We start from the raw sequence: 280,427 nt of genomic DNA, 5'->3' as shown, positions 1-280,427 counted from the left end.
GGAAGACAACACAGGCATGAGATGCAGCCTCTGAGAACACCTGCCCATCCGTGCATCCGAGAAGGTGCCAGGCAGAAGGCCAGCCAAGAGGCCTGGGCCCTGGGCCTCACCCCGTCTTCCTGGTATGCTGGTTTCCCTGTTCTATGAACCAACTCTCTCAGACCTCAGATTCTCTGTCTGTAAACCTTCCTTTCCCAGTTCTACACACATCTCTCCTCCCTCCCTTGCATCTAATAACCCTTACAGGAATGCCTTCATCCACCACTGCCAAGTCACAAACCCAGAAGCTTCTGCACCCCCATTCCCCATTCTCCATCACTGTTCCAATTGCAAACGACTCCTGTCCTCAAAGAGATCTCTTCTCAAGGACTTTGCTCTCTGGCATCTGCTACCCCTCCCATAAGCACTCAGACTCTCTCTCATCTTTAGAAACTTTCCCCTGAAGCCACGTCTTCAGCAGTTCCCATCCCATTCTCAGTAAAACTTCTCAAAAAGATGATTTGTCCACCATCACTATCTCTTTCTCACCTCCTACCTTCAATGCACTTTGCTGGAAGGGCTCTTGTCAAAGTTGCCAACAACCTCCATGTTACCAAATCCAAGGGACACTTCACTGTCTGCCTCTTACCCGCTCAGCAGTATCTCACACAATGGACTTCCCTCCTTGAAACCCTGTTCTCTCTTGGCTCCCAAGACACCACCTGCTGCACAGTCCTGGTTTAATCTTACCTCCTGCCTCCCGGTTCAGTGTCCTCTGCCACCCTCTCTCCTCTCCAGCCTCTCTGTGGTGAAGGAGATACGGAGCTCTGCAGTTCTCACGGGCTCTTCTCCATCTGCTGTCTCCAGGAGGCTGATCTCACCCAGCCCCGCTTTCTCATACAGGCCAACACTGCCTACATTTCTATCTCCAGCTGGTTCCCATCCTGAACACACCCAGTTGTATCTGTGACATTTCCACCTAGGGGTCTGACAGGCAACAAAACCTAACAGGTAGAAACAAACAGGTACAAAGCAGAACTTTTGATTTTCATCCCACCAGTGTCTCCTATCACAGAAAATGGGGCCAGCTGTTCCAACCTCAAACCCAGGAATCGATGTTCGCTTTCTTCCTTCACATAAACCCAACCCCTTGGTAATTCGGCCGCTTCTGCCTCCAGTGTATCTCCAATGTGTCCACCTCTTGGTCTTGCACGGCCATCACCCTAATCTAGGCCACAGTGGTCCCTCACCTGGACAATGACACCTGGCTCCTTTCTGGTCTCCCTGCATCCACCCTTGCTCCCTTCTATCTTGTCCTGAGACTCCACAGTCACAGACACACCATCTAGCCAGACTGCCATCCCCAGGTACAAATCAGATCATACCTCTCCTCCTCTGTTCAAATCCCTCCAATGGCTTCCATTATACTGAAAATTCAAACTCCTTACTTGACCTTGCAGACCCTGCATGGGCTAACGCTGCCCATCTCATCTCCTATCCTTCTCCTGCATGCTCTCTGGGTTCTGCCTCACTGGCCTCCTAAACACACTGAACTCTTCCCTGCTTCGGAGTCACTTAGTTTGCTATGTCCTTCACTTGAAGCTCTTGGAACAGTTCTTCCCAAGACTGGCTTCTCATCCTCAGGTCACCATCAAATGCCATCTCCCTGGCCACTTCCCTGGTGCCCTCCTGGACTACCCCCTCCCGACCACTGTATCACACCACAGTTATTAACAAACACTCTCATTACTTATTATCTCTCTCCCCTCCGAATATGAGATTGAAAAGAGCAGGGGCTGTGTCTGCCTCTTCACTGCTGAATCCTTAGCATACGGTGAATGCCTGGCACAAGTGGGTGCTTAACGAACTTGTGCAGCACGGACTAAATGAACGAGCAAATGAGGCCCCTTTCAGAAGTGCTCAGAGAAAGTGGCCCAGTGAGTGCATCAGACAGGGAGGCTCGCTTTGAAGCTGGGATAATAATTTCTTCTAATATTCATCTAACACTTTAATACTTTTAACTTTTCAAAGGCCTTGGGGCTCATTTGAGCCTCACAACTGCCCAACAGTGGATGTTGGAAGGCGTGTGCCAGTGTGAAAACAAAGGTCACAGAGATGAAGACACAGGCCAAATGCCACACCTGGGAGGGAGCTGGGCAGGAACAGGTTTCTGACTTTCACAGCTTTTCACTAAACCAAGATGCTTCTCTCAGTCTCTATGCACCACCCCCCACATGGCTCACCCAGTTATTATTATTATTTTTTTTTCAGACAGTGTCTCACTCTGTTGCCCAGGCTGGAGTACAGTGGCATGATCTTGGCTCACTTTAAACTTGACCTCTAGGGCTCAAGCGATCCTCCCATCTCAGCCTCCCAAGTAGCTAGAACTATAGGCACACACCACCGCGCTCAGCTAATTTTTATATTTTTCATAGAGACAGGGTTTGGCCATGTTGCCTAGGCTGGTCTGGAACTCCTGAGCCCAATCTATCCACCTGCCTCAGCCTCCCAAAATGCTAGAATTATAGGCGTGTGCTACTGCGCCTGGCCTCCCCCTGTTATTTTTCTTAATGAAAGGTTCAGATTTGGGGATAGCTGCCTTTGTAGTCAGAGTTGGTTAAAAGCAAACAAAAAAGGGGACAAACAAGTCCAGAGGCAAAGACCTCGATTTTTGCACCAAAGAATCCTCTAATAGTGATTGGGGGTTGGGAGGACCCACCTGGTTTTCTCTTGATTGGTGTAAATCTTTACCTGGTTGGCAGTAAAGAAGAATCTGAAATTTAGAAGACCATATTTCAGAAAAAAAGCATAAAAAAGTAGCTTATGTTAAAAAAAAACAGCACTTTGAAAATATAGTGAACTCATTTTGCACTTAATATTATCACCCCATTATGCAGGTGGTATTCTGAACCCTAAAATATTAGAACTGGACAAGACCTTGAAATCATCCAATCCATGAAAGACACAGCATCATCCAGGTGCTAGTAAAATTTTTACTTTGTTAATAGCCGTTCATCTTGATAAACAATTTGAGACTATCTCAACTTTACTGATGGGAACTGAGAAAGCCTTATTGATCAAGTAGGTGATAATAAACCACTTAAAGGCCGATTCATTTCTTGCAGTTTTTTTTAAAAAATAGACAACTCCAATTTCATCTAAGCAATCATGAGACCATTTCCTTGTGTGTCAGCGCTGAGCTCAAGTCTCTGCACACATCCGCTTCTTGAATCCTCACACAACTCTGTGGGCAGGCCTACAATTATGCCCATCTTACAGACAAAGAAACAGAGGCATGGTGAAGGTGAATCTGGTGAGCCAGAATTTGAACCTCAGTCTGCCTGTTTCCAGGGTCCTTGCTGTCACCTATGACCCTTTGGTGAGGGGAAGTGGGTCTCTGTTGGTGTGAAAACAAGACAGATGCCCCCACCCATCCACCCACGCCTTGGATCAATAACATAGGAAGAGTCAGGCTCAGCCAGGTAAGTGCTTTAATTTGGACAGGTTCTGCCTGTTGTTCTCTGAGATACTAACAATCTCACCATGGAAGGTCCCGTCACAGAAACAGATCATTTTACAGCCCCCAGGCCAAGGGTCTCACCACCATCTGAGGGAACATAATATACCAGCATGCTGGGTAGAGCCTCACAATCTGTCCAAGGGCAAAAAGTCAGCCAGCCAACTCTCTGCCTCTGGGGAAAATGTAAGGGATCACAGAACCACCAGGAGCTGGGATAAGCGCAGCTTTTAGGAATAGTTCTGCAAGGTGTCTGACAAACATCCCGGAGTGGACACTGGATGTCTGTGTCCAACCAACACCCCTTCTCCTGGTCACCTCGTGGTGCAGGATGGCTCTCCATCCCCACTCCAGAGGCAGGCTGCCCAGGCCTGGCCAAGCAGAGCTTAGCATCTCCTTGGTCACAGCAACAGAGTCAGGGGTCACCTTCGCCTCAACCGGATGATCGAACTTGAAGAGACCATACCTGGCCTGGCTTCACTCGTGACACAGAGCAGTGACAGATCCTTTCCTCAGAGGGAACCAGCCCAGGGGTCCAGGTGCTGTTTTCTAGTCTCCCAGTGAGCAAGGGAACCAGCCACATATACATCCCACAAAGTCCATCCTGCAATGGACTTTGGGCAGTTTTCAGAGGTCCTAGCAAGGAACTCGTGACCAGTGAAGGAACCACTGTATGCAGGGGAGCCCAGGCCGTGGCTTCCTTGCAGGGGCACAGTTCACGCCGTCTTCCTGGCGCAGGTGCAGTGTGCCAGTCGTCAGCACTAACACAGCCGCACTCCTCCTTCATCCAGGGAACAAAGCTTCCGCAGGATAAGGGAAACACTCTGTGTGGAAGGGGGAAGGGCCTGTTAACTCTTTACTCCCAAAGAAAGAGCACAGGAGGCAGGTCAGACCAGTCAGTCATTCCTGTGACTTGTGCTGAAGCCAGTCAGAGGGGGGCTGTCTTCCCAGGCTGGTACACCATCAGCCCGGAGATGCGGTGGCTTCCTTTATCACTGCCATCTCATACCTTCTTGTCACCCTGGTCCACTCACGCATGAGCCAGTACTACCTCTGAATCTTTTAGTTATACCAGCCTATGAATTTCTCTTTGGTTTAAGCCACTTTGGGTTGGGTTTCTGGCACCTGTGGTTAAAAGAGTCCTGATAATATACATACGGCTCAGTAAGTTTGATAGTGACAATCCAAAGACGGGGAGTGCTGGACTAGGTTGAGAGATGAGTTTCAGCCTTGATTCCCTGGCTGAGTGACTGGACTGGGACAAATCCCATCCTCCTCTGGGCCTCAGAAGGGGTTCAACTAACTGAGCAGTTTCCCAGTTGGGCAGTGACATCCTATGGAATTCCTGGGCCTATGGCCCCCTGACCTGTGGGAGTGTGGCTTTGGCTAGAAGATTTCTGTTTATTTCCATCTTACACAGCCACACACCAGGCTTTTGTGCAACACCTCATTTGAAGAAAGGCTCTGCTGATAAAGGCAGAGTCAGAAAACCACCAGCTGGGTGGCTTCTTAGGCTCCTTCTAGTACCAAGAGCAGAGGATCCAGAGATATTCTTTGTGCTCCCTTGTCCCCACTCCATGACTCAGCAAGCATCTATTTGATGTCTACAGTGAGCAGAGCACCTGGAAACAAGCTGCAGGGTAATTCAGAGAGAAGCCACAGAGGAATGTGAGCTCCAGGAGGGAAGATGGACACAGGAATGACTGCATATGAGGGGAGTGAAATGACCACCAGGGTAAACAACCACAGGACCGAATGAGCTGCGGATGGAGGGATTCTGCAGGAGATGCCAACTGGGAGAGCCTCAGTAAAAGAGCAGGGTTTTGATCTGGACCCGTCCAGCAGGAGATGCATTTCTGGTAGGAAAAATAGTTATGAAATAATGCAAGAGGTAAGGGGAAAAAAAGCTCCAGGCTGGCAGACAAAACCAGAAGTGGGGTCTGGCTCTATACGTTCACCAAAGTGGTGTGCTGTGGGCACCCATGATCTCCTTTCACCCTCACAAGCCGCCAGTGAGGTAGCTCACCACCACTATGACCTGTTTGCCCTATCATTGTGAAATGGTAACATATGTGTTGGTCTCAGCCTCTAGTTTCTGACACAGAGATCCTAAAACCTGTGTCATTTCCTAAGCAGGGGGGGTGCCAGGAGCATCTTTTCATCTATTGTTTGGTCTGTGACCCTTGGCTCCTGACACAGAGCTCCTAATCCTTTGGAATTTCCTGGGTGACAGGGGTGTCTTTTGTTCCAACAGGCAACTCTTGGTGGGCTCCTGGATGGGGGCTGATCACAGAAAGAGCAAGGCATGATTAGAAGCTGGGAACTTTCAGCTCCACCCGCTATCCTCCTGAGATGGGAGGGAAGCTAGAGACTGTGTTAACAATCAATCATGCTTACATGATGAAGCCTCCAGAAAAATTCAGAACTACAGAGTTTGAGGAGCTTCCCTTGGTGAAAAAGAACGCATCCATGTGCTGGGTGCGGGGTGCACCCCCAACACAGGGTCAGAAGCTCCCATGCTGGGGACCCTTCCAGACCTCACCCTAACTGTCTCTTCATCTGGCTGTTCATGTGTATCCTTTAATATATCCTTTGTAATAAACTGGCAACCTAGTAAGTGGATGGTTTTCCTGAATTCTGTGAGCTGTTCTAGCAAATGATCAAATCTGAGGAGGGGTCCATAGAACCTCTGATTTGTAGCGAAATGAGACGGATGTTGTGGGTTACCTGAGACCTCAACAATGCAGATGGTGTCTGACAGGGAGAGCAGTCTTGTGGGACTGAGCCCCCAGCCTATGAAGTCTGCCCTAACCCTGGGTTATTAGTGTCAGAATTGAGTTAAATTGTAGGACACCCAGTGGGTGTCTGGAGAGTTGGATAATTTGCTGGTGTGGAAAAAAACCCTGCACATCTGGTCACAGAAGTGCTGGAAATACTGAGCGAGAGCTGGCTTTTCCTACAGAGCAGATAAGGCATCAGGAGTGTCAAGAGCTGCCACGGCATGACCAAGGTCACGGAGGATGAGAAGTACAGCAGGGAGCCCCAGGAGAGGGGCCGTGTTCTATCTTTAGGTCTGGCCTGCTTGCTGGGGTAATGCCTGCAATAGCTCAGGAGAGGAGAAGCCGTGGAGGAGAGGGAGCAGAGAGGCAGAGGGACTCACCTCTGGAAGGAGGCCATGCGGGTTTTCAGAGCTTGCACAAAGGGGAGGATCCAGTGGTGGCGCAGAACCACGCTCTGGGACAGGCTGAGGTGGAATGCCTCCATCCTTACCAGCCGGGGGACGTATGTCTGGGCATGTGGCAGCAACACATCAAGCAGATCCAGGAACTCCTCCTTAGCTTCATCTGGAAGGGAAGAGTGAAGAAGGTGGGCCTTTCTCTCAGCCAAGGTGCCATGGTTGAATGAAGAAGCCCAGAAGGCAGAGGGAGGTCCTTATTACTCTGGGTTTCAGAAGAAAATTACTTGGACAGCAGCCTATGTCTATGTCTTCTCATAGCATTTTAACAGGTATTTCTGGGAAGTCCCAGCTAGAGCAATCAGACAAGTGAAAGAAACAAAAGGAATTCAAATTGGAAAGCAAGACATCAAATTATCCTTGCTTTAGGATGATATGATCTTATATTTTTCTTTTGTTTTTGTTTTTTTTTGAGACAGGGTCTTACTTTGTTGCCCAGGCTGGAGTGCAGTGGCTCAGTCTCAGCTCCCTGCAACCTCTGCCTCCTGGGTTCAAGTGATTCTCCTGCCTCAGCCTCCTGAGGAGCTGGGACTACAAGGATGTGCTACCACATCTGGCTAATTTGTATTTTTTTAGTAGAGATGGGGTTTTACCATATTGGCCAGGCTGGTCTTGAACTCCTGACCTCGAGTGATCTGCCCACCTTGGCCTCCCAAAGTGCTAGGATTACAGGCATGAGCTACTGTGCCCAGCCTGATCTTATATTTGGAAAAGCCTAAAGCCTCCATCAAAAAACTATTAGAAATAAATTTAGTAAAGTTGCAGGATACAAAATCAGTAGCATTTCTGCATGCCAACAATGAACAATCTGAAAAAGAAATCAAGAAAGCAATCCCAATTACAACAGCTACAAATAAAATAAAATAAAATAAAATACCTAGGAATAAACTTAACAAGAAGTGAAAGATATCTACAATGGACACCATAAAACACTGACACAATAAATTGAAGAGGACATAAAAAAAAATGAGATGATATTCCATGTTCATGGATTGGAAGAATCAACAGTGTTAAAATGTCTATAATACCTAAAGCAATCTACACATTCAATACAATCTCTATCAAAATATCAATGACATTCTTCACAGAAATAGAAAAAAAAATTCCTAAAATTTATATGAAACCACAAAAGATCCAGAATAGTCAAAGCGATCCTGAGCAAGAAGAACAAAACTGGAGGAATCACATTACTTCAAATTATACTACAGAGCTACAGTAACCAAAACAGCATGGTACCGGCCTAAAAACAGACATGCAGACCAACGGAACAGAATACAGAACCCAGAAATAAATCCATACATCTACTGTGAACTCATTTTCAACAAAGGTGCCAAGAACACACACTGGGAAAAGATAGTCTCCTCAATAAAAGGTGCTGGGAAAACTGGATATCCACCAGCAAAAGAATGAAACTAGGCCCCTATCTCTTGCCATATACAAAAATCAAATCAAAATGGATTAAAGACTTAAATCTAAGACCTCAGACTATGAAACTGCTATACATTGGGGAACTCTCCAGGACATTGGTCTGGGCAAAGATTTCTTAATTTCTGGCAAGCACAGGCTACCAAAGCAAAAATGCACAAATGGGATATCCTATCAAGTTAAAAAGCACAGCAAAAGAAACAATCAACAAAGTGAAGAGACAACCCACAGAATGGGAGAAAATATTTGCAAACTATGCATAGAATAACCAGAATATATAAGGAGCTCCAACAACTATAGGAAAAAAATCAAATAATCCAATTTAAAAATGGGTAAAAGATCTGAACAGATATTTCTCAAAAGAAGACATACAAATGGCAAACAGGCATATGGGAAGCTGTTCAACATCACTGATCATTAGAAGCAAGCAAATTAAAACTATAACGAGCTATTAACTCACCCCAGTTAAAATAAAATGGCTTTTATCCAAGACAGGCAATAACAAATGCTGGTGAAGATGTAGAGAAAGGGGAACTCTCATACACTGTTGGTGGGAATGTAAATTAGTACAGTCACTATAGAGAACAGTATGGAGGTTCCTCAAAAAAATAAAATAGAACTACCATAGGACCCAGCAATCGCACTGCTGGGTTTGTACCCTAGAGAACAGAAATCAGTATCTTGAATAGATATCTGTACTCCTGTGCTTATTGCAACACTATTCACAATAGCCAGGATTTGGAATTAACCTGAGTTGTCCATCAACACACAATGGATAAAGAAAATGTGGCACATATACACAAAGGAGTACTATTCAGTCACAAAAAAGAATGAGATCTTGTCCTTTGCAGCAACATGGATGGGAACTAGAGGACATGATGTTACGTGAAATAAGCCAGGCACAGAAAGACAAATTTTCCATGTTCTCACTCATTTGTGGAAGCTAAAAATTAAAACAATTGAACACATGGAGATAGTAGGATTATTACCAGAGGCTGGGAAGGGTAGTGGGGGTGGGGGCAGGTAGGGTAAAGAATGAGGATGGTTGATGGGTACAAAAATATAGTTAAATACGCCAGGCGTGGTGGCTCATGCCTGTAATCCCAGCACTTTGGGAGGCCGAGGTGGGCTGATCACCTGAGGTCGGGAGTTCGAGACCAGCCTGACCAACGTGGAGAGACCAGCCTGACCAACTCCTCCCATCTCTACTAAAAATACAAAATTAGCAGGGCATGATGGCACATGTCTGTAATCTTAGCTACTCGGGAGGCTGAGGCAGAAAAATTGCTTGAACTCGGCGGAGGTTGCAGTGAGCCGAGATTGCACCATGGCATTCCAGCCTGGGCAACAAGAGCGAGACTCTGTCTCAAAAAAAGTTAAATACAATGAATAAGATCTAGTATTTGATAGCACAACAGGTGACTACACTCAACAATCATTTGCTGTACATTTTAGAATAAGGAAGTACAACTGGAATGTTCATAACACAAAGAAATGATGAATGGTTGAGGTGACAGTACCCCATTTACCCTGATGGGGTACACTGCATGCCTGTATCAAAATAGCTCATGTACTCCATAAATATATACACCTATAATGTATCCAAAAAATTAAAAATAAAAAAAGTTAAAGTTTTGTAATTTTTTTCTTTAAAAACTAGGCGTTTCTGGTTATAGAAGTAACACATGCTCCTGAAATTCTGTCACCTAAAGCAATGGTCTCCAAACTACTGTGATCACACAGCCCATTAGTAAAACAAGTTTGCATGTATATGCTAATAAACATATATTTATAAATTACAAGTGTGTGCTACTCTGTAAAATTATGTGTTATAAAATATGCACTCTCAAAAACAGAAACCTAAAAAGAATGAGATAAAAAGAAACACATTAGGCTGGGCACGGTGGCTCACACCTGTAATCTAGCACTTTGGGAGGCTGAAGCGGGTAGATCACGAGGTCAGGAGATCAAGACCATCGTGGCTAATACGGTGAAACCCTGTCTCAACTAAAAATACAAAAAAATTAGGCCAGGCGTGGTGGCACATGCCTGTAGTCTTAGCTACTCAGGAGGCTGAGGCAGGAGAATCACTTGAACCCAGGAGGCGGAGGTTGCAGTGAGCTGAGATCGCACCACTGGACTTCAGCCTGGGCGACAGAGCAAGATTCTGTCTCAAAAAAAAAAAAAAAAGAAATACATTTAAAAGTTCTAATAATTTTCTCCCACACCCTAAACTGTAGTATTATCTTGACCTCTCCCCTAGGGGGCATATGCCCCACTTTCAACACCAACTTCCCTAGAGATGAAGACAGTTAAACTTTGGTGCCTATTTCCACTGCCTTTTCTTAGTGCATATACTAATGTTATTTGTTATTAAAAAAAAGAAGAAGAAGAAGAGAGAGTATATCATTTAAATGCTTTTGCAACTAATTTCTACATATAACATTACATGTTGGACATCTTCCCCTCAGTATAGAGAGGCCAAGTTCATTACTATCGCTCCATAGTAATCTATTAATCAGAATAGATTCGCATTTCTCTAATCAGTCTACTATTGATAGACAGCTAGCATGATTCCAATTTTTCACAAAGAACACTACAATAACCACCCTTGTATGTTCACGTTACTTTTTTTTTTTTTTTTTTTTTTTTTTACCAAATATGTGACTGCAGCTGCATGATTAACAGAGTCTTCTATACCCAGTACCCTACTCAATTTGCCAAATCCCCTGGTGGATAGGCAGCATAGAGAATCATCTCATTCTCCTTGTGTAGTTGGGGAAATGGACGTTTCAAGAACGTACCTGACCTAACACAAAACCTAAACTTACTCTGTCTACCGTGCTAACTTGACATAGATGATCTGATTTAATATTCATGAAAGTCCTAGAAGATTAGTATTACTACTCTCCCCATTTTATCTACTTATTTTATTTTATTTGAGATAGGGTCTCACTCTGTCACCCAGGCTGGAGTATAGTGGAGCGATCTCGGCACACCACAATCTCTACCTCCCAGGTTCAAGCCATCCTCCCATCTCAGCCTCCCAAGTAGTGGGGACCATAGGTGTGTGCCACCATGCCTGGCTAATTTTTTAGTATTTTTGGTAGAGACAGGGTTTCACCACATTGCCCACTCTGGTTTCAAATGTGTGGGCTCAAGCGATCTGCCTGCCTCCACCTCCCAAAGTGCTGGGATTACAGGTGTGAGCCACTTGGCCCAGCCAGCACTACCCCCATTTTAGATATGAAGAAACTGAGGCTCTGAGAAGTCTAGTATCTTATAAAGGGCATCCAGAGTAGTAGGCAGTGGCGTGAAGTCTGACTCTGAAGCCTGGGCATTTTCTGCCTGCCACCTCCTCATCAGGGCTAGGGTGGGATTTCAACCTTGCACACCCAGTATACCCAGGGCCCTCTCAGAAATAAAGTGCCTGCTGTACCCTGGCATTACCTTGACATCCTGCTCCAGATTTTCTTTTGGTCACCTCCTCATGAGCAGGGAGAATATTATATCCAGAGTTAACATATATTTCAGGCTATGAATTCAAAATCAAGATGACAAAAAAATCCCTAATTCTTGAAACCTGCTCTTTCTCTGCTAAGTCAGTGACTTTCCCACCACCAGTGCTAGGTTTTTGGTTTCTTCCTTTTAGTTGGGGCCCGATTCTGCCCTTCAAGAGGCATCTATGGGTCTATGGGTCTTGGCCACTTGCCTTTCACACCTCACTCACATGGTATATAGACGTGGGTGGCCCAGTTGCCCCGCTCATGGGGGAAGGTGCGCACCCGTCCCCCATGTTTGGTGCTGTCATCTTCAGACCCCTCCTCGGTGCCGGGGAACATGTTTAGCACACTGTCAGGTACTGGAAACCTCTGCCTGGGAAGGGGGGTCTGGCCACTGCAAAAGGAAAAAAAGACCAACGAGCACATTTATCCTGTTAGCACTGTCTACTTTTGTACATACCACAAAAGTTGTAGCCCCTTATATGGTGGCTCTGAGTGTGTTCCCAGCCTGGTGCTGGAAGCAGCTTCTAGAGAGCCAAAATTGTTTCTCCAGTATGTCTCACTGGGGTCTCCAACTCTGGGGGACAGACCTTAGCAGGGCACGAGGTCCCCATGGGAACGGGGCATGCAGCAATGTGGCTCAGGAGTCACATTCCCAAGCTGGACAGGCTGCAGCTGAAGTAGCACTTTCTAACTCTGTGATCTTGGGCAGGCCTTGTCCCCTTTCTGGGCCTCAAATGCCTCATCTGAAAGTATATGTCTACCTGATAGAGCAGTTGTGAGATCAACTGAGCTACTGCTTGTAAAGCACTCAGCAAAGATAAGGCCTAGCACTTAAGAACCTAAGCCCCAGGAAGTAAGAGAGGCCAATGGCTTTGTTCACCGCTGAATTCCCAGACCCCAGACTGGTCCGGAGTGGGAGGGAGCTCAGTAAATATTTACTGGATGAATGAAAGTAATATTATCGCAAATGTGTTCACATCAGGAAACAGACCTGATTTGATGGTACAGACATGTGTGCCGGACGATGGAGTGGGCCAGCGCGGAGGTTGTACCCGACCCCAGGTGCTCTGGCTTCCCAACTTGGCCCTTGCCAGGTGGGGCCACTATGGGGCTTTGTCTGTGGGTATCTTCTGGATCGTCCTTTCTCCCTGCGTCCCCCTTTCCTTCCCCGGAGCCGTCCCGCACCCTCCCTCTCCACTCCACCCCCAGACGCTAGGGTCCGGTCTGGTTCTACGACGAATGCGCAAGACCTCCGGAGCAACTTCCTCATTCCTCACCTACGGTGGCTCCCATCCCCCGGCCTGGTCCGCATCCCGTCCTCGGACTCATCCTCGGAGCCGCTGCTGCTGTAGCCCACCAGGGGCGCCGCGCTCATGGGGCCTCATCCGAGACCACCGAGCAGGTCCTCCAACAACCTTACCCGGCACCCGGAGTTCCGCTGTGCCGGAAGCGCCCTCCTGGGGGCGGGGCCTGGGCTGACACCGCCTCGGGGCGGGGCTAGCAGGGGCCGGCAGGGGCTGGACCCGGCAGAACTACGGCGGAGACTCTGCCCACCGACTCCACGCTGCTTGCCGGCTGCGCACGCGGCGCTGGCCACCTGCCCCCCTGCCCCCTTCCGGCAACCCCCAGCTTTCATGTACCCATTTCACAGATCGCTCAGGGCCCTCACCTTTCTTCCTGCTGCTCTGTCTGCAGCCACCCGGGACCAGACCTCCCAGACACGACTGTCCCGGGTCAGCTCACTAGACCCAGCGGAGACCCCTGCCTGCCCCGAGCCCGTCCAGGACTAGAGGTGCTGGAGCGCCCTCCTCAAACTGGCCCAAAGTCCGAGCCCTTAGGAGCCCAACTGAGGAATTAGGGGCGGGTCAATTGTGGAAGACCAGAGGGTCTAGAAGGCCCCTCCTCTCCCGCTCAGAGCCAGGCCGAGGGCGGCCCCCGGGAGTCCTCTCCCCTAAGACCGAGAGGGGTGGCCGGGAGCAGAGCGCTCTTCCTCCGTTAGCCGAGGCGCCCAGGCCCGGCGACTGGAGAAGCGCCTGGAGTACCCGGCTTGTCCGACCCGGCCCGGCCGCGGGGTCCCCGGCAGGGGGCGGCCTCGCTCCGCGCCTCCCGCTCCTCCTGCAGCCGCCGCCGCCGCCCGGGATGCCGCTCCTCCCCCGGCCCCGCCTCCCTGGCCCCCGCGCCGCCCGCCCGTCTGCCCGTCTCCGCAAGGCCATCGGTCCGTCCGCCCGCCCTCCCGGCGCTCCTCGCCCCGGCCCCGCTACTCTGGCAGCGCTCGTCGCTTCCTCCGTTCCGGCCGCCGCTAGCCCGTCCCCCGCCCCCGGTCCGGCCGCCGCCGCTACGCGAGGCCGGGGATTGGCAGCGCGCGTAGGCCGCGCCGCCTCGGATGGAGCCGGAATAAAGGGGCGGCCGAGGGAGCAGCTGGTCGCCGCTCGCCCCGCGCCTGCCCTACAGGCGGCCTGGAGCAGGTGAGCGGCGGGGCGCCCGGGGCCGCATCTGGGGGCTACCCCCTTGCCCGCCGCACCCCTTCCCCTGCCTGCCCGGCCGCCCCCCCACCCCCGCGCCCCTTAGCCACGACCTGGCGGCCTCTTGAGCTCCTGGGCGGCCCAGGCCGGGCCTCGACGCGCAGTGGCTTCCTGGGCCCGGCCTGCAGCCCTGGGGCCTTTCTCCAGCCTGGTCGCCCTCGGGGCCCGCCCTCGGGTCGCAGCGGCCCGGCCATCCCGGGCGAGGGCTGACAGGACGCGGCCCAGCTGGGCCTGCAGGCAGGGCTGGCGAGAGGTGATCAGCTTCATTCGGTTTCTCCGTGAGGAAGAGCTGGGGTGGGGCGCAGGTGGAGTCCTCCCCTGCCTCTCCTCGCCTCCTCTATCCCCTTTGCGGAGTGATCAGAGAGGCTTTCTGGCTGCACCTTGCTGCAGGAGGGCCGGGGTGGGCAGCGGGGGCTGCAGGCCAAGCCAGAGGACATTGAGTCTGACAGCCATTTATGCCAGAAAAAAGCAAACAAAACAGTGGGTTGGCACAGTGGACCTAGAGGTGTTCAGAGAAGCCCACCTTCCCCCTCTCTGTCCCGGGAAGGCTTAGATAACCGAGTGGTACCTGCGTGCTTAAGCAACTTGCTGCCTCCACCCAGAGCAGCCGCTCCTCTCTTCCCTCCCTTCCACAAGATGCTGAGGATGACAGCTTTTAGCCTGACTCTTACATTTCTTTGGCAGAGCAGTTAGAGGCCAGGCTGGCCTGTGAAGGCATCTCCTTCCTTCTTCCTCTGCTCAGAAGAAAACTTACAAACTTTTCAATGTAAGAGGCAGATGAGCTGGGAACCTGGAAGTGGGTTGCATCTGACTCTGAAAGTTCCTCCCTCTCGCTGGCATTACCTTATGCTGCCACAAAGTGGTGAGTTAGAGATTTGCCTGGGCTGGGTGGGCTTTACCTTCCAACGATTACCCAGAATGTTATAGACTTGGAGTAAGAGAATGGAGTTGTCTCCAGAGAGGTGATGTGAAGTGCTCTGTGGTTAGCATGCTGCATCCTGCATTACCAAGGCAAACCAGTACAGTTTCTTACATTTTCTGCAGGCCTTGATACTATGAGACTCAGAGGATTTGGGAGAGTGTGTGTGTGTGTGTGTGTGTGTGTGTGTGTGTACTGGGAGAGCACTAGAGTGAGGAATTCTGCGGTGTGGACATCAAGCCTGGGTGGCTCTGTGGCCCTCTCATCTAGCCCCCATCAGCTATGGGCTCCGGTTCCTGTAGGGCCACCCATCCTGTCTGGTGGAGAGAGAATGGGCTTGTGGCCAGGGCTAGTTGAGGGGGTGTGGGCAGTCCCTCATAGGGGAGGGTTTTTGAAATGGTCCTTGGTTCCATGTAGTTGTCCTGAATATTGACCGTCAGAGGCTATTTGCCACTGGGCTCTCAGACCTGAGAGGTCTGGCTTCCTCAGCTGTAAGTAGTGGTGTCCTGGATTGAGACTCAGGTTAGTGACAAGAGAGGAGCCGCAGGCCTCAAGGAGAACTCTGTATTGTAGGCCGATCACCCCAGACTCTCACCTGTGAGTCCAAGCTCAAGAGGGTTAGCAGGAAGCTGGAAGAGACTTGTGGAGTCTGGGATGTCCTGGCCCAGGGGCGGGGCACTGAGGTGGGTGGGGTGGAGGCCGCTGCCATGCCCTCTGCCTGGAGGAGCTGAGCTGGCTGCATACCTCTCTGCTCACCTAAGAAGGGAGCAATCCAGCTGCCCTGAGCACCTCTGCCTTCGCCAATGAGTGGTTTGTGATGGTGTGGTGAGTGCGGGCAGGACGGGGAGAGGGCCCAGGAAACTGCTGCTTGTTCCTTCCTCGAGCTCACACTTTGTCTCTTCTCTACAGAATGGTTCACTGGGGAAGGCAGAGCCTCCCAGGCACTGCTGGGACCCTCCCTTGAAGAGCCCCTATGTCCTGTAGACAGAGATTTATAGTCTGTCCGCTTGGTTACTGACTTGAGCTGTCTGACCAGCCCCTCTTCTGTGCCTTTTCTGAGGTCCTTGTCCATCTCTGTGATCGGGCAACTTCTCTGTCTGGCTTGGGTCACCCGAAGCGGGAAACTGAAGCCATTACTCTCCAAACCCTGTTTCATCTTCCCAAGCATGTCGGAGAGCTGGCAACAGCCGCCACAAACGCAGCCACAGCAGCCACAGCCACCGCAGCCTCAGCACCATGCAGAGCCACCGCCAGCCCTGGCGGAGCACACGCTGCCCCCGGGTACTGCGGAGAACCCCCTGGGCTGTGCTGTCTATGGCATCCTCCTGCAGCCGGACCCGGGCCTGCAGCCTCCACAACACGCGCCCCTGCAGGCAGCAGGAGAGCCAGGACTCAAATGTGGAGTGTGTGGTCACGACCTGGCTCACCTGTCCAGTCCCCATGAGCACCAGTGTCTGGCGGGCCATGACCGCTCATTCCAGTGTACACAGTGTCTCAAGATCTTCCACCAGGCCACTGACCTGCTGGAGCACCAGTGTGTGCAGGCTGAGCAGAAGCCCTTCGTCTGTGGGGTCTGCAAGATGGGCTTCTCACTCCTCACCTCACTGGCACAGCACCACAGCTCCCACAGTGGCATGGTGAAGTGTTCCATCTGTGAGAAGACCTACAAGCCAGCCGAGGCAGCGGAGCCGGCCACCACTGCCGCCCCGTCGCTTCCCGCAGCACCTCCGCCTTCCACTGTCACCCCTGCTGAACAGGCCGACAAGCCCTACAGCTGCCCCATCTGCCAAAAGCCCTTCAAGCATCTGTCCGAGCTCTCTCGGCATGAGCGGATCCACACTGGTGAAAAGCCCTACAAGTGCACGCTGTGTGACAAGAGCTTCAGCCAGTCGTCGCACCTGGTGCACCACAAGCGCACACACAGCTCCGAGCGGCCCTACAAGTGCGCGGTCTGCGAGAAGACCTTCAAGCACCGCTCTCACCTGGTGCGCCACATGTACGCGCACTCGGGCGAGCACCACCTGTTCCGCTGCAACGTGTGCGAGCTGCATTTCAAGGAGTCGTCGGAGCTGCTGCAGCACCCGTGCACGCCAAGCGGGGAGCGGCCCTTCCGCTGCGGTGAGTGCCAGAAGGCCTTCAAGCGGCCCTCGGACCTGCGGCAGCATGAGCGCACGCACAGCGCCGAGCGGCCCTTCAAGTGCGACCTGTGCCCCATGGGTTTCAAGCAGCAGTACGCACTGATGCGCCACCGGCGCACGCACAAGGCGGAGGAGCCTTTCAAATGTGGCCTGTGCGAGAAGGGCTTTGGGCAGCCCAGCCACCTGCTCTACCACCAGCACGTGCACACCCTCGAGACGCTCTTCAAGTGCCCCGTGTGCCAGAAGGGCTTCGACCAGTCGGCCGAACTGCTGCGGCACAAATGCCTGCCTGGCGCAGCCGAGCGGCCCTTCAAGTGCCCTGTGTGCAACAAGGCCTACAAGCGGGCCTCGGCCCTCCAGAAGCACCAGCTGGCCCACTGCGCGGCGGCAGAGAAGCCCCTGCGCTGCACGCTGTGCGAACGCCGCTTCTTCTCCTCTTCTGAGTTCGTGCAGCACCGCTGCGATCCGGCCCGCGAGAAGCCACTCAAGTGCCCAGACTGCGAGAAACGCTTCAAGTACGCGTCAGACCTGCAGCGGCACCGGCGGGTGCACACAGGCGAGAAGCCCTACAAGTGCCCCAACTGCGACAAGGCCTTCAAGCAGCGAGAGCATCTCAACAAGCACCAGGGCGTGCACGCCCGTGAGCAGCAGTTCAAGTGCGTATGGTGCGGGGAGCGCTTCCTGGACGTGGCCTTGTTGCAGGAGCACAGCGCGCAGCATAGCGCGGCCGCTGCGGCTGCGGAGGGCGCCTACCAGGTAGCTGCCTGCCTGCCCTGAATCTGCGGCAGTGACCCCTACCAGCCTGACCTGAGTAGGCGCCGTCGGCCCAGCAGGCCTCACGCAGCCTAGCTCCTCACAGCTGCCTTGCACCAAGGTCCCTACCCAGCTCAGTGTTCTGAGACCTCGGGAGTGAGGACACAGGGGTACCAGGCAGGGAGAGGATGTGGTGTCGTATTCCTGGCACCAGCAGGCAGTACGGGCAGCCAGATGCTGCGGCCCATCCTGATTCCCCAAACCTCTTTTCCATCACGGGATTCGCTTTCTTGAGAGCCATCAGCCTCCCTTATTTCTGGGGCACTGGAACCAGGTTGGAAGCCAAGTGGCCTCTCTCTGCCCCAAGAAAGGTGTGATGCCAGCCCAGCCTTCCGATATCTTTCAACCTAATTAGCAACCACATAGGTTAGGAAAGCAGAGGCTCATGGTGAGGCTGGGACCCCACAGGTGGGCTAGGTGTAACATATCAGTTGCTGTTTGGGGGAGAAGGCCAGCTTTAAGACATAGTCCTGGGGACCAGGAGGGCAGATGGTGAGTCACAGCCCTCTCTCTCTGCTCCAGCCAGCGGTGGTGTGTCCCCAGGTTTCTGTCAGGTGAGATGTGCAGGGTGGGTCTTGGTGCTGGGTCTGCCTGGAGACCAGTGGGCCCAGGGGGTAGGGGGAAGCTGAGAAGTTCCTGTGACACTCTCAGCCAAGGGGCAGTGCCATCCTTGGGGACAGGAGGAAAAGCAGCCTGTCTGTACTACGGGCAAATCCTCAGGTTTTGGAAGTGTTTCTCCCACCTTTGTAGTGTGGTTCTGAGCTGTGGCGGGGAATGTGCTGTGCTCTCAGCAGACAGAATTGCTGGTATGAAAGGCAGGGATGGTAGCCCACCTGGGGCTGTGAGCAAGCAGGACCAGGCCTAGGATCTCGCCAGCAGATGCCAGCAAGTGTCCTCCCCTGTGCGAACCAAAGCGTCAGGGGCTTGGGGCATAGCCCCGATCAGCTCACCCCAGTTCCTCTTCAGAGCCAAGACCAGGCCAGGGTGGGGACCTCCCAGTGCCCTCCCTACGTCAGTGTGGCTGCCGACCTGGACCCCAGGGGTCTGGTGTTGCCAAAATGTTCTGGGCAACATCCAGCTACTTCAAAGGCCAGAGTGTCCTTTGGGTCCTCCTAGAGTCCCCCCAGGTCTCTGGCTGCCCATTGGGCTCATGGAGCAGAGGGTGTCTCAGGCATAGGAAGCAGAAGGAGCAAGTGGATTAAGGAAGTCAGCGGGGGGCCTGGCAGATGGAGTTGACCAACATTGCTGGGTGACCGTGGCCCTCCTGGAAGCCCAGAAGGACCTTTATTATTAAAATAATCATTTCGAATCCTTCTCTGTCCCCTGCCCTCTTCCAGCCCCACCCCTCCCTGGTCTTGAAAGAAGGACTAATCAGTGGGCACATCAAGGGCCCAGAGGGCAGGGAGTTGCCACCGTGCTTCTCTATCACCGTAAGAAGGCTGACCAGCCATGTCTGCCTCCTCCATCTGACTGAGTTCCTTCCTGTGCTCACAGGGAGGGGCTGGTCCTTCCCCTCAGTGCCAGCTCTCTGTCACAATGCCTCAAAAGACACGGAACCCAGGCCTACAACCGTCCCAACTGCTAATTCTTTTCCTTTCATTTTGCTTTCTAAAAGCAGTTTGTTATACTATTCATAACATTGTAGAGTTTAATTTCATGTCATTTTGGATCTTATATAAAAATGTGAGGATTTGGATTTTTAAAAAGAATGACTCCATTTTAGGTAGCCACTTTTGATGTTAATATATAGTGAGTCCAATGTATGCTTTAGAAGTAAAGACATTGACCGTCACAGACCAACGCACTGCCTGTTCTGCTCCTTTTTCTACAGGGGAACGCTGGGCATGGAGAGGCAGAGAGGGGCACAGGCCAGAGTGGCAGCTTGGGGACTGGGGCATAGTGCCAGCCGCAGGACACCTGGGGCCCTCGGGAATGAGCCCAAGCCCTCTCGACTTCCTTCAGGTTTAACTACAACCCCTGATGTGGGAGCTGACGTGTGAGAGCAGCAGCGCATGCAAGGCCAGAGGCCAAGCACGCACCGGGCCTGTGAGCATGAGAGCTTGCTCAGCCCCGATAGAAAGCTGAGGGCCTACCTGCAGCAGCGGCAGACCCAGCCAGCCCCGCCCTGCCCCAGAGGAGGGGGAGGATCTGCTGTCACCCCACGGCCACCCACCCTGTCTCACAGTGACCCTTCTGCATGGCCAGCCCAGCTGCTCCCATCCAAGCCCTCCTGCACACCTTTCCTCCTGCTCCCCATCCCTGCCCCAGTGGTCCAGCTGCAACTCAGGCTCTCTCTGTTGCTCAAAGGTGGGGATGGGGGTAGGAGAGAGAGAGAGGGAAAAATAGCCCCCCAGACCTGGGCACCTGAGAGCCAGTGGAAAGTGATTAACAGGGGCCTCTCACCCTGAGGGGAAGGGCTGAGAGTAGACAGTTAAAAGGACAAGGAGCTGCCCACACTGCAGGTGGCCCAAAGGCCAGGTATAGAAGGTGTGAAAGGCCAGGGGACCCAGGTGTGACCCAGACCCCATGCTCCTCTAGTCCCTCTGTGTGGTCGTGGGAGGACCCTGCCCTTGAGAAACCATGTGGTTCCTTCCCATAGGCTTCTACCTCCCAGGAAGAGGATGCCCAGGGCCTTGGTTCCATGCCAGGCTCAAGTCCCAGCTTGCTTTCTCACCATGTGACCTAGGCAAAAGCCACCCATCCTGGAGAGGCCCCTGGAAAGCGCTAGCAAGTGTGTGAGGCTTTATAATACCGCTGCAGGTTGTCCTTCCTGAGTAGGGGACAGCATGCATGGGCCGGGGCAGGAGGGGCCCTGGCTGGAGCTTACACGGAGCCTGCAATGGCTTCTTCTTCCTTTGTCCCCACCCCTACCCACCTCACAAAGCAGTGGCTTTTCTACAGCTCCCACCAGGTCCTCAGCCTCTAGGCTCTAGCCTGGGCCTGAACCAGGGCAGGCAATGGGGGCCCTGGTCTGAGAGCCCAGATGTTCAGGTTCAAGGCCGGGCCCTTTGGTAACACGTGGCCTAAGGCCTGTCTCTGCCCCTCTCGGGCCTCAGTTCCCCCTCTGAAGCAGGCTTGGTATTCTGATTCTGGGAAGGCAACAGGATCAACCCATGGCCCATTTTCCCTTTTCTGCCCCTCCTAGCCTCCAGCCTGCTCCCCTCTGGTATCTCTGACTAGCCTCTCTTCTTTGTAAGTGAAAGAAACAGCGCAAACCAGCTTAAGCAGCGGCTCACTGCACCTGGCCATACAGGTGCTTCTCCCACCAACCTGCCCGGGAATGCTGACCTACAGGACGGCCAGTTTCCTGTGTCCCAAACCTGATGAGTGAGTGTCTCCTTCTCTTATAGCTTCTTCTTATTATTATTTTTTAGACCAAGTCTCACTCTGTTGCCCAGGCTGGAGTACAGTGGCACGATCTCAGCTCACTGCAACCTCCGCCTCCCAGGTTCAAGTGATTCTCCTGCCTCAGCCTCTTGAGTAGCTGGGATTACAGGCACATGCCACCATGACCAGCTAATTTTTGTATTTTTATTAGAGACAGGTTTTCACTTTGTTGGCCGGGCTGGTGTCGAACTCCTGACCTCAAGCAATCCACCCACCTCAGCCTCTTAAAGTGCTGGGATTATAGGCATGGGCCACTACGTCCAGCCAAGCATAGCATCTTAATAGGGGAGCTTCAGATGTTGTGACTGGGAGTATAAACTAGTGCTATATCTTTAGTCTCTGACTAATCATTCCTTTTGCCCCAACCACTGAGAGGATGGGAAGTGTGGTGCTTTAGGGTGAGAGTGACATCTGGATGAGGGCCAGGGCTGGGAGGAAGAAGGAAGGAGGAGGGAGAGACTGACACAGCCTCCCGTTTGGGAGTTAGTCACTCCCCCTGGCTAGTGAAAGAGACACCAGGGGAGGGAAGAGGAGGGGGCCATTCTCCTGGGTCCTAGAAGTTGGTACCAGGGCAGGGTGGGCCACCAAAGGGGATGTTTCTAGGAAGCCCATCATCCTGACAGCTTTTCCAAACTCCCACCATGCAGCTGGCTCTGCTCTGTGCTTGGCCCTGCAGGGGATTGGGGAGAGGATGCTGCTTTCTGGGGGTGGAACCTGTGCCCATAAACCATAGTAGACTGAGTGTAGTGTTCTGGTTCAGAGCACCACACGCAGTCCTGGCTACAGTCCTGCCTCTCCACTCATTGGTTCCAGGGCTTTGGGCAGGCTGTTGAAGCTCTATGAGCCTCAATGTCCTCGTTTGTGAAATGGAGTCAATAATGCTCCCTTCTGAGGTTTAGGGTAAGGGCACAGTGGAATGATCTGTGTGACACGTTTGGCATGTAGCAGCTGCCAAGAAGGACTGTAGCATTGGGAGGTAAGAGGCAAGAGGGAGCCAGCCCAGCCCTCCCACCTGAGAGTCAGCCCTCCCACCACCCTGCCAGGCACTGTTCAGAAGCCTTTTCCCATCCGCCAGCAGGTCTGAGCCTCACTCCATAATTATATGGGGGCAGAGCAGTTGCTTAAGAGGTCCAGGGGTTGTTCACAGCCACACAGTGATGTAAGTGGCCTGGAATTGCCAGGTGCAGTGGCTCACACCTGTAATCCCAGCACTTTGGGAGGCCGAGGCGGGCAAATTACAAGGTCAAGAGATTGAGATCAGCCTGGCCAACATGGTGAAACCCCTGTCTCTACTAAAAGTACAAAACCTAGCTGAGCCTGGTGGTACGCACCTGTACTCCCAACTACTTGGGAGGCTGAGGCAGGAGAATCGCTTGAACCTGGGAGGCAGAGGTTGTAGTGAGTCGAGATCATGCCACTGTACGTCAGCCTGGGTGACAGAGTGAGACTCAGTCTCAAAAAAAAAAGAAAAAAGAAAGTGGCCTGGAATTGTGGGGATTGGCCAGGTGAGCCTGGTACCTGCACACAGGTGAGGGAGAGGCAGTGGGGTCTGAGCCATGTAGGGCTCCTGCTCACTCTTTGCTGGCCAGGAAGCTGGGAACAGTGGCCAGGACCAGTCCAGGGCTGGCCAGGGCAGCAGGAAAGCTCTTCAGCAGCCAAAGCCCCTGCGCTCCATCTTCCCAGATGTACAGAAGCAGCGCCACAGAGGCCCTAGGCCCCCCAGCCTCCAATGTAGGAGGGTCAGGCTGTCCTATGAGCTCCACATCCCATCCTCAAGTAGGTGGTTTCTTGGTTCCTTGAAGGTGGTATGTCCTAGAAAAGCCTTGGCCACTACTGATTTTCTCGTCTGCAAAGATTCCAGCCGGAATACACTGTCTTCCTCAGGGCCATGAACTGGAGGAAAGGGGAGGGCTCCCTCTTTACTATGTGCCTCTCCTCCCCATCCTGGGCCTGCCTTCCTGCCTTGTTCATCCACAAGCATTACTGAGCACTTACTGTATGCCAGGCACTGAGCAGCTGCTTCAGGGCACAAGGCACAAACTTGAGATGAGAAGGTTTTGAGATTTTGTGTATCAAAAGGTATGGCTAAAAAATGTCAAAACTGCTGATATCTGGTACAAAATATGATGTGCAAGAGTCCTCTCTGACCCCTACCCCCCTCCCCGCCCACAGCTTGGACCCTCACCCTATCCCCCCGCCTCCCCCATTGCCAGCCCCAGGCCCTGGGTTAGAACATCATTTTGCAGGTGACTTTGTAATCGACACCACTATAACTTTATAGTAGTTAATTTGGTCCTGATTGGTGTGTTGGTTCTCGAAGAGACCACAGGCCCCATTCCTGAGCCCCAGGTCCAGTTAGAATAAGAGGAGCTGGGCCGGGCGTGGTGGCTCACGTCTGTAATCCCAGTACTTTGGGAGGCTGAGGTGGGCAGTCATGAGGTCTGGAGTTAGAGACTAGCCTGGCCAACATGGCAAAACCCCGTCTTTACTAAAAATACAAAAATGAGCCAGGTATAGTGGTGGGCGCTGTAATCCCAGCTACTCAGGAAGCTGAGGCAAGAGAATCACTTGAACCCAGGAGGTGGAGGTTGCAGTGAGCCAATATCATACCATTGAACTCCGGCCTGTGTGACAAGAGCAAGACTCTGTCTCAAAAAAAAAAAATAAAAAAATAAGAGGAGCCAGCGAGTGAGCCCATGGGGGCCAGAGGGCATGAGTTAGCCCTGGAAGACAGCTACAGTCTCTGTCCTTGTGATTTGGGAGAAGAGTTGATGGAGAAGGGAGGACTTGAGAGCAACCTGCCTGAAACACGGGGTGGGATTTGGGTAGGAAGAGGTGGGGGAAGGCATTTCTGGTGAAAGGAAGGCTTTGAACAAAGGTTGGAGGCAGACAGAAGCCCAAACGCTCTGGAACCATAAGGAGATGGTAGGTGGGTTCGTGTTGGGATAAAAGGTCACGGTAGTGGATTGGGGTCAGGCCCTGGAAAGCTTAGAGGCAAGGCCATGGAGGCTCGACTGTCCCCAAAGCCATGGCTGCAGGGAAAATTTCCGATGTGATTTATTTATGATGAACAAAGAGGCCCTGGATGCTGAGAGGAGGTGTCACCATGCTGGGAGTCAGTGGCCCTGCCTGGGTGGGGATGGGCTGCTTTCCATCTCTCAGGCTCTAGCCTTTGGCCTCCAGGTGGGATTCTCAGCATGCAGATTCTGCCACTGCCCGCAACTCCCAGAGAGCTTTCTGGGTTGGTTTGTTTGTTTTTAGACTGAGTCTGGCTCTTTGCCCAGGCTGGAATATATTGGCCTGATCTTGGCTCACTGCAACCTCTGCCTCCTGGGTTCAAGTGATTCTCCTGCCTCAGCCTCCAGAGTAGCTGGGATTACAGGTATGTACCACCACATCTAGCTAATTTTTGTACTTTTAGTAGAGATGGTTTTTGCCATGTTGGCCAGGCTAGTCTCAAACTCCTGGCATCAGGTGGTCCGCCTGCCTCGGCCTCCCAAAGTGCTGGGATTACAGGTGTAAGCCACCTTGCCCGGCCCCAAGAGAGCTTTTTGATGGGATATCCTATCCCCCTCTAAGCCCTAGTCAGATGCCCCCACCCCCAGGAAGTCCCCATTCTTGATTTGCATCTATCCCATAGTAGGAAGGTGGTACAGCCTAGTGGTCACAGGCAGGGGCTGGGGCTGTGGGGTTCAGGCAAGCTGGTTTCAATTCTCCGCTCTGCCAGTCACCAGATCTTGGGCTAGCCATTTAACCTTTGTGAGTCTATTTCATCATCTGTAAAGCGGGTCTAAAGTTACCCATCTCATGGGGTCTGCAAGGTGGTTAATGCATTGCCTTCCACTTAAAAATAGAAATTGCACGTGAAAGCAGACTTATTTATCTTAGCTACTCCACATTTCCTTTCTTCTTAGGCACACATTTTTTTGTGAAATCGGGATTCAATGTACAATCAGTGGGCAAGAAGTTTAATTAAATTGCTGGTGTGGGTTGCCATTCATGGCGTCTTGGGCTGGAAGAACGTGGCCTAGGTGTGTACTCATGTTATCACCTCTACTTTCTGGTTCGCATTGGCTGGACCTGCTGGACTGGAAGCACTTCACAGGCAGGGAAGGCAGGGAGGGCATCTTGTCTGTGTCCTCCCAGCACCCAGCAAAGGGCCTTTAGTGTTTGCTGGGCTGTATTCTGGCAGGGACTTGCCCAGTTATACAAGGAAGCAGGGCCAGGAAAAACACCCCTGCTACTTGATTCCATCTTGCAGGCTTCAGTATGTCGGCTGGAGTTCTCTGGCTGTCCCACCTCTCTCAGGCCAGGACCCTAGCATCCCTGCTGTGAGCCCTGGGCAAGTCTAGCTTTTCTCTGAGTTGTCATTTGGAGGGGATACTGGGTGGCACAGAATGTGGCTCTGACACTCCAGGGGGCTCTGTCAATGGCTTCCCAAGTGCAGTTCCAAGGTGGACACATGATTTCAGGAGGACTGTGGGTCTCTGAAGCTTCAGGTTACAGGACCTGAGGGTGGAGTGGCCAGGGATGGCAAGGTGCTTTAGTCCTATACATGTAGATTTTTAGCTTGGTAGCTATTTACCCTGATCTGGGTGCATGCTTGCCAGCTACCCACAGGTAGGGTGGGGGTAGGGTATCTGGAAGGTCCTGGAGCTAAGCACAGATGCTAGAAGCCCTATACCCTGATACGGTTTGCCTGTGCCCCCGCCCAAATCTCATCTTGAATTGTAGCCCCCACAATTCCCTCGGGTTGTGGGAGGGAGCCAGTGGAAGATAATTGAATCACAGGGGTGGTTCCCCCATACTGTTCTCGAGGTAGTAAATAAGTCTCACGAGATCTGATGGTTTTATAAGGGGATCCCTTTTGCTTGGCTCTCATTCTCTCCTGCTGCTGCTATGGAAGAAGTGCCTTTCGCCTTCCACCATGATTATGAGGCCTCCCCAGCCACGTGGAACTGTGAGTCCATTAAACCTCTTTCTCTTCGCAGTCTCGGGTATATCTTTATCAGCAGCATGAAAACAGACTAATACACCCCCTTACCATGCTGGAGATGCCCCCCGGATGGGGCTATTCCAGACCTGGACCAGGAGTCCCCACATTGTCCCCAGGACATCATGCCTTCCTTTCATAGGAGTGGCTTGGAATGGACGGTTGGTGGGCAGACGAGGGCTAGTCCTGAAGCTTAATGAATAGAGTAGAAGACTTTTTGCTTAGATGATATGTTTATTGGTGGTACTTTGGGGAGCAGGGAACTTTCTTCTCTGAGTGACCTCATACATCTCATGCAAGCTTAAATTCTACATTTTGTCCTTGCTTCACAGGAATCAAGGCCATAGGCCAGGCCAGCTACCCTTGCTCCAGCCTGCCCCGACACATTCAGAGGGACCCTAGGCACAGGAAAGCCCCTCCCAGCACACACCAGTATGACAAGGTGCCTTCAAAAAGGCACCTAAAAATAGCTTTCTAGCCCCCTCCCTCTCTTCTTAGGGCTCAAATACAGGATCTGAAGTGGAGGGGGCTTGGGTGTGGGGCTGCAGGCGGGGGGGCAGGAACGCATCTCTTGCTCTTGCACCTCAATTCTGGCTGGGCCTTGGGGCTTACACCCTGAATCTCCAGGGTCACCAAACATTTTTCTTCAGCCTCCCACCACCAGTCCTCCAGAAGTTGGCACAGCGCAGCTAAGGGTAAGATACTGTCATCCTATGGTCCTGACCCTCTTCCAGTCTCTACAACACACATACACATGCACACACACAATTGCGTGTCTCTCTAAGAGAATATTAGGTTTATTTCTAGTTAGGCTGAATTACTGGGGAGATGGCTGGTGCCACCATAAGTCCTTGGTCTGGCCAAGGGACCTGAGGTAGCATAGTCCGGTAGCTTGAGAGTTAGCCTTCTTTCCAGAGATTAATGCCAGGAGGTCAGGTAGTTGACATGACTGTGAAGAGAAGTAGGGGTGAGGTGGGGACTTCCAGGGTGTCCTGGGGGAAAAACCAGGCTTTCCCCCTCTAGGCTCTGAAAACACAGCTTCCAGCCAGCCTCTATGTGGCTCAGGAGCCTTCAATGGCTCCCTGTTTTCTGCATTTTCAGCTGTCCTCCTTAGCTTTCAAGCTAACCCCCCTCCTTTGAGTTTGCCTCATCCCTCTCTCCCACTGATTCCTAACTATGAACAGCTTCACCCATTTTTCAATCATTTAGTGAACCTACTCTGTTAGGCATCATATGGTAGCAAAACCCAGAAATGTTCCCCTTCCCTGCTGTGGAAGAGGGGAAGTCTAGTTTCTGTCAATAATGAGAATGCAATAGTCTGGGTGCTATAAGATGGGGACACATAGGCAGTGACCAGTGGGAGGGAATGTGAGCTGGTGGGGAGAGGCAAGGGACAGGAAGACTTCAAGGAGGATAGCACATCTGTGCTTGGCTTTAAAGAGCACAAAGGAGGCTGGGCGCAGTGGCTTACACCTGTAATCCCAGCACTTTGGGAGGCCGAGGCAGGGGGATCACAAGGTCAGGAGTTCAAGACCAGCCTGACCAACATGGTGAATCCCTGTCTCTACTAAAAATACAAAAATTAGCTGAGGGCGGAGTCACATGCCTGTAATCCCAGCTGCTCAGGAAGCTGAGGCAGGAGAATCGCTTGAACCTGGGAGGCAGAGGTTGCAGTGAGCCGAGATCCCACAAACCACTGCACTCCAGCCTGGGCGACAGAGTGAGACTCCGTCTCGGAAAAACAAAACAAAACAATAACAACAAAAAAACACGAAGGAGTTTTGCAGGCAGAGGAGGAAGGGACATCTAGGCGCCTAAACTGCACAGGCAAAGGTGTGAGGAGTGCTTGGTGGTCTGCTGGGTTTCAGTGGAGTCTCGTCTTGCTGGAGTGCACAAAGTGGGGCTGGGAAGGTGAGACATGGTTCAGTTACGAAAATGTTTGAATATCTTGCAACCTCCATTCTTGTTCTTATCTCCAAGCTTTTACTCGTGGGGCGACCCTGCTGGGAACACCACTTGGCCCCCTCCCTTAGGGCCTCTTAGCACCCTAGGAGGCAGATTCTTGCCTCTCTCCCTGGTGTTTCTTTTTTGTCTGTTTTCTCTGCTTCATTTAACATCCCTGCCTCATCCTTTTGGCCTCCTCCGGTCAAACCTGGTGATATGGACCCTGTCCCGCGCCTACCCCCACCCCAGTGGGCTGCATATTTGCCAGGGGCGGATCTCTCCAGAGCGAAGCAGCTCGCACCCTCCTCCATGCCAGGCCTCGCCGGGGCAGGGGAGTCTCAGAGTCGGGGAGCCCCGAGGCTGCCCCCTCCCCCCAGCGGTCGGATGGGAACGTGGTCGGCTGTGGGGCGGGACAGGGCCAGTTCCCCTACCTGTAGCTGGAGCCGAAGCTTCGGAAAGTGTTTCTGGGAAAGAACGGGGCGGGTGAGCCCGAGGTGGGGTATGACCCTCTCTGGGCGCCTCACTGGCACCTCGGGAGCCACCCCCTCTCCCCGCCATCCCTCCTGAAGGGTTCCAGGGCGCCTTCACCCAACCCAAATGCCTCCACTCCGCAAGCGTGGAGTTGCCAGGGATAGCAAGATGCTCTATGTAGTAGGAATTACACATGTATTCATTTTGAAATTGCGATTTGTTTGTAGTATATTAGAGCCAATCAATCGATGTTTTCCAGTTCTCACGTTTTCAAGGGACACTGCATGTGCGCTAGGAAAGCGGCCCAGACCCCATCCTCCCTCCTCCGGATATGGGTCCCGGGGTGCGTGGCGTCACTTACAGGGAGTCGAAAGGCAGGGGCTTCTGTCCGTAGCGGTCCAGGCTGGGGTTCTGGTTGAGGCAGTACTGCGGCGGGCAGCAGGGATGGGGGCGCGGTGAGTCGAGGAGTGAGTCGGGGAGCACGGACGCCCTGCCCACGCCCCACACAGTGCTCCCTACTTGAGATTGTGGCCCTCAAGACTGAGAGGCCCTGCTCTGGGTCTCCTCCCTCCCCAACTCCCGGTTTACGCCGCTCCCCACCAGAAACCCCCCAGGGACGGCTCTGCGCGCAGCGCTCCCTACCCGCCAGCTCTGGGTGACGTCCCGCTTCAAGTACCGCACCGCGTAGCCGCTGAAACCCTCCACTGCGGACAGAGAGCCTCTCTCGAGCGCCCCGCCCTCCCCAGGAAAGCCCCGCCCCTAACACAAGCCCCGCCCAAACCAAGCCCCGCCCACACGTGTTCGGATAACAGGCCCCGCCTCAGCTGCCCCGCCAGAGCAAAGTCCCCGCCTTGACTGCTCCGCCTGGCCCGGTCCCCACGGGAAGCCCCGCCTCCAGGTCCGCGCGCACGACTCGGCCCCACCCGCCGCAAGTGCCACCGCTGCACCCCAGCTGCCCCGCCCTGTCTCTTCTGCCCCTCCCGCCCCCCACGCTCCTGCCCGCAGTCCAGGCTCCCTGTCCAGCCCCGCGGCCCACCTGCCCGGCAGTTCCTTCAGCCGCCGGTAGACTGACCTCTCTTGCTCAGGCAGGGCAGCTTGAACTCCCTGGCCGAGGACACGAAGCGGGACCAGTCCTCTATGGCGCGCGTGAAGCAGGGCCAGTCCACTCGGTTGATGCCCGGCGCGATGGGAGCCAGCTTTCCCTCCTGGTACCTGTTGCGGAGCTTCTGGCCTGTCGCGGTGATGTCCTGCCAGGTCCACGGGGGTCAGGGCCGCGCTGCCGTAGCTGCAGGAACCTAAGGCAGCCATCCCAGTCCACCCTAAAGGCCTAAGTTGACAACTGGACTGGGGCATCTGACAGAGGGGGCACCAGAAGTCAAGAACCCGGATGGGGTGATGTGGGGAGTGTGAGTCCCAATCAGGCACCTGAGGAGGTGCTCGGCGAGTAGATCCCAGGACCAGAGGTGCTTGAGGCTGGTGCCCCTTAGCAAACCCAGGGGTAGGGCAAAGGACACTCACCAAGCACTGCAGCGGTTTGTTGGGGATCCCAAGGAGGGTAAAATGGGCGTTGTCAAACTCATCTGTTGAAACAAGAGAAAGGGAGAAGTATCTCCTTCACCAGTGGTCAGAGGTCATAGGAGAACTTTGGCCCACACTGTACTTTTAAAAATTTTTTGAGGCCAGGCACGATGGCTCACGCCTGCAATCCCAGCACTTCGGGAGGCAGAGGCGGGTGGATCGCTTGAGGTCAGGAGTTCGAGACCAACCTGACCAACATAATGAAACTCTGTCTCTACTGAAAGTACAAAAATTAGCCAGGCCTGGTGGCATGCACCTGTAACCCCAGCTACCTGGGAAGCTGAGGCAGGAGGCTCACTTGAGTCCAGGAGGTTGAGGCTTCAGTGATTGTGCCACTGCACTTCCACCTGGGTGACAGCAAAATCCTGTTACAGTGAACCAAGGTCACGCCACTCTACTCCAGCCTGGGCAACAGAGCGAGCCTCTGTCTCAAAAGAAAAGAAAAAAGAGGGAGAGAGAAGTCACAAAACTAAGAGAACAGACTCCTTGTGGCAATAAGATACCAAATTATTAACAGGACCTAAGACCATGCCAGGCAAGGGTTAAGCCCGATCTTGGTTCACTATAACCTTCGCCTCCTGGGTACAAGCAATTCTCCTGCCTCAGCCTTCTGAGTAGCTGGGATTACAGGCACCTGCTACCCCACCCGGCTAATTTTTGTATTTTTAGTAAAGATAGGGGTTTCACCATGTTGGCCAGGCTGTTCTCGGACTCCTGACCTCAAGTGATCTGCCTGCCTTGGCCTCCTAAAGTGCTGGGATTACAGGCATGAGCCACCATGCCCTGCCTAAATTTATAAATTTCTGATTTTTCAGTTAACAGTAATAAAAAGTTGGGGAACAAAATAACATGTGTTTGTATTCCCATTAGTAAGTCAGACACTAGAATGGTGGAGGATTACCTGTAAGGGGGGCAGTGGGAGCGAGACTTGCTGTGTGTATTGTTACAGCATTTTGAGTTTTGAAGTTGTGACTATTTTATTTAAAGCATATGCTTACAATAAAATACATATCTATATCAGAGCTTCCATTAAAAATCTAGATTCCTATCTTCTCTTGGAAGCAGGAAATTGGAAGAACTGGTGACCTAGCTGGCCCCTCCAACATAGCACAGTCCGTGGGGAGCCCCGCAGCTGCCGTTTAAACAGGGCAGGTGTGGGTGCCCCATTTCCCTGTGGACTCTCCCTTCCCATGGCCTCCCTACCCACTTCACTCATTTGCGTTTCCCATCAGGGCCCGTCTGGCAACTCTGGTGATCTCTGTGTGGTCTCTGACACCCTCAGCCTGCCTGTCACCGAAGCTGGAGCCTAGGTATGGACCTGCACGCCCCCTCTTCCGCCTCCTACCTCGCCCTGCCTGCACCTTCTCCTGTTCACTTGATCTGCTAAATACCTTCTAAATCCCTCCACACACAAGCTCCTCAGTCCATGCAGGGTTATTTACTAGGCCCATGGGGGTCTTTTGCCCTGAAGGCCCACACGTCCTCCTCTCCTGCAGGGGGGCTGTGAGGAGGGGTCTTTTTCTCTCTTTTCCACATACAGAGAGGCTTGGGGAGAAGTTGTTATTGCTGTGACTCCTACCACTGTACCTACCAACCTCTGCCCAGTTCTCTCTCCATTCATTACAACAGACTAAGGCACAGCAGCTCACGCCTGTAATCTTAGCAGTTTGGGAGGCCAAGGCAGGAGAATCGTTTGAGCCCAGGAGTTTGAGACCAGGTTGGACAACGTAGGGAGACCTTGTTTCTACAAATAATTTTTAAAAATTAGCTGGGCATGGTGGCACATGCCTGTGGTCCAGCTAATTGGGAGGCTAAGGTGGGAGGATCATTTGAGCCTGGGAGGTCAAGGCTGCAGTGAGCCATAATCATGCCACTGCACTCCAGCCTTGGCAACAGAGTAAGACACTGTCTCCCCCAAACAAAAACAAAACAAAACAACAATAACAATAATGGCATCAGCAACATTTTTTGAGCAGATATTATGTGCCAGGCACTACTCTAAGTGCTTTTTTTTTTTTTTTTTTGAGATGGAGTCTCGTTCTGTTGCCAGGCTGGAGTGCAATGGCGCAATCTCGGCTCACGGCAACCTCCGCCTCCTGGGTTCAAGTGATTCTTCTGCCTCAGCCTCCTGAGTAGCTGGGATTACAGGTACCTGCCACCACACCCAGCTAATTTTTGTATTTTTAGTAGAGATGGGATTTCACCATGTTGGTCAGGCTGTTCTTGAACTCCTGACCTCAGGTGATCTGCCTGCCACAGCCTCCCAAAGTGCTGGGATTACAGGTGTGAGCCACCGCGCCCAGCCTCTAAGTGCTTTTTGCACTTTATCTCCTAACCCCACAACAACCCTGCGAGGCAGGTCCTGTCATTCTCCTCATTTTACTGAGCAGTAAACAGAGGCTCAGACCTGGCCAAAGTGTTCTGGGCAGGGAGCAGAAGCACTGGGACTGGCCTCTTTCATCCTTGCATGTCACCTTCTTTCTTGAAACCACCTACCCCTTCCCCAGAGGGGATCCTGCACCAGCGGCCTGACCTTTGCTGCAGTAGGTAGTGGACTGGCAGTGCTCATCAGGAAGGCAGGCCTTGACGGTGTCCCTGTCCATGTGGCGCAGGGTGGGCAGGGCTGGGTGGTAGAGCTGCTGCTTCACGCCCGCCAGCTGGTTGCGCTGCCGCTCCACAGGAAGCAGGATGGCCGGGGAGGCATACACATGAGTGGAGTCATCATCCCACGGCACCAGGTCGATGATGCGGGCCATAGCTGGGGGGCAGAGGGTTCTAAGGAGCTCACCCTGGGCTCATGCCGGCCAGACACCCTTCTCTGCAGAAACACAACTTTTGCCAATGGCGATGTCTACTTGCGAAACATTTATTTAGCACCTACTTTGTGCCAGGCCATTTTTTAGGAGCTCAGCATGGGGTGGCAGGAACATTCAGATAACAGAAGACAACAGAGACAACCCTCCCACTGCCCTCCCAACACACGCGCACACACACACACACACACACACACACACGTTGTGCCATGGCTGTGAGGGAGGTCAGTACAGAGCATTTGTGTTTTTCTGGGGAGGCTGGGGTTGAGGCATTCAAGAAATGGTCTAAAAGAAGTGGTATTTTAGTCTATTCTTTTTTTTTTTTTTGAGACAGAGTCTCACTCTCTTGCTTAGGCTGATGTGCAGTGGCGTAATCTTGGCTCACTGCAACCTCCACCTTCCAGGTTGAAGCGATTCTCCTGACTCAGCCTCCCAAGGAACTGGGATTTCAGGCACCCACCACCACACCTGGCTAGTTTTGGTATTTTTAGTAGAAACAGGGTTTCACCGTGTTGGCCAGGCTGGTCTTGAACTCCTGACCTCAAGTGATCCACCTGCCTCAGCCTCTCAAAGTGCTGGGATTACAGGTGTGAGCCACCACGCCTGGAGAGTCTATTCTTAAATAATGAGCAGGAAAAGGCAGAAGCAAGTGGGTTCAAAATGTGGCTCCATATGCCGTATGCTTCTGGGTGAATAATTATGGACTTGCCTTAGCCAAGGTATTTACCCAGAATTCTACGGATTGAATCAGTAAGATTTTCAGGAAGGGGAGCAACATGATATATTTGAACTAGAAAAGCATTACTAGGTACCCAGTGCCTCCCTTTAAAAAGTAGATAGTCCCAGGAGCCTTTCAGTCATTTACACTTTAGTGAGAATTTCTCGAGGCAGCTTGCTTTCTTCCTGGCCCTAAGTTAGAGGTGAGAGGCAGAGGTGGGAGCAAGAGTGGCAAGAGGAGAGAGGACCTTAGATCATGGAGGAGCAGGGAAGGGGCATGGTGACAAGGCAAGGGGAAGCTGCCTTAGGGGATGGGACTGCCGGGAGAGGGAGAGGGAGAGGGAGAGGGAGAGGGAAAGGGAAAGGGCTCACTGAGATGGGGAAGAGATGGATGGGGGCTCCCTGCTTCTGACTCACCAATAGCGGCTACCTTATCTGTAGGGCCCAGGCCCAGGTGCACAGGCTTATAAGGACTTTCAGCTCTTCAACTGCTAATGGGCAGAAGAGGAAGTGAGGTGGGCGGGTCGCTTATTATGGACAGCAGCCGAATAAAGGAATATTGTGTACACACAATGCCCATTGCAACCTGATTCTGAGCACCCACTCCTTAGCAACCCCAGCAACTGCAGGCTCTAAGAAGAGCCTGTGCCAGAATTTCTGTGCTCTGGCCACTCCCTTCTAGTCTTCCTGAAGGCTGTGGTCTCCCAGGCCTCAGCACAGGCCAGGCATCTTGGGAAATGTCAGGGAGCAGGAGTTCTCTGGAGGTGGTCAGGCCAAGGCAGGCCAGAAATGGCTGCTGAGTCCACTGCAGGCTATGTGATCCTGGGATAGTTACCACACCTCTCTGGGCCTCGAGGCTCTCCTCTGCATTAGGCAAGGACTCTAGGGCCTGCTGTTAGGAGGATCTGGATGCCGAGAGGGATCTCCCCTCCCTGCAAACCTCAGGGAAGAGGGCACTGCACTGTCTGCCAGCCCTTGAGTCTCCAGGGGTGGAGATTAGCTGTGGCCAGTATCCAGGGTAAGCGTGAGGGGATCAGGGAGAGTGGTGGCCTCAGCAAGCCAGGGATTAGCAGATGATACTCCACCCTCAGCCCCTGCAGGACTGCAGGCTCCCCACTCCCAGGAAAGGCAGGCTGTGAGTACCCGAACCCAGCACACCTGATGCCTGCCCACCATCCTAGTCACAACCATTAGAGACAGACCCCTCAAGGTGAGGAAAACTTAGGAGAGCCTCACTTATTTGCATATACCTGCCCAGGGGCTGAGCCTATTGGGTCTTGGAGCCTGTCCTGTGAGATTCCTGTAGGATTTCTTTTCCCAGTTGCTCCTCCTCCTGGGCTCCCAGAACAGCATCCCTAAGTGCTGCCCCTTATAGAAAACCTTCCCCGAGTTGATTCCACTCACCACCCCCCGCCCACAACTTGTTTCTTGCCTTTTTTTTTTTTGAGACAGAGTCTCGCTTTGTCACCCAGGCTGCAGTGCAGTGGCACAACCTCCACCTCCTGGGTTCCAGTGATTCTCTTGCCTCAGCCTCCTGAGTAGCTGGGATTACAGGCACATGCCACCACCTAATGGCATGAAGGTTAATTTTAAATTAACCTGGTTAATTTTTGTATTTTTAGTGGAGACGGGGTTTCAGCATGTTGGCCATGCTCGTCTTGAACTCCTGACCTTGTGATCCTCCCGCCTCAGCCTCCCAAAGTGCTGGGGTTACAGGCATTAGCCACCGCACTCGGCCATTTCTTGACTCTTTTAAAGTTGTAAAATAGAAGAAATACAGACAGTGCATAAATATATAATGTAACTAATAATTTACAAAATGAGACCTCATGAAACTACCACCTACCCTGGTCAAGACATGGAGTACTACTTTTAAAACAGGTTAGCAGTTTCTTAAAAAATAAAGCAGAATTGTACCATATGATTGGGTCATGTGGAAGATTCTACCCCAGGAGTCTTCCCAAGAGAAATAAAAGTACGTTGTGAGGTGCGGTGGCTCATGCCTGTAATCCTAGTACTTTGGGAGGCTGAGGCAGGTGGATCATGAGGTTGGGAGTTCGAGACCAGCCTGGCCAACATGGTGAAACCCCGTCTCTACTAATAATACAAAAATTAGCTGGGCATGGTGGTGCAAGCCTGTAATCCCAGCTACTAGGGAGGCTGAGGCAGGGGAATCACTTGAACCTGGAAGGCGGAGGTTGCAGTGAGCCAGGATCACACTACTACACTCCAGTCTGGGTGACAAGAGCAAGACTCTGTCTCAAAAAAAAAAAAAAAAAAAAGAGAAGAAAAAAAAGAAAGAAAGTGTATGTCTACACAAAGACTTGCACATGAATGTTCATAGCAACATGATGTACGGCCAAAAAGTGGAAACAACCCGCATCCACTGATGAGTGGACAAACTGGAGTGTATCCATCCCACGCAATACTCCTGGGCAATGAAAAGAAATGAAGTTCTGATACATGTTATGAGGCGGATGAACCTCAAAAACGTTATGCTGAAGCCAGATGTGAAAACCCACATACTCTATGACCCGTTTATATAAAATGTCCAGGAAAGACAAATCTGTAGACACAGAAAGCAGATGTGTGGTTGCCGGGACTGGCGTGGATGAATGAAGAGTGGTTATCATCTGGCACGAGGGGTCTTACTGGGGCAATGCGAATGTTCTAAAACCAGATGGTGGTGAGAGTTGCACAGTTGAGTCAATTTCCTAAAAATCACTGAGTTAGGCCAGGGCTGGTGGCTCATGCCTGTAATCCCAACATGCTGGGAAAGCCAAGTGGGAGGATTACTTGAGCCTATGAGTTCGAGATCAGCCTGGGAAACATGGCAAAACCCTGTCTCTACAAAAAAAATACAAAAATTAGCTGGGCATGGTGGCCTGTGCTTGTGGTCGCAGCTACTTGGGAGGCTGGGGTGGGAGAATCACTTCAGCCCAGGAGGTCGAGGCTGCAGTGAGCTATGATCACACCACTGCACTCCAGCCTGAGTGATAGAGTGAGACCCTGTCTTAAATAAATAAATAAATAATAAGTAATAAAAGTCATTGAGCTGTATAGTTAACATGGGTGAATTTTATGGCATGTATATCCCCATCGAGTTGTTTTGAAAAATAGATGCCAGCCAAGTTAGTAAAAGAAAGGAAGACATTGGCCCTGCCAGTCCCTAGAAGCTTCCACATACACCTTCCCAATTACAACCCCCAACCCAGCGAGAGGGAACCACTCTCCCACCTTATAGTACAACCTGTGCTTTTACTTATGGGCAATGATAGAAAACTTTATTTAACAACTTTAGGCTTTATAGAAAACTGGAGGCTGTAAACGTACTTATGTTTGGAGCCATACACAGGACAGACTAATTTTGCCTTTTGGGAACTTTGTATGCGTGGATCACTGGGGTCTTTTGCAGCTGGCTTCTTTCCCTCCATATATACGCACATGAGATTTATCCAAACTGTAGCCACTGTGTGTGGCTGTGTTTTGCTTTATTTTCTCCACCGCAGTCCACTACTCTTCACTCAGGTCCATCTAACTTACCCTCCTTCCCACTCAGTAGGGGATCCAACTGCCTCCAAGTTGCACAATCCCAGGGACGCGTTTCAAGCCTCACCTCAGACAGCGGCCCCTGGGATAACTTCCCCGCCAACACAGCCACCTCTCTTGGCTTTGACCTCACCCCATGCTCCTGATTCTCCTTCCCCAACCCTGGCAGCTCCTTCCGGCTCCTTTACCAGCTCCTGCTCTGTTTGCATCCTCTGAGCGAGCCCAGGTGTTCTTTCCCTGGGTTTCCTAGGTGATGTCAGTTAGTCCTGTGGCATTAAGCATCATCTGCAAGCTGAGGCCTACAAAATTTCTATCTCCAGTAGACTGCTAAGTGACACACACGCGCACACACACACACTCTCTCTCTCTCTCTCACTTACATTTCAACCTGGATGTCTCTCAGACACTTTTCTTTTTTTGAGACAGAGTCATGCTCTGTCGCCCAGGCTGGAGTGCAATGGTGCGATCTTGGCTCACTGCAACCTCTGCCCCTCGGGTTCAAGCGATTCTCCTGCCTCAGCCTTCCATGTAGCTGGGATTATAGGCATCTGCCACCATGCCTGGCTAATTTTTGTATTTTTAGTAGAGACGGGGTTTTGCCATGTTGGCCAGGCTGGTCTCGAACTCCTGACGTCAGGTGATCCACCTGCCTTGTCCTCCCAAAGTCCTAGTGTTATAGGCATGAGCCACTGCGCCCAGCCTCTCTCAGACATCTTAACAAAGTAGTGCTCATGGTTTTCCCCCAAAATTCTTCCTCCAAACTTCTAGTCCCAGGTTTCTTCTTTTCAGTACCTGTGTAAACCAGCCACCCAGTTGCCCAGGGTGAGCCCCTCGATGCCCCCTTTTCCCTCTCCTTTCCCTTCTCCTATCTGTACTCCCACCAGCATAGTCCAAGCCCCGTCACCCCTCCCATCAGGCTGCAGGCAAAGGCGAATGTCACCTGTGTTACTTGCAGGCCCAGGCAGAGCAGAAGGGCTCCCTGCTGTTCCCTGGGGAGGAGCTCTGGCCCCTGCAGCCTGGCATATTTGTAGGGAAGGGTCAGGGAGTACCTTGAGCTTTACCATTGGGGTTTGGCCTTGCTGGCAGAAAGAACTTCCTTCCGCATCACTTGCCTTGTGGAGGTTGGATTATCAGAGGTCTTGAAGCCCAGCACTGGAGGGGAAGCCAGGGGTCATCCAGTCACCAGTCGGCTTGTCCCTCTGAAGCCTCCAGACCAGTTTCCTGCTTCCACACTTGCCCACTACACAAAGCCACACAGATCATGCCCAGCCCCTGTTCAAAACCATCATCTAAAACTACACTCCTTCCTGTGGCCTAGAGGCCTCACATCTGCCCCCTGCCCGTCAGCCTCATCCCACCACCCTCCTCTGCACCCACTAAGCTCCAGGACCCCCGGGCTGCATTCTGCTCCTCAAGGCTCATTCCAGCCTTGGAAGCTTTCTCCTTGCAGTGTCCTTGGCCTGGAGCACCGTTCACCCAGCTCTTTTCACAGCGGAGTGTTTCTTGCTTTTCATATCTCAGCTCAAAAATACATCTACCTCGTCATAGCGACCTGCCTACCTGCCCCCACTGCCCTCCACAACACACGCCTCTGCCCTGTTTGTTTCTTTTACGGCACTTAGCATCATTTGCAATATCTCTTTATTTGTCAGGAATCTCCCGCATTGAAATGTAAGCTCCATGAAGACAGGGCCTATGTCTGTCTTGCTCTGTGTGCCAGGACTGGCACACTGCCAGGCACAGAGGAAGACGTCTAGGCCAGGTGCAGTGGCTCGCATCTGTAATCCCAACACTGTGGGAGGCTGAGGCAGGGGGATTGCTTGCATCCAGGAGTTTGAGACCAGCCTGGGCAACATAGCGAGGCCCCTGTTTCTAAAAAATAAAAATAAAAATTAGCCATTTGCCTGGCATGGCAGCACACATGTAGTCTGTTACTCAGAAGGCTGAGGTGGTGAGGTGGGAGGATCACTTAAGGCTGAGAGGTTGAGGCTGCAATGAGCCATGATTGTACCACTGCACTTAGCCTGAGTGACAGAGAGAGACTGTGCTCCCCCACCCCCCCCAAAAAAAAGGAAAAGAAAGGAAAAGGAAAGGAAAAACTCTAGAAATGGTGCAGATAATTAAGCCAAGTCCTGCCCCTTTGCCAAATATCCCTCAGTGGCACCACACTGAGCGCCCCTTCCTTGGGCCCTGTCCCTTGCACCCTCTCCTCCTAGATCTCTGTATCCCTTCTAGTTTCCAGCCTCAGTTCACAGGGCAGGTCAGACGCCCAGTCATCTGCCAGGCCTTGATCCACCCTCCAGGCCCAGCCCTGGGACACAGCCTTTCTGGCAGAGCCTGAAGCACGGCTGCTGAGACCCTGCCCAGAGAAGACTCTAAGCCAGAGAGAATGTTCTCTGCCCGAGTCCTGGCCTTGAGGCTGGAGAGTTGCGGTACGCCTCTTGCCACCACTGGGTGGGAATTGACAAGCCCCTGCCACCCTGAGGAGTCTCCAGGCATCGCATGGGAACTCTAGGCTGTCATTCTCCCACCAGCCACTCTGTGTCTTGGCCAAGGTGTGTGGGAAGCCAGGCTCCTGGTAACCCAGGCAGGTCCCCTGGCAACTCATGGTGCTCCAGACCTGGGCCATGCAGGGGCCCTTCCCTAGGGCCCACATACTTGCTGGACACCGGGAGGTGGTGGGGCTGCTGGTTCCCTGGGCATCAACAGCCTCTTTTCTCCCCCGCCCCCATTCAGCACCTGCTAATCCTTTGCACACGGCCCAGCTACTGCCAATTAATCTTCCTTGTGTCTGAGGGGCCAGCTAGGAGTGGCAGCGAGAAGGCAATTCCTGACTGGTGGCTGGCATCTGAGCAGGTAACTCAGGAGGAGATAGAGGCTCAGTGGGACCCCTGAGGGGATCCCCATGTTCTCCCTCAAGCAAGGCATTTAGGCAGGACCAAACTGGCACGGCAGGAAACCTGTGGCTTCCCTCTCTCCTCTGGAGCTCAGACTTTAGCGTGCATCAGAATTTTCAGGAAAGCTTGTGGAATGCAAATTCCTAGGTCCCTCAGGAAGGCTTGGGGGAACTAGGAATCTGTATTTTCACCAGCTCTCCAGAAGATTCTGAAAATGCTGGTGGGGCAACATCATAGCTCCCTGAGCTGCCACTCATGGGTCCCCCTTCCCACCGGAGCCTCCCTCATCAAAGTGCAGTCAGCAGGGACACTCCTCATTTAGGAGGAAAAAGAAACGTGGGGGATGGGGAGGCTTTGTTAGTCATTTCCAGAAGGTTTAGAAATGCAAGCCAGAATTGTTGCCCGCTGGGAAGCATCTGCAGGCCTGGCCCGCAGAAGAGGCTGACACTCGGTAAATGCCACGACCTCCTGGGAATAGATGTGGGGCACCTGGAATCGGGCAGACCCGAGTGTAAACTCAGCTCGGCCACTGCTGGCTGTGCTGCTTCGGGCGATTCCGTTGACCTTTCTGTACTTCATAATGAAAATTCTTATTTTACTGAGTGCAAGGGTGGGGTGTGGTGGTGAGGATGAGGATGAATATGATCGTGGGTAGAATGCACTTAGCTCAGCCCTGGCTCTCAGGGCTGCCTGGGGTTGGCTTGGGTCAGTGAAATCTGCCATCCCAACATGAGAGCTCCAGCAGCCCCCACCTGGGAAGACACTGTGTCTGCGCCCCGACTTTCAGGGAAATGGAAGACCAGAGGGGTCATGTCAGGGCCAAGTGCACTTTTTGGGAGGCTGAGCCGGGGAATCTGACACTCAGAGCTCTGTTCCCACCATGGCTTCTCATGGGACAGGCTAGGCTGCTGATGCCAGAGTGGGAACAGAGGTCAGGGCTGTGAGTAGAAGGCCGGCAGCACAGCCACAGGCTCTGGGGAGCTGGGCTGGGGGCAAGGATCCTGGGCCTGGGCTGGCCTCTTCAGCTGGGGCCAGACTCCTTGGAAGAGAGGGACATACAGACACTCTGCCGACGCCCGGGTTGCTCACGGCTGGGAGAGTGGTGGGGCACACTCACGTGGGGCAAGGGCACGTCCAGGGGTAGGAGTTAGCACACCGACCTGCATGCTGCCCATTGGCCAGGCCATCCTGCAGGAGTTCGGTCATAAGGCCTGGGGCTCCCCATTCCCCAAAGAGAAATCAACCGGAAACAACCTGTATAAGGCAGGACTGAAATAACACAGTAAACCGTGAAAAAAGGTTTACCTGGCGTAGTATCTTTCTCTTTCTTTTTAAAAAATTTAGCACTAGAAGCATTTTATTTTATTTTTGAGACCGTCTTGCTCCGTCATTTAGGCTGGAGGGCAATGGCTCGACCTTGGCTGACTGCAATCTACACATTTTGGGCTCCAATGATTCTTGTGCCTCAGCCTCCCGAGTAACTGGCACTACAGGTGTGTGCTGCCATGCTGGGCTGATTTTTTAATTTTTGGTAGAGACAGGATTTCATCAAGTTGCCCAGGGTGGTCTTGAACTCCTAAGCTCAAGCGATCTGCCTGACTTGGCCTCCTAAAGGGCTGGGATTACAAGTGTGAGCCACCGTGCCTGGTCTTCTTCTTATTATTTTTTAGAAGGAGTCTCACTCTGTTGCCCAGGTTGGAATGCAGTGGTATGATCTCGGCTCACTGCAACCTCTGCCTACTGGGTTCAAGTGATTCTCCTGCCTCAGCCTGCGGAGTAGCTGTGATTACAAGTGCATGCCACCACACCCAGCTAATTTTTTTAATGTTTTGTAGAAATGGGGTTTCACCGTATGGTTGGCTAGGCTAGTCTTGAACTCCTGACCTCAGGTGATCCTCCTGCCTTGGCCTTTCAAAGTGCTGGGTGTACAGGTGTGAGTGACCATGCCAGGCCCATTTTTTTCTCCTTTTTTGAGACAGGATCTTGCTTTGTCATCCAGGCAGAGGTGCAGTGGCGTGATCACTGGAGCCTCAACCCCCTGACTCAGCCTCCTGAGTAGCTGGGACTACAGGTGCACACCACCACACCAGGCTTTTTTTTTTTTTTTTCTTTTTAAATAGAGACAGGAGCTTGCTATGTTGACCAAGAAAGTCTTGGACTCGTGAGCTCAAGTGACCCTCCCATCTTGGCCTCCCAAAGTGCTAGCATAACAGGCATGAGCCACTGCACCCAGCCTATTTTATCTTAAAAATTAAAAAATTATGAATATAGGTTAATTTTATCTTAAATTTTCCACTCCTATATTACTCATAATGAATATTTTTACTTATAATGAGATTATGCAGTACATGATATTACACAATTAGTGTTTTTATTTGATATCATGTAATAGTCATAGCCAACATTTATTTATTTATTTATTTATTTATTTTTGAGACAGAGTCTCACTGCGACACCCAGGCTGGAGTGCAGTGGCCTGATCTCGGCTCACTGCAACCTCTGCCTCCCGGGTTTAAGCAGTTCTCTGCCTCAGCCTCCTGAGTAGCTGGTGTTATAGGCATGTGCCACCATGCCTGGCTAATTTTTGTGTTTTTAGTAGAGACGGGATTTCATCATCTTGGCCAGGCTTGTCTTGAACTGCTGACCTTGTGATCCACCCTCCTTGGCCTCCCAAAGTGCTAGGATTACAGGCATGAGCCACTGTGCCCGGCCCCATAGCCAACATTTATTAAGCCTTTGGCATATGCCAGTCACTGTTCTGAGTATGTTACACTTATTATTATTGAGACGGCATCTCACTCTGTCACCTGGGCTGGAGTGCAGTGGCACGGTTTTGACTCACTGCAACTTCCGCCTCCTGGATTCAAGCAGTTCTCATGTCTCAGCCTCCAGAGTCGCTTGGATTACAGGAACTCGCCACCATGCCCAGCTAATTTTTGTATTTTTAGTAGAAATGGGGTTTTCCCATGTTGGCCAGGCTGGTCTGGAACTCCTGACCACAAGTGATCCACCTGCCTCAGCCTCCCAAAGTGCTGGGATTACAGGCGTGAGTAACCGCAGCAAGCCAAATTTTTGTTTGTTTGTTTGTTTTTGAGACAGAGTCTTGCTCTTGTCACCCAGGCTGCAGTGCATTGGCATGACCTCAGCTCACTGCAACCTCTGCCTCCCGGGTTCAAGCGATTCTCCTGCCTCAGCCTCCTGAGTAGCTGGGATCACAGGAGCCCGCTACCACATCTGGCTAATTTTTGTATTTTTAGTAGAGACACGGTTTTGCCATGTTGGCCATGCTGATCTTGAACTCCTGACCACGTGATCCACCCGCCTTGGCTTCCCAAAGTGCTGGGATTTTAGGTGTGAGCCACCATGCCCAGCCAGCTGAAATATTTTTAAAGTTGACGAAGGAAAAGGAAATGTGCAGCTCACAAGAGTGGCCCATAAGCGGCGGGAGCAACCGTGAGTGCTCCGGGGAGGATCAAGGACTCTGTCTTTTACAGGCATCAGGATGTTTGGCTGGGTCCAGAGGGTGCTGCCTCAGCCCCCAGAGTCTCCTCGGAAGACCAAGATGCAGGAGGAAGAGAAAGTGGAACCAGAGCCAGAGCTGGAGGCGGAGGTGGAACCAGAGCAGAACCCCGAGAAGGCCGAGGCAGAGTCCGAGTCCATGGTGAGAGGGGGAGGGGGAGGAGGGGCAGGCCTGCCTCGCTGCTCGGGGTCTTCCCAGTTTGGGCCACTTCCTCTCCAGGGACCTTCTACAGCAGAAAAGGTGGGCGCCAGAAGGAAAAGTGAGGGACACAGCGTCCCACACTTGTTCAAATTAGAAAACTCACGTTCAGACAGTGGATTGGGCTTGCTCAAGGCTAACATTTTCTGTAAAATGCTAAATAGTAAATGTTTTAGGCTTTGTGGGTGATGTTATCTCTGTTAATTACTCAACTCTGCCATTATAGTGTGAAAACAGATATAGGTAATGCATGAACGAATGAGCATAGCTGGGTTCCAATAAAATTTTATTTACAAAAACAAGCAACAGCCTGGATTTGGCTCTCAGGCCATATTTTGCCAGCCTCTAGCATTCATAACAGAGGTACTCACAGGAGCCAGTGCATGAACTGATGATTGCTAGTCCATCATGATTAAGCAGTTTGCACCAGAATGTGAATCTACTATGTAGCTAAGTACACTGATTAGTTTAGTTGCTATTTGTTTTGTACCAAGACTTTCTCAATGAAGGAAGCAGTGCATCGATAAACATTCTGGTGCAAACTGCTTAATCATCACGGACTGTTACCAGTTTGCAGACTGGCACTGGTCCATGCACCACACTTTCTCCAGAAACTTTCTCCAGAACTTTTCCTTTGGGCAAATCCCAACTTACCAGTTCTGCAATCCATCCATTCAGGAGCTGGATGACAACTAATTCAGCAGCTCAATTCGACAGATTTGATTTAGCTTCTAATTGATGCCAGGGCCTGTGCTCAGTGCTGAAAGCATAAAGATGAATAGGCATTGCCCAGAGCGGGTCAACAGACAAGAACCCAGCCAGTTCATTCTGCCGAGAGACACAGGTGGGGAGGAGGGAACATGGTGAGCTCCAACACTGGCCTCACCCGTACACTTCTTGGCCAAATAAGCATGTCAGACCAAACCATGGGAGCTCAGAAGAGGGAGAGTCATCTTAACTTTGGAGATCGGAGGCTGGTGGGGGAGAGCTTCTTAGACTCAGAGGGTGGATCAGAATTTTAACCCAGGGAGATGGAGAGGCTGGCCATTCCTGGCAGAGGCGAGGCCATTACTAGAGAAGTGCAAGGTGTGTTTAGGAAACAGGGTGTGTTGAGGTATAAGATGTCATATGCATGTGTATGTGTTACATGCATATACATGTAGATCCACGTGTGTGTGTAGTGTACCCTTGGTATGTCGGTGTGTGTACATGTGTATTTGCAAATTGGGTGTGCATGTCAATGTATGTGAACATGCATATGTATGTGAATGCATGTGCATGTGTTTGCACACATGTTTATGTATGTGTATATATGTATTAGTATGTCTGCGATTCCATGTGCTCCTGTGACATGCTAGTTGTATATGTGTATGTATGTGTATACATATTTCTGAGTATGTGTGTACTCATGTATTTCTATGTGTATGCACATTTGAGCATCTGTGAATATGTCATGTGTATGTGTATGTACACATATTTGCCTGTCTCCACATGTGTATATATACACATTTTTTCTGTGCACGTATGTTCATGTATGTTTAGATGCAGAAATCTGTGTATGCACATGTGTGTGACTGAGCATGTGTATACACATATTTCTGCACCTGTATACATATGCAATATATCTATGCATATGCACATGTTGTGTGTCTGTACACGGGCAAGTACAGGCATGTGTGTGTCTGCCTGCATGCATGCATGTATATGCATGTTTGCATACTACTGCATGCATATATATGTGTATTGGGGCATGTATGCATATGCATGTTCAAATGTATATGTACATATGTTTTTGTCTGTACGTGTGTGTGCATGCACTTATTTTTGTTTGTGCATGTGTGTATATATGCATGTTGGCACTTGTGTGCCACCGTATGTATGCATATGTATGTGTATATATGCTCATATTATGACTATGTATGCATGTGCATGAGAGTCTGCACACATTTGTGTCTGTGTATGCACATGTATGTTTGTTTGTACATACACATTTGTGCACATGGTAGCAAGAGGTGTGACTGCAGAGGCAGGTGAAAGGCAGATGGCAGAGGCCAAACTCCACCTGGCTACTAGGGAGGAATGGAAAGTTTGGGCCAGAAGGAGAAGGTAAGGCCACCAGATGTACAGGGATGATCCTGAGAAGAGAGTCATTCAGTCTTTTGTGGGGCAGGAATCCCCTGAGGGAGAATCAGGGGCTGCACCTGTCCAAACCAGGCTGATCTCACCTAGGGCTTACCTTGTCCTGTTTGAACCCTCTAGCGCCCCGAAGAGTCATTCAAGGAGGAGGAAGTGGCTGTGGCACACCCAAACCCTCAGGGTGAGTGCAGAAGCCCGGCTGGTAGGGCAGGGGGGGCACATTCTCCCCTGGGAGCCTCACAAAGCCCACAAGGCTGGCTTACCCATTTCATAGATGAGGAAACTGAGGCTCAGAGAAGCTAAGGTTGGGCTCCTGGAGACTTCAGCTGAGCTGAGCTGGAGCCTGGCTTTCTGACCTCGGGGGGCTCCCTCCTCTCCTCTGACTTGATCTCCCCAAGAAGGTAGAGATGGGTCTCTCTGAGTCCTCAGGTCTGAAGGATGAGGGATTCTTTTCCAGAGACCAAGGAGGCTGCCCTTACTTCCACCATATCCCTCCAGGCCCAGGGCGCTGATTTTTCAGAAATGAACAGGTACTTCACCACCCTCCCCTCTCTTCAGGGCCAGCCCACCCCCCTAACTCCACTCCCTGCTAGGGAGCCCTGGGGATTGGGGTGGGGTTGGACACTGAGCTCAGCTCTGCCGTCATTCTGGGCAAAGCCCTGGGACATCCTGGGAATTGGCTGAAGCGAGCTTCAGGTGGAGGGGGTTCTCCTGGGCCACATGAGCAATGTGATCAAGAGAAACTGGGTCAGAGCTGCATAATGAGCTCCCCTGTCCAGGGGGCCGGACGTTTCTCAGTGCTCTGGTGAGCCGCAGGTCCAATGGGGTCAGAGCTTCTGCTTTTCCCAGAGAAGCCAGAAATCCAGGTTTTTGCATGCAATCTCCCAGTTGACTTATACTTTTCAGACCTATGGTGCTTGGAACCTGAGCATGGCTGGGGCTGGGTTGGCCTCAGGCAGGGAGGCCGTGACCTTCACATTCAGGCTGCTCAGCCTCTGCCACAGCATACACCGCAGCAAACCTTGGCCCTTCTGGAGCACGATGTGTGCTCAGAGCAGGACAGTGGGGGAGGCAGGAAGAGAGGAAAGTCAGCTGCTCTGCCCTGAGCATCCCATGGGGGTGGGCTCCGAACGGCACCCGGTCTGCCTGGCCTCATGAAGAAGCATCAGCATCCCTCATTTTTCAGAGAAGGTCATGGAGCTTCTGGGGGAGGTGATGTGTCTAAAGTCTCACAGTGAGGAGACGGTGGTTTAGGATTCAAGCCAAGTTCTTTAGGACACTGGACTGCCCTTGGGTCAGTGGGGAGCTAGAGCTAGGGGAAGTTGAGGGTGGGTTGGTGTCTCTATCCATCCCAGTCCCAGCCGCAGAGTGCTGAGCTGGCTCATGAAGGGCGTGGAGAAGGTGGTCCCACAGCCTGTCCACAGCACCAAGGAGGACCCGGCTCAGGTACTGCTGGGGCTGGAGGCTGAAGGGGCCGGGTCAGGGAGGGGCTGTGGGGAGGAGGCTGCCCTTGGGCTCCATGCCAATGTCTGACTGTCTGTCCTTGGCAGATCCTGGGTCATGGCAGCACTGGGGACACAGGTAAGACCAAGGGGCAGGATGGCTTTTCAGCAGTGGGGCTGAGGGGCTGTGGGGCTATGGAGCTGCTGGGATGGGCCCCACCCCTGGGGAGCCTGTGCCCAGGCCAGAGCATCTCATCTGACTGACCCTGTGTTTGAACCTGTGGTTGAGTTGGGCTCTCGGTGTCCACTCCAGGTTGCCCAGGGGCCTGGGGCAGGTCTTCCGCTGCTGACTGCCTTTCTGTATTTTTTGACCCTGCAGGGTGCACAGATGAACCCAATAAGGCCCTCGAGACCCAGGACACTAGGTGATTCCCTGTCCCTGAGTGTCACTGTCGTCTGTATGTGTGTGGTGGGAGGAATAGGGCCTTGGGTTCAGGAGCAGGATCTGTTACCACCTCAGGGGGTGACCTTGGACATGCCCCCTGTCTCCTCTGGGCCAGTTTCCTGCCATAGGATGGGGACAGTGGACCGTGTGCTGCTCATGGTTTGTGGTGGGAGGTCCCTGGGTGCTCCCAGGGGTGAGTGGGAGGTCCCTGGGTGGGGCCACCCTCCGAGAATAGGGAGGGGCAGGGATGAGCTCCTCACACGTGGGCTTCATGTAGATAGGCTCTGTGTGGAAACTGGAAGCAGGGCTTGGACCACTGTGGAGGACATCAGGGTGCCCAGGCTGACATCCAACTCCTCAGAGCTGACTTGGGGAGGGGTGGCTGCCCCATCAGTAAGGGTGGCAGGCTGGTGGGGGGACTATGGCAAAGAGGGGAGGTAGGGAGCCCCGAAAAGGGGCCCTGCTCAGTTTCAGCTGCTTCTGCCTTGCAGTCTGCAGGGCCTCTGTGGCCAGATTCTCTAGGTTTTCTAGAGAAGCTAGAAGTCTAGCTTTTTATGTAAAACCCTCAATTTTTAGTCAAGAAGTTTTCAGCACACTGTAGACCCCCCAAAGTAAGCCTGAAGTTTCCAGTTTGTAATTTCTTTTTCTTTCTTTCTTTTTAACTTTTTTTTTTGAGACGGAGTTTTGCTCTTGTTACCCAGGGTGGAGTGCAATGGTGCAATCACAGCTCGCCGCAACCTCTGCCTCCTGGGTTCAAGCAATTCTCCTGCCTCAGCCTCCCGAGTAGCTGGGATTACAGGCGCGTGCCACCATGCCCAGCTAATTTTTGTATTTTCAGTAGAGACGGGAGTGTAGTGGCGTGATCTCTGCTCACTGAAACCTCTGCCTCCCGGGTTAAAGCGATTCCCCTGCCTCAGCTTTCCAAGTGGCTGGGACTACAGGCACGCGCCATCACGCCCAGCTAATTTTTTGTATTTTAGTAGAGACATGGTTTCACCATGTTGGCAAGGCTGGTCTCGATCTCCTGACCTCATGATCCACCCGCCTTGGCCTCCCAAAGTGCTGGGATTACAGGCATGAGCCACCACACCCGGCCCAGTTTGTAATTTCTGCTGGAAATCCAGTCATAGATTCATCTCCATTCATCCTATTCATTCATTCCTTCGCTCATTCATTCATTAGACTGTTGGCTCCTTGAGGACAGGGACTTTTGTCCTGGTCACTGATGAACCCTTGGCACTCAGCACAGCACCTGCCACAGAATGAGGACTGAGCACACATGGAACAAATGAATGCATGAATGAATACACATATATACATAACGACACACTCCATCTATCCATTCATTCATTGCTGCAGCTCTCTCTGTGTGTCTTTTGGCCCTCTACTTCCTTCTGAGACATACTCAGCTGATTCCTGGGACCATTAGTGCAGTTTAGGAGGAGGGAGCCTAGAAGACTCACCAGCCTTCTTTTGGCCATACTTAGGGGTACTGGTTGTCCTGGGAACATGGTGCTTCTCTGAAGAGTGGGGTTTCCTGGAGGCCAGATGGATTTGGGATCCAACGCTTGACTTTGGGACCAGCCAATAATTGTGGGGCCCAGGGCAAATGCAAACGTAGGTCCCTTAAAAAAATTTAAAATGTTTTCAGACTGTGACAGCAGACTACGTAACCAAAAACAGGTTATTTGAAGGATAAGGCCTTGAGTGATGGCACAGGTCACACTCCCGTGCAGCCAGCCCTGTCTGTCCCAGCACAGGGAGTCCCAGGGCTGTACTCACTCAGGTCCTCAAGCCCCTCAGGGGCTCTTGCCCATCCCCTGCTGCCCCAGGTTCCAGAGCCTGGTCCAGCCCTGGCTCAGAATTGAAGGCTGGCAGGATTTCCCCACCAGGGGTGGAGGGCATGGAGACTGTGTCCTGAGGTGGGCTGTTAGGTAGTGCGCTGGCCCGTTCCCTCAGGGCGCTCTGCTGACCACCGGCCCCTCCGCAGGCTCGGGCCTCGGCTGCTGCTGTGGCTGGAGCGGAATCTGGAGAGAGTGCTGCCTCAGCCCCCCACATCCTCCGAGGTGAGCCAAGGAAGGGAGGGGCAGGGAGTTGAGTACTTGGGGGGCTTCTGGGGCCCCAGGAGGGCCTGCCTCCTCCTGCAGACTGTCCCCACCCCCCCCCCCCCCCCCCGAGGAACTCAGGAGGGGGTGATGCCCCCCTCAGAGAGTTCTTGACGGGGAGGAGTGACTGTGAGAGGGGGCGAGGATTCAGGAGAAGGAGTGGGGGTGGGGGGAGTGCACAGAGCTTGCTATGGTCCATGACCTTGAACCCTGTTTGTCACCCAGGTCTGGAGAGAGGAGGCTGAAAGTGCCACAGGTGCTGCCTCAGACCCAGGTACAGGGAGGGGAGCTCAGGAGGGGGCTTCCTGGGATGGTCACGGGCTGGGCTCGGGGGTTAACTGGGCCCTGGAGGATCTCCCGTAGTCCCTTAGCCCCCACTCAGGCTAGGATGGGGTTCAGGGCTTGCCAGGAGCAGGCTGTTGTGGGGAACACCAGATTCCCCTCCCCAGTCCAGGCTGGGAAGCCAGAGTCTCGGAACAGACTTGTGAGGTCTTGGACAAGTCCTTTCTCCTTTCTGGGTCTCAGTTCCCATGTCTTTCTGGTCTCTTTGAGGGTAGGGATGGGTGGGGTGATCCCAAAAAGCTCCCCAATCAGTTAGTACCTTGAATCTGGCCTCTGTGCCCTTGCGAGGTCAGAGGAAGCCCCGTAGTGGCGTCTCTAGCTCCTGCTTTCTTTGCTGCTTAGCGCCTCCAGGACGGCCCCAGGAAACGGGGCCCAAGCTGCAGGTTCAGGAGATCCCCTCCCTGCCCACGCCAAGCCCCCAGCAGCCCAAGGAGGAACCCAAGGAAGAACCCAAGGAGGAACCCAAGGAGGTGCTGGCTCCAGAGCCCCAGCCCGGCTCCCAGGCCCAGGCCTCCTCCCTCCCTCCACAAAGGGACGCTGCCAGGTGAGCCACCCTCAATGCGGTACCTCCCACTGGGGAGCAGGTGAGTACCGTGTGCCTGCCCAACACCCAACCTCCACAAAACCTGGAAGAAAATTCAACTGGATGTGTGCAGGCCCCTTCCCAAGGCACCACATCAGCTTCATGCCCTTTCCCACATTTTCTATGCTTTCAAGCTTTGGGTACTTTTTTTTTCTTCAACACACACCTGACAGGAGCAACCTATAATACTCTTCTACACTTTACTTTTTTTTTTTTTTTTTTTTTTTGAGACTGAGTCTTGCTCTTTCTCCCAGGCTGGAGTGCAGTGGCACGATCTCTGCTCACTGCAACCTCTTCCTCCAGGTTCAAGTGATTCTCCTGCCTCATCCTCCTGAGTAGACTGGGACTACAGGTGTGGGCCGCCCCGCCCAGCTAACTTTTGTATTTTTAAAAGAGACAGGGTTTCACTATGTTGACCAGGCTTGCCTTGAACTCCTGACCTCAAACGATCTGACCGCCTTGGCACCCCGCCTGGCTTGCTTTTCTTTTCTTTTTCTTTTCTTTTTTTTTTTCTTAACCTGAAAAATGTGTCTTAGAGGTGGTTTTATCCACACGGGTCTTACTGCATTCTTTCTTTAAAGCTGCAAGCACTCCATTAAATGGATGCACCAGTTTTCATTTAACCGCTCAGTGGACATTCACATTTGTTTCCACTATTTAACCGCTCAGTGGACATTCACATTTGTTTCCACTCTTGCCACAATCAATAGCCCATGCATGCCTCATTGGGTTCACGCACAAGTAAATCTGGAGGATAAATCAGTGGAAATGGAGTTTCGGGCCAAAGGAAACAGGTATTTAAAATGGGATACAGAGGCCGGGCACAGTGGCTTAACGCCTGTAATCCCAGCAGTTTGGGAGGCCGAGGTGGGCAGATCACATGAGGTCAGGAGTTCGAGACCAGCCTGGCACATGATGAAACCCCGTCTCTACTAAAAATACAAAAAAATTAGCTGGGTGTGGTGACACGTGCCTGTAATCTCAGCTACTCAGGAAACTGAGGCAGGAGAATTGCTTGAACCCAGAGGTGGATTGCAGTGAGTTGAGATCACGCGACTCACACCACTGCACTCCAGCTTGGGCAACAAGAGTGAAATTCCGTCTCAAAAAACAAATAAACAAATAAAATAGGATACAGGCTGGATGCAGTGGCTCATGCCTGTAATTCCAGTAATTTGGGAAGCCGTGGAGGCAGGAGTTTGAGACCAACCTGGGCAACATAGCAAGACTTCATCTCTACAAAAAAAAAAAAAATAGCTGGGCATGGTGGCATGTGCCTGTAGTCCCAGCTACTCAGGAGGCTGAGACAGGAGTGAGCTATGATTACACTAGCTTGGGCCACCAATTCAAGCAAGAAAGAAGGAAGAAAAAAGAAGGGAAGGAAGGAAAGAGAGAAGGAAATCAGGACAGGTGTTACCACATGCCATGTGTGAGACGCCCAAAATACACCCACTTCTGGGGGCAGGTGGGAGGGTGGGGGGAACCTGAGCTGTTTGTGGGGCCCAAACAGTAGCCAGAGGCTCACTTAGGGAGGGTGGAGAGGGGGAAAATGGTCTTCAGGGCTGGAGACCTGGGCTCTGGCTCCTGGCAGGCTCTGCCTTTTGGCAGGCTTGTTTTTCTCTTTTTTTTTTTTTTCCACATGGATTCTTGCTCTGTCACCAGGTTAGAGGGCAGTGGTGTGATCTCGGCTCAGCTCACTGCAATTTCCGCCTCCCAGGTTCAAGTGATTATCTTGCCTCAGCCTCTGGAGTAGCTGGGACTACAGGCGTGCGCCACCATGCCCAGCTACTATTTTGTATTTTTAGTAGAGACAGGGTTTCACCATGTTGGCCAGGATGGTCTCAGTCTCTTGACCTTGTGATCCCCCCGCTTTGGCCTCCCAAAGTGCTGGGATTACAGGGGTGAGCCACTGTGCCCGGCTGATAGGCTTGTTTTCTGCCTTGGAAACGAGCTGACTCCAGCCTCAGTGTCCCCACGAGCCTTCCCACCTCGACACAGCACGCTCTCTCTCACCTGCAGGCTGGTGGCATGGGTCCTGCACAGGCTGGAGATGGCCTTGCCGCAGCCAGTGCTACACGGGAAAACAGGGGAACAGGTCAGTGCTGGGCACATGGAGTGGGGCCCTGGTGGTGGTGGGAGGGCTCTTGGGAACTCAGGTAAGGAGGAGGATAGTTGGCCTGTGTCCCTGGGGTATGAAGGCACAGCAGGAAGAAGGGACCCTGTAGCAGGAGCCCCGCTCCCCCAGCCTTCCTGTCTGCATGGCCCATGTTCAGTACCCATACTCTCTGAGGCATGGTGGCCACAGGGCTGAGATGTGCTGGCCCAGCCTGGCCTGCCAGGGGTTCAGTCAGTAGGGGAGGCACTTCCATGGGGGAGCAGAGAGGACATGGGGCGCAGAGGTGGAGCCTCCTGGGAGCATCAGGGAAGGCTTCTGGGAAAGTGGAGGTGGCCTCCAAGCATGTGCAAAGGTCCAGAGATGAGAGATCCCCAGATTCCGGGAAGAAGTGTGTGCTTTCATGATATAGGGCTCCAACATGAGTGGCCGGGGCTCTGTCACCCCTACCTCTCCCTCCCCAAGAACCAGGAACCTGGCCCTTGTTTCCTTGGCTGCAGTAGGACGTCTTTCTAGAAGCACCTGGAACTGGCTGGTGGGAGGTCTGATCTCTCTCCTGGCTGTGTGGCCTCGGCCCTGGCCCTCTCAGAACCTCAGTTGTCCCAGTGGAGCAATGGTCTTTGTTTACAGAACTCTTTACCGACATTCTCATACCCGGGGCTGTGAGAATGCAGGTAAAGGGTTTTGTAAATAAAGCTGTCTAGGCCCCAGAGAAAGGAAGACCCAGCCAGGTCCTGGGCCTTTGTGTCGCTCAAGTGCTCCTCCTGGCTCCTCTGAGCAGGTGGCACTGCTGTGGCTGTCTGGGGTCACCCCCATCTTGCTTCACTTGAACCAAGGCTCCAGCTCTCAAACCCCCTCCCCAACCTCAACTCCTTCCCTGGCCCTGGGCACAGCAGGGACTCTCTTCTCCATTCCATGGGACAACTGAGGCCCAGAGAGGTGGGTCGAGGTCATGCACGTGCTGGAAGGGGTGGCTGAAACAGGGAGGCTGGTGAGGATTTTTCCTTTTTCTCTCCATGCAGGAGCCTGACTCCCCTGGGACGTGTAACGTGCAGACCAGTAAGTGACACATGACTGGGTCCCTGTGTGCATGTTAGGCAGGGTTGCTAGGTGTCCTTGGGTCTGACTGTATGTGGGCAGGGGGGCTGTCCCTGGTCAGACATGGACTCATACAGGGCCGTTCGGGTCTCCTGGGCTGGAGCTGAGAGAGCTCTATGCTCTGCAGGCCCCGCCTCTGGTCAGCCTGGCCTGGGAGCCAGAGCCGGCCCAGAGCCAGACGGTGGCTGGGGGCCCCCGGAGCCTGGCTTCCAGCTTCTATCCCAAGAAAACAGTCCCAGGGCCAAGTCAGATGAGCTCACCTTCCTGCTGGTACTGCCCAGAGAGCTTCTCCCATCCCCTCGCAGCTGGGAAAATGGGTTTGGCCAAACTGAAGGGAGAAGCATGGGGTCTCCCTGGGGGAACCAGGCCCCACAGCCTCCAGTTCCCTTGAGCTGCGGGGTCCCCCTCACCTGCAGCTGGATTGGGGAGGCATGTGATGCCCTTTATCTTAGCCCTGAGCCAGGAATCTGGGATGAGGACTGAGACCAGGAAGGGGCTGGGGCAGGAACTGTTCTTTCTTCACTTCATGGCCTCCAGAGAGGCATGCAGTGGACAGGCATTCATTCATTCCTTCACTCCTTCATTCATTCAATACATAGTTAAGGACAGCCTACTATGTGCCAGCCCTGTGATGGGTTTTTGTAGTGAGCAGAGTTCAGTGAGCAGAGTTCAGCAGGCTGTGGGTGGTGGCAGCCTCTGTTCCAGGCCTCAGGGTGTCCCAGGGCTCTGAGCTCTGCCCTGTGTCTGCAAGGCTGTGTCCAGCCCCAGTCCCACTAGGCTGATGGTGGTCTCCATGAGTGCCCTGAAGCTGGGGGTGGCTGCCATGACCTGGAGCACACATAGGCCATTGGACTGTGGAGCTCAAGTCTGATGCAGAGACGTGGGGGGCGTTAGGGTTGATGGTAACCATGGCAGTGATATGAGGAGGAGAGCTGGCCTATCTCAGAGCAGGGCATGCTCAGTCTCTCATGGACACTTATGGCCAACCTGGGGCGGCAGAGCAGAGACCCTCATGGCTGCTGGGGCAGGCAGAGGGCAGAGCTCAGAGAACCAAAAGCACCTGCCCCAGGTTGCAGAGCAAATCGAGTCCACCTGGCCTGGCAGCAGCAGCTGAAAGAAACCAAAAACATTTCCTTGGGGCAGAGAACCCTCAGGCGGTCTGCATCTGAGGACGGAGCACCAGAACCTTCTTCTCTTCCCCTCTGGAAGGAGGCAGGATTCCCCACCAGCTGTGGCCAGGGCCTCCCTGCAGTTCCCAGAGCATGTGGGTTATGGGTGGATGCTGGGTGGACGCTGGGTGGCCATGGGGGCTGGCTCTTGAGGACAGGGCGGGGAGCTGGCTTGGTTTCATCTTCTAGGGCCTCCATAACAGATGTGCACACACCAGGCAGCTAACAGCAGACACTGATTCTACCACAGTTCAGGAGCCAGAAGTCCAGGATCAAGGCCGTGGCAGGGTTGGCTCCTCCTGGGGCTCTGAGCGAGACATGCCTGTGCCCCTCTCCTTGCTCCTGGTGGCCACTTGTGGTCCTTGGCTTCTGGCCATCCTCCAGTCCCTGCCTCCATCTCTACACAGCCTTTACCTCCATGTCTGTGTGTGCCAAGCCCCTGCTCTCGGTTCTTTCATAAGGACATCAGTCATTGGATTTAGGGCCCATCCTAAATCCGGGATGATCTCACTTTGAGATTCTTAACTTAATCACACCCGCAAAGAAGCTATTTCCAAATGAGGTCACATTCACAGGTAATGGGGTTAGGACGTGGAATTATCTTTTTGGGAGACACTATTCCACTCACGTCCCAGTTCATGGGGAGACTCTGAGGGGCTGGGGGATATGTGTCCCTTACCCTCCCCATCCATTCACTCATCCACTCATTCATTCCCTCCGCCTGTCCACCCAGCCACCCACCCTGTCTTCTCCTTTGTTTCAGGGGTGATGGGAGCTGGAGGCCCCTGAAACAAGGGAGAAGGGAATCTGGGAGAGCTCAGATGGACACATGGATGGATGGAAGGAAGGAAAGAAGGATGTCCTGAAGAGAAGACCTTCGGGGGGGAGGTGGCCACTGACACCCCACCCTATTTCAACAGCGAACCCCTCCCTCTCCACACACTCCCAGGCAGAACAAGGGGAGCCAGACTCACCTGCACCAGACCCAGAGCCTCCCAGACCAGAACAAGGAGAAGGCCAGCCATGGGCAGCCTTTGAGATTTAGGCTAGATAGCGGGAGGACTACCCCCAGAGGGCTGTGGAAAAGCCCCATAGCTGGGCGTGGTGGCTCACGCCTGTAATCCCAGCACTTTGGGAGGCTGACGCAGGAGGATTGCTTGAGCCCAGAAGTTTGAGACCACTGTGGGCAGCACAGTGAGACCCTGTGTCTAAAAAAACCTTTTTTTTTTTTGAGACTGAGTTTCACTCTTGTAGCCCAGGCTGCAGTACAGTGACACGATCTTGGCTCACTGCAACCTCTGCCTCCCGAGTTCAAGTGATTCTCCTGCCTCAGCCTCCTGAGTAGCTGGGACTACAGGCACACACCACTATGTCCAGCTAATTTTTTGTATTTTTAGTAGAGACAGGGTTTTACCATGTTGGCCACCCTGGTCTCGAACTCCTGACCTCAGGTGATCCACCTGCCTTGGCCTCCCAAAGTGCTGGGATTACAGGTGTGAGCCACCGTGTGCAGCCTAAAAAACCCTTTTTTTAATTAATGAAAAAAAAAAAAAAAGTCCCGTAGATGGAGGACTCGGTATTGAGCATCTCTTTGAGAGGATGTGTGCACAGTCCCCAGTGTGGTACCTGGCACAGTCAGCATCTTGACAGGATACAGTTTTTCCCAGAGAGGTTTCTCCCTAGGCCTGGCCATGCTCTCTCCTTCCAAGGTTTGGGGACACCAGTGAGCAGCAGCAAATATTTTCATTAACATTAAAAGAGCATAAATGAGCACATCAAACCTGTGATTGCATGATATTATTGCTTAGGATAAAGCTAAAAGAAGGGTTTCAGTTTTAAACATGGGCGGACTGAATAGGCCTTGGCTTGGGGTATTGGGTTGCAGGAGGGGAGGACTTAGCCAGGGGTCTTGAGCCAGGGGTCCTGGCTCCCAGCTGGCCTGCACGTGTCTTTGTTTGGGCCATGGAGAGATTTTAAAAATTAGAATTGGTTGCCAACATTTAAAAATCAGGTAGCTTTACATGAAAAGATCTGGCTTCTCTCAGAAACTGGGTAGACCTGGCTGTAATGGGCCCACACTGTGCTCACTGTGCTTATGAGGATAGTCCGAGCAGCTGCTGGCACCTGCAGAAAGGTGGCACCTGCCCCTTCATTTGTATACATCATTGCCCTGGCTGGACAGGCCTTTGTTTGAGATCCCTGAGGTCGTGAACTGGTGATGAGGTGTGGCGATCCCAGTAGAACTAATGAAGTGTGGTATACAGAGAGTGGTGGGACTTCGGCTAATCTGGAGCCCAGCTTCCTTAATATAGAAGCTAAAACTAGAGAAGCTGGGGCCTGACTTTAGGAGACTAGGCTATAGGCAATGGGGAGCCATTGAAGGTGATTGAGCAGGGGAGTGACTCCAGAAAGATGACTCTGGGGCTGAGCAAGCATTGGAGACAGGGAAAGCAATCAAATTAGGGCCCCCTCCAAAACACCTGGGGCCAACCATGAAGAATGTCCTACCCCAGACTTTCTGATTCAAAGTACGGGAAGCTGGGAATCTGTCTTTTTTTTTTTGACGACCAAGCAATGGTTATGGAAGAATCTGCTTTTTTGAGAAGTATCTGCCTCTTCAGATGATTCCGACGATGGGGGAGAGGATGGGACCAACTTTGCGAAACACCCAGTGAGAGGTTAGTGCTTTGGGCCAGGTGGGAGGAGATGTGAGCCTGGACCAGGGAGAGGCAGGAAAGGAGGTATCAGGATCCAGTCCTGCCAGAAAGGATGGAGGTTTGGAGTTAGGGCTCAGGCTTTGACAGAGACCCAGGGGTCCAGGTGGGGGCCTTAGCCTAGAACCCACGTGCCCAGGCTCCTGCCTGCTGATCCTGGAAGCAGGGGCTCCTTCCCACATGAGGCTGTTGACTTCACTGGCAGGGGTCAGAACCTCATTTGATAGCCCTGAGGGCAGAGAGGCAACTGACCAGGAGGTGGTGTGCCAGGGTGGAGTGGCAGTTTCCATGGGAACTGGAGCACCCATAGCTCCTGGGCACCTGGGTAGGGCTGAGGAGAAGCTGGGCGAGCTATGAATCAGACACCTGCAGAGTTCCAGGGGTGGGCCAGCGGCTCCTGTGCCAGGCCTCCTGGGGGCCTCCTGGGCTGTGTGGCAGCATACCCCATCCCTCCCCTTCCAGCTCAGTGACCTTGGGCACCGTCCTCCTCTCAGAGCTGCAGAACTTTTAGCTGTAAAATGAGAACAGTATAGGACACGCCTTGCAAGCCTGCTGCAGAGGAAATGAGGCCGGGCATGGTGGCTCACTCCTGTAATCCCAGCACTTTGGGAGGCTAAGGTGGGTGGATCACGAGGTCAGGAGTTAGACCTGCCTGGCCAATATGGTTACCCTGTTTCTACTAAAAATACAAAAATTAGCTGAGTGTGGAGGCGGGTGCCTGTAATCCCAGCTACTTGGGAGGCTGAGGCAGGAGAATCGCTTGAACCCGGGAGGTAGAGGGTGCAGTGAGCCAAGATCGCACCACTGCACTCCAGCCTGGGTGTTGCAGCGGGACTCTGTCTCAAAACAAAAACAAAAACAAAAAAAAAAGAGGAAATGCTTGTAAAACGCCCACTCACTAAAACATGACCTAAAAAGAAAAGGTTAATGGAAGGGAAAGCAAGTGTGGAAGCCAAGGCAACATCAATTCTTACGGATGGCCGCTGATGCCGGCGAGGTGCTCACGGGCACATTTATCTCCAGGGACGGTGCACTGCGAAAACAGGAGTCAGGCGACCTGGCTCTGCCTCCACCTTCCTGTGTGGCCTGGGACAAGACACTCAGCCTCTCTGAGCTGGGTCTCTTAAAAGGGGGAGAGTACTGTTCCTGCCCTTTGGGGCTTCTGTGAAAGCTCACGTGCTGATAGGCAAGGCGTTCGGTTCCCTGGATGTTCCCTGCTATGTCTGGGCAGAAACTTGTACCCCAAGGGGCTGCCCAGAGTGGAGGCACTGTACCACTGCTGGACAGCAGCACAGACTGACGTGGATAATGCGCCCCACCACCGGATTCAGGGTCACACTTGGAGGAGCCTCCCTGGCCAAACCCCGGGGATGTTTGCAGGGCCAGAGGAGCCAGAAGCCACCATGGAAACAGCTAGGTCGGGATGCGCTTGGGGCTCCCCTAGAGGGCAGGCAGCACCTCATCTGTGAGACAGGGATAATATCTGTACCTAGAAGTTGGGAGCTCCATGCCCGGCACATGGGAAGCACCCCATAAAAGGAGGTGTTTATCTGTGTCTCAGTTTGCTCATCTAAAATGGGGAGTAAAATATATGAGGGAAAATAAAAATGGGGATGCTAATTATAAGCTTGAAAAGTTGATGTGGGGACTAATCGAGTTATTCCATGTAAGTCACTCGGCACAGGGCCTGGCACATAGGAAGTGCTAGAAAATGCAGCTGCTGGTACTATTACTGTTGTTATGCAACATCATGAGTAATAACAGCCAAAGTCTCAGGCTAAGACTTGAGGCCAGCTTCCATTTAAAGTCACCGTTACTGCCACCTGGGGATGGTGGCACATGCCTGTAGTCCCAGTTACTCAGAAGGCTGAGGCGGGAGGATTGCTTAAGCCTGGGAGGTGGAGGCTGCAGTGAGCCATGATTGCACCAATGCATTCCAGCCTGGGCGACAGAGCAAGACCCCGTCTCGACAACAGTCACTATTACTAATTCATGTTTGGCTGAGGGCCACCAAGACCCCTGGAGCTTTTTGGGGACACCTGGTATCCAAGCATTGTCCTTTGTCCCTGACACCTGCCTGGGGGTAGTCTTAGGTTTCTGACGAGACGCCCCCGTACTCCCTTTGAGCATCTGCCAAGCTCACAGGCCCAGGGTGTTTTTGTTGTCAAGGACCAGGGTAAGTAAAGAAATGTTGAAAATTACAGACTCCCATCTGAAGGTGGGGCCACCCCCATGAGAAAGTTGAATTTCTTCTAGGCCCAGGAGGAAGGGAAGGACTCTCAGAAGCAAATGCCAGGCATATGTGCATGCTGTCACCAGAGGGTGGCATCTACAGAGCAGGGAGGGGGCAAGCTCTCTCTGCTTCCCTCAGGACAATCCGGACCACTGTACCTGGATGTGGCCAGGTGGACCCTGAACCTGGGCCTTTTGGCATCCCTGTGATGCTGTGAAGCATTGTTTCTGCCTCTGCACAAATCTTTTCTTTCTTTCTTTTTTTTTTTTTTGAGACGGCGTCTCGCTCTGTCACCAGGCTGTAGTGCAGTGATGCGATCTCGGCTCACTGCAACCTCTGAGTCCCTGGTTCAAGCGATTCTCCTGCCTCAGCCTCCCGAGTAGCTGGGACTACAAGCACACGCCACCACACCCAGCTAATTTTTGTATTTTTTAGTAGAAACTGGGTTTCTACCATGTTGGCCAGGATGGTCTCAATCTCCTGACCTCAGGTGATCTGCCTGCCTCAGCCTCCCAAAGTGCTGGGATTACAGCGTGAGCCACTGTGCCCGGCCCACAAATCTTTAAGGAGGCCCCAGTGAGAAGCAAACAAGATCAACCATCATCAAAGCTCTGTCTCAAGAGGAAAGAGGGGAAAATAATGGAGACAGAGTGAATGAGCACAGGGTTCAACCCATCACCTGAACACTGATCTGGTCTCGCTGCAAATGGAAAGTGCCATCTCCCCACTGCACAACTAAACACAGATGCACTGCTGGCAACAGCCGGGGCTCACCGTGGGCTCCCTGGGACTTGGAGGCCCAAGCCTATGCTCCTGCACATCCCACAGACAGCTCTTCCTGTGTTCCTTGCAGTCAGCATCCTTCCCGGAGGGCAAGTGGAGCCCGACCTAGTCCTAGAGGAGGTTGAACCGCACTGTGAGGATGCCTGCCAGGATGTCAGTACCAGCCTGCAGAGTACAGAGGTGGTTCCAGCTTATGAAGAAGAGAACAAAGCCGTGGAGAAGACGCCCAGGTGAGGAGTCTGAGAAGATCCCAAAAAGTTAGTTATTGTTTGAGAAGGTACCAAGCACGCAGCCCCTTATCTCAAAGCTATACAAAGGCACAGAGCAGGAACCAAGCCTGCTTCCCCCTGCCTTATACCCATCCTTCTCCCACGGGTACACAAGCTACCAGGTTCCTATGTGCCACTCCAGAGACGGTCTGGGCATATGCAAGCTCGCATCTCCCTCCTTTTTTTTCTTTTTTTTGTACAGAAGGTAGCACATCACATGTACCTATCTGTACCTTGCTATATTCATTCAGCAATATACCTTGAGGTCTTTTCACATTCAGGATATAGAGAGCATCTTCATTTTCCAATGCTGCATAGTATGCCATCGTATGGCTGTACCATAATTTATTAAACCTGTTCACTCTTGATGGACATTTAGGTTGTTTCCAAAATTTTCTTATCATGAACAATTCTGCAACAGGCTCCCTGCATACAAAACTACCTCCCAAAACAGGCACTTTTGTATGCATGTCTTTGCACGTGTGTGATAACATCTGCAGGAGAGTTCTAGAGGGGAATTGCTGGGTCAGTGGTCATGGGAATGTGGAATTGTGGTTATGATTTGCAAATCGCCTTCCATAGGGATGTCGCAATCTTTCTTCCTACTAGAGATGCTTGGTGACAGTGGGAGGTCTCGTGTTCTGAAGCCCATAACTTACGTAGCTAATGGGGAAACTGAGGCCCAGAGAGGATCAGAGGCTGACCTACGGTCACCACTAGCACAGTGGCTGGGACAGTCCCCTCATGCAGAGGAGAGGGTTGCTCAGCTGGGGCTCCCCAGGCTGAGCCTTGGTTGGAGGGTCGAGGTCTGAGCTCGGGAATCATGGGACATCCTAAGGAAAATGGGGCAGCGGGTATACTGGGGGGCAGCTTCAGGTGAGCTCACCTCCTGCCTCTAACCCCAACTCAGGGAGCTGTCCCGGATTGAAGAGGAGAAAGATGAGGAGGAAGAGGAAGAGGAGGAGGAGGAGAAGCAGGAGGAAGTGACTGAGTAAGTGATTTCCCCACCTGGCTGGGGATGGCCCTGGGGCTGGGGTGGGCTGAACTCCTGGGGTCTGGGCACTCTCTGCTGCTCAAGGGAGCTACTATCTGTTGTTCTGTGCTGTGTGAGGCTGGGAGAAGCTGAGGTCCCCTGCTGTGCTCATAGTGACCTGGGAATCATATTACCCACCACTCCACCTCCCCCTACAGACACACACACTACAATGCAGCCTCTAAGAGGGCTCGGACTTTTGTCTGTGGCTTTCACTGCCATGTCCCCAGAGCCTAGAACAGTGCCTGGTACACAGTAAGCACCAAATGAATGTTAGTTGACTGCATGGATGGATGTATGAATGGATATACGCAGTGGGCTCCCAGTTCTCCCCTGTTATTCACAAACCCAAGGCTGCCTCCCCTCCATATGCCTCTGCCGTGGTTGCCTTTGATGCCTTCTGGGAACGTCTTGGGTTCTGCTCTACTGCTCAGGAACGGTCGATCGTCCACCCATATCCATAGATTTCAACGTTAAACACACAGAAGAGTTGAGTTAAAATCAAAGTTAAAAACGAGATCAGGTAACAGAGGGATGAACAGCAGGCAGCTGGACACACCTGTGCCTGGAGTTAGGCCAGAGAGAGGTGGCCCTGGAGATGTGACATTGGGATTCTGGGCATGTAGGTGGCACTGAAAACTGTAGGGCTCGAGATGCTTAGGGAGTGAGTGTGGATAGAGGGAGGCTCATGGGGAGATGAGGAAGCAAAAACAACTGAGAAGGAGGAGCCAGTGAGCAGGGAGGAGACAAGAAGAGTGTGGGGCCCAGAAGACAAGTTAGTGTTTCAGGAAGGTCAGCTGGGTGTGGTGGCTCACGTCTGTAATCCCAGCACTCTGGGAGGCCGGGCAGTTGGATCACTTGAAGCCAAGAGATCGAGACCAGCCTAGCCGATATAGCAAAACCCTATCTCTACTTAAAAAGAAAAAAAAAAAAAAAGTACTGCCTCAAAAGCAGGTTGTAAAGCCTTGAACTTGTTTTCCCAAAGGCAATAGGGAGCCATTGAAGGTTCTTGAGCAGGAGAGTGGCATGATCTGGCAGCTATGTTGGAGAAAGACTGAGGCAGGGAGAACAGTGAGGAGGCTGTTATGGTGGATCAGGTGATAGTAAGTTACTCTGTTCATGCTCCAGTCCCCTGGCATTATGTCCCTGTCTCTCCGCCCACCATGGTACCTTGTGGCCTGCACCCCTTCTCCCTGACCTGTCCCTCTGGCCATGGCCTGAGACAGGATGGCACCATGAGTGTCAGGAGCACAGGTTTGGGCCTCAGAAATGCCAATGCCACTGTGCTTCTGTTAGTGAAATGACTGGGACAGGTGGTGTACAGATTGCCTCTACATCTGTAAAATGGGGGATAACAAAAGCCTCCTGCAGAGGGCTCATCAGGGCCAGGCCTGGGGTGAGTGCCCCATCAACGGCCACTGATGTTCTTGTCCCCTAAGAGGGTCTCTTTTCGTTCCAGTCAGGAAATAGTTAAACAGGATTTCAGAGCTGGAAGCCTGTTCAGTGTCATCTGCTTTTAGTCCACAGTTCACATTGACTTACTCAGTTCACATAGACTCTTTCCATCTTTTACAGGAGGCCACACAGCCTCTGCTTGCTTACCTCCAGTGACGGAGAGTTCACAACCTCTCAAAGACTGTCCATTTCATCCATATGCCTCTCTGACTTGTGAAATTATTTCTCACACCAAAACTAAGCCTGCTTCCCTATAGCTTCTGTCCCTTCCCGACTTGTCCTAATTCCGCCTTGTGGGCTTCCATGCAGTCCCTGCGAGGTGAAGAACTTAGCTGCTGCTGGTTTCGTTAGAGCAGCTTGTTTGCCCTCTGCCCTCCCCCTGCCTCTGTGTGGAGTGCATAGCTATGAGTGGCTCCCTTGCTGAACTCGTACACCCAACACCCAGGCCAGAAAAACCCTGTATTTGACAGTGCTCTGGAGCTGAGACACCCTTTCAAGGCCAGTGATCAACTATGCTCACATACAGGCATGTGCACATATGCACTAACTATACACATGTTCTCAGAATGCAGTACACATGGGCACACACATACATAGCTGCACTATACATGTATGCACCAGCACACTGACAGACATACATGCTGGGTTATGCACACAGCATGTACAGGCATGCACACACTTATATCCACACACATCCTGCATATATGCATAAGTACAGGCAGCACACTCATGTTCATACGTGTGTGCACACGTGTACACATGTACACATGTGCACACATCCACACGACAGCCTTGCACACAGGCACATGGATCTGGAGTTCCCCGCAGATGCTGCAGGCATGTACGTCTTTATACAAATGTTCACCCAGAGTTTTCAACTCTGGGAGCTTTTGGGCTCCAGGCCTGGGAAGGGACGAGCGAGTGATCGAGTGAGTGATCAGAGGGCCAGGGCCAGAGGGGGTGAGGCCCAGGGCAAGCAGAGCTGGGCTGTCACTGACTGGGGAAGGATGCTCTTGGGCAGCTTTGCAGAGGCACAGGTTACTGATGACGCAAGGGTCCCGGTAGCGGGCAGATGGTCGCCTAGCGACCCGGTCTCTGCAGGCAACAGCTCAGCTTTCCCTAGCAACTTCGGCCTTTTGGTCCCACCTGGCCTCCCTGGGGGCGCTTCTGCAGTTCCTTGCACATTCCCTCAATCTGATTAGAAGCAGGAAGGATTGGTGGATCCTCTGCCACTGGAGCCACCCTGGCTCGGGAGCTGGGCTTGTGGCTGGGCCGGTGCTCTCCCAATTCTCCATGTACGTGCACCGACTCGGGCTTGGGATGAACGTCACAGCCCCCAGCTGAACCCCTGCTTGTGGGTATCCTGACCGGCACCGACCGAGAGACCCAAGTAGGTGGCTGCCTCTCCCTGAGGCTCCCCTCCTTCCTTCTTTTGGGGCTGGGATTTCAGGTGGAGAGTTTGCTGAAGGTGACAGTGAGGACTTTAACGTGGGGGTACAGCCTGCGGGGTGGCTCAAGGGAGGAGGGGTGGACCGGTAAGCCTTTGAGAGCTGGCTGCCACTGCTGCTCCCTGGATCTCAAACTTGGAAAGCCAGGCAGGCCTCCAGGAAGTCCACCTCAGCCAATCTGTCTGTTCCTCTGCTTGGAAATCCCTGAGACTTGGGAACTTTCTGGAAGTTGATGGCCTGTTGCTTCTGGGCTGCACAAGAGGGTGCCTTGGCAGGTACTGGGCACCCTGTCAAACCGGCAATGTGGCTTTGGTATATGACCCCCAGACAGCCCCTGGCAATGCTGACAGCGCCACCACTGGGCTGTTGAGGTGTTTTGATAGCTGGGGATGTTTGTGCAAAATGTTCCTCAATCCACGTGGGTGATTTCATAACCCTGCAGATCCTCCTCTGGGATTAATAATAATAATGACAAGAACAATAATAATGGCTGCCATTTGACTCACGATTTTTTTCTGGGCCACACACTGCTAAGGCAGCCTGAATAGCAGATTCTAACATTCTCTCATCCCATTTCACAGATGAGAGAACTGAGATTTAGAGACGGGGCCCTGCCACGAAGTACAGAGCAAGGATTCTTGGTATTACAGACAAGGAAAGCTTCTCCCAATGTTTAGTGAGGAAGAATCCAGAAGAATCACCAGAACAACACCTGGCCTTCTTTTTTTGACTTTTCTATGAGATTCTCATTGGTCCTTCTGATCTTACTTAAATAGGTCAGGCTGCCCAGGCTGGGCAAATCCTACCCATTTGACAGATGAGCATAGAGGCAGCCCAAGGGCTTCGAGGTGACTTGCCCAAGGCCAACAATGGCTTTTGATCTGATACTGGAATAAGCAGGACTCCAAGAAGCCTCTGGCTGGGCCTGTGGGCAGTTCACTTTCTGAGCCTTTGTGCTATAGGCAGAGAGCCGAGACAGGCCCCGTATCTATTTCAGGAAAGTCATCCAGTCATCCCCTTGCAGTCGGAGACCCGTCTTTAACCCATTTGTGCAAGGCTGACTTCTCCTTAGTGTAGAAGGCACAGTCTCCAAAATACTCAGAGGCAGGCAGTGAAACAGAGCATGAAGCACGTGGCCTTGGGGTCAGGGATGCTGTGTCTTATCCAGGCTCACCTTGCACAGGCGGTGTGACCATGGATCCACCGTCAAACCTCTCTGAGCCTCTGTTTTCTCAGCTGGCATGTGAGCAGTAATAGTTTGAATCTGTCAGGGTTATGTGGAATTTGGGGTTTTTTTCCCTTGGCTTTTTAAAAAAGTTAATTATTTTTTCTTTTCTTGTTTTTTTTTTTTTTTTTCATGAAGACAGAGTCTTCTCGCTCTGTCACCCAGGCTGGAGTACAGTGGCATGATCTTGGCTCACTGCAATCTCTGCCTTCTGGGTTCAAGTACTTCTCCTGCCTCAGCCTCCCAAGCAGCTGGGATTACAGGCATAAGCCACTGCACCTGGCTAATTTTTGTATTTTTAGTAGAGACAGGGTTTCGCCATGTTGGCCAGGCTGGTCTTGAACTCCTGACCTCAGGTGATTCACCCGCCTTGGCCTCCCAAAGTGCTAGGATTAGAGGTGTGAGCCACCGTGCCTGGCCTAATTATTTTTTCAATTGACAAAAATTGTATATATTTTTGTGTATATTTATTGTTATTTTGAAATACATATATCTTGTGGAATGGCTAAATAGAGCTAATTATGCATTTTCTCATATGTTCATCATTTTTTATGGTGAGAACAGTTCAGATCTACTCTTAGCAATTTTTACAAATACAATACATTGCTGTTAACTAGAGTCACATGCTGTGTAATAGAGCTCTCAAATTTAAGCTTCCTATCTAACTGAACCTTTGTACCCTTTAACCAACATTTCCCCAACCCCATCCCTCCCCGACCTGGTAACTACCATTCTATTCTCTACCTCTGCAAGTTCAACTTTTTTACACTCCACATATAAGTGAGATCAGATGGTATATGTCTTTCTTTGTTTAGCTTATTTCACTTAACATAGTGTCCTCAAGGTCCACAAATGACAAAATTTCCTTCATCTTAAAGGCTGAATTCTATTGTGTATATCTAGAACATTTCCTTGATCCACTCATCTGTTGATAGATATATAGGTTATTTATATATGTTGGTTATTATAAATAATGCTGGCCAGGTGTGGTGGCTCATGCCTGTAATCCCAGCACTTTGGGAGACCGAGGCAGGTGGATCACCTGAGGTCAGGAGATCGAGACCAGCATGGCCAACATGGTGAAACCCTGTCTCTACTACAAATACAAAAATTAGCTGGGTGTGGTATCATGGGCCTGTAATCCCAGCCACTCTGGAGGCTGAGGCAGGAGAATCACTTGAACCTGGGAGGCGGAGGTTGCAGTGAGTGGAGATCGCACCATTGCGCTCTAGCCTGGGCCACAGAGCGAGACTCTTGTCTTGAAAAAAAAAAAGTTAATGCTGCAATGATGGTAGTGTAGACATCTCTTCAACATAGTGTTTTCATTTCGCTTGGATCTGTACCCAACAGAGGGATTGCTGAATCACATGGTAGTTCCATTTTTAACTTTTTGAGGAATTTCTGTACTCTTTTCCATAATGGTTGCACTAATTTACATTCCCACCAACAGTGTATAAGTGTTCCCTTTCCATTGCATCCTCAGAACACTTGCTATCTTGTTTTTTTTTTTGGGACGGGGACAGGGGACAGAGTCTTACTGTGTCACCCCAGCTAGAGTGCAGTGGCACGATCTCAGCTCACTGCAGCCTCCACGTCCTGAGTTCAAGTGATTCTCCTGCCTCAGCCTCCCAAGTAGCTGGGATTACAGGCATGTGCCACCCTGCCCGGCTAATTTTTATATTTTTAGTAGAGGCTGGGTTTCACCACGTTGGCCAGGCTGATCTTGAACTCCTGACCTCATGATCCACCCGCCTCTGCCTTCCAAAGTGCTTGGATTACAGGTGTGAGCCACCACGCCCGGCCTATCTTGTCTTTTTGATAATAGCCATTCGAACAGGTGAGAAGTTGATATTTCACTGTGGTTTTGATTTGTAGTTCTCTGATGATTAGTGATGTTAAGCATCTTTTCATATACCCGTTGGCCATTTGTATGTCATCTTTTGAGACAGCAGGAAGTGGCTATTCAGATTCTTGCCCATTGTTTTAATCAGGTTTTTTTTTTCATTTCTTACAATCGGGTTGTTTGAGTTCCTTATATATTTTGGATATGAACCCCTTATTCAACTTAGGGTTTGCAGATATTTTCTCCCATTTTGTAGGTTGTCTCTTCACTCTGTTGATTGTTTCCGTGGCTGTGCAGAAACTTTTTAGTTGTGATGTAATCCCATTTTGTCTATTTTTGCTTTTGTTGCCTGTGCTTTTGAATTCATATTTTAAAAAATCATTGCTTAGATCAACGTCATAGAGCTTTTCCCCTATATTTTCTTCTAGTGGTTTTCTAGTTTCAGATTTTACGTTTAAGTAGTCTTCAATCAATTTGAGTGGTTTTTTTTGAGATAGGGTCCTGCTGTGTTGCTCAGGCTGGAGTGCAGTGGTGCAATCACAGCTCACTGGAGCTTCAACCTCCCAGGCTCAAGCAATCCTCCCACCTCAGCCTTCCAAGTAGCTGGGATTATAGGCACATGCCACCACACCCGACTAGTTTTAGTGCCTTATAGAGATGAGGTTTCACCACGTTATTCAAGCTGGTCTCGGATCCTGAGCTCAAGCGATCCTCCCAAAACACTGAGTTTACAGGCATAAGCCATACCCAGACAACTTCTTCAGTTTCTTTCATCAATATTTTACAGTTTTCAGCATACAGATCTTTCACCTTCTTGATTAAATTAATTCCTAAGCATTTTATTTTATAGCTATTATAAATGGGGTTGTTTATTTCTTTTTCAGATAGTTCGTTGTTCGCATATTGAAATGCTACTGGATTTTCTATGTTGATTTATATTCTGCAACTTTACTGAATTGGTTTATCAGTTCTAACAGTTTTCTGGTGGACTCTTTAGGGTTTTTTATATGTAAGATCAAGTTATCTGCAAAGAGGAGCAATTTAATTTCTTCCTTTCCAATTTGGATGCCTTTTATTTCTTCCTCTTGCCTAATTGCTCTAGCCAGGATCTCTTATACTACATTGAATAGAAGTGGTGAGAGTGGGCCAGGCGTGGTGGCTCACACCTATAATCCTAGCACTTTGGGAGACTGAGGTGGGAGGATCACTTGAGCCCAGGAGTTTGAAACCAGTCTGGGAAATATAGCAAGATCCTGTCTCTACTAAAAATACAAAAAAAAAAAAAAAAAAAAAGCCAGGAGTGGTGGTGCATGCCTATAGTCCCAGCTACTCGGGAGACTGAGGCAGGAGGATGGCTTGAGCCTGGGAGGTTGAGGCTATAGTGATTAGAGTACAGCCTTGGTGACAGAGTAAGACCCTGTCTCAAAAAAAAAAAAAAAAAAAAAAGTGATGAGAGTGGCCATCCTTGTCTTGTTCTTGATCTTAAAGGAACAGCTTTTGGCTTTTTGCCATCGGGTATGATGTCAGCTGTGGGCTTGTCAGATGTGGCCTTTATTGTACTGAGGTCCATTCCTTCTGTACATAATTTGTTGGGAGATTTGCTCATGGAATGATGTTGAATTTTGTCAATTGCTTTTTCTGCATCTATTGAGATGATCATATGATTTTGTTGCTGTGGTGTACCGAGTTTATAGATTTCTCAGGGTAATTTGGAGGAGGATCTGGGGAGATTTGCATGCAGAGTGCCTGGCATGCAGCCCAGGAGCTGCTGTGGCAATGTGATTACCAACTGATTCCTGCTGCCAGGCAGCTGGCTCCAGACCGACTAGGCAACAATCCCGTCCCCACCTTCTTGTCCCACAGTGCTTGCTCAGGAGGGCTGAGACTTGGCCCTCTGGGTAGAGAATGATGCATTCAGGTTTCCTGGGTGGCAGACACCCCAGAGCATCCTCTGTGAACCCCTGGATGACAGGAGTCTGAGGGGTGGGGAGGGGCTGTTAGGAAGCAGGAACTAATCCTAACTACAAAAATCACATTAGTCCCTGGTCCTGTCATCATTTTATTTATTTATTTATTTATTTTCGAGATGGAGTCTTGCTCTGTTGCCCAGGCTGGAGCGCAGTGGTGCGATCTTGGCTCACTGCAACCTCCGCTTCCCGGGTTCAAGCGATTCTCCTGCCTCAGCCTCCCAAGTAGCTGGGATTACAGGCACGCGCCACCACGGCCCAGCTAATTTTTGTATTTTTAGTAGAGATGAGGTTTCACCATGTTGGCCAGGCTGGTCTCAAACTCCTGACCTTGTGATCCACCCGCCTCGTCTCCCAAAGTGCTGGGATTACAGGTGTGAGTCACTGAGCCCGGCCTTCAGTCATCATTTTAACCCAGAGGTTGCACATGGACATCTAATTTAGCCTGGAGACAGGTTCTTTTGGCTACTACATATTAATAAAGATATTAATTTGAGTTATCAGCATCTAAATATCAGACAATTTCCACTTAGAAACATGTATTTCAGGCTCTGTTTTAAAATGGAATGGTCTGGCCACCTGGGCCCCCTTTCCCAGCAGAGCGTGGTCGCTGCCCTCGGATGGACATGGGTTCTCCAATTTGCCATGGCCCTCCCTGCCTGCTGCAGCCTCACTCCTGTCCCTATCACTTATGTATGCCTGCTGCCTGGGCCTGGCACCCATGATAGCTTCAGCAGTTGCAGTGGCTCTGATCTCATGGCATGGGAAGAACCAGGGCCTGGGTCTGAGGTTTGCGTGGTTTGGGACAATTTGCTGTGTGATTTCATAAGGTCACTTCACCTCTCTGGGCCTCACTTTTCTCATCCTGTACCCATCACCAAGATTGCCTGGAGTCTGGGAGACCCCAGATGACCACTCCTCCAACCATCCTCCATGCATTTCTCGTACATGCTGTTCTCGCTTCCTGGACAACCTCTTCCTCCCCGCCATTCCTTGTGGTAATGGAGGCTCAGCTTACAGGTCACCTCCTCCAGGAAGCCCTCCTTCCTAGCGGAGTTGTGCATGTCCTTCAGAGTGCCTTGCTGAGTGCACATCTCAGATGGGGCGATTGTTAGCAGGACACTGCCCTGGAGGTTCCTGCAGGTGAGACCTGTTCTTGGGCATCTCTGTGCCCCCTGCTTCTGGCACAGAGCATGGCCCTCAGCAGGGCTAGGGAAACCTTTAACACCCCTGACCCAGTTATTTTCTCTTGCACGCCCCCCTCTGGCCCGGGTCACAGGGTGCTGCTGGATAGCTGTGTGGTGTCGCAGGTGGGCGTGGGCCAGAGTGAAGAAGACAGGACCCAGCCCCAGAGCGTCTCAGACCAGGTACGACAAGCACCGGGCACCAGCACCTCCGAGGCCTGGCCTGGCATCGGTAGAAGGATGGGGACCTTGTCTACTTTGCTTACAGGGGGACTTTTGGCTGGTGAGATGCCCGCGGGACAGAGGGGGCAGGGTGATGGGTCCTGCGAGACCCCACTCTTGGCAGGGGTCAGAGAGTGGCCTAGGCCATGGGTGGGGAGTCGGTGGACCTGGCTCAAGTCCTCCTGTGGGTGCCTGGTTTGGGGCAAGTTGCCTCCCCTCTCTGGGTCCCAGTGTCCACCTGTGTCCGAGGGGGCTACCGACGCCTCCCTGGGGCCTGTAGGAGGATCGGAAAGGGCTTACACACTGTGAAGTGCTGTGGATGCTTTGTCCCCGCCATGCAGGCTGCAAGGAGAGTGTCCGTCCTCACAGGCGACACGTCCAGCTGTTAGGCCATGCAGCTCCTGAGTGCACGGCCCTCTCCAGGGTGTAGGCCACTCCCAGGGTACCCAGAAGCTGAGCTGGCAGGACCTGACTGGCTGGGCAGGGAAGCAGAACTGGGCCCATGTGGACTCCTGTAGGCAGATCTAACAGGAGCTGCTGAGACTAGGGCTGGGGGCTGACGGTCACAGTTTCTTTTTCCACTTTATTCTTTGCAGGATCTGCGGGAGGAGGCCGAGGAGGAGGCCGAGGAGGAGGCCGAGGAGGCCAAGGAGGAGGCTGAGGAGGAGGCTAAGGAAGAGGCCGAGGAGGAGGCCGAGGAGGCCAAGGAGGAGGCCAAGGAGGAGGCCGAGCAGGAGGCCGAGGAGGCCAAGGAAGAGGCCGAGGAGGAGGCTGAGGAGGAGGCCGAGGAGGAGGCTGAGGAGTCCAAGGAGGAGGCCGAGGAGGAGGCTGAGGAGTCCAAGGAGGAAGCTGAGGAGGAGGCCGAGGAGGAGGCCGAGGAGGAGGCTGAGGAGTCCGAGGAGGAGGCCGAGGAGGAGGCCGAGGAGGAGGCTGAGGAGTCCAAGGAGGAGGCCGGGGAGGAGGCTGAGGAGGAGGCCGAGGAGGAGGCTGAAGAGGAGGCCGAGGAGGAGGCCCAGAACTGGGCCGATACCAAGGAGGAGCCTGAGACCACAGCTGCCGGTTCAGGAGGTAGGTGTGGTGGCGGTGGTGGTGGTGATGGGTTGCACAAGAATGTCCGAGATCCTTCAGGCTGGAGGCAGCATCTGTGCTGGGGCAACCCCAATTCCTCTTTCTCCATCTCCTTCCCCCATTGCCCTCTCAGCCACCCTGTCTTCGGGAAAAACCCATCCTTGGTGTCTTGGGGCCACATTATCAGAGCCTGCCGATATATCTTAAAGGCTCTGAGGAATTGCACTGAGGCCAAGGACTCCCGGTGGGGCCAGGGAAATCCCGATTCCAGCCAAATCCTTCCTGCCAGCCCCTCCTGCCCGCCCCTCCCAGGCAGTCCCTCCTGCCAGCCCCTCCTGCCAGCCCCTCCCAGGCACTCCCTCCTGCCAGCCTCTCCTGCACGCCTTTCCCAGTCAGTCCCTCCTGACCGCCCCTCCCAGTGAGTCCCTCCTGCCAGCCTCTCCTGCCACTTCCGCTCAGTGAAGATGCAGCTCTTGGGCTACCGCCCAGTGAGGGTTTGGCTCAGACATCACATAGCTGAGTGAAAACTGGAACCAGAACTTGCTAACAGTGTGTTCTGCACTCCACGTCTCTTTATGAGCTTTTCCTGATCTCCAGGCTGCACCCAGCACGTACATTTTGCTGTAATTTACCACGCTGCCCTCAATCCTGAGAACTCAGGCAGTGGAGGGGAAAGAGTCCCAAGGAGCTGAGCAACAGCTGGGCCATGGAGCCGGGCCAGGCAGACCCCAACCCCCGGCCGGTGGTTGTTGCGTGCCTTACACTCCACGTTCCCCAAGCTGTGGGTCTTCAGCCACTCTGTGAGGCAGACAGGCCATTTTACAGATGAGAAAACTGAGGCTCTGTGTGCGTGGATTTGGCCAAGAGGTCAAGGCACAGATCTGCGTTTCGCTCCTGGCTCCTCTCTGTCTTCCTTGCTGTGTGACCCGGAGCCAGTTCTGTGACCTCTGAACCATGACTTCCAAATCAAGAAAAACGAGGCAATAATAGTACCCAGCTCACAGGTTGCTGGGAAGAGTAGGGAGGCAATGTGTTGAAGTCACCCAGAACTGTGGCTGGCACTGAGGGAGGAGTCAATATTGGGGATGAGGATATGTCCCGGCCAGCGAGTGGCAGAAATGGGACTGGACCCAGGTGTCCTAACCCTGGGTGTCCTGAGCTTGCTCCTACCTGGTCTTTGAAAAGGGTTCTCTGTTAACTTCAACACGTATCTATAGGAATCCTACGAAGTCCAGGCCTGGGGCTGGGTCCCCACATGGATGAAAAAGACCAGGAGCAAACAGGGGCAGGCTTGGTTCAGTGGGGCTGGTTCCGCCCCTTCCCCAGGTGATTTGGAAGCAGGTGGTCTGGGCCCCACACTCTGAGAAATGCTGAGGCATAGCCATTTGCACGCAAAAGCAGCTTTGGCGTAACCTGGGAGCTGGTTAGAAATGAGAAACTTTGGCCCTAGTCCAGACCTGCTGAATCAGACTCTGCATGGTAACAAGACCTCCTGGTGATAGGTCTGCACGTTTGTGTTTGAGGGGCAGTAGCCCTGAGCCCTGATTCTCAAACCTGACAGCCCACTGGAATCACCTGGGGAGATTTACAAATTTCCTGCTGCCAGGCCCCATCCCAGCTCATTAAATCAGAATCTCTGGGAATGGGCCTGGGTAACAGAAATTTCAAACCTTCCTAGGTGATTCCAATATGCAGCCCAGTTTGGGAACCAGGTCCCTCGGAAGAGTTACTGCTTCTGGTTGGAAGTGAAATTAATTGACCTTCAGGGCTGCTTGGGACTGGAAAATCCTACTGTACTAAGAATGAGTCCTGGGTTCTCTGGGTCTAAGAATCTGAGAGTCTATGAGTTCTGGGTTCTTTAATTCTAATTTTTTCGGGAAATGCTGCTGGTGGTTGGTAAGTGGAGGGAGCATGAGAAGTTGGGGGCCTCCTGGGCTGTCCCTCGGTGCTCTTGGGTGGCCCAACCACGTGACCTGATGACGCATGAGACATTGAACTCCAGGGACAAGAGTGATGCTTCTGTTTTGGGTAGCACTGCTGAAAATGCAGGTAGGCACCAGGCTGGTCATGTTGGGCTGGCGGGAGGACCCCCACCTATATTGCCTCCCCCAACTCTGTGCTCCTAATTGCAGTCCCCAGCCACACCTCTGCCTGAGACCCTCTGGCCCCAGCACCATGGCTACACCAGGCCAGAGCATGGAGCTGAATCGCCTGGTCCAGGACCAGCCACCTGGCCAGGTGGCCCCTGGCCCTGCCCTCCAAAACCTGGTGGAGCATCTCCCTAATGTGCCCAGCTACCGCGCCCCAGTCACCCGTATCCCTGTCCTCACCTCCCGGAGAACCACCTTGTCCAACTCCAGCTTCGCGAAGGAGACCAGGAGCTCCATCCGCCGCCTAGGTAGCACCATCTCACCCAGCCAGCATGCTCATATCTGTGGTGTGTGCTTCTGCATGGCTGGGGCTGTCTTCCTGCCTGGGTGCTGTGGTCATGGTGTGGACCACTAGCTGTGCTTATGGAAAACCACTTCCTCTTCCTCTGCCGATCAACACCTTCATCCTGCTTTGTGGTAGTGACTTGAGGGGTTTTAGCTCCCTTCTCTTCATGCCTAAAAGTCCACCACAATTAGCAATTCATTTCTTTTTTCTTTTTTTGAGACAGAGTCTCTCTCTGTTGCCCAGGCTAAAGCGCAGTGATGCGATCTCAGCTCACTTCAACCTCTGCTTCCCAGGTTCAAGCAATTATTGTGCCGCAGCCTCCCAAGCAGCTGGGATTACAGGCACATGCCATCACACCTGGTTACTTTTTGTATTTTCAGTAGACAGAGTTTTGCCATGTTGGTCAGGCTGGTCTCAAACTCCTGATATAAGTGATCCACCCACTTCGGCCTTCCAAAGTGCTGGGATTACAGGCGTGAGCCACCATGCCTGGCCAGCAGTTCATTTCTTTGGGTTAAACATACATTCTTCTCTTTAGGCACATCATTTTTATATAGGTAATCATTCACACCTTAGTTTAAACAAGTCACTGGCTTGGACAGGGAGTCTGGGATCGGGGTGGAGGGCAGTGAAAGGAGGGAAATGGAATAAAAGAGTAATGTGGGCGCCAATTGCAGATAGAACCCACTGACCTTGAGAGTTTGCTGCTCAGCAAATTCCATTTCAGGAAAGAAGCTCTAGGTGCAGGCAGGCATCCTCAGAGGCAAGGGTGGAGGGAGGGCTGTCTGGATCCATTGATTGTGGCAAAGTCCCCATAGTGGCCTTTGGGCTGCCACCGCTCACTGCCTGATGACAAAGAGCTCGGGGACATACTGGCACCCTGGACTAACCCCTGTCACTAACCTGAGCCAGACATGCCCGCTTTCCCTTTTGATTGGCTTATTTGTGGCTGACATGGTGCAGGGCTGCCTCTGAGATCAGTCCAGGCCAGCAGGACAGAGCATTTCACAGGAAGACATCCACTGTTGTCCTTCTCTCCTCTCCCTGGTGGGCACAGGGAGGAGGTGAGGTGGCACGCAGGTCACCCAACAGTAAGCCATGCCACCCCAGCCTCCACCTTCTGGTAGGCAAGCCTCGAATCTACTACTCCAAAGCAGCCCACCCCTGTCATTGAGGATGCTGAATTGCTAAAAAAGAAAAAGAAAAAGAAAGAAAATGACCCCAAAGCGTCCCCCAGCTCCCACCTCCGCAGGCCACTTCCTGATTACTGCTAAATCTGTTTAGTTTTGTTTTGTTTTTGAGACGGAGTCTTGCTCTGTTGCTTAGGCTGGAGTGCAGTGGTACCATCTGGGCTCACTGTAACCTCCACCTCCCAAGTTGATGGGAGCACAGGCGTGCGCCTCCTTGCTGGGCTAATTTTTGTATTTTTAGTTGAGACAGGGTTTCACCATGTTGGCCAGGCTGGTCTTGAACTCCTCACCTCAGCTGATTCACCCACCTCGGCCTCCCAAGCTGGGATTACAGGCATGAGCCACCGCGCCTCGATTTTTATTTGCTTACTATTTTTCTTTCAGTGGATTCTCTTTTTTATTTAATTAAGTATATTTAAGTAGGAAAACTTTTTATTACTATTCAAATGGAAAACCAGCATTGCCTGCCATAAACAGAGGCATAAATAAAAATAACTTCAAATAACACTGAAAACAAAATGGTGTTGCTGTTTTCTAATGAGATGGATAGGCCTGCTGAAGGTTCACAGCTGGGGCCTGCTCTCTTAGCTGCAAATGGTTTTAGGCTGTGTCAGAGGCACTAAGACCACAGTGGCTCCAACCTGAGACTTCCTCTCTGGGTATTCACTAAAAGGGGGGTAAATGGTTTTTGTGTGTGTGTGTGAGATGGAGTCTCGAGCTCTGTTGCCCAGGCTGGAGTGCAATGGTGCGATCTTGGCTCACTGCAACCTCCGCTTCCCAAGTTCAAGTGATTCTCCTGCCTCAGCCTACCAAGTAGCTGGGATTATAGCATATGCCACCACGCCTGGGGAATGTTTGTATTTTCAGTAGAGATGGGGTTTTGCCATGTTGGCCAGGCTGGCCTCAAACTCCTGACCTCAGATGATCCTCCTGCCTCAGCCTCCCAAAGTGCTGGAATTACAGGTGTGAGCCACTGCGCCCAGCGGGAGTAACATTCTTATTCTAGTTTATCTTTTGCCTTGTCTGTGCCGTCTAAGATCGTCTTGTGCCCTCCCCGGTCTCTGGGAGCCCCACGCTTGGGGAAATGTTCCCGGGGACACACGGAAACAGTGGGCTGACCCAGCTGTGCTGGAGCACATGATGATTCTAGATGCTACAGACGAGACAATGAGAAGCTGTAGTAAGAACATTACTTCCATTTTATTTTATTTTTTATTATTTTTTGAGACAGGATCTCGCTCTGTCACTGAGGCTGGAGTGTGTGGGCGTGATCTTCACTCACCGCAGCCTCGACCTCCCAGGTTCGAGCTATCCTCCAACCTCAGCCTCTCAAGTAGCTGGAACACCATGACCAGCTAATTTTTGTATTTTTTGTAGAGGTGGGGTTTTGCTGGATTGCTGAGGCTGCTCTCGAACTTAAGGGATCCTTCCACCTCAGCCTTCCAGAGTGTTAGGATTACAGGCTTGAGCAACTGTGCCTGGCCCCGCTTACATTTTTACCAACTTCTCCATTCCTGTTCATCCTTTTCTCCAGAGGATTTAGGGTTCGCTCCATCAAACTATAGAGTAAGTGTAAGCAATTTAACAAAGTGCTGGATTTGCTCATAAAGGTCATTTGACAAAAAGCACATATCGGCCAGGTGCGGTGGCTCATGCCTGTAATCCCAGCACTTTGGGAGGCCGAGGCAGGCAGATCACCTGAGGTCAGGAGTTTGAGACCAGCCTGGCCAACATGGTGAAACCCCATCTCTACTAAAAATACAAAAATTAGCTGGGCGTGGTGGCAGGGGCCTGTAATCCCAGCTACTCAGGAGGCTGAGGCAGGAGAATGGCTTGAATCCAGGAGGCAGGGGTTGCAGTGAGCTGCGATCACGCCACTGTACTCCAGCCTGGGTGACAAAGCAAAACTCCATCTCAAAAAAAAAAAAAAAAAAAAGAAAGGAAAAAACACATATATAATATTTCAAAATCCCTCCACTTCTCCCTTTTGGGGGGTGTATCCATGCCTGCCTTACTGGTGCCCAGACCTGTGCCCTGTTGCTGTTGGATGGGGAAGGAAGAACACTATTCCAGCCCCTCAGTACCCTCTGAGCTTGGACTTGGGGCAAAACTGTCCCTGTAGTCCCTGAGGTATGTGATGGAGCCCAAGGTATGGCCATGCTCAGGCTCCCTGGAGAGGACCCGATTCTCAGGAATGTGGGACATAGTACTAGGCCTCTCAGGTCCAGAGTCAGGCTAGCGGATGAATTTGGGGGCTCCTGGCATGTACAAGAACAATGACATGCCCAAGTGGGTACCCAAATAGGGAGTAGCACATGCTACACAGTGTGTTACCTTTGATTGGCGGGACCCTCCAAATGTCTCCATTTGATGCTCTTCAAGGATGTGAGGCTGGCCGGGCCCAGTGGCTCACCCTTGTAATCCCAGCACTTTGGGAGGTCAAGGTAGAAGGATCACCTGAGCTCAGGAGTTCGTCCCCAGTCTGGGCAACATGGTGAGACCCTGTCGCTACAAAAGTACAAAAATTAGCTGAGCATGGTGGTGTGTGTCTGTGGTCCCAGCTACTCAGGAGGCTGCTGGGAGGATCAGTTGAGCCTGGGAAGCAGAGATTGCAGTGAGCTGTGATTGTGCCACTGCATTCTAACCTTGGTGACAGAGTGAGACCCCCCTTTCAAAAATAAACAAATATATGTATTTTAAATGTGAGGACTTGTGCCTTCTGACTCCTCCCTACAGGCCTGGTAAGGCATGGTCAGCCTACCTTAGGGTAGGGAAACTGAGGCTCAGACAGGGGAAGCAGCTGATTCAAGTTGTGCTAGGCCAGGCGCCAGGACTCTGGCTCCCTAGGCTTTCTGTGCCCTTTCTGGGTACTGTCACTGCCTCAGCTCCTTAGAGCTTGCTCAAGTGCAGGGAAAAACAAGCTGGGCTTGGAGAGCTAGGAGAGCTGGACTCCAGGCTGTGTCTGGGAGTTCCTGTGGCTTTGTGGCTTCTTTTGTGGCTCCTGGGCTGGTGGCTGGGGTGGTGGTGACCCTCAGAGAACCCCAGGCACTGCATTTTTGCACCCCCTGCATAGAGCTTTTCTGTGCACCCCATTGGGAAGTGAAGCTGCCAGAGGCCCCTCCACACATGCTTTCTGTGGTTTTCTTCAAGAACACAGCCAGGCTCCTGGGACCTGGCTTTTGTCTCTTTCTGACTCTCTCCTCTCCTTCTCTCCCAGTGGCTGCCACGAAAGAGCATCCGGAAGTGCAGGTGGAAGATACCGATGCTGATGGGCACCCCCTCATGGTGGAAGAGAATCCACCTTCACCCGTGTTGCTGCTACCATCTCCTGCCGAATCTGACACCCTCACGGTCCCAAACTCAGCCTCGGGAACACACAGGTTAGCTTTTATGCTTCTCTTGGGATTTTCTCAGCACTGTGTCACCTATTCATTTGGCAGATGAAGAGAATGAGGTCAGAGGGAGAAGCAGCTGGCCTAAAATCACGCAGCGAGTTGGTGTCAGAAGTGGGACTCTGACATCCCTTCCTGGTTCTCCTAACTCCTGGCTTAGGGCTCTTGTAAAAGCTCTCATGGGAGGCCCTGTCCCAAATGCCCTCAGCTATAAATTAGAAGAAGCAATATAATAAGTAATATAGTAATAGCTGGGCACAGTGGCTCATGCCTGTAATCCTAGCACTTTGGGAGACTGAGGCAGGTGGATCATTTGAAAGAAGCCACAAAGCTACAGAAGCCACAGCGTGTTGGCCAGGAGTTCAAGACCAGCCCGGCCAACATAGTGAAACCCTGTGTCTCCTAAAAATACAAAAAAATTAGCTAGGCATAGTGGCCCACACCTGTAATCCCAGCTACTTGGGAGGCTGAGGCATGAGAATTGCTTGAGCCTGGGACACAGAAGTTGCAGTGAGCTGAGATTGTGCCATTGCACTCCACCCTGGGCAACAGAGCAAGACTCCATCTCAAAAAATAAAAAAAAATTAAAACTTTTTAAAGTAAATAATTTATATAGTAATATATAATAAATGTTACAGAATTAATTTCTACCTTATTTTATTTCATTTTTGACAGGATGCTATTTATTAATACTTGCATATGATTATAAATCACCAAGTACTTTTTTAAAAAACCCTCTTAAATTTTAAGTGTACAGTATGGTATTTTTACCTATATGCACATTATTTTACAGCAGATCTCTAGAACTTTTCATCTTGTATGACTGAAACTCTACACCCATTGAACAGCAACTCCCCATTCTTCCCTTCACCCCACCCCAGCCCCTGGAAGCCACCATTCTACTTTTTCATTCTGCTTTCTGTTTCTGTGAGTTTGACTACTTTACTTGTCTCATGGAATCATGAGCGTGAATCATGATTCTCATAGAATCATGCAGTATTTATCTTTTTGGGACTGTCTTATTTCTCTTGGCACAATGTCCTTAAGATTCGTCCACATTATAGCATATGACAAGATTTTCTTCTTTTTTAAAGCTGAGTAATATCCCATTGTATGGATATACCACATTTGATATACACTTGATATACCTCAAGTGGAGCCTGGAGACCAACCGCCCCTCCACTCCCTCTTCCCCTCCCCCCTCCTCCCCCTCCCTCCTTTTTATCTTTCCCTCCTCCCTGCCTCCTCCCTCCCTCCCTCCTCCCCCCTTCCTTCCTCTCTTTTTTCTTTCTTTTCTTTTCTCTCTCCTTCCTTTCTCTCCCTCTCTCTCTCCTTCCTTCCCTCCCTCCCTCCCTTTTTTCTCTTTCTTTCTTTCTTTTTCTTTCTCTCTTTCTCTCTTTCTTTCCCACTGCATCCTTGACCTCCTGGGCTCAAGCAATTCTCCCTTCTCAGCCTCTTAAATAGCTTCGACTACAGGCACATGCCACCACACCCAGCTAATTTTTTATTTTTTGTAGAGATGGGGTCTCAGTATGTTGCCCAAGGCTGGGAACATTATATTAGATAATATAATGTGGGCTGGGCACTCTGGCTCATGCCTGTAATCCCAGCACTTTGGGAGGCTAAGGAAGATGGATCACCTGAGGTCAGGAGTTTGAGACCAGCCTGGTCAACATGACAAAACCTCGTCTCTACTAAAAAATACAAAAATTACCTGGGCATAGTGATGTGCACCTGTAGTCCCAGCTACTTAGGAGGCTGAGGCAGGAAAGTCACTTGAACCTGGGAGGTGGCAGTTGCAGTGAGCCAAGATCAAGCCATTGCACTCCAGCCTGGGTGACAGAGTGAGACTCCATCGAGAGAGAGAGAGAGAGAGAGAGAGAGAGTGAGAGAGAGAGAAAGAGAGAGAGAGAGAGAGAGAGAGAGAGAGAGAGAGAGAGAGATAACATAATGGAAATACCATAGAACATTAGAAAGATAATCATCTACAACCCCACCACCCTAGTTGGTGTTTTTACTGCTCTGCCTTCTCTATGCCTTGGTTAGGCTCATGGTCTTGTGGGGTTTTAATTGGAGGAGGGATCCAGTTTACAGTGCTGTCTCATTCCATGCATCCTTTTCCATGTTGCTGGGCTGTCTCCTGAATGCTCACTTATGACGGCTGTCGGGCATTCCTCCAGCTCCACGTGCTGGAATGAACTTAACAAATCCCCTCTTGTTGAGCCCTACCTGTAATGGCACCATGATCACGTGTTTGGTCTTCTCCTCTCTTTCTCAGAAGTGACACTCCTGGTCAAGGTGGTGCACATTTCTACACCTCTTCAGATAAATTTGTTGCTCAGTGGTTAGAGCTGCTTTTGGACAACTGGAGCCAGGTCTCTGGGAGAAGGTTCTGAGTACGGCTGCAGGCAGGCTGCCAAGGGCAGGACAGTGCTTTTTAAGCTAAAGGAGGCTGTCAGTGCTGCTTCTGCACTGGCTGGATGGAGAGATGGTTCTTTCTTCTTAATTAATTTTTGCTCTCATCCATGAGCTAGTGAGTAATTGCTCAGCTGAGGTCAGAAGCCTGTCAGAATGGAGATGGCTGGGTATAGCAAACTGAGGGCGGTGAGGTCTTAACACAGAGAAAAGAGATAGAGTTTCACTGAGCCGGGGAGTACAGCTCACAACTTCATCAGTGTAATTCACTGAATTATGTACAAAGCCCATTAAGTGATCCAGAAATGGCTCTAGTCATAGACATGTGGTCTATTTACCCCTGTTCCCTTTATATGGGCAGGGAAACGGTGCAGGCTGGGCTGGGTAGGGGGTGGCATATTTAGGAGAGGGAGGGGACCAAGATCATGTGGGGCTTGAATCCAAGCCTCTGGCCTTCTGCTTGTGAGCTGGGCCTGTGAGGCTCCTCTTGTCCCTGTCATTCATGCATTCACAAGCATGAACTGAACATCTGTATGTGCTGGGCTCATCCCTGGGGATGCATGAGGGAGAAGCCTCGCAGGGGCCTGCCCTCATGGGGCTGACATTCCAGAGGGGCTGAGATAGACAGTGAACAAGTAACCAGATAAACAAACAAGTGCCAGGTTGAATGTGACTATGAGAAATGGGCGGGAAACTTCTGCCTGAGCCCAGCCCTGAGAGGGGAGAGTTCTGAGGCCTGCCTCTCTGTAGAGGCTGAGGTCGGTGGGGCTGACTGTGAGCAGGGACAGAGTGAACATTGGGAGCAACGCACAAGAACCCCAAAGCCATAGATTAGTTTAGGCAGGGCCCTCCTTGCAGCTTAAGGCCCTGGCTTGGAGTGAATCTCAGAGCACCGCTTGTAAGACCTGGTTCTTAACATGGGTCATTTAACTTCCCTAGGCCTCCATTTTCCCTGTGTAAGACGAGGACAGAAACGCCTCTTGGTTACTAGCATTGTGAGAATTTGACGAGCTACTGTACCCTGCGGTACTCAGCACAAGGCAGGCACAGGGCAGTCACAGGCACTGCTGGGGGACCGGGAGCTGCCAGCTTAGGTCCTCAGTCTGGCTTCTCTGGGGCAGCTTGCACTTTCGTGTTTTGGGTTTTTTTTGTTTTTTGTTTTTGTTTGTTTGTTTGTTTGTTTTTTTGAGACAGAGTTTTGCTCTTGTTGCCCAGGCTGGAGTGCAATGGTGTGGTCTCGGCTAACCACAATCTCTGCCTCCCTGATTGAAGCAATTCTCCTGCTTCAGCCTCCCAAGTAGCTGGGATTACAGGTACCCACCACCACGCCTGACTAATTTTTGTATTTTTAGTAGAGATGGGGTTTTTACCATGTTGGCCAGGCTGGTCTCGAACTCCTGACCTCAAGTGATCAGCCTCCCAAAGTGCTGGGATTATAGGTGTGAGCCACAGTGCCCCACGGCAGTGTGCACTTTCTAGGCTCAGAAGAGTGCCCTGTGCTAGGTCCCAGCAATGGATTTTTGGCCCTAGTCTTCTTGTGTGTGGCTGTTCTTGTTACTTACAGTGCAAAAAAGTGAATCCATGAGTTTTGCCATCCTAGGCGAGTTGGCAGAAGGCAACAGGATCATTTCAGAACCTTCTAGAATCAACGTGGATGCCACACATCCCTCCTTCTGTATCCCCCTAGAAACCCTAGTGTTGGAATCCGGAGTCATGGTGGTGAGGCTGGGGAAGAGCGTTGGCTGGAACACTGGCAGACTCGGGTTTGGGTCCCAGCAGAGTGTTGCGGCTGCACAGTGATGGCCTCAGTGACCCCCGCTCCCAGCATCCTCTTGCCAGCTCTGTGACTGGCCCTCAGGGGCTGGAGTAGGAACCTCTGCTGATGTGAGCATCTTGGGAAGATGTGCTGATGTTAGCAGGTTTGGGCAGCTCTGGGCTTGGCCCTGGGATGTGCTCTTAGAGAAGAAACCCGAGGGAGGCTCCTCCTCTGACTCTCCAGCTGGGGAAAGTGGGGAATGTGGGGACTGGCTGGAGCTTTCAGCTTCTGCTGGGAATTGCAGAGTAATCACTGAAGATCCTTGTCAGGCTTGGTCCCAAGGTAAAGCTCCCTGCCTGTGGATTCCATTTCTGATTAAACCGCACAGAAGTGAAGGCCCTGGTAAAAAGTAATCATGGCCAGGCGCGGTGGCTCACGCCTGTAATCCCAGCACTGTGGGAAGCTGAGGCAAGTGGATCACTTGAGGTCGGAAGTTCAAGACCAGCCTGGCCAACATGGTGAAACCCAGTCTCTACTAAAAATACAAAAATTAGCTGGGCATGGTGGCACGTGCCTGTAATCCCAACTACTGAGGAGGCTGAGGCAGGAGAATTGTTTGAACCCGGGAAGTGGAGGTTGCAGTGAGCTGAGCTTGCGCCACTGTGCTCCAGCCTGGGTGACAGAGTGAGACTCCATCTCAAAAAAAAACAAAACAAAAAGTTATCATGAACTTCCCTTGGGAAACCAAAGTCCCAGGACCTATTTTCTGGAAGTCAGCTGTACCATTTTGCTTTCACAGTGTCAGCTAAAGACCACAGCAAGGCTGCCCTGTGTTCACCAAGGCTGAGGATAGCCTTATTGAGTTTAGTGATTGCAGCCTGACCTTCACAGCAGGGGCCTAGCCTCTAAACCATTTTCTAGTCCTACCACTCCCAACTTGCGTTTTATTTTCACGTCCCCACAGCCAGCCTTCTCCTGTTGATTCAGCTGTGTGTATTACCATGTTATACCCATTTTTTATAAACTCAGGTTCAATTCCTCTATTAGTCTATTCTTACACTGTTGTAAAGAACACCTGAGACTGGGTAATTTCTAAAGAAAAGAGAGAGGTCACACACTTTGGCTCATGCCTGTTATCCTAGCACTTTGGAAGGCCAAGGTGGGTGGATCATCCGAGGTCGGGAGTTCAAGACTAGCGTGGTTAACATGGTGAAACCCCATCTCTACTAAAAATACACACAAAAAATTAGCTGGGCGTGGTGGCGAGTGCATGTAATCCCAGCTACTTGAGAGGCTGAGGCAGGAGAATCACTTGACCCAGGGAGGCGGAGGTTGCAGTGAGCTGAGATCACGCCACTGCACACTCTAGCATGGGCAACAGAGTGAAACTCTGTCTCAAAAAAAAAAAAAAGAGGTTTAATTGGCTTGTTGTTCCACAGACTGTATAGGCAGCATAGCGGTATCTACTTCTGGGGAGGCCTCAGGGAGCTTATACTCATGGTGGAGGCAAAAGGAACAGGTTCTCAGATGGCAGGAGCTGGACTGACGGGGGGGAGGTGCCACACACTTTTAAACAATCAGAATTCACTCACTATACAGTATTAAGTGGGGATGGTGCTAAACCGTTCACGAGAACTCCGCCCCCATGATCCAGTCACCTCCCGCCACATCCCACCTCCAGCACTGGGGATTGCAATTCCACGTGAGATTTGATGGAGTCGCAGAGCCAAAGCAGATCAAGTCCTAAACTCTCATCTCCATGTTATTGACTGATTTGATGCTCATCCTGTGAGCTAACACATAAGCTTTCATGTGCTGACATGCATACCCGTGTCCCCAGGCTCTAGGTTTCATGTGCTAACACTCAGCCTTCTATGTTTTAAATGCTAATGGAAGTCATTAAGAATGACCATTCTGGTCGGGCACGGTGGCTCACGCCTGTAATCTCAGCACTTTGGGAGGCTGAGGCAGGCAGATCACGAGGTCAGGAGATCAAGACCATCCTGATTAACATGGTGAAACCCTATCTCTACTAAAAATACAAAAAATTAGGTGGGCATGGTGCCACGTGCCTATAGTCCCAGCTTCTCCGGAGCCTGAGGCAGGAGACTCGCTTGAACCCCAGGAGGCGGAGGTTGCAGTGAGCCGAGATTGCACCACTGCACTCCAGCCTGGGGGACAGAGAGAGACTCTGTCTCAAAATAAATAAATAAATAAATAAAAAATAAAAAGAATGACCATTCTTCTCCACCAGGACTTAATTCATGGACGTATAAAATGTTCTTCCTATTGGTAGATGATGGCTGGCGGGGTCCTCCAGACACAGCCTTTGCGTTTCTCCATCAGCTAGTTTGACTCTATCTTAAACAGGATTCTTTCTCTAAAACTAGAGCTTGCTTTCTTGGTGGTATTAAGGAATTTCTCTCTCTTGGTCTTTTTTCTTCTTTCCCAGGATTTTGTACAGTAAAGCAATTCATTCTCACTTTTGGGACAGAGGGTGGGAGAATGCAGAGTTAACCCTAAGATGCCAAGGTAAAATAGAGTCAAAGGCACCTCTTCCACCAAGTCAGATGCCCAGGCTCCAACCTGCCGACGTCAGGCCAGGGGTGGGTTTGGCGAGAACCTTCTTGTTTCTGAAATTCAGGTGGATTTCAGACCTAGACATCATCAGCCAAGACACTAATGGCTCCAAAATGCAGCACTCTGTGGCAGACTTGGACTTCCTGACTGATGGAGGACCCCAGGACAATTTAGTCCTCATTCTTCAGATAGGGAGCCTGGAGCTCAGGAGGGGATGGGACTTGCCCAAGGTCCCACTGTGAGCTGGAGACTAGACCCATGGCTTCTCTGATAGCTGGAAAGGTGGTCTGATAGAGATGGGGGAATGACGTGGGTGACTTTAGACCCGGAGCCAGAGAGGGGAAGGAAGTTTCAGCTGAGAACTAAGTGATAGTCTCTCATTTACTTGGGTAGATTTAGCCCCATTTTACAGAGGGGGAAACTAAGGTAACTCAGAGTGTTTTAGCAATTTGCTGAGGTCACACACTGGTTAGAGCCAGGACTGGGGTGCAACACCAAGTCAATGCTGTTACCTTTATGCCAAGCCGTTTAACAGATGGGAAGACTGAGGTCTGGAGAGTGACTGTGACCCTCTCCTCTGCCTTTTCCCTCCCTCCAGGCAAACAAGAACCCAGAGGTTCATGCTCTGCTCCCATCGTCTATCTAGGAGTTGGTTCTAGGTGATCTTTAGGGGTCAGAGTCATGTCACTTCTCCCTGGGCCCTCTGTCCTTGCTGAAGTCCCCCTCCACATCTGTGTCTTTACAGGAAGAAGCTGCCCTCTGAGGATGATGAGGCTGAAGAGCTCAAGGCATTGTCTCCAGCTGAGTCCCCAGTGGTTGCCTGGTCGGACCCCATCACCCCGAAGGACACTGAGTGAGACCCCTCTGGGGTCTCAGAAAGTTGAAAGACTGGGCGGGGGTAGGGGATCTGGGGGGGTGCTAGTGTCGATGCTTTTAGAACCTTCCACCACAAGGCAGACTTTGCCAGGGACTTCTGAGCAGTAAATCAGGACCAGTCTCCTTCCCAGCCTGCTTCTGGCTGACCTAGGAGTCCCGTAACATCCAGTGGGCTCAGTATCTGGGCCTAGCTGTGTCCACAGCCAGCAGCACTCAGAAACGGAGGGATCTCTAGGCAGAGGTCCCTTTGTGGAGAGGCTGAGGGGAGCCACCAGCAGGGCCCCTGCCACTGAACCCCTGAAAGGTCAGTGGGGACAGGGAGGACCACCAGGATCTCCAATGGGTTCTGCCCTGGGGAGTTTGTGGAAAAAAAAAAAAAGAAAAAAAGATTCCCTGGCCCTACCTGGCTCCATTAGATCAGAACCACAGACAGTGGCCTCAGGAGTCCACATTTCCCACACTCCCCAGGCGATGTGGTGCAGCTGGCCTGCAGGACAGTGTTTACAAACCACTATGATGATGCCAGGCACAGTGGCTCACGCCTGTAATCCCAGCACTTTGGGAGGCTGAGGCGGGCAGATCACCTGATGTCAGGAGTTCAAGACTAGCCTGACCAATATGGTGAAACCCCGTCTCTACTAAAAATACAAAAATTAGCTGGGCATAGTGGTGTATGCCTGTAATCCCTGCTTCTTGGGAAGCTGAGACAGGAGAATCACTTGAACCCGGGAGGCGGAGGTTGCAGTGAGCTGAGATCGCACCTTTGTACTCTAGCCTGGGCGACAAGAGCCAGACTCCATCTTAAAAAAAAAAAAAAAAAAAAAAGAAATGAAAAAACCACTGTGATGGCATTGGGACCTGGGTCTCTGAGATCAAACTGTCCCCAGGGCTGGGCCAATGAGAGGTATCTTCCCGAAGGATATGAGAAGTCCTGGTGGGTGGTGAATGCCCCAGCCCTGGGCTCTGCCTGGAGTCCCCGTCCCAGCCCTTGGCTGTGACTCCTGGGTGAGCCAGGAGTAGGCTTTCCTTTCTCCTTCCAGTCTTTCTTTTTCTATCCACAATTTTATGTAGTTTATGCTTAACAGAGCTGTGGAAAGTTAGAAAAGATAAGGAAGCAAGAAGAAGCCCCGACCTCACCCTCAGTCCAGTTGCCCACTGTAGCACGCAGTGAACTCATATTTTATGAGGTAGGGTAGGGGTAGGTGTAGGGTTTAATATAAGAAATGAAGGCAGAAATGAGATATAATGATAAAACCTATCCTTGAAGACTCTTAAGGAGGTCAACTTGGAGACCCATGTATTGGCTAGGCAGGCCAGGCTGCTGTAACAAATGGACCCCAAAGGCTCAGTGGCTTTGACCCCAAAGGAACACGATGTGTCATATGCCATCGTTGTCTCACTAGTTGCATGAATCAGGTCAACAGAAGGCTCTGCTCCATGCAATCATTTAGGGACCAGATGACAGCGGTCTGCCACTTTCTCCATGTGGCTTCCCGGATCCCACTGGTCGCCACCAGAAAGGGAGAACTCAAGGCGTGTCTTCAGCCAGGGGACTCCTAGTTGCATGTGTTTTGTCTGAGAGCTCACATTCAATAGCGAAAGCCTGGCATGTGGTCCCTGGCTGGGTGGCTACATCCCAGTGAGTGTGCACCACGGGAGAGAATGTGTGGGGGAGCAGCTCAAGCCCCTGCCACACCTGTATGCCAGCTCTCATTAGAAGCCCCACACTTGGCCGGGCATGGTGGCTCACGCCTGTATCCCAGCACTTTGGGAGGCCGAGGCTGGTGGATTGCCTTAGGTCAGGAGTTCGAGACCAGCCTGGCCAACATGACGAAACCCTGTCTCTACTAAAAATACGAAACTTAGCCGGGCGTGGTGGTGCACGCCTGTAATCCCAGCTACTCAGGAGATTGAGGCAGGAGAATTGCTTGAACCCAGGAGGCGAAGGTTGAATGAGCTGAGATCATGCTGCTGCACTTCAGCCTGGGTGACAAGAGTGAAACTCAGCCTGGCTTCCTCAGTTGAGCTCAAAAAGAGTAGTTGACTACACTTTCTGTGTCTTAATATATGAAAAAAAAAAAGATAAAAAAGATATTCAGCTCGGCAAGATGATCTCAGTGAGGCCACTCAGAGGAAAGAAAGCACATTCAGAAGCCTGCCTCAATGCACCCAGGGCACACGCCCACGCTGAGTTGAATGCTAGGCAGGCTCATTCATTCTCTGACTCTCTGTTTCTCTCTCTCGCTCTCTCGCTGACAGTGCAGAAACTTTAATTCCTATAAGTTAAAGGAATATAGAATGTGTCTGCACTGCTTTTTCCACCAGCAGTTTCCTAAGCCTAAAAATGTAGGCCTGCTTCCTCTCTGTTCTGCTCTTGGACACGTATCTCACATGAACCCTGCACCGGGACAAACGCCCAATTTTGCTGAACTCTAAACTGAGTTCTAAGAGTTTCCTGCTAAATTACAAGTAGAATCACGCTTTTTTCAGAACTGCCTATCTGAATCAGCCTACGTGGTACATTTTCTAAAAGCTGGGCCAGAACACCTGGGTATTATTCTTGGACTGAATTTCCTCCTAGGAGATTACAGTAGGTCTATGATTTCTGATGTCAGGAGACGGGGGCAGGACTCACCTCCTTCAGGCTCTGTCAGAAGGTGGGACACAGACGCTGCACAGCTCTGGCCTGGGGGCTCAGGGGTCCCTCCCAGCTCAGCCTGCTCAGCTTTGGGTGGTGTTCCCACAGCAGCCAGGACCGTGCGGTCTCCACGGCCAGCACAAGTAGCGCCATCATCAACGACCGGCTCCAGGAGCTGGTGAAGCTCTTCAAAGAGCGGACAGAGAAGGTGAAGGAGAAACTCATCGACCCTGACGTCACCTCTGATGAGGAGAGCCCCAAACCCTGTGAGTCTGGAGCTGGAGGGGGCCTATCTGGCCAGGATGGGGTGGGGCCTCCAAAGTCCCCTGTCAACTCACAGCGAGGGTGCCCCAAGAAAATGGTTGAGGTCGATGAGAGAAGCCCAGATCCCCACTCTCTGGATTTGGGGTCCATATCAACAGGTTGAGATATGTACCCAAGAATGGGAAGAAGATCAAAGTTCTGACCAACAATCCAGTTGCACTCGGCCCTCTCTCCCATGGGACAGGTGCCTTCATTGACCCTTCTGTCCCTTTCCTACTGGTAGGAAAGGTGGTGCCACCCCAAAATGTATCTTACAGTCTTATACTTAGATTGTGTGCACAGCCTACTCTGGAACTAGGCAGTCTTATGTTTCAGAGACCTCAGTGCCTTGAAAGTTCTTATTGAGGCTGTCCGAGTGTTTCTTTTCTTTCAAGGCATCAGGAGGAAATAAGAAACATGATCTCTTGTCAGGGAGATTTTTTTAGATCTTTCCCGAGGCAGGCTGTATCTTGGAAATCACGGTGCCCGCAGCAGACCGTGCAGAGCCTGATGTCACAGTCTTGAAGCTAGAAAACATAGCTGCATTGAACCTATGAGAGCCAATCCCTGGGTCGCCAAAAGTCTCGTCATAGATGCACAAGGAGGCTGTGATACCATCTGGTCTCTGTTTTTTGAGATGAAGGAGCTGAGATTCCCTCTCAGAAACCTGGAGCAATACTTCCTTGATTTTGTTAGGCCCTTTGGCATTCCATCCATGGGTACTGGGAACACTGGGTTCGAAATGCCCCCATCCCATCAGAAGGAACCAAGGGGGTCTAAGCACAGATACACAGACACCGAAACATCCAACTGACCCAGAAACAACTTGTTTGGGCCAGCTTCTGAGAAGCAGTTCCAGATTGGTAGTTGGTAAGAGTTTCTGGGTGGGCACCCAGGCTGCTGTTGAAGAGGGAGTTGTGGAGTTCACTCCAGGAGAGGGCCTTGGCTTCTGCACACAGAGCTTGCAGCAGTTTGTATAATGGTGCCAGCATCCTTTCAGCTCTGGATCCAGGGTCTGCAATTGGGACCCTTCTCTCTGCATCTTCTATATGGGCCTCAGGGCTGGTTCAGATGGTCACCAATGTCATCCCACAGCCCCAGCCAAGAAAGCCCCAGAGCCAGCTCCAGACACGAAGCCTGTGGAAGCCGAGCCAGGGGAAGAGGAGCACTATTGCGACATGCTCTGCTGCAAGTTCAAACGCCGCCCCTGGAAGAAGTACCAGTTTCCCCAGAGCATTGACCCACTGACCAGTGAGTCCTGGGGCATGGGTGTTCCCACCATGTAACTTGAGAGGGCAGGAGAGTGGGAGCGAGGTGGGGAGAAGGTCAGGGGATTCGACAGGTGGAATGGGAGGCCACAGACAACCTGGGTTCATGATCTTTTATACTTTTCAAAACCATTCCACACTTTCTTGCCTGATTCTCAAAACAAACCCAGCCTGGCCAACATGGCAAAACCCCATCTCTATTAAAGACACAAAAATTAGCCAGGTGTGATGGTGCACGCCTGTAATCCTAGGAGGTGGAGATTGCACTGAGCTGAGATCGTGCTACCACGCTCCAACCTAGGTGACAGAGTGAGACTCTGTCTTAAAAACAACAAAAGTCCCTGGAAGAGGAACATAAGATCACTCCCATCTTATGGATGAGGAAACTGAGGCACAGAGAAGTCAACCAGGCTAACAATGCAACTAGTTAGTGCAGACCCAGGACTTCTGACTCTTGGCCAAGTCCTTTTTTCACTCTGGTCATGCTGGCTTTTTTCCTGGAGCTCCTGCTCTGAACAGAAAAAGGGCGGGAGTTCTTCCAATATCTAAAGTGAATTACTCTCGCTTCCCTGTAAGCCCACTCCATATTCTTCAGAAATAACACTACTTCATATGTGCATAGCACTTTAGAGTTTACAGAGGTCTCCCTGTCTTTCTTATCTGACCTCTTCCTGTGTTTTCGCAGAAGAGGACAGGACAGGTGCCAGAGATAGACTTTCTCAAGGTCACACATTTGAGGGACCAGGACTTGAACCCTGGTGTCCACTGGGTTTCTCAAATAACCTGGTAGCCTGGCAGGCTCACACCTGTCATCCCAGCACTGAGAGAGGCCACAGTGAAAGAAGTGTTTGAGCCCTGGAATTCAAGATCAGCCTGGGCAACATAGTGAGAACTCATCTCTACAAAAATAAAAATAAATAAATAAATAACCAGGTGATCTGGAATGCCCATCCATCCATGCATTCACCTGTCTGTCTGTCTGTCTTTCCATCCTCCATGCATTGTTTACTATTTTGTATTTACTAAGGCAGGAAATACATTTTAGGAAAAAATTAAAGAAGAATGAAAGCAAATGGGTTTTCTAGTTGGCTATTATCTTACAATGACAGCATATTCTCTCCTGAGAGTACTCTGATTTATTAGGGCTTAGCAATGATTTATTTCTTTTTATGTTTTATTTTTCAAGTACTGACTGCCAGTTAAGCAGTGATTTATTTTTAAAGCAGATTTTTTTTTTTAAAGTAGAGAATGGTCTTGCTATATTGCCCAGGCTGGTCTTAAACTCCTGGACTCAAGGAATCCTCCCACCTGGGCCTCCCAAAGCACTGGGATTACAGGCATGAGCCACCGTGCCTGGCTCCTAAAGCAGAGAGTTTTATACACACACACACACACACACACACACACACACACACACACACTCTCTCTCTCTCTCTCTCTCTCTCTCTCTCTCTCTCTCTCCTTACGAAAGTGCCACATGTAGTAGTTGAAGGAAAGTGCAGAAATGTAGAAAGAACAAAGCCCCCAGCCTGATCCCACTGGTGAAGAGCCTTGCCTGGCTGATGCTCTAGCATCCCTGCCTGTCTTCCCTGCAGACCTCATGTACATCCTATGGCTGTTCTTCGTGGTGATGGCCTGGAACTGGAACTGTTGGCTGATTCCTGTGCGCTGGGCCTTCCCCTACCAGACCCCGGGCAACATCCACCTCTGGCTGCTGACGGATTACCTATGCGACCTCATCTACTTCCTGGACATCACTGTGTTCCAGATACGCCTGCAGTTTGTCAGAGGCGGGGACATCATTGTGAGTCACAGGCAGCTGGTGGTGGGGTGACCAGGGGCAGATCTCCCAGCCAGAGCCTTCAGGGCACTGCCTCCTGATGCTGTCATAGATGACAAAATCAGTGAATAAGGAAATCTCAAGAACGGCTGCTGTGCTTGCTCAACAACATGATTGGTTATTTTTCATGCCTTTGATATGTTCAAACTGCACACATCAGATATTGCTCATAGGTGGAGAAGTGGTCCAGAGAGTGGGCTTTAGTGAAGACGCACCTGGTTTGAATCCCACCTCCACCACAACTAGCTGAATTGCCTCTTTGAGCCTCTGTTTCCTTATCTATAGAATGGGGATAGTAATAGCTTCCACCTCCTAGCATTGCCATAAGGATTGGTTGAAACGATGCATGCAGAGCATTCAGCACAGGTAACTGCTGGCAATCGGCTTCTTCCAGGGGTCCTGCAAAGAACACACTGAAGCTCTCTTACTTGAGCCAGTGAGAGCCTGACCTCTGGTCCAGACCCCGCAACCCCTTACCAGGGAGGAAACTGAGGCCCTGACTGTGACTTCTCAGTAATAGGAGGCACAGTCACTGTCTCCCAGTGTGGGTCACTTTCCAAAATTCCACCCCGGCAGTGCCTGTTTTGCTGTGTGCAGACAAGTTGAGGTTTTGCCTCTAAATAATTTAGAGTAAAGAGATTTCCTTGAAGAACCTCTTTTCTGGCCTGATCAGAGTGGTTATCAGTTCCTTAGTAAACAGATGTGCAAATGGTCCAGGTGAGACCAATGGGCAGAGACAATGAGCTTAATATCCTTGCTTTCCACCCAATCAATCAGAATCTAGCTGGGTGACTGGAACAAATCCCTCCTCCCTGGTGGGTGGACTTCTCCACCTGTAAAACTCAAGGCTTTCACCAAGGCTCAGATGGTCCTCAGGGTTGTTACGCTCATTTGAGGGGGGGTTCCTGGGGGAATTTCACAATTGCTCCCCACAGGGTCAGGGATTAAGCTCATTATTCCCTTTCTTTCAGACGGACAAAAAGGACATGCGGAATAACTACATGAAATCTCAACGCTTCAAGGTGTGTGCTGGGAATGCAAGCTTTAGTGTCTGCGGGGTTTCAGAAGGGGGTGTCTCAGAGGGCCCTGGGTGCCTGGGGGACCCATGAGATGTGGTTTCTACTATACCGAGGGATACTGGTCCCTGTGGGAATATCCTCCAAGCCGAAAGCCCCAGGAGATGAACACAGGCTGGGTGGTCCCCAGAAGCCACCTTTTTTTTTTTTTTTTGGAGACAGGATCCAACTCTGTCTCCCACGCTGGAATGCAGTGGTACGATCTCGGCTCACTGCAACCTCCGCCTCCCAGGTTCAAGTGATCCTCCTGCCTCAGACTCCCTAGTAGCTGGGATTACAAGTGTGCGCTACCACGCCCAGCTAATTTTTGTGTTTTTAGAAGAGATGGGGTTTCACTATGTTGGGCAGGCTGGTCTCAGGTGATCTGCCCACCTTGGTCTCCCAAAGTGCTGGGATTACAGGCATGAGCCACCATACCTGGCCAGGAGCCACTGTTCATTGTGTCTGTACCACTCCCGCCCCTGCTGGGTGGGATACAGCAGCCACTATTGGGGATAATGAACCTGCCCTTGGGGCTGGCGACTTGAGCTTTGAAGCCATACAAGAGCCTTTTGGCGGGACACCTTTTGCCCTCTAGCTGTAAGCTCTCCTGGGACATTCTGACCTCACCTTCCCATGGAAGGGAGAGACACCGCCTCTCACTCCCCTCACCCTCAACTCTGGGGTCACCTATTTTACTTCCGTGGTGTCCCATTGGGATTTCAGATGGACCTGCTCAGCCTCCTGCCCTTGGATTTTCTCTATTTGAAAGTCGGTGTGAACCCCCTCCTCCGCCTGCCCCGCTGTTTGAAGGTAGGACGGCTGGGCCCACCACCCCAGGGCTTCAGCTCTGCACCAGCACTGGCATCTTCTCTTCTGCCACCAGCAGCACTGGGGAGGGGAGCATCCTCAAGGGATGGCCTGAGGGGAGATGCATTTATTCCACGTGTGTCTTAGTGGAGAGTTCATTACAATTGCTAGTGCTTCTGTGATGCTGCATGTTAGGTAGTGTTATTGCCAGCATTTTACAAAAGAAGGGACCGGGGCACAGAGAAGTTTAGTAATTTGCCCAAAGTCACACAGCCAGGAGGGAGTGGAGCCCAAATTTGAATGCAGGTCGTCCGTCTCCACTGTTTATGCTCTCAGTGAATATAGAGATTCCCAAGAGGGGGCTTCTGTATTATGATGGTCTCTGTCTAAAAGATGGGGGAATTGCTGCTTGGAGAGGCTGGGGGACTTGCCCTAAGTCGCAGGAGCAATGAAGAGCCAGGGATGATTTGAATGCACAGCCGGACACCCATTTCATCACTGGCCAGGCCTCAGTGTCATTCCAGACGTTCCCCCTGCCACTCACTGGGCAGGGCCAAAGTCTCCAGGTTGGTCTGGCTGCCACAGCGTGGGCTAGAGACCTGGCCATGGTCCTGTCATGTGACCAGGGTGGACAGCCACTCAGAGCATTCAGGATCCCTCAAATGGATTTTGCTGGCCAACCAATCACATTCATCTCTCTCCTGAAATGATGCCTGGTGCCTTTTTCTGAAAACGATACTGAAGGAATTTACAAAAAGTCAAATGCAATAAGATGAACAACCTGGAGAAACTGGGTGGATAAAACTAGGGGGCACATAAGTGCCCTGAGGAAAAGAAAGCACACCTATGTGGAATTGAGCATGGAAACTGCCTCTGAGCTTCCTGGCTGCCAAGAGGAAAGGGGAAAGTGGAATTGGCACAATTCTTCCCTGACCCATGCCAGCCTCCCAGGGGCTGCAGAGGTTGCTTTAGAGCCAAACATCAGAGCGAGGAAGATTGGGTGCACAGGCCAAGTTTCACCCCAGATTTAGAGGTGAGATCTCTATCTTGGTTCACGTGGTGGCCCCAGTGAGGGGGCATAACTCACAGGCCTAACATTGAACACCACGCCGTGGACAAAACTTTTTGAGTGAGGCATCCAAGCCCCTGTTTTTTCTGCCTCCAGTTTAAACTGTGGGTGGAATTAAAATGAACACCTGGATGATACCTGGCATATCCCTTAGGGAATCTTCATAAATACTGTTTTCCAATGTCAAAAAATAAATACAAAGATCCAGAGATGGTTTAGCATAAGGAGAGAGCTTGCAGCTTTGAGTCCAGCCTGGGTTTGAATGCTGACTCTCTCACATACCAGTTGTGTGCTTTGGACAAGTTACTGGACTACTCTGAGCACCAATTTCTGTCAAAGGAGAATGACAACACATATTTCATACGTAATAAGCAATAAGGTAATGTATGTACATGTATATGCTGGCTAGGCGTGGTGGCTCATACTTATAATCCCAGCACTTTAGGAGGCCAAGGCAGGAGGATCACTTGAGCCTAGAAATTTGAGACCAACCTGGGTACCAGAGTAAGAGCCTGTCTCTACAAAAAATTTAAAACTTACCCAAGAGTGGTGGTGCGTGCCTGTAGTCCCAGCTACTTAGGAGGCTGAGACTGAAAAATTGCTTGAGCCCAGAAGTTCGAGGCTGCAGTGATCTATGATCGCACCACTGCGCTCCAGCCTGAGTGACAGAGCGATACTCTCTTAAAAAAAAAAAAAGCCAGTCATATAAAGATACTCAATTAATATACTTTATTATTATAAATAAACGAAGGATATAAGAGTGGGGTGTTAGGGATGCTGTCTCTTTATAAAATTGTTTTCTTTATAAGAAACATTAAAAACAGCATCTTTATTCACTGCACCCCTAAAAGTCTCATGATAGGGTTCAGAAGGTCTGGGAGTCTCCTGGAATTATATTAAAATTGTGAGAACCGGACTTTATGTCATTTCCAAGGGAAGACAGGCTATGACTTTCATCAGATTCCTAAATGTAGTTTCTGGCCCCTACCCCTCAAGGGGCCGAGGACTTCTGATTTTGAATGCTCACCGTCCTGTTCCCTCCTCCTGGGGGCTGCAGGAAGGGCCCTGAGTCCTGGCACCCTTGGGAGTGAGGGCAGCGAGCTACCTGCGGGCGGTGGGCTGCTCTCATGCCCTGCTCTCCCTGCAGTACATGGCCTTCTTCGAGTTTAACAACCGCCTGGAATCCGTCCTCAGCAAAGCCTACGTGTACAGGTGAGACTTCCCCGCGTGTGCATGCATGCACACACAACACACAAACACACAACACATACACACAACACTCAATACACACAACACACATGACACACGACACAATGCACACACACGATGCAAACGACACACAACACACACACAACACACTACACGCAATACACACACGACACAACACAATGTACACATGACAAATGACACACACACGACACAAACAGCGTACACATGACACAAACGGCATACACACAACATATACACACAACACATACAAATGACATACACACACAAAACACACACACACACACACACACACACACACACCCCCCACAGGAAGTTTACACCTAGAATATACAGCAAGGCATTTTCTACCCCTACTGACCTCCAGGCCCTGTCTCCACTGGAAGCCAGGTGACTTCCTGGTCCCGCCTCCTCTTTTCTGGAGAAACATTTGTTATTTAGAGAACTAGGAATATCTGATGCCCCCCACTGTGATGAGGGCGCACATCGGCCAGCAAGAGGGGCTTACCAGCATTGCAGCAGGCTGGGCATCATTTTGGCCTCAGCTCCAGGAACTGGAGGCCCCAGCTGGCTCTCACAGAATGGGAACAGATGTAAGGTGGCAGCGACCATTTCACAGATGTCTGAGGATGGGGTGCAAGACCAGCCAGGCCGTGCTAGGGAGCAAGTCTCCTGTCCACATCTCTTCCGGGGCAACATGGCCCATCTTCGACTCCTCTGCACACATCAGTCCTTCCCTGCCCCTCCCCCCACATTTCCCCTCTGGCCCCTCCACTGGCCCAGTGCACAGGCAGCTCTGCTACCTCTGTGCCAATTCTAGCCCCAGCTCATGACAACACCCCATTCAAGCACCACACTTCCTAACTGGTGCAATCTCAGCAAAGCATCCAATCTGGCAGCCCAGCCATGGGTTGACTCCCACTGGCCAGGTGTGTCCCTCGCTGCCCCCTTCCACCGCTGTGTTCATGCGCTGCGTTCCTTCTGCAGGGTCATCAGGACCACAGCCTACCTTCTCTACAGCCTGCATTTGAATTCCTGTCTTTACTACTGGGCGTCGGCCTATCAGGGCCTCGGCTCCACTCACTGGGTTTACGATGGCGTGGGAAACAGGTGAGCCACAGTCGTCATCCCGAGACCACACCTGGGTGATCTTCCTGTTCTTTATAATTCACAGCACAGAGACTCCAGGAATGAGTCTCATGGCTGCCGTGTTGCCAAGGCCAGTTTGCGCCTAAGGAATCACTGGCATGACAAGGCTCGAGAGCTGCGTCTTGGGCCGGGCATGGTGGCTCACACCTGCAATCCCAGCACTTGGGAGGCTGAGGCAAGTGGATCACCTGAGGTCAGGAGTTTGAGATCAGCCTGGTCAACATGGTAAAACCCCGTCTCTACTAAAAATACAAAAATTAGCCAGGCGTGGTGATGCGATCCTGTAATCCCAGCTACTGGGTGTGGGGGCTGAGGCAGGAGAATCGCTTGAACCCAGGAGGCAGAGGTTGCAGTGATCTGAGATCATGCCATTGCACTCCAGCCTGGGCAACAAGAGCGAAACTCCGTCTCAAAAGATAAAAATAGAAAAAGAGCCATGTCACCACATCTTCCCTAAGCTAAGGTTTCCTGAGTATCTGAGTGTATCAGGCAGGAGATACTGGTGTGAACAAGACTTGCTAGGCAGATCCTTTCCATATCCAAAGTCTAGTAGGGTGGGCAAATACACTACGTGTGTACTCTTGCTTCCCCGGGCACGGCCAAGAGGGAGTGAGGCCAGAGAATACTTCCCAGCACAGCCCCCTAGGCACCGCTACCATGGAGGCGCTGGTGAACAAGATGAGACCCACTTGCCAATCAGAGAGCTGCCATCCCTTATGAGACTTGCCAAAGGGATGATGATGATGTGTGAACCAAAAAGTATCTGGTACACATTTTGATCAATTTAGAAAGTTTATTTTGCCAAGGTTAAGAATGCGCCCGTGTCAGAGCCTTGGGGGTTCCTGATGACATGTGCCCAAGGTGGTGAGGTGCAGCTTGCTTTTATACATTTTAGGGATGTATAATACATCAATGAATGCATACATGTAAGTTTTATATTGGTTAGATCTGGAAGGGCAGGACAACTGAAAGGGAAGAGTATCTTCCACGTCATAGGTAGATTTAAAAATTCTCTGCTTGGAAAAAAAAAAAAGTCTGGGTGCAGTGGCTCACACCTGTAATCTCAGCCCAGCCTGAAGCAGAGAGGGTCCCCGCAGATCCAGTAGCATGGAAGGCAAGGAGACTTCAGGGAGGCCCTAAGATATGCCATGTCATTGGAAGATTCCTCCAACCCTAAAGGGTTTGGGGTAAAGACAGAGCTTTGTGAACATCGCGCCTATGTCCTCTCTCTGTTGGTGGCCCAGTGGCATAAGCACCCAGCTCCTGGACAGCCCAGGGGTCTGCAGAGTTGGGGGCTGCTCCGTTCCACTAAATGCTGCTTCACGCGCCCTCTGATGGCCAGAACCAGTATGCCAGTGGCTTGATAGGCCTGTCCTGGGTTCTGAAACTTTCAGGCAACAGGTGATGGGGAGGTGCAGGGCGGCCCGCAGCGCTGCCCAAGGCCCCGCAGCTATCAGAGGCAGAGTCCCCACCACACTCCCCAGCAACCTCTGCTTCCTCCTTCCAGCACCAATTGCACATTACCTGCCTGTCACCACTGGGCCACGAACTTCTTGAGGATATGGGCAAGTCTGTTCTGTTCCCTGTGGCGCGCAAGGAGAGCTGTGAAGGCTGTGACTTCCCTTGCTGAGAGTCCACCACATGCCAGGCTGTCTTCTGGCATCTCATTTTGTCTTCATGGTCTTTTGAGAGGGACATTCTATTGCCATCTCCATCTTAGGGAGAAGGAAACTGAGGCTTGGAGAGAGAGAGAGACAGTTGTCCAAGTTATACAGCTAGAAGGTGGCTGAGCTCAGGCGGCCTCATCCGGAGCCCATGTTCTATCTAGGATGCTGCATAAATAGCTGGTGAAGGAAAGCCCGCTGGGACTGCCCGGTCTCTAGGCCCTCTGACCTCACCTTTGCTGACCCAGGGGAGGACTCAGCCTGAGGTGTGGACAGGTGTCAGAGGGACCCTTGCTGCTCTGTGATAATCACACACAAGCTTCGTGTCTTAGTGCCTTTTGAGCTGCTATTGTAAAATACATGAGACTGGGTAACATAGAAAGAACAGAAACTGGCCAGGTGCAGTGGCTCACACCTGTAATCCCTTTGGGAGGCTGAGGTGGGCGGATCACCTGAGGTCAGGAGTTCGAGACCAGCTTGGCCAACATGGTGAAACCCTGTCTCTACTAAAAATACAAAAATTAGCCAGGCATGGTGGTGGCACTTGCCTGTAATCCTAGCTACTCAGGAGGCTAAGTCAAGAAAATCGCTTGAACCCAGGAGGCAGAGGTTGCGGTGAGCTGAGATCACGCCATTGCTCTCCAGCCTGGGGAATGAGAACAAAACTCCATCTCTGTCTAAAAAAAACAAACAAACAGAAACTTATTTTTCACTGTTCTGGCTGGAAGCTGGGAAATCCAAGATCAAGCTTCTGGCATCTGGTGAGGGCTGCTCTCTGCTTCCCAGATGGTGTCTTGAATGCCACAATGTCCACTGGAGGGAAGGAGTGCCGTCCTCACATGGCAGAAGGCAGAAGGATGAAAGGAGTGGAAACTGTCCATCAGAACCTTATATAACAGCTTTATATAAGGCTTTATATTTCTGTTCATGAGGGCAGAGCCCTCGTGGCCTAAACAGTACCCAAAGGCCCTACCTCCCAACATCATCGCATTGGGAATCAAGTTTCCAACACCTCAGTTTTGGGGGATACATTTAGACTAGAGCACTTGGGGGCATTTCCTATGCCTTTTACCACACGGTAGGACCCTAACTCCCATACCTCCCTTCCAAAAATTCACAAGCCTGTGTCAGGGGGTTACTGCTGGTGGATGGCATCTTAGAGAAGCAGACAGCACCCAGCTCTGGTGCTTATCAGCTGGTGACCACGGGTGTGCCCTTCCCCTTTGGGGGCCTCAGTTTCACTATCTGGAAAATGGATAGGCAAGAAGGAGGGTCAGAGAAAGTCATCCTCAAGATATCTTCAAACTTGATGTTGTTTGTGCTTTTCACAAGCCAACACGGCAGGGGATAGCAAATGAAAAGACTGGAAATTGAAGGAACATTGAAGGAAACTGAGGGAGCCCCGTCATTAGGAGTTGGAAGACCCTAGTCTGGCCTCCTGCCAACTCTTCCTGGAAATCCTCTGGAGCCTCAGTTTCCACATCTGTAAATGGGGATGGCACCCTGTCCCTAGAGTCACAACCATACCCGATAGCATTTGTGAACCTGCTCTGCAAACAGCAACGGGCTCTACATGTGCCGGAGGTGGTTTTTTCTGCACTGATGAGCTGTAAAGGGTTTCTGTCTTTTGTACAATATGCATCTATCAGATGTGTCTGAGCCAGACCACTCAGGGGCGGCAGAGTGGGGCCTGTGATGACCCAGGTTCCCTTTCTCCTCTCTTTCCAGTTATATTCGCTGTTACTACTTCGCTGTGAAGACCCTCATCACCATTGGGGGGCTGCCTGACCCCAGGACGCTCTTTGAAATTGTCTTCCAGGGGCTGAATTATTTCACAGGCGTCTTTGCTTTCTCTGTGATGATCGGACAGGTATCATGACACCAGCCAGGATTCCCACCCCACCTGACTGCAGGCCCCCTCCCACTGTTGCCAGAGATGTCATTCTCTGTGCCCGGTCCTTTTGGATTAAGTGTGGGAAAGGGCAGTGGACTGAGAGTCAGGAGCCTGCAGCACTGGGCCCTGTGGGGTGGTGTTCCCCCTCTGAGGTCAGTTCCTCTGGGTGCTCTGGGCTGAATGGTTTTCTGCAGAGACTGAGGATTTGGGCTGTTCCCTTTGGGAGAAACCCCTAGGGTTTCTGGTGTGCTGGGGCAGCATCTTACATTCTGGTAGGGACACAAGATGACAGTCAGAGGTCCTCAAAGTTACCTTTGAAGGGCCCTGCCCCAAGGAACAGCACATGCTGGCTTCTTATTTCCTTCAGCATGGAGTCAGACAAAGTGGCCGCTGGCACCGAGGGGCTGTGTTGTACCAGAATCAGCCCAGCCCAAGGAGCTGTCCGCCCCAGGGTGGTCCCAGGGACCTGAGCCACCAAGCGGCTGGCAGTCTCCCTCCCTCTCCCTACATCCACGCTGGAGGCAGAACTTCCCGTCAGTAAAACCTTCTCTGTGTGAGGACATCTGCCTCCCACCTCCCACCCCCATGCCCCGCGGGGAGGACATGCCCCTGGTCTGTGTCAAGTGACACATCCCAAACCCAGGGAATAGCCCTCCCATGACCCAGTGGCTTCCTTGGCCTCCCCTAACCATCCCCCGCAGATGAGAGACGTGGTAGGGGCCGCCACCGCGGGCCAGACCTACTACCGCAGCTGCATGGACAGCACGGTGAAGTACATGAACTTCTACAAGATCCCCAAGTCCGTGCAGAACCGCGTCAAGACCTGGTACGAGTACACCTGGCAGTCGCAAGGCATGCTGGGTAAGACGTCATGCCCCGGCGGCCACCAGCTCCCAGCCAACTCCTGCCGCCCGGCCTTCGGGGTGCTCCCCCACTCCTCTGTGTCTCTGAGGCCCTGAGCACTGGGGCCTCTCTTAGCTGTGGCCTCAACACTGGTGTGAGAAGGGAGCAGGGGGGCCTCTGAGGTGCCTTTAGCAGGGGCTTGAGATCCCTGAAGACTTGGCGGGGTTTGTCTTCTGTGTGCCTGCTCCCCCCACTCCACCCACCTTGAAATGCATCCCATCCAAGAGCAAAGTGCAGTTCGTTTGAGATGGAGTCTAGTTCTGTAACCCAGACTGGAGTGCAGTGGAGCAATCTCAGCTCACTGCAACCTCCGTCTCCCAGGTTCAAGTGATTCTCCTGCCTTAGCCTCCCAAGTAGCTGGGATCACAGGCAGGCACCGCCACACCTGGCTTATTTTTATATTATTAGTAGAGATGGAATTTTACCATGTTGGCCAGGCTGGTCTCGAACTCCTGACCTCAGATGATATGCCAGCCTGGACAACATGGTAAAACTCTGCCTCTACAAAAAGTCAAAAAATTTAGCTGGGTGTGTTGGTGCATGCCTGTAGTCCCAGCTACTCAGGAGGCTGAGGCTGGAGGATCGCTTGAGCCTGAGGAAGTCGAGGCTGCAGTGAGTTGTGACTGTGTCGCTGCACTCTAGCCTGGGTGACAGAGTAAGACCCCATCTCAGAAAAATAAAAATAAGTCCATGTGCGGTGGTTTATGCCTATAATCCCAGCACTTTGGGAGGCTGAGGTGAGTGGATTGCTTGAGCCCAGGAGTTTTCAGACCAACCTGGGCAATGTAGTGAGACTTCATTTCTAAAAGAAAAAAAAAATTTTTAGCTTCTTAGGGTTCAAAGTATTTTAAAAAATTATTTTAATAAAAACTAAAAACTAAGACAATCTTTATAAAACACTATTGAAAAGTGTCTGGCTTGGCCAGATGCAGTGGCTCATGCCTATAATCCCAGCATTTTGGGAGGCTGAAGTGGGTGGATCACCTGAGGTCAGGCATTTGAGACCAGCCTGGCCAACATGGTGAAATGCCATCTCTACTAAAAATACAAAAAGTTAGCAGAGCGTGGTGGGCACCTGTAGCACCAGAAACTCAAGAGGTTGAGGCAGGAGAATCACTTGAAGTGGGCAGGTAGAGGCTGCAGTGAACTGAGATCATGCCACTGCACTCCAGCCTGGGTGACAGAGCGAGACTTTCCCTTAAAAAAAAAAACGCTGATGTTGTCGTTACAGGGGAGTGGGAACCACTGCAACAGCACAGGAGCTACTAACATAGTAGCTGAGTGGGGGATGTCAAGGGAAGGCCTCCTGGAGGAGGTGACGTTAGTGCTAGGTTCTGAAGAATGAGTAGGAGTTTGGGAAATGGATAGGGGTGCTCCTGGCAGAGGAAACGGTATTGGCAAAGGCCTGGAGGCAAGAGAGGGTGCTCTACAAATCTAGAGTGGTTCCGTGTGGCAGGCACTGGTGTGCCCTGGTGAGCTGGTAGGTGGGCATTTGGCTCATATATGTGCCAGGGGTGGGGCCCGGCCTTGCCTCTGACCCTTGCCAGGCCTTGTTCACAGATGAGTCAGAGCTGATGGTGCAGCTTCCAGACAAGATGCGGCTGGACCTGGCCATCGATGTGAACTACAACATCGTTAGCAAAGTTGCACTCTTTCAGGTACACCCTTTCGTGCCTCACCCTCCGGGCTGTGGGAGGTTCCAAGCCCAATATTCTCTAAACAGCGTTCCTTTCGCTTCCTCGCCGGGACAGGGCTGTGACCGACAGATGATCTTTGACATGCTGAAGAGACTTCGTTCTGTTGTCTACCTGCCCAACGACTATGTGTGCAAGAAGGTGAGCTGGCCCGGGAGCCACCACGGGATCCCGGGTTCATAATCCCCCTGGCTTTCAGGGAACTGAGCTGGAGGGACGCCTGCTGGCCCAAGGGCAGAACGAGATTGGTGGGGCGGGAGAGGAGTGGCTGCAGCTTTGTGCTGCGGAGACCTGACCAGACCCAAGAGCAGAGTGGATTAGGAAGCTTTGCCGGCTCTCTGCAGGCAACACACATGTGCCTTGGGCTTTGCAAGGCATTTCCTCAGCTCCCTTGACATGGGACCATGGCGGGCAGGACAAAGACCCCCTCCACCCGCACCTTACAGAAAGGGAAACTGCGGAGGCTGCAGAGGGGCAGGGCCTTAAGTGTGTAGCTGGAACTGCTTCTAGGGTCTCCGACTTCCCATCAGGAAAATGGGGTAGGAGAAAGGGTGGGCTTAGGTCAGAGAATGCAAACTGGTGGCCTTTGGGGAAGATCCAGTACACATGTATTCTATGGGTTTTTTTTTTTTTTTTTCTAATTTTTAAAAAATGTTGAATTGGTCCCCAACCTTTAAAAATGTGAAGATTTCAGCTGGGCACTGTGGCTAGTGTCTGTAATCCCAAAACTTTGGGAGGCTGAGGTGGGCAGGTCATAGAGGTCAGGGGATGGAGACCATCCTGGCTAACACGGTAAAACCCTGTCTTTACTAAAAATACAAAAAAAATTCAGGCATGGTGGTGCATGCCTGTAGGACCAGCTACCCAGGAGGCTGAGGCAGGAGAATCGCTTGAACCCAGGAGGCGGAGGTTGCAGTGAGCCGAGATCACACCACTGCACTCCAGCCTGAGTGACAGAACGAGTCTCTGTCTCAGTAAATAAATAAATAAATAAATAAAATTATGAAGATTTCGTATAAAAATTCAGATCTCTGGCTGAAAATAGACAATCTGTCAGCACTGGGTCCACTTTTGGCTCCACTTTTTCAAATAGCAAGAGCCAGCTGGGGTGGAGAAAAGGTTGCCCCAAAGGGGGGCATCATGAACCCCCTTCCTGATGCCACAGCCCCCACCATTCCTCATTGCTCCACTTCAGGAGCCCCTCCCTGCTCAGCTTCACCCACTGATCCCAGAAAACATCTGGGGTTGAATCCTGGGGCCTGACAATGTCTAGAGCCCTTTTTGCTCCCTGTCCTTGGAGTTCAAGGTGAGACCAAGGTCACTTGGTGAGGGAGGGGAGAGGAGAGGCAGGAACCCAGGTTTCAGTCCTCTGAACCTTATTAACCTCCACAGAGCTGTTAACAAGTCTGGGTGTGCATACGGGGGGAAAACATTACCCGAGCAGGCTCTGTAAGACTTGGGAATCCCCGTGCCCAAGAAGGTCCCTGTCTCCAGGTTATATGCTGTGTACAGCAGTGAAGTTTCTGGAAGCAGAGAGCCGGGGTGAAGAGGGGAAAAGGATGCTGCGGAGGGCTGAGAATTTACAGTTGCAACCTTAGAGGCCAAGAGGGGTTTGGGAGCAATAGAGTGACTTGCCTGACATTGGAGCCACTTCCTGGCTGTGCAGCCTTGGGCGAGTGGCTTGCCCTCTCTGAATCCTGCCCATCTCATGGATAAAGTAGGGGATGTTGTAGTACCTCCCTCATGGGGTGGTCGTGAGGACTGAATAAGATGTGCATACAGAGCCTAACACTGTGCCTGGGACACAGCAGGTGCCAGCTCTGTTGCTGTTATCTTCGTGGGTGATGCAGTTTGCTTTAAATGAGAAAAGGTGAATCGAGTGTCTGTGATTGCAAATTAAATTGAGCACTTGGTGAGCACGTGTGAAGGGCGCCCTCTGCTGTCTGGTTTTTCTCTGCAGCGATCTCTCTGAGACACCCCAAAGGCTGGTTAGTGAGGTGAGGGTCCCCTCACCCTTTCACCCTTGTCAAACTAAACAGAAACAGGGAGGCCATCCTCTCTTCCTTTTTGTTAAGAGGGTCATGCATGTGTGAAAAGCACAGGAAATGTTTGTCAAATAAGTCAAAAGTGTGACCAAGTTACTGTCCTTGGTCACTCCCCTGACCCTTTATTTGTTTGTTTGTTTGTGTGAGATGAAGTCCCACCTTCTCGCCAAGGGTGGCATGCAGTGGCGTGATCTCGGCTCACTGCAGTATCTACCTCCTAGGTTCAAGCGAGTCTCCCGCCTCAGCCTCCCAAGTAGCTGGAATTAACAGCACCTGCCACCATGCCCAGCCAATTTTTGTGTTTTTAGTAGATATAGAGTTTCACCATGTTGGCCAGGCTGGTCTCAAACTCCTGACCTCAGGTAATGCACCCGCCTCGGCCTCCCAAAGTGTTGGACTACAGGCGTGAGCCACTGCATCCGGCTCCCTTTTTCATTATTATTATTATTTTTTCTGTAGACCTCCTCCTCCCCCCCTTTTAAACACATGTGACTCATAGGTAGCTGGCCAGGACAGGGGCCCGTGAAGTCATGAGGATTGGAAGGCTCGTGGCAGACTAGGTGTTTCTAATTGCAGTCCAAAGCAAGCTATTCATTCATGCATGCACTCAGTTTAATTTGGGATTAAGGCCATTGTATTCGTTTGCCAGGCAGCCGCAGCTCTGTGCCACTCTACCGTGAGCTGGGTGGCCTCTCTCCTCGGCCTGTAGGTGGTCATCTCGTTGCTGGGTCTCCTCACATCCTCTTGTCTCTATGCCTGTCTTTGTGTCCACGCTTCCTTTTTATTAGGACACCCATCATATTGGGTTAGGGACTCACCTGATTCCAGAAGGACCTCATCTTCAGGAATTACATCAGTGATGACACTATTCCCAAATAAGGTCACATTCTGAACACTGAGGATGAGAATTTCAACATATGAATTTGGGAGGGGTTCATAATTCAACCCATAACCACTTGAACTCTGGAAGCAGACTGTCTGGGTTCACATCCCAACTCTGCCTCGTCCTAACTTGGTGACCCTGGGCAGAGAGTGATTTCAACTCCGAGGGTTGTTGAGGATGAGTAGTATACCGCATAAAGCAATTCTGGGCTGGGCGTGGTGGCTCATGCCTGTAATCCCAGCACTTAGGGAGTCCAAGGCAGGCAAACTTCTTGAGGCCAGGAGTTCGAGACCAGCCTGGCCAACATGGTGAAACCCTGTCTCTACTAAAAATACAAAAATTAGCCAGGCGTGATGGCACATGCCTGTAATCCCAGCTACTCCGGGACTGAAGCATGATGGCTGTAATCACAGCTACTCGGGAAGCTGAAGCACAAGAGTTGCTTGAACCTGGGAGGTAGAGGTTGCAGTGAGCTGAGGTCGTGCCACTGCACTCCGGCCTGGGCGACAGAGCAGGACTCCATCTCAAAAAAAAAAAAAAGCAATTTGAATAGTGTCGTTATTGTTGTTACCATTCCTGTTGCAATTAGCAAATGCTTCCCGAGCCCCTGAGATGTGCCAGGCGTAGACATCATTTGCTGGTAGGAGCTGCTACCTGATTTGCCCTGCCTCCCTCAGTGAGTCTAACTGGAAATTTGTAGAAGTCCATTATATCTGCACCTCCCAGGTTAGCTGGCACTTCCCATTCCATGACATCACTGCAACCCTGTCGGTTAGGCAGGGCATGGTGTAGCCACTCCTCCACGTCTACAGATGAGGAGACTGAGACCCAAGAGGGAAGTGACTGGCCCCACACAACACCCCAGGTTGTGATGGCAGGGCTGGACCCCAGCGCCTAGGTTTCTCCTTGCCCGACCTCCAGCCTCTGGACCCAGCCCTGGCCACTTCTCTGGTGACTTTGGGGGATGGGCAGAGGGACTTGTCCCTTCTCTGTTTCAGGGGGAGATCGGCCGCGAGATGTACATCATCCAGGCAGGGCAAGTGCAGGTCTTGGGCGGCCCTGATGGGAAATCTGTGCTGGTGACACTGAAGGCTGGATCTGTGTTTGGAGAAATAAGGTCAGAGGCAGCTGGGGGAAAGTGAGGGGCCTGGGGCAAGGGCTGGGAAAGGAGGTGGCCAGTGAGCAGTGGGAGTGTCTAAGGTGTGGCAGATGCAGCACAGGCACCTGCTGATGTACGTGGGGATGGGGGCAGGGCAGGCTCTCATCTGTGTGGGGCCACCATTGTGTGCCACGCACGGGAAATGAAGATCTGAATGTGACCAAAACTGCAGTCTCTGATGGGTGTCCTTCCTCCCTTCTCTGCCCCAGCTTGCTGGCTGCTGGGGGTGGGAACAGGCGCACGGCCAACGTGGTGGCCCATGGGTTTGCCAACCTCTTCATCCTGGATAAGAAAGACCTGAATGAGATTTTGGTGCATTATCCTGAGTCTCAGAAGTTACTGCGGAAGAAGGCCAGGTATGTAACTTTTCTTTCATTTAATAAAAAATTGCTAAGGACAAGGAATTTCTCTTACATAACCACAGTACCTTTATATATATATATATATATATATATATATATATTTTTTTTTTTTTTTTTTTTTTTTTTTTTTTTTGAGACAGTCTCATTCTGTTGCCCCGGCTGGAGTATAGTGGCTCAATCTTGGCACACTGCAACCTCTGCCACCCTGGTTCAAGCGATTCTCCTGCCTCAGCCTCCCAAGTAGCTGGGATTACAGGCTCCTGCCACCATGCCTGGCTCATTTTTGTATTTTTAGTAGAGACAGGGTTTCACCATCTTGCCAGGCTGATCTTGAACTCCTGACCTCGTGATCCACCCACCTTGGCCTCCCAAAGTGCTGAGATTACAGATGTGAGCCACCACACCTGGTCTTTTTTTTTTTTCTGAGATGACGTCTTGCTCTGTCACCCAGGCTGGAGTGCGGTGGAGTGATCATGAGTCAATGTAGCCTCAACCTCCTAGGCACAATCGATCCTCCTGCCTCAGCTTCCCATGTAGCTGGGACTATAGGCATGTACCGAGATGCCCAGCTAATTTTTCAATTTTTTTCTAGAACTGGGGTCTCACTGTATTGCCCTGGCTGGTATCAAACTCATGGGCTCACATGATCTGCTCTGACCTCCCCAAGTGCTAGAATTACAGGTGTGAGCCACTGCACCTGGTCTAGTACCTTCATCAAAATCAGGAAATTTCGTATTGAAACAATACTATTATCTCATCCGTAATGCATCTTCAGAGTTTACTAATTCTTCAAGAGCGTCCTTTGTACCTTTTCTTCTTTTCCATTCCTAAATCAAGTCTAGGATCACACACTGTATTAACGTGCAAAGTAGTCTTAGTCTCCCTTGATCTGGGATAGTTCCTCAGGCTTTTTCTTTTCTTTCTTTCTTTTTTTTTTTTTTTTTTTTTTTGAGATGGGGTTTTGCTCTATCGCTCAGGCTGGAGTGCAGTGGCATGATCTTGGCTCACTACAGCCTCCACCTCCCAGGTTCAAGCAGTTCTCCTGCCTCAGCCTCCAGAGTAGTTGAGATTACAGGCTCGTGCCACCACGCCCGGCTTATTTTCGTATTTTTAGTAGAGAGGGGGTTCACCATGTTAGTCAGGCTGGTCTTGAACTCCTGACCTCAGGTGATCCACCCATCTCGGCCTTTCAAAGTGCTGGGAGGCTTTTTCAATCTTTAGTGACTTTGACTTCTTTCGAGCATACAGGCCAGTTATTGTATAGACTGCCCCTCAGATGGGGTTTGTCTGATGTTTTCTCGTGATTACCATTAGAGTCTGCATTTTTGGCAGAAAGAACTCAGAAGTGATGTCGCTTCTGCAGCGAGTGTATTGGGAGGAACGTGATGCTGGTTACTCCCAAGATTGATAATTTTTACTCTGATTACCTGGTTAAGGTTTCTGTACTGTAAACCTCCTGTTTTTATCTTTGTAATTCCTAAGTAATTAGTGGGGAGTCCCTTTCAGACTATGAGGATATCCTGTTCCCCGTGGAACTTTCACTCACTACTTTTAGCATCCATTGATGGTTCCTCTCTATGATAGCTACAAAGAGATTGCTATGATAGTTGTAAAATGGTAATTTTGTAATTCCACTCCCTCCTTGATTATTAGCTGGCAGTCAGGTGTATGGAAGGGCTTTCCTTTCTCTCCCATTTGTTTATTCATTTCTCAATGTATGTAAGTATGGATTTACTTGATTCCATGAAAACTCTGTTAACAGTCAGTATTTTGATGCTCAAATGGGCCCAATTTGGCCAGTGGGCACTTTTTCAAGGTGGCTCTTGTGTGACCCTTTGTGATATCCCTGTCATACTTTAGCACTTTTTTGCCTACTCAAGGAACAGTAAGCCACAGCCAGATGCCCTGGCTCATCTCGTATTTCCCTCGTGGCGTCCCTGGAAATGGCCATTTCTCCAAGGAGCCTTGCTTCCTTTTACTGGGGGATGGTTTTTAGAAACCAGGATCTGAGTCCGAGGAACACTCATTGCTGCTGGAGTGCTGCTAGGTCCATGCAGCAGACAGAGCCAAGAAACACACCCACAGGCACACCAGGATGGATATATACAAATATATATACATAAAATACATGCACACATATACAGATATATGCCAACATCCACTTTTCTGTCTATGTCTATTGATACATCTATCTATAAAACAATTTCAATCAAGACCACAGAATTCATTCTTTTTTTGAGATGGAGTTTTGCTCTCGTAGCCCAGGCTGGAGTGCAGTGTCGCCATCTCAGCTCACTCACTGCAACCTCCACTGGGATCACAGGTTCCCTCCACCACACCTGGCTAATTTTTGTATTTTCAGTAGAGATGGGGTTTCATCATGTTGGCCAGACTGGTCTCAAACTCCTGACCTCAGGTGATCCACCTGCCTTGGCCTCCCAAAGTTGCTGGGATTACAGGCATGAGCCACAGTGCCCTGCCACTACAGAATTCATTCTAATAGTCTCCCTTTTCATACTTGTAAATCTCTTCTCCAACACTAAGAAATACAGAGAAGTTCGCTTCAGAATTACTAGCCCATGTCACTGTAAAAACAAAAAGTCAGTCTTCTAGGTAGAGTGCAGTACTGGCTGCAGTTCTTTTGTCTTTAGCTCAAGTATATATGATGTAAGTGTTATGTTCAAAGTTATCTGGAGTCCTTCTCTTCCTCCCCCACCCTTTATATGGTTACTTTATTCATTTGAAATACAGGTCGGTTCACTTGTTTCAGTTTGCATTCCATTTCAGGGCTCCTGCCAGCCTGACCTTTGTTGATTTTTTTTTCTTAAGTTTGTAGAACATTAACATGTTCCTGAAGGTCAACACTCTGCAAAATGGGGCACTTAGAAAAGCCTCCCAACTCTCCCTGTCCCCACTGCCCCCTGGCTTCAACCCCCATCATTACGTGATGTGTCTCATCAATTTCTGCTTTTGCTTTCCTCTGCTTACTCTTGCAAAAATAGACAGATCCACAAACATTTTCTTTTCTTTTTTTTTTTTTTTTCCTGTGATGGAGTCTCTCTCTGTAGCCTGGGCTAGAGTGCAGTGGTGTGATCTCAGCTCACTGCAATCTCTACCTCCCGGGTTCAAGTGATTCTCCTGCCTCAGCCTCCCCAGTAGCTGGGATTACAGGCACCCGCCACTGTGCCTGGCTAATTTTTGTATTTTTAGTAGAGATGGGCTTTGCCATGTTGGCCAGGCTTGTCTCGAACTCCTGACCTCAAGTGATCAGCCCGCCTCTGCCTCTCAAACTGCTGGGATTATAGGCATGAGCCACCATGCCCAGCCCAAACATTTTCTAATGTGGCGCGCTGTAGATTCTGGTTGTACTTAGCTTTGTTTCCACATGACGACAAAACCCGGGAATCATTGTCTATCAGTGCAGAGTCAGCTTCCTCATTCCTTTCCATGGAACATTCCTGTAAGTGAACATTTAGAGTATTTCCAAAATTTTGTAATTACAAACAGTGGTGCAATGAAAAACTTGCGCATCTGTATTTTGCGTTCTTGGGAAACAGGTCATTCTTTTTAGAAAAGCCAGTTTTTGTTTTCAAGCCCTTACGATCAGGTTTCCAACTGAGCAACAGAGGTGCTGTGGCAGAAAGCGCACGGTAGATCTGGGAGGCTGGCAGGGCTCAGATCCCTTTCATGTGAGCTGCTGGCTGTGTGACTTTGGGAAGTTGTTTGACTTTTCTGGTCTCCATTGCCTCCTATGTAAAATAAAGGTCATAACCCCTACTTTGCTGCTGTGAAAACTTGTGTGTTTTTTTGAGATGGAGTCTTGCTCTGTCACCCAGGCTGGAGTGCAGTGGCGTGATCCTGGCTCACTGCAACCTCCGCCTCCTGGATTCAAGTGAGTCTCCTACCTCAACTTCCCCAGTATCTGGCTAATTTTTGTATTTTGTATCCTGACCTCAGGTGATCACCCGCCTTGGTCTCCCAAAGTGCTAGGATTAAAGGCGTGAGCCACCGTGCCTGACCTGCTGCTGCAAAAATTAAATAGTATGCAGAAGTGTCTCCGGGGGGGTGCCTGGCATACGAGAGCGCTCAGGGCACATTAATAACGATCGCTGCAGGTTGAGTGCAGTTCCTAGCACTTTAGGAGGCTGAGGCGGGAGGATCACTTCAGCCCAGAAGTTTAAGGTTACATTGAGTTATGACCGTGTCACTGCACTCCAGCTGGGGTGACAAACCAAGACCCTGTCTCTAAAATAAATAAATAATTGTTCATCTGTATTCCATCAAATTCACCCTAATAAGTAAGTACTTGTTCCTCTGTATCCATCAAATTCACCCTAAAATTTTTCAATTGGCTAAAACCTTTTTAATCCTCATATCTAGGTATTCCTCCTGCCTTGTATCCCATATGCTTATTTTCCCCTTCGTTCTATACAATGACACCATAAATAAACTGCACAGAGAGTGGTCATAATGAAGGGAAGAAACTCACCAGCATCCATTCCTGCAGCACAGTGATGTATTGATACAGAGTGCTGGGTCCTGGGGACACAGCAGGTACCAAACGAAACTCACATTGTAGTCAGGGAAGCCCCAGTGGAAAGATGAGCGATGATGTGCTGTGTCCGACGCGGGCTCTGAGTAAGCGCAAAGCCACTGTGGGGGCGGGAAGTCATGGAAAGTTGCCTGAGATAAGCTGGTTGGGGAAGCTCCTCTGAGCAGGTGGCATTTCAAGGAGACCTGCACAGAGTGAAGGAGTGGGCTGGGGGACTGGTGGCTAGGAACAGCATTCTGGGCAGAGGGAACAGCATGTGCAGAGGCCCTGAAGAGGAGCAGGCTTAGTGTGTGGGTGGCACAACAGCAAATTAGCATAGCTTGGTATGGGATCAGAGGAGTCTAGGGGAAGAGATTGGGTCAGATCTCAGAGGGAGATGGGAGCCATGGAGAGTTTTACACAGAGGAGTGACTTGAAGAGCCTGAGGTTTTCATAGGAACCCTGTGGCAGCTTCGAGGTGAAAGGATGTAGTGTTGATGTCCAAGTGCCACGCACACAAGATACTGAGCTCCCCCGGGGAAGGAAGCTGCCCCAAAATTCACCTTACCTGGTTGCTCTCCAGGAATCCACTGGGCCCTTTCAAAACCCAGTCTAGGCTGGGCAAGGTGGCTTACGCCTGTAATCCCAGCACTTTGGGAGGCCGAGGCGGGTGAATCATGAGGTCAAGAGATTGAGACCAAAACCCAGTCTATCTAAATTTATCCCACAAAATCTGCCCACATTCCCCATCACAGCAGTGGTGCGTGCCAGCCCCTCCTCTCCCAAGGAACAGGGAGGTAGAGTGGATCCTCCTGATTCCTGGACTCCATATTTGCAAATTTGCCTCCTCCCTGAAATGGACTCATAATGCCAAAATAATACTAACAGGCTTTCATGGTCATTCAAGAACATGCCCAGAGCAGCGGAATACTTGAGTCACACCAAGCACGCACTCCCTGCTGAAGTACCAGCTCTGCCTTCTGGTTTCAGCTCTTGTACTGCAAAGAGGTGTCTTTTTAGGGTCCATTTAATGCCATGTTTTTTGCATTTTTGTGCTTTTTGTTGGTGATTTCACTGTTTAAAATGGCCCCCAAGCACAGCGCTGAAGTGCCGTCTCATGTTCCTAAGCACAAGAATTCTGCCATGTGCCTTACACAGAAAATACGTGTGTTAGATAACTTTCATTCAGGCATGAATTATAGTGCTGTTGGCTGTGTGCTCAATGTTAATAAAACAGCAATCTATATTGAATAAGATGTCTTTAGCTGGCACAGTGGCTCATGCCTGTAATCCCAGCACTTTGGGAGGCTGAGGCGGGAGAATCACCTGAGGTTAGAAGTCCGAGACCAGCCTGGTCAACATGGTGAAATCCTGTCTCTATTAAAACTACAAAAATTAGCATGACGGTGGGCACCTGTAATCTTAGCTACTTGGGAGGCTGAGGCAGGAGAATTGCTTTAACCTGAGAGGCAGAGGTTGCAGTGAGCGGAGATCACACCACTGTACTCCAACCTGGGTGACAGAGTGAGACTCTGTCTCAAAATAATAATAATATGTCTTTAAACAGAAACACACATAAGACAAGTTTATTATTATTATTTTTAAAGACAGGGTTGTGCTGTTTTACCCAGGCTGGAGTGCAGTGACACGATCATAGCTCACCGCAGCCTCGAACTCCTGGGCTCAAGAGATCTGCCGCCTTGGCCTCCCAGTGTTCCGGGACTGTGCGTGAGCCACCACGCCTGGCCAAGTTTACATATGGTGGTTGATGAATGTTGTGATGAGAGGCTTGTAGGAATCTCACCTTGTATTTCCCCCAGGAACAATGTTTCCATATTTGCTAATTCAGTGTTTGCAGAGATCTTATAGAACATAATTACTGCACATCATGAGAGTCAACTGCTTATGTCTGAAAACTGGAACCAGGTCTCCCCACCCTCTCTTCTTGTCCCCAACCCCACCAGGAGGAGCAAAGCTCAGGAAAACCATGCTTTTAGCTGTTGTCTCATCCCACTGGGTGGGTTAGGTAAGAGTTTGGCAAATCAGATGGGACCCCAAAGGCCCTCCGAAGAGCCATGCAGAGGCCCCCATTCCTAATGGTGCCTGTGTACCTGTGTCCACACTGAGAAGGCTGAGGTGTGGATGGGAGGCAGTCAGTCAGAGGAGTGGGGCTGATAGGCCTTACAGCAACATGGGGGGCATGGGATGGGGGCCTGGCCATGAGTCATCAGAGTGGTTGTTTGCTGGACGGGCCAGCTTGACCATAGGCAAAGGATCAGGAATGAGCTCTGTTCGTCAGGGGAGATACACTCTGAGAACCACAGTCCCGGGGACATCTGAGCCGGTGAGGGCCACGTGTGGGATTCTGCCCAAGCTCCCTGCTTTGCAAATGGGGGACCTGAGTCCCCAAAGAAGAGATGTGCTCAGATCTCTAGCTTGACCACTCCAAGAAAGAGGATAAAGAGGTCTTATGCAGATCACTTTCTTCAGGCTGTGGCTCAGTCTCAGTTATAGGGAAGCATACATCATCAGAAAATGAGGACAAATTTCCCTAATCTGGAAATGCCCCCAGAAGCCAGCTCAATGTTTCTAAACACACAGCCATTAGCAATCAGCAAAGGTCCTATAAATAGTTCTTTTGTTAGAAAGAAAAAGATAGTTTATTTTCACAGCACCCCAGCCTTCCTGTGGGCTGTCACTTTGTGAATTACTGACTCAAATAACACAGGGGACAGTGCCGAGCTGGCGAGAGTCAGAGGCGTCTGGTGAATTATCATGTTTGTGTTCTCCTGGGGGGCCTCCAGCTAGACATGCAAATCTTGGGCAATTAATATCAATATGCACAATTTAAACCCATTGCCTCTGATTAGATAAGCATCCAGTAATGGCCTCATTTTTAAACAAACAAGTTTTGCTGGAACCCCGATGAATCAATTTGCCAATTCATTGCCTAGGCCCGCTGGTTGCAGGCAGAATTCATTTGTTCTTGAGACAAACCCCTCACCACATGTTTGTTGTATGAAAAATTCCTGGTAAAAAGCCAGGGCTCTCTTTGATGGAAAATCTTCCCTTATCTAGAGAAACAGAGCAGTATAAGCCCCATTAGATGTGAGTGGCAATTCTGCTTCTGCAACTTCCTGGTAACCTTGGGAATGTCACTCCCCCTGCTCTGAGTCTCAATTTCCCCAACTGTCAGATGCACAATAATCTCAGCCCTTTCCATGTCACAGGGGTGTTGTCAGTGTCCAGGAAGATAATGATGTGATGTTGCTTTGTAATCATTAATATCTGGGGCACCGGAGTCAGAAGTGTGGGTTTGTACTCTAGCTCTGCCGCTTCTTAGCTGTGTGGCCTTGGGAAAGTTACTCACCCACTCTGAACTTCTATACCCTCATTTGGAAATGAGGATGAGTAATAAGACCTACTTATGGGGATTGTTGTGAGACTTAAATGAGAGAGTATGTATTAGCTTAAGAGTATTACCACAAATTTAGCAGTTTAAAATCACATACATTTGCGATCTCAGTTTCTGTGGGTCAGAAGTCTGGACATGGCTTAGCTAGGTCCTCTGCAAGATTGTCATCAAGGTGTCAGCCAGAGCAGGCTGTCATCTCAAGTGTGGATGGGGGAAGGACCCGCTTCTAGGATCACATGGTTGTTGGTGAAATTCGGTTCCTTGGGGTTGTAGGACTGGGCCCCAGTTCCCACTAGCGGTTGGCCAGTGGCTGGCCTCAAGTCCTTGCCATATGAGCCTTCTCCAACACAGCTGGCTGCTCCCTACATCAAAGTCATCAAGGGAGGCCAGGCACTGTGGCTCCTGCCTGTAATCCCAGCACTTTGTGAGGCCATGGCAGGGGGATCGCTTAAGCCCAGGAGTTCAAGAACAGCCTAAAAAGCATAGGGAGACCCCATCTCTATTACTTAAAATAAAAATCAAATAAAAAATAAATAAAGTCATCAAAGGAGAGTCCACTTGCAAGACAGAGATTGCAATCCTGTGTGACATACTCCACCAGTGGAATTCCCTTGTATTCTATTGGCTGAAAGCAAGACACGTATCCCACTCCTACTGAAGGGAAGGGGACCGCACAGAGGCGTGAACACCAGGAAGAGGGATAATAGGGGCCATTGAAGGGTGCTTGTAAAGGGTGGAGCAGAGGGCCTGGCACATGTAGACACTCAATAAATGCTGATAATTGTGATGGTGACGACGGGGAGGTGACAGTGAAGCAGAAGGAGGAAAGAACTCTGGTTCCTTTTCCACCTGGGCATCTTACTCCCAATTCCCTATGTGAAAGGGTTCTTCAGGATTTCCAAACAGTAGGGTAAACAGCTGGTTAAGAAAGAGGCCAGGCGTGGTGGCTTACATCTGTAATTTCAACACTTTGGGAGGCCAAGGTGGGCAGATTGCTTGAGCCCAGTAGTTTGAGACCAGCCTGGGCAACATGGTGAGATCCTGTCTCCACAAAAAGATAAAAAAATTGTGGTTGTGGTAGTGCACACCTGTAGTCCCAGCTACTTGAGTGGGAGGATTGCTTGAGCCCTGGAAGTCAAGGCTGCAGTAAGCCATGATCATGCCACTGCACTCCAGCCTGGGTGACAGAGTGAGACACTGTTAAAAGAGAGAGAGACAGAGAGAGGAAAAAAAAAAAGACAGAGAAGAATTTCCTAGCTGTGTGACCTCAGACAAGTTACTCAACCTCTCTGAGCATCAGTTTCCTCATCTCTAAGGTACAACAGACAGTAAGACCCACCTCATTACAGTTGTTCTGATCCTTCAGTGAGACGCAATGCATAAAGCACTTAACACGATGCTTGGCCCAGAAAATGCTCTCTACAATCGTCAGCCAAAATCAGCACCACTGCACAGCTCCAACTTAAAGGGGGGCTACACAGAGAGCCTCTTTTCCCTCTGAGCACGTCTGTGAGGTAAGTGGATGCTGCTTTCTTCCAGGCGCATGCTGAAAAACAACAACAGGCCCAAGGAGGAGAAGAGCGTGCTGATCCTTCCACCCCGGGCGGGCACCCCGAAGCTCTTCAGCGCCGCCCTCGCTGTGACAGGAAAGATGGGTGGCAAGGGGGCAAAAGGCGGCAAACTTGCCCACCTCCGGGCCCGGCTCAAAGAACTGGCTGCGCTGGAGGCGGCTGCAAAGCAGCAGGAGTTGCTGGAACAGGTAACAGCAGGAGTTGGGAACCAGCCACCACATCCATTTCGGGCACATGCCAGGGGTCTCCGAGAGTGGGCCACACATTTAGTTTTAGGGTCTTCCCCCGCTTTTTTTTTTGAGATGGAATCTCACTCTGTCCCCCAGGCTGGAGTGCAGCGTCACGATCTCGGCTCACTGCAGCCTCCGCCTTCCCGGTTCAAGTGATTCTCCTACCTCAGCCTCCCGAGTACCTGGGACTACAGGCGCGTGCCACCACACCTGGCTAATTTTTGTATTTTTTAGTAAAAACAGGATTTCACCATATTGGACAGGCTGTTCTTGAACTTCTGACCTTGTGATCTGCCCGCCTGGCCTCCCAAAGTGCTGGGGTTACAAGCATGAGCCACCATGCCCAGCCTTCTCCCTCTTTTTTCTATTAGTCAGGACTCATTTGGTTACAAGTGACAGAGTGCAAGCTCAAATTAGCTTGAGAAAAAGGGGAATTAGGGGGTCAGGTAATCAAAAAGTTCTGGCAAGCCTGGATCCAAAAGCCCAAAGGATGCCAGCAGGACGAGTTTTCCCATTCTATCATCTCTGCTTTGTTCAGTGATGGTTTTATCTCCAGGCAAGTTCTCAAGAGTTCTAGGATGACATCCTCCTGGCATAGCAACTCCAACAGAAAGAAAGCACCTCTTTCCCAGGCATTCCAGTAGAAGTCCCAGGACTCACTCTCATTGGACAGAATTGGGTCACATGCCAATTCTTGAGCCATTCAGTGTGGTCAGGGAGCTGTGGTTCTCTAAAGAGAACACATTTAATACTGTGTCTGTGACAATTTAAGATATTTGGAGGTGGCTCACACTTGTACTCCCAGCACCTTGGGATGCTGAGGCAGGTGGATCACCTGAGGTCAGGAGTTTGAGACCAGCCTGGCCAACATGGTGAAACCCTGTCTCTACCAAAAATACAAAAAAAGTAAGGCCAGGCACGGTGGCTCACACCTGTAATCCCAGCACTTTGGGAGGCCAAAGCGGGTGGATCACGAGGTCAGAAGTTCAAGATCAGACTGGCCAACATGGTGTAACCCCATCTGTAAAAAAAAAAAAAAAAAAAAAAAAACATTAGCTGGGTGTGGTGGCAGATGCCTGTAATTCCAGCTACTTGGGAGACTGAGGCAGGAGAATCACTTGAACTCGGTAGGTGGAGGTTGCAGTGAGCCAAGATCATGCCATTGCACTCCAGCCTGGGTGATAGAGTGAGACTCCTTCTAAATAGATATGTATATAATATACATATATATTTGGGTTGCGCTCACACTTGTAATCTCAGCACTTTGGGAGCCCAAGGCAGGAGGATCTCTTCAGGCCAGGAGTTCAAGACCAGCCTGGGCAACATAGCAAGACCTTGTCGCTCTAAAAAAAATATATTTTTCATTAGCCAGGTTTAGTGGCACATGCCTGTGGTCCTAGCTACCTAGGAGGCTGAGTTGGGAACATCACTTGAGCCCAGGAAGTCAAGGCTGCAGTGAGCTACAATTGCACCATTGCACTTCAGCCTGGGTGACAGAGTGAGACCCTGTCTCAAAAAATGAAAAGTAAAAATTTGAAAGTAAAAACCTCTCACACAGGCTCAGTGCCAAATATCCCCACCCCCGTAAATCTATGGGGAACATTAAAATTAGTTCTGGGACATTTTTCTGTGACTAAAGCCAAGATTGCCACGTAGAATGATGACACTAATTATATCTGTTCACCGCTGTCCTTTAGGAAGGCTGCTCGGGAACTGGGGAGGAACTGGGGTTGGGCAGACTGGGGTTAACAGCCTACACAACAGAGTTCAAAGGAGTCCAGTGAACTCAGTCTCAATCCAGCCTGGTATCGGAGACTGGGAGACCCATCCAGAGGTTGTTCGACAGTAGAAGTCTGGTGAATGACATCAAAGCCACTTAGGGTGCCAAGACATTCTCCAGGTACAGCCACCGATGGCCCCAGACTGAGGAAAGGTGTGATTGCTTGGCTCACACATTGTCGAGGTCAAGGTGGAGCTGGCAAGTGGGGGGTCTTCAGTGCTGGCTACTATGAGGACTGAGGAGACAGGAGCTCCAAGGGTGCCCTCAGTACACTGAGAGCTTCAGCTGGGGTGGGCTTGTGGCTCCCAAGTGGTGACTCTTCAGCAAGGCAGCTTTAAGATGAGAATTCAATTTGCATGAGTGTTCCACTAAAAGGCACTTCCCCTCCAATTCAGAACAACCAGGGCAGAATGGCAGAGTGCAGGGAGCTCTTAACTAGACATTCAGATACACAGGTTCGAATCCCAGCTCTGTCACCCACTAGCTCCATGACCCAGGTAGCCCCTCAAGCTTTCTGAGACTTGGATTACTGAGGGTTGCCTCATGAGATCATAAAGATCAAGCAGGATACCTTGGAGGCCTTTTAGAAAAGCATGTTGAACACAGCAAAGCACTTTAGTAACTTGCCATGATGCTCACTGTCTAACTTCCCAGGAAGTTCCACAATGCCCACTGTCTGAGCATCCTGCTCTGGAAATGTGTTGTCAAGAGTTTAGGGTGGGCCAGGCGCAGGTGTCTGACACTTGTAATCCCAGAACTTTGGGAGGCTGAGGTAGGTGGATCACTTGAGGTCAGGAGTTCAAGACCAGCCTGGTCAAGATGGTAAAACCCCGTCTCTACTAAAAATGCAAAAAATTAGCAAAATTTGGTGGCATGAGCCTGTAGTCCTAGCTACTTGGGAGGCTGAGGCAGGAGAATTGCTTGAACCCGGAGGCAGAGGTTGCAGTGAGCCAAGATCGTACCACTGCACTCTGGCCTGGGTGGCAGAGCGAGACTCCGTCTCGGGAAGAAGAAAAAAAGAGAATTCAGAGTGGACAGGGGAGGTGGGACAGGGGCATCAAAACATATGGAAACAGTGAGACAGAGGGGCAGCATGTCCCAAGAGGGGCCTTGGGTTTTCCGGGCATTTTAGCTCCCCACCTCCATTCCTTTCCTTCAGCATCCTACAACTTGAGCAAATGGCGCAGTCTCTCCACACAAGCATATTGACTGCTCTCACTTGAAACTCACAAGCACCACTTCAGAAGGGTCTTGGGCAGCCAAGGACCATTCTGGCCTCCTCTGGGGACTGCTTCCTTTCCAGATTCCTTCCGTGCAGAGATGGGGTTAGGCAGAGCGGGAGGGGCCACAGGTACCCACAAAGGCTTGGTTTATTTACCCTGTTCCCTACTGATGTGAAGACCGTGGCCATCGTCTGTGGGAGGCAGCACAGGCTGGAGGCTAAAGGTACCCCTCAAGTCCCCACACACGGGGTCAGCTCAGCCCAATACCAGGGGCACCCAGCCCTGGGCTATCCCTGAGGATCTCAACCTTTGAGACCTTCCAGAAAGGGGGTCCGGCCCCAGCAGCCTCTCCCCTCGTCACTTTTTACCCTGTTTCCTTGGAGTTATTCTCATCCACTCCAGGAATGCCCATCCCTGGTAACAGATGGTTCAGCCTTTGCAGAGGCCTTGCGGGTACGCCCTCAGAGTCACTGCCTGGCTTGCCTCAGTAGCTCGGGGGAGGGGCCCTGCACTTGAAACAACCACCTCATCTCAGCTTCCAGCCCTACAGCCTAGATTAAGACATCCCAAGACTTCCCACGAAATCCAGCCGGGACTTTGAATCCGTTAAAATGCTTGAATCCGAGCTAAAATGCCCAGAAAACCCAAGGCCCCTCTTGGGACATGCTGCCCCTCTGTCTCACTGTTTCCATATGTTTTGGTGCCCCTGTCCCACCTCCCCTGTCCACCCTGAATTCTCTTTTTTTCTTTTTCCCGAGACGGAGTCTCGCTCTGCCACCCAGGCCAGAGGGTACGATCTTGGCTCACTGCAACCTCTGCCTCCGGGTTCAAGCAATTCTCCTGCCTCAGCCTCCCAAGTAGCTAGGACTACAGGCTCATGCCACCACGTTTAGCTAATTTTTGCATTTTTAGTAGAGACGGGGTTTTACCATCTTGACCAGGCTGGTCTTGAACTCCTGACCTCAATACATTACACTTCCCCGTAATGTATTGTGTTTCTCCTAAATAACCCCGATGTGACTCCACCCACCCACTAGATTTCACCCGCTGTGTGTTCCACTGCCCTCTTTGGGAGTCCAAAAAGGCTGGAACATGGGGGTGTCCAAGACCCTTCCAAACCCCTCTGAGAGTCTGTGCCTCACGATTCACCCTTTGTGGATTCCAGGCCAAGAGCTCGCAAGACGCCAAGGGAGAGGAAGGCTCAGCCGCCCCCGACCAGCCCGCGCCCCGGACGCCCCCAGAGCCCCCGGGGTCTCCACCGCCTGCCTCCCCTGGGCAGCCCGAGGGAGAGGAGGAGCGGGCGGCCAGGCCGGAGGAGCACTCGGTGAGAATCCGCATGAGCCCGGGGCCAGAGCCCGGCGGCGAGCAGATTCTGTCGGTGGAGATGCCGGAGGAGGAGGAGAAGGAGAAGGCGGGGTGAGGCGGGGAGCGCGGCCGCCCGCGCACGGTCCTGGCTGCGCCCCCAGTGCTTGCTGCTCCCCGGCACCCTAGCTTCCCCCGCAGCCCAGGAAGAGACACTTTTCTGCAGTCGTGGCCTCAGTGGCTACAGCTCTGATCGCCCCGCCAGCCTGCCGTCCCGGACTCGGCTCCTCGCGGGGCTGGGCCTGAAATCAACAAAATTGCATCAAGTGTTCGAGTCCCTGAGTGCTCACTATTATTTGAGAGCCCTATTCTCCTGACTGTTTCTCTTTTTAAGAACAAAATGATTTTCCACTTTTAAAGTTCATGGGTAGGGGATAAAATGGGACTCCAATAATACGTGGGAAGCTTTGTTGGAAAAGTAAAGAGTTATTGAATGTGTGAGGTTTCCCCTCAGGAATTTGTCTTCTATATTTCAAGGATAGAAAACACTCCACGGCTGGGCATGGTGGCTCATGTCTGCAATCCCAGCGCTTTGGGAAGCCGAAGCAGGAGGATTGCTGGAGGCCGAGAGTTGGAGAACAGACTAGGTAACATAGCGAGACCCCATCTCAAACAAAAACAAAAACAAAACAAAATAGCCAGGCATGGTGGTATGCACCTGTAGTCCCAGCTACTGGAGAGGTTGAGGCAGGAGGATGACCTGAGCCCAGGAATTTCTCGCTGCAGTGAGCCATCCACAGTGAGACCCTGTCTCAAAAAATAAAAAGAGAGCCAGTCACAGTGGTTCACATCTGCAATCCCAGCACTTTGGGAAGCTGAGACAAGAGGATTGTTTGAGACCGGGAGTTCAAGATCAGCCTGGGCAACATGGTGAGACCCCATCTCTACAAAACAGCAGCTGAGAATTGCCACCGTTCTGACCTGAGCTTGGGACGCTGTTTTCCTTTGCGGGCAATCACAGGAGGGGGCTGGCTGTCCATTAGGGTAGTTAGTGCTTATCTTCCCCAGACGCTGCTCAATTCCAGTGCAGTGCCATTATCTCAGAACAGATAGAATGCAAATGGACTTACTAGCCACGGCTGCTACCATTTCTCCCTCCACCAGGAGGGATAGCCCGGTAGGAGCATCCTCTGCCTGTCATTCTGAGAAACCCCATTCGCCAGCAGGGATCAGTCCGTTACTCACTTCTGACACCCTCGCTGTAGAGATGGTGGCAGCAACTTCAATTAATCCTAGAAAATGAAATATCCCAGCTGATGACAGCAGTTACATTCCCTAAAGCTTTCCAGATCGTGTCATGTTGCTTTTATGATTCAGAAAAAAGAAAATGAAAAAAGGGCCATTCAGGGAATGAATATTTATCAAGAGGATTTTATCTGCATACCGAATGGCTCTTGCCGGAGTGAATGAAAACAAAATCTAGTATTCTAGTATTAGGCCATTCGTTTCTACCTGCAACAGTGAACATAAAGGCCCTGGAATTCCAATAGGTCCTGCCCAGTTTCTGTAAAATTACAGGAAAATGTGAGCTGCTCAGAGGTCTTTGAAGGTTTGCAAATCTCTGTATGTATTTGTCCATCCACTAAAAACAACATTCATTTCCACTGTAGAAAAATTAAACAATGTGGGAGCTCCCAGGCTGGTCAAAGCATTTCCAAATCCCAGAGTAACAAATTTGTCTCGGTGATGGCTTGTCATGTGATCCGGGTAATCGTCACATTGAATATAATGGTGACTGACATTATTATTTTACCGTTTTTTAAAAAAGCTTTTAAAATGTATTTGAATAGACAATAACATATTTACATGAGTACAAAAGGACAGCCAATAAAAATTCTTCATCCTACCCCAGTACCCAACTTCCTTGGTTCCCTCTCTGGAAACAACCACTGTTAACAGTTTCTCCTGTATCATTTCAGAGCTACTTTATGCTTATACAAGGAAATATGTAAATGCTGCTTCCCTTCCTTTTTAATTTTAACAGAAGTGGTAACACATATTAGAGCCACTGTTATTTTTCACTTAATTTACTTTGGAGATTGTTCTCTATCCTTCAAGAGCCTGCTTATTTTTTCAGGACAGCAACCTAGTTTGTTGTATGGATGTATGATAACATTTAAACCACTCTCCTATTGATGGGCGTTTGCGTTGCTTCCAATCTTATGCTGTTAAAAATAATGCTACCATAAAACAAACTTGTGCAGACATAATTTCACTGGTAAACATTTTTTAAATGGGTGAAGTCTGAGAGTTTAGGCAGTTATTTTTCCTTCATCTCCATTTACATTTGTATGTTTGTATCGCATATTCTTTTTCTTTTCTTTCTTTTTTTTTTTTTTTTGAGATGAAGTCTCACTCTGTCACCAGGCTGGAATGCAGTGGCTCGATCTCCACTCACTGCAACCTCCACCTCTCAAATTCAAGCGCTTCTCCTGCCTCAGCCTCCTGAGTAGCTGGGACTACAGGCCTGCATCACCACACCCAGCTAATTTTTATATTTTTAGTACAGACAGGGTTTCACCATGTTGGCCAGGCTGGTCTCGATCTCTTGACCTCGTGATCCGCACACCTTGGCCTCCCAAAGTGCTGGGATTACAGGCGTGAGCCACCGCGCCCGGCCCTTGTACCGCATATTCTAAGATCAAAGTATAGAGAATGCTTCCACCATTAGCAAGTATTTCAGATATGCTAATAAACACACTGCTTTTCAGTAAATGGTAAAATGCTTCAACAGCACCTTCCCTGTGAGATCCTATTTTATAAGAAATACGTTTTATACCAATGTACTTATTCTTTCAGATATCTGTTCTTGAATGTATACTCATTATATAAAGCAAGAGATTCTTGAGGTCCCCAAGAATTGTCCTGGAAAGAAAGTTGATTTTGAAATGAGATTAGCAGTGTTTTAATTTCACTGAGATAGCTCCTTTAACTCAGCACTTTCACAAAACTTAGATATTAAGTAAATTGAATTTGAGGCTGGCATTCTTCTCCAAATTGAATTGGACTGGTTGTTTGCTGAGGTATGAATGAAACAGCTCAGAAGCATTATAATTCTGTAGCTGAAACAGGACCCTTATTTATGTATGTTCAATCTCTACTCATTTAAAATGTCTCAACATTTCCTGCATTTAAATGGAAAATGAATAGCCAGTTATTTTTTTAACTACATAAATATTTTAAATACAATGAAAACCAAGCAGCTGTTTCGAATTTCATTATCAAAGTGTGTTCAGCTACCTGGAATATTTTAATCTGTTTTCTTAGTAAACATGAGCACTTTATTTACACTCTGCCTTTCATATTACAATGCATTTTAATTAAAGTATTTAGACAAATGTTTCTGGCTTGTGGATTCATTTCAGAAATCAGCCATGGATGACAGACACCTTTGTGAGAAAAACTAAGTGAATTTCCTGGCCCAGGAACTCTAGCAAATGTTCTAGGGACATCCTTGCGGCTCTAATCCATCCTGCATTCCTATTGCTGGAGTGATATTCTCGTCAAACCTCTATGGCCACTTTGGGAAGTTGAGGTGGGAGGATGGCTTGAACTGAGGTGGGAGGATTGCTTGAGCCCAGGAGTTCAAGACCAGCCTGGGCAACACAGTGAGAACCCATCTCTATTAAAATTAAAAATGGGGCCAGGCATGGTGGCTCATGAGAATTGCTTGAACCTGGGAGGTGGAGGTTGCAGTGAACTGAGATAGTGCCACTGCACTCCAGCCTGGGCAACAGAGTGAGACTTGGTCTCAAAAAAAGAAAAAAAAAAAAACAGGAAAAAGAAAAAACAAAACCATGGCCTGTAGGACTCTAAGCCCTTCAAGTCAAAAGCCCCTTTATGTCTGTCTCATCTACTGGTCTGACCAAGACAATTTCTTACAATTTCCCAAGCCCCTGTTAGATTTGTTCAATGACACACAGTGCTGGTGAGCATGGACACAAGGATTTAGACTGCCTGGCTTCCAGTCCCAGTTTGATCATGTACCATGGATGACCATGGACCTCTCTCATGGATCACTGAGCCCCAATGACCTCATCTATAAGATGGAGATAATACTTTGAGCCACACAGCACCACTATGATGATTAAGCAATACACTGAAATTTACAAGTTTGAATGGGCATGAAGAATAAAATCAACTCGCCATCCCCCATACTCTGATAGTTGGAGTAGACTGGAAACCTCTGGAGAGCTCTGTCTTCTTGGAACTCTGCCTCTGCCCAGGATTATACACGCAGAGGGCTTTGATCGCCTCTTTTCTTGACTCGCAGTGTTTGTGCAAAGGGCTGGACACATGTTAATTATAACAATATAAACCACAGCTTTCCTACCTATCAATTAATGATTTAACCCAATTTTATACAAAACAGACCCTAAAACACCCCAGCAAGGCTTACTCTCCCTGGGGCAATCACTCCAATTCTGGGTTAGGCCCAGGGCTGGCTTCATAGGCTTGTGACCTGTGCAGTCACACAGGACTCTCTGTCCAGAAAGGTTCTGTGCTTGAAATTCTTAATAATTTTTGAACCATGGTTCCTGCTTTTTATTTGCACTGGGTCCCACAAATGATATTGCCTGTGCTGGCTAGATCGTGATACGGTCCAATATCTGAAACGGCCAGTGGTTGAAGGAGATAAAGATGTCTTTTGAGCTTCTGGCTCTTCTTCTAGCCGCAGAATTCTGCTTCCCCTTTTGGAAAATTACCTTTCAGTCATACATGGTGACTCCGACACGGTGACCTAAGCCAGGCCCATTGGCTCTCTCTGCTGGAAGGTAGATCTTAAGAGGGATTGCCCACTTCTTCCTTGCTAACAGAGCCCTGATTTAGCTTTGGGCAGCAATGTGCCCAGCTCCAGGAGATGAAGCCCTGGTATAAGCCAATCACTGCTCTCCCTTCTCTTTTGCCGAATTCTTGCCTTTCAAGCCTTATTTGTAGCTAGGTGTGACCCAGTTCCAACCAATGAATGAATCAAGTATGGAAAGCCCTCTGTTGTTGCTGTTCTCTATTCTCCTGCTTGGGATACTGAAGTGAGAATGTGTCTGCAGCTGCAGCCGCCATCTTGTGACCGAAGAGCCAAAAATTGGAGAGTGTAAGCCTGTGACATACTTGAGTTGCCAAACCAACCCTGACACCACGTGTGTTCAGACTACTCATTATATGAGATAATGAAATAGCTTTATCATTTAAAGCCATTCATAGGATCTCTGTTACCTGCAGCTGAAAACATCCTGATGTAAGAGCAGTAAAATGGGCTAGGCATGGTGGCTCACGCCTATAATTTCAGCACTTTGGGAGGCTGAGGCAGAAGGATCACTTGAGCACAGGAGTTTGAGGCCAGCCTGGGCAACATAGTGAGACTCTTGTCTCTACAAAAAATAAAAAAAAATAGGTATAGTGGTGCACTCTTCCAGTCCCAGCTACTTGAGAGGCTGAGGCAGGAGGATTGCTTCAGCTCAGGAGTTTGAGGCTGCAGTGAGCTGTGATTGTACCACTGCACTCCAACCTAGGTGACTGAGTCAGACCCTGTCTCTAAAAAAAGTCCAGGTGCAGTGGCTCACGCCTGTAATTCCAGCACTTTGGGAGGTTGAGGAGGGCAGATTGATTGAGCCTTGCATTTCAACACCAGTGTAGGCAACAAGGCAAAACCCTGTCTCTACAAAACATACAAAAATTAGCCAGGCATTGTGGTGCTCCCAGCTACTAGGGAGGCTGAGGTGACAGGATCACTTGACCCCAAGAAATAGAGGCTGCAGTGAGCCATGAGCCATGAGTGTGCCACTGCACTCCAGCCTGGGTGACAGAGACCCTGTCTCAAACATAAATACATTGAAAACATTTTTTAAAAATAACTACTTTAAAAAAATTAAAAGAAGCAATGAAATGGAGAGGGAAAGGAAGAAAATGAGGCCGGGCACAGTGGCTCATGCCTGTAACCCTAGCACCTTGAGAGGCCGAGGCTGGTCTTGAACTCCTGATCGCTTGAGGTCAGGAGTTTAAGATCAGCCTGGCCAACATGGTGAAAACTTGTCTATACTTAAAATATAAAAATTAGCCGGGTGTAGTGTCTCACACTTGTAATTCCAGCTACTCAGGAGGCTGAGGCACGAGAATTGCTTGAACCCGGGAAGCAGAGGTCGCAGGGAGCTAAGATCATGCCACTGCACTCTAGCCTGGGTGACAAAATGAGGCTCTGAAACAAAACAAAAAAAAAAAAGTAAAGAAAATGGGAAGGCCGGGCTCAGTGGCTCTTGCCTGTAATCCCAGCACTTTGGGAGGCCGAGGTGGGCAGATCACCTGAGGTTGGGAGTCTGAGACCAGCCTGACCACCATGGAGAAACCCTGTCTCTACTAAAAATACAAAATTAGGTGGGCATGGTGGTGCATGCCCAATCCCAGCTACTCAGGAGGTTGAGTCAGAAGAACTGCTTGAACCCAGGAGGTAGAGGTTGCAGTGAGCTGAGATTGTGCCGCTGCACTCCAACCTTGGGCAACAAGAGTGAAACACGGTTTCAAAAAGAAGAAAAGAAAATGGGAGCAGATGACACAGCTTCAACCCCCTGATCACACTGGACATGAGTTCCTGCTGCCCAGGTTCTTGTCACTACCTGTGTTCTCGCCCTTCCTGGCCTACTCAACTTTCCTCCAATGACACAAGCTACCTGTGTATCTTAAATACATCCACCTTCTGCTTAAGTTGGTCAGAGTTGGTTCTGTTGTTCACAATGAGAAAAACCTAGCCGATGCAGACCAAAGTACTTCTGGGAGTTTCCTGATAATTTAAAACTCAAAATCTGGCCCGCCCATTCTGGGTGTGACTTTTGCTCTAGCACAGGCACTTGTGGTTTCTAAATCCAGACCTCAAGAAGAGCCCCTCAGAAAAGGGATTAGAGGAGAGAAAAGGTTGGTTTTTTCTGTTTGTGTGGTTTTTTGTTTGTTTGTTTGTTTTTGAGACAGAGTCTCACTCTGTCACCCAAGCTGGAGTGCAGCGGTGTGATCTCAGCTCACTGAAACCTCTGCCTCCCAGGTTCAAGTGATTCTTCTGTCTCAGTCTCCCAAGTAGCTGGGATTGCAGGTGTCTGTCACCACGCCCAGCTAATTTTTGTGTTTTTAGTAGAGATGGGGTTTCGCCATTTTGGCCAGGCTGGTCTTGAACTCCCAACCTCAGGTGATGAGCCCAGTTTGGCCTCCCAAAGTGCTGGAATCACAGGCATGAGCCACCACGCCTGGCTGAGGGGGCTGTTTTAACCAAGATAGAATTCGAACACCTGTCTGTGGATGGTCAGCCCAATGGGAGAGAGTGATTCACCAGCAAGGAGAACTGGAGCATCAAGCCTCATGCCCTTTAGGTACTTCCCAGCTCCCTCCCTGTCCTGACACCACAGCAAAGCCTCCTGGGACAGAACTCTCCTCATCAATAACCCTTTGGACACCATGCCTCATTGCTACCTTTTACTACTGGACTGAGAACGAAGGTGATGGTGCTTTAGGGCTTTGGAAACATTTTTCCCATTCAGTTAGTCTTGTCCACGCTGCTGGCTGATCAGGAAGCAAATGATCAGACCCAAATAATAGATGAGGATATTCAAACTTAAGACTGGCAAAGGGATTTATTCTCAGGGAATCAGCACCTTGGTTAGAGACAGAAACAGCCAAGAGAAAAGACCCTGGAGGCCACTGTTCTGCTTCTGCCACCAACCTGCAGTGCGAGCACCCCTGGGTAACTTTCACTCATTCAATAAATATTTTAAAAAATTCTTTCTTTGTGCCAAACACAAACATTGTTCTAGTTGCTTTCTGGCCTCAGGTGTTTCATCCCTAAGTTGGGAGGAAGGAAACAATACTTCCAGGTTGTTATAAGAAGATTCAGGGCTGGGTGCACTGGCTCACTCCAGTAATCCCAGCACTTTGGGATTACACGAGGTCGGGAGTTCAAAACCAGCCTGGTCAAGATGCTGAAACCCTGTCTCTACTAAAAATACAAAAATTAGCCGGGTGTGGTGGCACACACCTGTGGTCCCAGCTGCTTGGGAGGCTGAGGCAGGAAGATTGCTTGAGTCTGAATGGTGGAGGTTGCAGTGAGCCGAGATCATGCCACTGCATTCCAGCCTGGCTGACAAGCAAAAATAAAACAAAACCATCATAAACTCACTGTAACCAAAAAATTGTAGAGTAACATTTCCTGGATTCTATATCCTGAGCACTGTCTCCTTCAATATCCCTTCCGAAATGGAGAGAAAGAAGGCCTAAGTGCCCTTATTTTATTTATTTATTTTTTGAGATGGAGTCTTGCTCTGTCACCTAGGCTGGAGTGCAATGGCATGATCTCAGCTAACTACAACCTCCACCTCCCGAGTTCACGCGATTTCCAGCTAACTTTTGTATTTTTAGTAGAGATGGGATTTCACCATGATGGCCAGGCTGGTCTCAAAATCCTGACCTCAAGTGATCCGCCCACCTTGACCTCCCAAAGTGCTGGGATTACAGGCATGAACCACTGCTCCCAGCCCTTATATTATTCTTTCAATGGGCATAAGGTGTTGGCATCTCCAGGGGGTCTTGTTCCCTGGTCACCATGGTTGAGTGCCAGATTTAACAAGTAAAAATACTAAAAGTCCAGGTAAATTTGAATTTCAGATAAGCAATGAAGTTTTTTTTTTTTTTAAGCTTAAGTATGTCTCATGCAATACTTGGGATATACTTATGCTAAAAAAACTGTCATTTATCCAAACTTCAAATTCAACTTCGTGCCCTGTATTTTATCTGGCAATTCTGCAAGGTAAGGATGAACATCTCATGCCCAGAGCAATTAGGGCTGCAGCCTCTGTGGCCAACCTTGGGTCAGAGCCATCCTGGCACCTCCCAGCCTGGGGAGGCAGGACTAGACTTTTGATTGGATGCCTCACCTCCCTCTTTCTCCAGAGTCAGTCATGATTGGTGGAGGAAGAGCACTCACCCCAGGCTCCTGTTAGTGGTTTTTGTTTTTGTTTTTGTTTTTTTTTAATGGAGATGAGGTCTCACTATGTTGCCAGACTGTGTTGAGATTCACTCGGGGTGGTTGGCAAAATATTACAGAAAATATTAAAGATACATTAGGGAAAGTTATAGATTAGTCTCAGGCCTTTTGGAAGGCCAAAGGCTTTATTGGGGCAGGCCAAAGGCAGCCGGCCAGTCCATTAAGTTAGAGAGAGACAGAGATGATCAAACGCCTTCCCAATTAAGTCTGTTTACCCCACACCCATTTGTCTCCACTCTATTTACTCCTGTAGATTTTGTGCTGGGTGTTCTCTCCGGGAAGATAAAGGGGAATTACCTGTCAATAGCATTTACTCTAGGCCCGGGAACCTAAAGCTTTTATCGGTCTTAAAACCATCCTCTTAACCATGTTAATTATCCACACGTGTGTTAACTTAGAACAGCTGTTATGAATAAAAGTGTGGACAGACAGAGGGTCTGGGTTGATTGGTTGCATTTCGCCCTCCAAAAGCAGCTGATGGCCATCCCTAGCCCATTTGAAACACTGTAATGGTGTGAGAGCACATTCATCCATCCGCCGTTGGGTCTGCAGGTCAGACTTCCGCAGAGGTGACCGACGTCTCAAGACTGGTCCAGGCCTCAAGCAATCCTTCCACCTCCTTGCTGGGATTACAGGCATGTGCCACCAAATTCAGCCTGCCAGTGTTTTATTGTTTTTGTTTTTGAGACGGTCTTGCTCTGCCACCCACGCTGGAGTGCAGTGGTTCAATCACAGCTCACTGCAGCCTCGACCTCCAGGGCTCAGATGATCCTCCTGCTACAGGCACGTGCCACCACACCTGGGTAATTATTATTTTTTAATTATTTGTAGAGATGGGGGTGGAGGGGTGGGGACAAGGCCGGTGGGGAGGGGGTGGTCTTCCTATGTTGCCCAGACTGGTCTCAAACTCCCTGACTCAAGCAATCCTCCCATCTTGGCCTCCAACATGTTGGGATTACAGATGTGAGCCACCACGTCTGGCCTGTCAGTGGTTTTTTAAATATTTATTAATTTTATCCTGAATGCACACACACAGGTGTTTGGGATCAGAGACAGATTTGATGTTAATCACCTTTTAGGAAATAAGCACATAGACCCCGCTTCCAGCCTCCTCTTAAGCCTTACTCCTGGCCAGTACACGTCCTGTGCAAGTAGCCAACACTCCATAGATGAAGCACAAGGTTTCTCTGCTTATAAAGGGGAAGGAGGTAGCTATTCCTCTCCCTTTTTGAAAGGGTCTCCTTAGCTGGCTGTGGTGGCGGGCACCTGTAATCCCAGCTACTCTGGAGGATGAGGCAGGAGAATCACTTGAACCTGGGAGGCAGAGGTTGCAGTGAGCCAAGATCCCACCATTGCACTCCAGCCTGGGCAAAAAAAAAAAAAAAAGAAAGAAAGAAAGAAAAGAAAGGATCTTCTTGGAAACTTAATTGTCCCTAAACCTAACCCCAGCCCTTTGATATATAAATAAAGCCTCACCAGGAACTAGATAGCCCCAGGTGTCTCAGCTTTAACCACTTAGAGGGGTCTTCAAGTTCTGGGACTTTCTCCCTTTGACATGTAAATACCTAGGGAGATAGCGCGGGAGTCTTTCCTGCACTTTGGAGTTAACCTAGAGACCTAGGCTCGCCTGTGGCCATTTGGCCCTCTCCTGGAGGGAGGTGAGAGAAGCTTTAGGATCCTTTCTGATGAAGGCAGTTAACTAGACAAACCGCTCCGGAGTGCCTTATCAACAGTCTCTGGAGACTGGGCCCTCACCTTTCACAGTTCCAAATTTTTCTTTCTTTCCTTCCTTCTTTCTTTCTTTCCTTCCTTCCTTCCTAACTTCCTTCCTTCCTTCTCTTTCTCTCTTTCTTTCTTCCTTTCTCTCTTTCTCTCCCTCCCTCCCTCCCCCGCTTTCTTTCTTTTCTTTTCTTTCTTTCGACAGGAGTCTCTATCTTCCAGACTGGAGTGCAGTGGCACAATCTCAGCTCATCACAACCTCCGCCTCCCAGGCTCAAGTGATCTTCCTGCCTCAGCCTCCAGAGTACCTACAAATACAGGCGCATGCCACTACTGCCTGACTAATTTTGTATTTTTAGTGGAGGCAGGGTTTTAGTATGTTGGCCAGGCTGGTCCTGAACTCCTAACCTCAAATGATCCACCCGCCTCAGCCTCCCAAAGTTCTGGGATTACAGGTGTGAGCCACCGTGCCAGGCCACATTTCCAAATTTCTGAAGTCAAGTGTTTTGTTCCTTAATGAGAAGTGGGTAGAGGAGGGGGTCACGTGAAGTGTTTCCAGACAGGTCCAAAAGAATAATTCAGATACCATGGAAAACTTTCATGTATAAGTCAAATATAAGTAATAAGTTTTAAAATCAGGGCCAGGCGCAGTGACTCATGCCTGAAACTGCAGCACTTTGAAAGGCCGAAGTGGCAGGATCTCTTGAGCCCAGGAATTTGATACCAGTCTAGGTAACATGGCAAAACCCCGTCTACACACACACACACACACACACACACACACACACACACACACACACACACATATATATGTTAGCCAGGCACGGTGACACATGCCTATAGTCCCAGCTAGTCAGCAGGCTGAGGTGTGAGGATTGCTTGAGCCCAGGAAGTTGAGGCTGCAGTGAGCTGTGATGGCACCACTGCACTCCAGTTTGGGGGACAGAGAGATACCTTGTCTCAAAAAAAAATTAGATTGGCCTTAATTCAGTGGAGGATAATTTGATAATATATTGGATGGGTTTTGGCAAATTAGTCACGAGCAGCACCCACCAAAAAAAAAAAGAAGTATGAGCCACAAGAGTTTGTACCAGAGATAATATTTTGCATTCCATCTGAATCTAAATCTATTTAAAGGATAGAACGGAGAGTGTTTGTAGGTCCTTTATTTCTAATGACTCCTCAGGAGCATTGCATGATGGCCACAGTAAAACACTTTTGGACTGGGTGTGGTGGCTCACACCTGTAATCCCAGCACTTTGGGAGGCTGAGGCAGGTGGATCACTTGAGGTCAGGTGTTCGAGATCAGCCTGGCCAACATGGTGAAATGCTGTCTCTACTAAAAATACAAAACTTAGCTGGGCGTGGTAACATGCACCTGTAATCTCAGCTACTCCGGAAGCTGAGGCAGCAGAATTGCTTGAACCTGAGTGGCAGAGGTTGCAGTGAGCCGAGATCGTGCCACCACACTCCAGCCTTTGAATTACAAATGCAGCTGGCTGCAAACTCCTGTTGAGACTGTCTAAAAAAAAAAAAAAAAAAGCCCTATTTGAAGACTAGAAAAGGGGATTAGAACCTTGGTATGATTCAGATTTGAATTATCCATCACAATCTGGGATAATTCTTCCAGATATGAGTAATGCCTTAAACACAATAAACTGAAACAAAGAATAATGCTTGTTGAACCACAGAATTTCTCAGATTTGCTTAGAAGGAAGTCAAAAAGTATCTACCCAGTTCTAATGAGCAGGACCCTAAAAATATCCGCATGAGATTGTTGATACGAAAAAATGAGGCTATCTTACTAATTTGTCAGCAAATTGATATGACATCGAATGAGACAACTCTGCATGCTCAGAGTTATGCATGCTGGAGGATTTAGAACTGCTCTACTTAGCAAAGCTTATTACTTATATTTGACTTGCACATGGAAGTTTTCCATGATATCTGAAGAGTTTTTCTTAACTCTTGACAGATTTCATTAGCAATTTCTTTATAATATTCGCCTAATACCCAGCAGAAGATTCACTGTAGAATGATTAGAGACAATTACTCTTTTAGGACAATATAACAAAATGAGGGGTGGTCAGCTATAGAGACTGTGTTTCATTTTTTCTTTTCTTTTTCTTTTTTTTTTTTTTTTTTTTGAGACAGAGTCTCACTCTGTTGCCCAGGCTGGAGTGCAGTGGCTCAATCTTGGCTCACTGCAACCTCCACCTCCCAGGTTCAAGCCATGCTCCTGCCTCAGCCTGTAGCTGGGACTGCAGGCATGCACCACCACGACCAGTTAATTTGTTTTTACACAAAAACAACCTTGAAGATATAATTTTTCTATTTGTAGTAGAGATGGGGTTTTACCATGTTGGCCAGGATGGTCTCAATCTCTTGACCTTGTGATCTGCTCACCTTGGCCTCTCATAGTGCTGGGATTACAGGCGTGAGCCACCATGCCCAGCCCAAGACTGCATTTCATTAATATTTTGTTGTATCATAAACTTTGGTTTCTTCTGAAAGCTTGCCTAAATCTTTTTTCTTCCTTCCTTCCTTCCTTCCTTCCTTCCTTTCTTTCTTTCTTTCTTTCTTTCTTTCTTTCTTTCTTTCTTTCTTTCTTTCTTCCATCCTTCCTTCCTTCCTTTCTCTCTCTCTTCCTTCCTTCCTCTCTTTGGGACAGGGTCTCACTTTGTTGCTCGGGCTGGAGTGCAGTGGTGTGATCTTAGCTCACTACAACCTCTGACTCCTGGGCTCAAGTGATCCTTCCACCACCCACCTCCCAAATAGTGGCAACTCTAGTCATGTGCCACCATGCCCAGCTAGTTAACGCCTGGCTAATTTTTGTATTTTGTGTAGTGATGGGGTCTCACTATGTTGCCCAGGCTGGTCTCAAACTTCTGGGTTCGAGTGATCTGCCTGTCTCTGTCTCACAAAGTGTGGGATTACAGGCATGAGCCAACAAGCCTGGCTGGCTTAAATCATATATTCCATGCATTAGGAAGCTGCAAGTCTGTGGTGTCTTCAACGGGCTTTCTCATTCTATGTTCAATTGAGTGTCTTATTACTTATGCTTACCACATACTGCTGTTCTCATTGCTGTTGAAATGTTTGTGAATGATATCCTCAACACCTCACGTGTTGTCTTCTTTTTTTTTAATTCCCTCTAATAATTTATCTTAATCTTAGTCATTTTTTTTTTTTAGATGGAGTTTTGCTCTCGTTGCCCAGGCTGGAGTGCAGTGGTGCAATCTCGGCTCACTGCAACCTCTGCCTCCCGGGTCAATAGATTCTCCTGCTTCAGCCTCCCGAGTAGCTGGGATCACAGGTGCCTGCCACCACACTCAGCTAGCCATTTTTTTGTATTTTTAGTAGAGATGGGGTTTCACCCTGTTGACCAGGCTAGTGTCGAACTCCTGACCTCAGGTGATCCACCCACCTCGGCCTCCCAATGTGCTGAGTGCTGGGATTACAGGTGTGAGTTGCCATGCTCAGCCCATTGTTTTTTTAAATTGGGTTTTAGACATTTAGCCTTGACGTTGGTTAAGTTTGGTATGTGTGGGACCTGGATGTCCTCACCTCTCTCTTAACTTTCTGGTCCTTGTGTTTGACCGCGCTGATGCACCTCTGCTAGCCCTGGAAGAGCTTGGAGCCTCCTCTTCACTGGATGCTGTCTTGGCTCTGGACTTACGTTCCCTTTTTTTTTTTTGAGACAAGGTCTCTCACTGGGTCACCCAGGCTGAAGTGCAGTGGTACGATATCCACTCAATGTGACCTCCGCCTTCCAGGTTCAAGTGATTCTCCTGTCTCAGCCTCCAGAATAGCTAGGATTACAAGCATGTGCCACCACACCCGACTAATGCTGGTACTTTTAGTAGAGATGGGGTTTTACCATGGTGGCCAGGCTGGTCTCGAACTCTCGGCCTCCCTAAATGCTGGGATTACAGGTGTGAGTCATCGCACCTGGCCTACCCTTTCTTAAAATTTTACGACATTTTAGATTTTTATGGTCATGGAAATTATGTACTCATATACTCTGTGTTTATTTTGAGGCCTGTATTTTGCATATACCCCTGCAGTCACTGAAATAAGTGGTTTTTTTGTTTGTTTGTTTTTAACTTTCTTTCTTTTATTTGGGCCCCAGTATGGCATTTGTGCTTACATAAGTACTTTCCTTTATTCAAATTGTGGAATACATTTTTGGGGGCAGTCCATTGTTTTATAACTTTGGGATCATTAGTCTTCATAATCCCCTTGAAATTTATTCTGCTCCATGGTTAGTTTATTTGTGTATGTATTTATTTTAGAGACAGGGTCTCGCTCTGTCACCCAGGCTGGAGTGCAGCGGCATAGTCATGGCTCACTGCCGCCTTGACCCCTTGGGCTCAAGCCATCGCTTCAGCCTTCCAGTTGGCTGGGAACATAGACAGGTGTTTCACCATGCCTGGCTAAGTTTTAAAAGTTTTGTAGAGATAGGGGTCTCCTTATGTTGCCCAGGCTGGGCTTGAACTCCTGGGCTCAAGTGATCCTTGGGCCTCGGCCTCCCAAAGTGATGGGATTTGCAGGTGTGAACCACTCTGCCTGGCCCTGTGTAATTTTTTAAGAATGTTTTACTTTGGGAGGCCGAGGCGGGTGGATCACAAGGTCAAGAGATCGAGATCATCCTGGTCAACATGGTGAAAACTAAAAATAGTTTTAGTCTCTACTAAAAATACAAAATAGTCCCTGTCTCTACTAAAAATACAAAAAAAAAAAAAAAATTAGCTGGGCATGGTGGCGCACGCCTGTAATCCCAGCTACTCAGGAGGCTGAGGCAGGAGAATTGCCTGAACCAGGAGGTGGAAGTTGCAGTGAGCTGAGATCGCGCCATTGCACTCCAGCCTGGGTAACAAGAGCGAAACGCCATCTAAAAAAAAAAAAAAAGAATGTTTTATTCAGAAGCTTGAAGTAGCACATAATTTTACCTATTTACAGTCTGAGGGTTAGGATTCTTCTACTGAAATGGAATCTGGCCTGACACGGTGGCTCATGCCTGTAATCCCAGCATTCTGGGAGGCCGAGGCAGGCAGATCACCTGAGGTCAGGAGTTCAAGACAAGACTCACCAACATGGGGAAGCCCCATCTCTACTAAAAATACAAAAATTAGCTGAGTGTGGTGGTGGGCACCCATAATCCCAGCTACTTCAGAGGCTGAGGCGGGAGAATTGCTTGAACACAGGAGGTAGAGGTTACAGTGAGCCGAGATCGCACCATTGCACTCCAGCCTGGGCAACAGAGCGAGACTCCATCTCAAAAAAAAAAAAAAAGGAATTTTATCAACGACATAAAAAGTACATTCAGCAGCCAGCCATCTTAGGCCATAATAATAATAAACAAATAAAAGTGGATACACCTGGAGCTGGGGCCTGCACTTGTAGTCCCAGCTACTTGGAAGGCTGAGATGGGAGGATCACTCGAGCACAGGATTTCAAGGGTATAGTGTGTCATGAGCATGCCTATGAATAGCCACTGCATTCCAGCCTGGGCAACATAGTGACACCCTTTCTCTAAAAAAAAAAAAAAAAAAAAAAGTCCAAGCAAAATTTACTACCAAAGTATACAACTTTAACTTTCTTTTTCTTTTTCTTTCTTTCTTTTTTTGTTTTTTTAGAGACAGAGTTTTGCTCTTATTGGCCAGGCTGGAGTGCAATGGTGCAATCTTGGCTCATCACAACCTCTGCCTCCAGGTTTAAGCGATTCTCCTGCCTCAGCCTCCCAAGTAGCTGGGATTACAGGCATGTGCCACCATGCGTGGCTAATTTTGTATTTTTTGTAGAGAATGGGGTTTTTCCACGTTGTTCAGGCTGGTCTTGAACTTCTGACTTCAGGTGATCCACCCATCTCCGCCTCCCAAAGTGCTGGGATTACAGGCGGGAGCCACTGTGCCCAGCCATAACTTTAACTTTTAACTAGGGATTCCATGTCTTTGTCTTATTAAAGCAAAATATATATTTTTTAGGCTGGGCTTGGTGGCTTACGCCTGTAATCCCAAGACTTTTTGAGGCCAAGGTGGATGGATTGCTTGAGCCCACAAGTTCGAGACTAGCCTGGGCAACATACTGAGACCCCCCATCTCTACTAAAAATACAAAAATTTGAGCTGGGCATGGTGGCAGACATCTGTAATCCCAGCTACTCAGGAAGCTGAGGCAGGAGAATCGATTGAACCCAGGAGGTGGAGGTTGCAGTGAGCTGAGATCAGGCCACTGCACTCTAGCCTGGGCAACATAGTAAGACCCTGTCTCTATAAAAAAAAAATGTACAAGCAAAATTTGCTACCAAAGTAGACAACTTGAACTTTTAACTAGGGTTTCCATGTCTTTGTCTTATTAAAGCAAAAATTTTTTTTAAAGCAAAATGTTTTTATTTGAGGACTTATTTTTTCTTCTCAAACAACCCTTATTTGTAAGGCTTTATCTCTAGGCAGAAAAAAATAATGTTGTTTGCATTGACCTATACATTGATTTAAATGGTTAGGTAGCAGTTTAGGTGACAGAAGTGAAAAATAGAAAAAAGAAGTCCATCATATGAAGCACATTGTCTGAACAAAATAAATTATTTTTACTGCATTAAATAATACAATTACCTGCTTTCATGTAACTTGCCTTCTTATTAACAAAACCCAAAATGAAATACTAGGCACATCTGTGAGGCACACAAAGCTCATAAAACAGAAGTACTTGGGCAACCAGGATAAGAGGTGACATTTTCTAGGCTGAGCCTTTGTTGGTGTGGTATCACCTCATCGAGTTGGCAGGTCCATTAATCAAGGGACACTAGCATCCAGCCAGCTGAAAAGACGGGCCTGAATTGCTGAGTATTCATTACAGGAAAAATAACTCTTATAAAAACCTCTAGGCAGAGCAGACTTATCAACAAAAAACGAGGTAATGACTACAGCATCTGTGGATGTACAGGATTTACAAATGGAATTTCAGGATGAGATGGGGAAGTGGCGGGGGCGGGGGGAGGAGAGCACATTTACATTTCAATGAATGTGAATTCAGAAGGTAATTTTTCACGTTAATGTAATATGCTTTAAATCACGAGGCATGAAATTAATTGCAGGTGTTTTCTTTGCCAAGGTTTTATTATGAAGCTGATGGCATTGCGCTGGGCTAATGGATCGTCTCCTGAAGTACTTTGGTTACCTATTTATGCATTATTATAATTAACAATTATTATTTGTTTTAAGTTTGTTGTTTGGCCAGGTGCGGTGGCTCATGCCTGTAATCCCAACACTTTGCGAGGCTGAGGCAGGCAGATTGCTTGCGCCCACAAGTTCCAGACCAGCCTGGACAACATAATGAGACTCCATCTCTACCAAAAATACAAAAATAAGCCGGGCTTGTTGGCACACACCTGTAGTTCCAGCTACTCAGGAGGCTGAGCTAGGAGGATATCTTGAGCCTGGGAGGTGGAGGCTGTAGTGAGCTGCGATCACGGCACTGCACTCCAGCCTGGGTAACAGAGTAAAACCCTGTCTCAAAAAACAAAACAAAAAAACACCAGTTTGTTTTTCAATTCTGTATGTTTGAAATGCTTTTGAATTTTTCAGATAAAATTGAGTTTATCCAAATGAAACGTATCATCCTTTATTTAACTGTTTCAGCCGTAAAAGCGATACATCTGTAAGCTTAGCTTACAGGTTGAGGCATATAGTTAATGGCAGAGAAAATAGAAAAGTCAGGCACAGGCCTGTCTCATGAGTCCATCACCCATAACTCCCTACATTCTTTTATATTTGTTAGTGTCTGAAAGCCGGTGCCCAGCGAGTCATCCTCCTTCAAAGCAGTCTCCAAAACCCAACCTGACTCCAGGCAAAAAAACACTGACTTGCTTTTTCCCTCTGCAGTTTCTTCCTTTTTCAAACACTTCTGGGTTATAAATGTGCCAAGAGGGAAGTGACCTGGAGGCACTGCGTATTGGCAGACCTCATTTTTCTTTTGTCGTATGCACATTCTTGTCAGTACAAGTGGCCTTATTTTGAGTTTGGAAAATATGGCACTGCAGTGAAATGGTCCAGTTTCAGGTTTATACTCTCTGTGTTCTTGAAGTTATGCAATAATCATTACTGCACATATAATGTATCAGTCAATAAATGGTTACACAGATTCCATTGACTCCAAAGAGGTATGATGAGTAAGAACAGGTTTATAAAATAATGTACACGCAAACATAGGTTATTATGACTTGCAAATGTAAGTATGCATTATGATGGAATCTCACTTCAGAAATGGCCTGAATTTAGGACTGATTTCACTTGCTCCCCACTCACAGCCATCATTATTGTTATTGCTATTATTATTTTTGAGACAGAGTCTCACTCTGTCACCCAGGCCGGAGTGCAGTGGTGTGATCTCAGCTCACTGCAACCTCTACCTCCTGGGTTCAAGCAATTCTTCTGTCTCAGCCTCCCTAGTAGCTGGGATTATAGGCGCATGCCACCATGTCTAGCTAACTTTTGTATTTTTAGTAGAAAAGGGGTTTCACCAATTGGTTAGGCTGGTCTAGAACCCCTGACCTCAGGTGATCTACCGACATTGGCCTCCCAAAGTGCTGGGATTACAGGTGTAAGCCACCGCACCCAGCCTATTTTATTATTATTTTGAGACAGTATCTTATTCTGTCACCTAGGCTGGAGTGCAATGGTGCAATCAAAGCTCACTGCAGCCTCACCCTTCTGTGCTGAAGCGATCTTCCCATCTCAGCCTTCTGAGTAGCTGGAACTACAGGTGCACACCACTATGCCTGGCTAATTAAAAAACAAAACAAAGCAAAACAACAACAATTATAGAAATGTCTTGCTTTGTTGTCCAGGCTGGTCTCAAAGTCCTGGCTTCGAGCAATCCTCCTGCCTAAGCCTCTCAAAGTTCTGGGATTACAGGCATGAGCCACCATGCGTGGTCTAAGGGCCCTCATTGATCAAAGTATCTATAAAGTTCCTAACCCTTTGCATGTATGCTTTGTCCAGAAAATGGTCTCAGGAGAGCCCTGGGGACAGATTATAGCAAAATCTCAACCTAGTTTTCTATTAGTCAGTGCTCAATTGTTTCTTTATCTTTTGTCATTTGTTCAGTTGATTTCTTGATTCTTGTTTTTTGACAACTAGAACGTCATTTAGGAAACAAATATTAGGTTAATAAGAATTTGTGAGGCCGGGCGTGATAGCTCACGCCTGTAATCCAAGCACTTTGGAGGCCAAGGCGGGAGGATCACCTGAGGTCGGGAGTTCAAGACCAGCCTGACCAACATGGTGAAATCATGTCTTTAAAGAATAAAATTAATTAAAAAAAAATTTAAAAAATTAAAAAAAAAAAAAGATTTGTAGGTCAATAGGTCTTAAAAAAATGAACGTCGACACTAGTATTTTGTTATTATTTTGCTGCTTCTTTCAGAATTATCCTTAATATTTCCTATAGTGTTAATTAGTCATATTTTGGTCTTATTACACTCCAATAAGGGTATAGAGGTCGGGCTCGGGGGCTCAAACCTGTAATCCAAGCACTTTGGGAGCCAGGTGGGAGGATTGCTTGAGCCCAGGAATTCAAGACCAGCCTGTGTAAAATATAGTGAAACCCCACTCCCTCAATCTCTACTGAAAAATTTTTTTTTGAGATGGAGTCTCACTCTGTCACCCAGGTTGGAGTGTAGTGGTGTGATCTCGGCTCACTGCAATCTCCATCTCCCGGAGTCAAGAGATTCTCCTGCCTCAGCCTCCTGAGTAACTGAGATTACAGGCGCGTGCCACCATACCTGGGTAATTTTTGTATTTTTAGTAGAGATGGGGTTTCACCATGCTGGCCAGGCTGGTCTCAAACTCCTGACCTCACGATCCACCCGCCTTGGTTTCCCAAAGTACTGGGATTACAGGCGTGAGCCACCGCGCCTGGCTGAAAAATTTAAAATTAGCTGGCATGGTGGTACATCCCTGTAGTCCTTGCTACTCAGGAGGCTGAGGTGGGAGGAATGCTTGAACCCAGGAGTTCAAGATTGCGGTGAGCCATGATCATGCCACAGCACTCCAGCCTAGGCAACAGAGCAAGACCCTGTCTCAAATAAAAAGTAAAAAAGAAACTTGAAAAATACATATATACTCTTAATAAATACTTAATTCGTGATTTCTTGAGCTATTAGAGTCCCATGCCATAGGTCCTTCAAAAGTACACGTCCTCCCAAGAAAAATATTTAGTTACAATAACAAGCAGTAAATTGATAAAAGAACAAGAGGGCCAGAGTACACAGGAATTGTTTTATGGCCTTTTCCATGTCTCAGACATTCTATAATTGTCTACTTCATCCATGTTCTGAAGCTAGTCAGTCATTCCATCCCCAGGATGAATTTAGGCCTCTTGCTTTAACTTCGTATTTGTATGTTTGACCTAATTCCTTGGCGGCTCATAACATAATTAAGGTTGGCGTTTCCTTCTCTTGTCCGCCCTCCCGACTCTCCGGCTTTCCCTCCCCGCTGTGTGCCTGTTTATCACTAGATGGTGCTAAGACTTGGGTTATAGCTGCCAGAGACTCTAGGAAAGTTGTTCTGGAGCCAAGCAGGCTGGAATTTGAGAACTGGAAGATGCCTTCAAAGCTCATCCGGGCAGCACTTTTGTTTTACAAATGAGGAAACAGAAACTCAGTCAAAATATATAATTTGTCAGAACCCCAGAGATCTCTCCCCTCCTTTTTTCCCCCTCTCTTTCTTATCTGTTAATAGCTTCCAGTGTTACCTCATCACCCAGGAAGGAGCGCAGCTCAGAGTGATAAGGTCAGATTTGCTTTGCAGAAAGTGCTCTGGCAGCTACATGTCACCATTCATTGATTTACTCATTCATTCATTCCAAAAGCAGTTATTGGGTACCTACTTTTTGCTTTGCATGGTGCTAGATATTGGGAATAAAAATTAGATGAGAATTCCTAGGATTCTAGAAATTCATATTCTCTTAGGAAATATAGAAATACAAAAACCCCTAAATAAAAGATGCTGTAATAGAGGTGATTACGGGATGCTCTGGTCACTTGGAGGAGTTCATAGCCAGCTGCATTTGTAATTTAAAGGGAAGATTTTGGTGAGCTAACATTGGAGGCTGAAGGGCACATCGGATTTTGTAGGCTGAGGAATGGGAGGAAGGGCTGTCCACGTAGGCATGGAGAGCTGGAGAGGTTTGCTGGAGAGAGCAGCTGGTGGTGGCTGATGACCGAAGGGCAGAGTCAAAGGGGCAGGTGGTAATCTGGGAAGGAGGGGATGAACTGGATAAGCCTTCATCTGAGGTGTCAAGCTTAGGAATTTGTACTTTATCCTGAAGGCTACGGGACAACCCAGTAAAGCATATTGCTCAGAGAATGGCATGGACAGAGTTGCTTTTCCGAAAGAACACACTGACAGCTGCATGGAGGCCCAGACACCAGGAAACCTTCAGATCGGAGGCTGGCATCACGGAGCAGTGCGAGGTAAGGGTCTGGCTGGGTTGGGGCAGTGGGAATGGGAGGAGAAGACCTGTTGGAGAGAAATTTCAGGAGCAGGACTGACGACGTCTTTTTGAAAAACAGTGATTGGGATTGTAACTAATATTCTTAGAAGATTGTTACCACTGTGGTATTTGAATTACTTATAAAACATTGAAGGCATTAAATTTTAATTGAATATACATATTACTTGGATACAATTTTTGAGATTATTCTAAAAATGCAATTTAATGGCAGTATAGTAATCCTCTCTTATCCACAGTTTTGCTTCCTGAGGTTTCAGTAACCGTCGGTCAACCAAGGTCCAAAAATATTAAATGGAAAATTCCAGAAATAAACAATTCATAAATTTTAAGTTGCACGATGTTCTAAGTAGCTTGATGAAATCTCAGCCAGGCATGGTGCCTCAGACCTGTAATCCCAGCACTTTGGGAGGCCCAGGCTGGAGTATCACTTGAGCTCAGGAATTTGAGGTCAGCCTGGGCAAACCCTGTCTGTACTAAAAAAATAAATAAAAATAAATTAGCCAGGTGTAGTGGTGTGCACCTGTAGCCCCAGCTACTCCAGACAGAAAATTAAATAATAATAATAAAAAGGACAACCAAAAAGCTCCCAGGCAGCAGCAGGTAAGCTCACCTGCCAGAATTTGCTTCTAGAAGCTCATCCTCATTCTTTGATGATCTATACATATGACTAGCCAGTACTTCTATGCCTTCAGCTTGAAAATATTACCAGCCAGGCATGGTGGCTCATACCTGTAATCCCAGCACTTTGGGAGGTCGAAATGAACAGATCTCAAGGTCAGGAGTTCGAGACCAGCCTAGCCAACATGATGAAACCCGTCTCTACTAAAAATACAAAAATTAGCCAGGCATGGTGGTGGGCACCTGTAATCCGAACTACTTGGGAGACTGAGGCAGGAGAATCACTTGAACCTGGGAGGTGAGGTTGTAGTGTGCTGAGATCACGCCACTGCACTCCAGCCTGCCCAAGACAGCAAGACTCCATCTCAAGAAAAAAGAAAGAAAAGAAAATATTTTACCTGTAGGAAAGATGATGATGATGATGATGATTACTATTATTTTTGAGGCAGAGTCTCGCTCTGTCACCCAGGCTGGACTGCAGCGGCACGATCTTGGCTCACTGCAACCTCCACCTCCCAGGTTCAAGCGATTATCGGGTCTTATTCTCCCAAGTAGCTAGGATTACAGGCGCAAGCCACCATGCCTGGATAATTTTTGTATTTTTAGTAGGGACAGGGTTTTGCCATGTTGGTCAGGCTGGTCTTGAACTCCTGGTCTCAAATGATCCACCTGCCTTGGCCTCCAAAAGTGCTGGGATTACAGGCGTGAGCCACCGTTCCCAGCCTAGGAAAGATTATTTTGATCATATGGCTCCCTTCCACCCTTCTAACTCTCAGTACCATGGTGAAAATTGTTTATGATCATCCACTGGGAGAGTGGACACTGGGTCCATAGTCCTTCTTGGCACCTGCAATACATCCTTGGGAACATCCAGGCCAGCCATTTACCTTGGTCAGCTTTGTTTCGTTTATGAGATTGATAATTAACAAATTAATTATCTAAGATTGTGCAGTGAGAGAGGGAAAGATATTGAGATAGGTTGATAGTGTCAGAGATATCCTAACCAGAGTGACTCCATCTTGAATCAAGGCTGGGTAAAGCCAATCCCACTGGGTGGCATTCCCAGGGAGTTGGCACTGTTGGTCACAAGGTATTTATGGTTGATGGGATGAGTTAATGATGGTAACTTACCAAATAAAGACCCAGAACTTACAGAAATGCCCTAGTATTTCAAGAACAAAAAGCATTCTTAGTTTAAGAATAGGTTTTGCTTTAAAGATAATAGTACACTTGTAATTTCTTTCAGAAATCAGTAGTAACACAGGAAAATAACAATACTAATAACCCGTCACAAGCTGATCAAAAGTCTTTGTAATGAAGTATCCTATTCTTAACAACCTATATAAGCAAGCACTATGTTTAAGGGAGGGGCATTCTTGGTCAAGCATGGTGACTCATGCCTGCAATCCCAGCACTTTGGGAGGCTAAGATAGATGGATCTTTTTAGTCCGGGAGTTCAAGACCGGCCTGGCCAACATGGAAAAACCCTGTCTTTACAAAAGATTAGCCAGGCGTGGTGGTATGCACCTGTAGCTCAGCTACTTGGGAGGCTGAGGTGGAGGATCGATTGAGCCTGGGAGGTTGAGGCTACAGCAAGCCATGATAGTGCCACTGTACTCCAGCCTGGATGACAGAGTAAGATGTGGTATCGAAATAGATAAATAAAATTTTAAAAGTAGGGGCATTCCTCTTGCTTGCTGAAGATACCTTACTCCGTAATAGTGTCTAACAAACTGTCTTTACTTCGCTATACTCTGCAACGTGCCGCGAATTCTTTCCCAAGAAAGTGAGATCTAAGAACTGGCTCTTGGGGTCTGGGACAAGACCCACTTTCTGGTAACAGCAATGGTAATGAGTGAACATACATAAGTTAATTATCATTTGGATGTCCAGTTTGATTTTCTAAATTTTACTCTGTCTTTATAGAATTTCCTAGGGAAGAATTAAGAGGGTTTCACCTGCCCCACTTGTTTTATTTTATTTTATTTTTGAGACAGAGTCTCACTCTGTTGCCCAGTCTGGTGTGTGGTGGCACAATTTTAGCTCTCTGCAATCTCTGCCTTCTGGGTTCAAGCCATCCTTCCTCCTCAGCCCCCTGAGTAGCTGGGACTACAAGCATGCATCACCACACCCAGCTAATTTTTATATTTTTAATAGAGACAGGGTTTCTCCATGTTGTCCAGGCTGATCTTGAACTCCTGACCTTAAGTGATCTGCCCGCCTCAGCCTCCCAAAGTGCTGGGATTACAAGTATGAGCCAATGCACCCGGCCTTGTTTTTATTTTAAATGTTTGTGGGGAATGTAGAGATGAAATCAGTGGTTCTGTTTGTAGTGACCTACACAGTTGCCCTCCCGCTGTAACTGGCGTATGACTTCGGGGGGGTGTGGGAGGAGTGTTGCATGTGGGAAATTTCTAAGGCTGATGTAGACATAATCTTGGGGTCTGTAGCAGCTCAGCAGGAATGAATGAGCCCCCTGCTGGAGTTTCTGAGAGCTTCGTGAAAACACCTATAATTAGTATCTCCTTAGTGAGACTGTTTTTACGCTTTAACTAAAGCCATTCATTCCATTTTAACTGCGTGAAGCAAATGCTGGAAGAAGGAGGGTGAGGAACACGGCCTTTTCTTAAGTCTAGAAGCGGAAGCAGAAAAAAAAAACTGAAGCTGAGAATATACATTAGTAAACTCTTATTTTTGGTGTGTGTCTTCAGCGTGGACATTTCTGGAAAGGCTTGTGTCTCCTCTTTGGGATCAGGCACAGTGTTATCTTTGCTGCCCACCACAGCGTAAAGTTGTAGGGTAGTCATGGCTTCCAGGAAATCTCTAATTCTCCAGAATAGAAACTGTTCAAGTACTTTCTGAAACAAAGAGGTGGATATGGTCCTATGTATTATATTAAGACAAGAAGAATGTAAAGTAAAAGCATCTGTTTGCCTTTTTTGTTATAAAAACAGATACTTCATAGGATATTTTTCTACGCATTTGTCTGTCTTGATATATAAATTGGCTTCAGCTGTTTCCGTGATCCAGGGACGGGAAAGCTTCTTCTCCTAGGGGCAAAGTGCTCTGTGCCCGGGCAGACATATCATGGACACTTGGGTTGCAATGAGGCTCTGAGACAAAAAGAAGCTAAATTTCTTTACTCATTCAGTATCAGGAAAGTTATAAAAGAAAGAAAGGAAGAAAGTTATTGCAGCACTATTCACAATAGCAAAGATTTGGAACCAACCCAAATAACTATCAATGATAGACTGGTTAAAGAAAATGTGGCACATATACATCATGGAATACTATGCAGCCATAAAAAAGCATGAATTCATGTCCTTTGCAGGGACACAGATGAAGCTGGAAATCATCATTCTCAGCAAACTAACACAGGAACAGAAAACCAAACACCATATGTTTCTTTCATAAGTGGGAGTTGAACAATGAGAACACAGGGAGTTGAACAATGAGAACACAGGGAGGGGAACATTACACACTAGGTAACTAGGGTCTGTCGAGGGGTGGGGGGTTAGGGGAGGGATAGCATTAGGAGAAATCTCTAATGTAGATGACGGGTTGATGGGTGCAGCAAACCACAATGGCACATGTATACCTATGTAACAATCCTGCACATTCTGCGCATGTATCCCAGAACTTAAAGTATAACAAAAAAAGAAAGAAAGGAAGTTTTAGGAGGTTCTGGGAGACTTACAAAAGTCAGAAATAGGCTAACAGTCTCGGAAGGCCAAGCTGAAGTCAGGGGACCTAGAACAAGGTTTGGAAGCTTATAGATTCCAAACTGTGCTAAGGAAGAAGAGACAGTATCTTAGGTATGGTGATTCCTGGCCTTCACGTTTACTCTTTCCTGAGGATGTTGGCAGAAACCAGAATATATGCTTCTCTAAAGATCCTTGGAAGATACACAGCACACAGGGAGAGTGGGCCTGTGTGGCTCTGCCTTGGAATTAAAGCATTGGTGTATATTTTGCAGGTGGATTTTGTGATATGTGGTCAGTTGTGGGCATTACTAATAAATAGCAATCTGTCAGATTCATTGGTATCAGGGTAATGCTGGGCTCACAAAATTAGTCAGGAAGTGTTCCCTGATGTATTTTCTGAAAGAGAATGTGAAGAACTGGAGTTATATCTTCTTGAATTGTTTGGCAGAATTCACTAGTAAAACCATCTGGACCTAAGTTTTCTTTTTTGGAAGGATTTTAGCTATGAATTCAATTTCTTCTAACAGATATAGGACTATTTAGTCTGTCTATTTCTTCTTGGGTGGGCTTTGGTAGTTTGTGGCTTTAAGAAATTGGTCCATTTCATCTAAACTGTCAAACTTATGTGCACAGAGTTGTTTGTAATATTTCCTTATTATCCTTTTAACATTTGTGAGGTCTTTATTATATCCACTCTTTCCCTTCTGATATTGGTAGTTTCTGTCTTCTCTCTTTTTCTTTGTCAGTCAAGCTAGCAGTTTTATCAGTCTTTTCAAATAATCAGCTTTTGGTTTTATCGGTTTTTCTTTTTCTTTTTTTTTTAAAACATTTTCTTTTCTTTTTGAGACAGGGTCTCTGCCACCCAGGCTGGAGTACACTGCAACTTCCACCTCCTGGGCTCAAGTGATCATCACACCTCAACCTCCAAAGTATCTGGGACCACAGGGGTGTGCCACCATGCCAGCTAATTTTTGTATTTTTTTGTAGAGCCAGGGTTTCACCATGTTGCATAGGGTGGTCTCAAACTCCTGGGCTCAAGCAATTTGTCCACTTTGGCTTCCCTAAGTTCTGGGATTACAGGCATGAGCCACTGTGCCCAGTCATTTTCTTTTCTTTTTTCTTTTTTTTTTTTAGAGACGGGGTCTTGCTATGTTGCCCAGGCTGGAGTGCAGTGGCTATTCACAGGCGTGATGCCACTAGTGATCAGCACGGGAGTTTTGACCTGCTCCGTTTCTGACCTGGGCCAGTTCATCCCTCCTTAGGCAACCTGGTGGTCCCAGGGAGGTCACCATATTGATGCCGAACTTAGTGCAGATGCCCGATTGGCATAGTGCACTACAGGCCAGAACTCCTGGGCTCAAGCGATCCTCCAGCCTCAGCCTCCCGAGTAGCTGGGACTACAGGCATGTGTCACCGTGCCCGGCTCTTTTCTTTATTTAAATTTTAATTATATAGAGACAGGGTCTTGCTATGTTGCCCAGGCTGGTCTCAAACACCTGGGCTCAGGTGATCCTCCCACCTCGACCTCCCAAAGTGCTGGGATTACAGGCGTGAGCTCCTGCACCCAGCCCTATTTCCATTTTCCATTTTATTAATTTCTGCTCTTAATATTTTTGGGATTTTTTTTTTTTTTTTTTTTTTTTTTTTTGCTGTCTCACTCTGTCACCCGGGCTGGAGTGCAGTGGCATGATCTTGGCGTACTGCAACCTCTGCCTCCCAGGTTCAAGCAATTCTCCTGCCTCAGCCTCCTGAGTAGCTGGGACTATAGGTGTATGCCACCATGCACAGCTAATTTTTGTATTTTTAGTAGAGATGTGGTTTTGCCAGTTTGCCAGGCTGGTCTTGAACTCCTGACCTCAGGTGATCCACCAGCCTTGTCCTCCCACAGTGCTGGGATTACAGGCATGAGCCAAGTTCTGGCCAAATTCTGCTCTTAATGTTATTATTTTTTTGCTTTTGCTTGCTTTGAATTTATTTTGTTTTTATGGCAGTTTCTTAGAGTGGAAGCTTAGCTGAATGTAATAAATTTTCCTTTAAGTACTTTTTACCTGCATCTCACACAAATTTTTATATGTTGTATTTTTGCTTTCATTCAGTTTAAATATTTTCCAATCTATTCAAACTTTCACCTTTTTGGCTGGGTGTGGTGGCTCATAACTGTAATTCCATCACTTTGGGAGGCGGGGGTGGGCAGATCACATGAGGCCAGAACTTTGAGACCAGCCTGGCCAACATGGTGAAACCCCATTTCTACTAAAAATACATAAATTAGCTGGGTGTGGTGGGGCACACCTGTAATCCCAGCTACTCGGGAGGCTGAGGCATGAGAGTCACTTGAACCTGGGAGGTGGAAGTTCTGTGAGCCAAGATCATGCCATTGCACTGCAACTGGGATTCCAGGTGTGAGCTATTGTGCCTGGCCAAAACTTCCACTTTGATTCATGGATTATTTAGAAGTGTGTTGTTTAACTTTCAAGCACTTGGGCATTTTCCAGATATTTTTCTATTATTTCTAGTTTAATTCCTTTGTGGTCAGGAAACAACTTTATATGATTTAATTTCTTTTAAATTTGTTGAGATTTGGTTTATGACCCAGAGCACTTGAAAAGAATGTGTATTCTGTTGTTCTTGGGTAGAGTATTCCAGAAATGTCAATTAGATCCATCCAGTTGGTTGATGGTGTTGCTCACGTTTACAGCTTGGCAACTTTCTGCCTACTTATTTTATCCCTTACTGAGAGGGATATGTGGAACAAAGCCAGCCTAATTGTGGGTTTGTTCATTTCTTCTTTTAGTTCTGTCAGTTTCTGCTTCATGTATTTTGAAGCTCTGTTGTTACCTGCATGTACATTTGATTGTTATGTGTGTTGATGAATTGACTCTTCTACCATTATGCAATACCTCTCTTTATCCCTGGTAAATTTTTTTTGCTCTGAAATTTATTTTATCTTATATGAATATAGCTACTCCAGCTTTTTGTTTGCATGATACGTATTTTTCCATCTTTATACTTTTTCTGTTTTGTTTTGAGACAATGTTTTGCTTTTGTTACCCAGGCTGGAGTGCAGTGCCATGATCTTGGCTCACTGCAACCTCCACTTCCCAGGTTCAAGCAATTCTCCTGCCTCAGCCTCCCAAGTAGCTGGGACTACAGGCATTTGCCACCATGCCAAGCTAATTTTTGTATTTTTAGTAGAGATGGGGTTTTGCCATGTTGATCAGGCTGATCTCAAACTCCTGACCTCAAGTGATCTGCTCACCTCGGTCTCCCAAAGTGCTGGGATTATAGGCATGAGCTACTGCACCTGGCCCCATCTTTATACTTTTAACATACCTATACCATTATATAAAGTGGGTTTTCTTATAGACATCACATAGTTGGGTCTTCTTAAAAATTTAATGTAACAATTTCTGTCTGGGCATGGTGGCCCAATATTTTGGGAGGGTGAGTCACTTTGGGAGGGTGAGACAGGTGGATCACTTGAACTCAAGAGTTTGAGATCAGCCTGAACAACATGGTGAAACCCCATCTATACCAAAAATACAAAAATTAGCTAGGTGTGATGGTGTGCACCTGTGGTTCCAGCTCCTCAGGAGGCTGAGGTGGAGGATTGCTGGAGCCTAGAAAGTCGAGGCTACAGTGAGCCATGATCACAACACTGCACTCCAACCTGGGTGACAGAATGAGACCTAGTCTCAAAAAATAATAATAAAATAAAAATTAAGATGTGGTGGCTCATGCCTGTAACAATCCCAACACTTCAGGAGGCCGAGGCAGGCATATCTCTTGAGGTCAGGAGTTCATGACCAACCTGAACAATATGGTGAAACCCCATCTCCACTAAAAATACAAACAAAAAAATAGCCAGGCGTGGTGGCACATGCTTGTAATTTCAACTACTCAGGAGGCTGAGATAAGAGAATCACTTGAACCTGGGAAGTGGAGGTTGCAGTGAGCAAGATTGTGCCATTGCATTCCAATCTGGGTGACAGAGTGAGACTTTGTCTCAAAAATAAATAAATAAAATTTAAAAATAAAATTAAAATGAAAAATTCTGTCTTTTAATTGGTGTATTTAGACTATTTACACTTAATGTAATTATTAATATGCTTCAATTTAGGTTCACCATCGAATTGTTTTCTGTTTGCCCTTTCTTATCCTCGCTTAGATAAATACATACTATTTTATTTTATTTTGAGACAGCATCTTGCTCTGTGACCCAGGCTGGTGTGCAGTGGCTCAATCTCAGCTCATTGTAACCTCTGCCTCCTGGGTTCAAGTGATTCTCCTGCCTCAGCCTTCTGGGTAGGTGGAACTACAGGCATGTATTGCCCGACTAATTTTTGTATTTTTAGTAGTGATGGGTTTCACCATGTTGGTCAGGCTGGTCTCGAACTCCTGACCTCATGTGATCCACCCACCTCATCTTTCCAAAGTACTGGAATTACAGGCATGAGCCACTGCGCCTGGCAGATTATTTGAATACTTTTAGTATGCCATTTTAATGTATCTATTGGGTTTTGATTATATTTCTTATTTTAAAATTGTTTTAACTTTTTTTTGCTTGTCTTCAGGATTTTCTAGGTATATATTTCTATATATAGTGTTTCTATAGAAAGAAATATACTATAACATACTAATTTTCGTTCTGTACAAAAAAATTTCTATTTCTTCTATATGAAAAAGAAATTCTACAAAGATAGTTTTAAAATTGCTCTAGAAATTACAATATACATATTTAGCTTTTGACAGTCTACTTAGAATTGCTATTCGACCTCTGTAAGTGGAATATAGAATCTTTTCGCTCTACAACTTCCTTTAGTCCTCCTAGTTTGGCTCATTGGCGCTTACATAACAGTTTTTTCTCCTAATGGAAATATGCTTTGAACTAAACCTCTTGAAGTAAAATATTAATTATAGGACTTCTAGTTGAAGATTGAATATTTGGATTCATTTTCATCCCTTCCTGAACCCAAATGAAATGACTATAAAGGATTTAAAAAGTAAAAATCGATAAAAATAAAGATAATAGAAGAGGAAAAAAGAGCAGACAAAAGGTGTTAAGGAATCTGGATTTCGGAACACTGGGCCCAGAGGGGCTGAGGGAGCACTGCACCCGAAACCCAGAAATGACGCGAAACTCACTCGGAACACTGAGACCTCTGGCCTCCCGCCCTTTCGTAGGTCTCAGAATAATGGCAGCCAGTATTACATGATGGTGAGGCAGGAGGTGGGGTAATTCACTTCTGGGGAAACAGATCAGCTCTAGAGAAAGGACCTAATAAAACCGACAATGAAGACCCTCCAATGAGTGCTCCAAGTCCCCGCTCCATCCCTCTACAGAAAAGTCCTCCGCTCACAAGCCCTGCCCCCACAGACAGGTCTGATTGACTGTTAGCGTCTCATCTTAAATGTGAACAGAAAGCGCAGAATGATCTTACAGCTTGTCTCTAACTGAAAAGTGAGACCAAAACAAAATGAGCAGGACAAAAGAGACAGAGAAAATAGACAATCTAAGGAGGGAGAGAGGGAGGGAGGGAGAGAGAGTGAGACAGAGACAGAGAGAGACAGAGAGATTGAGATTGAGAAAGAACAGGCTGGGTGCAGTGGCTAACTCCTGTAATCCCAGCACTTTGGGAGGTTGGGGCAGGAGGATCACTTGAGGGCAGGAGTTCGAGACCAGCCTGGCCAACATGGAGAAACCATGTCTCTGCTAAAAATACAAACTAATTCAATTCTGTTGCGTGTCCTTTTTTTTTTTTTTTTTTTTGAGACGGAGTTTTGCTCTTGTTGCCCAGGCTGGAGTGCAATGGTGCCATCTCTGCTCATTGCAACCTCTGCCTCCCAGGTTCAAGCGGTTCTCCTGCCTCAGCCTCTGGAGTAGCTGGAATTACAGGCATGCATCATTACATCTGGCTAATTTTGTATTTTTAGTAAAGATGGGGTTTCTCCATGTTGGTCAGGTTGGTCTTGAACTCCTGACCTCAGGTGATCCGCCCGCCTCAGCCTCCCAAAGTGCTGGGGTTACAGGGGTGAGCCACCGCAAGGATGCAGACATCTCAGGCACATCCAGGTACTTTCAGTGGGTTTTACTAAGAGATTTCCACCGTTAAGGAAAAGTATCAGCGAAGGAAAAAAAGTTTCTCTTTCTCTTTAATAAAGTTTCCCCCTTTAAAAAAATTCCTCATGACAAATAAGAGTGAAGACAGGAAAACCTTTGAATCTTAAAATCTTGCTAAGAAGAACGTTAAATATTTTCTGTATTATTATTATTATTATTGTGTTATATTATTTTGTGTGTGGGGTCTCACTCTGTCTCCCAGGCTGGAGTACAGTGGCTCAATCATGGCTCACTACAGCCTCAAATTCTTAGTCTTAAGCAATCCTCCTGCCTCAGCCTCCTGAGTAACTGGGACTACAGGTGTGTGCCACCATGCCTGGCTAATTTTTCAATTTTTTGTAGAGACAGGGACTCACTATGTTGCCCAAGCTGGTAGGCTGGAACTCCTGAACTCAAGCAATTATCCCACCTCAGCCTCTGAAAGTGTTAGGATTATAGGCATGAGCTACCACGCCTGGCTTTTATTATTATTTTAGAGAAAGGGTCTTGCTCTGTCACCCAGGCTGGAGTGTAATGGTACAATTATAGCTCACTGAAGTCTCAAACTCCTGGCCTCAAGTGATTTCCCTCAGCTCCCAAAGTGCTAGGATAATAGGTGCAAGCCACCGCATCTGGCCAATTAACTATTTTTTTTTTTTTTTGAGATGGAGTTTCACTCTTGTTGCCCAGGCTGGAATGCAGTAGCTCGATCTCAGCTCACTGCGACATCCATGTCCTGGGTTCAAGTGATTCTCCTGTCTCAGCCTCCCAAGTAGCTGAGATTTATAGGCATGCACCACCAAGCCCGGCTAATTTTCTATTTTTAGTAGAGATGGGGTTTCACTAAATTGGCCAGGCTGCTCTCAAACTCCTGACCTCAGGTGATCCTCCCACCTCGGCCTCCCAGAGCGCTGGGATTACAGTGTGAGCCACCACTCCCGGCCCCATTAACTATTTTCTAAACACCTCTACCATATCTTCTATAGGCAGTGAGTTTATGTTCTCCTGCCCTTCATTAGACAAAGAACACCAACTCTGTAGTTTAAAAGACTACATTGACTTTCCGATTCTTAGAGATGTGCCACCATGAACCCGCAGAGCACTTAATAAGGGCTTTAAAATAATTATATCAGTAATAACAAAGTAAAGGCCGTCACAGATGCACACACACAGCAGTTTGTTTCAATCGATCCGGTGTGTGTTAAGTTTGACTTGTCATTATCTACAAGGTAATTTATCTCCATTAAACTGGTCTGTAGAGGCTACATTGATGAATGAAATCTGGGTTTCATTGCTTTGTTTATTTACAACATACCCTTTCTACTGAGATCACCAATTATCAAGAAACTGTTATGGTTGTTGCCTTAAATTGGTTAACTGGGTTTCTGTCTCCAAAAAGGCTTAAATTTAGACAAGTAGAGCCACAGACATAAACCTCTAAAGCTTGTTACTAACTCCTCTGCTAATCCCTGTACTGCCTGATCACTCAGCTACTATTGTTCTCTGCTTATGGAAAAGCACATAAAAAGTGTGGTACTTATAATGACATCTCCGGGAAAGAGCAGTTTTAGGATTCTAGGATTAGTGTTTAAGTGGAACCAGGGAAGAGAGAAGAAATGAAATCATCATAGAATGTTCTCATAAAGCTTAATTTTATGTGAATATTTTCCACCTTGAAAACAAAGTTTAAGGTCACAGTTGCCAGGGAATATCTTTGTTTTTATTTATTTATTTACAGAAAACCTCTAGTTTTTTGTTATGGCTGCCTGAAGGTGTCACACACATTAAGTCCTAAGACATGCTAAATATTTTTCTTAAAAACCCTATGTAAAAAAAAAAACAACAAAAAAACCCCCTATGTAGCCATTCTTAGAGCATCTTTTTAGCAAGAGAGACATTTTAGTAGTCTGCACACAGAAGTGGAGATTAGATTCATATGGGTATACTTTAATTTAAATTTTTTGAGACAGGTCTCGTTCTGTCGATCAGGCTGGAGAAGCAGTGGCTCAGTCACAGCTCACTGTAGCCTCAAACTCATGGGCTCACAAGATCCTCTGGACTCAGCCTTCCCAGTAGCCAGGGCTACAGGCATGCACCACTATGCCCGGCTGATTTTTAGAATTTTTTGTAGAGATAGGATCTCACTATATTGTGCAGGCTGGTCTGCATCTCCTGGCCTCAAGCAATCCTCCTGCCTCAGCCTCCCAGAGTGCTGGGATGAGTCACCATACCTAACCTCCACACTGGCATCTTGATGCTGGTCCTGAATTTCGGCACTTTCTATGTGGTCCTTCTTAAGTTGGCTAAACCACTCTCTGTTGCCTCCAGCTTTTTTTTTTTTTTTTTTTGAGATGGAGTCCTGCTCTGTCGCCAGACTAGAGTGCAGTGGTGTCATCTTGGCTCACTGCAACCTCTGCCTCCCCGTTCAAGCAATTCCCCTGTCTCAGCCTCCTGAGTAGCTGGGATTACAGGTGCACGCCACCATGCCCAGCTAATTTTTTGTATTTTAGTAGTAACAGGGTTTCACCATGTTGGCCAGGATGGTCTTGAGCTCCTGACCTCATGATCCGCTCGCCTCAGCCTCCCAAAGTGCTGGGATTACAGGCATGAGGCACCACGCCCGGCCATTGCTTCCAGCTTCATACTAAAGAAAACAATGACGAAATAACAAAGCCGGGATACCTCTTCTCAAGGGCATCATCAGAACAAACGAATCTTCATCTGAACAAAACGAGCTTATAGCTTTAATGGACTCTCCAAAATGCATGGCAACTTCAGGCATTAGACAGAAAATAACAATAATAAAACTTTGATTTCTTTACAAAGATGATCCAACAATAATATCTCAGAGTATTTAAAAATGTTTTTGCAAAGAACTCTTCTGGCAACCAGGCCAACCATGGTGGTTCATGCCTGTAATCCCAGTACTTTGGGAGGCCGAGGCAGGTGGATCACTTGAGGTCAGGAGTTGAAGACCCACCTGGTCAACATGGCAAAACCCCATCTCTACCAAAAATACAAAAATTAGCCAGATATGGTGGTGTGCACCCGTGGTCCCAGCTACTTGGGAGGCTGAGGCACGAGACTCTCTTGAATCCAGGAGGCAGAGGTTGTAACGAGCTGAGATCAAGCCACTGCATTCCAACCTGGGGACAGAGTGAGACTCTGTCTCAAAAAACAAACAAACACCCTTCTGGCATCTGGACTTAATCTAAAAATATATTATTGAACAATAAGGTCAGAGGAAAAGAAAAGTCTCAGTGTTCTCTTACGCATTCATATCATCTGCAAATTTCTTTCAGGACTCACCTCCCCTGCTTATAAAAGAAAATTGGGCAGCTGTGTGTGTGTGTGTGTGTGTGTGTGTGTGTGTGGGTGAATTCTACAAATCGATAGAATCCATTTGTGGAATCTCTGATCTTTTTCTATCCATAGAACACTCCTAACACCAAATGTGTGTGGTTTTCCCCCCACACCAATCAATTCTCTGTGACACCAGCTGTATGTCCTACAGTTTTTTTTAATTATTTTTTATGGACACAGGATTTTTACTATGTTGCCCAGGCTGGTCTCAAACTCCTGGGCTCAAGCAATCCTTCCACCTCAGCCTCCCAAAGTGCTGGGATTACAGGTGTGAGCCGCCTCATCCAGCCTAAATATATTTCCCCTCCCACCCTCCCTCCCTCCCTTCCTTCTTTCCATCCTTCCTTCCTTCCCTCCCTCCCTCCTTCCCTCCTTCTCTCCTTCCCTCCTTCCTTCCTTCCTTCTTTCCTTCCTTCCTCCTTCCTCCCTCCTTCCCTTCCTTTCTTCCCTTCCTCATTCCTCCCTCCCTCCTTTTTTCCTTCCTTCCTCCTTTTTCCCTCCTTTCCTTCTTTCTTTCCTTCCATCCCTTCCTCCTTCCCTCTCTTCCTTCCTTCCCTCCCTTCCTTCCTTCTTTCCTTCCTTCCCCCTTCTTCCATCCTTTCCCTTCCCTTTTTCCTTTCCTTTCCTTTCCTTCTTCCCGCCCTCCCTTCCTTCCTTGATAGAGTCTTGCCCTGTCACCTCAGGCTGGAATGCAGTGGGGTAATTTGGCTCACTGCAACCTCCATCTCCTGGGTTCAAGAGATTCTCATGCCTCAGCCTCCGGAGTAGCTGAGATTACAGGTGTGCGCCACCACACCTGGCTAATTTTTGTATTTTTAGTAGAGATGGGATTTTGCCATGTTGGCCAGGCTGGTCTCCAAATGCTGGCCTCAAGCAATCCGCCCACCTTGGCCTCCTAAAGTGCTGGGATTACAGGCATGAGCCACTGCATCCGGCCTAAATATATTTCTCATACCACAGAATCACAAAGGAAAACAAACTTCTTTTTATAGGCCATTTCTTTGTTTAGCTCATAAAGGAGTTATCCCAGGTCACACTAAAGCTCATGAAATTCATATAAGTAGAAGGTTTCTCAAAACCCACCCTGGAGTGTTTGTTTGGGAAAGAAATTGTACCTGTCAGAAGGAAACGAAAGTGAATGGGTGGCACAGCCTGGAACCAGCTGCAGGGGTGACACTTCTAATCTGCTTTTCTCATTCTCGTTAACAACCAGATGGAGTGGGGGAGAAAGGAGGGAGGATGGGCTGTCTGTGACCAGCTTCCTTAAAGGGTTTGACATGAGAATTTGCATCTGTTCGGGCTGAACAGCACGGTCACTCTCCGCCCAGGTGGCGGGTTTCTCAGCAGAGGTTGCATTCCAGCGTCTGCAGAGAGCCCACTTCGGTTAGGGTCACCCTCCACCCGCCTTCTTCAGTAATCAGGATTTTTATTTAGAAAGCCTGCAAAGCCCTGCGTCCAGGTTGGAGGCAGCCGGGAGCCCACAGGTAGGGAAGGGATGCGTAGCTCCTGGCTCTGTCTGCTTCTCCCGGCCTTATTTGAGGTCTGGAACCAGGAGCCCCACAGTGCTCTCGGGGCAGCAGAGGACCCAGCAGTGTGGTCCTCTACTGCCCAGCTCCACCCAGGGACAGGGGTGGAGCTCTCCCTCCACCTGGCCACCACCGGCCCCTGGAGGTCCAGCCCCTTCCTGCTCTGGTGGGGAGGGAGTGGGCACAGGCTTACAAGGGTCCTGGCATGGCAGGGAAGGGTCTCCAGGCCCCTCGCCCCATCTCCTTTCCCCCCATCTCCTCTCCTGTGGGGCAGGGAAATCAAACGCATTTCCTCTGTTCTCTTTTTCATCTTTGTTTTCACGAAAACCCCACAGCTCTCAGGGCACCCCCTTCCTTTCACAAATATTTACAGAACCCCCTGTAAGTGTCAGACTCTACCAGCTGCCCGGGAGACACTGGCAAACGATGTAGAAAGATCTCCACCTCTCAGGCGAGTCTCCCTCATAGAGGAAAAGAGGGAATAAATAATAGGCACGAAAATACATTGACATTTTGTCTGTTGGAAGGTGTTAAATGCGACGACTAAAAAACAAAAACGAACCAACCAAACAGCAGAGTAAGGGGTGCCAAGAGCTGGGGCAGAGGTGGAAGACGAGGAGTGAGCTGTGGTTTTAACTGAGGAGATCAGGGAGAATTTTCTTGAGGAACAGGCGCCTGAGCAGGTGTGGAGGGAGGGAGGGAGCCCTGTGGATATCTGGGGAAAGAGTGTCCAAGGTGGAAGAACCCATGCCAAGGCCCTGGGGCTGTCTGGCAGATTTTAGGAGCAGAGCAAAGGTGTCGGGAGGGACAGGAGGCTTGGAGCAGAGAGGGCTTGAGTGCCACTGCAAAACCTTAGTTTTACTGGAAGCGATATGGGGGCTATTGGGAATAAATGTTTGTTAGAAATAGCTGCTCAGTGCCGCAAAGAAAAATCGGCACTGAGACAAAGGATCTTTCACCAACGCAATTTTTGCTTCCTGAACTGCAGGAGGGGTACTCTCGCTAGCCATCTTGCCATAAGAGTGGCACAGATGGCTTTGGGCAGAGAGTGATGTGATTGGCTTCGGTTTTAACAGGATCACTCAGGCCACTGAGTTGGGAGGTGATTGCAGCTGGTCAAGGACTATTGCAGGAGTCTAGGGAGACAAGGTGGGACAGTGGCGGTGATGAGAAATGGGCAAATTCTGGGTCATATTTGAAGGTCGAGCCAGCAGGAGTTGTAACTGAGAGGATGTAGGATGTGAACGAGAGTGGGAGTCCACGATGCCTGCAGTGTGCATGGAGTCACAGAAAGGATCCAGGTGCTATTAGCTGGGATGAGTAGGCTGGAGGAGAAACCAGATTTGTGGGGAATGAAAATCAAAGTTCCAGTTTGGACGTCTTGAATTCCCACTTGGCTGTCAGGAGCCTAGTTCAGTTCATTTTTGTCTCCCTGCTATAAAAATTTTAATTCTTCTCAAGACCGTATGGGCTGCAGAGGAGACGCACTGGCTAAATGACCCAAAGGGCAACATTTCAAGAACCCTGCTGGTGACTTGGGTCAGTCCCTGGAAACTGAAGATCCTGTCCTCAAAGCCTTTTCATTGCTGAGCTAATGACTGAATGCCTGCCTTGTTCAACACCACAGCCGCTGCAGGGTCCAGCTAGGAATTGGTGAACCAAGCAGAAAATTCCAGGGCACAGGCTGCTGTGGGCTCCAGAGTAGAAGACTGTGCTCCCGCAGCCTGTTAGAGCAAGACGACTGCAGGCTGCCATGTTTGCAGTTCCAGCCCTGGTGTGGCTCTGTTCGAACACCTGGGCCCTGCGGAGGGGGCGGCGGGGAGAGTGGGACAGAGACCCCAGCACAGGCCAGGAGGAGGCCCCTGGCTGGCACTGGCCCAGCCCTACCACCTCCAATGAAGATATTCTTGCTGAACTCCAATCCCTCTCCCCAGGGAGCATCCTGATCTCAGAGACACGAGGCTATGGCTTTCAGGTAAGGGACCTGCACCAGAGCTTGCCAATGGGTTTATGCTGCCTTTTTTTTTTTTTTTTTTAACGCTCCCCACCAAGACGGAGTCTTGCTCTGTTGTCCAGAGCTGGAGTGTAATGGGGTGATCTTAGCTCATTGCAACCTCCGCCTCCAGGGTTCAAGCGATTCTTCTGCCTCAGCTTCCCAAGTAGCTGGGATTACAGGAGAATGCCACCACACTCAGCTAATTTTTGTATTTTTAGTAGAGATGGGGTTTCACCATGTTGGCCAGGCTGATCTTGAACTCCTGACCTTGTGATCTGCCCGCCTCAGCCTCCCAAAGTGTTGGGATTACAGGCATGAGCCACCGTGCACAGCCTAGGCTGCCCTTAGATCAAGGAAAGAAACCCTTTTTTTTTTTGAGGTGGATTCTCACTCTCTTGCTCAGGCTGGAGTGGAGTGGTACAATTTTCGCTCACCGAAATCTTCATCTCCCAGGTTCAAGTGATTTTCCTGCCTCAGCCTCCCAGGTAGCTGGGATTACAGGTGTGCACCACCATGCCCAGCTATTTTTGTATTTTTTTTTTTTAAAGATGGGGTTTCACCATGTTGGCCAGGCTGGTCTTAAACTCCTGACCTCAGGTGATCCACCCACCTCAGCCTCCCAAATGCTAGGATTACAGGTGTGAGCCACCACGCCCGGCTTATTTTTGTATTTTTAGTAGAGACAGGGTTTCACCATGTTGGCCAGGCTGGTCTGGAACTGCTGACCTCAAGTGATCTGCCTGCCTTGACCTCCCTAAGTGCTAGGATTACAGGTGTGAGCCACCACGCCCAGCCAAGGAAAGAAACATCTCCAGGGTGAAGTATTGATGCTTTCCTTTAGGTCTTGCAAACATGTCTGAAGATTATTCAATTTAGATATTTCCAGTATCTTCTATATTCTCAGAAGCTCCTGCCAACTGCCAGATCTGACTCACAGAGCACCAGGGATTTTGTTTGTTTGTGTCATATTTTTCATAGAGATGGGATCTTGCTGTGTTGCCCAGGCTGGTCTTGAACTCCTGGGCTCAAGTGATCCTCTCGTCTCAGCCTCCTGGAATTCTGGGATTACAGGCTGAGGTCAGGAGTTCCAGACCAGCCTGGCCAATATGGTGAAACTCCATCTCTACTAAAAATACAAAAATTAGCTGGGCATGGTGGCGCACGCCTATAATCCTAGCTACTTGGGAGGCTGAGGCAGGAGTATTGCTTGAACCTGGGACCATTTTTAAGACCATTTTTCTAATGATGAGTTTCTATGCAGCCAGGGCATCAGGGCATCAGAACCCAGCACCATCAGTTCTTGGCAAGGGCCTTGAGCGAGTCACTGGATCAGCCTGCATGTCAGTTTCCGCCCTTGTGACATGGGCTAACAGCACGTGGTGATAAGGTGAAACAGGTGAAGTGCATGGCCCTGAACCTTGTTGGCAGGAAGTGCCCAGTAAAGGGTGGTCAGTGTTCACGTTCCGACTGTCTCATGGGTGAATCTCTGTCCAGTGGTTCAGAATTAATTGAAAATCCTTTAATCTGAAACATTTTGCCCTGATTTGCCTATGAGATTATTTTATACACAGTTCCTGGCACAGAGTAGGGGCTGTATGATATTTATTTATTTTTATTTTTATTTATTTATTTATTTATTGAGACAGAGTTTAATTCTTGATGCCCAGGCTGGAGTGCAATGGTGCAATCTCTTCTCACTGCAACCTGCCTCCCAGGTTCATGCGATTCTCCTGCCTCAGCCTCCCAAGTAGCTGGAACTATAGATAGGTGCCACCACACCTGGCTAATTTTTGTATTTTTAGCAGAGACAGGGTTTTGCCTTGTTGGTCAAGCTGGCCTTGAACTCCTGTCCCTCAGGTGATCTGCCTGCTTCAGCCTCCCAAAGTGCTGGGATTACAGGCATGAGCCACTGTGCCCGGCTATGCTCTATATTTATTTAGAGGATTTTTTTTTTTTTTTTTTTTTTTTTTTTGTGATGAAGTTTCACTGTTGTTGACCAGGCTAGAGTGCAATGATGCAATCTTGGCTCACTGCAACCTCCCAGGTTCAAGCAATTCTCCTGCCTCAGCTTCCTGAGTAGCTGGGATTACAGGTGCCTGTCACTACACCTGGCTAATTTTTGTATTTTTAGTAGAGATGGGGTTTCACTATGTTGGCCAGGCTGGTCTCAAACTCCTGCCCTCAGGCTATCCGCCTGCCTCAGCCTCTCAAAGTGCTGGGATTACAGGCATGAGCCACTGCACCGGCCTATTTAGAGGAGTTTGAACTCCACTGCATGACCTGGTGTTGGGATCTGAACTCTCTATATACTGTCTGTGTGATCTCAGGCAAGTCACAAAACATCTCCTAACCGTCAGTTTTTGGACTTATTAAAATGGGAATAGTGGGCTATTACTGGGATGCTATAATAAGATAATGTAATAATGGGGTATTATGGGATGCAAAGAGAAAGTAGGCGACAGGGGCTGTGAGTCAGTGGCCAAGTTGTTAGTCTGATTGAACAGTGTTACTGAATTATGAAATTGAATTATTGATTATTATTGGATTGTTTTTGCTGCTATTGTTGTTCTCATTGTTGATAAAATGGTGGCCCCAAAGGCAGGCGTTGGATGTGAGGTTTTGAGTGATTCCCGCTCTGCTGCGCTGGACTGCATGAATTATTTACAAGTTTGTTATCCAGTTCTACTTGATGGATTGATTCCTTCACTCCATAAATATGCAGTGAATGTCCACTCTGTAATGTTCCAGGCATGGGGGGCTCTGACCCTGAACCGGCCAGCATACTTCTGACCCCCTGGAGCTTGCATTCCAGGTGGGGGAGGCAGTTAGTGAACAAGATCATTTCAGACAGGGCTAAGAAGCACGAGGAGATTGGTTGTTGTTTTGTTTTGAGACAAAGTATCGCCCTGTCCCCTAGATCATGCAGTGGCATGATCTCAGCTCACTGCAACCTCCACCTCCCGGGTTCAAACAATTCTCCTGCCTCAGCCTCCCAAGCAGCTGGGTGTACAGGAACGTGCCACCATATCCACCTAATTTTTTGTATTTTTAGTAAAGATGGGGTTTTGCCATGTTGCCCAGGCTAGTCTCGAACTCCTGGCCTCAAGTGATCCACCCACCTCAGCCTCCTAAACTGCTGGGATTACAGGCGCGAGCCACTACGCCTGGCCTGGGTTTCATTTTAATGTAGCAGGGAACTTTAGGAGGGTGGCAGCTCTTCCTCCGGGTGTTTTGTGGGTCGTTTCCCTACCTCCTTCAGGTCTTAGATGCCCTTTTCAGCAGGGCCTTCCCCGACCACCCTACTAGAAATTACAACTCCCAACTTAAAGACCTGGAGCCAGGTGCAGTGGCTCATGCCTGTAATCCTAGCACTTTGGGAGGCCAAGGCGGGCAGATCACAAGGTCAGGATTTCGAGACCACCCTGGCCAACATGGTGAAACCCTGTCTCTACTAACAATACAAAAATTACCTGGGTGTGGTGGCGGGCACCTGTAATCCCAGCTACTCGGGAGGCTGAGTCAGGAGAATCACTTGAACCCCGGAGGTGGAAGTTGCAGTGAGCTGAGATCATGCCACTGCATTCCAGTCTGGGTGACAGAGCGAGACCCTGTCTTCAAAAAAAAAAAGAGCTGGAAAAAAATCCAGCCACCCACTCCTCCACGTCCTCCTTTGAATTATTTTTCTCCACCACTCTTATACTCCTCAACCACACCCTACATTTCACTCTTTAATTTTCGTCTATTGTTCTCTCTTTGCTAATAATGCAAGGTCCAGCAAGGGCTAGAACAGCGCTGCCCAGAATAGGTATGCAAATATTGCTGAAGGAGAGACTGGAGAACGTGATAGGGTTGAAGCTGTGGCTTCATAAGGTCCCTCTGGCTGCCTGGTGAAGGAGAATTGCCAGAGGGCCAGAGTGTGGACACAGGAAGCCTAGTGTCCACCAGTGAGGAAGCTTCCAAAGACATCTGGGACACAGGTGGGAGGTGGCCAGGCTTGACATTGTCTTGCATGTAGAACCCACTTGACTTGGTGACAGCTGGCGTAAGGAGGGAGAAAACCTGTGCTAGGTTTATTTAACTTTTACTTTTTGGAGGCAGAGTCTTGCTATGTTGCCCTGGCTGGTCTTGACTCCTGAGTTCAAGAATCCTCCCTAGTTGCTAGAATGATAGGATGAGCTGCTATGTCTGGTAAACTAGGGTTTTGTTTGTTTTTGAGACAAAATCTCACTCTGTCGCTCAGGCTGGAGTGCAGTGGCATGATCTCAGCTCACTGCAACCTCCGCCTCTCAGATTCAAGCAATTCTCCTGCCTCAGCCTCCCAAATAGCTGGAATTACAGGCATATACCACCATGCCCAGTTAATTTTTGTATTGTTAGTAGAGACTAGGTTTTGCCACATTGGCCAGGCTGGTCTTGAACTCCTGACCTCAAGTGATCCACCTGCCTCGGCCTCCCAAAGTGCTGGGATTACAGGCGTGAGCCATCGTGGCTGGCTAACCTAGGTTTTTTGACCTGAGCAACTGGAGCCGTTTACTGAGACTGGGAAGGCTAGGGAGGAACAGGCCAGTGAGGGGACAATCCCATTTGAGGAGTCAGTTCAAGGAGTCTATTAGGCAGCCGACAGTGGAGTTGTCAGTGGAAATGGATGGTGATGAAAAGGAAAGTGCTTAAAATAGTGGAGAAGCTGCCAGATTGACAAATATGAGTTGCTCAAGGATGATGGAATTTTGGATCCGGGGCAGGGGAGGGGAACCTAAAACTTAGATATAAGTTTGGACAAATAAACTAACACTTTTATTACATTCAAATGTAAAGCCACGAATAACGTTAGCCAAAATGCATGCATTTTCACATCACAGGAAGCGCTTTAGGATAAATTTCAATGAAATTTAAAATAAAATGAAGAGAACGATGATTGGGAGGTCTACAATTTATAGGGGTTTTTTGAGGGGGTGTTTCAGTTATAGAGACATTTATAAATAATCCTTATTATTATTATTATTATTATTGAGACATGGTCTTGCTCTGTCACCCAGGCTGGAATGCAGTGGCACAATCATAGCTCACTGTAGCCTCTACCTTCCCATCCCAAGTGATCCTCCTACCTTAGCCTCCCAAGTAGTTGGGACCACACGTGTGCACCACCATGCCTGGAATTTTTTTTTTCTTTTTTTTAGAGACAGGGTCTCCCCGTATTGCCCAGGCTAGTCTTGAACTCCTAAGCTCAAGGGCTCCTCCTGCCTTGGCCTCCCCAAAGTGCTGGGATTACAGGCATGACCCACCACACCCAGCTAATCTTTATTATTTTAGAGGGGGCATATCACCACCCCAAATATGACTTCTTTTTTATTTTTTTAGAGACAGGGTCTCCCTCTGTCACCCAGGCTGGAGTGCAGTGGCTTGATCATAACTCACTGCAGCCTCAACCTCCTGGCCTCAAGTAATCCTCCCGCCTCAGCCTCCCCAAGTGCTGATGTTACAGGTGTGAGCCACTGTGCCCAGCCTCAAAATAAGGGTTCTTTAACAGAACACTATTCTCAGTTTTAGGAAAAGACCCCATGTATCTCCCCACTAATCCCCCACTCTGCACCTTGCTGGTCAGGCCTCCTCAGTGTTCCCAGGGGCCATTTCATCCACGTCATCTTTCCACCAAGAGCGTAACACAGCTACACACGGTGGTGCCTTTTTGTCGTTTGATTTCCACACACAGAGACACTACAGATTTTTATGGGATGGGATTTGCGGTAACTCTAAGGTGCAGGAGTGGCTCGGGAAGCAAAGATGACAAGGGCAAACCGGTGAAGAAATGGATTAAGCAAAGCTATGATCAAGCATAACCCGATGGGCTTCTTGAAAGCATTTTGCTTTTTGTCAAATGGAAGCTGCAACACCATAGCAATTTCAGCTTGTTCTTCCTCCCGGGGAAGTCACAAAAGCAATATTTTCCACCTAAAGATTTTCCTGTCCCTGTGAAAATGATTTGCTGATGGCGCCTGTTTTCCCACTCGGGACTGTGCTTTTGGAACACCGTCTTGTCTACACGCACTTGGTAATAGATATGCATGAAGCTGCGCCTTTGAGAGAAATTGCTGCAGACAAGAGCAGGCAGGGCTGTAACCAGGTGGCTGTGTCTGGAACTCCCGGGGTGTGTTTAGTATTCCATGTGTGTCAGCCTCAAAAATTGCATGGTTGCAAGGACCCAGCCAGGGCTGCCTCTTGTATTTGCTGTGCAGTTTGTGGGGCGCAGGAATTCTGAATCTCAGAGGCTGCTTGGAGGAGGTTTGTAGCTGAGCCATCAGCTGCTCTTGCAGGTGAATTCGAGTTTAATTCCATCCCCAGCTGCGAGGCTTGGGAGGCTGCTCGTCTCCTACATTTTTCTCTTTGTTCTTTGGCAGCAGATTTGCTTGCAATGTGTGGTTTGGTGCAGAAAACAACTGCTCCTTCAGAAGATGAAAGGTGATTCTGCACTCTTGACAGACTTAAGCTGTGCTATGCTAACTCCTCATCTTATTTTTTTTCCCTAACCCCGGCTACTTGACCCTGGTTCAGTGGCCCACCGGGAGTTAGCCGACCTGGGTCTGGGCTGAGCTCTGCCACAGCCACTCTGTATGGCCCTTCACCTGAACCTCAGCGTTCCATGCACACAGTGAGCAAGTTCACCATCGGCTCCACCGCCTTTACACGGTGAGGTTGGCTCTGCCTGCTGTGGATGTTCTGAGGTAGGGGGTTTTCTGTGCACTGTTAAAGACCCGATTCCCAAGGCCTTGTCTGGGAGCAGTACCAACCCCTCCAATTATGAAGACTAATGGGGGAAACAGACACACCCTCATCCTTGCACATCCCTGAGGACACGTGTCTGCCCACACCTGCCCAGAACAAATGCTGGGAAAATGAAAATGTCAATTACATGGTTGCTACGGCAACCTGGTCTCATGTTTGCTGCATTTTCTTTCTTTTTTTTTTTTGAGACTGAGTCTTGCTCTGTCACCCAGGTTGGAGTGCAGGGACACTATCCTGACTTACTGCAACCTCTGCCTCCCGGGTTCAAGCGATTCTCCTGCCTCAGCCTCCTGAATAGCTGGGGTTACAGGCTCGCACCACCACGCCTGGCTAATTTTTGTGTTTTTAGTAGAGATGGGGTTTTGCCATGTTGCCCAGGCTGGTCTCGAACTCCTGGGCTCAAGTGATCCACCCACCTCCGCTTCCAAAAGTGTTTGGATTACAGGCGTGAGCCACCGCCTGGCCCTGCTGCTACATCGTCAGTGTCATTTTTTTTTCTATTGAGTTAATTGAATTCCTTGGTTGTCGCCCTCACTCCCCAACTCTGTCACCCTTGCAAAACACTTACACACACAAACGCACACACACTATACACACTGATTTCTAAAGACTAGGAGAGCCTCTGATGTATCTTTAAAGGGCTGAGATAAGGCAGGGTACAGTGGCTCACACCTGTAAGCTCAACACTTTGGGAGACCAAAGCAGAAGGATCGATCACTTTATACCAGGAGTTTGAGACCAGCCTGGGCTATACCACAAGAACCCATCTCTACAAAAATTTTTAAAAAAATTGTGGGATATGATGGTGTGTGCCTGTAGTCTCAGCTACTCAGGAGGCTGAGGTGGAAGGATTGCATCAGCCCAGGAGTTAGAGGCTGCAGTGAGCTATGATGGCACCACTATACTCCAGCCTGGGCAACAGAGCAAGACCCTGTCTCAAAAAAAAAATAAGAACAAAAATACACAAATGGCTGAGATGAAAGCCAGGAGAATGGTTTTGGAGCAAGACGGTACATTTTTTTTTTCTTTTTGTGCCTTTTTGGGTAGTTCAATTAGACAGAGGACATTTGCAACCTTAGACCAGAAAATCTCTACCATTAATTCTCTTCTTGACCTTGGCCAGAGCTGCTCAACTTCTGCCCAGAGGCTTAGCTCTTCATCAAGAGAAAATAATGCTCTTAGCTCCACCACGCTGATAAGGGCCAAGGAGAAAATGCCTGCACTGGCCAGGCACAGTGGCTCACACCTGTAATCCCAGCACTTTGGAAGGCTGAGCAGGGAGGATCTCTTGAGCCCAGGAGTTCCAGACCAGCCTGGGCAGCATGGTGAAACCTTGTCTCTAACAAAAATACAAAAATTAGCCAGGCATGGTGGAATGCCTGTAGTCCCACCTACTTGGAAGCCTGAGGTGGGAGGATCTCTAAACCCCAGGAAGGTAAAGTCTACAATGAGCCCATGACCTTGATACTGCATTCCAGCCTGGGTGACAGAGGCCTTGACTCAAAACAAAGCAGAAAATTCCTGCACCAATCTGAGTTCCCTGAGAAGTGCAACCCAAATGCCAGCTTCAGGCTGGTGACTGGGTTTCACTCTGGAATCTAGTGTGTTCTGGGCTGGAAATGAGGGCCTGGAGACAGGTTCCCCGGCTGGATGGAGTTTTTGTTTTTTCTCTCTTTTTTCTTTTTTGAGACGGAGTCTCCTCTGTTGCCCAGGCTGGAGTGCAATGGTGCGATCTCAGCTCACTGCAACCTCTGCTTCCCAGGTTCAAGCCATTTTTATGGCACACACCACTATGTCAGGCTAATTTTTGTATTTTCAGTAGAGACAGAGTTTCTCCATGTTGGCCAGGCTGGTCTGGAACTCCTGACCTCAAGTGATCCACCTGCCTCGGCCTCCCAAAGTGTTGGGATTACAGGTGTGAGCCACCGCGCCTGGGCTGGAATGGAGTTTTATTAGCCACAAAACTTTGGGTGAATCACTCAAAACTGGGTGAATCACAGTTCCTCTGTTCCTAGTCTATGAAACAGGGCTGACAAGAGTAGTACTTACCTCATTGGGTTGTTCTGGTAACCTAATAAAATACCAAAGAAAATGCTAACATGTAATAAGTACCCAGTAGATGTTAACTCCTATTATATTAGTACTGGTCGCCACGAGAAATCCACAAAGGAAAACTGTACTGTCAAGTGATCATAGTGCTTTAACGTCCTATACTCGCATCTTTGCTGCTTTCTGAAATGCATTCCAGTTTCATCTTTTAGAGCAGGCTGAGACACGAGAAACACACATTCATTTTTTTCTCCCTGGTGATCAATGAGCTCATTGGATTTTGATATTTTCCATTTTGTCTTGTTTTTAAATAAGTCGTTTGCTAGTTTCTGTTGCCAAAACCTTCTGATGAAATCATCTATCACTGACTCTTCAAATATCGGTGCTATTGTGCCTTGGTGGAAGAGGCTGCATCTCTCCCATGACTGTAACTAGAATAAAAGATAGAACCCGCCTCTGTTCTTACTCATGGAAGGAGGGGCCTGCAGAGAGCCAGTCTTAGCAAAGATGAAAGCACAAGAAAGCAGCTTTTCTGTTGCATTTTTTTTCCTCCCAAATTTTACTATCATGTCCAAGGATCTCCCTCTGTTTCTCAGATCTACCTCCTTGGGAAAGGATATTGGTGGCAGTGATGGCAAAGGTTTGAGCACAGCTCATGAATCGCTGCCTCTGCAGAGTTGCATGCAGTTTAGACACCAACAGGTAACACCCAATCTAGATGGTACCTAAAGGTATTTTTGCAGGGCACAGTGGCTCATGTCTGTAATCCCAGCACTTTGGCAGGCTGAGGCAAGAGGATTGCTTGAGGCCAGGAGTTCAAGAGCAATCTGGGCAACATAGTGAGACCCAGTCTCTACAAAAATAAAAAAAATTAGCCAGGCGTGTGACATGTGCCTGTAGTCCCAGCTATTCAGGAGGCTGAGGAGGGAGGATGGCTTGAGCCAGGGGATTGAGGCTACAGTGAACCATGATGGTACCACTGCACTGCAGCCTGGGCAACAGAGCAAGAACCTGTCTCTAAAAATAATAAAATTATAAATAAATAAAAATTTAAAGATATTTTTATTTTACAGAGACTTCAGAATTTTAACACTTTGAAAAAAGGATTGGCCAAGCATAGTGGCTCACGCCTGTAATCCAAGCACTTTGGAGGCCAAGGCAGGCGGATCACCTGAGGTTGGGAGTTCAAGACCAGCCTGACCAACATGGTGAAACCCCGTCTTTTAAAAAAAAAAAGAAAAAGAAAAAGAAAAAAGGATCAAGGTGAAATGTTTACTGAATAATGAATGAATTGTATAATGTGTAAAACTTTTGAGATAATTTTTTTTTAATGTTTTAAAAATGTCAGGTGGGCTGGGCAGGGAGCTCACGTCTGTAATCCCAGCACTTTGGGAGGTTGAGGCAGGCAGATCATGAGGTCAGCAGTTTGAGACCAGCCTAACTAACATGGTGAAACCCTGTCTCTACTAAAACTACAGAAAAAATTAGCCAGACGTGGTGGCACATGCCTGTAATCCCAGCTACTCAGAAGGCTGAGGCAGGAGAATCGCTTGAACCTGGGAGGCAGAGGTTGCAGTGAGCCAAGATCACGCCATTGCCCTCCAGCCTGGGCAACAGAGTGAGACTCCATCTCAATAAAAAAGAAAAGTCAGGAGTGCAGTTTGCTCAGGGACAAACCAATGTTTCCCAGCCTAGAATATTTAAGACCAGGAGAGCTCCACTAAGAAACAGTACTGGCTGGGCGCAGTGGCTCATGCCTATAATCCCAGCACTTTGGGAGGCCGAGGCAGGCGGATCACCTGAGGTCAGGAGTAGGAGTTCAAGACCAGCCTGGCCAACATGGTGAAACCCTGTCTTTAAAAAAAAAAAGAAAGAAAGAAAGAAAGAAAGAAAGAAAGAAAAGAAACAGTGCTGGGAGATTATTTTCATAGATGGTAACCTTTTGGAATTTTTCATTAAATAATTTATTTGATAAGATGTTGCTATAGTACATATATTACTTTAAAAGTAAATGCATTGCTAAATATTAAATATTACTAAACTAAGTATATGTAGGAAGTATGATATCACTTTTAAAAATGCTACCGATACTCCCTAGGTCTGAGCCCAAGCTCCTTTAAAGAGAGATGGCCATAAATTCCTCTTCAGTAATTTTAGGACCTCTCCCCTCCCTAGGTGTCACCACAATGAGAAACTCATCACAATGGGAAACTCACCCAAAGTGAATTTTATTTATACATATATATAAATATATTTATATATATAATATATATATATATAGTTGACAGAGTAAGACTGTTTCAAAATATATATATATAATATGTAAAAAAATGTGTGTGTGTGTATATAATATGTAAAAAAAGTGTGTGTGTGTATATAGTGAGCACACACGGCTCACTACAACCTCTGCCTCCCAGCTTCAAGCGATTCTTCTGCCTCAGCCTCCTGAGTAGCTGGGATTACAGGCACCTGCCACCAACCCTGGCTAATTTTTGTATTTTTAGTAGAGACGGGGTTTCCCCTTGTTGGCCAGATGGGCCTCGAACTCCTGACCTCAGGTGATCCACCCGCCCGGGCCTCCCAAAGTTCTAGGATTACAGGCGTGAGCCACTGAGCCCGGCTGGTTTATACATTTTTAATAAAAGACAAGAAGAGCCAGCTCAACATGATCCTTCGAGCATCCCTCTTTTAAGATATCTTTGCCTAAATATCAGTAGGGATGTTCTAAGGTGGGGAGGGGGTGAGGAGTAGGGGTGATGGGAGAGGATGGACTTTACCCAGAGCCCTCTGTTTTTAAAGGAAAGTGCCTGACTTCTGAAATTAGTTGAAATTTTAAAATCTCCATGGCAAGAAGGCATCAAAGGGTCTTGCTATCTGAAGAGGGTATGTGTGTATTAAGGGAAGGGTGGTATGCTGGGAGAGAAAAAACCACCTTGCGGCCAGGAGCAGTGGCTTATGTCTGTAATCCCAGCACTTTGGGAAGCCAAGGTGGGCAGATCACCTGATAGGTAGGAGTTCTAGACCAGCTTGGCCAACGTGGTGAAATCTCGTCCTTACTAAAAATACAAAAATTAGCCAGATGTGGTGGCGCATCCCAGTTACTTGGGAGGCTGAGGTATGAGAATCGCTTGAAACTGGGCAGTAGAGATTGAAATGAGCCAAGATAGCGCCACTGCATTCTAGCCTGGGCAACAGAGCAAGACTTTGTCAAGAGAAAAAGGTCAGTCAGGCGTGGTGGCTCACACCTGTAATCCCAGCACTCTGGGAGGCCAAGGCAGGTGGATCACTTGAGGTCAGGAGTTTGAGAGCAGCCTGGATAACATAGTGTAACCCCGTCTCTACTAAAAAATCAAGAAATTAGCTGGGCGTGGTGGCCCATGCTTATAGTCCCAGCTACTTGGGAGTCTGAGGCAGGAGAATTGCTTGAACCCAGGAGGCACAGGTTGCAGTGAGCTGAGATTGCGCCATTGCACTCCAGCCTGGGTGACAGAATGAGACTCCGTCTCAAAAAAAAAAAAAAAAGAAAAAAAAATTCACCTTGCAATAAATTATCCTGCTGCAAATGTTTATGTTTAATTCATTTTGTATCCCATCCCTTTCCTGTCAACCCCCAAAGAAATCAAGAGGGATCCAGTTTATATTTGTGCTGTTGGTGGCTTGAATCCCAAAATGTTGGGTACAAACTGATCAGGGTTCCTGGGTCTGCCTGGTGAAGGGCAACCCAAGGTGTCCATGGAGCCCAAGGAAAGTCTAGGCCTTCATTGTTCACCAGGTGTATCCACAGAGAGCTTGTCAGACATGTAGAATCTCAAGGCCCTCTAAAGCTTAAGCTGTATTTCTTTCTTTTCTTTCTTTCCTGTTGCCGAGGTTGGAGTGCAGTGGTATGATCATAGCTCACAGCAGCCTGGACCTCTTGGGTTCAAGCGATCCTCCTGCCTCAGCCACCTGCATAATTGGGACTACAGGCACATACCACCATGCCTGGCTAATTAAAAAACAATTATTTTTATATAGAAACTGGAGTCTTGTGCCCACGTTGCCCAGGTTGGTCTTGAACTCCTAGCCTCAAGTGATCCTCCTGCCTTGGCTTCCTAAAATGTTGGGATTACAGACATGAGCCTTAAGATGCATTTTTTTTTTTGAGATGGAGTTTCGCTCTGTCACCCAGCCTAGAGTGCAATGGCGTGGTCTCAGCTCACTACAACCTTCGCCTCCCAGGTTCAAACAATTCTCCTGCCTCAGCCTCCCAAGTAGCTGGGATTACAGATGCGCACCACCACACCCGGCTAATTTTTGTATTTTTAGTAGAGACAGGGTTTCACCATGTTGATCAGGCTGGTCTCGAACTCCTGACCTCATGATTCACCTGCCTTGGCTTCCCAAAGTGCTGGTATTACAGGCATGAACCACTGTGCCTGGCCAAGATGCATTCTGATAATATCCCAGCTGATTTGTGTGCACAGTGCGGTTTGAAAAGCACTGCTCTTGGAAAGAAGGGGCTGGGTGGGAGTAGCTATTGTTGGAAGAGTTGCAAGAGATTTTGGCTGTGAGAAAGTCCCCTGTAGGGTTAGCAGGGTTCAGGCCCCTGGTGTGAGCAGATGTGGTTCTCACTCTAGCGCTGAGTCGCTGAGACTCCATGACGGGGCAGGCTCACCTGCTGAGCAACAGCACTGCTCACCGGGATGGAACTCCCAGCTCTGCTTATTACTTAGACCTTTGTTCTAATTTCATGGTTTCTGCCTTGGGTTGTGTCATCCTGGACTTGCAAGGCTTAAGTGTGGCGTAAGTCACCGTCACCAGGGCTGATGAATTTCACATTCTGGTGACGCCTTAATTGAAGGTGAGGCTCTCCTTTCATTAGCAAGATTCCCAGCTCCTGTCTAAACTGTCACCTCAAAGACCTGGGGAAAGAGAGAGGCTGACCTCATGGTGTGCCCTCAGTTACTGTGGGTTTGATGGCTTCTCTAAATCTATCAACGTCTCAGGCAAGCCTGTGGCATAATTACTCAAGACCTTGGGAATGTTGGCATCGAGGATTTTGTTTCTCAAACCAATGAATAAATATTTTCCTGGCTCTTATTCCTTGCAACTGCTTTACTACAGAAAAAAGCATTTTATTTCAGCCAATTCTCACTACCATCCTTTGGGGGAAGGGGGTTGCTATTATTCCCAGTTTACAGAAAGGAAAACTGTTCGCTTCGGCAGCACATATACTAAAATTGGAATGAGACAGAGAAGATTAGCATGGCCCCTGCGGAAGATGACATGCAAATTCATGAAGCGTTCCATATTTTTGCTGGCGTGATGGCTCATGCCTGTAATCCCAGCACTTTGGGAGGCCGAGGTGGGTGGACCACAAGGTTAGGAGTTTGAGACCAGCCTGGCCAAAATAGTGAAACCCCGTCTCCACTAAAAATACAAAAAAAAAAAAAAATTAGCTGGGCATGGTGGCGCATGCCTGTAATCCAGCTACTCAGGAGGCTGAGGCAGGAGAATTGCCTGAACCCAGGAGGCGGAGGTTGCGGTGAACCGAGATTGCGCCATTGCACTCCAGCCTGGGTAGCAAGAGTGAAATTCCGTCTCAAAAAAAAGAAAAAAAAATACAAAAAATTAGCCAGGCGTGGTGGCGAGCATCTGTAATCCCAGCTACTCAGGAGGCTGAGGCAGGAGAATCACTTGAACCCGGGAGGGAGAGGTTGCAGTGAGCTGAGATCGCGCCATTGCACTCCAGCCTGGTGACAGTGTGAGACTCTGTCTCAAAAAAGAAAGAAAGGAAGAAAGAGAGAGAAAGAAAGGAGGGAGGGAGGGAAGGAAGGAAGGAAAACAGAGAGGTAAAGTCACTTTTTCAAGGTCACAGAGCAAATTAAATGGCTGAGTGGGGACCCAAACCCAGATCTCCCTGTCACCAAAGCCAGTGCCCTCTGTCCTCCCTGGCTATACCTGGACTTCTGAGGACAGAATTCCCCTGCTGGAGCTGTCAATTGTTTTCTTTCGGGTGAATAAGAAAAGCCGGAATGTTCTTTTGGGTGATCGTGGTCATCTTCTCTTGCCTCTCCCAGCTCAGAGGCAAGCATGTTTCCCAGCTTGCCTTGTTCCTCTTCTCTTATGAATGACCTGGCCCTAGAAATGTGGCTTCTCTGCTCCAATGGCTTCTTGGAAGGCCAAAAATTGAGCCTGGGCCACTTGCCCACAGGGATTGTGGCCAGCTGGGCAAATGCCCGTGGCCGACTGGCCATCTGGCCATGACCCTTCCAAGGACAGACGTCAACTCTGCAGCTCCATAAGATTACCCTGAGTAATTGCTTTAATACTGGGGAAGAGGCTGGAGGGTTCTCTGATGGAAATGACCCTGGGAGGGAAACAGCCAAGTTCAAGGTCTGCCTATTCAGGGCTGCATGGTGACTTTCCTGAGACCCAGGCACTTTTGCCTTGATGAGTTCGTTTTGCCACTAAAATGAACATTTAAAAAATAGATTTTTGGCCAGGCATGGTGGCTCACACCTGTAATCCCAGCACTTTGGGAGGCTGAGGCAGAAGTTCCACTTGAGCCCAGGAGTTAAGACCAGCCTGGGTAACATAGTGAGACCTCATCTCTACTAAAAGTTTTTAAAAATTAGCTAGTTACGGTGGCATACGCCTGTGGTCTCAGCTACTCAGGGGCTTGGGGTGGGAGGATTGCTTGAGCCCAGGAGGTCAAGGCTGCAGTAAGCCCTGATTGCACCACTGCACTCCAGCCTGGGCAACAGAGTGAGACCCTGTCTCAAAAAAAAAAAAAAAAAAAAAAGTCAAAGGTTATTCTTTTTTGTTTTGTTTTATGATAGAGTTTCACTCTTGTTGCCCAGGCTGGTGTGCCATGGCGCAATCTCAGCTCACTGCAACCTCTGCCTCCTGGGTTCAAGAGATTCTCCTGCCTCAGCCTCCTGAGTAGCTGAGATTACAGGCATGCACCACCATGCCCAGCTAATTTTGTATTTTTAGTAGAGACGGGGTTTCACCATGTTGGTCAGGCTAGTGTCGAACTCCTGACCTCAGATGATCCACCCACCGTGGCCTCCCAAAGTGCTCGGATTATAGGCATGAGCCACCGTGCCCGGCGGAGGTTATTAATTTTAAAAAATAAATTAAAATAAAAAATAAAAATAGATTTTCCTGCTACAATGGTATAAAGGTAAAAATGTTGATTTTACATATAAAATCATTTTCTTTACCCTAAAAGTTCATTTCCCACCTTCGTTTTCATGAGTCCCTAAAAGTATTATGGGCTCTAATCACTGTGCCTATTAGACCTACTAGAGATGCTGGCCTTGTGCTTGGATTTGTGGTGACCTTGAGTAAGTTGACTGACTTTTTGGGCCTCAGTTTTCTCATCTGTAAAATAGGTATAGCAACAGCGTCTGTTTTAATCCATAGCAAGTGACTAGCAGAGAGGCAGCTTTGTGACTCCTAGTATACAGTTAGGGCTCAATCAGTAATGCTATCAGCGCTGCCCTCTGCTAGGGGATGAGAGGCTTGTGCATGGAGGGGGCTGGGCTTGTGGTGGAGAGGGGCTAAGTGCCTCCTGTGAGGAGTGGGCGGTTCCTCAGGCACTTAACTAAAAGGCCACTAAGGGCAAAGGTGTCTGCTGTCAGCCCTGCTTCCTGCTCCAGTACCATAAAGCATTAGGGCCAGAAGGGTTGTCAGGGCCTGTCCTCTGCCCAGGCCCGAGAGAGACGGGATCCATCAGGACAGAGTTGGGACAAGAACCCACGCTGGGACCCTGGCCCAGTGCCTCAGGGCCCCACCCAGGCTGTCTTCCGAGGTGCCACCCTCAGGTAGATTATGACAAGCAGAGCTCCTTGGCAAGATGTAAACGAGACCTTGCCACATCCTCCCTCTCTCCCTCCCGACACCCACGTTGGCTTCTTGACCTTTCTGCCACTCAGGCCATTTCCTCATGGGCACGTCTGCACACGGGCCTCCACGTGCAGCGCCCAGAGAGGGCTTGCGCTTCAGTGGCGGCACAGCCCCAGGCCGAGTCCCAGTCTACCACTGCCTTACCAGGCAGGTGGCCTCACGTTGGCGTCCTCACCTGAGAAAGAGACCTAAGCACACTTCCCACCTCACAGGACTGTTGCAAAGGTGACATTAGATGATGCTGGTCAAACACTTGCACAGCGACAGGCATGGGCAGGGGCTCCCTCCCTCATGAGAAGGAAGGCGAGGAGGAGGAGGAGGGGCACAGACCGGCATCTTCCATTCTGTCTTCTGGAGGCAGCTCAGGAAGCGCCCCCAAGAGGGCCAGGGGGCAGGCAGGCTGCCTGCGTTACAAATCCCAGCCTGCTCCTTACCGGTGGCATGACTTTAGGCAAGCGCTTCACCTTTCCGTGCCTCAGTTTCCTCACATGAAGAGAGGGTGCAATGATAGAACTCCCCTCAAGGGGTTGTTGGGAGAAATAAGTAACTGACACACCTTAGAGGCTTCAACTGACACCTGGTGTGTGGTTAGTGCTCAGTACGAGGTGAGATATTTTTCTCTTCTTGGGACAAGCCACAGCTGACAAATTGGCTTTCGTCTTCAGGATGGAACCTTCTAGAGCATGGGGTTCCAGAAATGGGAGTTCTCAGTTCCTTCCTCTCCAAAGTATGAGAGACACGTGCCATGCCCACTGGAAGGTTTGTGGCGCGTAGCCCAGGGAAGTTTCTGACCATCCATGGCCGCATGGTTGTTCAAGCCCAAGGGGGTGACTTCTGGACCCCCGAAAATGGCCACGGGACAGGGAGGCTGTGGTCCTGAAAATGGCCGTGATGTGTGGCATAGGCAGCGTGAGGCTCGGGAGAGTGGAAGCTCCAGGAACTCTGATGGAAAGGGTGTTGGGTATCTCTTCCGTGCCAGGCACGGGCCGGCTCTCTGGCTTCGCTCCAAATTTGTACAAACTGCCCTGGGTGACGCTCGTTCCAGTGACTGGCCCAGTGGAGGGTCAGCTAGGGCCCTCGGCTGTCTGGCTTCAGCCCTCGCCACGTCTTCACCATGGGCAGTGCCCTTGGACGTAGAGCCAGCCAGACCCTGAGATGTGGCCTGTGGCCATGGCCCAAGGGAAGTGACTGGCTGCTAAGCCACTGAAGTGAGACCCCGAGCTCACTGATGGCAGGCTCCCACCTGCCACAGGCTGTTCGCAGCTCTGCTTCCTTTTAGCTTTTCTCTTGTGGGATCACTTTAGTCTGATGTGGACACGGAATGAGAGACAGTGGGGTCTGTGCTTTCTGCATGCTACTTTCCTGAAGTGACTCTTGTCACCTGAGCCCTTATTGGCAGCTGGCATAAAATATTAAAGCCTAGCTGAGTGTGTGAGCTGCAGAGCCTTGCTAGCAGGGTCTGGTTTCACAGTCCCGAGGCAGCAGCAGCAGGGAGGGTTTGCCGCGGGCCCCAGCGTCCCGGCACATTGCTGTGGGGAGCAGCCTCACACGTGCTTCTGCTCAGCAGTCACATTCTGGGAGCCTGCGGTCCAGAGCATGACCACGGTGAGAGGTATGTACCCTGGCGGCGGAACGTGATTAGGAATCTAACTTTCGGAGTCAGAACTGAACTCCACTGCGTGTCTCTGTCACCATCAGCAGAAGAAATTGGCAGCTTCCTCTACGATGACCAAGTCAAAACACTCACACACTTGGGCACACACCCACGGGAAAGTCATGGTTTGATACAATTTTCCTGCACCTGTTCTCTTCCCCTCTAACAAGACTTGCTATTGTGGCATCTGTGAGCCTCCCTCTAGAAACTGGAATGCAAAATCATCACATCGTTTTTTGTTTTGTTTTGTTTGGCTTTGTTTTTTTCTGGAGATAGAACTGGTATTTTGCATGATTTTCAAAAGAGTGGTGGTTCCTAACCCAATATTTTTTAATGTTTAAATTTAAATTTAAACACTTAAAAACACTAGCGGTTCCACTTTTAGGAATAGCCACTACCACCTGTAAGTGAGATCAAAGATCTAGGTACGAGGATGTTCCTGGAAGCATGGTGGTTGCAAAAGACTAGAAACAACTTGATTACTTGTTAACAGGGAACTGGTTCAATCAACTGGGTCCACTCTGAAAAAGCATAACCACAGAAGGACAAGTCTGTGTGTGCGATATGGGGAGCTTTCCAACAGGGTGAAGTGTGGCAAGCGGAGCACAGGAGAGCACGTGAACTGTGCTCTGGGCTCTCATGATGCGGGGAGTGGGCATTTTGGGGTGTGGGTTTGTATGTGGGGGCTATTCCAGGAAAAGACCCTCCAGCCACTGGTGGCAATGATTACCTCTGCTCAGAGCAGGGCAGAGGACAGAGGTAAAGGGTAAGAAGAAGACTTACTTTTCACTGTTTGTACTATTTGAACGTATGGCTTAAAAACAGTTAAACAAGAAAACAAGCCGGGTGCAGTGGCTCACATCTGTAATCCCAGCCCTTTGGGAGACCAAGGTGGGTGGATTGATAGCTTGAGTCTAGGAGTTTGAGACCAGCCTAAGCAACATGGCAAAACCCTGTCTCTACAAAAAATGAAAAAATTAGCCGATCATGGTGATGTGCACTGTAGTCCCCAGCTACTTGGGAGGCTGAGCGGGGAAGGATCGCTGGAGACTGGGAGGTCAAGGCTGCAATGAGTCGAGATTGTGCCACTGTACTCCAGCCTGGGTGACAGAGTGAGACCCTGTCTAAAACAAAAAGAAAGAAAAAGAAAGAAAGAAAGAAAAAAGAAAGAAAGAAAGAAGAAAAAGAACTTCAGAATTGTTTTCCAAAGAACCTAAGCAGATAGAGGCATTTGAACAGCAGAACGGAGGCCAAACGTGGAGTGGCTAATTTGGGTGGGCAGCTGCCATTCTAAATTAGGAAGGCGGCCGAGGTCAAAGCCTGACTCACAGCTGGCCCCATGGTGGCCTCAGGGGTTAAATGGAGTGGCGTCCTCCTGGCATGGTGTTTAACAGCCTGCTGCATGCAAGCTCATATCCTTGTTATAATCACATGTGTCTATGCTTTCATGAGTGGAGCCCAAAGCCCATGTGCAAACCCCATTTTCCCTTTGAGGCTGGGGTCAAGCCAGAGTCTTGCTTTAGCACAGATGCTTGGCATTTATTGGGGAGGGACAAAGAGGAGGAGCCTGGCCAGTGACTCCTGAGGATTGATGGTGGTCCCTCTCCCTGGCCTCACTTAGGTATGGGACTCACCCCTCAGCAGGTAACAGGAGGCAAGTCCATCAGGAGGTCATCTGTGTTGCACAGCAGCCTGGGATTGCCCAAGGGCTGGACAGTGCACCTGCTGGGCGGGCTGGACTGGAACGAGTTGTGCTGTGGCCACATTCCGTGGTCGTGTAGTGCCCTGTTGACATCCATCCATCCGTCTCATTGGTTCTGGCTGCAGTGATTGCTGAGTAGGCTTGGGAGGCAGGTTAACTATTTGCTAAGTGAGGGCCTGGTCGAGAGGTGCCGCTGGTGCTGGGTCACACTGGTCATTCCAGCCCTTTGGGAGGCCAAGATGGGAGGATCACTGAGGCCATGAGATGGGACCAACCTGGGAATACAGCAAGACCCCCATCTCTCCAAAAAATGTTTAGGAAAAGGTGCTGGGGTGCTGGGCGGGACTGGCCTCACCGCCTTGTTCATTGCACCCATAGGGCCTCAGTAGTGATTTCAGGCAAAGGACTATACATGGAATGTTTTTGCTTTTTGTTTTGAGACAGGTACTTGCTCTACCCAGGCTAGAGTGTAGTGGCACAATCTTGATTCACTGCAACCTCCACCTCCTGGACTCAAGCAATCTTCCCACCTCAGTCTCCCAAGCAGCTTGAACTACAAGCATGCACCACCATGCCTAGCTAATTTTTGTATTTTTTGTAGGGACAGGGTTTCATTATGTTGCCCAGGCTCGTTATGAACTCCTGACCTGAAGTGATCCGCCTGCCTTGGCCTCCCAAAGTGCTGGGATTACAGGTGTGGGATTACAGGTGCGCACCACGATGCCTAGCTAATTTTTGTATTTTTAATGGAGATGAGGTTTCACCATATTGGTTAGGCTGGTCTCAAACTCCTGACCTCAAGTGATCCACCTGCTTTGGAATCTTGTTCTCTGCAGTGAACATCTCATTTTTCCAGAAAGCCGCTGGCTCAGCTCTTGTTGGGTGGGCTGAGATGTCTGGTCTGCCCTTAGCCTACTCACTACAACGCTGCCTCTGGCTGGTGGGACAGCCTCAGTTGTTCCCCCATGGCAGGGAGCTTCACTGAACCAACAGAGGCTCATATGCACCCACGATCTCCATCTGCAAAGCTTGCCTGGCAGTAGGCTGACCGACTATCCTGGGGGCTTTCCAGCATGCAGGACGTTTAGTGCCAAGACCAGGACAGTCCCAGGCAAACCTGGACGGTTGATCACCCTCCCTGGAAGCCTGCCACCAGCATGACGTGCTCTCCCTGCCAGGACTCCGAAGGGGCAGGAACCATGCATTTCTTTTGTTTTTTTTCTTTCATAATTGCAGACTTTATTCTCGTAATTTTTCTATAAATTCCTCAAGTATTAACAGTTTAGGCCGGGTGTGGTGGCTCACGCCTGTAATCCCAGAACTTTGCAAGGCCTAGGCAGGAAGATCATTTGAGGTCAGGAGTTTCAGACCAACCTGGCCAACATGTTGAAACCCTGTTTCTACTAAAAATAAACAACAACAACAACAACAACAACAACAACAAAATAGGTGGGCGTGGTGGTACACACCTGTAACCCCAGCTACTCAGGAGGCTGAGGCAGGAGAATCACTTGAACCCAGGAGGCAGAGATTGCGGAGCTGAAATCGCATCACTGCACTCCAGCCTGGGCAATAGAGTGAGACTCTGTATCTGAAATTGTTTAAGAGTACGGTACAGGCTGGGAGTGATGGCTCATGCCTGTAATCCCAGCACTTTGGGAGGCTGAGGTGGGTGGATCATGAGGTCAGGAGTTTGAGATCAGCCTGACCAACATGGTGAAACCCCGTCTCTATTAAAAATACAAAACTTAGCCGGGCGTGGTGGCACGTGCCTATAATCCCAGCTACTCAGGAGGCAGAGGCAGGAGGACCACTTGAACCCTGGAGGTGGAGGTTGCAGTGAGCTGAGATCACACCACTGTACTCCAGCCTGGGCGACAGAGTGACACTCCAACTCAAAAAAAAAAAAAAAAAAAAAGGAGCAAGGTTCATGCATAGTGCCTCTTCACCCTTGAATACTTCGGTGTATATTTCCTAAAAACAAGAAATTCTCTTTTATGAACCCAAAGTATCTGAGACAGGTCTCAATCTATTTCCAAGGTTTATTTTGCCAAGGTTAAGGACCCGCTGGTGACACAGCCTCAGGAGATCCTGATGACATTTGCCCAAGGTGGTCAGGTTACAGCTCGCTTATATACATTTTAGGAAGTCCATACATATAAGATGTACATTGGTTCCATCTGGAAGGGTGGGGCAACTCAGAGCAGGGGCTTCCAGGTCATAGGTTGATTTAAAAATTTTCTGCTTGGTAATTGGTTGAAAGAGTTATTATCAATAGGAAGAAATGTCTGGGTTATGATAAGAGGTTGTAGAGACCATGGTTTTATCATGCAGATGAAGCTTCTGAGAGACTACATTGTAAATATTTCTTATCAGACATAAGGTCTGTGTTGATGTTAATGCTGGTGACTTTTCCTGAATTCCAAAAGGGAGGAGAGTATAGTGAGGCTTGTGAGAAACCCCTCTTCCTTCATGGACTGGACTAGTTTTTCAAGTTAATGCTGGAATGCCCTTGACTGAGAGGAGGGATTTATTCAGATGGGTGGGGGGTCCTTATAATTTTATTTTTGGTTTACATAACCAATATACAATGATCGCACTCAGGAAATTAGCATGAAAACAATACTGCTACCTAATCTACGGGCTGTATTGGGATTTTGTCAATTGCTTTAAGAACGTCCTTCATGGCAGGCTGGACACGGTGGCTCATGCCTGTAATCCCAGCACTTTGGGAGGCCAAGGCAGGTGGATCACTTGAGGTCAGGAGTTCAAGACCAGCCTGGCCAACATGGTGAAACCCCGTCTCCACTAAAAATACAAATATTAGCCAGGCATGGTGGCGCGTGCCTGTAATCCCAGCTACTCTGGAGGCTGAGGCTGGAGAATTGCTTGGACCTGGGAGACGGAGGTTGCAGTGAGCCGAGATTGCACCATTGCATTCTGCACTCCAGCCTGGGCAACAGAGTGAAATTCTGACTCAAAAAAAAAAGAAAAAAAAAAAGACTGTCCTTCATGGCAAAAGGAAATCCAAGCTCCGTGTTGCCTTCAATCTGGAACAGTCTCTGAGTTTTTCTTTGTATTTCATGACATTGGCATTTTATTTATTTTTTTTTTAATTTATTTATCTTTTATTTTTTTGAGATGGAGTCTTGCTCTGTTGCCCAGAGTGCAATGGCATGATCTCGGCTCACTGCAACCTCAGTCTCCGGGGCTCAAGCAATTCTCCTGCCTCAGCCTCCCAAGTAGCTGGGATTACAGATGAATGCCACCACGCCCGGCTAATTTTTGTATTTTTAGTAGAGATGGGGTTTCACCATGTTGGTCAGGCTGGTCTCAAACTCCTGACCTCAAGTGATCCACCTGGCTTGGCCTCCCAAAGTGCTGGGATTACAGGTGTGAGCCGCTGTGCCCGGTCACATAGGCATTTTAAAAGAGGGCAGGCCGGTTATTTTGTAGAAGGAAGGACCCTCCGGCAGGGCTTGGCACAGAAGTGCTCCCGTGTATTAAGCAGCTACTGTGTTCCAGGCTCTTCCTGTACATGATCACATTCATCTCTTCAACAACTCTTTGAGGGTCGAGTGACGTGATTACTTTTGCACAGGAGGAAACAGAGTCAGGGAAGTTAAGAGGCTTGCCTGAGGGGGCTCAGCCCCAGAGGTGGCTCCAAGCTTTATTCCAGAGGCCATTTTCTTAACCACATGGCCATTGTGCCTTGGGGAAGTTTCCCGTTTTACTTATAGTTTTTTGGTTGTTTTTGTTTTGAGAACCAGGCTGAGTGCAGCGGCTCCATCACAGCTCACTGCAGCCTTGACCTCCCAGGCTCAAATGATCCTCTCGCCTGAGCCACCCGAATAGCTGGGACCACAGGCCTACCACCACATCTGGCTAATTTTTGTTTTTGGTAGAGATGAACCTCACTCTGTCATCCAGGCTGGAGTGCAGTGATGGGAACAAGACTCACTGCAGCCTTGAACTCCTGGGCTCAAGCCATCCTCTCACCTCAGCCTCCCAGAGTGCTGGGACTACAGGTATGAACCGTGCCCACACAAGTGTTGTTGTTGTTTGAGACAGAGTTTCACTCTTGTTCCCCAGGCTGGAGTGCAATGACGCGATCTCAGCTCACTGCAACCTCTGCCTCCCGGGATTAAGTGATTCTCCTGTCTCAGCCTCCTGAGTAGCTGGGACTACAGGCATCACCACGCCCGGCTAATTTTGTATTTTTAGTAGAGATGGGGTTTCTCCATGTTGGTCAGGCTGGTCTCAAATTCCCAACCTCTGGTGATCCGCCCACCTCAGCCTCCCAAATTACTGGGATTACAGACATGAGCCACCGTGCCTGGCCTGTTTGTTTTTATTTTAGAGACAGGGTTTCACCATATTGGTCAGGCTGGTCTTGAACTCTGAACCTCAGGTGATCCGCCTGCCTCGGCCTCCCAAAGTGCTGGGATTACAGGCGTGAGCCACCCGCCCGGCCCCGTTTTGTTTTGTTCTTTTAACTTCTGGAATTCTGAGGTCAGCAAAGTGTTTTCAAGGTCCTCAGCTATCTCCTACCTATCATAGCACCCCCTCCCCCACCATGTACCAGTAGAGATAAGAAAGTTGACCTTTATACTTTCCGCAGGCCTACAAGAAACAAGGGGGCAATTAGTCTTCAGCACAGTGGAAAGATTGCCAGCAAATGGGCACAGAGGATTGTAGGATGAAAGTTCACCGTTGAGTCTAGAAATCACTGCCTCCTAAATTAAGTCCCCATCTAGGCTGGGGCAGAGATGGACTAAGAAAGTCTTCCCTGTTCTGGTCTCTGTGGTGGTAGCTGTGGCTGAAGCAGCAGAGTTACCTTGTTTCTCTTCTTATTTCCTGTACCTGCCCAAAGCTACAGCCAGAGGCAGAACATCCTTTTTTTGGGTGGGGGTGGCGGCGGGGAAGAGTCTATCTCTGTCACCCAGGCTGGAGTGCAGTGGAGTGATTTCAGCTCACTATAACCTCCACCTCCCAGGTTCAAGCGATTATCCTGCCTCAGCCTCCCAAGTAGTTGGGATACAGGTGCCTGTCACCATGCCTAGCTAAGTTTTGTATTTTTAGTAGAGACAGGGTTTGACTGTGTTGGGCAGACTGGTCTTGAACTCCTGACCTCATGTTCTGCCTGTCTCAGCCTCCCAAAGTGCTGGGATTACAAGCGTGAGCCACCATGCCTAGCCTCAGAGCTTCCTTTCACAAGGTCTGCTCACTCTCCTCCAGGAAGTCCTCTTGGCTTAAGGCCCAACTACCTCTCTCTGCTCTTTCAGTATTTCCCCAGCTTCTGCCTGGGCCTCCATCTCCCAGGCCACTCTCCTTGCTACACCCACCAGCCAGCCCATTCTTCCCCAGGCTTTGGGTTATTTATTGTGACGCTGCGATCCTCCATTTTTTTTTTCTTTTTTTGAAACAGAGGCTCACTGTGTCACTCAGGTTGGAGTACAATGGCATAATCTTTGCTCACTGCAGCCTCGAACTCCTGGGTTCAAGGACTCCTCCTGCCTCACCTTCCTGAGTAGTTGGGACTATAGGTGTGTGCTACCACGCCTGGCTAATTTTTTTTTCCCCAGTCCCTTCCCTGCTAATTTTTTAAATAAACTTTTTTTTTTTTAGATGCAGAGTCTTGCTATGTTGTCCAGGCTGGTCTCAAACTCCTGTGTTCAAGTGATGCTCCTGCCTCAGCCTCCCATAGCATTAGGATTATAGGCAGGAGCCACTGCACCCGACCTGTGTTATCTATTGAATTCATTCATTTATTCATTCAACAAATAGCCACTGAAGACCTACATGAAAGCACTGTGCTGAGTGCTAGAGTCAGCAGGGAACAAGACAAAGTCCTTGCCTCTTGTCCTCATGAGAGAAAGACAATTAAGAAGCAGATGGTAAATAAACAGGATAATTGTAGCTTTTGGTAAGTGCAATGAAGGAAATAAACCAGGAAGTTAAGATAGAGAATAACTGGGAGCTATCAACTTTCAGATTACTCTGGGCTAGGCACAGTGGCTCACATCTGTAATCCCAGCACTTTGGGAGGCTGAGGTGGGAGGATCACTTGAGTCCAGGAGTTCAAGATGAGCCTGAGCGACACAGTGAGACCCCATCTCTACAAAGAATTAAAAAATTAGCTGAGTGTTATGGCATGCACCTATAGTCCCATCTACTCAGGAGGCTGAGGTGGGGGAATCGCTTGAGCCCAGAGATTCGAGGCTGCTGTGAGTTATGATCACACCACTGCACTACACTCCAGCCTGGATGACAGAGTGAGATCCTGTCTCTCAAAAAATATGGGACCCCTGTGAGCATTAATTGAGAAGACGCTGGACCATCCTGGAGCCACGTCTAGGGTGGGGCTAACAGTGGGGCTGTGCCTGGATCTGGACCCTTCTTGGCTGGGAGCAACTGGAGGATCAGCACGCACCACACCTGCTACTGTCTCCCCAGACTCCGTGGCTCAGCTGTGAGCTGTGAGGGCTCCCTGGATTCTTGGATTTTCTCCGCATTGTCACTGCTCAAATAGCTGGCCTTGCTGCTGGCAGAGAACAGACAGGGGATGAGGCACTGATATTTGAGGAGGTAAATTTAAGCAGAAGGTTTACAATATGTTTTATGAGCTTGGCAGGTGTAGCTGAAGTGTGTTATCAGTAAACATAGCAGTGCCATTGATCTCACTGGACAAATAGCCTTGAGGGGTTTATAAAGCCTTGGAATATTCCCATCAAGTCTCCATTTGGAGCCTACATAGTGCAGTATGCTGGATCTGGGGTCAAAAGACCTGCCACTCAGCCGGGCGGGTGGTTCACACCTATAATCCCAGCACTTTGGGAGGCCTAGGCAGGAGGATCCCTTGAGCCCAGGAGTTTGAGACCAGACTGGGCAACATAGTGAGATCCAGTCTCTATAAAAAAATAAATTATCTGGTCTTGGTAGCACATGCCTAAAATCCCAGCTATTGGAGAGGCTGAGGTGGGAGGATCACTTGAGCCTGGGATGTCAACACTACAGTGAGCTGTAATTGTGCCACTGTACTCCAGCCTGGGTGACTAACAGAGCGAGACCTGGTCTCGAAAGAAAATCAAAAAGATCTTCCTCTCATTAACCATATGACAACGGCCACGTTAATTAATGGAGCCCACTGTTTCCTTTATCAACTGTTTCCCAAACCCCTCAAGGTTGTGTTGGGACTTGGGAAATGCGAGAAAATGCAACAATAGACCAAGCATGGTGGCTTATCCCTGTAACCCCAGCACTTTGGGAGGCTGAGGCGGGTAGACCACTTGGGGTCAGGAGTTCGAGACCAGCCTGGCCAACATGGTGAAATCCCATCTTTACTAAAAATACAAAAATGAGCCAGGCATGGCGGCACGCACCTGTAGTCCAGCTATTTGGGAGGCTGAGGCAGGAGAATCACTTGAACTCAGGAGGCAGAGGTTGCAGTGAGCAGAGATTACGCCACTCCACTCCAGCCTGGGCAAAAAGAGCGAGAATCCATCTCAAAACAAAAGCCAGGAAAAAAAAAAAGAAAGAAAGAAAGAGAGAAAAGAAAATGTGACAATGGCCAGGAGAAGCTTTGTAGATGATGAAGCGGACCACTTATCCATGGATAGATGGGCCACCGTTTATCCAGGTGGCTCATTTGCCACAGGGCTGTGTGCCACCAGGACTGGTTTGGGCAGAGTCCGTTTCTGTGGGTAGAGGCAGAGCTGATGTGAGAAGTGAAATGGTGCTGTAAATGATGAAGTGCTGAGCTTCTGTGAGAAGATGGTGATGATGATGATGGTGATGGGTGGAACATCGTTGTGTGGGTTCTAGAGTCAGAGGCTGGGTGATTTCTGGCAAGTTGTTTAACCTCTCTGAGCCTCTGAGGATAAAAGCAATATCGGTCTTATGAATAGGATTACATGAGGTGTATTGAGTTGAATAGTGTTCCCCCAGGCTGGGCGCAGTGACTCACACCTGAAATCCCAGCTCTCTGGGAGGCCAAGGTGGGCGGATCACCTGAGGTTGGGAGTTTGAGACCACTTTGACCAACATGGAGAAACTCCATCTCTAAAAAAGAAAAAGAAAAAGAAAATGAATAGTGTTCCCCCCAAATTTATATCCATGTGGAACCCTGGGAATATGACCTTATTTGGAACTAAGGCCTTTGCAGATATATGCAGAGGTCATACTGAATTAGCGTCGGCCTTAAGTCCAATATGACTGGCGTCTTTCTAAGAAGAGGGAGATTTGGACACAGAGACATAGATACACAGAGAAAACACCATGTGCAGTTGGAAACAGAGATTGAGGTGACCTGCCCATAAGCCAAGGTGCACTGAAGATCACCTGCTTCCATCCTTGAGTTTGGGTTTCTGGCCTCTAGAGCTGTGAGAGAATACGTTTGTTTTTCTTTCTTTCTTTTTTTTTTTTTTTCTTATTTTTGAGGCAGAGTTTCTATCACCCAGGCTGGAGTGCTATGGTGTGATCTCAGCTCATTGCAACCTCTGCCTCCCAGGTTCAAGCAATTCTTGTGCCTTAGCCTCCTGAGTAGCTGGGATTACATGCTGCCACCACTACACCTGGCTACCTTTTGTATTTTTAGTAGAGATGGGGTTTGCCATGTTGGCCAGGCTGGTCTTGAACTCCTAACCTCAGGTGATCCACCTGCCTCAGCCTCCCAAAGTTTTATGATTACAGGTGTGAGCCACCTTACCTGACTGAGAGAATACATTTCTGTTGTTTTAAGCCATGCAATTTGTGGCAATTTGCTATGGCAGCCCCAGGAAATGAACACGTGATCATTCAGAAAAAGTGCTCCATGCCACCCAGCGTGTAGTGAGCGAGAAAGGTTAGCTGTGGTTATTATTGTTACCATTCTTAGTATCATGGCTCAAGGTCGGTAGTGACTGCCACAGAGTAGGTCGAAGGGAGACCCCTCCCACCTCCCTGGCCTCAAGTCTCTCTGGGAGTCGTGAGGGATGGATTCCCTGGTCGTGGTTTCCCGTGAGCTCCTGCATGGAAGGGTGGCTGTCCTTTGTGGCAGCGGCTGACTTCCATGCATCCCTGAGGGGAGGGTTCTGCTGAGGTTGGTGGGGGTGCCTTCCTCCAGTCCTGGTTGTGGGGCGGGGTGGAGGCGGCCTGGTGTGGCAGCTGCCCTGGGCTGGTTTCTGGAGCGCAGCTCAGCAGATGCCTCAGGAACCTGTCTGGCAACAACATTCCTCCGACACTCAGAGTAGCCGGCTGTCACTCACAGCCTGCTGTGGTTTTGTAAGGCGAAGACAAGGACCTCAGCTGCTTCCCAGCGAGGCCGTGAGTCACTTTGACCGCTCTGAGCCCAGAGTTTCCCCTGTGGCAGCCAAAACTCTTGCCTCTCAGCCCAGCTTCTGTCCTGCGATCAAATGTGGGTCTTCTGAGGCCTTCCTCGAGAGGCAGCAGGAGGGGCAGGCCCCAGGGTCCTGAAGACACACGGGAGGACAGATCTGACTGCATTCCCTACTTTCTCAGGCCTGGCCCTGCTTCTGGGTTTGGGGCAAGGAGTGTCGTGGTTTAGGGTGACACTTTTCAGGCCTCGGTTTTCTCACCTGTGCATGGGGATGTTGTGAGAACTTGAACTCTTAGAAGTGAGAGCGCCCTCCCCCTCCTTTCCCCAGCATCTCAGTAGCCGGTCAAATGGTTCAGAGCCGCTGGTAAGACGATTTGACCACATCCTTGCCTGTGGGTACCTGGATGGCCACTCACTAACATCAGGAGACCTCAGCCGGGCACAGTGGCTCACACCTGTAATCCCAGCACTTTAGGAGGCTGAGGCAGGTGGATCATAAGGTCAAGAGATGGAGACTATCCTGGCCAACATGGTGAAACCTCATCTCTACTAAAGATATATATATATATAAAATTAGCTGAGTGTGGTGGCGCATGCCTGTAGTCCCAGCTACTCAGGAGGCTGAGGCAGGAGAATCACTTGAACCAGAAGCCAGAGGTTGCAATGAGCTGAGATTGTGCCACTGCACTCCAGTCTGGGCGACAGAGCGAGACTCTGTCTCAAAAAAAAATAATAATTTGACAAATCAGTAAAACTTTGGACTGAAAAAATAAAAAAAAAAAAAGGAGGCCTCAGGAGGAAAAGGGACAGGACTCCTGAAGCCCCTCACCCCAGGAGAAGTTCAAGAATATGAAAACCTGTTTGCAGCAGGGGTGACCCAGATGAGACCATCCTCAAACAGACACCGGGGCCTCCAGGCAGCACTCACCACAAGGCACAGACTTAACCCAGGCACCAAGCGCTCTATGTGTGCCTGAGGTGGGGGAGTGGCAGGAAGGGAGTCTGGGGATGTCTGGGGGTATGTGGAGTGAGTCAGAAGAACTTGGTGATCCCACGGACCCAGGCAACTTGGCCGTGGTACAAGCCATGGCTGGGTGCAGTTGGGGGAGCAGACAGACATTTGCTTCCCTTCTCCCAGGCCCCAAGTGGAGTGTTTAGCAGGAATACCCACTTCACTTTTATTTTTGTTTATTTTATTTTCTTTTTTTGAGATAGAGTCTTGCTCTGTTGCCCAGGCTGGAGTGCAGTGGCATGATCTCAGCTCACTGCAACCTCCGCCTCCTGGGTTCAAGCAATTCTCCTCTCTTAGCCTCTTGAGTAGCTGGGACTAGGGGTGCACGCCACCATGGCTGGCTAATTTTTTATTTTTAGTAGAGATTGAGTTTCACCATGTTGGCCAGGCTGGTCGCGAACTCCTGACCTCAGGTGATCTGCCCTCCTTGGCCTCCCAAAGTGTTGGGATTACAGGTGTGAGCCATTGCACCCAGCCAACTGTTTTTGGAGCCTCCGTTTCCAACAGCAGGTGCAGCAGCCATGTTGGGGGCACCCCCAGCCTTCCTGGTGAGGGGGGCTTAGGCATCCATGTTGGTCTTGGGGGGCATCCTGGTAGAAGAGTCAGGCCAGGTGCTGATATGGTCCCAGCTCAGCCACGTGGGGGGTGATGGGCAGAGAACCTTGTAAGCAGCCCTGGGGCTTCTGGGAAATGCTTGGAGGGGATCCTAGGAAACACAGGCTGGGGGTAGGGTGTTGATCTTGAAGCACAGAGATGTACCTGTGGCCGTGAGCTAACGCAAGCAGCCCCGAGCTACTCTGGTCACAGATGTGCACGATACTGTATCCAGTCAGCCTCCTGGGACCCCCATAGCCTTGGGCATGATTTATCCAGGTGGCTTGTTTGCCACCGGGCTCTGTGCATTGCAAGACAGGTTTGGGCAGAGTCTGTTTCTGTGGGGAGAGGCAGGGCTGATGTGAGAAGTGAAAGGAGGCCACCCCAAGTCTCCAGCCACAACAGACTGCCAGCATCAGCCTCCAAAGATAGTATCACCCCAGCCAGGACAGGGCCAGGCCTGTGTGTTCTACAGCATGCGCAGAGCTGTGTTTCGGAAACTCCTTCCTATCCAAGGCTGGTTCCAGTTCCAGCCATACTTGAATTTTGCTGAATTTGACTGTCTGCTCTGCACTAGGCTTTGTAGTGGACAAAATAATGGCCATAATAGGCCAGGAATGGTGGCTCGCACCTCTCATCGTAGCACTTTGGGAGGCCGAGGTGGGTGGACTGCTTGAGCTCAGGAGTTCAAGACCAGCCTGGGCAACATGGTGAAACCCCATCTCTACTAAAATATAAAATATATTATATTGGGTGTGTTGGTGTGCGCCTATAGTCCCAGCTACTTGGGAGGCTGAGGCATGAGAATTGCTTGAATTTCTTGAACCTGGGAGGCAGAGATTGCAGTGAGCTGAGATCACACCACTGCACTCTAGCCTGGGTGACGGAGCGTCTGTCTCAAAAAAAAGACAATAATGATAATGGTGGTAGTCCTAACGATAGTGACAGTTTCTTCATCTGTAACATGGGATAATTATAGTACCCACTCATAGGTGCTGTAAGGATCAAATGGGATAGTGCATTTAGAGTACTTAGCACATAGTACCTGGCACATAGTATGTGTTCAATAAATATTACCTGCTAATGAGGACACTGAGGCTCAAAGAGGTTAAGTGCCTTACCCACAGTCACACAGCATGGGAATCTGAATCAGGGACCGCCAATCTAATGTACGAGACTGACAGTTCCCTAGAGTTGTGAATCCAGTGCTAGGTGAGCTAAAGGAAGGTGAAGTGGTCCTGGGGGATTTCTGACTAGGTGGTATCAGGAAGGCTCCATGGAGGAGGTGTTACTTCCGTTGGGCCTCACAGGTAAATGAACTGTCATCATGGAGGTCGCTGCAGGTGGAGATGTGGGGGTGGGGGCGGAGCATATGGAAAACTCAAGGACCAGAAAGAGGGTGCCTTGTGGGGCTCAGTGGGAGAGAAGGCTGGGCAGGATGGCTGCAGGCAGATGATGAAGAGCCCTGAATGCATGCTGAGGAATGAGCCACAGTGACTAGGACCCCACTGACTTTGCCCTTGAGAGGCAGTATGGTGCAGTGGTTCGAGACCTAGACTCAGCAGCCAGCCTGCCCCGGTCTAATCTATAGCATGGGGACAGTAGCAATGTGTACAGGAAGAATAAGCAAGAGTGAGAGTACAGCCCCCGCCCAGCGCCAGGGTAGATCCTCTCACCTCTGCCTACCTGTCTACCAGGGGCTGCGTGGCTTTTACACCCAGGAGAGCATGAGGTTCCAGCTTCAGGCTGTGACTCTGGAGATGCCTTGAGTCTTCCAAGGCCCCAGGTCTCTTCCCCCGAAGGCATGTGCTGCAGAGGCTGTGGGGATGCCACTCCCACCTGTGTGAGTGGTGCCCGGCTGCAGGGAGTTGCTGGACACACGCAGATTGCCGGGGGGAGATCTGCTTGAGGGCATAGGAAATTCTAATTATGGTCATGCTGGCAATCGGCAGGCATGCCGGTTTGACCCGAGGGCTGGGATTCTCCTGGTTAGAGTCTCCATTTGTTCACTTAAGACAGGGCCATGGGTGCCATTTGCCCCAGGAGGTAGACGTGAAGAGCACAGGAGTTCATGGACAGAGAGGCATGGAGGGGGTGGAGTGGCGGGGCAGTGCTTTTTGGGTTATCTGGAGATATTGACAGGGATGTTGTGCCTCCAATCTAAGACCCTCTGGATTCTCCTTTTTTTTTTTTTTCGAGTTGGAGTCTCGCTTGGAGTACAGGTGTGAAGCACTGTGCCTGCATTTTTTTTCTGTCCTTTTTTTGTTTTTGAGACAAGGTCTTGTTGTCCAGGCTGGAGTGCGATGGCACAATCTCGGCTTACTGCAACCTCCCCTTCCCGGGTTCAAGTGATTCTCCTGCCTCAGCCTCCTGAATACCTGGGATCACAGGTGTGCATCACTATGCTGAGCTAATTTTTGTATTTTTAGTAGAGACAAGGTTTCACCATGTTGAGCAGGCTGGTCTCGAACTCTTGACCTCAGGCGATCCACCCACCTCGGTCTCCCAAAGTGCTGGGATTACAGGCGTGAGGCACTGCACCCAGCCAGGTTCTCCATTTTCAACAGGAAGTTGCCCAAACAGTGCAAGTGGAACGAGCTCCTGCCTCTTATTGGCCAGTTTAGCTTTCATGATGGTCCCTTGCACCTGTGTCCCTGGCTCAGGGTTAAGTCTGGGCTGGGGTTACCTCTTGGGCAGCTGCATCTGCCTGTGCCCCATGATTGCCAAGCAGACATGGCTGGACCAGTTGGTGGGGGCCCCTCAGGAGCAACCAGTATTCCTGACTCACAGTTTCTGGAGTGTTAAGATGTTTCCAGGTAACTGAGCGCACCTCAGTCAGCCCGGTGTTCGGTGTTTCCAGTCCAGGCTTTGTTTCCAGGCCCTCCCCGTCTGAGCAACACCTCACCCTGACTCACAGGGTTTCTTCTGCTCCATCTCCAACAGTTTTCTTACCACCCTCCCCGCATTCCTCCAGGTCCACACACACCTGCCCTTTGATTCATGGCTCTTTCCACTCTGAGGAGGGCGAGCACCAGAGGCCAGGGCTCCCATCACCCTCAATCAGCAGCTGGGGCCACTGCCTGCCACTGGGTGTCTTCACCCACACCTTTCCTGGGCTCTGGAGTGAGGCTGCTTAGAGGGGGATGATTGGAGAGGGGCTGAGTGCTGAGTGCCCTATTCCCAGAAGGCAAATCCCAAAGGCAGCTCTGGCCTGACCTCTTTTTTTTTTTTTTTGAGATGGAGTCTCACTTTGTCACCCAGGCTGTAGTGCAGTGGTGTGATCTTGGCTCACTGCAACCTCTGCCTCCCGGGTTCAAGTGATTATCCTGCCTCAGGCTCCCAAGTAGCTGGGACTATATATAGGCACGTACCACCATGCCTGGCTAATCTTTGTATTTTTAGTAGAGATGAAGTTTCATCATGTTGGCCAGGATGGTCTCGATCTCTTGACCTCGTGATCTGCCTGCCTTGGCCTCTCAAAGTGCTGGGATTACAAGGGTGAGCCACCACGCCCAGCTGACCTCTTTTTTTTTTTTTTAAGCGATGGGTCTTGCTCTGTCACCCAGGCTGCAGTGCAGTGGTGTGATTATAGCTCATCGCAGCCTTGAACTCCTGGGCTCAAGTGGTCCTCTGGCCTCAGTCTTTTTTTTTGAGACACAGTCTCACTCTGTTACCCAGGCTGGAGTGCAGTGGCACAATCTCGGCTCATTGCAACCTCTGCCTCCCAGGTTCAAGTGACTTTCCCATCTCAGCCTCCCAAGTAGCTGGGATTACAAGCGTGTGCCATCATGCTTGGCTAAATTTTATATTTTTAGTACGGACAGCGTTTCACCATGTTAGCTAGGCTGGCCTCAAACTCCTGACCTCAAATAATCCACCTGCCTCAGCCTCCCAAAGTGCTGGGATTACAGGAGTGAGCCACTGCGCTCGGCCCACCTCAGTCTTCTAGGTAGCTGGGACCACAGGTAGGCACCAGCATGTCCAGCTAATTTTTAAATTTTTTTTGTAGAAATGGGGTCTTGCCATGTTGTCCAGGCTGGTCTCAAACTCCTGGCCTCAAGTGATCCTCCCAGCTTTGCCTCCCAAAGTGCTGGGATTACAGGCGTGAGCCATTGCACTCAGCCTGGCCTGACCTCTGTGTAGGTCTCTCTCTCTCTTTCCTATCCTCCCTCCCTTCCACCCTTCCTCCCTCCCTCCTTCCTCCTTTCTCTCTTAAACAGCTTTATTGAGATAAAGTTATCATACCATAGTATTCACCTGTTTAAAGTGTACAATGCAATTGCTTTTAGTATATTCACAGAATTGTGCAACTGTCACCATAATCTAACTTTGGAACATTTTATCACCCCCCAAAGAAGCCCCATTTATAGCCACTCCTCATTCCCCCTCCCACCTCCCAGGCCCTGGCACCCCGTCAAATACTTTCTTTCAGTGGAGTTCCTTGGTGGACCCACTGTGAAGAGTGAAGCCAGCCCCAGGGACTGAGGTGGGATGATCCTGCCCTTGGATCATGCTTTCAGCAAGCAGAATCCCAGAATGGAAGCCATCCCTTCCAGCTGCCCATTCACTTCCTCGTGGCTGTAGCCCTGGGAAGGCCACCAGTCCACCCTCCTCATTTACCCAGGGAGGGGCATGAGACCTAGAACAGGGAGGAAATCTGACCAAGGTCACATCGTGGATTGGGGATGCAGCTCCTGCCATAGTGCCCACCATCTGCAGCACTCCAAGCCGCCTTCCCACAGCAGTGCCTACAAACCCATGGGCCTCCCACTGGCCTCGGTCTCTCCATCTGTACAATGGGAATAATAACACCTACTACATATGTTGTTGTGGGGATTGAATGAAAGCAAAGGCAATCCTGTGTGTAAAGAGTTTATCACTGTACCTGGCATGAAGCTGTCCTCAGCCCATTGTTGAAGTTGAATTAGATTCAGTTCCCATCCTGGCATTTAGGGCCCTGCATATTCTTACTATTGGGGTGGATGGAAGTTCGTCCCTTCCCCTCCCCTGGAAGGTGGCAGAAGGAAGCCATTGGAAGCGCGGGATCCTCGCTGCTTCTTCCCGGTCACCTGGAAGCTGGTGGTGTCGCTGGTGCTGGCAGGAGGTTGACACTGGTGGTGATGACTAAGCACCGAGAGCTGTGGGAGTCTGGTTAATCAGCAGCATCAAAACTTCCTGTTGCTGTTTGCAAATAAGGGCCAGCCCTGGAGGAGGAGGACCAGGGCTCGGGGAGAGGCTGTGCCCCACAGAACCTCAGCAAATTGATGCTACAGTTCACAGGCAGCAACAGCAGTGGTGCTAAGGGTTTGGCAGGTGGTTGGGGCTGTGGCTGTGGTTTTCCAAGAGCACATGGCTTCCCTTATGGCCCCTGTCCCCACCTCCCCACCCAGGAGGTTTTTTTTTTTTCCAGGAGTAGCTGATTTTTTTTTTTTTTTTTTTTTTTTTTTGAGATGGAGTCTCGCTCTGTTGTCCAGGCTGGAGTGCAGTGGCCCAATCTCAGCTCACTGCAACCTCTGCTTCCCGGGTTCAAGTGATTCTCCTGCCTCAGTCTCTGGAGTAGCTGGGATTGCAGGTGCAGGCCACCACACTTGGCTAATTTTTGTATTTTTAGTAGAGATGGGGTTTCACCTTGTTGTCCAAGCTGGTCTCAAACTGCTAACCTCGTGATCCGCCTACCTCAACTTCCCAGAGTGCTGGGATTACAGGGGTGACACCGCGCCCGGCCCAGGAGTAGTAGCTGATTGACTTATTGCAAGGAACCCCAATGAAGTGCCAGGGTGTGAGAGCAGGAATCATGGTGGTGGTGCCTGATAAGACTCATCCATCTAGGATGGGCCAGAGTGTTAGACCTTGGGGTCCTGAGGCGTTCCAGGACTGACCTCGGGAGATGTCTGGGGGCTTAAGAGCAGGCAGAGATTGGGAGCATTGAGTCAGTGCTCTCTGCCTCACCTGGCCTGGCCCAGCAGACAGAAACACTCCCAGACTGAGCACCTGGCAGAAGAACCAGACACGCCCCTCTGGTGACAGCCATCACTCAGATATCTTTATATATATGCCTCATGCCTCCCAGGAGAACCAGCCAGGGCGAGAATTCCAGATCCAAGAGAAAAACTGTAAATTAGCGTGAAAAGTAGCTGTCGTCCAAAATGCTGCCAACGACAGTGTAAATTTGGTACAGGCCTTCTGAGGGGCAATCTGGCAACATGTTTAGAAAATGAAAAAATAATGCTCAGGCTCTTTATTCAGAAAGACTTTTTTATGAAATTGACAACCTCTCTTCTCCCTCCTCTCCCCACACCATGGAATGAACGGGCTGTGTGGGTGGCAATGGTGACAGCAAAGCTGTTTATAAAGTGACAGAAATGGGAGCTCCTCAAATATCAGACCTCATAGAATGGTCAGCTCAGTCAGGGCACAGGCTCGCAGTGGAATATTATGCAGCCATTTAAAATAGTTTTTTGCTGGGTGCAGTGGCTCACACCTGTCATCCCAGTACATGGGAGGCTGTGGTGGGAGGATCGCTTCAGCTCAGGAGTTTAAGGCTGCAGGGAGCTCTGATCATACCACCTCACTCCAGCCTGGGTGAGAGAGTGAGACCCCAACTCTAAATAAGTGAATAAATAACACTTTTCAGCCATTTTTATTGAATTCTAGGTGTGCCCCAGACACTGGGACCTCCATTCTGAAGGCCGCTTTGGCCTTATCTTATGACATCTGCTCTTGAGGAAAGAACAGGAAAAGGTGACATGGAAAATGCTTATTATAATCATTAAAAATTTTTTTTTAGAGATGGAGGTCTTGCTGTGTTGCCCAGGCTGACCTCAAACTCCTGGGCTCAAGCAGTCCTCCCACCTCTGCCCTCCAAGGAGCTGGGACTACAGGCGTGAGCCACCACGCCCAGCACTTAACATGATTCAAAGTAAGAAAAGGCAGAGTAGAAAATTCTATCTAGTCTTTGCCTCCCACTATAACTGCAGCTTGTGTTTGCAGAAACGCCAATTGTGTGCCAGATGCTGGGCTGAGGGTGCTATGTGCTTGCTCTAACTTACATCTCACCATAACTCAATGGCTTAGACACTAGCCCTACTCTCATTTTCACAGGAGGAAACTGAGGCACAGTGGAAGTGCCGAGCCAGTGACTGAGCCCAAACCCAGGCCTGCCTGGTCCCTGAACCACCTTTAATCATCCCTCTATACTGTCTCTCCTTAACACAGAAATGACATCAGCTCAAGGTCAGACGCCAGAAAGAAAAATCTGGACCAATGACAATAAATGAAGGGTGGTGGAATTTGCTGTTTTTGTTTTTGTGTTTTTCCTCTCTCTGTTGATTTCTATTAGATTTGTGCAGAAAAAAAAATTTGAGTTCAAAAACCGCCACCAAGAATTTGCAGCAGGTGGGGAGAAGCGAATAAGGAAGTGGGGAAGAGTGAGAAGAGTGGGAAGGACGTTAATAACGCATGTACTGGCTTAGAACCCGGAGCTACAACCACTGGGGAGCAAGGAGTGAAGCAGTGGAGCCTGTAGTGAGGAGCCGGTGGCTTCTGAGGATGGTGAGAGATCCTGGGGCTGGGAGGCGGGCCGAGGGCGGGGCTTATTTAGCCCGGGCTTCTCTCCGGCGCTATTCCTAAATCTATTTATTACCTGGTGCTTACGTCCATTATCTCCTCAATGTTTGCATTCCTCCATTATCTCCTCAATGTTTGCATTCCTCTCATTTTTCAGACTACAGGAAATGATAAACGGGGGAAAAAAAACCCACAAAGCCTCGGTTTGCTTTCAGCCTTGGAGTGCAAGGAGGGAGGGAATCTCTGCCAAATTCTTCTTGAGTCATAAAGACAATTTGAGTTCCTCTAATCCGACAGTTAGGGGAGCACTGTCGAGTTCAGTCTTTTTGGCCAATGCAGAAAGGCAGCCACAATTTGGATATTTTAAAGCAAGGTGGTTTTCTTTTTATTTTCCAGTCTCCTTTGAAGGGTTTTTTTTTTAATTTTGAGACGGGGTCTTGCTCTGTTGCCCAGGCTGGAGTACAGGGACGTGATCATAGCTCACTGCAGCCTCAAACTCCTGGGCCTAAGCCATCCTCCCACCTCAGCCTCCTGAGTAGCTGGGACCACAGGCCTGTGCCATCATGCCCGGCTAGTTGTTTTGGAAAGACAGAGTCTCAGTATGTTGTTCAGGCTGGTCTAGAACTCCTGGCCTCAAGCGATCCTCCTGTCTCATGAGCCACTGCGCCTGGCCCTCAAGGTGGTTTTCCTGGAGGGAAGATTGTCTGGTTCTCTGAAAATGGGAGAACTGTTTTCCCCTCTTAACAGCTTCTAGAAAGGAAGGCATACAGGGAGCAGGAAAGTGAGAGGGAGAGAAAAAGGTGAGAAAAATACCATTTGCTTAAATATCACTTAAACACCTAGTGCCTGCTGAGCTGGGTCTAGAGCAGACAAGGATGAGAGGAATTTACAGTCCAGCCATGGGTCATCTAAGACCACCACCCCTCCATGCCCACTGAGGAGCCTGGCTTCCTGAAAGCTTGCAGCTATGAGCCTTGTGCCAGACCCCTGATGTGCTCAGGTTGTCATGTGCCCAAGACCTGCAGTTGGTGAGGTGCAAAGCTGAAAACCAAATTCATGCTTATGGGACTGGGTGCAGAGCCAGGCTTTTCGCCTCCAAGAGCTCCTCCACAGTTTTTTTTGTTTTTTGGAGTACAGTGGTGTGATCTCAGCTCACTGCAACCTCCACCTCCTGGATTCAAGCGATTCTCCTGCCTCAGGCTCTCGAGTAGCTGGGATTACAGGCACCCGCCACCATGCCTGGTTAAGTTTTGTATTTTTGGTAGAAATGGGGTTTCGCCATGTTGGCCAGGCTGGTCTCGAACTCCTGACCTCTGGTGATTGCCCGCCTCAGCCTCCCAAAGTGCTAGAATTACAGACGTGAGCCACCATGTCTGGCCTCCTCCACGGTTCTTTCTGTAGTGCTCATGATGAATGATTTCAGAGGTATTTAGAAGATGTGGATTCAGAAAAGCAGCTAACTGGGTCAGGATTACTTAATATGCAGCTCACTCCAAAATGAGTTTCTCCAATTTCAAGAAACTTTCTGTTACCCAGAAGCATGAGAGGATACACACTTTTCATAGCTGGAGGGCACTCCTTCCTGGCCACATGGAAACAATTGCTAAGAAGCCTTCTCTTGCTTTTTTTTAAGACAGAGTCTTGCTCTGTCACCCAGGCTGGAGTGCAGTAGCGCGATCTTGGTTCACTGCAACCTCCACCTCCTGGGTTCAAGCAATTCTTCTGCCTCAGCCTCCCTAGTAGCTGGGACTACAGGTGTGTGCCACCATGCCTGGCTAATTTTTCTATTTTTAGTAGAGATGGGGTTTCACTGTGTTAGCCAGGATGGTCTCGATCTCCTGATCATGTGATCCACCCACCTTAGCCTCCCAAAGTGCTAGGATTACAGGTGTGAGCCACCGCACCTGGCTTCTTACTTCCTTTTGGTAGGAATGATCATGACTTTACATGGGAAGAAAGTCTGTTTGGGTACATTCCATGCACCTGTTCTTCCCTTCTGAATTCTACCGGATCTATGGATTTATTCAACGAACACGTCTGTGATACCAGGCCTTGAGCTGGGGTCAGCTGAGGCTTTCCCTGTGATCAAGTCAGGAAAGAGCCCTGTCCTCAAGGAGCAGATGGTATAGACAGGAAAGCCATCATGATTTAGGGTGGGGGATGCTGCAGGGGGTGAGCCTGCCTGCTGGTGCCTGGGAGGGTTAAGGAAGGTGACCTCTAAGCTTGAAGGAGGGACACGCAGGTGTGGAACTGGCCAGGTAAGGGTTAGTAGAGGCAGATGGGAATGGGGTGAAGGAGAGAGGCCTTCTGGGCAGGGAGAACGTTTGCAGACTCAGAGAAGCCTGGATCTCAGGTTAAATCATTTAAAATGGGAAAATCCTGTAAATCTTATCTGTGCTTTACTCTGGGTTGCTATGAGAATCAGATTTAACACAATATGGCTTTTCATTCCCCTTCTTTCCTTCCCTTTGAGGAGCAAAACTCTGGGGCTCTTGGCCGCTTCTCTGACGAATGCTTGAGTGGTAAGGGGTTTCGGGCCCTTTGAACACAAAGATGGGCCAGGGGCAGTGGCTCACTCATGCTTGTAATCCCAGCACTTTGAGAGGCTGAGGCGGGTGGATCACCTGAGATCAGGAGTTCAAGACCAGCCTGGCCAACATGGCGAAACCTGGTCTCTACTAAAAATATGAAAGTTAGCCAGGTGTGGTGGCACCTGCCTGTAATCCCAGCCACTCGGGGACGGGGGCTGAGGTAGGAGAATCACTTGAATCCAGGAGGCAGAGATCACAGTGAGCCGAGATTGTGCCACTGCACTCCAGCCTGAGTGACAGAGCCAGACTCTGTCTCCAAAAAAGAAAAAAAGTCTATGGCCATACCACCCTGAATATACCTGATCTTATCTGAACACAACAAAGATGGCGCTGCTAGCCCTGCCTGGGGATGGGCTGATGTGGGCATGGAACTGCAGTGTTCTGGACACTGTCTTTTGTCTGGCCCTCCTGGAGACAGCTGTGCCTCTGCCAGAGGTGGGCAGGAAGGGTCAAGGCTGAACTCAAGAGTCCTCCCTCAAGGGTTTAGGACTTCAGTGTTGGGGTGGCCAGGTTTCAGCAAAACTTCCACCTTCCCTGTGGCCAGGAGAGTTAGCAGTTTGTTACATAAATCATCAGCAAAGTTTCTGGGTTAGAAACAACCTTGGAGTTGGTATGTAGTTCCTGGTGACAGTGTACATTCTTAAATTCCAGCAGTTGGGATGGGCATGGTATGGTGGCTCATGCGTATAATCCCAGCACTTTGGGAGGCTGAGGCAGGATGATCGCTTGAGGCTAAGATTCGGAGACCAGCCAGGACAACAGAGTTAGACCTGACTCTACACAATATATATTTTTTTAATTGAGTTTGTGCCGGGTACAGTATCTCATGCCTGCAATCCCAACACTTTGGGAGGCCAAAGCGGGCAGATCACTGAGGTCAGGAGTTCAAGACCAGCCTGGCCAACATGGTGAAACCCCGTCTCTACCAAAAATATAAAAAAATTACTTGGGTCTGGTGGTGTGTGCCTGTAATCCCACTGCACTCCAGCCTGGGCAACAGACTGAGACTCCGTCTCAAAAAAAAAAAAAAAAATTGAGTCAGGCACAGAGACTCACATCTGTAATCCTAGGACTTGGGAAAGTGGAGATAGAAGGATCCCTTGAGCCCAGGAGTTTGAAACCAGTGTGGGCAACACAGTGAGACTCCCATCTCTACTTAAAAAAAAAAAAAGTTAGCTAGGCATAGTGGTGTGTCTGTAGTTCCAGCTACTCAAGAGGCTAAGGTGGGAGGATCACTTGATCCCTGGAGTTCAGGGCTATAGTGAGCTATGATTGTATCACTGCACTCCAGCCTGGGCAACAGATCAAGATCCTGTCTCAAAAATGCAACAACCATGAAACAAGTAGTTTGTACATTTCAAATCAGAGTTTTGCTAGAATTCCAAAAATATATCCTCTTTACACTTCAATTTTCTTTTTCCTTCCCTGGTTCTTTGATTTTTTTTTTTTTTTTTTTTTTGAGATGAATTCCCCTCTTGTTGCCCAGGCTAGAGTGCAATGGTGCAATCTAGGCTCATCACAACCTCTGCCTCCTGGCTTCAAGCGATTCTCCTGCCTCAGCCTCCTGAGTAGCTGAGATTACAGGTATGCACCACCACGCCCGGCTAATTTTGTATTTTTAGTAGAGATGGGGTTTCTCCATGTTGGTCAGGCTGGTCTTGAACTCCCAACCTCAGGTGATCTGCCCACCTCGGGATCCCAAAGTGCTGGGATTATAGGTGTGGGCCACCACGCCTGGCCTGCTGCTTTGATCTTAATAAGCTCTTATACCCATATGCATCTGACAGTACTGTGCAGATATGTGTGCCTGTGCATCTGCATAAACACTTAGACAAGGAAGTGAAACTGGGCAACAAGAGCAAAACTCTGTCTCAAAAAAAAATAAATAAAAGACAGAACCCACCTGGAGTGGCACACACACACCTATTGGACTCATAGCTCTATCATATGTTGCATTTGTGAACAAACTTGCTGAGGCTCAGTTTCCTTTCCTGAAAAATGGGAATATGACGGTGCTGGTGTTCATAGGGTGTTCAGGGTTAAATGGGTGGGATTTTGTTGAGCAAGAGCTTAGTGCCATGCCTGACACAGTGTTAGCTTCAATAATGCATCTATTATGTGCACAGAAAAAAAAAAGGCTTCTAAAGTGTTGGCAGCATTTATCTCCAGTGGGTGGGATATGGTTACAATGAACACCTATTACTTTTGTAATCAGTGAAAAAGAACAATAAGTGTTATTATTAATCTAAAAATCTGGCTTTGGCTTTGGTAGGAAGGAACCTGCAGTTACTGTCAATGTCCCAATCCCTGAGGAAGACAAAGCCTCCGGTTTTGAACCAGGACTTTAAGGATGAACATTCTGCCCTAGGGCTTATAATCAGGGAGATAGATACTAAATCAGAATTCTAGAGACATTTTGCCTTCACCCACCCTTGCAGTCCCCTGGATCACTGCTGTTTGGAGGGCAGGCAGAAGAATTCAGAGAACATAACTCCCCAAATAAGGCTTTCTCTCTCATTGTGAGGAGGAGGGGGTTCTCTGCTGTGGTGGTCTCAGGTAGAACTCTTACTCTCTAGGGAATGATTCCAGGAGCGTGACATTCACTGTCTATCAGGCCTTCACCGAGGAATCTCAGTTGGCAAATAAACCATGCACTAGGCTGCTTCCAGCTGGGGGACTGTGACTGTCCTGCTCTGGCATCCAGAACAATCTGAGGCCCAGGCCCTTGGCTCCGTCTCTGGACGAGATTCTTGACTGGCAGCCCAGCGCCTGCGCAGCAGCAGGAGACAGAACCCACCTGAAGTGGCACAACCCCTTCCAGTCTTCTCCTTGCTCTTCTTGGGCCATCCCTTGACAAGCAGGAGGGGGCAGGGTGCCCACCCTCCTGGGATTATCTGCAGAACCATCGGCCTGCCTGGGCTGGCTTCAGAGTGACTGGCTTTCTCCTCTTCCGCACCCGGGGCGTGGAGGGTGAGGGTGAATATTGCTGCTGGCTCTGGAATAAAATGCTGCCTCTGTTTGGGAGACAAAGAACAGAGTGGCTCCTCCGGTCAGCTGTCTCTCCCGGCTGGCAGGCCCGTGGCCTCCCCCAGGCCTCTTCTGAGGCTCTATGCACCCCATGAGCAGGGCCTTCTGTGGCCAGGCTGGGAGCTGCTGCACCATGGGTGTGTTTTCACTGGAGCCTGAAGGAATGTTTTACCTTAAGAGACCCCAGGCAGTTTACTTGCCAGGAAGATATTCATTTGCTGGGGTGGGGCTGGGGTGCAGAGGTAGGTGGGGCTGTGGCTGGGGAGGTGGCCTGGCCAGCGAGTAGGTGGTGGAGCGAGTGAGAGCGTGTGCGCCATAAAACAGTGTGAGTGCGTGTGCGCCAGCGCGTGCAAGGCCACGGTAAGGGGTGATGTACATGGTAAGGGGTGATGTACTGTCTCGTAAGAGCGTGTGTTTGCTGGGATAGGAAGAGCCTGTGTGAAGAGTGTATGTGTGAGTACTCGCGTGGAAGTTCTGCACTCGGGTGTGAGGCTGTGCACATGGCTCACCTGGTGTGGGGCTGTGTGTGCCGCCTCGAGTGTGCCAGCCCATGTGCAGGCATGTTTTGTGAGAGCCTTGAGGGAACGCATGAGCACGTGTGCCAGTGCGGGTGCGGGGCGCGGGGAGGCAGGAGAGCCCGAGTGGGAAGCCCCGCGAGGGAGTGCGCGTGGGAGTGGGAGTGCCGGCTAGAGACCGTGCGGGGGCGCGCCCGGGCGGCGCGTGCGCTCGAGTGCGCGTGAGTGCGGGTGCGTGCCGCCGCCCCCCGCTGGGGTCCGAGCTGGTTGCCATGGGAACTCGCCGCGGCCCGAGTTAATCATTTCCTGTGGAAAGTGTGCGGGAGGGGCGCAAGCGGGCGGGCCGCGGAGGCGGCGGCGTGGAGCTGCCTCCCGTAGGCGGGTCGGGCCGGGCCGAGCCCCGGGCGCTGCGGCGACACCGGGATCCTGCCTCCGCCAGGCCGGTGAGTGGGGGACCCAGGCGGGCTAGGGGCGGACGAGGCGCTGGGGCTCCGCCCGGCCAACCGTTCGGGACGCTGCGTCTCAGTCGGCCCTGCCTGCGGGACCCCTCTGCCCGGACCCGCTAGGGGCGCGGGGAGGGAAAGGCCCGGGAGACCCAGCCCTGCGAGGTTCCCCTCCAGCGCCGTTCAGCCCCAGTCGAGGACCTTGCTGGGATCTGGGCATAGGGGCGGCGTGTCCCCCGGGATCTGAGCAGCCTCGGGATCCCGTTTGGATTTCACTGAACGAGGAGAGCGCAGACCCTACTCGGGATCGGCTTGTCAATCGGTGCTGCCCCCTCCCCTTTCTGGGGTCTCCCCCACCCCCAGGGCTCCCTTGAAGGCTGCCGTTGGGTCCCTCCCACCACGACCCTGGGGAGTTCGCTTTTTCCTGGCAGGGCCAGGGGCGGGGTGCGCCAGCCCAGAGGTCAGGAAGAAGGGCCTTGGCCAGTGCCCTCCGGGCAGTGAGGAATTGGGTCTTTGACAGCTGCAGTTGTGGGGGTCTCAGCAGGGAGGGCGATCCCAGAACCACCCCCTAAGCCCCGCTTTGCTAGTTAGAGCAGAACTCTGGCTGGTGCAGTGAAGGGCCTGGTCCTGGGAGATATGAAAGAGGAAGCTGTGTTTAATTAAATTCTGGAGTACCACTTACTGCCTCCTGCCAACCTCCATACCCCAGCACTCTCTCAAGATTGCAGGTTGTGGCCACCTCTGGCCTTTCACCTTCCCTGGCTGTCCCTCTGCCTGAACACGATGAGCACCCGTTCATGTATTCCCCATGCCCTTGTTAAAGTAGCCGTCTCCTTGACCAGGGAGAGTCATTTGCTAGGAATGCAGCCTCAGAATGGAGCCTTGCATTTGCAGTGACTGGACTTTAGGGGCACAGGGTGGTGAGTTCTGCTGTTCATAGGGGTACAAGGGAGCAGAGGGTTTGAAATCTGGGTTGCCCTGGAAAGCCCAGGATAGATGATGGTGTGCAGGGAGGTCGAATTCCTTGTACAACATCCCTCACCTTCTGCCTGCTCTCCCAGGGGGACCAAGTCCTGCCCACTGCAGTCTCTGGGCAGCTGTCCAGCCTGTCTACCCAATCTTTGCAATGTCCCTGATCTAGGGCAGGGGGAGTACTGCAGGTCTGCCCCACCGGTCTAAACCCAGAGAGGCAGAGACCCTCTTCCCCAGCCAGCCCCTCTGTATTCACCGACCACTGGAGCAAAGTCACTGAAAAATAAAACTTTAGAGCTCTTAATATATGCCGGTATTGTTCTGCACACTTTACCTTGTCTAATCTTTATGGCAACCCTATAAGGTAGAGTTCTTCCCATTTTATAGATGGAGATAATGAGGGCATGGACAGGCAAAGTAATTCTCCCAAGTCACACGTCCAGTAAACACTGAGCCAGGTTCTGAACCAGTCCCACTGCCCTCCCCGACGAATCCTCGATTGGGAGAAGTTCCTAGACACCAGGTTTCATTTCAGATGCCCATGTCAATGAGAGAGAGGGCTGCTTTCTTGGTCCAGGATGCTGGTCTTCACATTCCTTGATACTTTTGACCTTCACACCCCTGAGGCTGCAAACTTCAGCTGCTTTTTCCTCTTCGGGATCTAGCACACGCCCTTCCTCTTTCTTCCTGATATCTTCCTGGCTGCCTCCTCCGCTTCCCTTCCTGATAACCACAGAAATGTTATATCCTCCTGTCCCTGCCCCTCAGACTGAGCTGATCTCCCTGAAAGTCTTCTCTGTCCACTGAGGAGTCAGCCTCCAATGTCCGGCACCATCTCACCTTCCCAGCAGCCGGGCATGCAGATGGACCTGTCTTGCTCCTTCCCTTGCTCATTGGACAGCTGGTCTGTGGGGTTGGTTGTGTGCCCAGCTCTGTGCCAAGCAGCCTGGAGAAGGGGACATTTGGCTGCTCCCCTTGGTTTCTTCCACGCCACACTGGTCCATCTCAGTTTCTTCAGTGGAGCTAGCCCATGTATTTAGATCAGCCTCTGCCCTGTTCTTTGGCCCACATTCCTGTCCCCTTCCCAATAAGACTGCACCCAGGAGCCTCCTAGTTGTTCTCTGTCAAGGAAGGAAGAGACCATAGCTCCCTTGCCAGGTGCCTGGCATTCTTCCAGAGGTGGGCTCTGCAAACAGCAGATACCAGATCTTCAGGCCCCTCACCCTTGGACTCTTTACTTTTTCTCTTTCTTTTTTTCTTTTCTTTCCTTTCTTTCTCTTTCTTTTTTCTTTCCTTCCTTCCTTCCTTCTTTGTCTCTCAATGCTTTAGTCACCCTTGTCCCTCTGTCTCCTCAACATGCTCACTCTTCCGTGTTCTAGACACCACATCCTGTCCTTCCCATCCTAGCCAAACATCCCCAAGGAGAAGGAAGTAGCTGCTTCCTCCCCCAGCTCCCACCCCACTCTTTGAGCCCTCCCAAGTTTGCCATCTGCCCTTCTCCCTCCAGGGGCCCAGGCTATCTGCCTGTCTGGGCTTCCAGTCCTCCATGTCTCTGTGGCATGACGCGCTGGGCACTGACCAGTCTCTCCTTCTCACTTGCACTTCGGTCACTTCTGAAGACACTATAGTTGCCTGGAGCTCCCACCCCCTCTCACCTTCCTTCCGAAGCTTCCCAGCCCCCCGTGAGCCCTGTTATCACATGGCTGTCTCCTCTTGCCCAAGCTTTGATGATTGCCTGCTCACCTGTGGCATCGGTGACCCTGTTTAGCTCTGAATCTGTGTCCAGCCCTGACCTCTCTTCCAGGCTTCAGTCCAAGCTTTTGCGTGTGTTCATTTCAGAACATTCACCCCACAGGACATCCCAGAGTGCTGAATGTGGGTGCAGCTGCAGGCAGGGTGCAGTGGGGCTGCACATATGAATATGTGTGAGCTCTGGGACCCATAGTGGGTCAGGGGAAGTGGACATCCTTCAAATAGCTTTCTTCACTTCCTGGCAAGAAGTGGCCACTGCAGTGAGGGCTGAGGAGAGTAGCCCAGGTAGCTCCACTAGGAAGTCCTTCAGTTACCCCCAGTTCAATCTTTTTTTTTGAGATGGAGTTTCGCTCTTGTTGCCCAGGCTGGAGTGCAATGGTGTGATCTTGGCTCACCACAACCTCCACCTCCTGGGTTCAAGTGATTCTCCTGCCTCAGTCTCCCGAGTAGCTGGGATTACAGGCATGTGCCACCATATCCAGCTAATTTTGTATTTTTAGTAGAGGTAGGGTTTCTCCGTGTTGGTCAGGCTGGTCTCAAAATCCCAACCTCAGGTGAACCTCCTGCCTCGGCCTCCCAAAGTGCTGGGATTGTTGCTTTGCACACAGTAGGTGCTCAATAAAGACTTGTGCAGGGAATGCCTGAGCTCTGTTCATTTGTCCAGTTCATGAGGGACCTGTCCCTGACTGAAGTTTTCTGTCCCTGACCAATGCTCCCCACCCCCATCCATTCCCCACACCACCTGGTGCCTGGTCCGCACCTGCAGCCTCCAGTAGCCTGCTCAGACTGTGAGGATTTTTTGAAGTGTTTATCTCCCTTCTGACTGGGAGCTTTCGGGCCTCATCACTTCTGATCCAAAAGGACCCCTGGCAGATGCCTGGCACCCAGTAGGCATTATTAAATGAAGACTGAATGAATCTTTGTATCTCAACACCCGTACGGTGCCTGCTGCATGCTAGGCGCAGAGCACAGGCTAGTCGAATACATGAATGAGAATTTGCTGTATGTAAACTTCACTTGTCACTAGCCACAGTCAGGGCCCTTTCTCCCTCCTCAGTGAAATGTGAATATTCAGAGCATTCACTGCTCTGCTGACAGGCCTTAGGCAGAGGAGCCTGAAGCCTAAGGGTTAAGCATGTGGTTAAGTGCAATTAGAAAATTAGATGTCTTGGAGGAAAAGGATTAGACTTACGGAGATGCTGCTGACTTGCGGTGTTTCCTCCGTGTGGGGCTAGGACCTGGCTTGTCCTTAGGCTGCCAGGCTCAGCGTGGAAGGGCTCAGGTGTGGGGTCTCAGACACAGCTGACATGCGCCTTTCCCACTTCGGAGCCTCTGTATTCGGAAACACCCCGGAAAGGCAGCAGGCCCCATTTCATCCTGCGAGCCCTGGGGTCTTTGGGGGACAGTGCAGTTGGAGCTGCTGCCCTAGGTAACCAGCGACCGGTGGAGCGTAGACCCTTCCAGATGACTGGTTCTGCCCGAGGTGCGTTCGCGCTGGTCTGCGATCTTCAAGCTTATCTTCCCTTGTTCTCTCCGCAGGCTGCCCGGTGCCCGGAGGAGGCTGCTGAGCCCCGGGCCATGGTCCCCTCTCGCAGGACGTGGAACCTGGGAGCCACGCCCTCGCTGCGGGGCCTGTGGAGAGTGGGCCGGGCCCCAGAGCCCGAGCCGGGGATGGCCCGCCCCGCCCCAGCCCCAGCCAGCCCGGCTGCCCGCCCTTTCCCACACACCGGCCCGGGGAGGTTGAGAACTGGTGAGTCCGCATTTTTAAAATGCCTCTTTATTTCCCTTCCTTCCTCCAGATACCAGAGATGAGACTGAGGTTTCTCACCGGTTCCTAAGCCCAGTCAGAGCTGTCAGGTAATTACAGGGTAACCGACAGCCCAGAGCCGGACGGGCGTGGAGTCGGAGCGTCAGTCTCGCCGGGCGCTCCTTCCCTGCGCCCCTGTCTGGAAAGAGGAGACCTGGAGTTAAACTTTAACATGGGCGGGCGCAGAGCAGGGGGACCAGCCGCCTTTCCTCTGGCCGAGCTGGTCAGAGCTCTGCGGGCTGCCGTCCTTGCCTGAGAGCCTGTGGTCGCTCCGATCTCTGCCCAGGCTGGTAAACAAGGTAGGTGAAGCGGCTGCCCGGGCACCGAGCGCGCCGCTGACACTTGATCCTGCCTGGACTGGCCCCTGGACGGCTGGGGAGTGGACTGAGGCTGCTTGGGAGCGTGGCCTGGCGGGGCTTGGGGACCACGTGCTAATTTCAGGTGCTTCCGTAGAGACCCTGACAGCAAGTGGGCAGGGGTCCCAGAGTCTTGGCCCCCACTGTTCCCTCAGGGAGCTGTCAGTGCCAGTTCCCCTTTCTGGGTCATGTCCCCCGGTGCTGTGAACAAGAAGTGAGCGGCTCCTCTGATTCCGGGCGGGGGCTGGATTGTCGGGACTGGGGAGCTGCCTGTGACCCTTTCCCAAGGCGTGGGCAGGTCGCCCTGGTAGAGTTGGGGCGAGAGGGCTCTCCAGGCAAGGTGCCTTCAGGGGTCTGCTGCCTGTCCCTCCTGACCTACAGGGACAGAATCTAGACTGCCAGCCTGTCAGAGCTAGCAGAGTCCCTCTGGGCCATCAAGTCCAAGCCCCTTGGTGCACAAAAGGGGAAACTGAGGCCCAGAGAGGCACACAGCAAACTCCTATTCACCCCTCTCTCCCACCACATTTGTGCTGTCCGTGGCAGCTGGACTGATGCCTTCCGAGGTCTCTCTGCTTCTGTGGTTGTCTGGGGCTGGCTGCTCCCAAACAGCACAGCCAGGCTGGGGATGACCTCGGGGGGGCTTGGGAAAAGCGTGGGCATTTGGGCCAGGTAACCCAGAGGATGGCCTCTACCCCATAAGGTTGTCCTAAGGATAACAAACATAGTATGAATGAGTATTGCTTTTCTGGTAAAACAGAAACATTTTCCCTTGGAAAACTTCAAAACACATAGAAAAATATCAAAAAGGAAATAAAAATCACAAGCTAGTCACTGAATATTTTATGTAGTGCCTTCCAGTCCTGTGTGTGTGTGTGTGTGTGTGTGTGTGTGTGTATGCATATAGGTTTTTGAAATATTGTGTTCTCTCAGCTTTCCAACCGGAAGGAAAAAAATTTGGTATTGTGAAGATGATATGACCGTACAGACTTTTATTCACTTTAAAAATTTAAGACAAAGGTCGAATGAAATCCTGTGTATGAAATGGAAGTGCCATGCCTGCCACTGGGCCTCAGACAGGTCAGCTGCCCCAGGCCCCTTTGAGCCCCCCGACCAACCCCCATATTGCTACCCTGAGAGTTGGCTGGCAGAGGGTTGGTCAGCACATGGGATTTCAATCCTGGCTCCATGTGACCCTGGGCACATTGTTAACCCTCCCGGGCTTCCGGTTCTTTGACTGTGAGGTGGGGAGAATGCCCCCCTACCTCCCTGGGGAGTTGTGAGGCATTGATGGCAACTGTAATCTATTGGCCTGTACTGAGGGCCCTTTCTGTGTGCCTGGCACTACATGGGTACCCCATGTATCTCATGCCATTTGATCCTTGTGAAGTTGTCCCCATTTTATTAACAAGCAAACTGAGGATCAAGAAGGTGTGTAAAGGCCGGGTGCAGTAGCTCACCCTGTAATCCCAGCACTTTAGGAGGCCAAGGCAGGCAGATCACTTGAGGTCAGGAGTTCGAGAACAGCCTGGCCAACATGGTGAAATCCCATCTCTACTAAAAATACAAAAATTAGCTGGGTATGGTGGTGCACACCTGTAGTCCCAGCTACTTGAGAGGCTGAGGTATGAGAATCGCTTGAACCCAGGAGGCGGAGGGTGCAGTGAGCCAAGATCACGCTACTGCCCTCCAGCCTGGGCGACAGATAGAGACCCTGTCTCAAAAAACAAACAAAAAAAGGCTGTGTGTAAGGCCTGAAAAGCACTTGGCCCAGTGGCTGGCAGTCGGGATATTGTTACATCTCAGGGTAGAGGCTCTGCATTTGCCTCGTGAGGCCAGCCCCCATCCCATCCTGCTCAGCCCTGCAGGTGGAGGTGGGTGGCTGGCACATTGCTGTCGCAGCCTGCCCTCTCTCCCACCGGTAAGGGAGGCAGTGTGTCAGAGGCTCGAGGGGATACACGCTAGCTGGTTCTGAATTTGCTTGCGGAGGCAATGGAGACTGGGCCACCTGGTGTGGATTTGGTCTTAATGAAGTGAGGGGAGAAATTGCCACCTAGAGGCAGCCAGGGTAATAAAGCCATAGCCTCTGTGCAAGTCCTCTAAGCTTTGGGCAGGCTGGCTGGCATCGGCTTCCTTCCACTGCCTTGTTGAGCAAATGCCTGCCCCCACCAACAAAAAAGCCACTGTGGGAATAGGGGAGCCTGTGGTAGGGTATTGAGTCCCCTCCAGAAGAGAATCTTGGGGCAGCTTTTGGTAAAGAAGGAGCGTCGCCCCTGCCCTGAGCCAGGTCTTTCCCTCTGCTGTGTGGGGCAGGTGTGTGAGGGCATGTGAGCCCCTCCTGGCCACATGTGGGCCAGCCGGGGGTGTGTGAAAGCTGAGCTCGGCTGCAGCCCTGGCCAGTGGTCCATGGCTAGCAGTCTTCAGCCAGCAGTCGGAGCATCTCATCTATCTCTCTGTCTTGGGACAGGGCGTGGAAAAGATACCCCAGTCTGCGGTGACGAGGACTCCAGTGCCCGAAGTGCAGCTCGCCCAGCCCTAGCTCAGTGCCGAGCCCTTAGTGTGGACTGGGCTGGCCCCGGGAGCCCCCACGGGCTCTACCTGACCCTGCAGGTAAGCACCAGAGCCTTCCGGGCTGGGGGTACCTTGGCCTCCAGTGGCTGGGTTCCTGCCAGGCTCCTGGGGGTAGGAAGCACCAGGGGAGACCTGGGGACCCGCCTCACACCTCTCTGCCAGGCCCCTGGTGACCCATCTGCCTGTGAGCAGCTTTATTAAGTCAGCTAGAGGAAATTTCACAGGAGCTGACAGAGCTTTTCAGCCACACCCTGGCTGAGGTGTTAAAGTGGGAAGCATGGGGCCTTCGCTGAGATGGGCAGAGCCTGAAGAAGGTGTTGGGAAAACAGGCAGGTTTGTGTGGTTGATTATTCTCAAACATGGTTATGTGAGTATTTCCTTGTTTGAAGTGGGAATTCAAAGCTAGATGGGGGATTCACTAAAACTTGGGGTCTTCTCCCTTGCAGTTATTACCAAGTGACTGTAAAAAGACAAAGTAAGACTGGGCGTGGTGGCTCAGGCCTGTAATCTCAGCACTTTGGGAGGCTGAGGTAGGAGGATACTTAAGCCCAGGAGTTCACAACCAGCCTGGACAATATAGTGATACCCCATCTCTACAAAAAACAAAAATAAAAAATTAGCCAGGCACGATGGTTCCTATAGTTCCTGCTACTCAGGAGGCTGGGGTGGGAGGATCGCTTGAGCCCAGGAGGTTGAGGCTGCAATAAGCTGTGATTGTACCACTGCACTCTAGCCTGGGTGACAGAGTGAGACCCTGTCTCAAAAAAAAAAAAAAGGCAAACTTTACATATATGTGTATATTTGGCTATAGAAATAATAGACAATGATAATAGTAATAATAGCTACTATTTATCAAACACGAACTTTGTGCCAGGCATGATAGATCTCATATCAGTCCTCATAATACTCATAACAGCCTCAGGAAACAATATTTGATCTGAACTTTGTAGATGAGGATGTGGAGGCTCAGAGAGGTTAAGTCACTCGCTGCTGGTCACACATTCGACCATTCAACACAACTAGCCTTATAACATTTGTAAAGAATTTACACAGGGCAGAGATACGGTTACCCAGAAACGGCCTCTTGTAGTCCTCTATCTTTGAGAAATCCACTATTAAGTATTTGGTGTTTATTTATTTATCTTTTCTATATAGAACCACTTAATTATATTTATATGATTTTTATTTTTTGAGATGGAGTCTCATTCACTCTGTTGCCCAGGCGGGAGTGCAGTGGTGTGATCTTGGCTGCAACCTCCGCCTCCTGGATTCAAGCAATTCTCCTGCCTCAGCCTCCCGAATAGCTGGGATTACAGGTGTGTGCCACCATGCCCAGCTAATTTTTGTATTTTTAGTAGAGATGGGGTTTCACCATGTTGGCCAGGCTGGTCTTGAACTCCTGGCCTCAAGTGATCTGCCTACCTTAGCCTCCCAAAGTGCTGGGATTACAGGTTTGAGCCACAGTGCCTGGCCATATTTATATGATTTTTTTTTTTTTTTGAGACAGAGTCTCACTCTGTTGCCCAGGTTGGAGTGCAGTGGCATGATCTCAGCTCACTGCAACCTTCACCTCCTGGGTTCAAGTGATTCTTTTGCGTCAGCCTCCTGAGTAGCTGGGACTACAGGTGTGCACCACCACACCCAGCTAATTCTTTTACTTTTAGTGTAGATGGGGTTTCACCATATTGGCCAGGCTGGTCTTGAACTCCTGACTTCAAGTGATCTGCCTGCCTCAGCCTCCCAAACTGCTGGGATTACAGGCATGAGCCACAGTGCCCAGCACGTATTTATATGATTTTTATTATTTATTTTAGATGTTATTCTGTGACTAGCTCTTTTTCTGAAGTAAGTCCTGGTAATCTCTTGATGTTTATCAACACATAGAGAACTATTTTTTTTTTTGGAACAAGGTCTGGCTCTGTTGCCCAGGCTGGAGTACAGTGGTACAATCTCACCGCAACCTCCAGCTAAGTCATCCCATCTCAGCCTCCCGGGTAGCTGGGACTACAGGCATGTGCTACTGTGCCTGGCTAATTTTTGTATTTTTTCAAGAGATGGAGGTTTCACCATGTTGCCTAGGCTGGTCCTGAATTTGTGAGCTCTGCCTTGGCTTTCCAAAGTGCTGAGATTCCAGGTGTGAGCCATCACACCCAGCCCTCTGTCTTTCTTTTATACTGCTGCATAATAGTCTACTTCAGGGCTTACCATTAATCATTTATAATGGATCCTCTATTGTTTCTGATTGCAGTGAGCTCCTTAAATAAATATCTGTGTTGTGTTCATGCAGTGATAGCTTTGAGTATTTTCAGGGCAGCACAAGCTCTGCCCGTTTTTAATGAATGCATTCGTTCAACAGATTATTTAGAATGTGCCAGTCTGTGCTAGAGTCAGAGGTACAGTGCAGAGAGAGGAGAGAGTTTAGCAGAGGTGCCAGAGCGTAATTAAATAATCACAAAGGGATGAAGGCAAACCAGGCAGGGGCCATAAAGGCAGTGGCAGAGGATGGACACCAGGGTTATCTGGGTACGTTGCCAAGGCCCACCCCCTGCAAGGAAGCCGGTACACGAGAGGGCCCACCACTCCCCCACCTTCTCCTGACCATCCACTTACACTGATTCTGCCCTTTCTGGAACTTACACTTCCACAGAGCCTTGAAGGAATGAGTACAAATGGTGGGCAGGATGGTATGTGGGAAACACATACCCTTCAAGGGGACATATCCCTGCTACAAATGGAAGTCTGAGCCCCGGGAGCTTGTCCCAGCCCCTGATCTGAACATGGGTATGCTGGCTTTTGTGGCTTCAGGGACAGTCTTGTGTTCTGAGGTGTTTCTTGTCCGTTCTCATGTGATTCATCTGAAAACTGAACCAAAAGTTTCGTCTTTTATCTGTACAAATCTGCAAGAAAAGCAGGTCTGGTGAGAGAACAGTTAAAAGAAACCCGAGGACCCGCTCTTTGCTCTGTCTTGAGCCATCGGTAGTGAAATTGGAAGGCGGCGGTCAGAAACCCACAGCTTCCAGTTGGGTGGTGGCTCTGTTCTTGAGTTCTGATTATGGGGTGTTGAGCTGTGGTTGCAGCTGAGTCCTGGGGTCAGCAGATCTGCTGAAGATCTCTGGGAAGCTGGCACCAGCAACCGGCTTCCACGTTCACATCCTGCTGGGCCCCCACAAAGCTCTAATACGCGGTAGGTGTTTCAGGGTCAAAAAGTGGGACCAGAGTGGGTCCCAAGCTCGGTGCAGCAACCTGGTAGGCTTAGTGACACCACCCCTCCCTAGCCTCTTTCCAGCAGTTAAAACCTGAGATGCACCCCACAGAGGCACTGCAGACATTCCCAACCCCCCAGGGCCCTGTCTGCCCTTTCTGTGGCTTGGCCAACAGGCCAGAAATAGTATAACCTTTGCCCTGGCTGGCAAATGGAAACTTCCAGCTGCTGTCCTAGCCGCCATGGTTGACAGACCTGTTCACGATGGTGTGGCAGTTGGTCACAGGGTGGAGACAAAATTGAGTTGGAGGGCATTTCCTTTTTTCTTTTTGAGATGGAGTCTCGCCCTGTCACCCAGGCTGGAGTGGAGTGGTGCAATCTTGGCTCACTGCAACCTCCACCTCCCCAGTTCAAGCGATTCTCCTACCTCAGCTTCCCGAGTATCTGCAATTACAGGTGCCTGCCACCACACCCAGCTAATTTTTTTTTTTCTATTTTTAGTAGAGACCGGGTTTTACCATGCTGGCCAGGCTGGTCTCAAACTCCTGACCTCAGGTGATCCACTCGCCCTGGCCTCTCACAGTGCTGGGGTTACAGGCATGAGCCACTGTGCCCAGTGGGAATATTCCTAAATATGAGAGGTGTGCTCCCCACCTGCCCTTCGCAAGCAGAACTCGGGGCTGATTTTGGGCTAAGGAGCCTGCTGATGTCACTTTTCTTGTCTTTTCAATGATCTGTATTGGCTTTTTGATTGTCAAAGTAAAAAAAAGTGAAGATTACGGGACTCATGTCCTGATAATAGCTACCTCATATCAAGCCCTCGCTATGCGCCAGGCGCCTTCTGGGGACTTGGCTGCGTTTGTCTCTTACTCTTCACACAAGCTCAGTGACACGTTCCTGTTATTACCATTTCTATTTTAAGAATGAGGAGGGCGCAGCTTCAGGAAGGTAAGTAACTTGCCCACTGTCACACAGCTTAGCCGAGGCAGAGCCAGGCTTCACACACAGGCCTTGCCGCCTCTAGACCGTGAGTGTATTTCTTAGACTGAGCACTTTTAAAAGAGTAACTTATTTTTTTGTCTTGAATGTAAAGGTCACAAAGACACACAAAAATCGTCTGCCATCTCTCTTCCAAGATAACCTCTGTTGATATTTAGGAAAAAATAAAAAGAAAAGCTGAGCATGGTGGCTCATGCCTGTGGTCACAACACTTTGGGAGGCTGAGGCAGGAGGATGGCTTGAGCCTAGGAGTTTGAGACCAGCCTGGGAAACATGGCAAATCTCATCTCTAAACAAAAAATACAAAAATCAGCCAGTCATGGTGGTGTGTGCCTGTAGCCCCAGCTACTGGGAGGCTGAGGTAGGAGGATTGCTTGAGCCCAGGAGATGAAGGTTGCAGTGAGCCGAGACTGTGCTATTGCACTCCAGCTTGGGCCACAGGGTGAGACTCTGTCTTAAAAAAGAAAAAAAACCCAAAAAACAAAAAACAGCCAGGCGCAGTGGCTCGTGCCTGTAATCCTAGCACTTTGGGAGGCCGAGGCTGGTGGATTACTTGAAGTCAGGAGTTTGAGACCAGCCTATCCAACGTGGTAAAACCCTGTCTCTACTAAAAATACAAATATTAGCCAGGTGTGGTGGTACACACCTGCAATCCCAGCTACTCAGGAGGCTGGGGCAAGAGAATTATTTGAACCTGGGAGGCGGAGGTTGTAGTGAACTGAGATCATGCCACTGAACTCCAGCCTGGGCGACAAAGTGAGACTCTGTTTAAAAAAAGAAAAGAAAAAATACACAGTCAGTGTTTATAAGGTTAAGAATTCAAATGCCAAAGAGATTGAAAATGAAATGGAAGGCCGCCTCCTTCCCTCTTCCACATTCTCTCTGTTGTGAACTTTTTGTTCCCCACAAATTGAAATGAAGCTTGTTTCTACTCTCAGCCACTACGCTATCCCTGCAGCCTTCCAGGGAGGACCACTGTCTATATAGTTCTCTAGATCTGTCTCTATGCCTGTTGTATTTTTATTATCCTCAAACGGGATCACGCTTTGCATGTGGCCCTGCCGCCTGCCTTGGGCGTCTTTCTGCGTGAGTGGCAGGCGATGTTCTCTAGATGAAACACTTCTTCGTGCCTCCCCCTCTCTCCCTGTGCCTGTGCACTGGCCCTCTCTGTCTCGAGTCCTTTGCCTGTGGTCCCACTGGAAGAGGAGACAGCTTCCCACGGCCTCTTAATAGCCCTGTGGGGTGGGAAGAGTGAAGGAGGCAGGGCCATGGTCCTTCCCCTGCTCGGATGGACTCGTGTGCAGCCTCCTTGGCAGTCCTGGGGGTCCCATCTGGAGGTGGGGGCTGTATGCTTGGGGCGGCAGCAGCTGGCACGGGAGCAGCTGACCTGAGGTTGGTGTGTGCGTGGTAGGGCTGAATGGCTGCCTGTGGGGCTGGTGCACCTGAGGCACACCCCATAGACTCTGCAGGGATGGCATGAGTTTTGCCTGAGGACTCAAAGTGCCTAAGAACCTTCCTTGCTGGTGCAGAAGGCCAGCTGCTGAGGGAGGCCAGGAGATGGCACTGCCACTGTCTTGCTGTGGGATCTGGCACATCCTCTTCCAGAGCCTGGGCCTCAACGTCCCCACCCACCCACACAGTGTGGGACTGGACCCACTGGGCCCCGGGGTGCCAGCTCTGAGAATACACCATCCTCTGGCTTGAGGGTCCCTCCCCGGCGCTGTCCCCTTCATGTGAGGATTCTGGTTGTGTCTTGGCAGCAGGCCCTGCAGGACAAGGGGTGCAAGAGCCAGAGTCAGGGGAAGAAGGAAGAGAAGCTTCGAAAGAAGCAGTTGCCAGCCCCCAGGCGGGCCTGGGAGGCCCGGGAAGCTGGTGGCACCATGAATGTAGAGAACACAGGTAAAGCAGGTGTGCCCGCCCACCTGGCACTCCCTGGTGAAGCCAGTGCAGGAGGGAGGCTCTTGTGTGGTTGCTGCTATCCCCATGCCCTATCCTCCCCGCTCCCCAGCTGGAGGTGGCTCAGATAGACTCCGGCAGCCTGACTCGAAGCTCTGAGACCCCAGCCTGCCTCTCCTGGATTCAGGGACAGTGGTGTGTATAGAACCTTCATCTCACCACCTGCCTCCCACGGTGTCCAGGGCCCTACCCAGTGATAAGAGGCCTTGGCCAGCGTGGGCTGGGGTTGAATTTCCCTGCTTTTTGTCTTCTTCCAGTGCCTCTCTAAAGCAGGGCGAGGGTGGCAGCCTCACAGACGCCACCACAGGCAGACAGAGACTCAGCTTTCTCCCTCCTATCCACGGGCTCCCAGGGTCTAGAGGCTCCTAGGACAGGACTCTGATTCTCCTGGCCAGAGGCTGAGATATAGGACCTGGTAGCTCAGCTCTTCTCTGGCAGGGCCTGCCATGGTGTCCAGGGCTGGCTGGTTCTGGAACATTCCACAGGCCCTCCCTTGTAGTCTCACGGGTCTGTGCTGGGGGCCCCTGGCAGTAAGTGAGAGCCTGGCAAGAATGGAGAAGGAGCATCCTTCAGGAGCTGGGGGGAAGGCCAAGAGCATGTGGAGGAAAGAGGAGCTGGCCTTGCTGTCGTCTTCCTCCTCTGTCACCAAAAGGTTAACTTGTATGTCTGAACTTGCCACGTGGTGGAAGGAGCGGCAGGGCTTGGGGTCTGGCTGAGTGTGGCAGGCCAGCCTCAAGCAGGGGACATTGCCCCGCCGATTGTGCACCAAGGAGAGGAAGGCTGATTCCAGGGAACAGCAAGGGGGACCCGTCAGTGGGGCCAGGCCGCGCCTGCACTGCACCTTTAAGCCCTGAATGCAGCCTCCCCAGCACAGGGACCCCTTTGATGTCACCTCGTCCTCCCGTCCTCCCCTTCCTGGGACCTCCCTGAGCTTCTTGGAGATCTTTTCTCTCCCACGAGCCCTCTCCAGGCCCCCTTCCCACTCCCCTGCTGCAGCGCTGAGATGCGGGGACTCCCTCCAGGGGTGGCACCCCGTGACCTGAGCAGTGTTCTGGCTGAGATGAGCTGTCCGAGACCTCACTCCTGCCCCATGGGCTGTTGTGTGACAGCCACCCACGCCTGTGCATCTCCACAGTGCCGGGCTCCTTCCGGGCAAGGCCCCTGGTCCCCATTTCTCCTCGAAGCTCCTGCCGGGCCCCTCCCACAGGTCTCTCGAGTGGCAGAACCAGCTCTCGGGCCCGGAGTCCAGTGCGTTCCCTGCCTCACTGCGGCAGCCTGCAAAGGGCTGAGGGCCACGCTGTCACATGCCGCTCATGCCGCCCCGTGTGCAGGCCTGGAAGCATCCGTCTGACCTCACTCGCTCTAGAACAGATCACCGGAGCTCGGCCAGCTCTGTGTGACACGCGTGCTGCGTCACGTGCAGGCCACACAGCCAAGGTCACCACCCAACCAGGGATGCCCAGCTCCAGCTCTCCGGAGAGCTCGGGTGGAGGAGGGAAGAGCCAGCCTGTGTGTGCTCCTCCTGCTCTCCTAGAGCGTGGAGGGGGCCTCTAGCCATCTGCCCCACCCCCTGGGGCTGTGCTGCGATGTCCCCGCCCAGCTGCAAGACACACCCTCCCCACTCCCCTGTCCAGCCCGAGTCCATTTGTTCGGCTTTGCCCAGGCCAGGCTGTCAGAGGGATGTGTGACTTCAGGTGCAGGTGGCTTCCTTCCCAGAGTTTAGGAGCCCCCCAACCCCAGCCTGCCGAGGGCTGGGATTTCTGGGGAACTAGTGTGGGAACGCCTAGAGGCCAGGGCTCCCAGGCGGAAGGCAGCGCTCTCTGGCCAGCAGAGGTCCCTCTTCACTCTTCGCTCTGCTGTGCTCTGCCAGGTCCCATTTATGCTCCCTGAGGGGAGGAGGCAAATCCCCTGCCCCTCCTCCCCAGTCCCCCATTCTTCTCTCTCCCCCCCACAAACACTTTGCTCCCTACCTGCAGAGACCACGGCCAATCTTGGCGCCCTGGAAGCAAGCTATGACAAGCATCCCAGGCCCTGTGCGCAGGTCACGGGCCCTGATTCTCTGTTCTTGTCCTTCATCCGTCTGTCCATCTCTCTTGCTCCTGGTGACAGGACAGTGGGAGGCCTTTGGAGGAGGAGGACTCGGGCAGTGTTCCACCCGGCCAGATCTTTCCCTCTGTCTTGCCTGGGGGGTCCCTGCGTGCCATCGTCGCCAGATGCCAGCTGGCTGAGTTCCTGCCCCATGTGTGGTGCTGGGTCTGCCTGTCCCTCACACGTGCACACGGCTCCCCTGGCTCCGCTGGCTCCCCTCTCTCCGCACAGGGGACCATTTGCCACAGGGGGAGGCTGGGGAGCCCAGTTCCGATCTTCTGTACTCTTGAGAGGGTTTCAGACTTAAATAATGTTCCTACGAGAGTAGAGTTTTCTAGGGTGAGAATCCTTTGTCTTTCCCAGCAGCAGTTCCTTGCAGGCTGGCCACGGAGAGGGGCTAGCCCAGCAGACCTCGGACACGTGCTCTGAGAGCTGTGTTCAGTTAAAGTTGCTTTCTTAAGTCCTGATCCAGGCAATTTCATTCCCTAGACGCTGCCTGGGGGTGTCTTCTTCTGAGACAGGCCCCGGCTAGCCTATGCCGCTGCCACCCCAGCCTCGCCCAGTTGCTTACGCCCTCTGCTCACCCCCTGTCATCCCTGATGGCCTGCCCTGCAGTGATGGACCCCCTCCTCTGCTAGCATGGGACCTCTACTGCCCTCTCATCAGCCACTACTTTGCTCGTAGGTGGGCATCTCTTTGGCAGCGGGAGGTGCTTGAGCCTGTCAGGGCCACCTGGTGCGGCCCCCGTGGTGCATAGGATGGTGGAGGCCATGTCCCAGCTCCAGGAGGAGAAGGCCCAGCTCCAGGAGGAGCTGGTGGTCCTACGGGAGAGCCTGGCCCTCCGTGACAGTGACCAACAGGCAACATCCACTCAGCGGCAGAACCAGGTACCTGGGGAGGCTGGGATGGGCAGAGGCCACTGCCCACTGTGGAGCAGGTCAGAGGACATCACTTGGGACATCTGACCCCACCAGGCCGCTGGTGTAAGAGGAGACACCTGGGTAGGGTGGCCAGAGTCAGAGGCCTCCCATCCTGGAGGATGAGCTTTTGAGATGCAGCATTTCTTCCAGCTCACAGAAGCCTCCCATCCGGGTCCTCCTTGTGCCCCCATCTCCTCACAGTTACTGGGGGCCAGGACCTGCCCCCCTAGGAGGTAATGTAGACGTGAGTGAAGCAGGATGGTGCAGGGGTGCTTCCTACCGAGTCTGCCCCATCTTCCCCGGTGCCCTGCACTGGGCAGCCTGAGCAGACAAAACTCATCAGACGGTCACCCCGCAGGAGACTGGCAGGACGTTTCTGGTTCTTTTGATTTCTCATTAAACGTGGATGCTAGTTTGAGTGCATGTTGGGGAAGGGATGTCTCAAACCTCTGGAAGCCAGGGAGAGCCAGGGTTCATGCTGGTCAGCATCGTCTCCTTCGTTGTCTGGGCAGGACATTTGGGGACCCTTGGCTGGTGAGCTGCACATCCCGTGGGGCTGACCACCTGCCCTCTTCTGTATGTGCGGCTGCGTCACTTCCTTCTCCTTCTCCACGCGGGCTCCCAGCCTCTTTCCTCACTCATCCTCAGCGTCTGTCTCCATGGCTGTGTCTGAGCCTTGCCCACTTCCCCAAGGTCCCCAAGCCCGTCTGCCATATTGTCCCCACTTCTGATCCAGTGCCCTGGCCCAACTGTGGGGCCCCTGAGCTCCGGGCCCAGGGCTCTCTGTTGACAGCCTGGCCTTCAGGAAGAGCTAAGTTCTTACTGTGTCCCACGAGCCAGGAAAGAGGGCCTGGACATGCTGACGTCTGCTTATTGCACATCATGTGATGCTGTAACTTGCTCCCTCAGTTCTGGGGGCAGCATAGTATGCGCACTTTTGAGATGCAGCATTTCTTCCAGCTTGCAGGCGTGTCCTCTTCTCAAGAATGGCCTGGCCTGCCCACCTGCCCCTTGCTGAGTTGGGTGGGCCTCCTTGGAGCACCCCTCATGCTCTGTGTCTTCCTGTTATACACTTACCCCACAACTTGACTGTCTGGGCCTGCCTTCCTCACTAACTGGGGGCTCCTCTAGGCCAGCTCTGTATCCTCTTGCCTGCTGTGTGCCTGCCTGCTTCCTCGAGTATTTGTGCACCCCTCTTTTGTACTGGCACTGAGCTAGGCATGGGGGATACCCCAGTGGACAGCAGGCTCCCACCCGTGGAGGCTCTGCCTGGGGGAAGACGGACATTTGCTTCACATGCCCACATAAAGTAGGAAGGGCTCAGTGGATGGGCACACGCATGGCCTTGAGGGCTTGTCCCTGGGCGTCTTGAGTTGAGCTCTGGGACAGAGCAGAGGGAAGCGCACTCTGAGCTGAGCTCCCGCCAGTGCAAAGGGACTGTTAGGAGGGGAGTGGCTCAAGAGCCTTGGAGGTGGCAGGGGCTCCAGGGCCCACCCTGCAGGATGTGTGTCTGGCCTCAGGCAGAGGCTAAGCAGCCGCTCTTCCTTCCCTGGCCTTCCCCAGTTAGGCTGTTCAGAAACTTCATTTTGCAAACAAGTGTTTTTTAAAGGGCTTTGTGAGCCAGGCCCAGTGGCTCACACCTGTAATCCCAGCACTTTGGGAGGCCGAAGTAGGTGGATCGCCTGAGGTCAGGAGTTCGAGACCAGCCTGGCCAACATAGTGAAACCCCGTCTCTACTAAAAATACAAAAAATTAGCTGGGCATGGTGGCAGGCGCCTATAATCCCAGCTACTTGGGAGACTGAGGCAGGAGAATCTCTTGAACCTGGGAGGTGAAGGTTGCAGTGAGTTGAGATCCCACCATTACAGTCCAGCCTGGACAGCAATAGCAAAACTCTATACCACGTATATTAAAAAAGAAAGAAAGAAAGACAGAAAGAGAGAGAGGGTGAGAGAGAGAGAAAAAAAAAAGAAAGAAAGAGAGAAAGAAAGATAGATAAAGGGCTTTGTTGAGATATAATTCACATGCCTTAAAATTCTCCCCTTGAAGGTGTACAGTTCAGTGGTCAGTGGTAAGTATATTAAGATGGCAGCGCACCCGTCCCCAGTGTGTCACTGACAAACATCTTCAATCCTCCGATCACCTATTAACAGTCATTCCCATGCTCCTTGCCCTGCGGCCCCTGGCAACTAATCTGCTTTCTGGTTTTATGGATTTATCTTTTCTGAACATTTCATACATGTGAAATCATAATATCTAACCTTTTGTGACTATAAAGAGGTTTTGAAAACATTTTTTCCTTTAATTAACAAAATCAGCTTACTTTTTTTTTTTTTTTTTGAGACGGAGTCTCACTATGTCACCCAGGCTGGAGTGCAGTGGCACAATCTCAGCTCACTGCAACCTCCGCCTCCTGGGTTCAGGCCATTCTTCTGCCTTAGCCTCCTGAGTAGCTGGGACTACAGCTGTGTGCCACCATGCCCGGCTAATTTTTGTGTGTTTTTAGTAGAGATGGGGTTTTACCATCTTGGCCAGGCTGGTCTCAAACTCCTGATCTTGTGATCCACCCGCCTTCGCCTCCCAAAGTGCTGGGATTACAGGTGTGAGCCACTGCCCCCGGCCAGAATCAGCTTACTTTTTAAGAAGGGAAACTGAGGGTGAAACATTCCAGCCTTTTTAGTTCTTTGAACCCTAGCTCTCCAGCCTCTCTTAGGAGAACGCATGAGCCTACCCCATTCCCTCAAGTTACTTAAGAATTCGGAATGGTTCCTGGTCTTTGTTCTCAGTTTGTCCTTGAACTAAAACTAACTTTCTCCTTCCTTCCTTCCTTCCTTCCTTCCTTCCTTCCTTCCTTCCTTCCTTCCTTCCTTCCTTCCTCCTTCTCTCCCTCCTTCCCTCCCTCCCTCCCTCCCTCCCTCCCTTCCTTCCTTCCTCCTTCTCTCCCTCCTTCCCTCCCTCCCTCCCTTCCTTTCTTCCTTCCTTCTTCCTTCCTTCTTCCTTTCGTTCGTTCATTCGTTCATTCTTTTCACTCCTATTGCCCAGGCTGGAATGCAATGGCACCATCTCAGCTCACTGCAATCTCTGCCTCCTGGGTTCAAGTGATTCTCACGCGTCAGCCTCTCGAGTAGCTGTGATTACGGGCTTGTGCCACCACACCCAGCTACTTTTGTATTTTTAGTAGGGATGGGGTTTCACCATGTTGGTCAGGCTGATCTTGAACTCCTGACCTCAGGTGATCTGCCTGCCTCAGCCTCCCTAAGTGCCGGAATTACTGGTGTGAGCCACCATGCCCGGCCTGTCCTTGAACTTTCTGACTGCAGCTGTTTTCTGGAAATTTCTCAGGGGACGCGCCTGAAGCTCCAGGTCTCTGAGATGCTCTCTGGAGGGCCCAACCTTGTGGAGACGTGGCCAACCACATGGGCCTGGAGCCGGGTTCAAACCCTGACTTTGGCACTACTCATTAGCTATGTGACTTTGGGCTAGTCAATTACCACTCTGCAGGTCAGTTTCCTCATGTGTGAAGTGGATATAATAATAGACCTGATGAGATGATCCCTAGTGAGTCATTGGTGTTGCTGTGGCCACCGCCATTGTTGTTACTGGGAGAGTTTGGGATTTGGAATCCCGTGAGCAGGATTCTATTCTGGCTGAGCCACGCGCCAGCTGTGCAGCTGTAGGAAGTCACTTCCTCTCTGAGCCTTCACTTCCCACTCTCTAAACCAGGGCTCACACATGTTGCATTGCAGTTTGGGGGTGGATCTGTTGTAAGAGTGGACAGAAAAAAGGATGGTCAACTGGTACGTGTGGTGCATTGTGGGCTGTCACCCCTGGTCTGCCCTGGTATCCTGCTAGCCTCGCTGTGGTTCGACGCAGACTTGACTTTCCTGGAATTCTGAACGTTGCCTCTCTAAGCAAAGCCCACCAGGGGTTTCCGTGGAGTCTTCTTTTCCATGATGCTGTGTTCCCAGCCCTGTCCACACTGGCTTCTGACCAGCTGCTTCCTCACACTCCGTTCCTACAAGGCTGTGTGGCTTCATAGTTAAGGGTGAGGGATCTGCAAGGGTCAGTCAGATGCGAGTTCCAGCCCTAGGTCCACCACTTACTGGTGAGGTGACCTCAAGTAAGTTGCCAACCAAGGCTTACCCTCTTAGGAGCTCAGTTTTTCTTCCTGTAAAATGGGGATAATAATAGTACCTGCCTCAGGGGAACAGGGGTTGAAAAATGATCTTATGAAATGCCCCTGCCCTACTGGCAAAGCCAACTCAGTTAGTGGGGCTCCATGATCACTGCTGGGATCTGGGCTTGTGGGGCTGCAGGAGTCTTTTCAGACTCCGCATTGCTTCGTCAGGAGGAGGAGGAGGTATTTGTATTACTGAGAGCATGTGGGCGAAAGGTCCATAGTACTTGAGCACCAGCTGACCCAGGCCACAGAGGCCACTCGTCTTGGTTTGGTGACCACAGGAGGCTGTGGCTGTTGGGATGACCCTCCCCACCATTGGCAACAGCAGTCCCAGGCCATGTCCTGCTGGCTCGAGTTCCCCTGTCCTCTTGTGGATGTCCCTAGAGCCATGGCCTCAAGATCCCTGAAGTTCCCAATAATATGACATGCTGCCCAGATCTCACTAAACCTTTTTTTAATTTTGAGACAGGGTCTCACTCTGTCACCCAGGCTGGAGTGCAGGGCACGATCTCAGCTCACTGCAGCCCCTGCCTCACAGGCGCAAGCCATCCTCCCACCTCAGCCTCCTGAATAACTGGGACCACAGGTGCCCACCACACCCAGTCAACTTTTCTATTTTCTGTCCAGATGGAGTCTTGCTATGTTGCCCAGGCAGATCTTGAATTCCTGGGCTCAAGAGATCTGCCTGCCTCAGCCTCCTAAAGTGCTGGGATTACAGGCATGAGCCACTGTGCCTGACTCACCACACTCCTTACCTGCCCCCTGCACCTCAAGAGTGAACCTTAAAAAGTTGTTTTCAGGGGCCACAGGCTGAAAAACTAGATCTTACCCTCAAATGTGTCTTGTTTGGCCACCTTCTTTTTTTTAACAAAAAAAAAAAATTTGTTTAAATAGATGTAACATAAAATTTACCATCTTAAGCATTTTTTTTTTTATGACCGAGTCTTGCTCTGTTGCCCAGGCTGGAGTGCAGTGGCACAATCTCAGCTCACTGCAACCTCTGCCTCCTGGGTTCATGGAATTCTCCCATCTCAGCCTCCTGAGTAGCTGAGACTACAGGCGTGCACCACCACACCTGGCTAATTTTTGTGTTTTTAGTGGAGATGGGGTTTCACCATGTTGGCCAGGCTGGTCTTGAACTCCTACCTCAGGTGATCCACCTGCCTCAGTCTCCCAAAGTGCTGGGATTACAGGTGTGAGCCACCGCCCCCGGCTGATCTGAAGCATTTTTAAGAGCAATGCATTCTCATTGTTGTGCAGCCACCATCTCCATCTGATATGCTTTGGCGCTCTGTCGCCACCCAAATCTCATCTCTAATTGTAATCCCCACATGTCCAGGGAGGTACTTGATGAGAGGTGAATGAGCTCCATGCAGTTCTTGTCATAGTGAGTTCTCATGAGGTCTGATGGTGTAAAAGTGGCAAGAATGCATTCAGCATTCTTCCTACATGTACATACTGAACACCTACTGTGTACTGCGCACTGCTCCAGGCACTGGGGAGTACAGTGCCGAACACAACAGACAAAAACCCCTGACTTCACAGACCTTTCATTTGCATATATCATCTCATTTAATCCTCGAGGCAGCCTTGATGAGGTAGCCTCATTACACAGATAAGGAAACCAACGGACAGAGAACGTAAGAGGCGTGTCCAAGGTTACCCAGCAAGGTTGCCCTTCATAAGCTTGCTCTCCCTCTCCTGATGCCATGAAGACATGCTTTGTGTCTCTTTCTGCTAGGATTGTAAGTTTCCTGAGGCCTCCCTAGCCATGTGGAACTGTGAGTCAATTAAACCTCTTTTCTTTTATTTGTTTGTTTATTTTATTTTTATTTTTATTTTTATTTTACTTTATTTTATTTTTTTGAGATGGAGTTTTGCTCTTGTTACCCAGGCTGGAGTGCAATGGCACAATCTCGGCTCACTGCAACCTCCGCCTCCTGGGTTCAGGCAATTCTCCTGCCTCAGCCTCCTGAGTAGCTGGGATTACAGGCACGTGCCACCATGCCCAGCTGATGTTTTGTATTTTTAGTAGAGACGGGGTTTCACCATGTTGACCAGGATGGTCTCGATCTCTTGACCTTGTGATCCACCCGCCTCGGCCTCCCAAAGTGCTGGGATTACAGTCATGAGCCACTGCGCCTGGCCTTAATTTTTATTTTTTGAGACGTAGTCTCTGTCTCCCAGGCTGGAGTGCAGTGGCATGATCTCAACTCACGGCGACCTCCTCCTCCTGGGTTCAAGTGATTCTCCTGCCTTAGCCTCCAAGTAGCTGGGACTACAGGTGTATGCCACCATGCCCGGCTTTTGTGTTTTTAGTAGAGAGGGGGTTTCACCATGTTGGCCAGGCTGGTCTCGAACGCCTGATCTCAAGTGATCCACCTGCTTCAGCCACCCAAAGTGCTGGTATTACAGGTGTGAGCCACCATGCCGGATGAAACCTCTTTTCTTTGTAAATTACCCAGTCTCAGGTATTTCTTTATAGCTGTGTGAAAACTGACTAATACACCATCCATCTCCAGAACTCTTTTCATCTTCCCCTACTGAAACTTGGGCGCCATTGAACAGTAACTCTTCATTCTTCATGTCTTCATGGGTTTGACTACTCTAGGACCTCATGTAAGTGAATCATACAATATTTGTCCTTCTGTGACTGGGTTATTTCCCTTAGTATAATGTCCTCAAAGTTCATCCATGTAGCATGGGTCAGAATTTTCTTTTCTTTTCTTTCTTTCTTTTTTTTTTTGTTCAGCAAGTTAAGCCTGGAGAAGAATTTTCTTTTAAGGCTGAATAATATTTTATTGTATGGCTATGCTCCATTTTGTTTTGTTTTTCCATTCATCCATCCATGGGTTGCTTCCACCTTTTGGCTACTGTGAATAATGCTGCTATAAACTTGAGTGTACAAATATCTCTTTGAGTCCCTCCTTTAAACTCTTTTGGGTGTATACCCAGAAATGGAATTGCTGGATCATATGATAGTTCTATTTTTAATTTTTTCAGGAACCATCATACTGTTTTCCATAGTGGCCGCAGCATTTTACACTCCTACCAACAGTGCACGAGGGTTTAATTTCTCCATATCCTCATCGGCACTTGTTTTTTGTTCTCTTTATTTGTAGAGACGAAGTCTCACTACGTTGCCCAGGCTAGAGTGTAGTGGCTATTCATGGTTGTATCTCACTGCAGCCTCTGAACTCCTGGCCTCAGGCAATCTTCATGCCTCAGCCTCCTGGAGTAGCTGGGACTCGCTCCTGCTTATTTTTATTTTCACATTGTGGTTTTGATTTGCACTTCTCTAATGACTAGTGTATCTCATTGTGGTTCTGATTTGCATTTCCCTAATGACTAGTGATATATATCTTTTCACATGTGTTTTGGCTTTTTGTGTGTCTTCTCTGGATAAATTTCTATTCAAGTTCTTTGCTCATTCTTTAATTGGATATTTTGTTGTTGAGTTGTAGTTCTTTGTATATCCAGGATAATAACTCCTTAGCAGTGAAAAACTTTCGAGTATTTTCCACGTGTTGCCTTTTTACTCTGTCTATCATGTCCTTTGTTATACAAAGTTTTTAATTTTGATGAAGTCCGACTTATCTTTTTCTTTTATTGCCTCTTCTTTTGGTGTTATATCCAGGAAGCCATTGCCAAATTTAATGTTGTGATATTTTCTCCTATATTTTCTTTCGAGTTTCATAGTTTCAGCTGTCACATTTAGGTCTCTGGGGTTTTTTGTTTTGACACAGGATCTTGCTCTGTTGCCCAGGCTGCAGTGTGGTGATATGATCCAGGCTCACTGTGGCTCAAGTGATCCTCCAAACTCAGCCTCCCTAGTAGCTGGGACCACAGGCGTGTGCCACCATGCCCAGCTAATTTTGTTTAATTGTGGTAGAGACAGGGTCTCCCTATGTTGCCTTGGGGTCTTGAACTCCTGGGCTCAAGCAACCCTCCTACGTTGGCCTCCCAAAGTGTTGGGATTACACCACGCCTAGCCCTCTTTGATCTATTTTGAGTTAATTTTTGTATATGGCATAAGATAAGGATCCAACTCCATTCTGCCTGTGGATATCTAGTTTTCTCAGCAACATTTCTTGAAAAGATTATCCTTTGCCACATTAAATGGTCCTGGCAACCTTGTCAAAAATCATTTGGCCATGTATGTGAGGGTTTATTTCTGGACTCTGTATTCCATTGTATTCCATTCCATTGGTCTTTATGTCTGTTTTAATACAATACCACGCTTTGATTGCTGTAGCTTTTTTTTTTTTTCTTTTTTCGAGATGGAGTCTCGCTCTGCCACCCAGGCTGGAGTGCAGTGGCGCAATCTCAGCTCACTGTAACCTCCGCCTCTCGGGTTCAAGCGATTCTCCTGCCTCAGCCTCCTGAGTAGCTGGGATTACAGGCACCTGCCACCAGACCTGGTTAATGTTTGTATTTTTAGTAGAGACTGGTTTTTACCATATTGGTCAGGCTGGTCTCGAATTCCTGACGTTAGGTGATCTGCCTGCCTTGGCTTCCCAAAGTGCTGGGATTGCAGGTATGAGCCACCACACCCAGCCGATTGCTGTAGCTTTTCAGTGACTTTTGAAATCAGGAAGTGTTAAGACCTTCAGTCCTTCAAGACTGTTTTGGCTATATGGTGTCCCTTGACATGGATCTTTCCATTTCTCCTGGAAATGCCTTTGGGATTTTGTTAGGCATTGCATTGAATCTGTAGATCACTTTGGGTAGTGTTGACACCTTAATGTTAAGTCTGCTAATCCATGAACATGGACTGTCTTTCCATTTACTGGTGTCATCTTTCGTTTCTTTCAGCAGTATTTTGTAGTTTTTAGCATACAATATTTAACCTTTGTTAAGTTTATTCCCCAGTACCTTATTCTTTTTGCTGCTATTGTAAATGTAATTATTTTCTTAATTTCCTTTTTGGATTGTTTATTGTTAGTTGTAGAAATCCAACTGATTTTTTTGTGTGTTGATTTTATATCCTTCAACTTTGAATTTGTTAGTTCTAATTGCGTTGCTTTTAAAATCAAATTAATTCCAACATTTAAATCTTAATTAAATTCACATAAAACTCTGGACTTCCTTTTTGTCATAAAATATCAAAAGATGTGGCAGCACCTCTGGGCTGACATTCCCACATGGCACCTGCTGCTTGACGTTGAGTGGCAGCTTCTGCCTTCAGTGGAGGTGAGCATTCTGTAGCACACGCCAGCCCCACTGCCCCTTCTGCCTCTGCTTGCCAACCTCCTCCACAAGCCCTGCGCTGGCTAGCCCCTCGTGCATTCAGCATTCTTCCTACATGTACATACTGAACACCTACTGCGTACCAGGCACTGTTCCAGGCACTGGGAGTACAGTGCTGAACACAACAGACAGAAATCCCTGCCTTCACAGACCTTTCATTCACATATATCATCTCATTTAATCCTTGAGACAGCCTTGATGAGGTAGCGTTATTATATGAATAAGGAAACCAACAGACAGAGAGAACGTAAGAGGCGTGTCCAAGGTTACCCAGCAGGTAAGGGAATGTCTAGATTAGAACCTGGGCAGCCTGGCTTGAGAATTTGAATTGTCAGCTGCTGTTACTGCCCGTCAGTGGCAGAAGGACCCAGAGGTGAAGACTTGGCAACAGAGGCAGGGTGGCATGGGCAGGGGACAGACAGGCCTGGCGGGTGGTCACAGAGCCAGGATCAGGCCTTCTGCGGGTTCCACAGGGCGTCTGCCTGCTGGCCTCTGCACTGAGTTCCCTTGAGGTCATCTGGATCCCAGGCCCTCTGGCCTTCCAAGCTCAACAACTTCGGCCTGGGAGAGCCCTCTTTTCCTCAGCCGACAGCTGATGATCGTTGACTGGGCTTGGTGGGAGGTAAGGAGGTAACCAGCAGTTTTCTTTCTGCGATGGTGAGAGGCCGCCTTGGGAGCAGACAGCTGAGAAAACACAGACCTGGGCTGGCCGGCCCCACCCTCAGCTGAGCCTGCGATGTGTAAATGCAGGTGTCGTCAAGTCAGCAGACAGGCCCAGCTCCCTTTTCCCCTTGAGCAGGCAGGGTGGAGGCCCCTTCAGGACCCCTGCACCAGGCCCGTGACTCAGTTGCTCTGGCTGATGAGGAGCTTGGGTCTGGGAAAGGTGTCCCAAAGTCCCAGCCTGGTCCATCCTCAGCCCTAGATTGACGTCCACACTGCCCTGGGACCATCTCAGCGGCCTGGTGGGGAGCCTGCTTTCTCCTCTGTCCTATCTCGGGCTCAGGCATGTGGCTGCTGCCCCTTTGGGGCTACTTCAAATATGTATCAGACCCCTACTGTGTGCTGGCCCCAGGCTGGCACTCGGGACCCTCTCCGGTTGGGCGTAGAGACACGGACAGCCTTCGCTGGCTGGGAGCCGAGGTGAGTGTGTGAAGGGCCCTTGGTCTCCCCCGAGGAAGGCTCTGCCCTCCGGCCCTGCCCACTCTTGGCTCTCACTTCTACCAGGCCGTCGCCCATCTCTTTTCCTCAGGTGACTCCGTTTCTCTCTGACTTTTTGCCCGGTTTCCCCAACTGTGAGAGATTGCCTGCCTTCAAATGCAGGAGAAAGCGGGCATCTCCCCACAGACTCGACCCCCAGCCCCCAATAGAGCTGGCCAGTCACCTGCCACAGAGCAGGCGACTGGTGCCTTAAGGGGCCAGGGTGCTTGTGGTGCCAGTCCACCATCTCAGCCACGTTCCCCTTCTCTGCTGCCCACGACAAGCCCGAGATGACCTACTGTCAGACATCTCTGAACAAAGGGGCTTTTTACAGGCCCTCCCTCAACTCCCTCATCATCCCCCATGCTCCCGAGCCTGCCCCCGTTGCAGTCACCTCCTTCTGGGTGCCCCTCTGAGATTCCAGACAGAGCTCAGGAGCCCCCAGCTTCCCATTGTGATGCAAGAACAGAACAGGACCCTGGGCTGCAGGCAGGTGGCCTGTCAGTAACCCTCCTCCCACCCCCAGCAAACACTGCCGCACCCCACTCTCCCTGCATCGGGGTCTGAGTGCCTGGCAGTGGCGGCAGTGGAGAAGATCAAGGTCAGCACGCCCAGCCCCGTGCTGAGGCAGCAGCCTATGTGGGGAGGGGAGCAGGGTGGGAGGAGATGCCAACCTTTTGAAAAGGAAGTCAATTCACTTATGTCAGGGTGGGGAGAGTAGGAATACATACTCTTTGAGACATAACAGTTACTGACTGGGCACAGTGGCTCGCACCTGTAATCCCCGCACTTTGGGAGGCTGAGGTGGGGAAGATTGCTTGAGGCCAGGAATTCAAGGCCACCTTGGGTAATATGGCAAGACCCTGTTTATACATTAAAAAAAAAATTATCTGGGCATGGTAGCATGTGCCTGTAGTCCCAGCCACTTGGGAGGCTGAGGTGGGAGGACGGCTTGAGTCCAGGAGGTCTAGGCTGCAGGGAGCCTAGACGTGCCACTGCATTCCAGCCTGGGTGACAGAGTGAGACCCTGTCTCAAAAAAAAATTACTGAAAAGCATGAAGATTTTGTCAACTATAATTCCACAGTCCAGAGACCCCCACTTTTAGTACTGTACACTCGTTTTTCAGATTTTTCTTTGACTTAATATGTTGATGAGCCCTTAAAACTCCTGATAAACATGAATGTAATGAGGACCTAATAGTTTATGTAACGTATATTCACATTGTAATTCACCTGCCCACTCCTCTAATGCCGGGTATTCAGGGTATTCTCAATTTTAGGACTAAAGCAGAAAGGCTGCCTCATGCAAACTGTCCCTGCTGGCACCTGGGGCCGAAGGACTTGAGCCGTCCTCTCATCGGGCACTGAGCGGGCAGGGAAGTGGCATGAGCTCTGCCTCTCTGCCTGACCTGTGGCCCAGCGTGTTGCTAGGAAGGAATGTGCTTGTGCGGGTGGTGGCAGAGCTGACCTCCTGGGGCCTGGCCCTTGAGTCACCTGCTTGTGCCCCAGGAGGCCTGGCTGGGCCCTCAGTCTTTCAGTTGGGTGTTGCGTCTTGGAATCCCCTTGCCTCACCGCGAGCAGGCAGTGCCAGCTCCCTGGACTTTTCCTCAGAGATGGGGTGGATGCCTTGGCTCACTTCCTCCCTGACCTCAGAGCTGGCCTGGATGCAGTGGGTCAGCCACTCTCCCTAGCCCCGGGAGACACGGACCTCCGAGGCCGAACGCTACCTTGTTTGATGACACAGAGTTGTTTGATGACATCTCAACCATGTAAAGTAGGGAGATTTTAGACACACACACCCGCAAAATCCAAATGTCTGGCCTGTCTTCCCTATGGCTGATGCATGCTGCTGGCTGTGCTAAGGGAGCAGACCCTAAGCCTCTTTTGTTGTGTGTGTAAGTGACAGTCTCGCTCTGTCACCCTGGAGTGCAGTGGCGCTGTCATAGCTTACTGCAGCTTCGTATTCCTGGGCTCAGGTGATCCTCCCACCTAAGCCTCCGGATTACACCTGGGATTATAGGCGGGCACCGGCACACTTGGCTGTTTTGAAACTTTTTGTAGAGATGGGGTCTTGCTATGTTGCCCAGGCCGGCCTTGGCATCTCTTGAAAGATGAGAAGTTTGGCGATGCTGGGTGTGCGTTCCCACCTCCCGTGGTCCGAGGGGAGCACATGGTGGCTGCCTTCTTAGGGGATTCTTGGGGGCCCAGCCTTGCACAGCCCCTTACCTGCCTTACCTGGCTGTCCCCCGTAGTCAGTGGATGTTGTTGCCTGTTTTTAGTAATGAGAACCCAGACGCGTTAACCTCCTAAACCACCACATAGTAATCTGGCTCTAAGCACACCTTTCCCGAGCTGAGGGGTGCTCACCACGAGACGTTCTGCAAGAAAAGTCCTAAACAGGCCCTGATGGAAGCTGGAGCCAAAGTCGGTGTCTGCGGATTGTTTCCCGAGGAGAGGTTGCTGGGGGTGGGCTGATGTGAGACCAGGGTTGGGTGCCTTGGGAGGGGATGGCCAGCTGGAGGACAGCTCCAGGAAAGGGCTGCCCCCTGGGATCTGCCCTCATGGGACTGGCACCATGATGGTGTCCCCTCCTCTGGGGTCCAGATAAGCCAGGTAGCCATGGCTTCCTCATGGGGCGCATACCCCCTTCTCCCTTTAACAGCTGTGGCCGCCACAGCTCTCCTGCAAGGCAGTGGGAGCAGGGTAGACACAGGTTCCAAGTGTGCCCTGGGCACTGGCAGACCCATCTCCACGGGCCTACTTGCCAGAGACCACCCCAAGTGGAAAATTCTGGGGGCTAGGCCAGGGTGGGTCCAGGGCTTGGAGGGCCTGGAGTATGTACAATCTGGGGCCCCTTCAAGGAGAGAGAACATAAAGTTACATATACACAGGCAGGTACAGGCTTCGGGGGGGGCTTGCGTTGGGAGGGGTCCCGAGGGTGGGCCCGGGTGGCGTTGGGGCGACTTTGGTTGCACTTGCTCTCTGGGCTTTCCTGAAGAACCGGGGCTGGCTCTGTTCTGTGGAGGGAGAGGGCACTGGAGGCTGTCAGCACCAGCCCAGGTTTCTGTCACCTGAGGTCCCAGGTGTGACAGGATGCTTGAACACAGCGGAACCTAAGGCCACAGCCCTAGAAGAAGCCACAGCCACATCAATCATCCCTGCTGCTGGGCAGGAGGCCTGGGTGTGAGCTGCAGCTGAGGACCGAGGCTCACCTCACTCCCGACTTTGTGCCCACAGGTGGAACACCTGAAGGAGAAGCTCATTAGCCAGGCCCAGGAAGTGAGCCGACTGCGATCCGAGCTGGTGAGGCCACAAGGCTGTCCTGGGGCAGTTCAGGGGGCTGGCCCGGCCCTGTGCAGATGGGCCCTGCCAGGGGCGGGGGACGCGACCCTCTCTCTCCTGAGCCCACATATCTCACCGTGTCTCAGGAACACACCAAGAGCGCTTATCCCCACCTCCTAGGGCCCTCAGAGGCCTCGAGGCTCCAAGGGGTGGGAGGTTCCTTCTCCGTTGCTGACGTTAAGCAGGAGTGTGAACCCTGGTATAAATATGCCTCTGCTTGTGACTTTCACACTTAGAATAGGATGGGGGCAGCAGGGAGAGCAGGCCCTGGGTTGCCACCCTCTGGACTCGGCCCTCCACTGTCTTTTCCTTGGTTTCTCTCTTGAGCTCATTCCCTCCTCTCCGTCCCTTGTCGTTTTCTTTTTCTCCTTCTCTGTGCCTTTCTCCACACCTCTCCTCTCTCTCCTGCCTTTATGCCATCTCCACCGGCCCCTCTTCCTTTCCCCACCCTCTGCCCTTGCCACATGTGCCCCCTCGGCCCTGGCTCTCTGCAGGGGAGCACCGACTTGGAGAAGCACCGGGACCTGCTGATGGTGGAGAATGAGCGACTGAGGCAGGAGATGCGGCGCTGCGAGGCCGAGCTGCAGGAGCTTCGTGCAAAGCCACCGGGCCCCTGCCCGGGCTGTGAGCACAGCCAGGTGAGCAGAATGGCCGAGGCCCCCATGCTGGTCCTGGAGGGCCACCCCGGCTCCTCACCGTGAGCCTGTCCCTTGCACTCATCCAGTGCCTCCCAATGGCTGCAGGAGAGCGCCCAGCTCCGTGACAAACTGTCCCAGCTGCAGCTGGAGATGGCGGAAAGCAAAGGCATGCTGTCAGAGCTGAACCTGGAGGTGCAGCAGAAGACCGACCGGCTGGCCGAGGTGGAGCTGCGGCTCAAGGACTGCCTGGCTGAGAAGGCGCAGGAGGAGGAGCGGCTCAGCCGGCGCCTGCGTGACAGCCACGAGACCATCGCCAGCCTGCGGGCCCAGTCCCCACCTGTCAAGGTGAGCCCTGGCCCACCTGATCTGTGCCTCCACCCAAGGCCCCTGGTGGCCAGCCCATAAGAGGGGCTTGTCCTGGTGAATAGGTAGGTGCGAGCGGGTGGAGGAATCATTCCTGTTCTGTGCTTGGTCCTGCCCCACATTCCTGCTATCCAGGGCCAGGCACTGAGTAGGCATCCAGCAGCCGAGGTGCCAGGCACAGATGCAGCACAGCCCCTGGATTCTGCCCTCACCTTTGTCTTTCTTGTTTGTCTCAGGATGGGGCCCCAGCCAGGCTCACAGTAGCCTCTTGTTAAGATGAGAAGGTTCCAGGAGACCCCACAGCTTTCTGGAAAGCCAGGACCTCAAGGCTCCTCTAGGTTTTCCCGCATTTCTGAGCGGGGTGTTCCTGAGGGTTCCTGCCCCTGGCCGGCTGTGTCTCAGGGTCTGGGGTGAGTCCAGTACCCGCTGAGCTCCATGTGCCATTCCTCCCTTGCCCCGCAGTATGTCATCAAGACAGTGGAGGTGGAGTCGCCCAAGACCAAGCAGGCCCTCAGCGAGTCCCAGGCCCGGAACCAGCACCTGCAGGAGCAGGTGGCCATGCAGAGGCAGGTGCTGAAGGAGATGGAGCAGCAGCTGCAGAGCTCACACCAGCTGACTGCGAGACTCCGGGCACAGGTACGCAGGCCGTGTGGGGGCTCACACCCAGCCAGGAAGCCAGAGGCAGGCCCTGAGCCAATGCATCGGTTAAACATTCGGCAACCCACAGACATGGGGTCCAGTCCCTCCTCTCCCTGATGGCCATGGGACCCGGGGCGAGTTTTGTCCAGAGACCATTTCTTCATCTCTTACAACACTATCTGGTCCCAGAACCCACTGTACAGTGGGGACTCAGGAACGTGATCCCAAGAAGGTTTTTGCCAAGGGCTCAGCACACAGGCTGTGCTCAGTAAGCTCGACAGTGGCACCTGTTGCTGTCATCACAGAGGTCCTCTCCTACCTTCCTGAGGGCACGTGGCTTGGGCACCTGATGTGTGGTCAGCACTGGGTTGGTGCCGGGGCGAGTGCACAGAGCTCACAGCCCTATGGAGGGAGGGAGAGAAGGCCAGCCCACCCCTCTGCTCTGTGTGTGTGCACACGCGTGTTCACATGCATGGGAAGTGAGCAGTGGGGCTTCTTTCTCGGTATGGCCCCTGCCCCTCTCCCTCCCGCACCCTGAGTTACTGATCCTTTTCCTGGTGTGGCTGCCAGATTGCCATGTACGAGTCGGAGCTGGAGCGGGCGCATGGGCAGATGCTGGAGGAGATGCAGTCCCTGGAGGAGGACAAGAACCGGGCCATTGAGGAGGCCTTCACCAGAGCCCAGGTGGAGATGAAGGCTGTGCACGAGAATCTGGCAGGTGAGCTAGCCAGCTGGGCCCTGTCTGTCCCACGCCGCAGCCCCTCATCCCCTCCAGCCTCACACCCCGAGTGTCCCCACAGGTGTTCGGACCAACCTGCTGACGCTGCAGCCGGCTCTGCGGACCCTCACCAACGACTACAACGGGCTCAAGCGGCAGGTGCGTGGCTTCCCGCTGCTGCTGCAGGAGGCACTCAGGAGCGTCAAGGCCGAGGTGAGTGAGGGCAGCAGGTGGGAGGGTGCAGGCTGAGGGGTGCACTGGGAGAGGCACGACATCCACCCAGGAATTCCCTCCAAAGCTCAGACAAAGCCCCTCAGACAGCAGCCTCGCCTCACCCACCATGACATTTACTGCTACCCTTAGAGGCCCTCTTTGAAACTAGACTGCTCAGGGCAGGTATTTGGATATTTGTCTTACTATGATTCTTTTTTATTTTTTTTGAGACAAAGTCTTGCTCTGTCACCCAGGCTGGAGTGCAGAGGCATGATCTCGGCTCACTGCAACCTCCGCCTCTCGGGTTCAAGCGATTCTCCTGCCTCAGTCTCCCAAGCAGCTGGGACTATAGGCACACATCACCACGCCCAGCTAATTTTTTTGTATTTTTAGTAGAGATGGGGTTTCACCACATTGGCTAGGCTGATCTCAAACTCCTGACCTCGTAATCCACCCGCCTCGGCCTCCCAAAGTGCTGGGATTACAGGCGTAAGCCACTGCGCCCGGCCTTTACTATGATTCTTTTAACCAAACATGTTACAGTTAACTTCATATTTCAAACATGCAGGCGAGGCAAGGTGGCTCACACCTGTAATCCCAGCACTTTGAGAGGCTGAGGCGAACAGATCACGAGGTCAGGAGTTTGAGACCAGCCTGGCCAACATGGCGAAACTCTGTCTGTACTGAAAATATAAAAATTAGCCGGGCATGGTGGCAGGTGCCTGTAATCCCAGCAACTCGGGAGGCTGAGGCAGGAGAATCACTTGAACCCAGGAGGCGGAGGTTGCAGTGAGCCAAGATTGTGACACTGCACTCTAGCCTGGGTGACAGAGCAAGACTCTTATCTCAAAAACAAACAAAAAACATGTTACATACATATTTTTTTTTTTTTTAACAGAGTCTCACTCTATCACCAGGCTGGAGTGCAGTGGCACGATCCTGGCTCACTGCAACCTCCGCCTCGTGGGTTCAAGTGATTCTCCTGCCTCAGCCTCCCGAGTAGCTGGGACTACAGGCGCACACCACCATGCCCAGCTAATTTTTTGTACTTTTAGTAGAGATGGGGTTTCACCATGTTGGCCAGGATGGTCTCGATCTCTTGACTTCATGATCTGCCCGCCTCGGACTCCAAAAGTGCTGGGATTACAGGTGTGAGCCACTGCGCCTGGCTACATACATATTTTTAAAAAAATATTTATTAGAGACATGGTTCATTATGTTGCCCAGGCTAGTCTTGAACTCCACAACACCTAGCCCCTACACAGCATATTCATTGTATTAGGTATTGTAAGTAACCCGAAGATGATTTAAAGTACACGGGAGGGGCTGGGTACAGTGGCTCACGCCTGTAATCTCAACACTTTGGGAGGCTGAGGCAGGAGGAGCACTTAAGCCCAGGAGTTCAAGACCAGCCTGGGCAACATAGTGAGACCCCCCATCTCTACAAAAAATATTTAAAAACTAGCTGAGTGCGGTGGCTTGCACCTATAGTCCCAGCCACTCAGGAGGCTGAGGTAGGAGGATTGCTTGAGCCTGGGAGGTTGAAGCTGCAGTGAGCCAAGATCACACCACTCACAATGAGTTTCCACCATGTCCATGGACCTGTGATTACACTCCAGCCTGGGCAACAGAGCAAGACTCTGTCTCAAAAAAAAACAAAAAAGTATACGGGAGGATGTGTGTAGGTTACAGGCAAACACGATATCATTTTATATCAGGTGCTTGAGCATCTGCGGATTCTGATATCCCGGGATGGGGGTGGTCATGGAAGCAGTCCTCCACAGTTAGCAAGGATGACTTCCCTTCTACCCCAGAAAGGGGATGTGTGATTTGCATACAGTGTGATACCGTATGTGTGATTTTGCATCTTTTTTCCCTGTGAAATGTAACTGGGAGATCTTTACAGATTTATGAGTTAGATGGTATTATCCCTGTCTTCCCCATGAGAAAACTGAGGCTTGAAGACATTGAGCCAGTGGTCTCAGGTCCCCAGCTACTCAGGGGCAGAGCTGGAATTTGAGTCTGGCTGAATCACATAGTCAAGCGCTACAGCAGCCTCGAGCTGTCAGCTTAGCCTCTCTGGGGCTCAGTTTCTTTATCTGTAAAATGGGGATGGAAGTAGTACCTACCCAGAGGGGTGATTGGGACCGTCTGATATGTGACAGTGGGTGTCAGGTTCTCAGCCAGGGGTGGGAGGCAGTGAGCACTCCTCGCAGGTGGGCAGTTGAGCTGGCAAGGCTGCTGGAGCCAGCCCCCTGAAGGCGGTGTGCACCCCCACCCCCCCACCAGATAGGCCAGGCCATCGAGGAGGTCAACAGCAACAACCAGGAGCTGCTGCGCAAGTACCGCCGCGAGCTGCAGCTGCGCAAGAAATGCCACAATGAGCTCGTGCGGCTGAAAGGTGACTGGGGAGGGCTGGGGGTGGGTGCCGGTCTTGGGGTCCTCGACCTGGCTTGGCAGTCATGCTTGGAGCTCACCCCGCCACTTAGGCACTATTCTGATCCTGTCTCTGTAGATAAGGAAATGGAGGCACAGAGAAGGCAGGGAACTTGCTTGAAGCCACATGGCTAGTAAATGTTCTGCCTTGGATTTGAACTTGGGTCTGTCCAGCTCAAAAGCCCCGGCCCCAATGCCCGAGCAGGTGACTCCCCAGGCCCTGGGTGGCCAAGGGGTGTGGTACTGCAGCACTGGGTTAGGGGCGGCTGGAATGCTACTTGTTCTGACCTGGGGCCTGGTGAAGCTTGAGACTCCACCATTCACTGCATGGAGCTCTAGCGCACCTGCTCTGAGCCAGGGGCCATTCCAGCCCAAGGCTACAGTCAAGGCTACAGTCATAACCCCACAGAGTGCTTCCCCATGCTCACTTTAGTGCGAGAATGGACAATGATGATTGTCAGGAACCCTAACCCTGCCCGCTTCCAGGGCTGAGACAGGCTCCTGGGTATGTGACAGTCACGTATGTTGAGGGGCTTCCCAGAGAAGGCAAAGTTAGAGCTGAGACCTGGACTGTGAGCTGGAATGGATAGGTGAAGCGGGAGGGCAGGTAGACCATGCTGGTGGTGGGGGCATTTCCTCTTCATTCCAGGAGCACAGGGATCCCAACGAAGGCTGGAAGTAGATGGTGGCATGACTAGCTCGTGCCACCAGGTACCCCTGTGGCTGCCCCACTATCTGGGTCCTCAGACACTCTTCCAGTCATCACATGCTGCCTAGGCCTCTATGCCCATCTGATTCCCAAGCCCTGTCCTGCCATTCAGGACAAGGGTCTTTGCTCTTTGGGGCCCAAGCCCCTCATTGTCTAGAGGAAGAAACTGAAGTCCCCGGAGAAAAAGAGAGTGTCCGTTCTGGTGTCTCACCCTGACTGGGCACAGTGCCTGAGCCCCACAACTGACTTTTCCACCCCATCCCCAAGGCAGAGTGCTACCCCTGTCACCTGGTCTGTTCAGGAAGAAAATGTACTAAGTGAATTCATACTATAGTGTGAGTGACTGAAAACAGCTTTGTGGGCCTCCTTCCCCTAGGGGACTATACTTAAAAGTTGGGAGACTCCTAGGCTAACGAGTCTGCCTGGGACAGACCAGTGGACCAGAGTGGAGACTGGTCTTGACATGGCCTGGGCCCATCTCTCCATCCATCCCCAACCAACCCAGGGAACATCCGAGTGATTGCTCGTGTCCGGCCAGTCACCAAAGAGGACGGGGAAGGACCTGAGGCCACCAATGCTGTGACTTTCGATGCTGACGATGACTCCATTATCCACCTGCAGCACAAGGGCAAGCCTGTGTCCTTCGAGCTGGACAAGGTCTTCTCCCCACAGGCCTCGCAGCAGGATGTGAGTGTAGCCCCGTGAGGGAAAGGGAAAGCAGTGGAGGGAGGGAAAGATGGACTCACATGGAGGGAGAGGGGCTGGGCAGGAAGAAGTGCAAGAGTCGGGGGTGCAGGAATACGAAGTGGGGAGCCAGGGTCTGGCTCCTTCCTCTGGAGGACAGAAGAGGGTGGGAAGTTAAGACTGAAGGCCTTGGAAGCCTGCTTAGGAAGGAGAGCTCCAGATACAGCCCAACTCTTCCCATGGCTGTGGTTCCTCCTATCCCTATGGCCCCTTCCACTGTGTGGCCCTACCCACCCTCAAGGCCCTTCCCACTATCATAAGCCATCCCATTCTCTTGGCTGTGGCTCCTCCTACCATGTGGCCCCTCCTATATCCACACCCCCTTCTACCACATGGCTCCACCCACAGTCCCTCCCACCACTATGGCTGTGGTTCCTCCCATCCACATGGCCTCTTCTATTGTGTGGCCCTATGTACTCTCAAGGCCCCTCCTACCATCACAACCCATCCCACCCTCATGGCTGTGACTCCTCTCATCTGCATGGCCCCTCCCACCCCTCCTACCTTGTGCCTCTCCCACCCTCCCACCATATGGCCTCACCCACCTTCAAGCCCCTCCTACCATCACAGCCCCTCCCCCTCTCATGCCTGTGACTGCCCACCCACATGGCCCCATCCATCTTCATGACCCTGCCCATCTCCATGCAGGAGTACCCTCCCGTATCAGTCCCCTGGGCCTTCCTAGGGATCCCCCTAACCCCCCAGACTGTATAAGAACCATGTGTTCTCAGCATCCACTCTTCCCTTATCTGCCCAGGCCAACCTGCCATGCCTGTACCCTCCTGTGCTCATGTCTGGTTCTACCTTTGCCCCGATTCTCTGGTGGCTGGCAGGCTGGCCCAGGCCAGAGAGGCACCAGGCATGTGCTGACCTCTGCCTTCCTTGTGCTGAGCACTCTTTGAGAGAGGGAGCAGGAGGAGCTGGGGGAAGGGCAGCAGGCGCTGGCCTGTCTTCTTCCCTGTAATCTTTGGGCAGCCCGGTTGCCCACTGATGTCTAATGTGTGACTCATGAGTCACGAATCATTGAGCTGAGTGACTGCAGTAACACATGCTGTGGTATTGCTGAAGGGCAGCATTGTTGGGGAGGTGGCTGGACTTGCAGCTGGTGGGGGGCCCTGGTCTCCCCGGCCCTGGAAGTCCCCCAGCCTCCCTCCCACTACCCTCCCAGGTGTTCCAGGAGGTGCAGGCCCTGATCACCTCTTGCATCGATGGTTTCAATGTCTGCATCTTCGCATATGGCCAGACAGGGGCCGGCAAGACATACACAATGGAGGTAGGTGCCTGCCCGACGGGATGGGGTTCACAGTGAAGTGTGGAGGGAATGCAGGCTCCCTCATTGGTCTTGGGGTTTTGTGCAATGTGTATTTTGCCTCATTTGGTCCTCACAACCCAGAAGCAGAGACTGTCATTATCCATGTTAGCCCCGAGGCACCAGGCCTGAAGAGGGGGCCCCCTTGCCCAAGGGCACCTGCGATGCACCCAGCAGGACTGGGAGAGAAGCAAGGGGGGACTTTCATCACAGGGATCTTGGCCTGGGGACAGAGACCAGGGCACGGTACCTGCCTCTCACCACTGGGCTACATTTCACGAGTGTGCACTGCACCCTCCTGCTTTACAGCTGCCTTGGGCCGGGCCTGGGGACTCTGAGATGAGGGGTGGGTCTCAGTCCTCAAGGAGATCCCAGGGCAAGACTGGCATGTGAAGGCTGTTGTGGGGAGCCCGGCTCTTGCCGGTGGCCCCTGGGGCCAGGCCACACCTTCCTCTCCCTGCTGGTCACCTTCGCCCTCCCCGGTGTAGTGAAACAGGTGGCCGGCCAGGGAGGAGGGTGTTAAGACTAGGAAGGTGCTTGACTGTGGGTAGAGGGCAGTGGAAAGCTAGCCCTGGCTCTTGAGGGGTGCAGTGGGATTCCCCAGGTGGGGGGGACACCAGGTGCCCGGCGTCTAGACAGGGGTAAGGGCTGGGTTTGCCTGCTGGGTGGGGGCCTGCCATGGCGGCCCTCCGTTTCCCATCTGGACTCTGCTGTTCCCTCGATTCTGGGACTGGTGAGACTCATTAGTTGGGGTAGGCCAGGCCAGGTGGGAGGAGGAAGGGGGTGTGTGCAGCACCCCCTGGGTTCCCAGTTCTGTTTTGGAGTTGCTTAGAGTTGACATGACCCCCCGGGAACATCAGAGCGTCTGTCCTCAAGCATATCTGCTGAGTCCTGAAGCGTATCAGGCACTGTTCCAGGCATGGCTGTGACCCAAACAGTCCCTGGCCCCACAGGACCAAGCTGGCTGTGGGGAGACAGCAGGGTCCACACAAATCAGCGAGTGTCCTGTCAGGCCAGGGACAAAAATAAAGCCAGGGATGTGGAACTGACAAGGGGGAAGGGACAGGGTGTTTGGGGGTGCTGGGCGAAGGAACAGCCTCCCTGAGGGGGCATCTTGGGAGCAGCCTCCGTGAGGGAGATGACTGAGTCGGCCGAGGGGCAAACAGGAGCACCCGGGGCAGAGGGAGCTGCAGGGCCAGGGCCAAGAGGCCAGAGCACACCAGCCGCACCTGAGGCCTGGCCAGGAGGCCCCTGCGGCAGGAATAGAGCACGGGGAGGTGCTGTCAGAGGAGGGGTGAGGGTCAGACTCCCAGGGCCTTGAGGGCCCAGGTGGGAACTCCAGGTTTCCTTCTAGAAAGGCCAGCCCACCCCTCCTGCCCCAGGACCCTGTCCTGCTCCACCTGTGCCTCCTTTCCATCACCCACAGAACCCAGGTCACAGCCTCCCTGAGACTGAGCCCCTTTCTGGGCAGTGGTGGGGTCATTCATTTCTAGTGCCTCTTCTAGGTGGCCCTACAGGGCCAGGTATGCGCCTGTCCCTCAGCTGCCCTGTGTGGTCTGGCCAGGCCCCTCACCCCAGTACTGTACCCTAAGTCTCAGGGCAGTCCTGGCAGGGTGATGCCATTTTAATGGTGGGGAAATAGAGGCACAGTAGTCTGCAGCTGGCAGAGGGCATTTTGGGGGACAGTGGCATGTAGGTGGGAGGTTTGGGCAAGGAGGCTTGCCTGTGAGGGGTAGCCAAGGAGCCTGGGGGACAGATGCCACACGAACATCTTCGGGGACAGGCCTGGCTCACTGGGGCCTTTCCTTCTGCCCCCAGGGGACCCCCGAGAACCCAGGTATCAACCAGCGGGCCCTGCAGCTGCTCTTCTCCGAGGTGCAGGAGAAGGCATCCGACTGGGAGTACACCATCACCGTCAGCGCCGCCGAGATCTACAACGAGGTCCTCAGGTGGGAGCCCCAGCGTGAGGGGAGCAGGCCTCAGGCAGCTTTGGGGTCCTCAGATGTGGTGGTGCTGGAGTAACGGGAGATAGGAAGTGGGGTCTTCCTGAAGGGAGTGTAGGGACCAGATGAGGCTGTCAAGGGACCTAGCTGCAAGTTGTGACTCTCTTCCCTGTGGGCTGCAGCAGGTGGCCATGGGTGGGAGTGGGCAGCAGGGGGCCGTGCCCGCAGGGGCTCATTGCATTGTGGGGGCAGGAGTAGCACCATCCACAGGCCTTCTTGGCAACAGTGAGGTCTCCACCTGTTCAGCCGAGTGCCGGGGAGGAGCTGGAGGAGGAGATTCGCTCAGCTGATGGCTGAAGAAGGCTTCGTGGGTTGGGGGAGCACTTCTGACTCGGGGTCTGGGTGCAGTACAAGCAGCAGCCAGAAATGGGAGGAGGGGGTGACTGTCTCACCTGCCCCTCCAGGGACCTGCTGGGGAAAGAGCCTCAGGAAAAACTGGAGATCCGGCTGTGCCCAGACGGCAGTGGGCAGCTGTATGTGCCAGGGCTGACCGAGTTCCAGGTGCAGAGCGTGGACGACATCAACAAGGTGTGGAGGGGGGGGCCCCTGGCCACAGCCACGCTGCTCTAGAGGACAGAACTGGGTTTGAATGGAGGCTCTACTGTGTCCTAAGCATGCACCTTCGGGCAAGTGCCCATGCCTCTGAGCCTATTTCCTTGTCTAAACTGTGGGGGGTGGTGCCACTCCTCTGGGGTGCTCGGGGCCAGGTGACTCTGAGGACCACATTCTCAACGCCGTGCCTCGCCCTCCTGCTCCCCATCCCCCAGGTGTTTGAGTTTGGCCACACCAACCGCACGACGGAGTTCACCAACCTGAACGAGCACAGCTCCCGCTCACATGCGCTGCTCATCGTGACGGTGCGAGGCGTGGACTGCAGCACGGGCCTCCGCACCACGGGTGAGGGGGCGGGCAGCCTGGCCTGAGGAGCCCCACGCCCCCAGGGGCAGGGCAGGCCTGATCTGCTTGGTGCCTTCCCTGCAGGGAAGCTGAACCTGGTGGACTTGGCTGGCTCCGAGCGCGTGGGAAAGTCTGGGGCCGAGGGCAGCCGTCTGCGGGAGGCGCAGCACATCAACAAGTCACTGTCAGCTCTGGGGGACGTTATTGCTGCCCTGCGCTCCCGCCAGGGCCACGTGCCCTTCCGCAACTCCAAGCTCACTTACCTGCTGCAGGATTCGCTTAGTGGTGACAGCAAGACCCTCATGGTGGTACAGGTGAGGGCCTTGGGTTGGGGCGGGGCAGTCCCTAGCGTGCAGTTGGCTGGCAGCAAGACCCAGGTACCCCAGGCTGTGCAGAGGGACCCTTGTCTCAGCAGCTCCGGAGTCAGCAACAGCCCCCCTGCCCCAGACCTGGCCACACACACCTGGTGTAACTCCCAGTCCCTCCTTTCCACCTGTGACCACGCCACCTCTGCCACCTTGCCTGCCCTCCAACCCCGTCCCTTGGTCCTCTCCAGGAGGCCTTCCGACGTCTCCAGCTGTGAGCTCCCTCTGGTGACCCTGCTGCCCCTCCAGCTGGCCCAGGTGGGCAGTGAGCTCTTGTGTCCTCTAGGTGTCCCCAGTGGAGAAGAACACCAGTGAGACACTCTATTCCCTCAAGTTTGCTGAGCGGGTGCGCTCTGTGGAGCTGGGGCCCGGGCTACGCAGGGCAGAGCTTGGGTCCTGGTCAAGCCAGGAGCATCTAGAGGTACGGGGACTGCCAGAGACCTGGTTTAGGTAGCCCTGGGTCAGAGACTTTGGATCATGGCAGGAGCAGGGAGCTGGGCGGGAACGTCCTGAAGCAGCAGGGTGAGGTGGGGGGCGGGGGTGGGGGGGGTGGGTAGGGGTTGGGGCAGGAAGCTGCTGGAGGTGGGTGGAGCTACAGCTGGAACCCACAGCCAGAAGCCTCTTCAGTGCAGGTATTTATTCTTGGCCTCCAAGGCTCCTGTGGGGTGACCAGCTGGCCATGGGGGTGGCACACAGTAGGTGCTAAGTGATAACTAGTTGACTTCTTTACATGTATTATCTCATTTAATTTTTGCCATAACGTGAGGCCGGGGCATGAGCATCATGCCCATTTTGCAGATGAGGAAGCTGAGTGTTCAGAGGTTAGGAGGCAGGGCAGGGGAGTAGAGAGAAGCACAGTGGGTTGGGGGCCAGGGCAGCTATGGCCCCCATCCACCTGCCCTTCCCTATCCACAGTGGGAGCCGGCTTGTCAGATGCCACAGCCCTCGGCACGGGCCCACTCAGCCCCTAGCTCCGGGACCAGTAGCCGCCCTGGCTCCATCCGGAGGAAGCTGCAGCCCTCGGGTGAGTCTGGAGGGAGTGGCAGGGTGGGAGGGGGAGTCTCCCCCAGGATTATAGTCACCAGGCTGCCTTTACCTGATGGGCTTTTTTTTCCCCTTTCCTTTTAAAAAAGTTGTTATGACTTTTCCAGAACCTGTTTTACAACCTCCTGTGCCCCCTAGGGAGGAGTCAGGGTGGACCATGCTATGTCCGTTCTGCAGGTGGGAAACAGAAAGTCTGTGGGGAGGAGGCAGTGTAAGGAGACCCCAGCCTCCCAGCTCGGGGTGCTGCCTCTACCCCAGGACCCTGCTCCCTGGGGGTGGGCTACGAGCCTGTGCAGTAAGTCCTCTCCCTGCCCTGGGGGTGGAAAGGGCAGGCCTTGCCTGTGTCCCAGGTGAGGAGTGAGCCTGCCCCAGGACCCAGACCCAGGGCTCCAACCCCTGCTTAGCCCAGGTCATGGGAGGGGCTGGACCCATCCTCGGGTCCAAAGGGTTAGCAGCAGCAGGGTCCTGTGAGGTCCTGGCCTGAGGCAAGCCCACCAGTGAGACACCTGTCGCTTTGATTTCAGCCTGACGGCTGGGGCTGCAAAGTCTCTAGGTGAGTGTGGGGCCAGTGGCTCAGGGCTGCCCGCCCGCCTGCCCGCCATGGGTTGCAGGGCTGCGCTGGGACATTCTGCTGCTCAGGGCTGGGTCTAGTCTCTGCTGTCGCTTGTCTGTGTGCTTCTGCTGGGTTCCCTCCGGCTCTCAGCGGCACCTGCTGTGGGCTGCCAGTGGGCAAGTGGACAAGAGGCTGATGATTCTGGTGCCTCTGCAGGGAGGTTGCGGCCGCTGCCTGTGTGACGGAGGTGCCCACCCCATTGGGCCTGGAGCTGGGCCTGAGGCCTCACTGGCCTGTTCCTGCTGCAGCGTCAGGACCCTGGAGGTGGAGGCGAACGGAGGCTCCTCTTCTGCCCCGTCTCCCCTCAGAGATGAGAAACATGCTCAGAAAGAAATGGTGTGTGTCGGCTGTGGCTCTGAGCACAAACTGCATGGGTGGAAAGGCGGGGGTGGCTGCTCTTCTTGGCAGGCCTGGGCCATCAGCAAGCTGGGCCCGTGAGGAGGGCAGGAGTGTGAAGGAGGGCAAGCCTCTTGCCTGGCCAGGGGCTGACAAGGGTTCTCCCCCAGGCTGCCCCAGCTCCTCAGCTTGCAGGGCTGGCCAGCCCCCTCCTTAGCAGGTGAGCGAGGAGCCTCCGGCAGGCCCAGGAACCATGGAGACTGTGGTACGTTGGTGGCACTAAGGGAAGCCCTGCCTGCCCCTCTCCTCCAAGGAGGGGTCCCGCAGCTGGGGTGTGACAGAAGCACACGGTCTCCTGCCACCGGGCCGTGCCGTATTTATGGCTAGCAGAGGCAGCTGGCGGGTGGGGGATTCTGCTGCTCCCTCACCTGCCTGGCTCACTGGCCTCTTGAATTTTCTTCCCTCTGAAATCCTATTTAAGAACTTTTGGAAGCTTAGCCATTTTTACTTATTAAAAGCCTTTTTACACAAGTGTGGTCTGAAAGAGTTGGTCTGTGAGCACCTCTTGGTCTGATCAGGGGAATGGGGGCACTGGCAGTTCCTGTGGACTTGCCCGCTGGCTGTCACCCCACAGCACCTCAGGATCTGTCCTCTAGGTCAGTTAGTTAGTTAGGGATACACATCCTTAACGACTCAGGGGAGCCCGTGCTGTCCCACCCTGGGTCACTTTTTCTGTTGTTGTTTGTGGTCACAGTCGCCTCAAGCAGTGCCTAAAGCGTGCCCACGATAACTGACCGAGTTCCCGCCGGGGGCATCCCTCCATGTCCCTGATGGGAAGGAAATGAAGGCTGGAGAGAGCTTAAAGGCTCATCAAAGCCTTGCCTAAACCATGCTGGGCTTCCGGGTCACTGCTGGGTGCCACCCACTGCCCTGGCCTTTTCCCTCTTCAGTCAACTGGTCCACACCACCTTCCTCCAGTGCCCAGAGGACCCTGACCACCCCGGAGCAGGGCTGCACCTGGTCACTGCCTTGGGAGCAGGAGGGGGCGCACCTGTCGCAGTGACCACGGAGCGGGGGCCCTTTCCCACCAGCCAGTGCTGGGGGCTCCCCCTGGGAATGACTGACAGCTGATCAGAGCCCTGCTCAGGGGAAGGAGCAGCTACCCTTCCAGTCCTGCCCCTGGAGGCATCCTGGGGGACAAGGAAGGGTGTTGGGCTCTGGGCAAGCCTGGCGGTATCCATAGACAGCTTGAGTGTGGCTGAGGTCGGGAAGGACGGGCTGGTGGGGCCCAGCCCTCACCTCACCACCCAGTGTGGAAGGGTGGTTGCCACCTCCCCTTCCTTCCCAGTCTGAACCAGCGCTGTCCCACAGGCCCGGCTCTCTGCTGCCCCCTGCTGGCCACACAGCCCGGAGCCCCGCCCCAGGGCTTGGAGGGGGCGTGGTCTCACCTCAGAAGAGGTGGGGCAGGCACTCCTGGGCCTGGGGGAGCCTTATGGCCAGCGGAAAACATCCCCCGCGTGGAAACCTGGGAATAGTTACAAATTTAATAAAATTTGCCTTATAAATTACAGCAGCAGCCCCAGAGCTCAGTTCGCTGCCCCAAGAAGCAACAGGTGGGCCAAGCTGGGCAGCTGCTGCTGGAGAGAGTTGTCTCAGAGTTTGGGGCTGTAGAGGTGGCCAGGGACCAGCGTCACCTTCTCCAGGACGGCCACAGGGCAGCAGCACGGGCCAGGCAGAGGCTCATGGGCCGGTGGACGCAGAAGGAACGGGAGTGGGGGCTGAGGCCAGGCCCTGTGGGCTGCCGGGCGCCCCGCCCACTGCGTTCCTCAGTCCAGACTGGCCATGAGCAGGTGCAGCTCGCGGAAGGTGCTGCCGTGGCGGCCGCTCAGGCCCGACTTGCTCTTGACCAGGCCGCTGATGCTCTTGAGCTGCTTGTAGCAGAGCCGGCACTTGTGCAGCCTGTAGAGAGGGCAGTGCCTGAGGGCCAGCTGGCACTGCCACCACCCCCAACTCCAGGGCCTTTGCTGTCCTAACTGCTCCAGCCCCTCCTCCTAGGGGAAGGGGGAGGCCCAGAGCAGAACTACCCAGCCCTGCTAGCGATTGTGGGGCGCAGCCAAGCCAGGGAGGAACCCAGCTCTGGCTATGCCCACCACGCCCTGAGCCACGGCCCCAGACCAGGGCCTCCTCTAGACACTGTCCCAGCAGTCAGTAAGAAGGGCCCGGGCCTTTGTCCCTCACCTATTGTGGCACCCCGGCCCCTGACACAGGCACTGCCTGGCCCTCACCTCTCCTCCCTGCTGATATCCACACCCACAGAGGGCGGGGCGGCCAACATGTCCGTGATGAGGGGCAGAAACCGCTGCAGGATCAGCTTCAGGGAGGTGCAGCCCGTCTGGACGTAGCTTCAAGGGCGGATGGATGAAGTCACAGACGGACCCAGGGCCACAGACAGAGAAACAGCAAGGAACACAGGAGAGGGGCAGAAACACACACACACACACACACACACACACACACACACACACACGCCTTTTTCCACTCCCACCTCTGGACTGTTGAGGGGACAGCGATGCTTCACAGCCAGTTCACAGGAACACCCAAGCCCTTGGGGGCCCTTCCCATGGTCCTGGAGGAGGCTTCTTGCCTCTCCCCTCCACCTCCTCAAGGCAGGTGTGGCTTCCCCACACGCACCTCTCATACTTGCTCTGCAGAAGCTTCTCGATCTGTGGCAGGACCGTGGTGCACAGGTCCAGCTTCCACAGGGAGCTAGGAAAGGCCAGGACACGTTGCCGTCAGCCCTGCCCTGCCCCTCCGCCCCTCCCCCTTGGCAGCCACTTACGCCTTCTGGTTGACGATGTTCAGGAGGTCCACCACCACCGACAGGTCGTTGATGGCCACAGCAGAGTCCACCGACGTCTGTGCAAACAGAGCACCGTCAGGAGGTGGGGCAGTGGAGTGCAGTGTGACCCCTCGAAGGTGAGGGTGGGGGCACGAATGTGAGTGTCGGTGTGCTGATGGGGCTGTGGGGTGTTCACAGCGCCGCACCTGACACGCTCAGTGTGAGGCCAGGCCTGTCAACAGGTGCTGAAGAGATGGCAGCCTGTGATGACCATGATGGGAGAAACAGATGGTGTCATGACAGGTACGGCGTATCTCACACTGTCCCCCATGGGTGGCCTCTCGGCACAGGCAGGTGGCAGGGGCAGGGGTGAGGCGAAGCCCTGGGCAAGGGTGGGTGCTTGCCTTGATGTCGCTCGTGGTCCACACAGCTCGCACGGTGTCCAGGTTCTTGTGGCGGCTGGTGAGCACCACACACATGGTGTCATGGCCTTTGCGGATCTGTGACATGGCATCGTCGTCCACCAGCTCGGCCTGCTGGGGGATCTTCACCGCCTGCGTGGGATGGGCACCCAGATGCTGGCATGGGAGGAGCCGGCAGCGACGCTCTGCCCTCCACCCACAGACCTCCACCCACTCCTCGCCCTGGGCTCCCACTCACGGGCAGGAAGTCGGAGGCTTTCAGGCCGATGGGCTCGTTGCGGGTGGCAGGGATGATGGCAGGCTCAGCCTTGGGTGCAGGTGCAGGTGTGGAAGCGACGACCGGGGGCCGGGGCAGGACCTCCAGCTGAAGGGGTCTGAAGCTCAGCGGGTGCCAGCCTGGGGCCTCCCTCTATGCCTCCCAACATGAGGGACCCCCCAACCCTGAGTCAGGACCCTCTCTAGGCCCCCTCCTCATGCCCCTCCATGGACGTACATTTGGCACCGGGAACTGCACATCCATGGCAGGGCTGGGCTTTGCTGCCTCCTTTGCTGTGGCCACGTCTGGAAAAGACGCAGAAGGAGATGACTGGGTCCGGCCAGAAGGGCCTGGCAGGAAGGGCAGGGCTCGGGGCGGGGCTTGGGGCAGCATCTGTATTGGGGGTACAGATCAGCAGCGGGGGTGAGGTGGCAGCAGTTCAGTAGCATGGGGGTTCCAGAGGACCTGGGTGCAAGCCTGGGCCTGCCTCCTCCCTCTCCCCCAACTCAACCTTAGGTCTGCCTGTGGGTGGGACCGAGGGGGCTCCAGGATATGGCTGTCCTGTCCCTTCACTGGCGTGTATATGGAGGGGAACTGGGATGAGTGACTGGCAAAGAGGAAGGGGAGGCTCCTAGGAAACCACCCAGCCTCCAGAAGGGGCGAGGATGGTCCCTGAGGGGATGCTAGGAGGAGGGCAGGGGACACTGTAGGACAGGGGTCCCCATGTCTGCCCCTTCACCCACAGTGCAGACGTTTTCTCCCTTCTTAATCCAAACCCCCAGCTGAGGCCTCGTGGGCCTGACCTGCTGGGACTCACCCCAGCTCCCTCCTCTCAGCTCTCTTCCTGCAGGAAGTGCTCCCCTCTCCCTCTTGTCGCCGGACCCCAGGCCTCAGCAGCTGTTCGACCTCCTGAGAGCCTCCGATCATCCCATCTACAGCTGACCCTGTCTAAGGTGGGCCCCCAGGGAGTCCTCTGTCCTCCACAGCCCGAGTGCCCCTGGCGGGCCTGTGCATGTGGCGGTGTCTACGTCTGTCCCCCACACACAGGGGCACAGGCTCCCAGGGGAGGGCAGAGACCCCTCAGGAGAGGCTTCGGGTCATGTCCTGAGAGGGGAGGGCAGAGACCCCTCAGGAGAGGCTTCGGGTCATGTCCTGAGAGGGGAGGGCAGAGACCCCTCAGGAGAGGCTGCAGGTCGTGTCCTGAGAGAGGAGGGCCCAGAAAGGGGCTTGTCGGGAGAACTCATAGGGAGAGGTAAGGGATGGGGGATGGGGTGTGGGGTGTGGGGTGTGGGGTGTGGGGCATCAGAGACCCTGGGAAGCCAGGTTCACCCAACTCACCATCCTCTGGGGGTGCAGGGAAGGGCTCACTTCTCCGAGGTGGTGTCCGACCTGCAGGGGAAAGAGGCCCCTGGCTATGAGCACTCCTGGCTGGGCCACCTGGCACCCAGGGAACTATCAGAGTGTGGGAGGTGGAGGGTGGCCACCAGGCATGTGGCTGAAGACCCTGGACCCTGCTCCGGTCCCAGGAAGCCTCAGTCCTGGGAGAACGTGTGTGCGTGCATGTGTGTGTGTGTTTCTGCCCCTCTCCTCAGCCTCCTCCCAGCCCACTTGTCCCTGGCAGGGTAGAGAATGGGACACTGAGCAGCTGCTGGGCTGCTGCTGGGGAGTGTCCAGGCCCCCATCAGAGCATGGCCTGGTGAGTCCCAGGGAACGTGAGGACAGGGCACGGAGCCCAGGTGTGGGTTAGAAGGAAGCTAAAGGGACGTGGAGCCACGGCAGGCCATCCTGGAAGGACCCACAGCCTCCCTTTCACAGATAGGGATGCTGGGCTGGGGGCGGGAGCCCAGCCTCACTGATGCTGTTCTTGGGCTGGAAGATCTCGTTGTAGTCCTCGGCGTTCTGGATCTCGGCTCGGGACTCGCGCTCGTCCCGGTCATCCTCGCTGCTGGGGCTGCGGCGCTCGCTCTCTGAGTTCTGCTTCACCCTGGGGTCGAGAGGCCAGGCCCAAAGGGAGCAGGCGCCCTGTGAGGCCCAGTGCTGGAACCCCGAGGCTTCCCCTATGTATGACAGGCCCACCCCTGTGCCCACCTCTGGGGCCTGCTGCAGGTTGTGCTGGGCCGCTCGTAGATGCGCCGCAGCGGGGCACTGGGGTTCGGCGGCGGCTGCGCCAGGGGCCGGTGGTCCTGCACAGGGTCCTGGGCCACCGTGCCAGTCCTGGTGACACGAGTCAGATCCACCACATAGGAGGAGACGTTGCTCTGGGAGAAGGCCACGCCAATCTGCAGGAAGTGGAAAGTCAGGGCTGGACCTGCAAGCTGAGGGGGCAAAATCCCAGCCCCAGGGCGGGGTAGGAGAAGGGGTCTGGGGTGGAGGAAGGCGGGTGGCCCCATGGGAGTGGGGGGTGGTGGGCGCCATGGCTCTCTCACCAGCTGGTCATTGCAGATGGCCAGGTCAGCCACCTTGCCCCAGTTGACGAGGACGACATCAAAGCAGCGCTCAGGCTCCCAGCCATAGACGCGCAGTGAGTCCTGGCAGCCGCTGTACAGGCAACAGCCATCCGGGTTGAAGAGGACGCTCCTGGGCCAGGCGAGAGATGGCTCTGGGTCCTGAGGCACCCAGCCTGGTCCCCACTCCAAGGAACCCAGAAAGCCCGGGGCAGGGAGGGTGCAGAGCAGATAAGGGAAAGGCCCACCTGCAGCCACGCCCTGCTGCCCAGAGGAGCGCTGTGCTACCCACCCCCGGCCTGCATACCTGACAGGCCCAGGCTCCCCTTCGATGCAGCTCACCACCTGGAACTTCTCCAGGTCCCAGAAGCGGATGGTCCTGCAAAGGCAGCCAGGCTGTGCTGCGAAGCCTCTCCCCACGTCCTGGCCTCCACAGGCCCCTGGGAACCAGCTTCTCTCTAGAAAGCTCGCCCCAGGGCACAGCCACCAGGAACAACGGCTGGGGCAGGGTTGGCCCTGACTTTGCAAGGGGGAGGCTGAGTCCGATGGCCCTGGCCCCTGGGCTGGCCCCAATAGCTGTAAGCCTCCTGCCCTATAGGGCCCCACTAGGTGCCTTGGGTCTAAACCTGCCCATGAAACCCCAGACCTGGGACATTGGGGCCAGGGAACCAGCAGGGGAGATAGAACAGGGTCCCATCCTGGCTTGGCTGAAATCCAAAGGATCATCAAGTGTATGACACCCCAGACAGTCACAGAGCGGGAGCGGAGACACGCAGAGGACACGGTGGTAAAGAACTGCAGACACGAGCGACTCGCCTGCACCTCTTCCTCACCTGTCAGAGCTGCCGGAGGCCAGGAGGTACTCGTTGGGGTGAAACTCAACCACGTTGACAGGCCCCGTGTGACCCGGGAACTCGGACATCATCTTGCCAGCAGTTAGATCCCAGAGCTGGAGGCAGGACAGGGAGGTCAGGGCCAGGCACCTTGGCTGCCCACCCTCCCTCTAAACCAGGCCAAGCTCTTTATCCATAAAGCACCTTCCACTCGGGACAGGCGTGGGGCATGTGGGCCCGATCAGGAGGGAGGTGAGGACTCAGTCTGTTGTGATCAGCAGACCCCAGGCCCCTGCCCAGGTCAGGCTCGGGGGAGCTACCTTCACAGTGTGGTCATCTGCGGCCGACGCCAACCACTTCCCATCGGGGCTGAACCGGAGACACCGCACGGCCTGGCTGTGCCCCTGACGGAGGAACAGCACAAGCTCACCCTGGGATCCTGGGCCCACAGACCTCTCCCTGCCTCCTCACTCCCGTGGAACCCTTTCCATCTGACCACACAGGTGACCCGCCTGGTTCTGCTTGGGGCAGTTTGATGAATGTGGCTCTATGGGATCCATGGAGAGCAGGGGGTCCAGGTGGGCCACCCATGGTGCTCCTGCTGGGCTCCAGATCCATGTTTCGTGTTCTCACCCATCCCCTCCACCCCCTGCCTGGGTCTGGGCACCATGCCACACTCAGTGCCTGCAAGGTGCTGATGGAGTCACCAACAGAGTGCCATCCTTACCCTGTATCGGAAGACACAGCCTTTCCTCCTGATGTCCCAGAGCTGTGGGGGAGAGAGAAGCAGAGGGGCAGAGTCAGGAGAGGTCATGAACGAGGCCCGGAGCCACAGTCAGAGGACAGTGTGTAGCCGTGAGCAGAGGGCGGGGCCCAGGCTCCTCTAGGTCGTTACTCTTCATGGTGACAAGGACAGAAACTGCTCACTAAAGCTGGCATTCTGAGCAGAAGCATCTGGCAGGTGCCTGCTGGGCGGCAGGCCTTACCTAGGATGGTGTGGATGTGGCTGCAGAGAGGGAAGAGGTCCCCTCAGTGGGCACCCAGCACTGAGGGCCGGACCGGTCCTGCCGCAGTCCCAGCAGGAGACACAGGGCGTGGAGCGGCCTCTCACCTTGATGTTCGTGTCCTGGGAACCGGAGGCTACGAATTCGCCGTACGGGTGGAAATCTAGGCTGCAGATGTTGGCTTTGTGTCCCATGAGTGTGCGAAGAACTAAAAAGAAGGAAAGCAGAGACAGTGGCTGAGAGGCACGTGGGAAGGCTGACAGAGGGAGGGCTACGGTGGGCGTGTGTGTGTGCTTTCATATTGACTGCACAGAAAAGAGAGTAACACATATTTTTAAAATGGGGAAACCATTGAGGGTCCCTCCCCCCTAACAACTAATTTTTTTTTCTTTTGAGATGGAGTCTTGCTCTGTCTCCAGGCTGGAGTGCAGTGGCACGATCTAAGCTCACTACAAACTCTGCCTCCTGGGTTCAAGCAATTCTCCTGCCTCAGCCTCCCAAGTAGCTGGGATTACAAGCACGTGCCATCACACCTGGCTAATTTTTAAATATTTTTGGTAGAGATGGGGTTTCACCATGTTGGCCGGGCTGGTCTCCTGACCTCAAGTGATACACTTGCTTCGGCCTCTCAAAGTGCTGGGATTACAGGCGTGAGCTACCACGCCCATCTGACAACTAATTTTCCATTTCTCTTAAGGGATGACACCCCTGGGTCACCTCAAGTCTGCATAAATCCTACCGCACTCCCCACAGACTGTGCCCCAGCGGCAGCAGAGCCAGGGAACTGCTGCACTCAGTTCAGACCCTGTAGACGTGGAACTGATGGTGTGCAGGGGGCCCAACCCCACCCAAGACAGTGCAAGGAGAGAGACCAGGAGAGGTTCAAGCTGGGAGAGAAACTGCTTGGCTGGAAAGAGAAATCCAGGAAGGCTTTATGGAGGTGGTGGTATTTGAGTAGGTGTCAGTGGGTGGAGGATGAGGGATGCTCAGTTAGGTAGATGGAGGGGATGGGCAAAGGCCCTAAGGAGTGCAATAGAGGGTGTGGCTGGGGTGGCCTGGTGCACACATGTCTTCTTGGGTGATCCCGTCCAGGGGATTTTGAGGGTGGCTGTGAAGACACACTGAGGAGCTATGAGAACTGAGAGGACACCGGGAGGACATGCGAGGACCAGAGTGGGGCCTGATCGCCTCCTGCTGCCCTAGGAACTGCATCTCCCATCCTTTCCTTGAAGGTTTAGCAGGCAGCTCCATGGCCAGGCGTGGCCCAGCCTGGAGGGAAACCTTGTGTGTTTCAGGGTGTCCTCCAGCACCACTCAAATTTGTCTCATGTGTCCTGCTTTTGGAAAAATTTATAATTCACTGTCTGAATGAAACCCATCATCCCATGAGTGCTGGGGCCAGGAAATGTGGGCGTCCAGCCATTCTTAGGTTTGAGCCAAGGTACAATAAATAGGGTGCCTTGTGAGCTGTCGGAGGAGGTGTTCAAGCTTCCGTATAAAACACTTTACTGCAGAGTCGAGATCCAAGCACTGGGTGAATGAAATGAACTCTACTGTATGATCTTCTCTACCCCAATGTCAGGATGTGGGCTCCAGCATCAGACAGTACTGGGATCAGCCTTGGCTCCTCCCTCACTGGCGGTGTGACCCTGGCAATCACTTACCCTCTCTGAGCCTCATGTTGGGTCACAGAATGGAGAAAACAAATGGACATAAAGCGCTTAGCAGGGTCTCAGCATATGGTAAGTGCTCAGTAAATGGCAGCCGTAATTAGTCCCGTTCACACTTCTTCCTGCAGGAGGCCTGCCTTCTGCTCCTGGCTGTCCCACAAGCTGGGCCTTCTCTCCTCCTTCCCAGGCCTCAGTGCCCCTCTGCAGCTGGCCCTGTCTGGCGCTGGAGCTGGGTCTGGGCACTTCCACATCCCTCTGGAGTCTGTGGAATGCATATCCAGTTCGCCTGCACCAGAATCTCTGCAGCTGTCCCTCCTTGCTGCGTGTAGCTATCAGGTGCTGCTGGGGGCTGGGCATTGCCTCCTGGCCAAGGAGGCCACGCTGGCTCCTGCTCCAGTCCACACCCGCTCCCAGCCCACTCAGCTTGGATCCCATGTCAAGGCTTCCAAAATCCTGCCCCACCCGGAGAGGATGTGGCAGGGCCCTGCCCTGTGTGGGCTGGCTGCATGGAGCACCGGCCGCCCTCCTGTGGGATCCTGTGGGATCCCCTGGGCTGAGCCACCCTCGCCCTCTGGCTGCGCTGTGGAAAGCAGGCAGGACCACATTTTTCTGGCCTGACTCCTGCCCTTGCTCTTCTGTCCCACAAAGGCCTCTGATGCCCATTCAGTCACAGGATCCAGGAACTGCAGAGTGGAGGGGCCTCCAGGGTCTGTCTACCCGCTGCAGGAACCCCCAAGCGCTCCCAGCTGAGCAGCTGCTCAGCCCACATCTGAGTCCTCCAGTGATGGGTGGCCTTCCAAGGCAACCGATAGGATAGGCAGTGTTCTCTTTCTCGCGCTCTCTCTCTCTTTTTTTTTAAATAGAGACGGGGTCTCCTTTTGTTGCCCAGGTTAGTCTTAAACTCCTGGCCTCAAGTGATCCTCCTGCCTCGGCCTCCGTAAGTACAGAGATTACAGGTGTGAGCCACCATGTCAGTGGGGCAGCTCTCTTTAGAACCTTTCTATACCTGGGGCCTCAGTCTGTCTGTCACTGTCGCCTATGCTCTGGCGGGTGGGGGTAGGGGTGAGGGTGGGGGCCGGAGGTCTTAGCTCTATCTGCTGAAAGGCAAGTTTCTCTTCCATCCAATGACAGAACAGAGAGCGCTGGGATGGGAGCCCGGACACCGGATTAAAGTCACAGGCTCTGCCACCTGTAGCTACCACACTTTCCTAAGCTCGCTGCTCTCCCTGGGCCTCCATTTGCCCACCTGTAAACTTGGCTGTCCGTCAGAATCACCTGGAAGCTTATTAAAATCCAGATTCTGGGCCCATCCCAGTACTGAATCGGGTTTTCTGGAGGTGGGGTCTGGGCCGTGCGTGTGCAGTGAACTCCTTGTGGAGCAGCCAGGCCTGGCTGTCCAGGGCTCAGGAATCCAGCAGTCTTCAGTTTTCATTTCTCAGCCACTCTCAAGGAATTCCTCACATTTCCCTTATGAGCAAAACAGCCGAGGCTGAGAAAGCCTGGACGGCAGGCAGAGTGCCTTGGCTTCTCTCTTCTGTCTCTTGCTCTTCAGTGACTACTGAATGGCTGGTGGCCACACACTGGGATTCAGGTCCAGGGAGCTGTCCGCCTTCTGCCTGAGCGTCCCACCTTCTCCATTAGTGCCTAGCCATGCTGGCCTTGCTCCTCCCCGGCCCGCTTGCATTCAGTGATGCCCAAGCACAGATGCCCCGGTGTGGCCAGGCAGCGAGATCACGCGCCAAGATGCAAAGCCTGCAGGCCTGTTTGTTATCAAGGAGGTCCTTGGGCTCTTTCTTAAACTGACCAGCACCAAGCAGGCAAGCATCACTGAAGAGGCCTGGGGCGCATCTTTACTGAGTGCCACCCACACAGAAAGACCCCTGTTCTTGAGCAAAGGGAACACACCGCTGTGCAGGTGTGGCCCATGGCTGCTGCCTGACTGCCAACGTAGAGCAGGAACCAAGGAGAGGCCCAGAAGAATCCTGAAGTCTCAGCCAGGCCAGAGGAGCTCTCTTCTGGAAAAAACAGCCTAGGCAAAATCCACGTTGCCACCTCCTCTCCAGGGCTTCAGGTAGGTGCCTCCTGCCTGGCACACAGGAAGATCCAACCAGGGCTATCAAAAAGTATTAGGCAGGCTGGGTTCAATGGCTCACATCTGTAATCCCAGCACTTTGGGAGGCTGAGGCTGGCAGATCACCTGAGGTCAGGAGTTCACGACCAGCCTGGTCAATATGGCGAAACCCTGTCTCTGTTAAAAATACAAAACTTAGTCGGACGTGGTGGTACGTGCCTGTAATCCAATCTACTCAGGAGGCTGAGGCAAGAGAATTGCTTGAACCTGGGAGATGGAGGTTGCAGTGAGCTGAGATCGTACCACTGCACTCCAGCCTGGGTGATAGAGTGAGACTCCGTCTCAAAAAAGAAAAAAAAAAAAGCATCAGGTAAACAGGTCTTATCTGGATCTCACAGTGCTGGCCTGTATGGTGTTCTGAAAAAAATGCTGAATGAGCTGTCAACATTTTAAAATTGGCTTACATGAATTTCCAGATTTCCAGCCTCTCTTGAAAAATCGGTAGAGCTGGCACCACCTGCTAAGGCACCGAGGCACAGGGGCAGTGGGCGAGACTCTCCGCTCAGCCCAGACCTGAGGGCATGTTTCCAGACCACAGCTGCAAGAAACCAGCAAGGACCCAGCACAGGGTGGAAACAGACCCACCCCAAGGCTCATCACACCAGAACACTGAGACAAAGACCCCAAAGCCTGCAGAGAGAGAGGAAAGAAAACAGAGAGAGAGGAAAGAAGAGAGAGAGAGAGAGGAAAGAAGAGAGAGAGAGAGGAAAGAAGAGAGAGAGAGAGAAGAAAGAGAAGAAAGAAAGAGAGGAAAGAAGAGAGAGAACGTGGAAAGAAGCCAGTCCCCTGTGAAGGGTCTGGGATCAGAACAGAACTGGCCCCTCTTAATAGCTACCCTGGAACCTAAAAGGCAGTAGAGCTGCACCTTCCAAATGCTGAGGGTTCTATTTTATTGCCAGCGTCGAACTCTATACTCCAACTCGTAAAACAAACACAAAAGCAAATGATGGCGGTAGCGTAAAGTCACTTTCAGCCATAGAAGGTCTCTAAAACTATGCCTGCCCCACACCCTTTCTCAGTCAGCTACGAAGGAATGTGCTCCATCAAAAAGAGGGAGAAAACCAAGAAAGGTGGCAGCATGGGACCGGGAGCAGCAGACAGAGAACTCCCCAGAGAGGAGACACGGAGGCCCAGGATGACAGCTGGGCTGCAGGCCACTAGGACTGGAGGAGAGGCTCTGAAAAAAGGCGCTTGGATTATGGGATGGGTTTCAAAGAAACAGGAGGAGGTTTACTCTTCTGGCAGAGAATTTGGGGATGAATGAGTAATATGCACATAGAAAACACATGAATTAAAAAAAAATTATTAACTCCAGAAAAATCAAGTTATTAAAAAAAATAGTAGTAAATGACACTTATGCGGTACAGTACTTATGCTATAAACACTGCCTATTGAAATGGTGCTACCAGGAGGGTGGAAGGAAAAACACGAGCGATGGGGCCAGGGGTGGTGGCCATGAGAGAGCGTAGGAAGGGAATAACTAATGTGTTAACACTTATTTTGTTTTGTTTTTTAGATAGGAGTTTAGCTCCTGTTGGCCAGGCTGGAGTGCAATGGTGCAATCTTGGCTCACCACAACCTTCACCTCCCGGGTTTCAGCAGTTCTCCTGCCTCAGCCTCCCCAGTAGCTGGGATTACAGGCATGCACCACCACGCCTGGTTAGTTTTGTATTTATAGTATAGACACGTTTCACCATCTTGGTCTGGCTGGTCTTGAACTCCTGACCTCAGGTAATCCACCTGCTTCGGCCTCCCAAACTGCTGGGATTACAGGCGTGAGACACCGCACCCAGCCCCAACATTTTTAAAAGAGAAAGAAACTGTAGTATGACCATGTGGTCTAGAAAGGTAGAGGCGATCAGCAAAGCACAGATGAAAGCACAGAAAGCTGTGGCTCTTGGAGAATGGGAAGGAGTGGGGCAGAAGTCTCCTTTTTCCATTGTAATTCACTGTAGAACTACTGGTACTGGAGATTTTAAAGTTTAGGCTATGTACAACTTCCATACAGATGAAAACTAAATTAAAACAGAGCACAGGCAAACAGATCTGGCCATCCCAGGCTGCCTCTGGTGGCACGACGGAGCCGAGGCAGAGTGGGGACCACCTCGAGTCAGGGTACAAGCTCCCTGGTTCTTCACGGCTGTCCCACACAGACACCTCGCTCAGTCAGGTGACCTGCAGGGCTCCTGGCGGCATGTGACATCCCTCCAGGTTCTAAATACACACACACACACCCCCACCCACACGGTGGTTCATGCAGACATTTTCTGGCAGGCCCTCAGCTGCTCGAGGCAGCAGTGCATGTCAATGCCAAGCTAATGGGGGTGGAGTGGTTTCCATACTGCCCGGTTAGGTTAGTGCTCCAGGAGCAAAGCAGCCAACCTAGTCCAGGCAGATTTCCTGGAGGAAGCGGCATGACCGCAGAGCCTGAAGACTAAGGCAGGCGCGCGTGCGCAGGAGGCAAGCTCGGGGGCCTACTTTTGGCAGCTTCCAGGTCCCAGACGCGGATGGAGCCCGACTGGGAGCCCGCCACGATGAGCTCCTCAGGGGTGTTGAGGCGGACGCTCTCCACTGGGGATGTGTGGCCCGTCAGGCTCTGTGGAGAGAGGGCAGCAGCTTCAGTGCACTGCTGGACAGACCCCCCCCAAGGTGCTGCCCTGAATTCCAGGTCCACGGGAAAGGCTAAGGCAGGAGGGGGCGCCCCCTGGGGGCCACAGCCCAGCCCTCCTGCAGGCCCTTTCTAAGCAGCTACTCCTCTCAGCCTGGGTTCCCAGGGCTAAAGGTGGCCAAACTGTCATCCCCCACCACCTCCCTCTTCTCAATATGCTTCTGACATGGGTGTCACCTGCAGAAATGGCCTTGGGCCCCTTGGAGGGAAGCAACTGGCCAAGATAAAGGGATGCTGTCCCTTCAGTCTTAAGCAACCCCGCCCAGGCTCTGTTCCCATCTTCACTGCTGCCCTATGCAAGCCTCTCAGCAAAGGAAGCCATGGCAGAACCAAGGCCTGGCTGGTCCCGGGCACCTGTCTTTCCCCTCTGGAACCCCTGGCTCTCCCCGACTGCCCATCCCCATGAAAAGGGGAGAGGTCAGGGGAAGGTGGAAGACTTTTCACTGTGGACCCTCTATCTTCTGGATGTTGAACAGAATTAAGTGTATCCCATACTCAAGAATAAACAAAAATAAATTCAAGAGGTCGGCCTGCAGGGGGAGAGCGTGCACAGAACACCCAAGGGGAGAGAAACCCCGGCAGGCTAGAGGCACTGCCAGGCCTGGGAAGCTGGTGTGTGAGAGTGAGGGCAGTGGCCAGGGCAAGACTGGCTGGGGCCTGACAGCTGCATCTGGTGTTCGAGGACACGCCTGCAAGCCAGGCCCCAGACGCTTGGCCTGCTCCTCGGGGGGTCGTGGCATGTCCTATTTTGGTCAGTCATTGGTGATGCTTTTTCAGCCTGTGTATGCTACTACTTTGGCAGGGTGGGGGGAACACATTTGAACCCTAAAAACAAAGTAAAACAAAACATTTCGAGTCATCTTTACTGACCTGGGGTAGATCTCAGTTCTCCCCCTGGATCTCACAAAAACACTAAGGTATTTAAGTTTCTACTAAGAAATTCATCCCTTGCCATATTCTTTTTTTTTTTTTTTTTTTTTTTTGAGACGGAGTCTCACACTGTTGCCCAGGCGAGAGCAGTGACACAATCTCGGCTCACTGCCACCTCCACCTCCCGGGTTCAAGCGATTCTCCTGCCTCAGCCTCCTGAGTAGCTGGGATTACAGGTGCCCGCCACCACGCCCGGCTAATTTTTGTGTTTTTAGTTGAGACAAGGTTTCACCATGTTGGCCAGGCTGGTCTCAAACTCCTGACCTCAGGTGATCCGCCGCCTCAGCCTCCCAAAATGCTGGGATTAACAGGCGTGAACCATGGCGCCCAGCCTAGTTTTCTTTATCTTTATTTCATCAAGAGTCAAAACAATGATACTTCCCTGGCTGGAAAGGGATGGGCTGGTGGAGCAGGGAGGAAAGGGCAGGTTCCGATGCTGGTGAGAATATAAAATGATTTCTGGAGGGCAATTTGGCAATCTGTTTTGAAAGCTTTAAAATAAGCACACACCCTTGAATTTAATGCAGTGATCACAGATCTGTTCAAAGATCTAGGTTGCTGAGGATGTTCACCACAGAGTGGTTCAGCAGAGCCCAGAACGAGCCGGAAACAACCTCCATGTGATAACAGGGTGTGGCTAAGCTAATTAGAGCTCATCCCTACAAGGGAACACCATGAAGCCATTCAAAATTATGTTGTAAAAGAATATGTGTTGACACAGGCAAATCCTTGCAGCATTGTTATTTTTAAAAACCAGGCTGCATGCGAGTGGCAGTGCATTTTTATTCATGTGTGTGCTTGTATGTGTATTTGCATGTATACATGTGTACGTCATGTACAAGTGTGCACACACGTGCATGGACACATACACGTATCTGTCTCAGCATCAAGAAGGACTCAGGCCAAAGCACCCACTGTGGTGGCCTTTGAATAATAGAACTCTATGTAATGAATGTTTGTGTTTTCTCCTGTATGTGCTCCTGTTTGGAAAACAGTTTCCAGCATTGAACACAGCTGCGTAAATAGTCGGGGAGATGATATTTAAGAACTAGCTCCCTAACCAGCTCGAGCCAGGTCCCCTCAAATCCTCACTGGGAAATGAAGGCTGGGAATGAATTAAAATAAACGCCCACATGTTGCTGCCAGGCGGGCAGATGGGCAGGTGGGAGGGGAGGGTTACAAGTCTTCTGGCTCAACCACAGGCCCAGGGCTTATTTTAACCTTCTCACGAAGCCTGCCTGGAGTTCTTAAAAGTACCACAGGCAGGTGACTCCCTCGCTCCTGAGGGCTGGCCACTGTCCCAGCTGTGCCGAGTTGCCCTAGGCCTCACTAAGCAGACAGCTGGGGGAAGCACTGACGGTGTCCCCACCACACCCCTTCCACCCCTGGTCTGGGCCCCAGAGGATAGGGGGCCCTGGGATCAAGAGAGCCTGAGAAGCTGCTCACTCCTCAGCCTCCAACTCCTGGCCTGTCCCCTCCCCAGGCGCTTGTCCTGACCCCTGCTGGCTGCTGGGGCTCACCATGATGCAGTTGGGCTTGTTGATGGACCACAGGTTGACGCGGCAGTCATCCCCGCCTGTAGCCAGCAGCCGCCCGGAGGCCTTGCCCAGCACCAGTGAGGACACATTGCTGGCATGGGCAACGATCTCTTCTACACAGGGAAGGAGACGGAGAGGACATCAGGAGGGCATGATGGGGCCTTGTGGGGGAGGGGTGACCCTGCTTGGCTGCCCGCTCTGGAACCTAATGGTGAGTGGAAGGCTCTGCCTCCTTCAGCTCCCCCACTGGTGCCCACCATGAGCTGCAGGACCAGCAGACAGGGCAGGGCATGGGACTGAGACGGAAATCACCGCTTCTCAACTTTCATCATTCCCGCCCTACCTTTAGACTTCATGACTTTTTCCTGTTTCGGCATATCACCTGGTAATATTGACTAGTTACATTCAATTTTAAAAATTGACTTGCTATTTTTATTAGCTTGGTCTTAAGCAATATCCATGAAATTACGAGTGTGATATACTCATGATATTCTATGATACAAAAAGAAAAACAATTTTGTTTTTTTGAGACGGAGTTTCGCTCTCGTTGCCCAGGCTGGAGTGCAATGGTGCGATATCGGCTCACTGCAACCTCCGCCTCCTGGGTTCAAGCGATTCTCCTGCCTTGGCCTCCTGAGTAGCTGGAATTATAGGCATGCACCACCACGCCCAGCTAATTTTGTATTTTTAGTAGAGACAGGGTTTCACCATGTTGGTCAGGCTGATCTCAAACTTCTGACCTCAGGTGATTTGCCCGCCTCAGCCTCCCAAAGTGTTGGGATTTGGGATTACAGGCATGAGCAACCATGCCCGGCTTGAAAAACAATTAAAAAAAAAAAAAATTGACCATGCAACACCTATGCACCTCTCGGCTGCTGACTGAATGTCCACACAAACCCCCGATTTGGAGAACACACTTTAAGAACAACTGAAGTCACCTCTAGACAAGCTGTCCCCAGGTGAGCCCGCACAGGGCTTCGGCTCACAAATTCAGAATCACAGATCAGGTTCTGGTCTGAGGGCTGCGATCTGCAATTGCATGGCCTTCCTTGGCTACTTAGTCCCTTGTCCTCTGAGGACCTGGCTCCTCGTCTGGAAAGTGGGGATGATCACGTGTCTGCTCACACCTGATGCTGAGGACTCCCTGAGAGCGTGCCTGTGTGCTGCTTAGTAGCAAGCGAGGGCTCCGTGATGTTGGGCAGGCTCTGGGCTAGTCACCATGAGAGAGTGGGCATGGGGGCTCTGGGCAGGCACTGGAGGGTGGGCTTCATGAGGAGGGGGCAGGAGGCAGCAGACTGAGCAGACGGGGTAGGGGTGACGGCTGACCACACAGGAGAAGGCTGTGCAGACAGCCCAAGGCCCCTGGCCTGGTCAGTGGGGATGGCAGACTTGAGCCTCTGAGGGCTCCGCAGAGAGCAAAGCACAGGCAGGGAAGCAAGACGCGGCCCGGGCCTCAGAGCCCATCCCTGCGAGAGCTCCTCCTGGAAAGAAGGAACAAAGAGGCAGTTCTCCCACACAGTCCGGGGGAAATCCCCAAGGTGCTGATGCCTCTAGGCACCCAGGAGGCCAGTGTGGGTGACTCCGAGGAAAAGGGTGTTGCAGCCACGGCGCTCCACAGAGGCCCCTCCTGCATCCCTGCCCTGACTCCACCCTGCTTGGGTGTCTCTGCTTCAGGCTTCAGACCACAAGGAGGTTGGGAAATCGGGCCCAGGGAAGCTGCTTGCCAGGAACCCGGGCTCCGAGGGGCCACCAGGAATGCCCAGGGGACAAGTTGCAGGCTCAGTCTCACGGATGACACCCTCACTCCTGGCCTGGCCAGGGCACTGGGGAGCTCGCTGTGGGGATCCCAGGGAGCCGGGCTCCACTCTAGTCCCATCTCAACCAGAGCCTTCTGTCTTCTGGATACTGTGGGGACAGAAACCTGGGGAATTCCAGCCACAGACATGTGTCTGTTCATGAGTTTCCACTCGACCCAGAAAGAGGGCAAGTCACCTTCTCCCTGGCATTCTGTGCCCAAGCCTAACGTCCTCTCCATGGAAGCACTGCCTACTCCCCCTAGCCTACCTGGGGGGCTCCATCTGTCCCCGGCCCTCACTCCTCTCAGGGAAAGTGTCTGGCTGAGCCCCGCCTCACTGGGCCTCAGGACCGCTGCCCCTGGAGACACCCATTCATTCATAATATCAGTATTTCCTGGGTGCCTGCTCTAGGCCTCGCATGAAATATGCCCCAGTGTGACCAGATGGTGGCGGGGTGGGGGAAAACCACAGACTTTGGAACGAAAAGGATTTAGAAGTTGGGCCCTTCTAGAGGGGGCCCATATCACTGCCCTCTAAGCAGCCTGACCAGGGGATGACTGGAGCCACGGAGGGAGGGGCAGAGGGGCAGGGACACAGCACAGGCACCTGCAAAGGAGGAGGCAGGGGCACCACCCTAAGAGCTCCTCCTTCTATCCTGGCTAGAAGGACAGTGACCAACAGCCCAGGCCGAATACTTGACTTTCATACAAAAAATAAAAAGTAAAAATCCTCGGCTGGGCGCAGTGGCTCAAGCCTGTAATTCTAGCACTTTGGGAGGCCAAGGTGGGTGGATCACCTGAGGTCAGGAGTTTGAGACCAGCCTGGCCAACATGGAGAAACCCTGTCTGTATTAAAAATACAAAAATTAGCCGGACGCACACCTGTAATCCCAGCTGCTTGGGAGACTGAGGCATGAGAATTGCTTGAACCCAGGAGACGAAGGTTGCAGTGAGCCGAGATAGCATTGCACTCCTGCCTGGGTGATACAGCAAAATTCCGTCTCAAAAAAAAAAAAAAATTCTCAGTATCTACTGGCAGGTCAAGCTCTGGGGGTACAACCTGGGACCCACATCCAGCCAAAGCTGGGGAACACAGTGCAGCATGGCCAGAGGGGCTGAGGACCCGCATCCCAAATGCAAGATGCTAGGTTTCAACGACCCCATGTGGGCCACGCACCTCTGATCCTCACCAGACCCTGGAGCCAGAAGGAGCCAGAGGTCATGTGGCCTTGGGCTCTTCAGAGTTTCCCATGGATACCACTGTGCACATGAAATCAGCAGCAGCAGCAAATGCCCAACGCAGCTGATCTCATTACCTCCTGCTCACACACTCTGATGACTTGGCCTTGCCTTTAAGATGAAGTCACGGCAGCCTCAGGAGGGCTGGCGGTCCTGTGGACACATGCCCCTGCAGAACTCACTAGGTCCATGCAGCCCCACGTTCCTCCTCCTGCTGTGCTGCCGCCCATGGGCTCCCGAGTCCTTCCAATACACTGAACCTCCTGCCTCAGGGCCGTAGCACCTGATGTTCATGCAGCCTGCAGCATTTCCACCCCACCCCCACTTAACTGATTTCAAAGCACAGGTACCAGTTTGCAAATAGAGGAGACACGGACGGATCCAGTTATCCAATCCCTGCCTGTTGCTCTCCCCAGGCTCTGAGCTCCCACTGGACAGAGACCTTGGCTACTTTGTCCCCCACTGGCTCCCCAGTGCCTAGCTCTGGGGAAAGGCCAGCTGTTGAAGGGATGAATATGTAATCCCAATAACTACAAAGCCACTCTGACCAAAGTGTGCCTTCCTTGGGGAACCATAACTGGTTTTCCCAAAAAGCCCTAGAACTTTGGGGAACACAAAAATGGCCGTAACCTCTCACTTTACAAGCAAGGAAACAGAGGCCCTGCAAAGAAATTTGCTCAGAGTCTTACGGTTAAATTCATGGTGAAAAAGTGTGGAGTCTGGGCCAGGCGTGATGGCTCATGGCTGTCATCCCAGCACTTTGGGAGGCCAAGGTGGATGGATCACCTGAGGTCAGGAGTTCAAGACCAGCCTGGCCAACATGGTGAAACCCTGTCTCAGGTAGGGCAGGGCCCACTGAGGTGCCAATGTGTCGGGGAATTCTCCAAATATGATCTAGGGATGCTTGGGATCCTCAATATCCTTTCGGAGGGTCTGAGAAGACAAAAGGATTTTCACAATAACACTAAGATGGCATCTGCCTTTTGCACTCTCATTTGCTCATAAGCATATGGTGGAGTTTCCCAGAACACCACTAGAGGCCTATTTGATTATATATTCTTGTTAGAAAATGTCTCAATATTAACTTCTACCATGGTAAATACTGACAGATATAACTCCAACGAAAAAAATCACTCTGGGGTCCTCAGTAATTTTGATGAGTATGAAGTCTTTAGATGAGAGTCTAGACCAACTTGTACAAGGCAATGGTGGGCGTGGGCAGTGCCAGCCCTGTCTGCATCCCTCTGCCCGCCCCTCTTCGCTCCCACTCCTTCCCCCATCCCAGGCCCAGGATGCATTCATCTGACTGGGGAAGTCTGACTTGTGAGATGTCTGAAAATGCTGAGAACATCTTTCAGGATTCCTCACCCTACTGTCAGTCTAACCGGAAATCCTGTGCTAAGTGCTTTACGATGTCCATCCTGTCACTTGAATTTCACAGCAACCTTAGAATGCAGGCATCATTATCTCATTGCACAGAGAAGAAACTGAGCGTCAGAGAGGTTAAGTCGCCTGCCCAATGTCACCCAGCTAAGAAGTGCCACCATCATGATTTACATCGTGGTCTATCTTACTCCAAAGTCTAGGAGTCTCCTCCCTGTACCAAGATCAGGAAACAAAGCTGTGGGTTCAGTCCTCCCAGCAACAAGCAGCTAACAGAATAAATGAGACGATAAAGAAAAAGGAAAACCACTCACGCAACTTCCAGGCTGTCTTGGTGACCACAGGGGTGGCCATCCTTCAGCTGGCTGGCACCTGAAGCCCCACCCCACAAAATCAATTGTGCTTTGCTCGTGGGGTGGGGGTGGATCCCCCCCAGATCCACCAATCAAGTTGGCAGGGAGTTCCCACACATCCAGGCAGAGAAAATGCCTTGTCTCCTGGCCTTGGGCTGCCTCGTGGTTCCGAATCACCCACAGCAGCAATGGCAGCAACCTGTGCACATCTGTCCCGATCCTGGATCATGGAATGTTAGGCTTGAGCCATCTCAGCTCAATACGGGGCTGCAATACAAACAGAGGTGGTGTCTTGTTAGAAAATGCTTGCTAAGAGCTATAGCTCCCTGGATCACCAAGGACACTCGATAAAGACTGACACTCACTGAAGCCTCCAGAGCCAGAAGCTGCACTGCAAATTGGGTCTGGGCCTATGCAGAGGGAGCACGTCAGGTAGGGTGACTTGAAACCCAAGGAAAAAGAAACTCCTCCCAGAGGCCAGGATAATGAGATGCAGCTCTGTTCCGGGATGCTGGCTGCCTAAAGTGCCGCAGCTGCAGTGAGGCAGGGAAGACCACGTGTCTGCAATTCACATAGATTTCCTAGGAGTCAGTTGTTTTTGTCTGACGTGTGGGATGTTGGGGGGTGAAGTCAGAAGCTAAGCTTTTGGACCCAGGAAAGGCATCCCAGAGATGGCCACTGAAGTACTCCCTGGAAAGAATCTCGAAGACGACCCTGATGGTCCAACGCCCCAACTCCTGGCAAGGGAACCGCTCTTGCTCCCTACGATTCCCAAGGACAGAGCTAGGAACTAGGCCTCCAGTCTGGGCGTGAGTGGCTATGACTCCTCAATTCTAAAAGGCCACCTCATGGAGCCTCCCACCTCCTTCCTACAGTCACTTCACCTCTTTCCCATGAGCCCGCTCCCCTCCGTCCCCTTTTTCTTGGGTCTCCGGGTCTAACTCTCTAGTCCTCCGTTCACACCCCCTTTTCTCCCTGCCCCGAGTCTCCCCATTCACATCCTGTCTCCTGAGCTCCCTCACGTGGTCCCTGACTCGCCAGACCCCCGTTACTGCCCTTTCCCATATGTTCCCGGGGTCTCCCATTCATTCATTTTCCTGCTTTTCCTTTCCCTATTCATTACCCATCCTCCTGCAGACCCCCAGCTTTGCTTCCGGCCTCCCCGGTTGTGCCCCCTCCGGTCTCCACGCCGACCCATCTTGTCCGGAGGCTGGGGCAGGTCCCTCGGCCTCGGCTGATTCTCCCAACCCTCTGCTTGCGGAGTACGGGCTCTAGCCTTCCCACGCCCAGAGCCCTCTGCCCGCAAGCCCAGCCAGCCCCGCCTGGCTCGGCCCAGCCCAGGCCCCACCGTCTCCTCGCCTCCTCGTCCCTTTGCCCACTCCACCTGCAGCTGCGACTCCGGAGGCCAAGGCTCTGCTCCAGGCGCGACCCCCACTTACCTCCATCGCTTGCCCTGATTGGCCGCTGCTTGACAACCGACCCTCACAACAAAACCTCCGGCTCAGAGCCCCGCCCGCCTCGCCTCCCGCACCAATCAGCTGCCGCGGGCGCTCCGCCTCCTGCCAGGACTGACCAATGGAAGCAGGCGCTTCTGCCGCTTTTCCTAAGTACCCGCCCTCTTTTCCTAACTCGGACTAATCAAAAGGAAAGAGCATTCAGGAGCCGCCCCTTTGCCTCTAACGAACCAATGCAAGCTGCCGTTTCCTTGGTCCCGCCTCCGTCTCAAGCTTTACCTTTCCTCCCGCTTTCCTTCCTCGAACCTAATTTGTGTTTGAAAATTGAGAGCCGCCCTCCAATGGCGGCTGCGCCAATGACTTGAGCAACCGTCCTAGATTGACCAATTAGCGTCTGCATTATTGAAAAAAAAAAATTCCCAAGTAGCCAATGGGAAGGGGATTTTAGGGACAGTGTGAAGCCGCGGACCTTCCATCTTGGAGTGGGGCAAAACCTAAGGAGGCCTTAGTCGGCATTTTGCCGAAGCTCCTCGTTCTTACCTTTGCCTGCATGAGGACTTTGCTCCTGTTCTTTGACCCGGACGCCGGCTTGAATCCCCCACGGGAGGTCTAGAAGGAAACAGCCTGAGCCTGATTCCGGTCCGAGGCAGGCGCTGAGCCTGGAGTGCTGCCCACGTAGCCGCCGCCGGCGAGTGGATGGCGTGGGCAAGGGGCTGCTGCTCCCTGAGGAGCCGCAATCTGGGAATCCGAGAAAGGCCGGCTTTATTTGTGACACGTTGGGCTGGGTAGGCTCAAGGAAGTGCTGTAACCCGCCTCGACTCAGGGCCCTTCGCATAGCCACTTAGGAAGGACTCGGCCCCGCAGCCACCTTTTCCTTGTCACCCAGAGGTTGGTCCAGGGACCTAGAGCCCCTCAAACCTCCCCATTCGGCCTCCAGCCTCTCACCGCAGGTCGGGGCTCCTTGGACTTACATAACACTCACCACAGCCCGAAAGGATAGGAATTCTTGTTGCCCTTTACTGATGAGGAAACTGAGGCCTGGGTTAAGATGCTTGTAAAAAATCACACGGTCAGAAAGTAATATCCCCAGATTTCGAACCCTTGTTCTGAAAGCCAAAGCACTGGGGAGTCCCCACTCTGCCTCCCAGGTTCAAATGATTCTCCGGCCTCAGCCTCCCGAGTAGCTGGAACTACAGGTGCCAGCCACCACGCCTGGTTAAGACTATTTTTCGTATTTTTAGTAGAGATGGGGTTTCTCCGTGTTCGCCAGGCTGGTCTTGAATTCCTCACCTTAGGTGATCCACCCGCCTCAGCCTCCCAAAGTGCTGGGTAGGCGCGAGCCACCATAAGTCACCTTTAAAAGATTAGACTAGTAGAATAACATCGGATCAAAACTATCCAGCCTGCAGTTCCCTCAACTTTTGTGTTATAAAAAAACTAAATCAAGAAAACTTGACAATATGATACCTTGTAGATTCCAGCACTTGTTAAGTTTGCATATTTGCTTTGTGTATCTTTTTCTGAATCATTTGAAAATTGTAGATACGACATTTCACCCCAACACCAAATACTGAGCATGTAGTTCTTAAAAACAAGGCCCTTGGCCAGGCGCGGTGGCTCATACCTGTAATCCCAGCGCTTTGGGAGGCCAAGGAGGGCAGATCACCTGAGGTCAGAAGTTGCAACCAGCCTAGCCAACATGGTGAAACCCCGCCTCTACTAAAAATAAAAAAATTAGCTGGGCGTGGTGGCGCACGTGCCTGTAATCTCAGCTACTCAGGAGGCTGAGGCAGGAGAATCGCTTGAACCTGGGAAGCAGAGGTTGCAGTGAGCTGAGATAGGGCCACTGCATTCCATCCTGGGTGACAGAGTGAGACTCCTTTCAAAAAATAAAAATAATGCCCTTCGGCCAGGCACAGTGGCTCAAGCTTGTAATCCCAGCAATTTAGCAGGCAGAGGCGGGTGGATCACGAGGTCAGCCTGGCCAACACAGTGAAACCCCATCTCTACTAAAAATACAAAAATTAGCCAGGTGGCGCACGTGCCTGTAATCCCGTCTACTCAAGAGGCTGAGGTGGTACACGTGCCTGTAATCCCAGCTACTCGAGGCTGAGGCAGGAGAATTGCTTGAACCTGGAGTCAGAGGTTGCAGTGAGCTGAGTTTGTATCGCTGCACTCCAGCCTGGGTGACAGAGCTAGACTCCGTCTCAAAAAAAAAAAAAAAAAAAAAAGCCGTTATTCTACATAACCATTGTATCACCACTGCTAAGAAAACTTACTAATTCTCTAACAACCCAGTCCACGCTCATATGGCTCCACGTAGGGCTGATGGCCCACAGGGTCGCGGGGTGTCCCTTATGCTGTGCTAAGGGCAGGATCCGAGAAATAAAGAGACAGGACACAGAAGTACAAGGAAAATGCAGCTGGGCTCAGGCGGCCATGCCACCTATGAATGGAGTCAGGCGAGGCCCCGAATGTCCAGAGGCGTATTTATTGTATATAGGTTAGAGGGCAGGGCAGTGAGTGAATTCATCTTTAAGGATAGTGATAGGGTCATGAGCAATAAAACAAGGGGTCTACCCCATTAGGTCACCTAGGCTAGGAGGTAGACATTGCGCAGCAAGGGGCCCATTCCCATTAGGTCATTGAGGCAAGGGCCGTGTGCAGTAAGGGGTCCACCCCCATTAGGTCACTGAGGCATGGAGGTGGGCTGTGCGCAGTGAAGAGGGTGCAGTGTGCAATACCTCTATCTATGAGCAAGCTACTAAGAAGATTTATAGGAGGATGCTTTAAGTCACAGCAGTGACAGAGCTGTCAGGGTCTACGCCACCTGCTGGCAGCTTCCAATGAGTTCTATAGGGGAATGCTTTTCGAGCAGTACAGTAACAAGAGCTAATAAAGTTCAGTCACCAAGGTGCGATTGCCGGTCTGAGGGCAGCCTTCCACAAGAACTGGAGCAAGGTCCTACAACTTCTCTATCAGGAGGAGTGGCTCTTGCCCCAAGCCTGCCATACAGCGGGTATCTTTATGATACTGAACGCTGCCGCCTGGGCCATGGGTTCTCGTCCTGGTATAGCTATTTTCCCCTTAAATCATGCTCTGCACTGTGTCTGCTCTAGGCATTCCTCCGATTATAAGCTGCTTATTCCTTAATTCACACTCTGTACTGTGTCTACTCTAGGCATTCCTCCAATTATAAACTAAGATATAGTTTTATGTATATATATGGAAATAACTGAGTGGTAAGATATTCTTTAGGCACTCATTCCATGAACTAATATATGATTATATAGAGAGGATTGTATAAAGGGAAATAACTCAGTAGTAACACTATAAACTGAGATATTCTCCAAGCCCTAATTCTATAAACTAATATATGATTGTATAAAGGATTATATAAAAGGAAATAACTGAGTAGTAACACTATAAACTAAGATATTCTCCAGGTCTTTTTTTTTTTTTTTTTTGAGATGGAGTTTTGCTCTTGCTACCCAGGCTGGAGTGCAATGGCGCGATCTTGGCTCACCGCAACCTCCGTCTCCTGGGTTCAAGCAATTCTCCTGCCTCAGCCTCCTGAGTAGCTGGGACTACAGGTGTGCGCCACCATGCCCTGCTAATTTTTGTATTTTTAGTAGAGATGGGGTTTTACCATGTTGGCCAGGACAGTCTCAATCTCTTGACCTCGTGATCCACCCGTCTCGGCCTCCCAAAGTGCTGGGATTATAGGCGTGAGCCACCACGCCCAGTTCTCCAGGTCTTAATTGTGCCAGGATTCTGCTTAGCTCTCCTTCCTTGGTACCTATATGGGGGGTCACCCACAGCCCCAGTCATCCCAAAACCTTTCATGACTTTTTTTTCTAACTAGGAAACAGTCAGGATTTAGCACACTTGATTCTTTTAAGTTCTTTCTATTTCTGTCCCCAATCTTTTATTTTTATGACGTCGATCTTTGAAAGAGAGCAGGCCATTTACCTAGTAGATTGTCCCACATTAGGAATGTTCCTTTTAGTGTCATTTACCTGAATTTCCTGAAGTTCTTGTTAGATGGAAGTTTCTTGTTAAATGCATTTCTTCCTTTGAATTTCTTAAGTTAGGGCTAAAGGCTTGATTAGATTCATGGCAACAAGCACTTAAAAACACTCCAGAGAACACATTGTAAGTGTACGAGGTTAATGAATTTTTACAAACTGAATACACCCAGGTCAAAAAGCAGAACATGACCAGAAACCAGAATCCCCTCCCAGGGCCCCATAGTCACATCCATTTACTAACCCTCATACTCAAAGAGTGAGGGTTGTCTTAACTTCTGATATCACCAATTAATTTTGCTTATTTTTATTCTTTACATAAATGGAATCATACAGTATGTACTTTTGTGTTTTGAATCTTTTGACATTATACTTAGGCAGTTCAACCATATCATTCCATATAGTTGTATAGTTACAGTTCATTCATTTTCATTGCTCTATGATATGGTTTGGCTGTGCCCCCACCCAAATCTCATCTTGAATTGTAGCTTACATAATTCCCACGTGTTGTGGGAGGGACCTGGGGGGAGATAATTGAATCATGGGAGCAGTCTCCCCCATACTGTTCTTGTGGTAGTAAGTCTCACAAGATCTGATGATTTTATAAGGGGTTTCCTCTTTCGCTTGGTTCTCATTCTCTTTTGTCTGCCACCATGTAAGATGTGCCTTTCACCTTCCACCATGATTGTGAGGTCTCCCGAGCCATGTGGAACTGTGATTCCATTAAACTTCTTTTTCTTTATAAATTATCCAGTCTTTGGTATGTCAGCAGTGTGAAAATGGACTAATACACTCTATAACGTCAATATTTTTGGCATTTGGGGCTAATTATTTGCTGCCGGGGGCTGTTCTGTGCATTGTAGTATGTTTAGCAGCATCCCTGGCCTGTATGCACTAGATGCCAGTAGCATTCTCCCTAAGCAGTCCTCCCTAAGCAGTTATAAGACAACCCAAAATATCTGAAAACCACAATTTATGTATCCATTTTGCTCTTGATGGGCATTTGTGTAGCTTCCAAGTATGGTGCTATTATCAATAATGCTATAAATATTCTAGCACATGCCTTTTGGCAGACAGCTAGCTGTCTATCTACATTTCTGATGAGTTGTTCATCATTCTCACTTGATGAATGATGGATTAGAGTAGAACCTAGGAATCGAATTGTTGGTCTATAGTTTCACTTTAGTAGATGATGCCAAGCAGTTTTCCATAATGGTTGTACTGATTTATACTTTCACTAAGAAAGTTACTTGGGAGTTCCAGTTGCTTCTTATCATCATCAGTACTTTTTATTTTTTTCATAAGGGGGCATTATTGTGACATTTCATTTCCCAGATGACTAATGAATTTGACAACCATTTCATGTGGTTTTGGGCTATGTTTTAGCTAACATTTAATGACTGCTTT

At 50.9% G+C, this 280,427-nt stretch overlaps 7 protein-coding genes, 2 long non-coding RNA genes and 1 other non-coding gene across 24 annotated transcripts in view; 7 read left to right on the top strand and 3 right to left on the bottom strand.

The window, feature by feature from the left end:
• The window catches only part of USB1 (U6 snRNA biogenesis phosphodiesterase 1), a 17,009-nt gene extending 3,914 nt beyond the window's left edge, over positions 1-13,095 (bottom strand). Inside the window, exons 1-4 of the mRNA XM_012447851.3 lie at positions 12,940-13,095; positions 11,887-12,053; positions 6,657-6,840; positions 2,699-2,752 (exon numbers count right to left, since the gene is read on the bottom strand). Coding sequence (XP_012303274.2) covers positions 2,699-2,752; positions 6,657-6,840; positions 11,887-12,053; positions 12,940-13,037 — 503 coding nt within the window. The 5' untranslated portion in view covers positions 13,038-13,095. The remainder of the gene's footprint in view (positions 1-2,698; positions 2,753-6,656; positions 6,841-11,886; positions 12,054-12,939) is intronic.
• LOC135277250 (uncharacterized) lies at positions 3,284-6,819 on the top strand. The gene is made up of 3 exons (XR_010344847.1): positions 3,284-3,461; positions 5,107-5,355; positions 5,751-6,819. It is a non-coding gene; the product is annotated as an uncharacterized LOC135277250 (long non-coding RNA).
• A 760-nt stretch (positions 13,096-13,855) lies between the features above and the next one.
• ZNF319 (zinc finger protein 319) lies at positions 13,856-19,854 on the top strand. Of its 4 annotated transcripts, none has more exons than XM_021664993.2 (3): positions 13,856-14,127; positions 14,874-15,046; positions 16,013-19,854. In XM_021664993.2, exon 3 carries the CDS (start codon positions 16,270-16,272, stop codon positions 18,016-18,018), a length of 1,749 nt encoding a protein of 582 aa, XP_021520668.1. In that variant the 5' UTR covers positions 13,856-14,127; positions 14,874-15,046; positions 16,013-16,269; the 3' UTR covers positions 18,019-19,854. The 4 variants fall into 4 exon arrangements, with proteins under 4 accessions (XP_021520668.1, XP_021520667.1, XP_064239203.1 ...); XM_021664992.2 differs by having other exon boundaries at positions 14,869-15,046; XM_012447853.3 differs by having other exon boundaries at positions 14,052-14,127; positions 14,869-15,046; positions 16,164-19,854.
• Positions 19,855-26,648: 6,794 nt separating this feature from the next.
• Positions 26,649-34,464, bottom strand: SPMIP8 (sperm microtubule inner protein 8). The gene is made up of 8 exons (XM_012447982.3): positions 34,375-34,464; positions 32,961-33,185; positions 30,368-30,429; positions 29,922-30,096; positions 29,492-29,553; positions 29,211-29,275; positions 28,810-28,842; positions 26,649-27,383 (listed from the first exon to the last, which is right to left on the bottom strand). Exons 2-8 carry the CDS (start codon positions 33,181-33,183, stop codon positions 27,353-27,355), a joined length of 651 nt encoding a protein of 216 aa, XP_012303405.2. The 5' UTR covers positions 33,184-33,185; positions 34,375-34,464; the 3' UTR covers positions 26,649-27,352.
• A 5,821-nt stretch (positions 34,465-40,285) lies between these two features.
• On the top strand, positions 40,286-66,839 carry LOC105714020 (cyclic nucleotide-gated cation channel beta-1-like). Of its 2 annotated transcripts, XM_012447854.2 has the most exons (14): positions 40,286-40,362; positions 43,898-44,064; positions 46,381-46,438; positions 46,715-46,787; positions 47,613-47,703; positions 47,808-47,838; positions 48,079-48,124; positions 50,135-50,210; positions 50,475-50,523; positions 50,934-51,135; positions 53,194-53,269; positions 54,310-54,346; positions 61,355-61,514; positions 62,464-66,839. In XM_012447854.2, exons 2-14 carry the CDS (start codon positions 43,906-43,908, stop codon positions 62,546-62,548), a joined length of 1,143 nt encoding a protein of 380 aa, XP_012303277.2. In that variant the 5' UTR covers positions 40,286-40,362; positions 43,898-43,905; the 3' UTR covers positions 62,549-66,839. The 2 variants fall into 2 exon arrangements, with proteins under 2 accessions (XP_012303277.2, XP_012303278.2); XM_012447855.2 differs by lacking the exons at positions 61,355-61,514; positions 62,464-66,839 and adding an exon at positions 56,318-57,334.
• A 4,784-nt stretch (positions 66,840-71,623) lies between these two features.
• On the top strand, positions 71,624-123,776 carry LOC105714088 (cyclic nucleotide-gated cation channel beta-1-like). The gene is made up of 20 exons (XM_064382963.1): positions 71,624-71,667; positions 71,804-71,891; positions 72,527-72,998; positions 79,842-80,004; positions 87,513-87,620; positions 90,390-90,547; positions 91,680-91,835; positions 93,448-93,656; positions 94,664-94,714; positions 95,474-95,560; positions 97,774-97,838; positions 98,841-98,963; positions 102,395-102,536; positions 103,262-103,421; positions 105,024-105,121; positions 105,215-105,298; positions 109,084-109,202; positions 109,454-109,600; positions 119,092-119,311; positions 123,522-123,776. The coding sequence occupies exons 1-20, from the start codon at positions 71,624-71,626 to the stop codon at positions 123,774-123,776; spliced, it is 2,949 nt and encodes a 982-aa protein (XP_064239033.1).
• Positions 123,777-161,022: 37,246 nt separating this feature from the next.
• On the top strand, positions 161,023-252,565 carry KIFC3 (kinesin family member C3). 3 transcript variants are annotated; one of them, XR_010344843.1, is made up of 19 exons: positions 161,023-161,238; positions 212,682-212,892; positions 215,770-215,912; positions 238,903-238,968; positions 239,502-239,645; positions 239,751-239,990; positions 240,471-240,644; positions 241,218-241,365; positions 241,448-241,578; positions 243,868-243,979; positions 245,229-245,410; positions 246,636-246,740; positions 248,595-248,725; positions 249,184-249,307; positions 249,547-249,676; positions 249,761-249,990; positions 250,328-250,462; positions 250,957-251,638; positions 251,855-252,565. XR_010344843.1 is itself a non-coding variant. In XM_064383130.1 (19 exons), the coding sequence occupies exons 1-18, from the start codon at positions 212,721-212,723 to the stop codon at positions 251,612-251,614; spliced, it is 2,481 nt and encodes an 826-aa protein (XP_064239200.1). In that variant the 5' UTR covers positions 212,706-212,720; the 3' UTR covers positions 251,615-251,638; positions 251,855-252,565. The 3 variants fall into 3 exon arrangements, 1 of the variants encoding a protein (XP_064239200.1); XM_064383130.1 differs by lacking the exon at positions 161,023-161,238 and having other exon boundaries at positions 212,706-212,892; positions 250,957-251,065; positions 251,610-251,638; XR_010344844.1 differs by lacking the exons at positions 161,023-161,238; positions 212,682-212,892; positions 215,770-215,912 and adding exons at positions 221,823-221,973; positions 224,803-225,005.
• On the top strand, positions 177,297-177,400 carry LOC135277353 (U6 spliceosomal RNA). The gene has a single exon (XR_010344967.1). It is a non-coding gene; the product is annotated as a U6 spliceosomal RNA (small nuclear RNA).
• Positions 252,566-253,564: 999 nt separating the features above from the next.
• On the bottom strand, positions 253,565-275,555 carry KATNB1 (katanin regulatory subunit B1). 8 transcript variants are annotated; one of them, XM_012447865.2, is made up of 21 exons: positions 274,923-274,972; positions 273,904-274,071; positions 273,500-273,805; positions 268,751-268,881; positions 266,111-266,228; positions 259,940-260,040; positions 259,556-259,597; positions 259,149-259,232; positions 258,829-258,944; positions 258,303-258,374; positions 257,978-258,128; positions 257,640-257,830; positions 257,405-257,535; positions 256,890-256,940; positions 255,789-255,856; positions 255,534-255,659; positions 255,278-255,427; positions 254,874-254,950; positions 254,726-254,800; positions 254,320-254,436; positions 253,565-253,993 (listed from the first exon to the last, which is right to left on the bottom strand). In XM_012447865.2, exons 3-21 carry the CDS (start codon positions 273,537-273,539, stop codon positions 253,861-253,863), a joined length of 1,974 nt encoding a protein of 657 aa, XP_012303288.2. In that variant the 5' UTR covers positions 273,540-273,805; positions 273,904-274,071; positions 274,923-274,972; the 3' UTR covers positions 253,565-253,860. The 8 variants fall into 8 exon arrangements, with proteins under 8 accessions (XP_012303288.2, XP_012303287.2, XP_012303286.2 ...); XM_012447864.2 differs by having other exon boundaries at positions 273,904-274,099; positions 274,923-274,958; XM_012447863.3 differs by lacking the exon at positions 274,923-274,972 and adding an exon at positions 274,662-274,724 and having other exon boundaries at positions 273,904-274,099.
• Positions 257,704-264,983, top strand: LOC105714026 (uncharacterized). Of its 2 annotated transcripts, XR_010344846.1 has the most exons (5): positions 257,704-257,898; positions 257,994-261,573; positions 262,391-262,438; positions 262,633-263,572; positions 264,049-264,983. It is a non-coding gene; the product is annotated as an uncharacterized LOC105714026 (long non-coding RNA). The 2 variants fall into 2 exon arrangements; XR_010344845.1 differs by lacking the exons at positions 262,391-262,438; positions 262,633-263,572; positions 264,049-264,983 and having other exon boundaries at positions 257,994-260,075; positions 260,530-262,338.
• Positions 275,556-280,427: the final 4,872 nt, after the last annotated feature.

Source organism: Aotus nancymaae, unplaced genomic scaffold (assembly GCF_030222135.1).
Source record: "Aotus nancymaae isolate 86718 unplaced genomic scaffold, 86718_ANA_hifiasm-v0.15.2.pri h1tg000030l, whole genome shotgun sequence".
In the NCBI taxonomy this organism is placed as follows: Eukaryota; Metazoa; Chordata; class Mammalia; order Primates; family Aotidae; genus Aotus; species Aotus nancymaae.
The sequence above is the reverse complement of the archived record's forward strand: the minus strand, read 5'-3'. Positions and strand labels throughout refer to the sequence as shown.

Excerpts from the sequence above, each read along its gene's own strand:
- ZNF319 (XM_021664993.2), top strand. The coding sequence starts at position 16,270 with ATGTCGGAGAGCTGGCAACAGCCGCCACAAACGCAGCCACAGCAGCCA.
- SPMIP8 (XM_012447982.3), bottom strand. The coding sequence starts at position 33,183 with ATGGCCCGCATCATCGACCTGGTGCCGTGGGATGATGACTCCACTCAT. Across the intron at positions 29,276-29,491 it reads ACGTCACCCAGAGCTGGCGG|TACTGCCTCAACCAGAACCC; the intron begins GTAGGGAGCGCT and ends TGCCCGCCGCAG. Across the intron at positions 28,843-29,210 it reads CCCCTGCCTTTCGACTCCCT|AAACACTTTCCGAAGCTTCG; the intron begins GTAAGTGACGCC and ends GTTCTTTCCCAG.
- LOC105714020 (XM_012447854.2), top strand. The coding sequence starts at position 43,906 with ATGTTTGGCTGGGTCCAGAGGGTGCTGCCTCAGCCCCCAGAGTCTCCT. Across the intron at positions 44,065-46,380 it reads AGGCAGAGTCCGAGTCCATG|CGCCCCGAAGAGTCATTCAA; the intron begins GTGAGAGGGGGA and ends TGAACCCTCTAG. Across the intron at positions 61,515-62,463 it reads GCCGTGGAGAAGACGCCCAG|GGAGCTGTCCCGGATTGAAG; the intron begins GTGAGGAGTCTG and ends ACCCCAACTCAG.
- LOC105714088 (XM_064382963.1), top strand. The coding sequence starts at position 71,624 with ATGGGGCGATTGTTAGCAGGACACTGCCCTGGAGGTTCCTGCAG. Across the intron at positions 94,715-95,473 it reads TGAAATCTCAACGCTTCAAG|ATGGACCTGCTCAGCCTCCT; the intron begins GTGTGTGCTGGG and ends TTGGGATTTCAG. Across the intron at positions 103,422-105,023 it reads GCAGTCGCAAGGCATGCTGG|ATGAGTCAGAGCTGATGGTG; the intron begins GTAAGACGTCAT and ends CCTTGTTCACAG.
- KIFC3 (XM_064383130.1), top strand. The coding sequence starts at position 212,721 with ATGGTCCCCTCTCGCAGGACGTGGAACCTGGGAGCCACGCCCTCGCTG. Across the intron at positions 215,913-238,902 it reads GGCTCTACCTGACCCTGCAG|GTGGAACACCTGAAGGAGAA; the intron begins GTAAGCACCAGA and ends TTGTGCCCACAG. Across the intron at positions 241,579-243,867 it reads TCAGGAGCGTCAAGGCCGAG|ATAGGCCAGGCCATCGAGGA; the intron begins GTGAGTGAGGGC and ends CCCCCCCACCAG.
- KATNB1 (XM_012447867.2), bottom strand. The coding sequence starts at position 273,539 with ATGGCCACCCCTGTGGTCACCAAGACAGCCTGGAAGTTGC. Across the intron at positions 257,831-257,977 it reads CCATCTGCAATGACCAGCTG|ATTGGCGTGGCCTTCTCCCA; the intron begins GTGAGAGAGCCA and ends CACTTCCTGCAG. Across the intron at positions 254,437-254,725 it reads CTGCAGAGCAAGTATGAGAG|CTACGTCCAGACGGGCTGCA; the intron begins GTGCGTGTGGGG and ends CCGCCCTTGAAG.